Source organism: Pongo pygmaeus, chromosome 5 (assembly GCF_028885625.2).
Source record: "Pongo pygmaeus isolate AG05252 chromosome 5, NHGRI_mPonPyg2-v2.0_pri, whole genome shotgun sequence".
Lineage (NCBI taxonomy): Eukaryota > Metazoa > Chordata > Mammalia > Primates > Hominidae > Pongo > Pongo pygmaeus.
Genome location: NC_072378.2, coordinates 153,139,910 through 153,428,267, shown reverse-complemented (window position 1 = coordinate 153,428,267; position 288,358 = coordinate 153,139,910). Strand labels below are relative to the sequence as shown.

Here is a 288,358-nt window from a genome sequence, read left to right as displayed (position 1 = left end):
AGAATTTGAAATGACATAGAAGAAGATACATTCTAAAGAGCTCTTTAATAATTAATCTAGATGTCAGGATGCACAAGTTGGTTGAAATACTTCCTGGTGCATCTTAGGAATCACTTAAGTTTAAGTAACCAAATTAAGTATTTGAAGTGTCAGAGACCCACATGGATCTATTTGTGACCATGGAAATAAAAACAAAGATGGTTGATTATGTTCTGATTTTAACCCCCCTCCATGTCTTTACTTTCTCCTGCAAAGATAGAGCCATTTGAATAAGAAATTGTGATTTGTAACTTAACCCTGTCTAGTGTGATCAAGCAGTAGTAGTAACTAATCTGTCCTTTGCTGTTTCAGGAGAAATTTGAATGTATGTTTTTATATTTTATATTGAAACAATATTCAGTTGTGTCACATTATTTAATAATTAATTAGTCAAAATAGCTTAAACAAATTTTACAAAACTTTAAGAAATAATTTTTCCATAAAAATTTTGGAGATAACATTTAGTAAGGGCTTAATGGTTTCATTATGACAATGAACATTTATCAAGTTAATTTTTATACATAATTAAGTCTAGATTGTTACTTTTCTTTGTAATGGTTTTAATTTGTATATTCCTATTAGCTTACTTTTAGTCATCTTCAGTTTCTAATACTGAATGACTACTATACTTGAAAAATTAAATTTCTGTGTTCTATCTTTACTTTTTAATACTAGGATGAACAATTTATCTTTTCATAGTATTTGGAAAATTGTGTATCTGGTAATAATCATGATATCATTGTATTGGTCTGTTTTCACACTGCTACAAAGAAATACCCAAGACTCGGTAATTTACAAAGAAAAGAGGTTTGATTGACTCACAGTGCTACCTGACTGAGGAGGCCTCAGGAAACTTGCAATCATGGTGGAAGGCAAAGGGGAAGCAAGCTCGAACCTTATCACATGGCATCAGGAAAGACAGAGCTAAGAGCAAAAGGGGAAGAACCCCTTAAAAAAACATCATATCTCTGAGAACTCACTATCATGAGAACTGCATGGTGGAAACCACTCCCATGATCTAATTACCTCCCACCTGCTCCCTCCCTCTACTGGCAGGGATTATGGGGATTGCAATGGGGATTATGGAAGATGAGACTTGGGTGGGGACACAGAACGAAACTGTATCAATCATTTTTCATGTTAGTAAATGCAAATCACGTTTTTGATTTATAAAAGCATTCAAATTCAAAGTATTCAAATTATAGTAATTTAACAGGTGAAACCAAGGAGTAACGAGCTAAATAAATAACCACCTCAAGAATTTTTTTTTTTTTTTTTTTTTTTTTGAGACGAAGTCTTGCTCTTGTTGCCCAGGCTGGAGCATGATGACATGATCTCGGCTCACTACAATCTCTGCCTCCTAGGTTCAAGTGATTCTCCTGTCTCAGCCTCCTGAGTAGCTGGGATTACAGGTGCGTGCCACCACGCCTGGCTAATTTTTGTATTTTTAGTAGAGACGGGGTTTCACCATGTTGGCCGGGCTGGTTTTGAACTCCTGACCTCAGGTGATCTGCCAGCCTCGGCCTCCCAAAGTGCTGGGACTACAGGCGTGAGCCACCGACGAATGTACATCTTAGTGTTCAGAAAAAGCACATCAAATTTTTATTTCTTAGCTCTTTTTTTGCATAGTTCTCTCTTTTTCAGAATTCTGCTCTTCACATTCTGCTGCATTAGACTACCTGAACTCTGATTTCTGTCTCTTCAACTGAGCAAGACCACTGTAATTTGTGAAGGTTCCCCCTCCCTCTTCTGTAGTCAGTAAGCTGCCTCTAAGCAAAAATCCTGTGTGGTCAGAAGACAACCTCCATTGCATCTCATATCTTAGGGATCCAAGTCCTGTGTTGCCTGTTGATTAATGTTTGAAAACAGTTGTACTATATACTTTGTCCAGCATTCCATGTGTTTAATGTTAAAGGATAAATCTAACCTTTATTACTACGTTGTGGTTAGAAGAAGAGTTATTCCACTGTCTGAATTTTTAATTTTCAGTTATTAGTTAGCTCTTGAGTTCTTAGTCTGAGTTAGAAGTCTCTTATTCTGAAATTCTAAACATTTATTGCTTTTGAATGGCTTTCAAAATAATTCTCGAATTGTTGCTTCTATGGTAGTTGGTATTTCCATAAAAAATAATAGAACTATGCTTTCCCTGTAAAGCTTATTTTGGAAAATCCATTTACATACTTAGAATTTATTATCTACAGAACACCTGCCTGCTCTAAAAACTATAAATCTGTTGTAACTTGATTCCTATTGAAAGGCGTAATGCTAAAAGGTGGGCAGACATATTAGATCTCTTTTCTTTATTTTAAATTCATGATTTTTATAGTGTTAGAAGCCATTATATGTTTTTAAATCTTATGATATAATGGGGGTCCTCTTAAGACTGGGATCCCCAGAGTTTTTAACCCAGGCTAGTTCACGCTGAGACTGTAGCAGTTCGTCAAGTACAGCTACGTGTTTCTACCGGGCTGGCTCTAGCAGCAGGCTTTTGCTCTGGGAAACCTGTGATTCCCTCTATGCACCTCTTTCTCTGGTTCTCAGGGCAGTAGCTTGTCCTGTCACCTCAGTTTTCTGATGGATCTAGGAAGAGTTGTTGTTTCTCAGTGTTTTCAGCTATTTTAGTTGTTGTTTCAAGTTTTCTTGGTGGATGAGAGTGACACCTTCCAAGCTCTTTACATGTCAGAATGAAAACCAGAAGTCTCCAGCAATAAGCTTTCTAAAAGTTACTGTGCTAAAAATTGACAACTCATTTCCAATTCAGGAAGTCTGTCTTAGAGCCTGCACACTAAACTATTATGTGTATATAAATATTCTCCAGTTCACTGTGTCATCTGGATGTTTGACATTTTCTTATATTTTCTCCAACTAACTTACTGCTTCTGTTGCTTATAAACAAAATAATTAAAATATAAGGCTACCTCTGAGAAGAGCTTTTTACATGTCATAGGTTTCACTTACAGACTCAAGTTATATTGCTTTTAACTGAGTTAAGTGTGCTTTTATTATTTCTGTGATTGTGGTACTTCTAGAATTTTTGTCTTTTCCTCAGTTCAATATTTCTACTATCAGTTATTTGTCACTGTCTTTTTTTTTTTTGAGACAGAGTCTCTCTCTGTCACCCAAGCTGGAGTGCAGAGGCATGATCTCGGCTCACTGCAACCTCTGCCTCCCGGGTTCAAGCGATTCTCCTGCTTCAGCCTCCCAAGTAGCTGGCATTACAGGTGCCCACCACCATGCCTGGCTTACCTTTTTTTTGTATTTTTAGTAGAGACGGGGTTTCACCATGTTGGCCTGGCTGGTCTCAAACTCTTGACCTCTGGTGATCCTCCCTCCTTGACCTCCCAATGTGCTGGGATTACAGGTGTGAGCCACCATGCCCAGCATCTTATTGTCTTTGACATTAGTTTTGCACCTTTTCCTTTTTCTTGTTGAAGGGCATATGCGTTTGTTTTCCTGATCACTGATTTCACTTTTGCAGGGTCGATTATAAATAATACAGCTTTAATTCTTCTCTTGCACTTTTCATTTTCTAAAATTCTCTACTTATTTTGGTCAACTCACTCTCCATTTTTGACTTGATCTCACACTCTCTCTTTTCCTTATGATTTTCTGCTTCTGCCTCATGGCATCGTTCTTGAACTTGTCAAGGAAGTTGTTTCTAAGACCTTGCCCTGGTTCCTACTGAAAACTGTACTTAGAGATATTTTTACGCTTTGTGTTTTAGGAAACTTAATGAAGTGATGCCTTTCTGTCTACAAACAGTAAGATCTGTCTGGGACATTTCCCTGCTTTTAGATAATATTTGAGGAATGTCCTTGGTTTTTCTTATAACTGCCTTAGGTGATGACCCAACTTTTAACTCAGATCTGGAGAAGAATATGGGTTGATTTCATAAATCAAAGAAGTAATTCTACTTTTTAGTAGATTTGCATCTAATGTGACTAACATGAGATCTTAAATGCTGTTAGAATTGAGTCATTGGTTTAATTAGATCCCAGGCGGGACTGTAAACTAGTTCAACCATTGTGGAAGTCAGTCTGGCGATTCCTCAGGGATCTAGAACTAGAAATACCATTTGACCCAGCAATCCCATTACTGAGTATATACCCAAAGGATTATGAATCATGCTGCTATAAAGACACATGCACACATACGTTTATTGTGGCACTATTCACAATAGCAAAGACTTGGAACCAAGCCAAATGTCCAACAACGATAGACTGGATTAAGAAAATGTGGCACATATACAACATGGAATACTATGCAGCCATAAAAAATGATGAGTTCATGTCCTTTGTAGGGACATGGATGAAGCTGGAAACCATCATTCTCAGCAAACTATCGCAAGGACAAAAAACCAAACACCGCATGTTCTCACTCATAGGTGGGAATTGAACAATGAGAACACATGGACACAGGAAGGGGAACATCACACACCGGGGCCTGTTGTGGAGTGGGAGGACAGGGGAGGGATAGCATTAGGAGATAGACCTAATGTTAAATGACGCGTTAATGGGTGCAGCACACAAGCATGGCACATGTATACCTATGTAACAAACCTGCACGTTGTGCACATGTACCCTAAAACTTAAAGTGTAATTTAAAAAAAAAAAAAAGAAAAAAAAAGAAAGAATTGAGTCATTGGATTGGATCCAGGAAGAGTTGCTGCTGCTAGAGAATCAGGTGCTCCAGAGAATCAGCTATAGTCCTTGTGTTCTTTTGAGTAATGCACTGGTCCTTATCTTTCCTTATGTGCTTATGTCTGCTTTCACCTATATAACTTTTTTGCATGCACATTTCAGGAAGCAAGATATTACTGCCTATTACACTCTATTTGGCTCATGTTATAGAAGTTGTAGCGTCCCAAAGGATTAAAAATATAGGAAATGAAGATAACAATGGAGGTGGGTGATGAGAGGGCATGGTTTTGCCCTCCTGAGGAGAGAGCCCTCATGAGGTTGGGTGCCTGTTTTCGGATTAGAGTTTCATTTTAAAGTTATTGGCTAGTCCTCAAAAGCTCAACTTCACAAAAATCATGTCCATCTTGAAGTGGTTTAACTGATACAAAGATAGGTTTTTCTCAAGATATTTCATAAAATAAAAATTAGGAAATAAATACATTTCTATCAAGATAGAAAATTAAATTCCCACATTTCTATCAAGATAGAAAATTAAATTCCCCAGTGCCCCATGTGACTGTTTTTCTGGATTGTTTTGATTTAAGGACATATTAGAGTGGACCCTGTCATGCGCCACATGGGTTGGCCTTCCGACCAGATTTCCTTTCCCCAGGTCTGGCAGCTTTGGCTGCCAGAGAGCTCACAGCCAAATTTCTACCTCAGGATAGACCTTGGCTGAAGGGAGCTGCCTTGGTGGAGGTTATTCTCTCTCCCCTGCAGCAGACAGCTTCCAGTGATTGACTAAGCTGGGAACAAATGCCAAGGTCACTTTTCCCCATTCAGAACATTTCTGAAGGCCTACCCCAGCTTCAGAGCCCTTGAAGGATCAGCTGAAGTTGTTGCTCTGACTGCATCGCAGCTCAATTTTTGCCTCACTCCATCATGCTTCCCTCCCTTGGGTGTTGTTCTCAAGAGCGTCTTCCTGCTAACTTCCTACATTCAAATCTTTTTTCTTCCAGATTCTGTGTTTCAGGAATGCAACCTGAGACAATAGTTGTGTTGCATTTTTTTCTTTTTTTTTTTTTTTTTTGAGACAAAGTCTCGCTCTGTCGCCCAGGCTGGAGTGCAGTGGCGCAATCTCAGCTCACTGCAAACTCTGGCTTCTGGGTTCATGCCATTCTCCTGCCTCAGCCTCCCGAGTAGCTGGGACTACAGGCACCCGCCACCACGCCCGGCTAATTTTTTGTATTTTTAGTAGAGCCAGGGTTTCACCGTGTTAGCCTGGATGGTCTCGATCTCCTGACCTCATGATCCGCCCGCCTTGGCCTCCCAAAGTGCTGGGATTACAGCCATGAGCCACCGCGCCCGGCCTGCAATTTCCATGTCAGATTGTATTAGTCCGTTTTCATGCTGCTGATAAGGACATACCCAAGCCTGAGCAATTTACTAAAGAAAGAGTTTTAATGGACTTACAGCCACTCACGTGGCTGGGGAGGCCTCACAATCATGGCAGAAGGTGAGAGGCACATCTTACATTATGGCAGGCAAGAGAAGAGAGCTTGTACAGGGAAACTCCCCCTTATAAAACCATCAGGTCTGGTGAGACTTATTCCCTATCATGAGAACAGCACAGGAAAGTCCTGCCTCAGTGATTCAATTACCTCCCTTCAAGTCCCTCCTGCAACACATGGAAATTCAAGATGAGATTTGGGTGGAGACACAGCAAAACCATATCACAGGTCAACCCGTTGCCCTTCTCTGCCCTGCTCTGCTCTCACAGGCTCATCTCTAAAAGAAGCATCTTTTGGGCTCCCATGCTTTCTGGTTTCCTGTTGTCTTCAGCCCAGCCTAAAAACCAACAGGAGATCAGAGGGTGGGAGGAGAGTGGGACTGTGGTATTTACAAATTTCCCATCTTCTTTTTTTCCTCATGGTTCTGGAAGTGGCTGGGTCAAGACTTTGTCTGCCTCTTTTTCATGGCTCTGGGCCTTGGGTTAGTAATGGCTTCCTGTTGTTACTGGTTCAGCACAACTCTGCCTACAGCTCTGTAAATACTCATCCCATTAAGATTTTTTTCAGTTATAACCTTTTATGTGTGCCAGCTGTTTCCTGCTAGGCCCTTGACTGACGGTATTTTGCAAAATTCAGTGTTAACTTACTGGTTCTAATTTCTATCATCAGGTATTCAATGATACAACATTAAAAAACTAACAGGTAGCACTTATTCTCTTGTGCAAAAAGCAGAAAAATGTTTTTGAAACTAGTTTACTACTAGCATAATAATTTATTCAAGAATCCTGGGCGTGAGAAAGCTCCAATGGAGCATTCCGATCTGGGGAAGGATGACAAAACGTTTTACAGGGTGTAGGTGGAGGGGTCAGCTGAAGTTCTGCTAGTTTTGGGAGTAGTTGGTCAAAGATAATTCTTTTGAAGTAGAAACAATTTTTCTTAGATTTGAAGCTATTGTTTGCACAATTTGGAGTTTATCAAAAGGAGTGAAGAAGAAAAATTTGGGTAAGGTGATAGGATAGAGGGGTTGAAGGGGAGCGGCTATGAGGGACAAGGCGATGAGAGAGGCATAATGAAATATTCTCAGCCTTTTCGTATGTCTTAGAGAGAGAACAGACTTTATCCTCAGATGGGTAAAATCATAACCAGAATAATTTAAGGCTTATGAATATGTAAGGAAATGAACACAGAGTTTTAAAAAGTTTACTTAAACTTTTTAGAGGAAGAAATGCCAAATACAAAAATGGGATTAAAATAAACCAGCACAGGGAGTGGTTGGTGCATGCCTGCATTCCCAGCTACTTGGGAGGCCAAGGCACGATGTTTGCTCAGGCCTAAGAGCTCTTGTGCAGCCTGGGCAACATAGCAAGACCCCATCTTAAAAAATGTATAAATAAAATAAGCAATAAAACATGTGAATTGTTAACAACATAAATAAAACAATCCAGGATGCCTTTGAGACATTGGCATTAATTTTTCAAAGTGAATGTGATGTGTCTGGTTGAAGTGAATGTGTCTTGGAAAAAAAAGAAGAGAGATTGAAGTAGAGTTTTCCTAAATTTGCTATTGCAATTTAAATTAAGTTAGAGAGCCCAAGAAAATACCTAACACAATTTCTGAGCTGCAAATAGTGAGTTTCTAATGTTCGTATCTCCTTTTCTCCTTCTTAGGTTACTTTGTTATTTGCTATTAGCTTTTCATTGAGAAGGTACATTGAGTAAGAGAAAAGGCCAGGAAGCCATTGTTCCAGAAAAAGGCAAAAGCAATACAAGTCCCAGGAAAGTGCAGCAGTTTATACTAATTCTTCTCCTTCTCCACTCACCTCATTATGCTGCACAAACTGCATGCTAAAAAGTTTGATGCTGAGCAGTCTAAAATCGACTATGTACAAGAGAAAGGGACATTTACATGTAAATGGTTTTAGTGGGTATTGCAAATTTGTAGTCTTCAACTCAATACTCACTTGTGCTAGTGGGATCTATGATGGTTGCTCTACTATTAGAGATTTGGTTGACTGAGGTGGGAGCTGCCTTTCATTTTTATGTGTTTATGTATTATAACAGTTAATAATTTCTGTTCTAAAGCAACTACACTCAGTTTTTCCCACTGTGATTACTTTTTTGCTGTCTTTTTTGCTGTCTTTACAGTTAATGTGGAATAGTATTTTCTTTTTCATAAAGCCAAGCGTGTGTTGATTATTTCATTTGTTTTATAGATTGTCAGAGTATGGTGTCTAATGGGGACTGTTTACAATCTCATGAAAATAAAACAACATCAACAAAACCACCACCAACAATAAAATCTCATGAAAAAAAACTGAAAAGGGCACTATTTTCATGCAAAAAATAGAACAAATAGACTGTTTTAGTTTTAGGAGTTCATAAATCCTTTTTAGAAATCCTTTCATTACTTGTCTGATGAAATGTCTACAATGGAGAGTGTGAAAGTAAGAGTGGTAACAATTGCATATAGCTTCCTGTTTCCTGATTTACTAACTTACTTATACAATTAATATCCTGTAGGATTCCTGCTCAAACAACTTTTCCTTTTGTGATTGTTTTTTCACCTGTTCTTGTGCTTGTTTTCTTTCTGTCTGCCTTTGTCGTATTACATGCCTTCACTCCTTCTCATCTCAGTAATCTGTAATCACCGATTTTCTATTTCTAAATTGGCCCCATAATGTCACTTGCTGTATGTAAATTCTTTAGTAGTTTGTCTAGTTTTGGGGACAAAAGACAAGCAATAAGATTGGACCCAGATGGTAAAGGATCAGCCTCATTCTGAAATCTCATATTTTTCACTTCTACATTAGCATTCTTTTCTCCAATTGCAGTAGAAAGTCGCTTAATTGTATTCTGCTGATTTACACCATGTTGTAGGAAAACATGCTGTTTCTTTATCCTGGAATTTTTTTCCTACCTGCAAATAGTTTACTCCTATTTCCTCTTTAAAATGCAACTTAAATATTTTTTCTCTTAGAAGTTAATATGGTTTGGCTGTGTCCCTACCCTAATCTCATCTTGAATTGAGATGTTCCAATAATCCCCATGTGTCATGGGAGGGGCCAGTGGAGATAATTGAATCATGGGTGCAGTTTCCTCCATACTGTTCTCATGATAGTGAGCTAGTTCTCATGAGATGTGGTGGTTTTGTAAGGGGCTACTCCCTTCACTGGGCACTCATTCTTCTCCCTGCCGCCATGTGAATAAGGACATGTTTATTTTCTTTCCACCATAATTGTAAGTTTCCTGAGATCTCCCCAGCCCTGCTGAACTGTGAATCAATTAAACCTCTTTCCTTTATAAATTACCTGGTCTTGGGTATGTCTTTATTAGCAGCATGAGAACAAACTAATACAGATGCCCGTACTAGTCCACAAGTCTAGTTTGTATGCCCCTTCTCTTTGCATGCCCTCATTCACTTAACAAGTATTTATTTAGTACTTATTACGGATTGTGCCCTGAGTTAGGCACTGAATGTATTGTGGAACAACATAAATGAAGCTCTCAGCCTTATCTGTTACACTTAATATTTTTTCATTTCTTTGTTTGTCTTTTACTGTAGTCTTAAATTCTATCAGGAAAAGGTAATGTTTTATTTAACTTTGCCTCTCTAGAACCTAGCCAATAACATGATGTATATAATACATGTTCAGTAAATATTTGTGGATGGTAAGAATTAATGAAGGAGGAAACTAAGAATGCAAGGTTTTGGGGAAATGAAATTTCCCCCCAAAAAATTAAAAACAAGATGGGCTGTATTAGTTTGCTAGGGCTGCCACAACAAAGGATCATAGACTGGGTGGGTTAAATAACATAAATTAATTTTCCCACAGTTCTGGAGGCTAGAAATTTGAGATCAAGGGGTTAGCAGGCTTGTTTCTTCTGATGCCTCTTACGTTGCCTTGTAGATGTCCATGTTCTCCATGTGTCTTCATGTTGTCCTCCCTCTGTGTGTATCTGTGTCTTAATCTCCTTTCTTATAAGGTCCTCAGTTATATTGAATTAGGGCCCCACCCTTAGGACCTAATTTTAACTAAGTTACCACTTTAAAGACCCTATCTGTCTCCAAATGCAGTCACATTTTGAGGTGTTGAGGGTTAGAACTTCTACATATTAATTTTAGGGGGGCAAAATTCAGTCCATAACACCTCCCAGCCCAAAAGATCCTCTCCAAAAAAAAAGAAGAAAAAAATTTTATTACTGAATGAGCATTAAATCAGAATGTGAGTCACATCATAAGCAATCTGCTAAAGAGATTGCAAAAACAGAAATTTTACCCTTTTACATTGCTGAGCAGATATTTACAAATCCAATCTATTACATACATTGTCTTAAGATAAACGATAACTATCCATCAAGTAAGAGGAGTTGACTGCTCCAGTTCATGTTCCTGATAATTTCACTTAGTAATTGGGGTAACCATCCATGTTTGATAATTACTTTTATGTAAAAAACACAATTGTCATATTTCTATGACAGAAGGTAGTTTTGCAAGCTGAATCAAGGCTTCTAGCCTCCCACAGAAACAGGGAGATAAGTACTCTGTCTTCCTTGATGATTATGTTACAAAAAGATCTAGACCTTAAGAAAAATATTCCTTTTTTTAAAAAAAAATTATTTCCATAGGTTTTTGGGGAACAGGTGGTATTTGGTTACATGACTAAGTTCTTTAGTGGTGATTTGTGAGATTTTGGTCCACCCATCACTCAAGCAGTATATACTGAACCCTATTTGTAGTCTTTTATCCCTCACCCCTTTTCCACCCTTTCCCCCTGAGACCCCAAAGTCCATTGTGTCATTCTTATGCCTTTGCATCCTCATAGCTTAGCTCTCACTTATAAGTGAGAGCATACAATGTTGAGTTTTCCATTCCTGAGTTACTTCACTCAGAATAATAGCCTCCAGGCCGGGCACAGTGGCTCATGCCTGTAATCCCAGCACTTTGGGAGGCTGAGGTGGGCAGATTACCTGATGTCGGGAGTTTGAGACCAGCCTGGCCAACATGGTGAAACCCTGTCTCTACTAAAAATACAGAAATTAGCCAGGCATGGTGGCAGACACCTGTAATCCCAGGTACTCGGGAGGCTGAGGCAGGAGAATTGCTTGAACCCAGAAGGTGGAGGTTGCAGTGAGTGAAGATCGTGCCACTGCATTCCAGCGTGGGAGATAGAGCAAGACTCTGTCTCAAATAATAATAATAGTAATAGTCTCCAATCCCATCCAGGTCACTGTGAATGCCATTAATTCATTCCTTTTTATGGCTGAGTAGTATTCCATCATATACATATGAACCACAGTTTCTTTATCCACTTGTTGATTGATGGGCATTTGAGTTGGTTCCATATTTTTGCGAATGCGAATTGTGCTGCTACAAACTTGTGTGCAAGTGTCTTTCTCATATAATGACTTCTTTTCCTCTGGGTAGATACCCAGTAGTGGGACTGCTGGATCAAATGGTAGTTCTCCTTTTAGCTCTTTAAGGAATCTCCACATTGTTTTCCACAGTGGTTGTGCTAGTTACAGTCCCACCAGCAGTGTAGAAATGTTCCCTGAGAGAAATACTCCTTTGTGATAAAACTGGCAAAAGGCATATTTTAAAGAAATCCTTTTAGAAAGAATTTCATAAATCTCAAAGGGTCAGAAACAGAAATTACAATTTTCACAAAGTTTTCTAAAACAAAAGCTAAAATGAAAGGGGGCGGGCGGGTAGCAAGGAGTCCCTTCCATTATTTTAAAAAAGTAAAGTTAAGCCTCTTATTTTTAATTTGTATTTACCCTTAGAAAGACAAAAAGGAGAAGATGTAGTACAACAGGTATTTCAGCTCCTCTCTGAGGTGATACTCCCCATGGAACATTCACACACAGCACATTCCACAGCTGTGCCTGAGGCTGTGTCCAAGTCCACCGTGCCCATTTCAACTCCATCCTTCCTGTCACTACTGCTCAGAAAGCACATTAGAATAAACTGATGAAAGTACAGTTCATCCATTCTAACTTATAATAATGTGAGTCATGTACACACATTCATAATCTATTAATAGCAAGAATTTACTTGCCATCTATGCCTCTTTACACCATAGCAGAGCTACTAGAAAAATGACAGAATAAAAGAAGGAAAAGAAGACAGTGTTTACCATTAAAAATTACCTTAACATGTGGATTATTAACTCCTTCTTTCCTGTAAAAACAAGATGAAGCAAAATCAGAAATTATGTATATAAATGACCACATTGATAAGGTACACGTGCAACAGCAGCTGCCTCAGAAGCAATTGAATTTCTCCTACCTTCCATTCCCCAAAGTCATGCTACTTTAGTCACAGTAACAAAGAATGTCAATGTCTGGATACATACTTTTTATCCCCCTAGAACCAGGTTACTTGTGCAAACACAGTAAAGACATTTACAAAATGATATAACTTATGCGTAGAAGTATAGCAAGAAATGCAGAAAGTGTGATGGTCAGTGCTTGATGTGATTATGGTCAATTTTCTCTGGAATACTTTTTGTTTCTAAGTTTTTAAAAATAGAATGTATAATAATTATAATCATAATTATATTAACACTAGAAAATTGCTAATTCCATGATTTTCTAGGTCATTCCCCCTAATTTTGTGCTGAGAAAAACACATATACATAGATTTATCTCCATTCCAGTGCCTGCTCTCTGTTAGCAACATGAAACATTCAGTTGTGAAGAGCAACTGCTGAAGAGAGTAAAATAGTCAACAGGTTTGTACTTATTCTTTATGATTTCCACCATGATCTTGAAGACAGTCTTATTTAAATCTGGCACTTTATCTTATACATAAATAAGATAGCATTTGGAGTCACGTGTCTGAATTATGTCATTTTCCATGTAGCTACATGGTAGTATCAGACCACTGAGTTTTAATTACATATTTTAACTGCGATGCAAAAATGAAGTGCATTTTTATGCATTCTTTTAGAAAGAACTATGTAAATCTTGATGCCTTTGAGGTTCTTTAAAGTTATTTATGCTTACCCCTACCCACATCCTCCTGGCCCTGCAGCCTTCTCCCATCGCTTTGCTGGCCATGAACTTGCTCATAGCTCCCCCACCACTTTGCTGGAATGTGTATGGATGGACCACACTGCACTGCCCGCAAAGGCAGGCATGTGTGCTCACCCCACCATGTTGCTGCTGTGAGCACAAGCACACATGGACACGACTGCCCCATCTTCACCTGTGCCCTGCCCTCACCAATGCACATACATCCTGCCATGCTGCTGTTGCTGCTGGCCTGTGTGTGCAAGTGTCTACCCTGCTGCCATGGCACTAATGAAGTGCTTTGGTTGGCACTGCTTCACTGGAGTCTTGTTGCGAATGGACCTGGAGCACTTTGGCTTCTCCAGTGCAGTGGGTTCCTAACCTCAAGGGGTCAGAGAACCAAGCTGTGTGCCTGGTTCCAGCCCTCTAGGGCTAGAGCATGAGTCCAGAAGCTCTAAGTTGAGCATTGGCCACCTGAAATCTTACAGAAACAAAGCTAGGTGATTGAACCTACCTTATACCACAGTCAAACTATCAATGGGATCAAGGAATATAAAAGCAAATAAACTTATCCAAGGAAAGCAGCTTCAAAGATTAAAGTAACATCAGCCCACACAAATGAGAAACAACCTATGCAAGAACTCTGGCAACTCAAAAAGCCAGAGTGTCTTCTTAACTCCAAATGACCATACTAGTTCACACAGCTGTTCTTAACCAGTCTGAAATAAGACTCTGGATAAGAATGAAGATTGTTGAGGCTCAGTAGAAAATCAAAACCTAATGCAAGGAATCTAAGGAATTCAATACAACCATGCAAGAAAAAGAAGAACAAAACCTGACAGGCATGGTGGCTCATACCTGTAATTCCAACACTTTGGGAGGCTGAGGAGGGTGGATCACTTGAGGCCAGGAGCTCAATACTGGCCTGGCCAACATAGTGAAACCCTGTTTCTACTAAAAATACAAAAATTAGCCAGGTGTGGTGGTGGGTGCCTGTAATCCCAGCTACTCAGGAGACTGAGGCAGGAGAATCACTTGAACCCAGGAGCAAAGATTGCAGCAGTGAGCCGAGATTGTGCCACTGCACTCCAGCCTGGGTGACACAGCTAGAGTCTCTCTCAAACAAAGAATGAACAAAACCTTAGAAATATGGGATCATATAAAGAGACCAAACCTATGACTCATTGGTGTCCCTGAAAGAGAGGGAAAGAACAAGCAACTTGGAAAACAAGTTTGAGGATATTGTCCACAAAAATTTCCCCAAAGTCCCTAGAGAGGTCAACATTTAAACTCAGAAAATGTAGAGAATTCCTGTGAGATACTACACAAGATGACCATCCCCACATAGTCATTAGGTTCTCCAAGGTCAATGTGAATAAAAAAATACTAAAGGCAGCTAGAGAAAAGGGGCAGGTCATCTACAAAGAGAACACCATTGGGCTAACAGTAGACCTTTTAGCAGAAATGCTACCAGCCAGAAAAGATTGAGCACCAATATTCAGGATCCTTAAAGAAAACAAATTCCAACCAAGAATTTTATATCCAGCCAAACTAAGCTTCATAAGCAAAAGAAAAATAAGATCCTTTTCAGACAAGCAAATGCTAAGGGAATATATTACTGCTAGACCTATCTTGCAAGAGGTTCTTAAAGAAGTGCTAAACATGGAAAGGAAAGATCATTGCCAACCACCACAAAAACACACTTAAGCATGCAGACCATTGACAGTATAAAACAACTACAAGATCAAGCTTGCATAAAAACCAGTTAACAACATGATGACAGGACCAAGTCTGCCCGTATCAATATTATCCTTGAACATAAATGGGCTAAATGCCCCACTGAAAAGGCACAGAGGCATGTTGAATAAAGAAGCAAGACCTGACTGTATGCTGTTTTCAAGAGACCCATGTCACATGCTATGACACCCATAGGATCAAAGAAAAGGGATACATAAAAATATACATATTCTCACTCATAGGTGGGAATTGAACAATGAGAACACATGGACACAGGAAGGGGAACATCACACTCTGGGGACTGTTGTGGGGTGGGGGGAGGGGGGAGGGATAGCATTGGGAGATATACCTAATGCTAGATGACGAGTTGGTGGGTGCAGCGCACCAGCATGGCACATGTATACATATGTAACTTACCTGCACATTGTGCACATGTACCATAAAACCTAAAGTATAATAATAATAATAATAATAAAAGAAAAAAAAATATGAAAAAAAAAAAATATATATATATATATACTAAGCAAACTGAAAATACAAAAGGAGTTGCTATTCTAATTTCAGACAAAACAGACTTTAAACCAACAACAATAATAATAAAAAAAAACCAAAGGCATTACATAATGAAAAAGGGTACAATTCAACAAGACTTAACTATCCTAAATATATATGCATCCAACACTGGATCACCCAGATTCATAAAACGCGTTCCTAGAGAACTACAAACAGACTTAGATAACCACACAATAATAGTGGGAGACTTCAACACCCCACTGATAGTATTAGACAGATCATCAAAGCAGAAAACTAACAAAGATATTCAGGACCTGAACTCAACACTTGACCAAATTAACCTAACAGAGACGTTTAAAGAACACTCCTTTCAACAACAGAATATAGTATGAGAATATTCTTCTCATCTGCACACAGCACATACTCTAAAATCAACCACACAATCGGCCATAAAACAATTCTGAAAAAATTAAAAAAACTGAAATCATACCAACCATACTTTCAAACCACAGTGCATTAAAAATAGAAATCAATACTAAGAAGATCTCTCAAAACCAAACAATTACATGGAAACTAAACAATGTTCTCCTGGATGACTTTTGGATAGACAATGAAATAAAGGTATTATTCAAGAAATTCACTGAAACTAATGAAAACAAAAGATACAGCATACTAGGATCTCTGGGAAACAGCAAAGTCCTATTTATTTATTTATTTGAGACAGGGTCTTGCTATGTTGCCCAGGCTGGTCTTAAACTTACAGACTCGAGCAATCTGCCCACCTCAACCTCCCAAAGTGCTGGGATTACAGGCATAAATCATTGTTCCCAGCCTAAAGCATTGTTAAGAGGAAAGTTTATAGAACTAAACACCATATCAAAAAGTTAGAAAGATTTCAAATCAACAACCTAATATCACATCTAGAGGAACTAAAAAAACAAGAGCAAACCTTTGCAGGTAGCAGAAGATGAGAAATAACCAAAATCAGAGCCTAACTGAAGGAAACCGAGAGGTGAAAAATCATACAAAAGATCAACAAATCCAGGTTTGGTTCTTTGAAAGAATTACTAAGATAGATAGACTGCTAGCTGAACTAATAACAAAAGAGAAGCTCTAAATAAACACAATCAGAAATGACAAACGGCACATTACCGTCTACCCCACAGAAATACCAGAAGCCCTCAGAGAGTATTGTAAACACCTCTATGCATGCAAGCTAGAAAACCTAGAAGAGATGGATACATTCTTGGAAACATACAACTGCCCAAGATTGAACCAGAAAGAAACTGAAACCCTAAACAGACCAATAATGAGCTCCAAAATTGAATTAGTAATAAAAAGCCTATCAACAAGAACAAGCCCTGGACCAGACGGATTCACAGCTGAATTCTACTGGATGTATGAGGAAGAGCTGGTACCAATCCTACTGACATTATTCAAAAAAATTGAGAAGGAGGGACTCCTCTGATTCATAGTTGAGGCCGGCTTTATTCCAAAACCAAAATCTGGCAGAGACACACACAAAAAAGGAAACTTCAGGCTGATCTCTCTGATGAATATAGATGCAAAAGCCCTCAACAAAACACTAGCAAACTGTATCTAGCAGCACGTCAAAAAGTGACTCCATCATGATCAAGTAGGTTTTATTCCTGAGATGTAACGTTGGCTCTTCTCTACATTCACAAATCAATAAATGTGATTCATCATATAAACAGAGCTATAAACAAAAAACACATGATCATCTCAATAGATAAGGAAAAGGCTGTAGATAAATTCAACATCCCTTCATGTTAAAAACCCTCAACAAACTAGAGATCAAAGGAACATACCTCAAAGTAATAAAATCTATCTATGACAAACCCACAGCCAACATTATACCGAATGGCAAAAGCTGGAAGCATTCCCCTTGAAATTGGAACAAGACAAGGATGGCCACTCTCACCACTCCTCTTTAGCGTAGTACTGGAAGTTGTAGCCAGAGCAGTCAGGCAAGAGAAAGAGATGAAAGGTATCCAAATAGGAAGAGAGGAAGTGAAACTATCTCTGTTTGCAGACAATACGATTTTATACCTAGAAAACCCCAGTCTCTGCCCAAAGACACCTAAATCTGATAAACAACTTCAGGAAAGTTCATACAAAATCAATGCACAAAAATTAGTAGCGTTTCTATACACCAACAACATTCAAGCTGAGTGCCAAATCAAGAACACAATCCCGTTCACAACAGCCACAAAAATAACAAAATACCTTGGAATACAGCTAACCAGGGCAGTGAAAGATCTCTATAACAGCTGAAAATAAAAATCAGAGACTATAAAAGGAATGGAAAAGCATTCCATGCTCATGAATAGGAAGAATCAATATTGTTAAAATGGCCATACTGCCCAAAGCAATGTACAGATTTAATGCTATTCTTATCAAACTACCAATAATATTTTCAAAGAATTAGAAAAAAATTATTCTAAAATTTACATGGAACCAAAAAAGAGCCCAAATAACCAATACAATCCTAAGAAAAAGAGAAAAGCTGGATGTATCACATTATTCAACTTCAAATTGTACTACCAGTTTACAGTAACCAGAACAGCTTGGTACTGGTACAAAAACAGGCACATAGACCAATGGAACAGAATGGAGAGTCCAGAAGTAAAGACACACACTTACAACCATCTGATCTTCAACAAAATTGACAAAAAAACAAGCAGTAGGGAAAGGACTCTATTCAATAAATGGTGCTGGAATAACTGGGTAGCCATTGGCAGAACACTGAAACTGGATCCCTTACTTCTACCATGTTCAAAAATAAACTCAAGATGGATTAAAGACTTAAGTGTAAACCCTAAAAATGTAAAAACTCATGAAGAAAACTTAAAAAATATCATTTTGGACATAGCCCCTGGGAACAATTTTATGACAAAGATGCTATATGAGTCAGGGTTTTCTAAAGGAACAGAACTAATAGGATAGATGTATATATAAAGTGGAGTTTATTAAGAAGTATTGACTCACACGATCACAAGGTGAGGTCCCACAGTAGGCTGTCTGCAAACTGAGGAGCAAGGAAGCCAGTCTGAGTCCCAAAACCTCAAAAGCAGGGAAGCTGACAGTGCAGCCTGCAGTCTGTGGTTGAAGGTCCAAGAGCTCCACAGCTGAAGAACCTGGAGTCTGATGTTTGAGGGCAGGAAGAATCCAGCATGGGAGAAAGATGGAGGCCAGAAGACTAAGCCACTCCAGTCTTTTCGTGTTCTTCTGCCTGCTTTTATTCTGGCTGCAGCTGGCAGCTAATTAGATTGTGCCCACCCAGATTAAGGGTGGGTCTGCCTCTCCCAGTCCACTCACTCAAATGTTAATCTTCTTTGGCAACACCCTCACAAACACACCCAGGGATAATACTTTGCATCCTTCAGTCCAATGAAGTTGACACCCAATATTAACCATCACAGATGCTAAAAGCAATTGTAACAAAATGAAAATTGACAAATGGGACCTAATTAAACTAAGGAGCTTCTGCATAGCAAAAGAAACTATCAACAGAGTAAACAGACAACTTACAGAATGGGAGAAAATATTTGTAGACTATGCATCTGACAAAGGTCTAATATCCAGCATATGTAAGAAACTTTAACAAATTAACAAGCAAAAACCAAACAACCCCATTAAAAAGTGGGCAAAGGACATGAACAGACACTTCAAAAAAAGACATACACATGGCTAACAAGCATATGAAACAATGCTCAGCATCACTAATCATTAGGGAAATGCAAAGCAAAAACACAATGAGATACTATCTCACATAAATCCGTATGGCTATTATTAAGTCAAAAAAACAGATGCTGGTGATGTTGCAGAGAAAAGAGAGTGCTTCTGTTCTGCTGGTGAAAATGTAAATAAGTTTCACCATTGTGGAAAGCAGTTTGGAGATTTCTCAAATAACTCAAAGCAGAATCACTATGCAAACCACGAACCCCATTACTGGGTATGCACCCAGAGGAATGTTAATCATTCTATCATAAAGATAGATGCACTTGTATGTTCATTGCAGCACTATTCACAATAGCAAAGACATGGAATCAACCTAAATGCCCATCAGTAGACTGGATAAAGATGTGGCACATATACACCTCGGAATACTAAGCAGCAATAAAAAAGAATGAGATCATGTATTTTGTAGCAACATGGATGGAGCTGGAGGCCATTATCCTCAGTGAACCAACACAGGAATGGTATATCAAATATCACATGTTTTCACTTATAAGTGGGAGCTAAACCTTGAGTACATGTGGACACAAAGAAGGGAACAACAGACACCAGGGCCTACTTGACGGTAGAGGGATGAAGGAGGGCAAGCGTCAAAAGACTATTGGGTAATATGCTTATTTCCTGGGTGGCAAAATGATCTGTACACTAAACCTCTGTGGCATGCAATTTACCTATATAACAAATTTGCCCATATCACTCTGAATCAACAATAACAGTTTATTAAAAATAAATCTAAAATAACATTTATTAAAAATAAATAAATGGAAATAAAACTGCCTATTCTATAATCAAAGTTACTATGAAATTGTATTTTAACAGTACATGTGAAAATACATTAATAAACATAATAGCACTCTACAAATGTGCAAGTCTTTCATGTTGGTGAGAGCTCACTATATTCTGAGAAAAATCTGAATAAAAGGGAAATTCCTTTCTTCCTTTCTTTCATCCTTCCACAACTACTCATTGAGTGATGAATCTGGAACAGGTATAACTATAGGCACTTAGCATATAACAGCAAACAAATTCAATGAAGTCCTTGTTCTCAAGGCTAATAACTGCGACAAAAACACTACATAATAATAAACCAAGCTAAATCTCTCTTGAGCCAAATTAATAGTTTAATGGTCACTTACAACTTAAAAACTAATTTAATTTTAATTTTGTCAAAAATGGATTAAAGAGTCAGTTATCAAAAAATGTCATCTATCATGGCTTTTAACTGATATTTCAAATGGTAACTTAGGGAGTTCAGTAACTGATGCTGAATGAATTCCATTATGGTTCTTATGTCTGATAGTTCTGTATTTTATTTTCCTTAAAAAAAAGCTAATTAGAACAAATTAACTAATAATAATAATCAGAAAGTTTAATATTAAGTCATTTAGGGATTATAAATGCAGATCCCATCTCCCACCCTACATGTGCAACATTTGTTTGTCCAGAATAGAAAATATTAGCATTTGATTCGAACTTATAAAAATATCTCGATGACTTTATAACAGAATGCAATTAACTAAATAACTAAAGAAATCTTTTTTGTAGAGAAATTGTTGAAGGGGAGAGTAGTGAGAAAACTAGTAGGCCAATTTGTCCCTTTTAGTATTATCATGGCCATATAAAAATAATGAAGCCAATGGAAAAGAAACAATTTAAATCAAGTAAAAAGATTTTCAGAATAATGTTATTGCAACATTAGTAGGAAGAAATTTAAATTTTGTTTGGCAACTTGAAGTAAGCTATTATATAGGATTTCATTAAAATTCGAGAAAATTACTCACAGTCTAAATGTATTTGTAATATTAACTCTAACATTGTCTTTATCTGTTCTATAAACCCTTATAAGATCCACATGTAAGTTCATATAAATATGAATGTTTATAAATCTTTAAAATAAATATCATAAATAAGCATGAAGCAAAATCCCTTGTAATCTTTGCTGTTATTTCTTGACAGTCGTCTATCCATCTGCTTTCTCTATGATCTGAAGAATTCCACTTGAAAGAAGATCGAATTAATTGAGTTCACCTTTCCTCTAGCCTGTTTATGTTCTTCTTCCAGGATCACTTCACAAAATTTACTTTTAAGCTAGTCCCACGTTTTAGAAATGACCTTGGTTTTATTGCATGTCTCTAAAGACATTTATCTTTTTTCAGATAGGAGATAAAATAGCTTTTTGTGGGACGATATGAATGGCCTTAGTTCATAGTAGGTATTTTCTAGGGTAATTTGCATCTCTTCAGTTTCTGTCTTCTCCAAAATTACATTCAATTATATGCATTCTGATGATTAATTACTATAATAATAACCTTCTATGTGCTTTTTACATGCATGTTCATTACATAAATCATTATTAGCTGAATATTAATATTCAACTAATATTGTTTTCATTTGACATTACTGTATATCAGGATTTTTATTTTACTATTTCACTCTAATTCTTTTTTTATTAACTACTGTGCATAAATTATTATAAATGGTTAAAGAAAAAAGATGAACAAAACACTGTCTAAGACCTTGGAAGAGGCCGGGCGCAGTGGCTCACGCTTATAGTCCCAGCACTTTGGGAGGCTGAGGTGGGTGGATCATTTGACGTCAGGAGTTCAAGACCAGCCTGGCCAACATGGTGAAATCCCTTCTCTACTAAAAATACAAAAAAAAATTAGCTGGGCGTAGTGGCTGGTACCTGTAATCCCACTTACTTGGGAGGCTGAGGCACAAGAATCGCTTGAACCTGGGAGGCGGAGGTTGCAGTGAGCCAAGATCGCCACTGCACTCCAGCCTGGGCGATAGAGCGACTCAGTCCAAAAAAAAACCTTGGAAGAGTTATCAAAGTAGTAAAGTACAGAAAACTCATTACCAAATAAATGCAACAAAAAAGCTGAAATGATATTTCTTCTACTTCAAGTGAATTAAGAACTAAAAGAAGAGTTCCCCAATATCAATTTTCACTTAATTCTGCAAAGTGGAAAGAAAAACTAAAAAAAATTAATTTTATTTTAACTACTAATTTTAGGTTTCACATTATCTGGTCTTTAGATGACTTATTGGTGAAGTTTTAAAACTATAAGATTTTATTTTTTCTCGTTCCAGCATTAAAAAATTGAGAAATTTGAGAATACAGATGTAAAAAGAGAAAGATCAAAGTGTAGAAGGACCATATAAACAAGAGATGGGATTAGTAGTATCATACATTTAAAGATTTTGTGTGGAAAACATAGTTCTTCATTTCTGCCAAGTCAGTTATTTCACACATAACTTGTAATGGATTCTGCATGGTGTCAGTTTGCGTAAGCTGAAACTACAACACCCAGAATCCTCCTCTCTGTACAGTTCCAGGCTAGAGTTGGCCAAATGAAAATGTTTTACGGGATTTTTAAGGCAGAAGTGACGCAACAACCATTGCTTTCTGAGGGTCAACATGTTAGTTGTGGTGAGAGACAGATGCAGAGGTACCCACAAATTCCATCTTGTCCTGGTTCTTTCTGTCTCCAAGTCCAGTTTTTCTTCTGCTAGCTCTGGGTAGAAAGAGTATCCTAGATCACCACCCAACACAGAGTCAGTCACCTTCCATGGACTTTCTTACCAGCTCTAATCTATGCAGTCTTGCTGTGGCAACAGGATGTGCTTACTTTGACATATTTCCTTGTAGACTCTGACTTATCTATGCCTACCAATGTTTTAGGAAGGCTGATTAGTGACCTCTCCCTAATTCTCCAATGCTCCCTTAAGACCTTTATTTCCTAGCTTTAAAAAAAAATTGTAAAAGATTTTATTCCTATAATAAATCCTTTATTTCATAATGCTCATAATAGTTCTGTTTTTTGATTAATCCGTAAATGATATTTCTAGAGGTTCCAGAGAAGCAGAAACCTAACAATGGGAATCTGGATTGGTTCTGTGATCTGATTGGTTAAAATGACCTTGTTGACAATACCAAAGCAAACATGGTATTTCACGGTATGTGGTGGAAAAAGACTTACTTCAATTATAACCCAGAGTCATCTGTAATCAAATGTCTACAGAAGACAAGACTTTGGTTGACTATGTAGGTGCTTCCATAGAACTTTTTAGTGGACATAAGAACGATAATGTTTTGTAGGTGATTTCTAAGAGGAACCAACTTGGAGGAAGAAAATTTAAGTTCAGGATCAAGGTATAAGCAAAAGGTCAGAGCTTCTGTAACTGCCCTAAAAGAAACCTTATTTCCTACAATTACAGGATCAAGATTTCTGAAAACCAAATCCAAAGTCTAATACTTCATTTGGCTGAATAATAAAACAAATTCTATCTTTACTCTCACAGAGTCTCTTAGGTTAAAGTTAGGGTATTGGTTGTGAAGGAGTGGGATCATTGAAAATTAGAATGATAACATTTGAGCAGATTTTTAGGAAGCTGGGAAAATTGAATCGTAAATTCTGCCAAGACTCCTAGGCCTCTAAAAGAACACTGTTCTCTCCTGGAAGTTAGTGTCCCTTAGCTTGTAGACATTGTGATGGTTTCCTGTGAAGTAGTTGTCTTGCAAAGACTGATGATTCCTCTCAGGATCTGCCTTCCCCACAGTACAGAGCTCCTAAGGGAAGCCCATAGGTGGAAAGCTCCATTCTCATGCAAAACTCCATCAGCTCCTTTTGTTCTACTTTTATCTATGACTTGACAGTTCAGACTCAATGGTCATCTTAAGAAACCTTCTATGTGAAACAAACAAGTTATAATAAAATCACTAACCAAAAACCAACAAAAACAAAAACAATTTGAAAAAATATAGAGAAAGAGAGTGAAGAAACAAAAAGAAATGTAATAGTATCCCTGAAACAAGAACACAGTACTATACAAAAAGCAGTCAGAGAATAAGAAAGAGCTCATGGGAATTAAATATATAATGCAGAAATTAAAAAGTGAGTAAAACATTCAAAGGATAAAATATCCTACAAAATAGGTTAAAAGGCAGATATAAAAACTAGGAGCAAGAGGATAAGAAAACTAGAGGATTTGTATGGTAGGACCAACATCCATATACTAGGAAACTAAAAAGAAAGAATGAAGAAAACAAGAGGGAGAAAATTGTCAAAACATAATTTCCTGCTCCTGAATGACCTGTGTTTCCATACCGAAGATGTTCACAAAAGGTGCTGTGGGAAATAAATGGAAACAAAATCCACATAGTATATTATTGAGAGATTTCAGAATATTTGGAATAAGAAGATTGTAACCACTTCCAAAACTGAAAAACGTAGCTTAAAAGGATCAAGAAACAAAATGTAATTGAATTTCTCATTAGTAACATTTCACGATGATGAAACAAAGTCCATGATTCTTTACCAGGAATCTACTGGAAAATGCATTCCACTAAAATGGGAGGACATCTAAAGAGGACAAAAATACACAAGAGACATGCAGGGAGACGTGTGGGAGACCCATGATTGTGGTCAGAAAGCTCTCAGGTTGATGACCCGTGCAGCACCCAGCAACCAGGCAGTCCATGTTGGACCAGGTCAGGAGACTCTGGGAAGTTGTCTCCAGGGGATAAAATTAATAGAATCTACGTAACAGGTTTGAACTTAATGAGAAAAGAGTTATACAAATAAGGAGCATGAGGGAGACGAATTAGTAACATAATGAACAAAGGAAACAAGTAATGCAAGACTGCAGGGAGAAAACAACTATACAAATCATCATTGTGTACTGTGTAGCTTAGTACTGAATATAAAACCACAAAGATAAGGTAACAATACTGGGGAAATGGAGGAATGAGTGTGCTTATGGGTTTGGTAGGGGTAGAGAAAAAGAAGTAAGTCTCTGCTTCCATACTGCCAAATCCATAGATTATGCCTAAAACTGAAAATTCAGAGTGTGGCAGTCAAAGTAGGTTATATAGCGATAAAGAACTAAAAGAGTTAAAATAGTTGCCTGGAGGATGGAATGGAGGCAAGAGGTGTGGAAGGAAGCTATGTTTTTCTTAGTAAGTCATGTACAACTATTTGACTCATTAAATATATATGATTTTGTAGAACTGTTTGACTGAATACGTGCATGTATAACTGACAAAATATTTTAAAATTAAAAACTACACAATCTATTCATAAATGATTAAACATATCTGATCATACCTAAGTGGGATTTGGGAAGATTAACACAAGCTAAGAAAAATAAGAGAGTAATTGTGACTGAACATGCTATAGTTCATATAAGTTCATCTAAATGTTACTCAGCTTAAACTCAGTAGTTTGAGTGAATCATTAATGATGCATAGATGACAGCAGAAAAGGAAGAACCTGTTTTAAAAGTGATCGATTAGTTTCTTTTTCCCGATTATGCAGGAAATAACTTTTCCAGATGTCACTGTTTGCTGTAGTCAGATGAGGTGCTTCCCTTGACATCTTGTCGCCCAGGAAAATCTTTCTTGTGATCCTCCAGGTTGAAGCTGGATATTCCCAGTACTCTAGGTGTGCTAATTTCACCACATTCTTGGACATTATTCCTCCTTTCCAATCAAAGTGTAGTGCTTGTGGCCAGTCATTGTAACCCCTTTTTTTCTTGTCTCCATAAATGTTGACCAGCTTGAAAGTCTAACGTCAAAACATAATGAGCGTAATCAAGTGGAGGAAAGAAAAGCTATTTGAAAGTGGTTATTTCTCCCCTACCTAATGTATAGGTTCTTGTGAAAATGTTCTTTCTGTTATTTTTAAGACTGCCTAAGACTGAAATAGTTTCCTCATTGAACAAGCTATAAAGAATGAATACATCCAGATCACGGTCAACCTGGTCTTCAAAGACCTCCTAGTTTATGTGATTAACTTCAGCCAAAAGAGAAATTATATAGTTATGTGACATCTGAAAGTCACTTTGATAAAACTCGGTACGTGGTGACCTAGAAACGTTTAGACTTTGTCAGATAGGAGTAATCGTGACAATGTAGATCCTTTTTTTTTTTTCTTTGCAGTCAATACTCAGTGGATCAAAATAGCTATTACCCTCTGTGCTTCTGTCTGCTCTGGCTTCTTTCATTTAATCGGATGCCCCTTGGGTAACTTCATTCCCCCACCAACCCCCCTTCAGCTTTGTTTCCTAGAGAGATATCCTTTTTAACCCAAGATTGTGTTAGTATCTATTCTGCTCTTCCATTTGGCAATGGAGGAAACCAAGGGAGTGTTAATTGAGACGCGGCTTTGCATAATTCCCACAGAATGACTTGTAAATATGATGTTTACTATAGTAACAAAGTTGAATTAGGATTTATAGTCCCTTTTTCTGAGAGGTGTTAAAATAATACACGGAAAACTCTAAAATTAAACAAGTGCATCCATTTCAGACATTAGTTTCTTAATAAGCAACGCATACCTAACAGTTTTGGCCCTGTCTTCCTTTTATTTACCATTACTTCTGACTATATATACAAATACATATAGTAAGTATATTTCTTATAATATATACTAAGAAGTTTTTCTTACAATATATACTAAGATCTATTATATAATATATATTTGCTAGAAGGAGAACAGAGATTGTGGATTGTAACTTTCCTTGAACAACTCTGACATTCTTACCTCCATTACCAAGTAGGAAATCCTTACAAAGGTGTATTTGTTGTCTCCAGAGGCCCTGGTTATAATAATTTCCATTGTGATATCTAACTAGTCCATTAATTGAGGTAAAATCCCAAGCCTCTTTCTAAATAGAACTATATTCTAGACTGATATCTCACAAACAGAACAATTCATTTACTAAAGAGGTTTCTGAGAATAAAGAACTTTTTGTTGTATCATAGGCTTGGCTATTATTTGTCTCACTAACTTCATCTTTATTTCTGTTACTTATAGGTTTAATGATGATTTGGGAGTTTTTTGTTCGGGAAATGAGTCTCATGGGACTCTTTGAAGTAGGGTAAGAAAATTGCTTTTCTGTTTTCCTAAGCCCAGTCAGAAGGAAATAATGAGAATGAATTAATAAGTTGGAAATATTCTATTTTTTACTATTCCAATTAAACATTTATAAAATATTTGGAATAATAAAAGACTTTATTCCATCTACGTATGAACAATTTGGACTGATGATGATAATATAATGATTTGCTTGATTTATTTCCTGTGTATCAGTTTTTTAACAAAAAGACAATGAAAATGCTTTTGTCGTGGTACTTGGTGCAAACAACTCATGCAAAAGTTATCAGGTGACAGTCTCATGAATATGAACGTTATGAATATAGAACATGTCATAAGCAAGGGTCAGTTTTGGGAAAGGAACCATAATATAATTTACATTGTGTTGAATGAAAGAGTTCTCTGAATTATATTCCATAGTCCATGATGTTCTAGGAAGCCTTTCTTTTCTTTTCTTTTCTTTCTTTTTTTTTTTTTTTACGTAATTGAAATATGGATGTTAAGAATGTGCTTTTCAACTCAATTCCAGCACAATATTCTGTTAATTTAAATGGTACCAGTGGAGTGTACATTTTGTTGTCATGTGGATTCTGGGAAGTCTATGGAAGATGTAACTCAGGAATCCAAATTTTTAAGAAGCTTTCAATGGCATTTCCATGAGGCATATGACTTTTATTTTATTTGAACACTGATACAAAAGTTAATAATAAAGAATTCTTATAAAATCCTCTATATTTTATTCGGTAAATAATTGATTGGAATAATTTTCTAAATTAAAAATTTTTAAACTTCAACTTCATCATTAGTGGATGTTACTTAAAGACAAAGCAATTGTATCTAATGCTAAGTTGTACATTTAGTAAACATTTATTTTAAAAATATTTAAATTATTTATTTGCAACTTTTATTATATTTTATTATTTTTAAAACTTTTATTTTAGTTTCAGGGGTACATGTGCAGGTTTGTTTTATAGGTAAATTGCATGTCACGTGGGTTTCATATACAGATTATTTCATCATCCAGGTAATCAGCATGGTACTCAATAGGTAGAGTTTTCAATATTCACCCTCCTGAAACCCTCCACCCTCAAGTAGGCCCCAGTATCTCTTATTCCCTTCTTTATGTCCATGTGTTCTCAATGTTTAGCTCTCACTTATGAATGAGAACATGCAGTACTTAGTTTTCCATTTCCGCATTAGTTCACTTAGGATAACAGCCTTCGACTCCATTGATATTGCTGCAAGGGATATAATCTCATTCTTTTTTATGGCTGTATAGTATTCCATTGTATATATGTACCACATTTGCTTTATCCAGTCTACCATTGCTGGGCATTTAGGTTGATCCTATGTCTTTGCTGTTGTGTGAATAGTACTGCGATGAACATATGTGTGCGTCTGTCTTTGTGGCAGAATAATTTATATTCCTTTCTGCATATACCTAATAATGGGATTGATGGATCAGAAAGTAGTTCTGTATCATGTTGCTTGAGAAATCACCAAACTGCTTTCCACAGTGAGTGAATTAATTTACCTTCCCACAGGTAGTGTATAAGCATTCCCTTTACTCCACAACCCTCACTGACATCTGTTCTTTTTTTGACTTTTTAGTTGTAATCATTCTGACTGGTGTGAGATGGCATCTCATTGTGGTTTTGATTTGCATTTCTCTAATGATTAGTGATGTTGAGCATTTTTTCATAGGCTTGTTGGATACGTGTATGTCTTCTTTTGAAAAATGACTATTCATGTCCTTTGCTCACTTTTAAATGCTATTGTTTGTTTTTTGCTTGTGAATTTGTTCAAGTTTCTTATAAATTCTGCATATTAGACCTTTGTCAGATGCATAGTTTGCAAATATTTTTTCCCATTCTGTAAGTTGTCTGTATAGCCTATTGATAGTTTCTATTGCTGTGCAGAATCTTGTTAGTTTAATTAGGTCCCATTTGTCAATTTTTGTTTTGTTGTGATTCCTTTTGGTGTCTTCATCATGAAATCTTTGCTAGGGCCTATGTCCACAATGGTATTGCCTGGGTTTTCTTCAAGGATTTTTATAGTTTTAGGTTTTACGTTTAAGTCTTAATCCATCTTGAACTGATTTTTTGTATATGGTATAAGAAAGGGGTCCAGTTTTAACCCTCTGTCTATGGCTAGCCAAGTTATTCCAGCACCATTTATTGAACAGAGTCCTGTCTCCATTGCTTGTTTTTGTTGATTTTGTTGAAGATCATATGGTTGTAGGTGTGTGGCTTTATTTCTGGGCTCTTTATTCTATTTCATTGGTCTATGTGTCTGTTTTTGTACCGTACAATGCTGTTTGGGTTAGCGTAGCCTTGTAGTATAGTTTGAAGTCAGGTAATGTGATGACTCCAGCTTTGTTCTTTTTGTTTTTACGATTGCTTTGGCTATTTGGGCTCTTTTTTATTTCCATATGAATTTTAGAAGTTTTTTTTTGTCTGATTCTCTGAAGAATGTCATTGGTAGTTTGATAGAAATAGCATTGAATATGCAAATTGCTTTGGGCAGTATGGCCATTTTAATATTGATTCTTCTTATCCATGAGCATGGAATGTTTTTCTATTTGTTTGTGACATCTCTGATTTCTCCTCCTTAATTCATTCTATGAGATGAACATCATTCTGATACCAAAACCTGGCCAAGACACAACCAAAAAAGAAAACTTCTGGCCAATATCCTTGATGAACATAGATGCAAAAATCCTCCAGAAAATACTAGCAAACTGAATCCAGCAGCATATCAAAAAACCTAATTAACCACAATCAAGTAGGCATTATCCCTGTGATGCAAGATTGGTTCAACATATGCAAATCAATAAATGTGATTTATAATGTAAACAGAACTAAAAACAAAAACCACATGATCATCTCAATAGATGCAGAAAAGGCTTTTGATAAAATTTAACATCCCTTCATTTTAAAAACCTTCAACAAACTAGGCATTTAAGGAACATACTTCAAAATAATAAGAGCCATCTATAACAAACCCACAGCCAACATCATACTGAACAGGCAAAAGCTGGAAGCATTCCTTTTGAAACTGGAATAAGACAAGGATGCCTACACCCACCACTCCTATTCAATGTAGTATTGGAGGGCCTAGTCAGAGCAATTTGTCAAGAGAAAGAAATAAAAAGCATCCAAATAGAAAGAGAGGAAGTCAAACTATCTCTGCAGACAGCATGATTTTATATTTAGAAAACCCCTAATGAGTCTCTGCACATAAGCTCTTACATCTAATAAACAACTTCAGCAAAGTTTCAGGGCACAAAAAACCTGTGTACGGAAAACAGTAGCATTTCCATACACCAACAACATTCAAGATGAGTGCCAAATCAAGAATGCAATCCTATTTACAATAGCCACACACACACACAATAATTTATGTAGGAATACAGCTAACTAGGGAGGTGAAAGATCTCTACTTTGATTTTTTTTTTTTTTTTAATATTGAGCATCTACTATATCCAGGTCCTACACTAGTACGTTTGAAGTGATAAGAACTTCCACCATCAAGGATTTAGGATTTTCAGTGTTTTAGGATATTGACATGTTTTCCAAATTTACCCATTCTACAAACTAAATGCAATAAAATTGATTGAGATGCATCCCAAAGGCTCAGGAGAGAAAGCCCCCTGAGAATGCCGAGGATGCTTTGAAATTTGCAAAGCCTCACAGAGACGAATGATTAACTTTTTTTTTTTTTTTTTTGAGATGGAGATTTGCTCTTGTTGCCCAGGCTGGAGTGTAGTGGCATGATTTCGGCTCACTGCAACCTCCGCCTCCTGGGTTCAAGAGCTTCTCCTGCCTCAGCCTCCCAAGTAGCTGGGATTACAGGCATGCACCACCATGCCTGGCTATTTTTTTTGTATTTTTAGTATAGATGGGGTTTCACCATGTTGGCCAAGCTGGTCTTGAACCCCTGACCTCAGGTGATCCGCCTGCCTTGGACTCCCAAAGTGCTGAGATCACAGGTGTGAGCCACCGCACCTGGCCAACAAAGATGAATTTGAGATGGTTCTTGGGGGATGCACTTTCTTTTCACTATAAAAATGCTTTTAATGGTGGTGTCTGTACAGTGTGTGCTATGAAGTCGGGAAGAGCTCCAGGTGTACACACAGTGAGACCTGGTTATCAGAGAAAAGATTGTGGGTAAATAGAGTTCCCACTGCTTCCCCATTTTACCCAGTGTCCATGTCTGAAGGCTCTAGGCCACCTTCTTCTTGGCCTCCTTCTCAACCTTTCTTTCCTCCTTGGCTGAGGTGTCCTGGTATTACTGGTACTGGGACACCAGGTTGTTCGTGCTGCTCTTGGCCTCAGTGAACTCCATCTAGTCCACGCTCTTGCCCATGTGCCAGTGCGGAAAGGCTTTGCACCAAAACATGACCACTCAGAGATATGCTTGAACAGCTCCTGGATGGCCACTCTGTTGCTGATGAAGGTGGCAAACATTTATAGCCCCAAGAGTGGGATGTCACAGACAGCTGTTTTCACATGGTTGGGGATTCGCTCAACAAAGTAGCTGCTGTTCTTGTTTTGGATGTTAAGCGTTTGCTCATCCAACTTCTTCATGGACATGTAGTCTGTGAACACCGTGGCCACATTTAGGTAGTGGCCATGGCAGGGGTCTCAGGGAACCATCATGTTCTTGGCCTCAAACACCTGCTGGGTGAGCTCAGGCACTATCAGGGCCTGGTAGTGCTGGCTGCTCTGGATGGTCAGCAAGGTGAAGACAGGCATAAAGAAGTGCAGGTAGGGAATAGGACCATGTACATAGCCAGCTTCTGCAGGTCAGCATTGAGGTGGCTGGGGAAGCCTAGGCAGGTAGTGACCCCATTTATGGTGGCAGACACCAGGTGGTTCAAGTCACCATAGGTGGGTGTGGTCAGCTTTAGGGTTCTGAAGCAGACGTTATGGAGAGTTTCATTATCAATGCAATAGGTCATATCTGTGTTTTCTACCAGTTGGTAGACTGAGAAGGTGATGTTTTAGGACTCCACCCCCATGTCTGACACCTTGCACAAGGGCACACTGAACATGTTCAAGATTCTGTCTGGATACTTCTCTGGGATCTTGCTGATGATAGGGGTACCCCTCTTAGGCCCAGTCCCTGCTCCCAGGGAGTGGGTCAGCTGGAAATCCTGCAGGCAGTCACAGTTCTCAGCCTCCCTCCTCACAATGTCCAGTACCGAATCCACCAGCTCCGCACCTTCTGTGTAGTGCCCATTGGCCCAGTTGTTTCCGGCACCACTCTGACGGAAGATGAAGTTGTCCAGCTGTAAGATCTGCACGATGGAGCCTGAATACACGACAGTCCACAGTGCTGGGCTCTAGATCCATGAGCTCAGCATGGGGCACATACTTGCCACCGGTGGTCTCATTGTAGTACACACTGATGCACTCCAGCTGCAGGTTGCTATCCCCATGCTAAGAGCCAGTAGGCTTGATGGCATGCTCATCACTGATCACCCCATAGAACTAGTTGCCAAACTCACCAGCCTGCAGGTGCACGCTCTCCCTCAAGGTGGCAACAGTGGGGATAGAGGCGGCAGGATAGTCACAGGAGCAGAGGCTCAGGCGTGCAGAGTGCTGGAATCCACTTTATATCTGGAGAGAACGATATACGATTTATAAACTGACCCATTAAATTCAGATCTGATATCCTATATATGTTGACGTGTTAATATTATTTGCCGTCAAAATAACGGCAAAACTGCAATTACTTTTGCACCAACCTAAAATAACTTGGGAAAACCTTTAGATCACTCCTTTTTGTTTATGAATAAATAATATTATTTTGCTACTTTATATGGGGATAAAATATACCTTAGTAATAAGAGACTTTTTTCCCCATAATACATCATCTTCATCTCCCTAAAGCCAAACTGTTTTACCAACTTCATTATGATTTGAATTGAGCAGTTTATTTTTCGTGCAAGGTCAGGCAATTCCTGTCTTCACTTGCTGATGGACAGATGCATATAGGAAAAGGCATTATGATTATCAATGAAGTGAAAGTAGTAATTATAGAAAGACAATCCCGAAGTCGTCTTCTGTATGGGAGTCCAACATGTCACATGAGTCTTCATTTAGAGTGACAAAATTATAATAGGTTTTGGAAACTTTAATTTTCTTGTGCAAGCAATGTTGAATTAGCTGTTCTCTTTGTCTTTATTAGCTACATAGAGTTTCAAATAAAATCATGTACTTACTATAACTTTTAAATCACAGGAAAGTTTTACTTGACCTGAGAAATGACATGGATCTATACATACCTTCATTGCTTATGTATGAAACAAAATGAAGTTAATCCTCTGAAAAATGAACTTCCCAGTGGCTTTGGTTCAATTTTCCTTTAATGATGATTCATGTAGTTTCAGAACTCCAAAGGTCACTAAAGGTTGTGTCTGTGCAAATTTGAGAAGTCTGCCAGCTCAGAAGATAACTTGAGGCAGTTCTGTCATCCTCTTGTGTTATCAAAGGGTCTGCAAATCTGTAAACATGAAGCTTCATATTCCCCAAAATAATTTCTTCAAGGAGCAACAAGAAAACAGTAGTTGGAAAGATAAAATCCAAAATAATGTTGACAATTAAAAAATATATATAGATGATTTCAGTAAATTAAAACAAAAGGGGAGTAAGCTCTTCATTAAACTTTTGGTATTTTTTTCTGATATAGAATATTAACATTCAACTTGTTTTTACTTTGAAGCAATTGGACCTCTACGTCTGTGTGTGCCTATGCACATGCGTGTGTGCACACTTGCTCAAGCATGTGCATCTGCGTGGTGTGGTTTTGTAAAATCACCCAGATAATTCTAAGGCATTTCTCTCTTTCTCCTACCTCCCCATAATCATTGATATAATGTCTAATTTTCCTTTAAAGACAAGTTTGGAATATTGCAGAGGGTAAAAACATAAGCCCACAATATAGGCATGCTAGAATGAAAAAGCTCCTTTCGTTTACTATATTTGTAAGTAAAAATTTAACCGTGTTATAAGGGTTAAACTATAGGCAGTTTCTAACTAAAAATAACCAAACTCAAATAAAACATAGTAACATTTACGTGTAATAATTAATATCTACTTCAATTATAAAATTTCTACCTGTAGAACTCTACTATAAAGTAATACACATACTACTTTCTACAGCAATAAATAAAATGCATTGTGTATTTCAGTGTCTCATAAGTGCATAATATTAAAAGTTTCACTTATAGCCCTCTGTTCTCATTTTTTTTCCTGATCTTGTCTTTTGTTGAATTAAAAAATGTATCATTTCTGTAATTTGGGGGCTGTTTTTACCCTTCACAAAATGATTATGTTGGATTTGTTTTGGAGGGTTGTTTGTCCTTTCCTTTTAAATTGGCACTAGATGATTTTCAGTGAGGCAAGTACCAGGGTATTCTACTCTTACCCTACTCTTCCGTTGGTGGGAGTTGATTCTCTTGCTTTAACTGTTATTGTTAATGTATTTCACAAGGCATCTCCTTTTGCCTTAGTTCTTCTGCTACTTGCACTCTGATTTTTTTTTATTTTATTATTATTATACTTTAAGTTTTAGGGTACATGTGCACAATGTGCAGGTTAGTTACATATGTATACATGTGCCATGCTGGTGTGCTGTACCCATTAACTCGTCATTTAGCATTAGGTATATCTCCTAAAGCTATCCCTCCCCGCTACCCCCACCCCACAACAGTCCCCAGAGTGTGATGTTCCCCTTCCTGTGTCCATGTGTTCTCATTGTTCAATTCCCACCTATGAGTGAGAATATGCGGTGTTTGGTTTTTTGTTCTTGCGATGGTTTACTGAGAATGATGATTTCCAATTTCATCCATGTCCCTACAAAGGACATGAACTCATCATTTTTTATGGCTGCATATTATTCCATGGTGTATATGTGCCACATTTTCTTAATCCAGTCTATCATTGTTGGACATTTGGGTTGGTTCCAAGTCTTTGCTATTGTGAATAGTGCCGGAATAAACATACGTGTGCATGTGTCTTTATAGCAGCATGATTTATAGTCCTTTGGGTATATACCCAGTAATGGGATGGCTGGGTCAAATGATATTTCTAGTTCTAGATCCCTGAGGAATCGCCACACTGACTTCCACAGTGGTTGAACTAGTTTACAGTCCCACCAACAGTGTAAAAGTGTTCCTATTTCTTCACATCCTCTCCAGCACCTGTTGTTTGCTGACTTTTTAATGATCACCATTCTAACTGGTGTGAGATGGTATCTCATTGTGGTTTTGATTTGCATTTCTCTGATAGCCAGTGATGGTGAGCATCTTTTCATGTGTTTTTTGGCTGCATAAATGTCTTCTTTTGAGAAGTGTCACCACCAGGCCTGCCCTAAAAGAGCTCCTGAAGGAAGCACTAAACAGGGAAAGGAACAACCGGTACCAGCCACTGCAAAACCATGCCAAATTTTAAAGACCGTCAAGGCTAGGAAGAAACTGCATCAACTAATGAGCAAAATAACCAGCTAACATCATAATAACAGGATCAAATTCACACATAACAATATTAACTTTAAATGTAAGTGGACTAAATGCTCCAATTAAAAGACACAGACTGGCAAATTGGATAAACAGTCAAGACCCATCAGTGTGCTGTATTCAGGAAACCCATCTCACGTGCACAGACACACATAGACTCAAAATAAAGGGGTGGAGGAAGATCTACCAAGCAAATGGAAAACAAAAAAAGGCAGGGGTTGCAATCCTAGTCTCTGATAAAACAGAATTTAAACCAACAAAGATCAAAAGAGACAAAGAAGGCCATTACATAATGGTAAAGGGATCAATTCAACAAGAAGAGCTAACTATCCTAAATATATATGCACCCAATACAGGAGCACCCAGATTCATAAAGCAAGTCCTGAGTGACCTACAAGGAGACTTAGACTCCCACACAATAATAATGGGAGACTTTGACACCCCACTGTCAACATTAGACAGATCAACGAGACAGAAAGTTAAAAAGGATACCCAGGAATTGAACTCAGCTCTGCACCAAGCGGACCTAATAGACATCTACAGAACTCTCCACCCCAAATCAACAGAATATACATTTTTTTTAGCACCACACCACACCTATTCCAAAATTGACCACATAGTTGGAAGTAAAGCTCTCCTCAGCAAATGTAAAAGATCAGACATTATAACAAACTGTCTCTCAGACCACAGTGCAATCAAACTAGAACTCAGGATTAAGAAACTCACTCCAAACCGCTCAACTACATGGAAACTGAACAACCTGCTCCTGAATGACTACTGGGTACATAATGAAATGAAGGCAGAAATAAAGATGTTCTTTGAAACCAATGAGAACAAAGACACAACATACCAGAATCTCTGGGACACATTCAAAGATTTTTAAATAACTCTGTGATCTCCAGCACACCTGAGGGATAAGACATATTCCCCCAATGATAGTGGTTCATGATGGCCCTGGTTCTGAATCATGAGATCATGCCACTGTAGTAAGCACATCAGATCATACAGGTACGTGTGTGTGTGTGTGGGTGTGTGTTTATGCATGTGTGTAGTGTGTGGTGTGGTTTTATAAAACCACCCAGATAATTCTGAGGCGTTTGTCTCTTTCCCCCACCTCCCCATAATCATTGACATTAAGTCTCATTTTTCTTTAAAGGTGAGAATTTCCTTGGCTAATCCTTAAGTCTTCTTTTAACATTTGAGGACATGATTTTCCTCTTTCACAATTCTTTATGGTGCTGCTTTTTTAGGGACTCTTTTTTTCCCCCAGTTTTGGAAACCCTTTCTCTAATCTACAGTACTTCTATACAAGTAAGGGGAATTAGAAGCATGTATCTCAATTAATGTCCTTAGCATTAATATTGACAAACAGAGAAAATACAGGAAACCATAAAAGAACTTTGTAATTCCCCCATTGGCCTGAGTTTGCTACTCTAGAGGGTCATAGAAAAGGTTTTCCTCCATGGAACCAGAGTTCTCACTGGCATGTTGTGGTAACAATACAGAGCTACTAAACAGAAACTTGGTTACAGGAACAGCTTTATCGCCTTTGTCTTACATTTAAAAAGAGACATTTAAACCATTTATTTTCTCCTTTTTGTTTTTTGGGCTTTTTTAACTGTTCAAAATATACTTCAAGAATTCTCATTGGTCTAATTTTCTACTTTACATGTTCATTTACAATCTCCTGGAAGTCTTTCTGTTGTTGTTGTTGCTTGTTTGTTTGTTTGTTTGAGACAGAGTCTCCCTCTGTCGCCCCGGCTAGAGTGCAGTAGTGCAATCTTGGATCACTGCAATCTCTGCCTCCTGGATTCAAGTGATTCTTGAACTCTAACTGGGACTACAGGCATGCGCCATTACACACGGTTAATTTTTGTATTTTTAGTAGAGACGGGGTTTCACCATATTAGCCAGGCTGGTCTTGAACTCTTTGCCTCAAGTGATCTGCCTGCCTTGGCCTCCCAAAGCTCTGGGATTACAGGCATGAACCACTGCACCCGACCTGGAAGTCTTTTCTAATTCTTCCACTAGTGTAAGGCATTGCTTAACACATTTTTATCTTCTTTACTAAACTGTAAGCATATATAGAAGTGAACTAGATGTTACACATCCTTAACCTCTCTAACACTTAGCACAGTCTGGCATATGAATAAATGACTGAAGAAACTATATTCCCATTTTTCTTAGATTATTTGTTCTCTTGACTTGTATTCTAACTTTTATATTAGTTTTTTTTACATATTTTAATAACTTCTACTCTTGTTCTTGGCAGTATGTTATATGTCATATGAGATACAGATATATAGATATATATATACACACACATATCAATAAATGGATCTATACATATCTATGTATGTCACATGCCATATGCTTGGGTTTAGACTGTATTGCAAAGTATCTTCGTCATTGTCACTCATCATTTCTCATATATTTGATGTTCTTAAGATTAGAACCATGGTGGGAAAATAACTTAAGTGATATGTAGTCAGCCTGGATTTACTTATATTTATTTCCTTAGCAGCACATTAAATATGAGGATGCTGCTTCCATGTTTCACATCAATATCTTTAGTTATCTTTGCAATGTTTCTGGTAGCCACTAACTTTCTATGGTCTTAAAGAGAAAATGATGGCCTTAGCAAAAGCTTTTTTTTTTTTTAAAGATCTAAACATAATGACCATTCTTTCCATTTTTTTCTTTTAGTGTGTTCTACAATTTCTCTTAAGTTTATCAAACATGCATTGTGTGCCTAGTTGAACTCCATCTGGTGTCTCATGTCATCTGCTATTATTTCTATATGGTTTAAGCCTCTATATTTCTTAACAATTAATTTTAAGAAATGTTATTGCTACTTCATCCTCCTTGTATTAGTCATTTCACCTTTCTCTAGCGTCATAAAAAACTCCATCAGGGTTGGCTCAAGAAAAATAAATCACAATCAAAGTCGAAGTTCCCAAGTACAACCGAAAAGAATGGAAAACAAAAACATACGAGACGGTGCAGGCCGTCAAATTCAGGTGTGGAGTCAGAGAACCCATGTCTGAATCTTGGCCCTCCTACTCAGGATGTGTCAACGTGGGGAAGTTACTTAACTGATGAACCTCCCTTTCCTCATCTTCCTTTAATAAAGAAGATGACTTTTTCCATTATGCAATAACCTTGTAAAGCTGCTTCCACTGGCTTGGCACTTACAAAATTCTTCAGTACAACTCAACACACAATTGTGTCATCACAGGGCCTGACCCTGGCAAGGTAAGGGGGAAAAGGAATGCTCATGGCTTCAGAGAGTTCACAGTCTCATCTGGCTCCCACCCCACCTTTGACCCTTGCCTTCAAATCATGGTGCCTTCCCAATAGATCACAAAGAATGCTGATGAGTGATGTTCTCCGGGTCTCATGTTTGAGAAAGTCTTGATGTGAGGTTGCAGATGAAGGTCTATGATTTGGAGAACATTCTATTAATAGAACTGTAAGCACAGATGGCCCAGAGTTCTTTTCAGGGACAGCTTTCTGAACCACATCCATGGCAGCTGGTTCACATGAGATGGTCTTTACCAGTGGAATAAGGAATCAGGTGGCCTGGCTCAATTTCAATTGGGTGGCACCCCGTGAAATTAGACACTATTTAGCATATATTTGCTGGTTTGTGATACAGATTGTCTTGTGATTGTACAGCTCTTTCCTTACAAAAAAGCTTCACTTGCTTGCAGCTTAGCTAGATTACTGTCCTGCTAGCTCCTACTTTCCTTCTACGTGATTAATGACATTTATGTTTCAGATAAAGGTAAATTAAAACTAAAGATTAAAAGCAGAATTTGATTTAAAAATAGCATAATGTGACATGAGATCATGGAATGAGCAAATGCTCTACATGCTGCCCATGTTGTTTGGTTGAAGTTAATATCATATTTAACACTGCTCTTTGTCAATAGTCACTAGGTGAAAAAAAATTCGGACAGGGAGAAGGCTCAGTGATGTCCGTAAATGAGATTCTTCTGTTGAGCTGGAGCAAGAGAATGGGCCTGCTTTGGTCTGAATGCATCCCCTCAGAGTTCTAATGCTCAAATCCTAACCTCCAAGGTAATGGTATTAGGAGGTGGGCCTTTGTAAGCTGATTAGGTCCTCCCAATGTGGATTGGGTGTCCGGAGACACCAAATCTACTGGTACTTTGATCTTGGACTTCCCAGCTTCCAGAACTGTTAAAAATACATTTCTGTTCTTTATAAGCCACTCAGTTTATGATATCTTGTTGCAGCAACTAGAACACACTAAGACAGGGACAATGGGATTTTTACTATTTTAAGTACTGATATGCTGAAGAACTATTTTAAATACTATAATAAAACAAAACAACAGCAACAAGAAACTTTGCTGGTGTTCTGTGCTGGAAATATCTTGTTTGCTGCAAGACTCACAGAACTTGCAAGCTGGCATTTCTTCTTGCCGTGAGATTTTTATGTTAACTGCTTGGTTCACAGGCTTCTTGTCTTCCCAATATCTGCCACAGGATTCCTACTGCAGGCTCCATTTGTGACCTGTGATTGGTGGGGGCTGTGGTGGTTGTGGGCAGAGAAAAGGAGTCCTTGTTTATTGCTTTTTAAACTTGAATAATTTTCAGAATTACCTAGAAGAACTTATAAAAGTTCACATTTCTGTCTTAACCATTCTGATTTTCTAAGTCCAGTGTGAATCTTAGGAGTATATATTTTTACAAAGCTTCTTAGGTGATTCTATTTAGGTTGGTGCAAAAGTAATTACGGTTTTTACCTTTAATTTCTATAGCAAAACCCACAATTACTTTTGCACCAACCTAATAATGAAGAACCAGAATTAAAACCAGAAGAAGATATGCTTCTGGTCTGGCTTCTAGTAACTAGATTCTGGCATTTTTATCTTGCCCCCATTCCTAGGAACCAAATCATGGGTAAGTTCGATTAGTGCCCACATCCTTTTTTTTGACACACTGCCTAGAAAACTTTAAAACTGTGCTATTGGCTGGGCACAGTAGCACATGCCTGTAATCCCAGCACTTTGAGAGGCCAAGGTGGGCAGATCGCTTGAGGCCAGGAATTTGAGACCAGCCTGGCCAACATGGCAAAACTGTATCTCTACTAAAAATACAAAAATTAGCCAGGCATGGCAGCGCAGACCTGTAATCCCAGCTATTCAGGAGGTTGAGGCAGGAGAATCGGGAGAGTCACTTGAACCCAGGAGGCGGAGGTTGCAGTGAGCTGAGACTGCTCCACTGCACTCCAGCCTGGGTGACAGAGTGAGACTCTGTCTCAAACACACACACACACACACACACACCACCACCAAACTGTGTGATTTACTTTGTTATCTCCAATTGGTTTTCTCCCTATATTCTCACCTGGAAGAAAGTCCTAAACTTGAAATCCCAATACCCAGGGTGATATGGAGGGGACAGGACGCCTTGCTGCAGGTCTCTTTGGATATGCAATCTTGCCTGCTCCTGGGTTCCCTGACACTGTCCTTGCTCTGTCTCCACCTGTCTGTCAGAACATCTGATTTTGTTATATTGGATGTCCCTAACTTGAGCTTTCTGCACTCCCACCTGTTGCCTGACAAATCCTTGCAAATTTAGACAGGATAGTGATCAACTGCAGCATGAGTTAAATAGATTTTTGCATTCACGCACTCCAGTCAATAAATCAGAAGCCCTGGGAACTGGTCATAGGAATCTACATTTTTAAGAAGTAGGCAAGTCTTTCTGATACAATTACTGCTGGGCCACACTCTAAGAAAGAGAACATAGAACTAGATTAATTTCCCTAAGTTCAGTTCCTATCTTGTGGGTAGATCTTATTTTAAGCCTTAACTCAGGTAAGCCTCATCCATCCTGTTACAGTTAACATGCCACCCATGTGTCTGTGTGATGAAATACACTAGCATTAAGTTAATCCAAATGTCACCTCTTCCAATTCTGATCTTCCCCGCTTGAGATGTATCTTGCCCTCTCCTGGACTCCCATAGCTATTTGTTCATCTCTTTAGGTAGTCATCATATCTCATTGTCTTGCATAGCCATTTATCCAACTTAAGAGGCTGTGAGCTTCTTGAGGCAGGTCTAGGTCTGGGTTTTCTCTGTTTTCAGCCGTTGGCACAGTGACACAGGCCTGGCACATACTGGGTGACTAAAAATGCTTATTGAATAAAAGAGATATAGTGCTGGATGCTGCATTTGGAACTGGAGGTATAAGAAAGTCATGTGATTATCAGAGGTTTATTCTTTTCTTAGAAAGTAGTGATTTGAAGGCATTTTAAGACTTTCCTTGAAAATGTTAATTACAGAAAATTTTTCTAAAAAGAATAATTGGTTGTAATGGTGAAAAGAGGGAATATTGCAAGAAGGACCATAAAAATGATAATGCTTAGTCTTTCTATCTAGTCACAACTTTGGTAGATTGTTTATAGATGGGACTTGGTGGACTGTTTATAGATAGGAATTATTTGGCCGACATGAGTTAGGCCACAACAAAACTATGTTTTTAAAAACAGTGTGTGCAATACCTTACTCCCCATAGTATTTGCCTGTTTTTAGGTCAGACGAAACTAAATCAGCTAGCTTCAGAAATTGACCCCTCAGAAACATTTTTTCAGAATATTTGAAACACTTTCTTTCAAGAGAGACCTCGATGTTGGACACTGTTTTTCCATTTCAATACACAGCGAACTGAGTTTTTTTCCGAAGTGCTCAATAAAACTCCCTAACAAGCAAAAGACCTATTCAGCTGACCATTTCTTCTACAATGCAGCTGATAACCAGGCTTGGACTCTTGGTGTTGTGTATTTCTTTTCCTTTTCATTAAGGAAAGGGACTAAAGGAAATAAGTTTGTGTTAGTTTCTTCGTTTATTTCTCTTTCTCCTCTTGGCCATAAGAACAAAAAAGCTTTACAGTGTTACTCACAAAATGAGGTGGTAAAACTGAAGCCACAGGCATCTGTTTTCAAAAAAACTAGCCAGTATCAGAAAATGTATAATAATTATTAGAAGCCCTAAAGTGTTCACCAATTGAAGAAGTGGGATGTTCGAGTTGATGCAACTCAGTAGCAAGTTTCCAGTGGAAAAGTCCATTAAAAAAAGGATTTATGTACAAAGACCTCGATGTAAAGTGCAGTGTTAAGCTTTCAAAATAATAAACTCAGCCAATGCAATCATTCCAGTCTTTCTGACAGTATTGCAATTCTCTCTCTTCTGTTAGTCAAGGTCCAATCAAGAAAGAAAAATCATACCAGTTAGTTTAACAGACTTTAATATGAAGAATTACCAATCACTTTTTAGGGAACTGAACATTTAAATAGGTAAAAGTAGTGATTCAAAGAGTGTTTTAGTGCTGCTATAACAAAATACATGAGACTGGATAATTTATGAAAAACAGGAATTTATTCCTCACACTTCTGATGGCTAGGAAATCTAAGATCAAGGCATTGTCAGGTTGGGGCTTCTGGTGAGGGCTGCTCTCTGCTTCCAAGATGGAGCCTTGCTCTGCATCCTCAGGAGAAGAGGAACATGGTATCCTCACATGCAGGAAGGCAGAAGGGCAAATGAGCCGGAACAATGCATGAAGCCCCTTCTATAAGGGTCTTAATACCACTCATGATGGAGGAGCCCTCAAGATCTAATCACCTCTTAAAGGTTCCACCTCTTACTATCATCACATTGGCCATTAAGTTTCAACACCTGAATTTTGGAGAGGACACATTCAAATCATAGGGCAAAGGTGGTAACTGCAGGAAGCAGGTTTTCTCCTAGGGCTTGGGAAAAAGAAAAAAGACTGGGATTATTGAATTTAGAAGTCAACAGAAGAGCTTGTAAAATTGGGATCTGGACTAGTGAGGAGGAATGTTTGGGGCTACCAAGTAGCACCTCAGGAACTTGCAAGAGGGTACCCATGGAACTCGAGAAACTTAAGGCTATAATATAGATGAACAGAAATCTCTGTTCTTAAGATGCTCACCGTGTAGTGAAGAAGGCAATAACATATGCAAAAGTAATTTGGAAATTGCAAGATATTGTATAAAAATAAATGTATATTACAGTTATTTACAGTAAATTTCAAATGTATTTATCATGAACATTCAAAAGAGATATTCTGGGAGCAGTCTGGATGTCATATCTTCTGCCCATTGCCAAACCGGTGTTAGACTATGGAACCTGATTTTTGCTTTGTAATATACAATAATCAATTATAAACCTATACACCACAATCAGTTTCTAAATTTATTTAATTAAAACCTAGACTTATGAAAAGTAACATAAATTTCCCAGTATGTGCCTCATCGATATTCACGATTTGTTTATTATAGCCTAGCTTTCCTGAGTCAACTTCAGAAGGTTCTAGTGACTATTGAGCTTCTTGAGGGGGTTGGATAGGGTGGAGCCAAGAGAGGCGGGAAAGTGTTGCTGTTGTCATATTTTTTGAGAAATTTTTAAACACACAGAAACAGAGATTGAGTCATTAAATACAGGGAAGATAATGTAAACTAAGTGTTTTACTCATTTAGTGATTCTAACTTATTGTCTCATGGGCAAAAAATTGTTTATCACAAACTTCAAGAGTTAGAAAATAGTTCCTTAACAGTCCACAGATTACACATACTTTCGGGTGAAAAACGATTTCAGATAAGTCTTTCTCAGCTGTACTTAAAAACACAGGTGGCAAAATCAGTATTTATATTTTGGTTGGTTACAAGAGAACATGAAATTTAATTATGAAATAATGGGCACAGAGAATACTTCCTCTTGGTTTAGGATAACAATCTTTTCCTGTACAATTTCATCCCAGAAATCAACTGATTTATGTAAATGCCAGATAAATATTCTGCATTTTTGTCAAAAAGAAAATATTCTACAAATATCTGCAGAGAAGATCTCTCCCTGTAATTAGCTTCTCATTATGCAGCTCATCCCTCAATCACTCAAATAGTCCTCTATGCTAATTACACAATATTTCATTGTTAGCAGAAAGTGCAAATAGGATCCTCATCAGTTAACCGAAGTTGGTTCCTTAACACAGACCTTTTGTAAAATGAAGCACATTTTCTGGCACATCTATGTTAAAGAAAAATATTATTCATGACACTTGAAAAAGATGGTAGAGAAGACTTCTCTACTACAAAGGGGTTTTGTGGTAAGAGAGAGATCAGTCTCAACTCCAAATACAATAAGGACAAGTGGAGATTTTTAACCAAGGAGTTGGGTTGCGGGGTGAGGTCGTCAAGAGGCTAGAAAATTACTAAGAGGAAACATCAGGGGTGAGAATAATGCTCGCTAAGCCCACTTGCCAGGATGATTGCTGAAGGCAGGCCAGAGTGATAAGATATTGAGGTTGGGAGAAGTGGGGAATTTGATCAGATATCAAGGGTGGTGGATTTTTGCTAACCTCATCCAGCAGGATTCTTGCTAGAACTGGACTAAACCAGATGAACCCAAAAGCCCAAAAGTCAGAGCTTAGTTTAGAAGACTTCAGAGAAGACGGACTTAGAGTTAGGTCAAGGAAGAGTCTTTGTCAATAGCACTTAAAATAGTTTTAGACTGATTTGTTAAATTTCTTATAATTAAAACATGGGTAGGTATATTTTAAGTCACACTTTATATTAGTGTGATATGTTACACAACAATTTGTCTTCTGAATAGCTCAGTATTTCTTTGGCTTTCTCATTTTTACATTTAAAACTATAAATGAATGGCATTAAAATTACTTGTGGCATTTAATGACATGACTTATTAGGAATTATGAATTATAAAGACAGTCTATACTTAGAATATTTAGGGTCTTTTTGCAATTATTCTCATCTGCCCAAGAGCAATTCTTATTAATAAGCTAATAACAATAATACTTAGAGCAAACCTTTGAGCCTTTCCCATGTGACAGATAATGTGTTAAAATCTTTACATTATTATTATTTTTATTTTTATGATGTAACAGTTTATTTCAGCCATCACCCATCAGACATGTATGCTGTTGCCATTTTTCTCCATTACACATAATACTGTGATTAAGTGCAGTCGTGGCAGAATTGCTAGGAGAGAAGGCATGAACTTTTATTTATTTATTTATTTATTTATTTATTTATTTATTTATTTATTTATTTTTTTTGAGATGGAGTCTCGCTCTGTCTCTAGGCTGGAGTGCAGTGGCTAGACCTTGGCTCACTACAACCTCAGCCTCCCAGGTGGTATGAACTTTTTTTTTCTTTGTTATACTTTAAGTTCTAGGTTACATGTGCACAACGTGCAGGTTTTTTACATAGGTATACATGTGCCATGCTGGTGTGCTGCACCCATTAACTCGTCATTTACATTAGGTATTTCTCCTAATGCTATCCCTCCCCTGCCCCCCACCCCATGACAGGCCCCCGTGTATGATGTTCCCCTTCCTGTGTCCAAGTGTTCTCCTTGTTCAGTTCCCACCTATGAGTGAGAACATGCGGTGTTTGGTTTTCTGTCCTTGTGATAGTTTGCTCAGAATGATGGTTTCCAGCATCATCCACGTCCCTGCAAAGGACATGAACTCATCCTTTTTTATGGCTGCATAGTATTCCATGATGTATATGTGCCACATTTTCTTAATCCAGTCTATCATTGATGGACATTTGGGTTGGTTCCAAGTATTTGCTATTGTGAATAGTGCTGCAATAAACATACGTGTGCATGTGGCTGTGAATTGATTTGGTCCTGGAGTTTTTTTTTGATGGAAGGCTATTAATTATTGTCTTAATTTCAGAGTCTGTTATTGGTCTGTTCAGAGATTCAACTTCTTCCTGGTTTAGACTTGGGAGGGTGTTTGTGTCCAGGAATTTTCCATTTCTTCTAGATTTTCTAGTTTATTTGTGTAGAAGTGTTTATAGTATTCTCTGATGGTAGTTTGTATTTCTGTGGGATCGGTGGTGATATCCCCTTTATCATTTTTTATTGCATTTATTTGATTTCTTCTCTCTTCTCTTCTTTATTAGTCTTGCTAGTGGTCTATCAATTTTGTTGATCTTTTCAAAAAACCAGCTCCTGGATTCATTGAATTTTTGAAGGGTTTTTTTTTTTTTTTGTCTCTATCTCCTTCAGTTCTGCTCTGATCCTAGTTATTTCTTGCCTTCTGCTAGCTTTTGAATGTGTTTGCTGTTGCTTCTCTAGTTGTTTTAATTGCGATGTTAGGGTGTCGATTTTAGATCTTTCATGCTTTCTCTTGTAGGCATTTAGGCCATAAATTTCCCTCTACACACTGCTTTAAATGTGCCCCAGAGATTCTGGTACATTGTGTCTTTGTTCTCATTGGTTTCAAAGAACATCTTTATTTCTGCCTTCATTTTGTTATTTACCCAGTAGTCATTCAGGAGCAGGTTGTTCAGTTCCCATGTGGTTGTGTGGTTTTCAGTGAGTTTCTTAATCCTGAGTTCTAATTTTTTTGCACTGTGGTCTGAGAGACAGTTTGTTGTGATTTCTTTTCTTTTATATTTGCTGAGGAGTGCTTTACTTCCAACTATGTGGTCAATTTTGGAATAAGTGCGATGTGGTGCTGAGAAGAATGTATATTCTGTTGATTTGGGGTGGAGAGTTTTGTAGATGTCTATTAGGTCCAGTTGGTGCAGACTTGAGTTCAAGTCCTGGATATCCTTGTTAACCTTCTGTCTTGTTGATCTGTCTAATATTGACAGTGAGGTGTTAAAAGTCTCCCATTATTATTGTGTGGGAGTCTAAGTCTGTTTGTAGGTCTCTAAGGATTTGCTTTATGAATCTGGGTGCTCCTGCATTGGGTACATATGTATATTTAGGAGAGTTAGCTCTTCTTGTTGAATTGATCCCTTTACCATTATGTAATGGCCTTGTCTCTTTTGATCTTTATTGGTTTAAAGTCTGTTTTATCAGAGACTAGGATTGCAACCCCCGCTTTTTTTTGCTTTCCATTTGCTTGGTAGATCTTCCTCCATCCCTTTATTTTGAGCCTATGTGTGTCTCTGCACGAGATGGGTCTCCTGGATACAGCACACTGATGGGTCTTGACTGTTTATCCAATTTGCCAGTCTGTATCTTTTAATTGGGACATTTAGCCCATTTACACTTAAAGTTAATATTGTTATGTGTGAATTTGATCCTGTCATTATGATGTTAGCTAGTTATTTTGCCCGTTAGTTGATATGATTTCTTCCTAGCCTCGATGGTCTTTACAATTTGGCATGTTTTTGCAATGGCTGGTACCAGTTGTTCCTTTCCATGTTTAGTGCTTCCTTCAGGAGCTCTTGTAAGGCAGGCCTGGTGGTGACAAAATCTCTCAGCATTTGCTTGTCCGTAAAGGATTTTATTTCTCCTTCACTTATGAAACTTAGTTTAGCTGGATATGAAATTATGGGTTGAAAATTCTTTTCTTTAAGAATGTTGAATATTGGCCCCCACTCTCTTCTGGCTTGTAGAGTTTCTGGTGAGAGATCCACTGTTAGTCTGATGGGCTTCCCTTTGTGGGTAACCCGACCTTTCTCTCTGGCTGCCTTTAGCATTTTTTCCTTCATTTCAACCTTGGTGAATCTGACAATTATGTGTCTTAGGGTTGTTCTTCTTGAGGAGTATCTTTGTGTTGTTCTCTGTATTTCCTGAATTTGAATGTTGGCCTGCCTTGCTAGGTTGGGGAAGTTCTCCTGGATAATATCCTGACAAGTATTTTCCAACTTGGTTCCATTCTCCCTGTCACTTTCTGGTACACTAATAGAACATATATTTGGTCTTTTCACATAGTCCCATATTTCTTGGAGGCTCTGTTCATTTCTTTTTATTCTTTTTTCTCTAAACTTCTCCTCTTGCTTTATTTCCTTAATTTATCTTCAATTACTGATACCCTTTCTTCCATTGTATTGAATCGGTTATTGAAGCTTGTGCATGCATCACATAGTTCTCATGCCATGGTTTTCAGCTCCATTAGGTCATTTAAGGTCTTCTCTACACCATTTATTCTAGTTAGCCATTTGTCTAATCTTTTTTCAAGGTTTTTAGCTTCCTTGCGATGGATTCTAATATCCCTCTTTAGCTCAGAGAAATTTGTTATTACCGACCTTCTGAAGCCTACTTCTGTCAGCTCATCAAAGTCATTCTCTGTCCAGCTTTGTTTTGTTGCTGGCGAGGAGATGCGATCCTTTGGAGGAGAAGAGGTGCTCTGGTTTTTAGAATTTTCAGCTTTCTGCTCTGGTTTCTCCCCATCTTTGTGGTTTTATCTACCTTTGGTCTTTGATGCTGGTGACCTATGGGCTTTCGGTGTGGATGTCCTTTTTGTTGATGTTGATGCTATTCCTTTCTGTTTGTTAGTTTTCTTTCTAAGAGTCAGGTCCCTCAGCTTCAGGTCTGTTGGAGTTTGCTGGAGGTCCACTGTAGACCCTATTTGCCTGGGTATCACCAGCAGAGGCTGCAGAACAGCAAATATTGCAGAACAGCAAATATTGCTGCCTGATGCTTCCTCTGGAAGCTTTGTCCCAGAGGGGCACCCACCTGTGTGAAATGGCAGTTGGCCGCTACTTGGAGGTGTCTCCCAGTTAGGCTACACAGGGGTCACGGACCCACTTGAGGAGGCAATCTGTCCATTCTCCGACTTCAAACGCCATGCTGGGAGAACCACTGCTCTCTTCAGAGCTGTCAGACAGGGACATTTAAGTCTGCAGAAGTTTCTGCTGCCTTTTGTTCAGCTATGCCCTGCCCCAGAGGTGGGCAGTAGGCCTTGCAGAGCTGCAGTGGGCTCCACCCAGTTTGAGCTTCCCCAGATGCTTTGTTTACTTACTCAAGCCTCAGCCATGGCAGAGGCTGCTGCCTTGCAGGTCGATCTCAGACTGCTGCACTAGCAGTGAGCAAGGCTGTGTGGGCGTGGGACCTGCTAAGCCAGGCATGGGATATAATCTCCTGGTGTGCCTTTTGCTATGACTGTTGGAAAAGCGCAGTATTTGGGTGGGAGTGTCCTGATTTTTCAGGTACAGTCTGTCACGGCTTCCCTTGGCTGGGAAATAGAAATCCCCCGACCCCTTGCACTTCCCAGGTGAGGCAATGCCGCGCCCTGCTTCAGCTTGCCCTCCATGGGCTGCACCCACTGTCCAACCAGTCCCAATGAGATGAACCAGGTACCTCAGTTGGAAATACAGAAATCATCATATAAAAGAGTTCCTATTTCTCCACAGTCTCACCAGCATCTGTTGTTTCTTGACTTTTTAATAATTGCCATTCTGACTGGTGTTAGATGGTATCTCATTGTGGTTTTGATTTGCATTTCTCTGATAATCAGAGATGTTGAGCTTTTTGTCATGTTTGTTGTCCACATAAATGTCTTCTTTTGGGAAGTGTCTGTTCATGTCCTTTACTCACTTCATAATGTCTTTTTTTTTCTTGTAAATGTGTTTAAGTTCCTTGTAGATTCTGAATATTAGACCTTTGTCAGATGGGTAGACTGCAAAAATTTTCTCCCATTCTGTAGGTTTTCTGTTCACTCTGATGATAGTTTCTTTTGCTGTGCAGAAGCTCTTTAGTTTAATTATATCCCATTTGTCAATTTTTGCTTTGGTTGCAATTGCTTTTGACATTTTCATCATGAAATCTTTGCCTGTGCCTATGTCCTGAATGGTATTGCCTAGATTGTCTTCTAGGGTTTTTATAATTTTAGGTTTTACATTTAAGTCTTTAATCCATCTTGAGTTAATTTTTGTATAAGGTGTAAGGAAGGGATCCGGTTTCGATTTTCTGTGTATGGCTGTCCAGTTCTTCCAGCACTGAAATAGGGAATCCTTTCGTCATTGCTTGTTTTTGTCAGGTTTGTTGATGATCGGATGGTGTGGCTGTGACATCTTATTTCTGAGATCTCTATTCTGTGCCATTGGGCCATGTATCTGTTTTTGTACCAGTAACATGCTGTTTTGGTTACTGGTTACTGTAGCCTTGTCGTATAATTTGAAGTCAGATAGTGTGATGCCTCCAGCTTTGTTCTTTTTGCTTAGGATTATGTTGGCTATAAGGTCTCTTTTTTGGTTCCATGTGACATTTAAAGTATTTTTTTTTCTAATTCTGTGGAGAATATCAATGGTAGTTTAATGAGAATAGCATTGAATCTATAAATTACCTTGGGCAGTATGGCCATTTTCACAATATTGATTCTTCCTATCCATAGGCATGAAATATTTTCTCATTCATTTGTGTCCTCTCTGATTTCCTTGAGCAGAGGTTTGTAGCTCTCCTTGAAGAGGTCCTTCACTTCCCTCGTTAGCTGTATTCCTAGGTATTTTATTCTCTTTGTAGCAATTGTGAATGGGAGTTAATTTATGATTTGGCTCTTTGCTTCTCTATTGTTGGTGTATAGGAATGCTTGTGATTTTGGCACATTAATTTTGTATCCTGAGACTGCTGAAGTTGTTTATCATCTTAAGAAGCTTTTGGGCTGAGATGATGAGGTTTTCTAGATGTAGGATTGTGTCACTGACAAACAGAGACAGTTTGACTTCCTCTCTTCCTATGTGAATATGCTTTATTTCTTTCTCCTGTCTGATTATCCTGGCCAGAAGTTCTATTACTATGTTAAATAGGAGTGGTGAGAGAGTTCATCCTTGTCTTGTGCCAGTTTTCAAGGAGAATGCTTCCAGCTTTTGCCCATTCAGTATATTGGCTGTGGGTTTGTCATAAATGGCTCTTACTATTTTGAGGCATGTTCCATCAATACCTAGTTTATTAACAGTTTTTAACATGAAGTGATGTTTAATTTTATTGAAGGCCTTTTCTGTATCTATTGCGATAATCATGTGGTTTTTGTCTTTAGTTCTCTTTATGTGATGAATTACATTTATTGATTTGCATATGTTGAGCCAGCCTTGCATCCTGGGGATAAAGCCGACTTAACTGTGATAGATAAACTTTTTGATATGCTGTTGCTGGATTCTGTTTGCCAGTATTTTATTGACGATTTTTGCACCAATGTTCATCAGGTATATTGGCCTGAACTTTTCTTTTTTTGCTGTATCTCTGCTAGGTTTTGATATCAGGATGATGCTGGCCTCATAAAGTGAGTTAGGGATGAGTCCCTCCTTTTCAATTGTTTGGAATAGTTTCAAAAGAAATAGTACCAGCTCCTCTTTGTACCTCTGGTAGAATTCAGCTGTAAATCCATCTGATCCTGGGTTTTTTTTTGGTTGGTAGGTTATACATTACTGCCTCAATTTCAGACCTTGTTATTGGCCTATTCAGAGATTCAGCTTCTTCCTGGTTCAGTTCTCGGAGGGTGTATGTGTCCAGGAATTTATCCATTTCTTCTTGATTTTTTAGTTTATTTACATAGAGATGTTTATAGTGTTCTCTGATGGTTGTTTTTATTTCTGTGGGGTCAGTGGTGATGTTCCCTTTATCATTTTTTGTTGTGTCTACTTGATTTTTCTCTCTTTTCTTCTTTATTAGTCTAGCTAATTTTTTATTTTATTTTATTTTATTTTTTCAAAAAACCAGCTCCTGGATTCCCTGATTTTTTGAAGGGGTTTTCATGTCCCTATCTACTTCAGTTCATCTCTGCTTTTGATTATTTCTTGGCCTCTGCTATCTTTGGGGTTTGTTTGCTCATGACTCTCTAGTTCTTTTAGTTGTGATGTTAGGGTATCACTTTGAGATCTCTCTAGCTTTTTGATGTGGGCATTTAGTGCTATCAATTTCCCTCTTAACACTGCTTTAGCTGTATCCCAGAGATTCTGGTATATTGTCTCTTTGTTCTCATTGGTTTCAAAGAACTTGATTTCTGCCTTAATTTCATTATTTACCCAGGAGTCATTCAGAAGTAGGTTGTTCAATGTCCATATGGTTTTGTGGTTTTGAGTGTGTTTCTTAATCTTGAGTTCTAATTTGTTTGAGCTGTGGCCCAAGAGACTGTTTGTTATGATTTCAGTTCTTTTGCATTTGCTACTTCCTCATACTTCTGGTTCAACCAGCCCTCATTTCCTCCAGCCACCATGAACCTTTACAATCCTTAGACAGGTCAATCATGCTTCCCCTTAGGGTATCTTTGTTATGTTTTCCACTCCTTTGGATTCTCTTGCCTCAGATAACTGCTTGGCTGACTCCCTCTCTACCTCAAGTCTTTGCTTAAATTTCACCTTTGCAAAGTGGCCTTTTCTGACTATGTTAATACTAAACCTTTACCATTTCCCCTTCCACCATCTCACTGTCCTCCAATTCCAACCTTCCTTTCTACGGTAGGTCATGCTTTACTTCTTCTTTATTATCAGCACTAATTACCTTCTACAGCATGTAATTTACTTATTATTGTGTTGTTTGTTGAATCTCAGCCTGCTCCCTCAGGAACACAATCTTCTGGGGTTTAGGATTTACATTTGTTTTGTTCCCTGATATATCCCAAGTATCTAGAATAAAGCCTAGACAATCATACACACTCAGTAAATATTTGTGGAATGAATTAAAGTTCATCATCAAATTGAATTTTTAAGGGACTTATTGCTAGGAAATGCCAAAATCTAAAAAGAGAGCCTTGAGTGCTTATAATCAAAAGCAATCATCAGCTCTTCCAAGTATGCCAAAAGGAAGAAAGGTACTAAAGCCAGCAGCCCCAGAAGGGAATCATCCCCCATCCCTCAGCCCCTGATTCCTCCCTCCCCCACCCCCAGGGTCCCTTCAGGTGTGTCAAGAAAGTCTTCAGAACAAGAACAACTGTAACCAACCAGATTGCCTCTGGGGGCCTCATTTTACTGTAGAGCAAGGAATCATTACCCTTCCTTCCCACAGGGATGAGTATCACAGACCAATCACCACTCTGCGGCTCTTCCTCTTCTCTGTTTTTCAGAGGAAGCTCTTATTATGATGAGGTTATTGTTATCTTTGAAGGTGGTACTTTGAATGTGTTGGGATGATAAGATTTCTCATTAATTGGAAACATTGACTACTTGTTGGGCCATGAGGAACCACAATTGGAACCTACCAAGAAGAATTCACAGCCTCCAGAGCTCTTAAACTCAGCACAGAACCCAGAAACTGGACATGACTGTTGGTGTCTCCTTGAAAAGGCAATAGTGTATTATTTATTTTCAGTTGAGCATAGAATATTTGTATGGGACTATATGTATCATGTTTGGAATTGGATGTATGCAGAAAAAGAGAAAGTGTGTGAACCTGGGCACTGATGAGGATGGTTTGTATGGAACAATAATTATTAGTTTAAATTTTTAAAATGGAAACAAAACACTATCAGAAACATGTACAAATTATAATAGATTGATGGCATATTACAAAGAAAATAAACTCAAGTAACCAACACTTAGATCAGGAATAAATATAGGCAGCATTTCAGAAGCTCCTCTGCCTTATGCCAATTACATGCCCTTCTTTCTCCCCAGAGGTGACTACTCTCCTGACCTCTAACATCATAGATTACTTCTGCCTGTGTTTGGCTTTAATAAATGGAATCATGCAGTTTGTGTTGTTTTTGTATCTTGTTATTTTGAATAATATGTTTGTGGATTATTATGCTTTTTTTTCAAATGCCAGTGCTTTTTTTTTTTTTTTCATTTTCATGCTGTACGGTTTTCAATTACCATGCATACCACAATTTAACCATTCTACTGCTTATGGACATTTGTTCTCTTATATACATTTTTGAATATGTGTATACATTTCTACTGGTTATTTAGGAGTGGGCTGTGGATTTGCTGGGTCATAGGGTAAGTATTCCTGCATATATTCAGATTTGGTAGATGCTGATAAACTCTTCTTACAGGTGATTGTACCAGTTTGCACTCCGACCAGCAGTCTGTGAGAATTTCATCTATTCTGCAATTATCATCAGTTGTTTTAATTTTAGCCACTCTAGAGAAGATGTGATGGCATTTACTGTGATTTGATTTGCATTTTCCTGCTGACAAATGAGAAATAAGCACATTTTCATTGTTTGCTTTATTTTGTTTTTGTTTTTTGACCATTTGACTGTTCTCTTTTACTGTTAAATTTTGTTTCTTATTGATTTACAAGAGTTCTTATATATTACAGCTACAAATCAACCTTTTGCTAATATATGAATTGCAGATATATATACCCAACCTATGGATCAATTTTTCACTTCATTAATATTATCATTTGGTAAACAGAATTATTAAATTTTAATGAAGCTTAATTTCTCTACTTTATTTTATGACTTTTGCATTATTGTGTTTTCATTATGGAGTGTTTGCTAACCACAAGGTCATAGAGATATTCTTCTATAATATCTTCCAGAAGCTTTATTATATACCCTTTTATATTTAGCTCTATAGCAAATGTGGAATTGATTTTTATAAAAAGTACAATGTTAGGAGTCAAGTTTCTATTTTTTTCTATTTTAATGTACATTTAAATAGCACTATCTATTGAAAAAAATATCATTTCCCTATTGCTTTGCAGTGACACTTTTCACAAAAATCAAGTGTTCACATATGTACAGGTCTGTTTTTAGACTCTCTGTTTTGTTTCATAGTCTATTTTTGTAGCTTTGCACCAATCTTATACTATTTTAGTATTGCCAGTTAATATTACCAGTCAACTATTGATTTATCATAACACAACTCTTCTAACTTTATTCTTTTTCCATAAGACAATTTTGGTTGTTTCCTGGACTTTTGCATTTTCATATATATTTTAAGATCATCTTGACATATTCCATAAAAAATTCTTGCTAGGATTTTGACTGACAATTTACTGAATCTATAGATAAATTTGCAGAGAATCAATATGGTAACATGACTGAGTTTTCCAATTCACGTACATAGTACATTATTTAATTTTGAGGTTTTAAATTTCTCTATCAATGTCTTATAGTTATTTTTGTAGTGATCTTACATGACTTTTGTTAGATTTATTCCAACTACTGGTAATTGTTTGATGCTATTATAAGTGATGTGTTTTTAAATTTTACGTTTCTATTTTGTGTTACATAGAAATGAAATTGACTTTCAAAATTATTTTTAAATTTGTATTTATTTTTATTTTTTTATTTCCATAGGTTTTGGGGGGAATAGGTGGTGTTTGGTTACATGAGTAAGTTCTTTAGTGGTGATTTGTGAGATTTTGGTGTACCTATCACTGAGCAGTATACACTGAACCCAACTTGTAGTCTTTTATCCCTCCCCCTATAATTGATTTTTATATAATAAATTTGTAAATAGAAATATTAATTATTAATTTACTTATTAAATGTACTTATTAATTATAATCCTTATGGATTCTTTTGGATTTTCTATGTTAATACTAATGTCATTTGCAAATAAGGACTGTTTCATTCTTTCCTTTCTAACCCTTATACATTTCATTATCATTATTCATAGTAGTTCTATTCCATAAGATGCTGTAAGTTATATCCTATAAGGTAGTGACAAACATTGGATTAGTGAATGCTGAATCATTGCTCCAAGGAGAAATACAGGGTTAAGTTGCTGTGCACCTCTGATCACAACTTTTTAAATCAATATATCCACGTAACCTTGTTTAATATATATTGCTGATTCATTAGCATAGAACTCATGGCATTCGACATTGTAACTGATGCCTGAATAAAGTTTATGTGGCACATATTTTTCTACATAAGGCATATCACAGCTTTCTGGCTTTGTAACAGTAGATAGCACTTCAGCACTATGCTTGGGGGCTGTTTTAAACAGTATAATCGCCAATAAAAATACAACAATGTGGCACTAAACAAACCAAGGAAAGGACACTTTTTTTTTTTTTTTTTTTTTTTTTTGAGACGGAGTCTCGCTCTGTCGCCCAGGCTGGAGTGCAGTGGCGCAATCTCGGCTCACTGCAAGCTCCGCCTCCCGGGTTCGCGCCATTCTCCTGCCTCAGCCTCCAGAGTAGCTGGGACTATAGGCGCCCGCCATCACGCCCAGCTAATTTTTTGTATTTACAGTAGAGACGGGGTTTCACCGTGTTAGCCAGGATGGTTTCGATCTCCTGACCTCGTGATCCGCCCGCCTCGGCCTCCCAAAGTGCTGGGATTACAGGCGTGAGCCACCGTGCTCGGTGGAAAGGACACTTTTTTACAGTATGAGCACTGAAACAAAAAGGCGAAGCAAGGTCTGTTCACCCTCAGCTGAGAACGTGAGGATTGGTGAGTCAAATTTTGCACTGCTCTACAGGTGCCTGTCAATGTCTGCAAAAGTGCAGAACTGATTTTGAGTGACAAATTTCAGCCAGTAGGTGAATTTGCAAAAGCTGAATTCTTTTGCAGATAACTTATAGTAAATTAAGGAACTTCTCCTTTATTAGCAGTTATCAGGGTTTTTTAAACTATTAATATCTGTTTTATTTAGTTATAATTAAGTGAAAACCTCTGCCATTTTCCCGAATGAGAAGACAATTTTCTTAAGTCAATTAATTTATGAATTTAATGTCGTTCCAATTCCAAATCTAAGAGGTGTGTGTGTATTGTGCATGTGTGTTTGTGTGAGTACAAGGGGTGATGGGGAAGGAAACTAAAAAATCATCTTTACAAAAATTTTAAAAAATCTTGAGTGTCCTACACTTTCGGTGGAAAATACGGAGAGTTACATTTTATATAGATTAAAACATTGGCTTTTACTTTTAATGTCATACTTCTTAGGAATGTATAGTGGACTTTGTTATCTGTACCCAGCTCCCCCTTCAGGCGTGGAGGATTGTCACTCCAGCTGCTGGCTGTGCTGCGGTCTGATAGCTCTCAGCTGTCAGCTCTCTTCAGGATTGTCTCTGCTCACAAGAGCCACCTTGTCCAAGAACCCACCCTATTCTCAGAGCAGCCCACATCCAATAACTGATCTGGGGGTATCCTGGCCCAATACTCTGTCCATGCTGGAAGGCTCCTCACTTCAGAGTGTCCCATGGGATAATCTGAGGACTTCATGGAGACTAATTTCCCTCCCTGCCCAATCTTATTTCCTTCCCTTCCACTGTGTTGAAACCAAGAGCACTTTTTAATAAAGTCCTGCATATTGATCTCCACCTCAGAGTTGGCTCCCACCTACCTTAGGGTACCTTTAGTATATAGTGGGAAGGGCCCAGGTATGCCCAACATCCTGCAATGAGGACTGTCTTGCCCAGCAAATAATAGTCTTGATTTTGTACAATTTTTTTAAATACACCACCAGACATTCATGTACTTAAGAAAACTTTATAATTTTCAGAGCCTAGAACTGACGTATTTTAAATATATAATTGTGGAGTATATTTTGCAAGATTTTATGTTTTACTGATTTTTATCAGCAATGCAACTACAATGCAAAGTGAAAGAAGTTTGTGTTGTGTTTTGTTTGGAATTTTCCCAATCATTGTTCACTATTGAGAAAACTAAAGGCAGTAACATGAGTGTCATTCATGGCGCTTGTGTTAACACAGCACACTGATAGTAGACTCCATGTACAGCTGTCTCACCCATGATGAGTCTATATTCAGGGACAAACATCTGGCTGTCTTATCATGTATTCAAATTCAAATATATTTGTACACTCATAACAAAATATTGACTTATATGTTATTTTATATTAAATTACTTTTATTTTCTCTCTCTCACAATTAAGACAGTATATTGATTATTTTGCAATCACAGGTGTATCAATTCAATAATTTTGTTAAAGCTCCTATTCCAATTTCCCACAAAATATCCTTTTTAGTTTATTTTTTTAAATTTTGGATTTAGAAACCAATCAAATACTGGGTTTTGTTGTTATGTCTCTTTAGACTCCTTTATTCTAGAATGGCTCTTCCACATACGCCCTTTGTGACATTGATTTTGTGCAGTGGTTTTGTGCATTGTCCCACAATTACATATGTCTATGATTAGGATTTCTTTGATTACTTCCTCATTATCAGATTCTCTTTGAAACATTTTTTGTCAAGAATAGTCATAGGTGAAATGGTGTTCTTACCAGTGGGTTACATTAGGAAGCAAATAATATCAGCTTGTCCTATTACTGTTACATTTGATCACTTGGTATTCTTCCATAAAAACAACTTTCTACACTATGTAATTAGTTCATCGTTTTTGGGGTAATACCTTTAAATGATATGAATATCCTGTTTTACAAGAAAATTTGACCCAACGGTTTTAGCATACATTGATGATTGTTGCCTGAATCAATGAGTCCACTGGGAATTCCAAAACAGTAACTTTCTAATTCCAGAATTTCTTCTGGACATATTAGCTGTCATTCTTTTGTCAAGAAGAGTGTGCTTTCCTTCCTTTCCCTGCCTTTTTTGAATATCAATCATTCAGAACTTTATTTATTTGTTTATTTATTTATTTGAGACGAAGTTTTGCTCTTGTTGCCCAGGCTGGAGTGCAATGGCACAATCTCTGCTCCCTGAGACCTCCGCCTCCTGGGTTCAAGTGATTCTCCTGCCTCAGCCTCTCAAGTAGCTGGGATTACAGGCATGCACCAACATACCCAATTAATTTTGCATTTTTAATAGAGACAGGGTTTCGTCATGTTGGTCAGGTTGGTCTTGAACTCCTGACCTCAAGTGATCCACCAGCTTCGGCCTCCCAAAGTGCTGGAATTACAGGAGTGGGCCACTGCGCCCAGCCCAGAACTCCATTTATTTTAAAATTTTATGCCTTATAATATATTGTTTTGATCATTATTTTTTACTCAAGTTCACCCACATTTTGCTAATGGTAACCCTTGGATCTTGTTTTGGGGCACTTTCTTACTTTGTGGCAAAACAAAATGTTCTACTCTCTCATTGTACTTTTCTTCTTTTGACCGATGTGATTATTGCTACTGCAGGTGTCACTGCTTCTAGACTATATATAAATCTATTTATAAATCTATCATATAAATCTACCTGTCAATTATCCATCTATTGAGACAGAGTAGTTCAGACTGATATCTAGAATTTTCACTCAGTATACAGAATTCTTCCTCTCCATTTCCATATCTTGTTCAACAATATCAACGTACATACCATTGACTCGTTTCTACGATACAAAAAATATTTTCAGAATTGCCCCGCTGATATCACATCAACAGCAAACTAACCAAGTAAAGTTCATGATTTCTTGGCAGTCCTTTTTGTCCTTAGAATATATGCCCTTTTTGTTTTTAGAATATATCCCACTTAGGGAATAATCAGGATATATCCCACTTAGGGTATAATCAAATTACTTGATTTAATATTTTTCTATGTGATTACTTTATTAATTTGATATAGCTATATAGGCTCATTTTTTCTGACTGGTGTCCTATTTTAGTTTTCTTTCTCCAATTCTTGTGAATGTTGTTTTATTTTTGGGACTGTGAAAATAGTAACATGTTCAAAAGTAAAGTTTATATAAAAAGATATGCTCAGATAAATCTTATTCTCTTCTTGATTTATTTTCTCATTTCCCCTACCCTTTTGTGGTAATCCATGACATTAATTTTGGATTTACCCTTCCTTCCGACCTTCCTAGGTTTTTTTCTGTACAAAGAAGCAAATACATATATATATCTCTCCTCTTCTCTTTTTAAAATAAAAGTTGCATACTTTTTTGCCTTTATCATTTTATAAGTATGTTAAAAATTATGCCATATCAAAAATTACAGACCTAACTCTTCTTTCCAGTTGTAGAGTATTTCATTGTGTGGATGTAATGTAGTTTATTCAACTCTTCTCCTATTTATGAGCAATGAGGTTATTTCTAGTATTTTGCAGTTAGACATAGTGCCACAGTGAAAACCCTAGTTCATATGTTTTTGTATTGTTGGAGATATATGTTTAGCATTAATTTCTAGAAAAATGAGATTGCTGCAGGAAAAAGTAAATGGATATGTTGTTTTGTGAGTTATTGCTAAATTCTGTTCCATGTAGATTTCACCATTTTGCATGTGTGTATGCAATTATGTATGACAGAACCAGTAATATACCATAGAACCTGTTTCCCATAGTCTTGTTGACAGTGTGTAATGATATTTGAGAAAGTGATAGATGCCATACATGATGTCTGTTTATTTTTGTTTCTCTTGGGTTGACATCTTTTCATGTGTTTAAGTGAGATTGAACACCTTTTCATAAGTTTGAGTATCATTTATTTATATGTCTTTGTGAGAGAGAAAGTGTGAGAGAGAGAGAGAGCTGGGGAGTGAGGAGGCAGGGGAGTTATTTGTGCCCTTTGCCTATTTTCTTCATCTGGTTTTAATATTTTTATATTTTCCCTCATATTTTAAGAGTTATTTGTATATTATTTTTTGCCATGTACTTTTTAGTTTCAGTTTTGGCCCTCAGATTCTTCCAAACCTTGTTTCACGAGAAAAATATATAACATGACGAAAAGAGACATGGAATCAAGGCATGTCATGTAGTTTATTTTTCCTTGCTCGTTACTTTTATGGAGTCTTAATCTGTAGATTTCGGCTGGTTCAGCAGTCTTTGTCCAATGTGTCTGGAATGCTGTCCACACCTTAGAGGAGCACTTGAGAAATGTGCACAGAGGATACACCACATGAGTAAGTGGCTGTGGAGAACTAAAGCAATTTCTATTGAGTACTTAGTTAATTCACTCAAGTAGATAAATACTTTATGAAGATTATTAAATTGTTTTATTGAATTTTTACAGCAAACACAGCTGTGTTCTACTATTATATAATTTACCTCTTATTAAGGAAGTACTTTAAGAATATGATTGGGTCCTTGAAAACTATACAATGCATTGGACAGTCGTAATGCAAAGTATTAAGATAGAAATACAATGTTCATTGCCATCAGAACAAGGAGTTTTTCACTCCATGTTTTAGGTATTGGTTTAATGAACCTGGTTTATTTTCCTCTGTCATCCCTTTGACAATTTTTATGTATGTCATTCCTTCATCTAAGTAATTTAATGCATTCTTTCCAGTGCACTTTTCATTTGCCAACTAGTTATCAAAATACAAATAAATGCCATTAAAAACTCAATTAACTTATTAGATGTATATGCTTGAATTTGTGGATTTCTTCTTAAACTCTTAAATCTGTGAGAGCATCAGCATGTGCAGGCCAGTTGCTTTAAACAGACTGCAGAAGATTCAGGAGCAAGGTGAACCTAGAAAGGTTATTTAGAGCTGTGTTTTTAAATGTATACATTCAAATTTGTTTACAGAAGGTTACCCTCAATATCGACATTTTGGTAAAACAGGAAAAGATGAGAAAACCCTACCTAGTTCCAACATACTTAAACATACAGGGTGTGGTCATTTTAGCATGATTTCCTATCTATTAGTCCATACATAATTTTTTTAACATATGTATCTGGCTTTGTGTGTCTCCATTTATAATATTCTATAATATTTTATTTCACCAGATGTAAAATAATTTATATGACATTTCAATAGTATTGTATTTTTTCTGTATTTTAAAATGAATTTACTGTTTAATTCAATGTAATCTTTTCATTTGACTCTTTAAACATTTGTAGCAATAGCTATAGAAGAGAAGAAAGTACAATTAAAACCTTGAATACCAGGTGAATTGATTTTAAAAATTGCTGTATTTATTGGTTTAATCTCATGTGGTACAGCTAAGAATAAAAAAAAGATGTAGACCTGAATGGTTGATAGAATTACACATTCTTCTTCAGAAGTCAATAGTAACCTGTTTCAGGATGCATATGTTTATATATTGGTACTCATATATGAATCATTTTTGTTTAGTTCATATACTTACTAACTACTTTGTAATTGCATGGGCTATTTAAGGATGTGTGGAGAATAAAATAAGTACTTTCTACTTCTAAGGTATTTTAATTCTAGTAGACGGTAAAAATTCATAATTTTTTTCATGAAGCACATAACATGTATAAATTTTTGACATAACTTAAAAGTTTAAGATTGGAGTTGGAGAGATTACCTTTTATTCATTAAGAAAGAGAACAATGTATATTTACAAATTGATAAGTACTTAGGATTACATTTGAAAAAAAATTAGCCAGGACAGAAAAATGTCAGCAAATATTGCTAAAAGACCACAAACTGAAAAACTGTACTCTAAAAAAACAAAGTTGTAAGCCCCTTACTGGTATACCAGTGCTTTTTTAAACTATTGACAGTTTTTGCCTTTTTGAGACAGGGTCCCGCTCTGTCACCCAGGCTTGAGTGCAGTGGCGTGATCATGGCTGACTTCAGCCTTGATCTCCTGGGCTCAAGTGATCCTCCCACCTCAGCCTCCCAAGTAGCTGGGACCACACTCGCAGGAGCCACCACACCCGGCTAATTTTTGAAAGTTTTTGTAGTGCAAGGTCTCACTACGTTGCCCAGGCTGGTCGTGAACTCTCAGCCTCAAACAATCCTTCCACCTTGGCCTCCCAAAGTACTGGGATTACAGGCATGAGCCACTGTGCCTAGCCAATTTCTTTTCTCCCAGGATGGAGTACAATGGCACGATCTCAGCTCATTGCAACCTCTGCCTCCCAGGTTCAAGCGATTATCGTGCCTCAGCCTCCCAGAGTAGCTGGGATTACAGTTGCCTACCACCGTGCTTGGCTAATTTTTGTATTTTTAGTAGAGACAGGGTTTCACCATGTTGGTCAGGCTGGTCTTGAACTCCTGACCTCAGGTGATCCGCCCGCCTAGGCCTCACAAAGTACTGGGATTACAGGCATGAGCCATTGTGCCCGGCTCATTTTTTTCCTTTTTACAACACTTTTTTTTTTCCTGGTTGGACCGCCATAGCACAACATTTTTCTGGGTCTCTTACTTTTCTTATTTCCCTTCCTCTTTTAGTTCCTGAACTGTGTGCATTTTTGAAGACTACTTCCTGAGTCATTTTTCTTGACCCCTTCCTTATTCCTCAGATAACTCGTGGGCTCATAAAACTTCAACATTCCAGCTCCCTGTGCACTATTGTACAGAAGTCTCCTCCACAGACCAGCCATGGTGGTTCACGCCTGAAATCCCAACACTTTGGGAGGCCGAAGTGGGTGGATCACCTGAGGTCAGGAGTTCAAGAGCAGCCTGGCCAACATAACGAAACCCCGTCCCTACAAAAAATACAGAAGTTAGCCAGATTTGGTAGTGCGCGCCTATAATTCCAGCTACTTGGGAGGCTGAGGCAGCAGGATCGCTTGAACCCGGAAGGCGGAGGTTGCAGCTAGCCAAGATTGTGCCACTGCACTCCAGCCTGAGTAACAGAGAGAGACTCCTTCACATATGTGATTAGCCATGGTTTTTCTTCCAATTTGATTTCTTAATTTGGTAGGAAGGGAAATAAAGATAAATAATTATGATATTTCCTTAGTGGGGTTACAAGGACCATTGGGACAATTGTAAACCAATCTCTTCTTACCACATGAAAAACAGAACACATTTTAATTCCTCCCTCTCTTTATATTCAGCCAAGCCCCGATGAGACTTCCTTTGTGGTGCTCACATTTATTTCATCCACTTCAGTTCCAGCTGTCATAATGCAGACCCTTATCACCTGACCCTGATTTAGGGTAATATTCTTCTAACTTTTTCTTCACTATCTGCTGAGTTGCCAGATGAATCTTCCTGAAAAAAAAAAAATAGAAGAATATCATTCTAATGTGAAAAGTCCTAAAATATGTCTTTCATAATAACTTTCCTGTTTACAATTCTTAGAAGTCCTACACTACCAATTGGCTAATGTCCACTTCTGACTTTCTGCTCCTGACCTCAATCTAACGTTCCAGATTTTTACCTTCCTCATTCTTTTCCCATCTGTGCTCTGTTTTGGTTTGTTACTTAGCTGCTTAAAGTGCACTTTCTCTGTTCCTTTCTGCCTTTAAATATTTAATACCAGTTAAAGTCTCAATTCTTTTGCGAAGTCTTCTTTATGAACTTGAAGCATTTGCAAACACATATTTGTTCTCACTTTAATCGTGTATGGCAATAGGATACCAAATTCAATCCATAATTGTTTATGTGCTGGGTATGGTGGACAATAAAAATGTTATGTTTAACCCATAATCTTGGAGAATGCACAGCCTACACCTGCACTGTTCAGTTGGGAGGCTGCTCACCACCTGAGGCTATTGAGCACTAGAAATGTGGTTCCTGTGACTGAGACATCGAGTTTGTTATTTTATTTAGTTTTAATTAATTTATATTTGAATTTAGACTCTGAAGCAATGCAAATAACATTTTTTATTAAACACGACTCTGTTTTTTGGTAGGACAATATTTTACTTTTTTGTTGTACCACATAAAACATTATTATATTGCAATGTATGTGAGGTGAGGGTGGATGGGGGTATGGACTTCATTTCTAGATAAATGCATCTTCCATCCAGTCAATATCACTGAACTGACTCAGTTCCAAATATGTTTTCTAAGCACTGATAAAACAGTGCAATGTATTTGAGTTGTTGAGACAGACAGCCAAAGTCACAGTAACTAATTGTAAGGTAGGTATAATTATGGTAATATGTTGGGGATATCTATTATATTTTAATTGCAGTACAATTAAATTATTTTTCTTGTTAAAAAGTAAGTATGGACATATATTTTTAGATTTAAAATGAAGGCATGCTGCTGATTTAAAATCAAGAGTTGCAGAAGCTAGCACTATGCCCAAAAGACTGGAAGAGAGAGAAAGAGTGAGAGACAGAAATTGGAAGAAGGTATGTCCCAATGATGAATGGCATTTGCAATTTGTTGTGGCAGAGCAAAACCTAAAAAGCTTTTAAAGCTGTTGTGAAAAAAGATTTTATGTTAATAAAGTGGATAATATTTGGATGTATTTTCAGTAAATACACAGTAAATTTAATAATAACTTTCCTCTCAACAGTTACAAGTTAAAAAAGAATCAACAAAATTAGTTGCCAAAAATAAGAATGAATAGTCCAGTCATCACAATGAAAATATTATAATGTTTAAGTAAATCTGAGCTTGTAACTAGGGCCAGCTATTAAATGGCTTATATATTCGTATAAAAAAGAAAGCCATTTTTAGATGAAGGAATGTAAAAGGAGTCACTATGTCAGATATGGAACTTCTGTTTTCAAATCTTGAAGAAAAGCCTTAAAAAGGTATTTTATAAAAAGTGAAATATCTACAGTTAATTAACCAAACAGTTGCTTCATAATATAAGACCCTTCTAACCGTATCAATGATCTAACGAATCCAAATTGGAAAAATTGAAAGCACTTTCTTTTCACTTTAGTTGAGTCTCGCAATAAAAGAGATACTGTTCAATTAGCAATGTGGGTGCCGTTTGTCTCAAAGGATTTACTTCCAAAGATATGAAGAAGTGTAGTTTCACAACTGCACGGCATAGATATTTTTGATTCTTTCATATCTCCAAAGAAGAATTTAAGCTAATTATGAAAAAAATAATTTCTATTGTGATGACACTGCTCTAGTGTACTGGAATTTTAAAACAAGAATTTTTCTTTCTCCTTTCATTCTGTGCTATGATACATACAGTATGTATGCAGTTTTTTCAGACAGACTCCTCAAAATATTTAATGGGTATGCTTGTTCAGTATATATGGGTGTATGCTAGGAATCACTGCAAGTTTAGAGGACTGCTGAAAGAAACACGAGACTAGGACTCTAATGATCTTAAGTTCTTTGACCAAAGCTCATGCATTAAGTCATGGAAGACTTTTTACAAAATTTCCTGTGCTGCTAATTCCAATTCAAGATTTTCTTGAAATTAATAAATGTTTACCATATATTTAATAATTAAAGACAAAAGAAATGACAATGTGATTTATATTCTGTCACTGATACCACACTACATGTGAATAATATAAATTTGAAGCTCCAATAGAAAGAAAAAGCATATTTGTGATTAGGTGGACATGCATGAGAACTTCTGTTGAAATTAAACCTTTTTATACTTCTAAACAATACTAAAGATTTTACAAATATTTATAAATCGGTATTCAGAAGATTTTAATTGTAATTGACAGTTTTATATAAATTGACTGCACAAACTACGTGAAAAACATGAAGAATGCTTTGTTGGTATTGATTGATTAGGAGTTGATTTTTAATTTACACAGTAGTCTGAATTCAATGTTAATAACAGGTTGACTTAAGAGTTAGTGAGTTTACTTAACTTGGGGAGCTATAGTTTTAAAGGTATATGATTTTGCTTCGAAGTCTAAACAATTCTTTTTAAAAAACAAACCAGTTTTGTCAATGTGCATATGAATATTAAACAAAAATAATGTTTTGGTACTCAAACTATTGGAAAAGTTTTAAATATATTTGGAACAACTTGAGTATGTGAATCTACTTTTCAATTGTAAATTGTAAGTAATCTCAGTACAGATCAAGTATTTCTGATGAAAATATTGTGTCTGAATTGAGTTGTCCTTTAAGTGTAAAATATACACTGTATTTCAGGGTGGGTGCAGTGGCTCATGCCTGTAATCCTAGCACTTTGGGAGGCCACGGAGGGTGGATCCCTTGAGCTCAGGAGTTTGAGGCCAGCCTGGCCAACATGGTGAAACCCCATCTCTACTGAAAATACAAAAATTAGCTGGGCGTGGTGGTGGGCATCTGTAATCCCAGTTACTTGGGAGGCTGAGGCAGGAGAATTGTTTGAATCTGGAAGACGGAGGTTGCAGTGAGTCGAGCTCATGCCTCTGCACTCTATCCTGGGTGACAGAGGGAGACTCCATCTCAAAAACAAACAAACAAACAAACAAAAAAATCTATCTATCTATCTATCTATCTAGATATACATACTGAATTTCAAAGACAAAAAATATAAAGTATATCATAATAAATATTTTATATCAGTCAAATGTTGAAATGATAATATTTTGGATATATTTGATTAAATGTACTATTAAAATTATTTTTACTTGTTACCTTTTACCTTTTTAATGTAGCTACTAGAAAACTTTCAGTTATGTTTCTGTTGGACAGCACCACTGTAGACAACTCATATTTTGGCATCGTATTAACTTCTTTAATATTATTTAACTTTTCAAGGTGCCTGACTCACGTTCCCTATCAGACTAAATTCTACTTGAGATCAGGAATCATGTTCTTCTTTTCTCACTTAGGCAACTACTATTGAGAGCTTACACAGAAGACAGAAAGGTACATTTAAGGCCCATTTCTTGCACTCAAAGAACTCATAGTCTAATAGGAAAAGATATGTAAATAAATAATCAAAATATGGAGACATAAGAGCTTAAAGGTCATAAAGACTCTTTAAAGAGCATAAAGACATAAGAGCTTAAAGCTTCAAAGCACCATGGCTCTAGAAAAGAAGGGAAGACTAATGCTATGGTATCCACTATAGCATTGTAGCAAGCAGACTGCTATGTCATTACTTAAATGGCTTTGAGACTAACGTAACAAACGGAATTTAAATCCTTGATTGTACAATGGAGTCAGAGTAGCAGAAAAATGCTAGTGGGAAAGAAATAGTCATAAAAAAATAGAAGGTGAAGTAAGAAGTTTGAAAGAAAATGAATTAAATTATGTCCAGTGTGTTTGGATGGAAGTCTTGGTTTCATGCGAAGTTCGTGCTGAGAATAAAGGAATGTGTTTCCATGTGATAGCACAAACTCTTAGCTTTGTTGCACAGTTTAGAAGTAACCAAAAGCAGGAATGAGAAAATATTCATCTTATCATACCTGCCAGTTTTAAAGATACTGTTTACCTTGCAGTGGTGTTTGAAGCAAGACCATCTCTGTAAACAGAAATGTAGAGAAGGCAAGCAATTCTCTGAAGTGCTGAGGACTAAGGACTCTTATTGCTTCTGCTTTGGCGCCCTCAAGTGGCCAATTGAAATGAGTAATTCAAGGTATTGTATAATATTGTATTGCGCTTATTTGCAGTTATGCACCCTCCTTGCATTAATTGGCTTTTCCCAACTATGTCACTAATAGATGGCCCCATTGAAGATGAAGCCTTTGGTAAGTTGTTTCAGAGAATTTTCCTTTCCAAATAAAGGAAGAAACCACCATTATGTAAGTGGATGCTTATTTTAGGCAACACAAGGCCTAGACATAGTGATGAAGTACTGGCCCCGGGGTGTTTTGAGAGAAAGACAGAAACAAATCATCTGTCTTTCTAAAATTCTCTACAAATATTTCTATACCATAAGAGACGACTTGGAATCTTCCGATGTCCAGAGTGTCCCTTAGATGGTAAGGCTTACTGATGAGAGAAGGTGCCGCCTTCTATATCTTTATTTAGTTCTTTAAATGTCCTCTGGGCTGTAGAGATGAGCATCATGAGTCGCTGATGAAGGCTGTCCAATAGCCAAGCTAAATGTGCTCCATCTAGTCATTGCGCCAAGAATGGGCCTATTATGACACATACTAGTATATTATGTGACCCAATAAAAAGTCTCCATTATTAAACATCATAGTAAATGGATATGCTTCAGTACAAGAAATGAAAGCAACAGTCATTCTTTTAGGAGCAATCAGCTGATTTCAGGAAAGTTTTTATGCCATATTTTTAATTTTTGACAAAGCATAAATGATGACACTTTGGTGTGATGAGTAAAACTTTGCATTTATTGTCATATCTGTCTTATGAAAGTCATGAACTATTAATTAACCTAATAGTTGATTATTTCATTAACTTTGACACAATCCTGTAAGGTAGGGCAATTGTAATTCCTTCTCTAGGTTTTCATATTCTTAATTTATTAAGAGAGGAACTGTCAGGACTTAGGAATAAAAATAAAGACTTGGTAGTTGATATTTGGCAGGAGAAACAATTCTGAGTAATCAACTGGGAATTAACAGATGCAGAATCTTAGCACATTAAAAATAAAAATTCTAAAAGATTCGCTGTAGAGCCAGATGATATTTTATCTATTGTCTGGTATGTTTTCAATGTTCTAAAACATAACATCGTGATATAAAAGGTCTTCTCATTGAAGATGACAAAGGAGAAAGAAGAAACAATGACATGCCAGGATTCTGCTAACTGATAGTTCTGAAGAGCACTTTCCATAATATTAATGTACTTTTGTTGTTGTGAGATGAATCTAATATTGATTTTTGAAATGAGACATTTCTTTATTGTGGAATTTAGAATGCAGTTTAAAGAATTTTCTCCATAGAAAGAAACCCTTCATTGCACTCGATTTGAGGGTTTCTTTATTATTATTGTGGATGAAAAACCTTTCAAATAGGCAGACCTCATGTAAGCATATTGGATTTGAATGAAATTGTAGCACCAAGTATCAGAAATTTATTATTAAGAATAATAATTTCGGTAATAATTATTATTAATAAAAATTCTTAATATTATTTATCGAACTTATATTTATTAAATGTCTATAATGTATAACTGCCAACTCCCATATAATGTCTTGAAATAAAAACCAACTAGGAATAAGCTGTCCTGGAGGCTTATATTTACACACTTCTTCAAACAATCATCTTGGTCTCTGTGAGCACCTGGTGTCTTACTATAGTGTAAGGTAGGTAGGAAAGGTCTGTTTTCTTTGATGTTTAGGGTTTGTGATGAATAAATAAAATAATGCATGTAAAAGACGTTTTTGAAATTCTAGAATTCTAATTTCTAGTTGTAGTTCTTTTTTTTATTGTAAATTACTAGACTAGCCAAACCAGCAAATTCAGACAATGGTATCTGTTTGATTATAATATGTTTCCATGTAACAATAAACAACTAATCATTTGTTGGTCTATATCAGAGGGAAAAAAGATGATCAAGTTGATAATCTTTGGTTAGCTCACACTGTTATTTAAGGAAAGACCTTTTGTCTTACCGTATTTTATCCCCACTGGAGCAAATGTTCGTGTCTTTTTTATTTGTACAGATTTATGGGGTACTTGTGAAATGTTGTTACGTGTATATAAGACATAGTGATCAAGTCAAAGTACAATACATTTTTGTTAACTATAGTCACCCTACTCTGCAATCAGACACTGTATTTAATCCTTCTATTTAACTGGATGTTTGCACTTTTAAGCCACTTCTCTTCATCCTTCTCCCCATTTTTACCAGTCTCTGTTATCTTTCCACTCTCTACCTCCATGTAATCAAATTTATTAGCTCCCACATATAAGTGAGAACATGTGATATTTGTCTTTTTGTGCACGGATTATTTTGCTTAAGATAATCGCCTCCAGTTCTATCCATGTTGCTGCAAATGGCATGATTTCATTTTTTTATGGTCATATAATATTCTATTGTGTATATATACTACATTTTCTTTATCCATTCATCCACTGATGGATGCTTAGGTTGATTTCATATCTCTGCTATCGTGAACAATACTGCAATAAACATGCAAGTGCAGGTATCCCTTTCATGTGTTTATTTCTTTTTGCTTGGGTAGATACCAAGTAGTGGGATTGCTGAATCAAATGGTAATTCTATTTTCAGATTTTGAGAAATCTCCATACTGCTTTCCACAGGGGATGTACTGGTTTACATTCCTACCAACAGTGTATAAGGGTTTCCTTTTCTCCACATCCTCACTAGCATCTATTATTTTGTCTTTTTTTAAATAGCCATTTTGACTCAATAAAATGATTATCGCATTGTGGTTTTGATTTGCATTTCTCTTATGATTAGTAATGTTGAGTATTTTTTCACATACCTATGGCCCATTTGTATGTCTTCTTTTAAGCAATGTCTATTCATGTCTTTGTTCGCTTTTTAGTGGGATTATTTAGTTGTTGTTATTGAGTTGTTTGAGTTCCTTGTATATTCTGGATATTATTTCCTGTTGGATGAACAGTCTCCAGATATTTTCTCCTAATCAACAGGGTGGCTCTTCACTCTTGATTATTTCTTTGGTTGTGCAGAAGCTTTTTAGTTTAATTAAGTTCCATTGGCTATTTTTGTTTTTATTGCCTGTGCTTTTGATGTCTTAGTCACAAATTCTTTGCCTAGACCAAGGTCCAGGAGAGTTTTACCTAGGTTTTTCTTTGTTTGTTTGTTTTGAGTATTTTTTATAGTTTTGGGTCTTACATTTAAGTCTGTAATGTATTTTGAGTTAATTTTTGTGCATGATAAGGGACATGGGTCCAGTTTCATTCTTCATGTGGCTATCCAATTTTCCCAGCATCGTTTATCAAAGAGGGTGTTTTCCCCTAATGGAAGTTCTTGTTGGCTTTGTTGAAAATCACTTGGCTGTAAATGTGTGTCTTTAATTCTGGGTTTTCTATTCTGTTCATTGGTATATGTGTCTATTTTTATGCTAATACCATGCTGTTTTAGTTACTATAGCCTTGTAATATCTTTTGAAGTCAGGTTATGTGATGCCTCTGGCTTTGTTCTGACTTGTTTTTGAATTCCCCTGGGTCTAGCCAAATATCTGGCACAAGTAGGTGCTCAATAAATCACTTTAAGTTTGTTAGTATATTAACAAATTCTTATCAGGCGAAATAAATTCTTAACAATAAACCAAAGTTCTAGTAAAGGCTAAATTGACAATAATAATAGTTACAGCAGAACAATTAATTGGTATTATATGGAAGTTACTAGAGAGACAAAGAAAGCCCAATAGTAAAATTACTGACAATACATACACCTGGAGAGTGATAGCCCACCATTGGTAATGCAATGCAGAGCTCCACTGAGATGAGACTATGTAGTAGAAACCAAGATAAAGGCACTCTGAAAATGAATTCATATATAAACCCAGAAAGTGAAAAACAGTCTTCAACGAAGAAACAAGTATTACACTGAAAATGCTGAGAGGCAGAATTTTATGTAACTCCATATGAATTTTGCATAAAAGTCCAATAAAATGAAATTCTGGGTATTCAGCAGCTTTGGCAATTGAAGCTCTGAATATTCTAGGCTACCCACAGTTTATTTGTGAACTCTGTGATAAAGGAGAAGAGCATTGCTGTGAGCTGTACATAGACAAATAAGTTAGCAAACTATGTTTTGTGATAGATAAATATTTTGGAAATCAGAATTTTTTGTGTTATTGTTATGTCTTAAAAATGTATTCTGAGATTTAATTTTCCTAAATAGTGTATTTGTTTGATTCCAGTTTCTCCAGAGGAAAATGATGGCATTTCAAAGAAAAATATACTTCTATATGTGAAAATAAGAATTACCATGAAATATTTTATATAACTACTGATTTATCTTTTTATTACATAATTTATACTGAAATAAGTTCAATTCTCTAACATGCTAGTCAATATCAGCTACAGCCCACCCTAAGCAGGTATTTCCAGCTCATTTTTGAACATTGATTCCTGCTTTATCATATTTTTCTGTCATCGTCATTGAGAAGTAGCTTACAAACAGCTTTCACCAAAGCTCCCTCTTCTCTCCCCAAACTAAGAAAAAAAATCCAACAACAACAATAAATAAGTCAGACACACAGCACATGCTATGTGAGTTCCTTGACATTGACACTTGACATTTTGACTTGCGGTTGCACTTGTTTTGGCTCCGTTTACATCTGGTTTCAATTTGAGTTATAACCAGCCACGTTCAGGAGAAGTAACAGAGTTGGAGTTGACAAGATATTAAGAACTTTCCTCTAGGGTAATTGTCTATGGGATGAAAATGAAAGTTGACATCCAGGGATCGATTCCTTGGTAACAGAAGTCCAGTGAGATAAGATGTCATATGACGAGAGAGTTACATATAGGAATTGGGTTCAGATGATGTGGAGAACTTGTGGTGGTAGAAATGATAGGAATTGGACATTTACTAGACATGGCTATCAAATTTCTATGTCTGAGTGACAGGATAGATTTTTGACAGGGTAGATTTTTGTTGCCATTAATAGATATAAGAAAACGAGGAAGAGGAGACTGGTGGAAAAGATTTGATTTGTCAGGACACACAGAGGAAAATGTATAATAGAATTCTAGAACTATAGAGCTGAAGTTTGGGAAAGATGACCCAATGATGTATTCCTAAATCAAAAAGGCTAACCTCCTAAAGGAAGAGGAGTTAGTCAGGATCTAAAATCTGGAACATTGCTTTGGGTAAAAACAACAGCAAGCAAACAAGAATGACCTGAGGAGGATCCACATTATAAAATGCTCCCATTTGTGTTACTAACTGAGAATAGAAGAAAACAAAAACAATCGATAATAATCAGCTTATTTCTACAAGATTATTAAGAGCACAGTATATTACTTCCATATATATCTCAACTAAAATGCATTTGACAAAAATTTGCTGATTACCTACTAAGTGCCTTTTGTTTTTCTAGGCACTGGAGCTCCGAGATGAGGCATGGTGATTTGAAAGTAGTCCATTGTAGAGGTTAACAGTGTAGGCTTTAGCACTGGAATTATGCTGGGGTTTGATCAGAGGCTCTGCTTTGCCATCTCCTGCTATTGGGGAGGAGGCTAAGCCTCCTTGAGTCTCTGTTTTCTCATTTGTAAAGTGGAGATGTTTAATACCTCATGGAGTTGTGAGTTAGTAAGGAACAAATGTTGAAAACTGTTTATTTAACACAGTGCCTGATGCATAGTGAGAATTAAATAACTGGTTCCATTTTTGACCAAGGGTTTAGGCCATCTGTTCATTTGGGAAGGTTTCAGAATATCATTTCGGCTTTCCAAAGTGAAGTGACCTAAACTGCAGTCTTTTTTTGTTGTTGTTGTTTTACATTTTGGTCCATATATATCTCAGGAGTTCTTTTCTTCATTCTATTCCTAGTCATTCACATTTGCAGCATGAGATTTTTCTTCTTCACAAAGAGTATCTCATGCTTAAGGAAAACTTTCAAACTGTCTCAAGCATAATTTTTCTCTACCATTAGGCTTTAATGTTTTGGCAACAACAAAAATTTTAACCACAATAGTAAACTTGTAGTGAAAATATTTGGATATATTTTTAAAAACAGATTTATTGAGGTCTAGTTTACATAAAACAAAATTCACCCTTTGTAAGTGTATAGTTCAATGATTTTAGTAAATTGATAGTTGTACAACCATCACCACACCCATTTTTAAACATTTCCATCACTCCAAATGTCCACTAGTGCTCTTCTGCAGTTATTCCTAGCCTCTACCACCAGTCCTCAGCAACCGTGAATCTGTTTTCTGGCTCTATAAATTTGCTTTTCCACATATTTCATATGAAGGGAATTATACGCTATGTGGACTGTTGCATCGGGATGCTTCTTCAACTTAGCACACTGTTTTTGAGTTTCATCCATGTTGTTTCAGTAGTAGTGCATCTTTTATTTTTATTGCTATATAGACTTCACTGTCTGTCTATGATTCATGCACTGGTCATTTATTCAGGAACCATTTGGATAATTTCACATTTTGGCTACTATAAATAATGTTGCTATGAAAGTTAGTGTTCATGTTTTCCTGTGAATGTATGGTTTTATTTCTCTTAGATAGATTCCTAGAAGTAGAATTGTTGGGTCAGATGGTAATTTATGTTGAATTTTGTGAGAAACTGCCAAACTGTTTTCCAAAGTGGCTATGCCATTTTAATTCCTAATGGCTGTGCAATAGAATTCCAGTTCTCCAATCTTTGCCAGCGCAAGATATTGTTTGTCTCTTTTAATTATAACCATTGTAATAAATGAAAATTTATTAGTAATTTCTGGGCATGTTACTGTGATTTCATTTTGCATTTTCCTAACAATTAATAATGTTGAACATTTTCTTATGTGTTTATTAGCCATTTACATTTCTTTTCCTTCTCCTCTTTGTCCTTTTTCTTCTCCTTAGTGAAATGTGTACTCAAATCTTTAGGTTCAAATATTTTATTTAGATTCTTTGTCTTATAATTGAGTTTTAATTGAACATATTTTAAAATAATAAACTCTATCAAAATTATATTCTGTTTAGCCACCACTCAAAGAAAATAGTGAAACACAGCCATGTGGAGGATTTGAGAAGAATTACATTAAAACAGGTTTACATTGCTCGTATAAGGGGATGTATGGGAGCACTCTGTGGATGGCTAGTTCAAGGACAGACATCATCAAGGATCAGGCCTCCCTGTCCTCATGGTGTGGCTTCCTTCCTCAGGCTTGCATGCTGGCCAATGCACCTCTGGGAATCAGGTCCACGTTCTAGACAGAAAGAAGGACGTTGCAGAACAAAAGGCATGGGACACCCTGATTTAGATTATTTTAATCCTGAAGTTCTATTAGGTTGGTGCAAAAGTAATTGCGGTTTTTAAAAGTAATGGTGAAAACCACAATTACTTTTGCACCAACCTAATAGCTAGTACACTTCTGCTTATGTATCATTAGCTAGCACTGGGCAAATGACCACACCAAGCTGCTACAGAGCGTGGGATCAAGGCTGCGATATTTTCAATGTTCAGGGTGCTGCTCAGGGTCCTTTCATTAAGGAAGAAGAGGATAGTGGATATTGGACAGGCAACGAATAGTTTGACAGTGCTACATTTATGCAGACATATATTTATAGGATGTCCACCACAGAGTAATTTGTAATAAAAAATTTAAGAAAAATTAATTAGAAAATGGAACTAGTTAATAATGGGATACCTGTCACAGGGGGACTTTATGATTCTATTAAACCTAGACTTGAAAGACTATTTAGTGATGAGAGAAAATATTCTTCTTATATTAAGTGAAAAAGCATCATAAAAAAATTATATAAAATAATCACATTATTGGCCAGGTATGGTGGCTCATGCCTATAATCCCAGCACTTTGGGAGGCTGAGGTGGGCGGATTGCTTGAGGCCAGAAGTTCGAGACCAGCCTGGCCAACATGGCAAAACCCTATCTCTACTAAAAATACAAAAAATTAGCCAAGTGTGGTGGCATGCTCCTGTCATCCCAGCTACTTGGGAGGCTGAGGCAGGAGAATCACTTGAACCTGGGAGGCGGAGATTGCGGTGACCCGAGATCATGCCACTGCACTCCAGCCTGGGTGACAGAGCAAGACTCTTTCTCAAAGAAAAAAAAAAAAGACTATTTAGGATGCAGGAAGGGTCTGTTTTGTAAGAGAAAGAGTGAAAGATTTGGGAAAGGAATCACCTAGCCAGGGCACAGTAGGTCTGATGGCAGGAGATTATCAAAAAAGGTAAGCTCATCCAAGATGTTTGGGTCATTTTTTTTCCCTTCCATTGCTGTGAGTAGACACCTGTTCATCTTTCTACTATAACAAACAGCCTAGTATCTGACACATATTAAGCACTGTCAATGTTGACTGAATGAGTCAATAAATGAATTAATGAATATGAGAGGTCTCCTTTAGTATACTAGACAGGAGCCTGAGACACACGCTTAAGTATAGGGTTACCAAACTGTGGGATTGTCTATGGAACCCGAGGTCAGGTGGGAACTAGCAGTTACTGTGCTGGGATGTCACCCAGTCTGACATGCAGCTCCTGAAGTCTGCCCAACCCCATCCTCACTCCTCTCCCTAACCCTCACCCTCTTTAAAATCCATCTTGGCCTTGGGAACAGGAGTAGGAGGAGGGTTGTGTCTTCATGTGCCTCAGGTGTTGGATAGTAAACATGTAAAAGACCAGAACTGAGCAGATTCTGGTGGTTGCCTTTAAACTTGCTTTGAAGTAAATACATATTTAAGATAAATGTAATGATATTTCAACTCCTGAAGCATGATTGGTTTTTAAAATGTTCTTTCAATAAAGTTAATTTCTATGTAGGTTGTACTATATATTCTTCCTGAGGTAGATTATAGTCTTGAACATCTAAAGATATAGGTGGATCTTTTCAGGCACTCTTTTTTTTTTTTTGAGACTCTATCGCCCAGGCTAGAATGCAGTGGTGCGATCTCAACTCGCTCCAACCTCTGCCTCTCAGGTTCAAGCGATTCTCCTGCCTCAGCCTCCCAACTAGTGGAGATTGTAGGCACATGCCAAGATGCCAGGGCAATTTTCATATTTTCAGTAGAGTCGGGTTTTACCATGTTGGCCAGGCTTTTCTCCAACTCCTGACCTCAGTTGATCTGCTCACATCAGTATCCCAAAGTGCTGGGATTACAGGCGTGAGCCACTGCACCTGGCCACTTTTTAAGAAATCAGAATGGCAAAGAACTATCAGATGTTTGTAAATCTGTTTTTCAAACAAGTTTGTTAAAAGGCCAAAGGAAGGAGACCAGACACCCTGAGAGCAAGGAGGACTGACCTTCCTTGAGGGCCAGATTCTAAACTTGTGACAGCCTTTTTAAGATCCTCTTTTCTAAGACAGTCTTCAACGTAAGTATTCATACTTTCACTTACAAGTCAGGGGCATCTGGACAAAAGCCTCTCAGCTACAGACTTTAGTTTATAACCACAAGATTTCATGTGCAGGCAGATGTTACATTTACAAGTATCACAGGATGGGCTGGTACTGTAGGACATAAACATCATGATGTTTTTATTTCCAGAGACCTTCACCAGGAGAGTCTTATTATGGAGACGTGATCTATTTTTAAAGATCTATATCCCTGGACTTGATAAACTAAGGAGATATAATAAAACATGCATAACCTAACTGAGGAGAGAGAAAGAGAAGACCACATTGTTCTCATGACAGACAGGGCTGAAGGGTCCCTTTGTAGGATGCAGAGAGACTTTAATATAACAGTGATGTTAACCTTTGCTTCAAAGGCAACTGTGTAATGTGAGAACAACCAACTCTGCCTCAGGGGATAGTGAGACTGACTTCCTATGATCTAGTTGCTATATACTCTACATACTCACTAATACAGATTCAATTAAGTTTTGAATTAAAGCTTATTTTGCCTGCAGAAGCAAGCTTAAAAGAGATCTGGTTTATCTTATCAATTTTGCTTGACTCCAAGCCACTTATTATACCTTAAATCAATTTTCTCTCTTACTTTTTCTTTAGGTTAATTTTCACACATCTATAAATTAAGAAGAGGCCAACTAGTTATTTTATCTGCATATTAGCGAAAACAAATTTAGCTTGGAGTCTATTTACCAAAAGTTTTTTCTTTTGGTGATTCTTATTAAATCCTTTCTTTCCCCGTACATTTAAAATTTTGTGTTGAATAATCCTTTTGATTCTCAGCAATTTTCTTTTTTTAGCTATGTTCGCTAGCCTTAAGGCACTCGCTTTCTCTCTGTGTACACACACACACACACACACACACACACACACACACAGACATTAGAACATTGCATAATTCAGTTTAATGAAATTTAAAAATATTTAATTCTAGATATGCACAATGAACACATACAGATACTTGCTTCTCATACTAACCATTACTGGTGACAGATAGAAGGTATTAGTAAACCCATTTGGGAAGACTAGAATTCAAGTTCCAAAATTTTTATGCTACTTTACTTGGTTGCCACAAACAAACAAGCACACCATTAACAAACTAAGCATAAACAGAATGGAATAGAAGTTAAAATGGGAGCTGGTAGAGAAGACATAAATAAAGACAGTGAGGGAGGGGTTAGAGAGACTGCGAGATGAAAGGGCAAATGCCATAGTATTTTGAAGAATGTTGAGGAAAAGAAAGACTGATTAAAGGCCATTAGGTAAGTTTAGGCTCCTGGGCCTACTAGGAGGTTTCTCGTAGCCTTGAGTGCAGTTTAAGTTGAATGGAGACAACAGAAATTTAACTAAAGAAGTTAAAGAGTGGTTGGGGTGACCAGACAATGAGATAAATTAGAGTATGTGTTAAAAAAAACACTTACAACAATGCTTTGAGAGCATAGTAAAGTCAAACAAGGTTTTGTGGTTGGTTACTTGTTGATGGGAAGACCTGAGATGATTAGGCAAAGAGTCAGATTTCAGAAACTGAAAGATCAAAAAGCAGAAAGAAAAAGAGCATTAAGGACAAACAATAGAGGCTATGGAATCAAGAGTGCATGTTTTTACTTGAAAAGAAAGAGGGAAGCAGCATCACTCTCAGAAAGAGTCAGGAAGAAGCACCATGGAGAAGATGTACATGGATTTAAAGCAGGAGGGAAAGGAGTGAGTGAAATTTATGAATTGAGGAAAGTTTAAATGGTGAAGTATCAGCCACTAAAACAATACTCTCACAGAAGAGCCAATGGTGTTGGAAAATGCTTTGACAGAAAAGTAAGGTACAAATTGTGTGTACAATATTATCTTAATATGATAGAAAAAGTAGGGAGTAAGGGAGGAAGAAAGGGAGGAAGGGAGCAGGGAAGAAGGGAGGGAAGAGAACTTACGCTTCTGCACAAACAGAAGGCTGGAATGGAAAATGACACCTGAGTGATAGAGCATTGCGGGCAGCCTGGACAGCAAGAGCAACACAGAGATGAGAGAGAAGTGAGCTATTTTAGGAAACTGAAGCAAAGAATCTCTACTTCTCAGCTACCAGGGCCATTTGGAACACACTCAGTTTAAGATGGCAATAGTTGTAGGGATTCTTCACTTCTATCATTGATATTTTCAAGGACTGTGAGTTCTAGTTCTGCTAAGATGGGTGAAGGTTGGTAATATTCCCTTTAGAATCGAGCCAAGTCCCAGTGGAAAGTTAGCATCCTGGCAAGGTGATGGGCACTAAGGACTGAGCAAGGTGATGGCCAATAAGGATTAATAGTTTGACTTAAGACTGATAAAACAAATGCTACTAAACAAAGATATAGAAAGGAGCTGGGGAAAGACGTGTTTCCTTTTAAGAGACTGTTGCTTGAAACGATAAGCACTCTAATATCCAGCAGCAAGTGTATGAACTAGAAAGAAGTTAGTAGGAAAGTTTCACAAAGGTAGGATTCAGAGATAAATACATTTTCAAAGGAGTTGAATTTTTTTTTTTTTTTTTTTTTGAGATGGAGTCTCACTCTGTCACCCAGGCTGGAGTGCAGTGGTGCGATCTTGACTCACTGCAACCTCTGCCTCCCAGGTTCAAGGGATCCTCCTGCCTAGCCTCCCCAGTAGCTGGGATTAAAGGCATGTGCCATCACGCTTGGCTAATTTTTGTGCGTTTAGTAGAGATGGGGTTTCACCATGTTGGCCAGGCTGGTCTTCAACTCCTGATCTCAAGCGATCTGCCTGCCTCAGCCTCCCGAAGTGCTGGGATTACAGGTGTGAGTCACCATGCCTGGCCAGGAGTTGAAAAGTCTTAACATGAAAGTAGAGGTCATTTATAAACCTTGCATTCAACAGGAATCTAAAGTTCATTTAAAAACATGCTTTTATTTCCACATAGATACAGTAAAGAACTCCAGGAAGATCCTTAGTCCTCAAATTCCTCCCTTTGTTGTTGTCAAGATGCTCAGAGTTTCAACATTTAAAACAGATTTATTTGTTCAAATGTTTTCTGGTAAGAGCTAGCAGAACGTCCAGCTGACTTTGGTGGATTGAAGGGACATATATTTATGGGGGCTTTAATCCACAAGAACAAAGAGAACAGAAGAGAAGATGACAGCAACAAAATTCTGGAAACTGGAAAGAATAGAAACATGTGAAAATCAACTTTGCAGGCTGCAGGAAGCTCAAAGCTAAGCTGGAAGTGAGTGTTAGAAGTAAGTTGATTTGCACTGCAAAACCTCAGAAAGCTCAGCAGCTAGATACATCTATTATCTTGAATAGTGAGATTCATGGGAGGCTGGAACAGAAGGATTGGTTGGTTGTCTACATAAAAATAATTCAGAATTCTATAGCTGAGAGTACACCGAGATCCCATGCATGCACACAGAAAGATTTAGGAATAAAGGAAAGTCATCTAAGATAGTTTCTAAGTTCCTGCATGCTGGATTTCCAAAGAAGTTTTGACTTTTGACTAGATTCAGAAAAAAAACTGTTCCTTCAGATTTTTGGGAGATTGCATGTATATCCATTACACATTCAAACCCAGCACTGTTTTATATCCCAAATGAAGGTTTATATATCGGCAATCTTTCATTATAAAATAGGAGCTAGAATTTTTAGCTTGAGTCATCCTTCTTAATGGGCAGCTGGTCTCTTTTACCAACTGATATTTCATATTAAATTGTCCCCCAGATATTTCATCAAAATGGCTTGCAGCACACACCCTACATTTACCTCATGTCTCTTTTGTGGTTCATTGTAAATCTGCACAATGAGGGCGTCTGTGAGGCAGCTGCAAATTTTCTGGTTTTCAATACACACAGCGTATTTGTCAGCAATTATGTCTCAGCTTCTCTTTCTGCACTTGTATTCTCAGTACCGAGCAGTGATGCAAATTAATTATTACAAAGATCTGGATTCGGCACTCCTGTCCCTGCAATGCAAACCGAAGTCCTTCCAATTCATGGATCATTCTAACCACTCAGGAGCAGAAATCAAGAAAACACAACCTCCATATATTTTAGAATTATTTGAGTGTCTTAAAGTTTTCTTCCTAAAGATAACATTATGTTATCTTTAATTACTAGATAAATTGTGCCACATCTTCTTACTGCCCTTGAACAATGGTTTTCAAAAAACTTTCCTAGTACAAGTTTAAAAGTAGAAGAAAGTGAATACTAAAAAGGATAGCTACACAGCCTAAGATCAGGGAAAAGTGAACATTAAGTCCCAGGTTTTAGTTTAAAAAGTATATTAGTTTTATATTCCAATTAAACAGGTAATTTTTGTATATTATCATAATACTCAAATTACTTCCTAGGGGAAAATTATGTGTAAAACCTTTTGTGAAGTTTATACCGTTTATTTGAGTATACCTTGCCACACTCTCTCATATGCCTGGGATTTGTGCATTCCAAATCTGAAGTACAAGGGAAGATTCCTTGTAAAAAATTATGACTTAAGTTGCCTCAAATTTTACTTATTTAGGGCAGGGCACAGTGGGCAGTGGCTCATGTCTCATGTCTGTAATCCCAGCACTTTGGAAAGCTGAGGTTGGTGGATCATTTGAGGTCAGGAGTTGGAGACCAGCCTGGCCAATGTGGCGAAATCCTGTATCTACTAAAAATTACAAAAATTAGCCGGGCATGGTGGTGCGCACCGGTAGTCCCAGTTACAGGGGAGGCTGAGGCCGGAGAATCACTTAAGCCCAGGAAGGAGAGGTTGCAGTGAGCTGAGATCATGCCACTGTACTCTAGCCTGGGCAACAGAATGAGACTCTATCTCAAAAAAGAAAAAAAAAAATTTTAAGTTTTTTTTTTCGTTTATCCTCTTGAAAAGTTACTCTTTTCTGAATTTGGCAGATATTGAAAACTTTCTTATAAGTTCTTCCTGATGACCATCTATAGTTTTGTCCTCCAATAATCTTAAAATTTAAAATTCCAAATTAATTAAAGTATATAATTATAAATATATTTAGTACAGTTTGTAGGCCTACAGGCCCATCTCTCTTTGCATTCTAGGTTCAAAACCCAGCTCCTTCATTTTCTTGATGTGAAATTGAGCTACTTTATTCCTCAGTTTTCTCATCTAAACAATGGAGGTGAATATAGTGCCTATGTTTTAGGACTATTATAAAAATTAAATGAAATCTTGTATGTAAAATGGTTTAGTGCTGGGCGATAGTACCAACGATCAATATTCTTACCTCTCGTACTTAGATAAGAAAATTGAGTCCAGAAAGAGAGAAGTTCTAAACACAATAAATCTTTCAGTAATTTTCGAAAATTACAATCACCATACCTGTTTCCAGAATTCTCTCATTAAGAAATAGTGACTATTTCTCCTTAGGCGGTCACAAATTTTGCAAAACGTTGGCACATCTTTCTACATAGCTATTCTCAACAAAAAGTCAAATGACAGGCTATAGTAGACACCTGGATAATGAACACTGAGAGGGAAGGAAATGTACATTCATTTATTCATTCGTTCTTCACCCATGAAACACATGTGCACCAAGTCCCTGCAGTGGCTGTTCACACGTGTTGAACACCATTGAAAGCTCATGTCTTTGTCCATTCCATTGTAAGCATCAAATTAGTCTCTAATCTAGCATTAGAGTCTCTGTTTAGGCTTTGGATGTATTTATAAGTGCTGATAGTTCAAGTCACAACAGTAGAGTGAATGATTCAAGCCATTCTTTGCAAGCTCAGCTGCACCTTTACTATTGCTGGATTTTTTTTTTTTTTTTTTACAGTAGCATGTCTGTTGCACCACCTACAGTAGCTTTTCTAAACTTCCTTTTGTTCGCACCCCTCTACTCCACCACTATCCCTCTGTTCTTTGCCAGTGACCTATTGAAATTTTATGAAGTTTGAGATTATTTACTGTAAATTGCCTCAACTGTCTTCCTTCCTTCTCAAAAGGAGTGGATGTGAACCCATCTTCCCTTTCTTCTTCTCAGAGAAGTAGACATCTCTCTTTGCAAAGGCTAATTCCTTGGCGAAGTTCCTGATCCTGCTCAAGTTCTTTGTTTTATCAGCTGGTGTTTCTCATCCTCTCACCTGACTTCTTTCCTAATTAGAATCAAAGCAGCACCTTCTTCCCACATCACACTGCTCACTAAACCTCATTGTTAGTATGTCAGTGGGAGCTGCCTGTTAAAACATAACCATGTGTTTCCACCAAGATATCTAACAGCTGCAGTAAAAGAAATTAGGATGATTTTCAAAACATATTTGACTAATAACTTAGTCACGTATTATGAATAAAATAAGATGTTCTGACTATAGAAATATTTTTTAAAAATCACACAATCTTTAAGAGAGGTGTTCTACATAGAAAATAAAGCTATAAAGTTTCATGATAATATGTTTACTATGTGACTTTCTAAAATTTGCACATGCTAGAAATATTAAGGAAACCATTTATGTTCTTTAAGTGTGTGTGTGTGTGTATATATATATATCTTTTTTTTTTTTTGAGACAGAGTTTTGCTCTGTCACCCAGATTGGGGTATGGTGGCACAATCTCGGCTCACTGCAACTTCTGACTCATGGGCTCAAGCAATTCTCCTGCCTCAGCCTCCCAAGTAGCTGGGATCATAGTCAGGTGCCACCACACCTGGCTAATTTTTGTATTTTTTGTAGAGACAAGGTTTCACCATGTTGGCCAGGCTTATCTTGAACTCCTGACCTCAAGTGATCTGCCTGCCTTGGCCTCCCAAAGTGCTGAAATTACAGGCCCTACATGTTTATATTCTAGAGGAAATTTTAGTTCCTCCACAGTCTAATGAACTATTACAAATGTTGTACAGGAAATTAGATTGTATCATAGGCTTATGCTATAATCTCTCAATACTTTAGGCAGAAAAAGAACAATTAGATTCTTTCAATACTTTGGACTGGAACAAAACTGTTGTAGAGTTGCTTAAGTCACCTGCTTTTAAATATTTATATACTGAAATCTTGAGGGGATGCTGAAGGACTCATTAAGATGTATTTCTTTCACTTCAATTGTGATGATTAGATTTCTGAGTCTCTGAACACCAACTACAGATCCATATTTCTCTCTATTTCATTACTCGCTGATAATTTTATTTTATGCTGCTTTGGAATTCATCTTATAAAATGTTATGTATTCTCACATTGTGTTGTCTCCTGTTGCTTGATCCTCAATGACATAGCATACACTTAAAACAATAGTCTGCTCTTTCTTTAGGAACATTTTAAAATCAATTAATATTTGAGAATGAGACAAAGGGGAAAAATTACCATGTTTTAATCAAGCTACATGTTGAAAAATTTGTTCAGTTACAAAATCCTTTATAACAAAAAGGTATAGAAAATAACTCTTCACTGCCTAAAATATTTACAATGAAGAAATTCGAAATTCAAGTAAAAGCAAGTTTTGTGTTGAAAACCTTTTAAATATATAAAACCAAGATACAAATGGCTTTTTTTTTTCTGTATGCAAATATGAGAAGATCACCAAACCTGGCCTGGGTCTGTGTTTGGGTAGCAGGAAGCACTCTGCTGTAAGGGAAATGGCTGTGCTTTAGTCAAGAGTAGGCCGAGGTGGCCTTCCCATGCAGCATGACTCCGAGGGTTTGGAGCACAGGTGCACAACCCTGCACATTATGTAACCATGCCATGTGAGGCACATTAGGTGAACACTCACATGAGCTCATGCTTGGCTTGGAGCTACTGTTGTCTGTAGAAGGTATAACTACCCTGCTGATGCTGTACATACGGCTTGCACCCAGAAAGAGAATAAAGCCATGTCATGGTTGCCTAGGATTTCTCAAGTGTTTTTCCAGCTACCCACCACTCACCCACCCACTCCCCTCAGACCTCAGCTTGGGCTGACACTTGGCGTGACATCTGCCTACCATTATAAACCTCTTCTGTTAGTTAAATCACTGGGAACAGTAGCCCACAGTAAAAGTGCCCTCTGTAATATATCCCATACTCACCTTAATCCATTGCCAATTGCCTTCTGCCAAAAATGTCTGTATAAGCTTTTTCTAAGGTCAAGAATGACTTCCACGTTGCTCAATTCAGTGAACACTGTCATCATTTTATTTGATTCTGAGCACCATTGACCCCACTCTCCACTTTTGTCTTTTGTTGTTGTTCATACACACATTGATTTAAAATAGTAAAATTGGGGCAATAGAGAACTAGCTAAAGATAGTATGGCACAGCTATAAAATAGACCATATCATCTTTTTAATTTTTTTGGTTTGCTTCAGACTTATTATATTTTATTTTTGACACATTTTAACCATGTATAATTATATGTCACACAGTGATGTTAAGATATATGTATATAGCATGGGATGATTGAATCAAGCTAATTAACATATCCATCCCCTTAAATACCCATCATCTATTCCTCCTGTCTAACCACAGCTTTCTAGCCTTGGATCACCTCCCCAAGCCTTCCACTCCCAGCCTCTGCAACCACCATTCTACTTGCTGCTACTATGAGTTTGTTTCAAATTCCACATATAAGTGAAAACATGGCTTTTGTTTTTCTGTGATTTGCTTATTTCACTTATCAAAATGTCCTCCAGGTTCAGCCATTCAGTCATGTCAAAAATGACAGGATTTTCTTCCTTTTATTCAGGTTTTATTTTAGAATCAGGGGTACATGTACAGGCTTGTTACAAAGGTATATTGCATATTGTGGGGCTTGGAGTATGAATTCTGTTTTCAGGCTAAATAGTATTCCATTATGTCCTTCAGTTCCATGACGCAACTGACAGGATTTCACTCTTTTTTATGGCTGAATAGTATTTCATTATGTATACAGACCATATTTCCTTCATTCATTCATCTATGGATAGACACTTAGGTTGATTCAACATCTGGGTTATTGTGAATAATGCTGCAATGAACATGGCAGTGCAGATGCCTCTTCCAAGTACTGATTTCAAGTCTTTAGGATATCTACCCAGATGCACTTCTGTTCTTTGAAGTTCACTCTCTCTCAGCTTTTGAGGTTCTGGGCACTCCTGCTTTTCCTCATTCCTTTCTTGCTGATCCTTCTTAGTCACCTTGGCTCCTTTTCTTCCATTTGGTTCTCAGAATGTCTGGATTCCAGAATGAACATACTTAGAGATGGCTTGGGATTACAGCTGTGAATAAAGAAGTGAACAAATAAATAAACTATCCACTAATTCTTTTGATTTCAGAGTACTAAGTAAGACCCTCTACACCTATAAAATGACTCCTCCTCACCAACCTGCTGATACATGAAATACCCTAAGTAGGAAACTCTCAAAAGTCATACTGTCGAACACTATCATCTTGGGGATTAGGATTTTGTGGGGACACCGGCATATAGACTGTAACAAGAATGTAAAATTTAGAAAAGCTGGGTGATATATCCCTAGCACCTAAACAATACATTATAGATACTCAATGAATAATTGGTGACTGAATAAATGAACACATACATACAACTGAACTATGTAGCAGGGAACATGTGAACTAGAGCTACATGCTCCTGTATGCATGGATATCTCCAACATAGAGTAAAATAATAGTTGCCAAAAATATGTATGGTATAAAATATTTATATACCACTTAAAAACATGAAAACAACTTAAATATTATAGATATAGGAATGAAAAACAATGAATTCAGGACAGTGGTTGCCTTTGGTGACAGAATGATTCATAGCAGGAATAGGTGCATAGCAGGCTTCATAGCAGGAGTGTTAATAAAAGACTTTATTTTTTAAGTTGAGGGAATCATAGGTATATATTTTATTGTTATTTATGCATCTTTTTGAATGCCTCAGATGCTGAGTAACATTTTTTAAAAACTTGAATTGTCCTAATTCAAGAAAAATCAATCACTTACTCTCTTTGCCCCATCATGGTATTCAGGCTACATTTTCTTAGTATATTTAAGCACTGATTTTAGGTAAATATCCTCCAAATGATAAAGTTTATATGAGGTTTAATCCTTTATTAAAATTATACTGTAGTAGGGCGCAGTGGCTCATTTGTGTAATCCCAGCATTTACGGAGGCTGAGGCAGGAGGACTGCTTGAAGTCAGGAGCTTAAGACCAGCCTGGACAACGTAGTGAGACCCTTTTTCTATCAAAAAATAAAAAATTAGCCCAGGTGTGGTGGCATGCATCTATAGTCCCAGCAACTTGGAGGCTGAGGCAGGAGGCTCTCTTGAGTCGGGAGGTCAAGGCTGTAGTGAGCCAAGGTCGCACCGTTGCATTCCAGCCTGGGCAACAGAATGGGAATCCATCTCAAAAAAAAATTATAATGTAATCTTTTGGTAGTTATTTACTTATAGATATCTTTTATACTTGTGTTGAGTGCCCTGAGGGGCATTCTTACTTTTGGTGAGGACAGAATCATAACTATGTATTTAGTAAAAAATTATTGAAAAGTTTTACGAAAATTTTAAGTTCCCAAATTAGGTACTCAAATTTCTATCTTTATAATAAAAGATATTTGATAACAGCCATCTGAAAGAGCCACTATTTGCTTTAATTCCCCTAAAAGGATTTAGTACAGAGATATGCATCCTAGTGACATAGATTAAAGAGTCTTTGGAGTAGAATTGACTTTTAGCTTAATACTAAAGCAGGCAAAGTTCCTCTTCATTGTCTCATCTCTCTCTCTCTTTTTTTTTTTTTTTAGTGTGGTAAGAAACTACACCTTCTTAAAATTTTAAGTGCATAATACATAATTGTTGAATACAGGTACAATGTTCTTCAGCAGAGCTCTAGAGTTTATTTATTTGGCTTGACTGAAATTTTAACTCACCGTTTCCTCTCCCCCATCCCCAGCTCCCAGTAACCATCATTGCACTCTGATACTATGAATTTCACTATTTTAGATACCTCATACAAGTGGAATCAAGCAGCATTTGTCTGTGACTGGCTTATTTAACTTAGCGTCACGTTTTCAGGATTCATCTGTGTTGTGCGTATTGAAGAATTTCCTTTTTTTTTAAGGTTGAGTAGTATTCCATTGTGTATATTATCCCACAATTTTTTTATCCAGTCATCTGTTGATGGGCATAATAGGTTGTTTCCATATCTTGGCTATTGTGAATAGACCCGCAATAAACATGAGTGCTAACATCTCTTAAAGATCTAAATTTCAATCTTTTAGATAAATATGCAGAAATGGGATTGCTGGATTATATAATCATTCTATTTTTAATTTTTTGAGGAATATCCATACTGTGTTTTTTATAGCAACTGCACTATTTTGCATTCCCACCAACAGTGTGCAAGGGTTCCAGTTTCTCCACATCTTCACCAACACTTGTCTTTTGACTGTTCCATCTCTTTCTGTTCTGCATACTTTCTTCCCACCTAGAAAATCCCCTTCTAAACTTTCTGCTGATCCTGAACTTCAGGATCCATTAGAATCTTTATTAATCTCTTAAAATTCAAGAGAGAGTAATAGGACTTCTCCTTGGTAGAAAAACAGAAATGAAGAATCAAAATGTAAAAATTCATCTGACTCAGAATCTTGTCTCCTTTCATATTTCAGCAACATCATCACTCATCTTTTTACTTTCTCTGTTTTTAGTTAGTTCTACTATTCTGGCATGTGTGCATATTACTTGAGCCTCTCATTAATTCCAATTGTTTGAAGTCATTGCCTTATTTTTTCCAGTTTTACCCTATCAGAGTTAAGGCAAATGGATGGGGGGGTAAAAGATCAAAATGATTTCTGAACTGAAGAATCAAGGATGAGGCAAAGAATCCTCACCAAGATGATGGCAGTTCTGGGACTCAGAGAAATATAAGATAATGACAGCCTACCTTTCTCCCTTCCTGCACTTTGAATATGTAATCTCACTGCCTTCTGGCCTCTATGTTTTCGGCTGGGAAATCAGCTGCTGATCTTATGGATCCCTTGTACCTGATGGATTGCTTCTCTTTCACAGCTTTCACAGTCTCATTTAGATTATGATGTATAGATCTCTGTGAGTTTATCCTATGTGGAATTTATGAAGCTTTTTACACATATAAATGAATCTTTTCATAAATCTTGGGAAGCTTTTGGCCATTATTTCTTCAAATATGTTATTTGTTCTTTCTTTCCTCTCCCTCTGGGACTTCCATTATTTGTATATTGATACACTTGATGATGTCCCACAGATCTCTGAGGCTATATTCATTTCCCTTTCTTTAGTTTTTATTTCTGTTTCTAAGACTAGATAATTTGAACTGACCTATATTTGAATTTACCAGTGACTTATTCTGCCAGTTCAAATAGCCTGTTGAGACTACCTGGTGAAATTTTCATTTGAGTTATTTTACTTTTTAACTTCAAAATTTTTATTTGGTCCTTTTTTATAGTTTCTGACTCTGTACTGGTGTTCTCTATTTGGTGAGATATCACTCTCATGCTTTCCTTTAGTTATTAAGATATGGTTTACTTTACATCTTTGAACATATTTGCAATAGCTGATTCAAAGACTTCACCTAGGAAATCATTGTCTGGACTTCCTTAGAGACAGTTTCTAATGGCCACGTTTTTTTCCTATGTATGAACCATAGTTTCTAGTTTCTTTACATACTGAGGAGAGCCAAGATCACTTGGTGGCCATCAAGCAGACCGTCCAAAGGCAAAACTCCTTATCTGAGGAATTTAGAAGTAATTAGACTTCCCTATTATCCAAAGCCGGCATCTGCTACTAGGCTTCTTTCCTAAAATTTATAAATAACTAGAATGTCTATATATCTCTGGAATGCATTCATATTGAAATTCATTCTGCAACCGTTGCTAATATTAGGCACCAAACTGTCTATAAATGTATCATTTATCATGACCTACATGGCCAATATGGTTCAAATTATCCTTAAGCTCCTGCTTTAAGGTCCATAAATACCCATAAAGGAAAATCCACCATGGCGTGCTCAGTCAGTCCTCTCTTGCTGAGGCTTCCCACTGCACTCTTCTGCAGCATTCTTTCTATATAATAATAGACTTCAATTGTATCTAATAAAAGGATTTCAAACCTATACTATTGTCGGTAAATTCTTCTTACTACCTGTAAGCTGATCACTTCACATTGCTGCGGCTCTGACTCCTCACCCAGCACATGTCTCATACATTGTTTGTTATAATTGGATATTTAAAATGATATGTGATAACTTTGAAAATCAGATTCCTCCCTTTCAAGACTGACATAAAAAAATCTGCTAAACCCCAAAACCCTTAGGTTCCTGAGACAAGAATGGAAGGGTTGGTCTTCAGAGCCGTTAAGAGCTGAGAGGGTGAAGATTTCTGCAGGAAGGGCTAAGTACTCTTAGAGCTGATTTGCTCTCCTGATGTATTCTTCCCTCTGCTTTTTAAAAACTGGACAAGAAAAATATTTCCTGTATATAGAAGAAAAGCATTCTTATAATATTATTCTTTTTATTTTTCTACCCTCAGAAGTTCTTTTGTTTGCTAAACATTTAGTTTATTCTGCCCTCTTAAACTGACTTTGGTATTACATGTAAACATGTTCCTTTAGGCAATTCTTTGAAGCAAAATCAAAACCAAACTAAACTAAAATAAAATAAAATAAGAGTTGACATTTCCATAGATATCTATTTACTTTCTTTATATTTTCAGGTTCTATGTGATCTACACCAATTTTATTTTCAGAGAAAAGATCGCACTTGTTAGGCATATATTATCATTACAGGTAAAATATTCCTTTAAGTCTATAGTTCTAAGGAAGAAAAATAGTGAGAACTTTGCCTCCTCATAGTGATTCCAGAAGTTATCAGAACAAGGTGAAAAAATTAGTTACAAATTTTCAGCTCTGCTTTTCTTCCATATGTCCTACAAATAAACTAGAAGTGATTTTAGTTTTTTTAAAGCGTAAAGTTACATACATATCTCCAAATGTTCTGTAACTCAGAAGGCAGCTGGAGCCCTCCTTACTCTCTGAGACTTAGATATCTTCAGATCTCCCTTGGAAGTTCAACGCCCTTCTATCATATCTGCTAATATCTTGGTGTTCTCCCACTCTTCTGTGCCAGGCTCCTTAACTCATATATGTGAGTCTTCAAAGATTCACGGAAAATGTTTATTAAGAAAAAAACTGTGCATGGACTTCAAAACTTTTTTGCACCAAAATAAACTCATACTAACTTGTTATAACATATCTGAACAGGATATAGTTTGAGATACTAAGAAGGATAAGACATTAGTTTGCAAAGAGTCTCTATCAGAGCAACATGAGTTCTGCTAAAATTAAGAACAAGCATCTATTGATGGTAAAGCTTGGGTGGAAGAATAGTGAAATCACTGATGCTTTTTGAAAAGTTTATGGGGACAAAGCCCCAAAGGAATCAGCAGTTTACAATTAGATCACTTGTTTTAAGAAGGGAATAGACGATGTTGAAGATGAAGCCTGCAGCAGCAGACCACCTACAACAATTTGCAGGGAAAAAAAATTTGTACCCTAATTGAAGAGGACCAATTGTTAACAATAGAAACAATAGCCAACACCCTAGACATCTCAATTGGTTCAGCGTACACAATCCTGGCTTAAAAATTAAAAGTGAGCAAACTTTTCAGTCAGTGAGTATCAAAACCATTGTGCCCAGATCAGCTGCAGACAAGAGCAGAGCTTTCACTGGAATTTTGAAACAAGCGGATCAAGATCCTGAAGCATTTCTTCCAATTGTAACAGGAGATGAAACATGGCCTTACCAGTATGATCCTAAATACAAAGCACAATCAAAGCAATGGCTACTGAGAGGCGGAAAGGGCCCAATCAAAGCAAAAGTGGACTGGTCAAGAGCAAAGGTCATGGCAACGGTGTTTTGGGATACTCAAGGCATTTTGCTTGTGAATATTCTGGAGGGCCAAAGAACAATAATGTCTTGCTCATTATGAGAGTATTTTGAGAAAGTCAAAGCTTTAAAAAAAATGCCTGGGAAACTTCATGAGAGAGTCCTCTACAACAACAATGCTCCTGCTGAGTGCTCTCATCAAACAAGGGCAATTTTGAGAGTTTTGATGTTAAATAGGCATCCACCTTATAGTCCTGATTTGGCTGCAACTTTTTTTTCCTCCCTATTTTAAAAAATCTTTAAAGGGCATCCATTTTTCTTCAGTTAATAGTGTAAAAAAGGCTGCAATGACTTGGTTAAATTCCCAGGATCCTCAGTTTTTTAGGGATGGACGAAATGTTGATGTCATTGCTTACAAAAGTGTCTTGAATGTGATGGAGCTTAGATTGAAAAATAAAGTTGATATTTCTTATTTTTTGTTTAATTTCATTTTTCCATGAACTTTTTGAAGATCCCTCATACCTTGGTTTGTTTTGTTCATGTCAGATCAGACTCAGACAACTTAGTCACTACCTTTTGTCTTTCCTGTAAAAAGTCAATATATACTTTTGTGAGATTAATAATCCTTGTTGAAGGTTTAGAAAAAGATTCTCATTTGAGTGTGTGGACTTTTACTATCTCACCAAGTCTTCCTCCTCCTTTGCCTTTTGATATCTGCGCTTCTTCTGCTCAGACTTGTCAGTTCTCCTTTGGTAGCTATTTACATCTCTCTCATTTCTACACCTAAAATTTGCATAATCAAATTCATCAATGATTTTCATTTGGCAGAACCCACCCCACCTAAAAGACAGTTGGGTTACAGATAATGAAAGCATTTCAGTAATACCCCCAGACACAAAAACATATCCACTGGAATTTTGAAAATATGAGAACAAGCAAATTTGGAAGCTAGTCTCAGTATTATTTGTCTCAAAATGTCAGCAGTTCTTTGATTAGGTCATACAAAGAATGATGTTAGGAATATTTACAAGATTATCCATGCTGTTAAAGCTACTATAGTCCAATATGTTTTGGAGTAATTAACCAGCCTTTGTAATTTTTTCTGGGAATTTTATACTCTCCTCCCATAAGCTGAAGATATAAAAGACACAAGATGAAGATGTAAAAGACATTGGGAATAAACCCTGAGCCAAAGCCAGATTTATATTTCTTACTATTTATCTCCTAATACCAGGTGTAATTCTAAAACTGAACATCCACTATTTTATATAGGAGCTGAAAAGTAGCTTAATTCTTTATGGAAAGAGGGTATGAATTAGCTTTCTGAAACATTAATTTTATAGTTTATAGCACAGGAGCATCTTAGTTCTTGAACTAGGATTTCTGGTTTTCTGTGCTTGTCTTTTATATTCTTTATGTTTGTAAATGTATGTCAGAATTCACATATGAGTTATTTCCCTTGAAATAAGTATACTTATATTAAAACAAATAGATGTTACCTGTCTAAAATTAGAAAAAATATTTGCTTTATAATTGAGTGATCAAAGTCATGTTTGTGTCTGCCATTTAAAATTGGAAAAATTCTGTGTGTCCATGGTCCAGAGCTCACTTGAGATTTACCATGCCTAATTCAGTAATGTTGACTCAAATCTTTCCAGAATTTTTGATAATCCTGTCTTCACTTGACAGTTACAGGCCATTTTTGCCTCTGAAATATAGGATTTGAAGAACTTTTATCTATTACAGTGTCTCTTTTATAGATCTGTTCATTTTTATAACCAAGTTCTTTTATTTCAAATTATTCTTTAATCTTTCTTCCTAATCTTTATGATTAAACTTTCAACCCCCTCTAGTAGAATAGATTCTAGATGCTGAGGTATATAACTCAATTGTGTAATTCAGAATTGACCTCAGAGTTTTGTATGTCTCCAGTACAACTGTTTGAACTACTTGACATTAAAATGTTAAGCCATTCTGTCATTTTTGAGCAATTTCCTGAATAATTTCCAATTTCCAAGCTATTTGTACACAGGAAACTGCTGTTTAACAAAGGTTGCACCCAATGAAGTCAGGGGCCTTTCATCTAATTATAAACATCCCTTATTATCTTCAATTAAGTCTGCTGTGACCCTGAAATAACTTTTCATAGTTGAAACCAAACTATAAAAAGAATCTATTGGGTATCAAAAGTATCACTTACCTCCCCAAAGAATGAATTTTTAAGGCCTCTATCAAAATCTCTACTTCAGAGATCTCTGGAGATGCATGTTTGGCAGTGGTATCTGTTTACTAAGAACTCATTTTCTATGAGACTTCTAGAAATATCTTCCACTCAATTAGGAGTTGACATTCTCCCTTAAGTAGACTGAAGTCCTCCAGTATTAGAGTACAAAGCAGAGACCTGTGGGAAGAGGCATTCCTTACAGGAATGAGTCTTTATGTTTAGAGAATACCCCCTGGGGAGGACTAAAAAGAATAGCCTTGTCAAGCCAAGGGGTGTGAATTGCTACTGTGAGGATTCACAATTCTAGAGTCCTCTATATTTTAGTACTATGGTTACATTAGGAGAGGTACCATATGGAAGGGGTATGAGGAGATCGTACTGAGCAAGTGTAAAATGTAGATGAGATGAAGAACTTTTATCTATTACAGTGTCTCTTTTATAGATCTGTTCATTTTTATAACCAAGTTCTTTTATTTCAAATTATTCTTTGAATAATTTTATATTCTTTATATTAATATATATTAATATATTTCCTTGTCCTCACCCAAATCTCATCTCGAATTGTAATCCCCGCATGTCAAGGAAGGAACCTGTAATCTCCACCTGTAGAGGGAGGGAGGTGATTGGATCATGGAGGCAGATTCCTCCATGCTGTTCTCATGATAGTGAGGGAGTTCTCACGAGAGCTAATGGTTTTAAAAGTGTGGCACTGGCTGGGCGTGGTGGTTCATGCCTGTAATCCCAGCATTTTGGGAGGCTGAGGCGTCTGGATCACCTGAGATCAGGAGTTCGAGACCAGCCTGGCCAACATGGTGAAACCCCATCTCTACTAAAAATACAAAAAATTAGCCGGGTGTGGTAGCAGGTGCCTGTAATCCAGCTACTTGGGAGGCTGAGGCAGGAGAATCACTTGAACCCAGGAGGCAGAGGTTGCAGTGAGCCGAGATGGCGCCGTTGCACTCCAGCCTGGGCAACAAGAGTGAAACTCCGTCTCAAAAAAAAAAAAGTGTGACACTTCCTCGTTCGCTTGCTTTTTCTCTCTCCTGCTGCCTGTGAAGAAGGTGCTTGCTTCCCCTTCGCCTTCCGCCATGATTGTAAGTTTCCTGAGGCCTCCGTAGCCATGTGGAACTGTGAGACAATTAAATCTTTTTCCTTTATAAATTACCCAGTCTCAGGTAGTATCTTTATAGCAGTGTGAAAACAGATTAATACAGTAGACAAATATGCTAACCACCCTGATTTAATCATTACAAACTGTATACGTGTATCAAAACATCACACTGTACCCCATAAATACATACAATCATTTGTCAATTGATGATAAAATAAAACACAATAATAGAGTAAATTATGTCTCTCTCTATATATATATTCACACACACACACACACGCACACATAATTTGCCAGATTACTACTATTTGACCTTTTAATAAAATGTTATTTAAAATTTAATATGAATCAACATTTTACCTCTTGATTTTTAGAATACTTTGGTTTTTGTTTTGGCTTTTTTAAGCCAGGGTCTCTCTCTGTCACTCAGGCTGGAGTGCAGTGGCACGATCTCAGCCCACTGCAACCTCTGCCTCCCAGGCTCAAGTGATCTCCCACTACAGCCTCCCAAGTAGCTGAACTACAGGTACACAGGCGACCATGCCCAGCTAATTTTTGTGTTTTTTGTGGAGATGTGGTTTCACTATGTTGCTCAGGCTGGTCTCAAACTCCTGAGCTCAAGCAATCTGCCTGCCTCTGCCTCCCAAAATGCTGGGATTAGAGGCGTGAGCCACCATGCCCAGGTTAAAATACTCGTAATATGAAATAAATTTAACTCTAGAAAACATAGACACTAGCTGCTTGAGAAAATTGGTCTGAGGTAATCTCAACTTCAAACAAGTAATAGTATTTTCAAAATCAGCCCATATCAGTTAGTTCTGGCTCTCCATGTTTCCCGCACTCTCTTGCTATACTCAGACTGCAGGATCCGAAAACAAATGATACATCAAGTCATAAAAATAAGGAGGTGACTCAAGTAAAATGAAGCTGGTCTTCATAAATATTAGAGCCTTTTTAGCTTGATAAAGTTTAGCAAAGCAACTATTTTATTTAATAGCTGTAGTCTTTAAAACTTAGTTTTACAAATGTCCAAATTTCTATTTAAAATTTTTAATGTCCCTAAGGAAAAAAGCCTAAAAAATGGGTTTTAAAAACATGTTTTTATTGTGAAAAACTTCAAACATAAAAATATAGTTTCATTCATACTTCTGCCTAATCACCCCCATTGGCATAGTTTAATTGAATTCCTAGATATGATATCATTTTATCTATAAATACCTAACAGTGTATCTTTAAAGAGCAGGGAGTTTAAAAAAATATGACAAGAATGTCATGATCACACCTAAAGACAACAATTCCAGAGCATAAAATTGTATCTAAATAGTGTTCCAATTTTGCTGGTTCTATTGTAAATGCATTGTTTCAGTTGGCTTATTCAAATAATGACACAAAGTCTACACATTGCCTTTGTGTAATATGCCTCTTAAGCCTCTGTTGATATATTACAGTTTTTCTCCTTCATTTTTTCTTGCTCTTTGTTTGTTGTAATTTCCCACAATCTGAATAGCAGCATCATGGTATTGTTTTAAACATGCTCATTTACTCTATGAATGTCCTATGAACTGAAAGTCAGATCTAGATGCTTAACTAAATTCCTTTTGACAAGAACATTTCACAGGTGGTTGTGAGTGCTTTCTGTTGCTCTGTATCAGATGGTACATGATGTCTTGTTTCAATCCCTTTTACTTGATATTAAGATTGATCTGTGAATTCATGTGTGATCAACCTGATCCATCCATTGTAAGGTTTCCTATTGGCCTTCACCTAAGGATTTTAAAACTGATGAATGTTACCTAGACCTATGATTTTATTAGGAAAAATATTACATGTATTTTAAATTCTTTCTGAATTTGTTTAGAATTATTTCAGAAAGAAGGTTCTTTCATCAACTGTTTGATTATTCACAAATGCATTTTGTACAAGAAAGGTAGAATAGATGCTTAATTCCCAAATTTATTCCTAATAAACTAGGAAGATTTGTATATCCTTATCAAGAGCTTTCCAACACAGCAGGCATTAGAAAACAGTTCTAATTTGATTTGATTCCCTATTTTCAAGACGGACAAAATTGTTTGAGGTTGATTTCTTTCATTTTCACTTGGTTATGAATAGCTAAAGAGAGTATAATCTTTTGTAAAAATATGATTGGTTGTCTAGAAAGTAATTTCTTATCCAAAAATTATGTGATTCAGAACATCAACAATGAAAAGCTGGTGAACTTGAGAAGAAGAAATAAAATGAGAAACTTGTCTTTCACCAGGGTAGTTTGAAATGAGATAGAAATTATGGGGAGAAGGGATAGGGATAGGGTAACAATGGAGTGACATTTTTCCTAGTATATGTTCGGTATGGATTTGATTTTTAGAACATGCTATTTAATTAATTAATTAATTCTAACTTTTATTTTAGGTTCAGGAGTACACGTGCAGGTTTGTCATATAGGCAAATTATGTGTCACAGAGTTTTGGTGTATGGATTATTTCATCACCCGGGTAGTCAACATCGTACTTCATAAGTATTTTTCCTAATCCTCTCCCTTCTCCCACCATTCACCCTCAAATAGGCCCCTGTGTCTGTTAGAACATGCTATCTTTTTCTTTTTCTTTTTGAAATTTTCAGGGAAAGAACACGTTATTTTTTTAAACTTCAAAAGCAAATAAAATAAATAAAAAGGGAGGGGTACCATAGAATACAAACAGAAAGAAATGAATAACATAATACACTCAACTGAGAAATAAGGAACTAACCCAATTACTTGTTGAATCTGGTATTTTGACTATATACTTTCTGGCTAAAAAATAAATGGCAAACAAGTTAGTAGTTGATAAGTTAGTGTTTCAGAGGTATAGTTTAGAAATTCTGAAACTTCTTAGTACATATTGTAGGATTGAGCAAATACATAAATGAATTAAGCATAGTAGAAGTCAGGTTTGCTATTATCAGAAAAGAGTATCACAAAACGGGAAGGATAAGTGTTGGGATCAGCAATCCACGAAGGGCTCTGGGCATCCCTGTGCATCATTGCTGGGTGTGCCAGGAATGCAACACCCTTGCCACTTTTCATCCACACCGTTTCTCAGCGTTGGATGTGCAAGCAATTTTGAGATGAAGTCATGACTCCCTACAAGACAAAAAACAGGTTTGCTTATTTTGCTACAAACCAATAAGTTCTTCAGCCATGCTGCAAAATCCACTGTGTATCCAGTTCCCATCTGCGGCCCGCACATCATCCCCGTGGGACTTGAGATCAAGAGGATCCCATGCAAATCATGTTGCTTGCTGTGCTGTGAGTAAAATGTCCTTTGTCTCTGACTCAGAAGTCTTGTATCTTCTATCAGCATGCATGAAACAGTGGCAGGCTAACTCATTCAAATAACCCAAAATCAAATTCCAAGTCTGAAAGACACTAGAATGGCATATGGTATTTTGTTAGAATTGGAGGGATGGGGATGAGCTCATAGTTATAAAGATAAATGATAGATATTAGATTATCGTATAGACAGATATTGGTGTGTATGTATAAATAAATGTTTTTACAAAGACAAATGTTTTTACAAAGTAGATTGCTACAGGGTTCATATAGCCCTTAGCTCTTTGTTTATAAATACCTTTCCTCTCTAAAAAGATCCAGGGCTCCCTGGAGAACTGGCTAATTCTTGGGCATGGAATGAAAAAATACAAGATGAACCTGGAGAAGCTTTCTGTGTCAGAAAGTAAGAACGTGCTCAAAGAATGATGGGACCATGTGAAAAGGACATAGGAGTCTGTTTGAAAGGCATCCCACTGGCCAAATATAGGATAACTCTGAGGATAAAAATGTCAGTGAAGAATTATAACCCACTGAAATAAAAAATGATAAATGGATAAATGAAGGCATTATTTATAGGACAATGACAGCTAATACATTTTAAAAGAAAAATGAGATATAAGATCAACATTTGGCAAACACCATAATAATTGTTTCTGGCAAGAAACGTCCGTGAAAGCTAAAACCTAATGCATGCAAATTGATGAGAAAGATAATATTTATATAACCTCAAAGTATCTCCTTCATAAAATACTTATTAGTGACAAAGTGAAAATGGTGACTCTACAATGGAGGAACCTGGCAGACAACATCTTAACCAAGGGATCAAGATGGAACAATTGTGTACTATTATGTACATTCTCATATCAGGCACTAAGTACACAACATCAATTTTGTGCTACTCTGCACAAAACACATAACTGAAATCTAACTCTGAGGAAACATCAGATAAAAACAAAATGAACAATATTCTTTGTAATAAGTGATCTGTGCTCTTCAAAATGTGAAGGTCGTAAAAGACACTTCCAGGTCAAAAAAGACCAAAGGTGCACAATAACTAAATAAAAAAAGAACCTTATATTAGATTTTGCAGAAGAAACCATTTTTTGCCCTTGCTTTAAAGAATATTAATGGGAAGTTGGTGAAATTTGAATAAAATCTGTACATGAGATAATAACATTACATCAAAGTTAATTTCCTAGTTTTAATCACTGTCAGGTGTTTATATAAGAGAATTTGTTTTCCAGGAAATACAAACTGAATAATTTAGGAATAAAGGGATGTATCTCTATAATTTACTCCTAAATGACTCAGAATATATATATATATATATATATGTATATGTATATACACACACATACACATATGTATATGTATATGTATATACACACACATACACATATGTATGTGTATATATAAATTTGTTATATATATAACAAATTTATATATATACATGTATGTATATAAATACAATATAGATATTTTATATATATAATTTATATCTCTATCTATGGAGAGAGAGTAAAGAAAATATGAAATGTTAACATTTGGGGCCTTTAGCAAAGTGTTGACAGAGATTCTTTGTATAATTTTTTTTTTTTTTTTTGAGATGGAGTCTTGCTGTGTCACCCAGGCTGGAGTGTGGTGGCATGATCTCGGCTCACTGCAACCTCTGCCTCCCATGCTCAAGCAATTCTCCTGCTTCAGCCTCCTGAGTAGCTGGGTACAGGCACGAGCCACCATGCCCAGCTAATTGTTGTATTTTTAGTAGAGATGGGGTTCCACCATGTTGCCCAGGCTGATCTTGAACTCCTGGGCTCAAGTGAACCGCCCGTCTTGGCCTCCCAAAGTTCTTTGTATAATTTTTGCAACTTTTTAGTATGTGTGACATTATGTTTTCTAAAAATGTTTATAAAATTTCATTTCTTGCAAAATTCAGTACATTTTTAACTTTTGGATTTAGTCAATAGGTTTTAGTAAAATTTAAAGTAATTGGAATTAAAAAGAATTGTTTCTAATCTTGGCTGAGCACAGGCTTGATAATTTAATCTCTCTGAGCTCCAAAGACATATAATTGCAATATTAATATATATACACTTATTTTTGTCATATACTTAATACCTTTATATAGCAAACATAGATTGAATCCTGACTTGTTTTTAAATGAAAAGTCTATGGCAGGAAATTGAAAAGAGAGATCTGATTATAACCTCAAACTGTAATTCTTAATCTCTGGTTCATGACATACTAATCCCAAGTACTGCATGTGACTATTTCCACAAATATTTAAAGTAAAATTGTAACTCATAACATTTTTGCAAAGTAGAACATGGTTATTGTCATACTAATATTATTGTGTTTTGGTAAATTTTCCTGAGTTGGGGAGATAGGGTTGGATTATGGCCAGGACACTGTGCCTTGTACCAGCAGTTGATGGTCCCATCTGGGAACCACCTGTCATTAATAAAAGCAGTATGCATAAATTACTGCAGTGCTTTATGTCTCTGTAAATATTAGGTTTCATCAAAATATAATTGTACACATGGGAAGGAGTGCAACCATATTTGAACATCATCTGTCATTAATTGTATGAGGAAATAACATGTAAAAATTATTGCTCAAAAAATGCAAATGGTTTGAAGACACCATAACTTATGGTTCATAAATGTGTTCATAACTGAACAAAGTTTATGTGGGACATTTCAGTATTCGTAACTTATAGAAGTAAAAAGTGATAAATCTTGCTGTTTTATCATTTACAGATAAAATAATTTTGAGAAAGAAAACATTTTGGAGATAAATATAACTACTACATTTCCTAGAAGTAGTTCTGGCTCATTGCAGATAATGTTTCTATAATAACCGTAAACAACCACATTGGATTTGATGAGCATACTACTGCTACAAAGCATTGTGCAAAGGAGCACTCAGCTCCTTTAAATTAATTGCATTTGTATAAATGGAATTGGTTTCGTCAAAGGCTGTCTTTTAATGAATGAGGTTTTATATTCAAGAGTGAACATAATCCTTTGGTTCAAGAGTCAATGAAATGAAAAAGTGATTGATTCACCAAATTAGGGCTGAATTTACTTTTGTATTTTTTATAGATGAGGAGCTACTGGCCACATTTGACTCATTTGAAAACTCTACTCCATCAAAATTAACTTTTATCATTACCACCTACTTCAGGGCATGCTTTCCCAGTTGTTTTCAAATATAAATTTCCTCAGGAATATAAATAGGTTTACTTAGTGATGATTCAATTTGAAGTGGAAACTCACTTAGATCTACTGGAGAATACAGAAAGTCTATTATATAAGTGTTGGTTATAAGGAATTACAGTAGTTAGTAAAACAAACTATATTCACATGAAATAGAGCATATCATAGGTAAATAGTAAAAAATATATACTAAATCCTAACAGATGCCCAGATTTTTGGTTCTTTACTGTTCCCTCTATTTTTATGTGGAGATTTAGAGAGATTGAAAAACTAAGCCATCACCCTACTGTCTTCTCAGAATCAATCAATTGAATTAATAATTTTGAATATTTGGGAGCAGTTAATATAATAGAAGACAGGGAATTTTAAAATGTGCTCTAAGGCATGGATAGAATTTACATATTTGAAGGTTATTCTAATTATCATGTTAGAGATTGTTCAGCATGTTGTAAATCCCAAATATCTCATTTGAACATCATGGAGGCCAAATGCAGTGATTCATGCCTGGGAGGCCAAGGCAGGAGGATTGCTTGAGCCCAGGAGTTTGAGATCAGCCTGAGAAACATGTGAGACCCTCTCTCCACAAAAATAATTGTAAAAATTAGCCAGGCATTGTGGCCTGTAGTTCCAGCTACTTGGGAGGCTGAGGCGGAAGGTTTGCTTGAGCCCTGGAGGACCAGGCAGCAGTGACCCATGAATGCACCACTGCACCCCAGCCTGAGCAACAGAGTGAGACACTGTCTCAAAAAAAATAATAATAAAATAAAACAAAATCTTGGCATATTTGAGCCCTTTTTATTATGGTTATTTTTTCAAATTACAATTTGCTGATACAATACAGAGGTAACAGGGACTGGATTGAGGCAGAAGGAACTATGCATAGTTTCAGTTGTGTAGAGCGAAGGGACAGGTAAAGTAACTAGCCATCTGTCACCACAGCAGGCCTACATATCACCTTTTTCTTCCGCAGCTAGAGCTCAGGTGGCTTTCTGTTCCTCCTGGTCTGCAACCTCCAGTTACCTTCCAAATACTAGGAATCACGGGCATGGCAGTAGAACCCCAAAGCCCCCTAAAAGCCATGAAGAAAATACCCAGACTCAGATATGTGGCAAAAAATTAGGAGCAGGTCCAGATTTTGTGGGCCCAGAAACTTTTACAATTGGGAGGAACTTTTTTAAAAATGCAAAATCAGAAACCCAAAATTAGGAACAAAAGTGAATATTTATTTAGAATGAGTAAAAATATCTTCCTCAGTTACTAATTATAAAAGTTGATGAACACCACAAACATTAAAAATGCAAATAACTCAATATTTTATTAATAAACTCCCTGATGTACCTTTATCAGCTTTATTGGGGTATAACTGTATTAAAAATGCACATGCTAAATGTGTACAACTGGAAGCATTTGGACGTAGGCACACAACTGTGATACCATCATCAAAATCAAGGTAATAAACACGTGCATCACCTCCAAAAGTTTCCCTATGCCCCTTTATGTGTGTGTCTGTGTGTATACGTATGTGTGTATGTCATACATTCTATTAGTGCTTACTCTGAAGACTATACCTGCATTCTTGATTTGTTTATTGTAGTTATGAATTTTAAGTATATATATTTTAAATTCAACAAAAGATTACATCATTGTTTGGAGACTTAACATAAGTCTACAGTCTTAAATATTCAGGCGCACAATACCACTGTTATTTATAGGCACTATGTTGTATAGCAAATCTTCTATTTCTCCTTCTTTTCTTATTCATAAAGATTTAAAAATATAAGACCCATACCTAGCTTCAAGAAACAGGCTGTGAGCAAGATTTGCTCTTGGGCCATAGTTTGCCATCTCCTCTTTTGGTAGTTTTTTGTATGTATACATATATATATATATATATATATATATATATATATATAAAATATAGAAAAACCTTATTTTATCATGCTTCACTTTATTGTGCTTCAGAGATACTGCATTTTTCACAAATTAAAGGTTTGCAACAATCCTGCTTCAAGCAAGTCTATTGGTGCCATTTTTCCAACAGCATATGCTCACTTTGTGTCTTTGTGTCACATTTTTGCAATTTCTTCAATATTTCAAGCTTTTTAAATTATCATTACCTCTGTTATGGTGATCTGTGTTCAGTGATCCTTGATGTTACTATGGTAATTGTTTTGGAGCACCATGAACTGTGCCCATATAAGATGGTGAACTTAATAAATGTTATGTGCGTTCTGACTGCTCCACCAACCAGCCATTCCCCTGTCTCTCTCCCTCTCCTTGGGCTTCCCTGTTCCCTGAGACACAACAGTATTGAATTTAGGCAAATGAATACAATGCCCTCTAAGTGAAAGGAAGAGTCACCCGTCTTTCACTTTAAATCAAAAGCTAGAAATGGTTAGTGAGGAAGGCATGTTGAAAGCCAAGATAGGCCAAAAACTAAACCTCTTGCAAAAAAACAGTTGGCCAACTTCTGAATGCAAAGGAAACTTTCTTGAAGGAAATTCAAAGTACTACTCCAGTGAACATATGAATGATAAGAAAGCAAAACAGCCTTATTGCTGATATGGAAAAAGTTTTGGTGGTCTGGTTAGAAAGTCAAACCCACCACAACATTCCCTTAAGCTGAAGCCTAATCCAGAGCAAGAACTTCTGTGGAAGCTGAGAGAGGTGAGGAAGCCACAGAAAAAAGTTGGAAGCTAGGAGAGGTGGGTACATGAGGTTTAAGGAAAGAAGCCACTTCCATAACATAATTGTGCAATGTGAAGCAGCAAACACTGATGAATCTTTCTCATCCCTTTTAATATGTACATTTAAAATTATAAAAAATTTCAGCTTGTTAAGGAATAACTGAAAAATAAAATTCACATATTTAAAGTATATATTTAGCTATGTTGTCCAGGTTGGTCTCGAACTCCTGACCAGGCCTGGGTGAAACAGCAAGATTCTGTCACAAAAAATAAATAAATAAATAAATAAATAATAAACTGTATATTTAAAGTGTACAACTTGAAGATTCAATACAGGTATGTATTGTAAAGTGATTACCACAATCAAGTTAATTAACATATTCATCCCTCAACTCACATAGTTTCCCTTTTTAATTTTTGTTTTTTTGATGAGAACTCTTAAGATAAACTCTCTTAGCTAATTCCAAGTATATAATACAATATTATCAACTATTGTCGCCATGCTGTACATTAGATCCCCGATCTTATTTTTATAACAGAAAGTTGGTACCCTTGGATCAACATAAGATCATAGAATTTTATTTAAGCACCTCTTTTGCTGTGTCTCATGAGATTTTTATATGCTATACCTTTATTATCGTTTAGTTAAATATATTTTCTAATGTCTGTTTTGATTTCTTTTTTGGTCTATGTATTGAATAGACATTTATTGCTTAATTTCTAAGCAGGTGGAGATTTTTGTAGCTTTCTTCTCGTTATTTTGTCTTAATTCTGCTGTAATCAGAAAATATATTCCGAATTAGTAAATTCTTTGACAAGACTTAATTTGTGGCCAGCATGTACTTAATATTGGTATCCATTGCACTTAGTCATTCATTTCCTTGTTGTTCAGTGCACTATTCTATATATGTTAACTAGGTCAAATTAATGATGATATTCAAATCTTTTCAAACCTTACTAAATTGTTTTTGTCCCGTTATTCTATCAGCCTTTGGAAGTCTATTTCACTTTTACTTCCTTCTATTTCTGTCATATATTTTGAAACCTTGTCACTGAGTACATGCAGACCAGGAGTATGTCACTCTATTGTTTCAATGACCCCTTTATCATTCTGAAATGCCCTTCTTTAACTTTTATAAAGCTCGTTTCCTTAAAGCATACTTTTCTGATCTTAGCATAGCTACATGATCTTTTTTTTGTTAATGTTTTTCATAGTAAACATTTTCTGTTCTCTTACTTTTAATTTTACATGTTCTTGTATTTAAAATGTTTTTCTTCTATGCTGCATATTGCTGGGCTTTCTTTCCTATTCAATGTATTTTATTTCTTATTTGGTTTATTTAGTTTAACTTACATTTATTGTAATATCTGATATGGTTGTGTTTATGTCTTACCAGTTATTTCCACTTGACCACCTGAGTTTATGGTCCTCTTTCTCTGCATTCTTTTTTCTTTAATTAATCAAAAGTTCTATTCGTCCACTAATTTCTTATTAATTTTTTAGTCACATATTTTATTAGTGCTTACTCTGAAGGGTGTACCTGCAATCTTGGTTTGTTTATAGTAGTCATGAATTTTAATTACATATATATTTTAAATTCCACAAAATATTACATTTTTGTTTTGTACAGTGAATGTCCATTTATGTTTGGGTTTAACCCCAAAAATTTGAAAATAATGACTGAAATACTTTAGTTAAATTTTTGATTATTTTATCTTAATTTTATTTATATACCACTTGGCTTTCCTTTTCTCACTCAGAAACCAAGGCCACAAGCAAAGATCCCAACATTTAAAATGTCAGTGCAAGATCCCCTCTCTGTTAATGAAGTCCATTTTAAACAAAATGAAATTATACAAACATAAAAATAAATGTTTTAATAAAATAATTTTAACTTTCACCTTCTAGTTTTAAGCAGTGAACATTAATATATGAAATTTTTCATCTTAAAATACTATCCATTTATTTATAACAAGACATCTAATAACATGTAAGCAGAATATGCTTCAACTGAGGTTAAGTAAATGATAAACATACTTGTAAATAAGCAGTAAATGTTTAAAAGGAATCTACAAAAACTTTTGACTCAAAACCATTGAAAATGCAAAATCCCAGTTCTTGAAGATAACAAGTTAATGGATACATTTTCTTTTATGACGGAGAACTGTCTAACCTCAGTGATACTGAGTCTGAATGAAGCATAAATTTATTATTGATAATTTTAGGGAGGCTGGTCCAGTTCGTTTTCTTCATTTTAAAATTCTAATCTGTATTACTGCCTGAGCAAAGGCATCACTGCAGGAACCGCATAGAATTTGTCATTTAATTCATTTGTCTTCTCCTCTTTTCGAGTCCACCTATGTCAAACTGTCAAGTGTCTATGCCTGGATATGTTAATTAATGTGTTATTTTCTAGGGAATGACTTTTACTCAATAACTTTTCCTGCGTGGCCTCTTTAAAGACCACTTCTTGGTTTCTCTAAGATCTCTAGCTACTTTGTTAGTATTTACTGCAAACAAAATTATCTTGTAAAATGGAGACATCAAGTCAAATTGGTTCCATCTAGTTCTAAATTCCCCCTTCCCCCTGTGTTCAACCCATCAATACAATTCTCTAATGCAATTTAGGGAATGGTCCCTGTGCCCAGCTCCTTATTTTTTAAATTACCATCTTCAAGTATTTAGCCTGCTTGCCTTCCCGTTTTAATTTTACCTCATCAAATATATGCTTTCAGAAGCAGTCCCACATTACAGCCTAAAGTATAAAGAAAAATAAGAACCCCATATACGTATATCAAAATATCTTCTTATAGTTTGAGCCAAGTGGAGAAGTCAATAACAGCTCTATATTTTTTTAAAATACGACTACATATGAATCCGTGTTGCCCAATCCGTTTTCACACCATTGTCAACATTCAAACGCCCTGGCCGTGGGCTGAGACAATTGCTATTGCACAACAATGCCACATGGTAAAACAGCCTGGATTTATTAAACTTTCTGATATTTTGTGCATCCCAGATTTTTTGTATTAATTTCAGTTTTTAAAAATATTGCATTAAAATATTATTTATCTTGATTACTGGAATTTCTAGCACCCTTTAAAATTTTGTGCCCCAGGAGAGTGCCTCATAGGCCACACCCTAAGCCCCATCCTGAACTGGAACCCTTCCCTTGAAAATTAATGTCTGAGCGTTCAGCAAGGTGAATTTCTTTGATGTTTCCCTTTGAGGAGAGAGGAGCATGTACTTCTTTCTTCGTTGAGCTCAGCTCCTGGATCATCATCATCTCTCTCTGGAGAGGCTGCAGATGGGAAAAGAAGATTTTTCCACTTCCGAGTCTTCTGAATCATTTGGCAGGTCAACCAAACTGCTCTCTAGTGGTGTCTGCATTTTCCTCTCATTTCCCTTGCTTCTGGCTCCTCCTCCTGGACCTCCTTAGCAGGTTCATTTTCTTCTAACCTGCTCATTCCGTGATTTCAACCCAGACCTCTTCTCTCTACCTCCCCCTTGCTATGCTTTCCCAGCTTTCTTGTGTCTGCCTCAGCTTCCCGCACCTCTTTTCTCCTAGGGAACATCATGCAGCTACCTGCTTCCCTCATGGTGCCTCCATGCCAGGCTATGTTCCCAGGCCTAGGGACTATGAGAATGATGACGCTTGATGTCAGAATGTTTAATACACCTTTCATCCAAATATTATACTAATGTTCTTTAAAAGTGGCCCAGATCATTACTTTCCTGCTTTATTTAAAAAAGTAGGGGGTTAGGGAAAAGATCCAGTTTATAGCCTAGAGGAAGAGGGTGGTTCCTTAGTAGAAATAGAGAACAATTTCTCAGTGACTATTTCTAAACACCATTTTCTCTCCTTAATCAAATGAGTTTGTACAAATTACAGAATCTCAAAACCAGAATTTCCTGTAACTCTATAAAGAGAAAGATTTAGTACTCATTAAACATACTAATAATATAGATTCTAAATGTTATTTATTGTAAGTATATTTACTTTCCTTTTAACATTTTAAATGCATTTATATGTTGTTTTACATTTTTAGTTTCACATCATTTAAGAGCATTCTATTTTACAATATAATTACTATAGTAAATTATCATCATGAATTTTTAGAGTACAATGTACAATTTTAAAAATATTTGCAGCTCAGAATCACAGTTAAAATATTTTTCATGAATGTTGTTTTTTCCAATACACTGTCTGTGTTACTTACAATCTAGGCAAACCTGAGTAAGTGGCTAAAATTCCTGTTTATCAGTTTCCTCACTACAATAATGAGGAAACATGATTGATACCTACCTCCTGGGGCTGCTCTAGGGATAGACCGAATCAGTGTGTGCAAAATGCCCAGAACACTGCCTTTTGCACAGCAGTGCCCAGCCCAACAAGTATTAACCATTATGTTTATCATTATTAATAGGGTTCATATTAATATGAGTTCCTTAGTGTGAAAGTAAATTTATCTTCTTTTTTTCTAAATTCTTTCTCACACTGAGTAAGTTGGATCATTCTGAATTCAAAACAGAGCTCAATTATTGTATTAATCCCTTTACTTGGTAATACCAATTGATAAAAAGAAGTATCACAACATAACCACAAAAGAAGTTATTATTTATTTTTACTTTTCATTAAAGACCAGGATTTTCAGGGACAGGTAGGGTTTCAAATATGATAACAGCTTTGCCTTATTATGAAATAAAAAGTGATACAGAGTGTAGAATATTCTTTTGTTATAATGTATTTTTTTTTTTTTTTAGATTGGAATAGATAGGAAATACTAATTAGGTAATACTGACAGGGACACAAAATTCTAAAGTTTTGGGTAGGGGTTTTCTGACTGGGAAAAAAGCATCTTATAATCCTTGAAGTTTAGACAAGGTGATCTTTGCTTTAGGAAAAGTACAGACAAAAATGAAACTTAAAAATAGAACAACTGCATTCAGCAGGGTTCCACTCACTTAATTATGGAAAGCTAGAGCCGAAGGGACATTAGAAATGGCACAGTTTGACCTCTGCATTTTGTTATCTGAGGCAATGTGATCACATACATGCACACACTAGTTAGGGTAGAACATGGGCTTCAAACTCTGAGCATCAGTATTTCTAAAACTTGTCTTCCATATTAATTCCTTTCGGGTCAAAATGTTTCCAAACTCATAATCTCTGGAATGTATTTCTCATTTCCCACCTAAAAGATGATATCTTACATTATACAATGCAAATGACTTAGTGAAACACACCATCTCAGTGAAATATTGATGTTCTGTACATTTATCCTGATATATCCTTGAATAAAGTCTTAAGATAACTAAATACTTAAGTTGGAAGCCTAAAGTCTTAAGATAACTGAATGCTTAAGTTTGAAGCAGAAGAATAACCGGCATTCTTTTTCAAAATGAAATTACTTTGTTTAAAAGAATTATTAGAAGAATTTCTCTCTCTCTTGGTTTTAGTCTGTCTTTCCACAAATCATGTATAGAGGATAATTGTGTCTTTCCACAAATCAAATACATAGGACAATAGAGGATTATATTTTGTCAAAATAATAAAGATATTACTACCTATTTTATTTAATTTTTAATGAACAATTTATATATATTTATGGGGTACAAGGTGATGTTTACTACTTTTTAAGGGCTTTTTGCATGTCTACATGCCTTGTCTATTTCAATTCCTACAATAATTCTGTGAGCTAGGAATCACTATGCCCATTTTATTGATGAGGAAACTGAAGCTCGGGAGGTTGCATAATGCGATCAAGGCCACAGTTCATAACCTGAACCCAGATTCTTCTAACTCAGGATTCCATATTTTTAACTACAATGCCACAGTGCAGAATGTTCTTTACCCAGAATACTTTTTAAAATTATCTATTAATGTACACAGCTGTTTTAACTATTCTCCTCACTATTTCTATGTATAATGAATGTTAATGACTTTTAGTGAGAAGATTGTAAAGCTTTATGCAGGAATTCACTCTGACATCTAAGACTAAGAATTCTTTGTTATAATGATTTTTTTTTTTTTGCTGAATCTCAAGTGGATTATTTTTGCCTTTTTTATTATAACTTAATTATTTTTAAACACAAATTAAGAGTAAAATATGATGGTAGGTAGGGGATCTATTCATTTCTAAGAACAGTCTCTAGGAAGTAAAAAAAAAAAATCAGCATGATGAGTGTTTTTTAGGACTTTTCATGATTATTTATGGGGTTTGCATGAGCGAGAGTCCCAGGGACAGTCATGCTGGCAGTAGTACCTGCAGGCACAAGAGTGTCACCCTCAGAAGAGAATGAAATGCTTGCCCCAGGGAAGGGAGGAGAAAGCTTACCATCTGCTCTCTGGAGCTTTCAGGTATAGATGAAGGAGAGGCTGGTGTCTGCTTTTCACCTGAAGATTCCTGAGAATCACACTTGCCTGAAGCATTCATAAGAGCATGGCAAGAGGGGCAGTTGCTCTGTTGTGCCAGGAAGAAGATGGAGGTAACCCCATGCCTTCATTCCAGTTATCCAAAGCTCTCAAAGCTGTAGAAGAGAACTTCAAGGTTCTGTTTTATTATTATTATTATTATACTTTAAGTTCCAGGATAAATGTGCAGAACGTGCAGGTTTGTTACATAGGTATACACGTGCCATGGTGGTTTGCTGCACGCATCAACCCGTCATCTACATTAGGTGCTTCTCCTAATGCTATCTCTCCCCTTGCCCCCCACTCCCTGACAGGCCCCGGTGTGTGATGCCACCCCCACCCTCGTGTCCATGTGTTCTCATTGTTCAGCTCCCACTTATGAGTGAGGACATGCAGTATTTGGTTTTCTGTACCTGTGTTAGTTTGCTGAGAATGATGGTTTCCGGCGTCGTCCATGTCCCTACAAAGGTCATGACCTCATTCTTTTTTATGGCTGCATAGTATTCCATGGTGTATATGTGCCACATTTTCTTAATTTAGTCTACCATTGATGGGCATTTGGATTGACTCCAAGTCTTTCCTATTGTGAACAGTGCTGCAGTAAACATACGTGTGCATGTGTCTTTATAGTAGAATGATTTATAATCCTTTGGATGAATACCCAGTAATGGTATTGCTGGGTCAAATGTTATTTCTGGTTCTAGATCCTTGAGGAATTGCCACACTGTCTTCCACAATGGTTGAACTAATTTACACTCCCACCAGCAGTGTAAAAGGGTTCCTATTTCTGTGTTTTTATGTGAAGAAACCTGAGTTTAGGGGAGAGGGCAGGAGACAAGGTCCCCACCGAGGAGATAAGTAGACAAAGTAAGATAGAGGCCCATGAATGAGCCTAAGGCATAGGTAGGTTATAGGGAGACCTGTCTGTGTCTCACTAAGAATGTTCTAAAGATCACCCTAAGGAAGCCATCCACATCAGCAGCAGGGAAACATCTAAGGCGATGACACCACTAGCAGCAGAAAAGAAGAGTTTGTGCTGGAGTAAGACTGGGGTCTCTAGATGAAGGCTGCATGGCACCAGAGTTGCCTCCCCACCACCAATACATGGCCAGGTCTGCAAAACCGGAAGATTCTTTAGTTTCCCTTTTCTTCTCTCTGCCATACCCCAAGAAAAGCTAGACCCAGAAGAGAAAGAGAAGAAGGTGTGTAAATAAGAGAAGTCCACATACTTTTACCTTCCCCCTCAGTCTTCTCCAAGATCCTGATGTGAGAGGAGAAAAGGAAGATCAGACATTGGCTCTTCCTCATGTAGGTTCCTCCTTGATAGGAAAAGAAGACAGCGCGTTAGATAAAATTTGAGAACACAGCTTCAAAGATGCCATTATGTGATGGGAAAGAAACAATAGACAGAGTCTTGTTAAGGGCAGTGATTGGAGAAAAATCAAAATGTTCAGTTTTGACCCCATTGAGTTATCTACTCTGTAAGCCAGGTGCACTTACATGAGACAAGATTTAACACAATGTGAATTTTGCTTTTTTTCATCCCTTAAGGCTTTCATACCGCACTTAGCACTTTATTAGGATTTTAGTTTATGGTATACACACTAAATATTAAATTTATCACGTCTTGGTTGGGCAGATGCCCTATAATTCACACAGTGCCAGGTAACATAGACACTGTGTAACAAAGGCATACGCTGGGCGCGGTGGCTCACGCCTGTAATCCCAGCACTTTGGGAGGCCGAGGCAGGTGGATCACGAGGTCAGGAGATCGAGACCATCCTGGCCAACATGGTGAAACCCCGTCTCTACTAAAAAAAAAAAAAAAAAAAAAAAAAATACAAAAAATTAGCCGGGCGTGGTGGCGGGCACCTGTAGTCCCAACTACTCTGGAGGCTGAGGCAGGAGAACGGCATGAACCCGGGAGGCGGAGCTTGCAGTGAGCCGAGATGATGCCACTGCACTCCAGCCTGGGCGACAGAGTGAGACTTCATCTTAAAAAAACACAAATAAACAAAGGCATATATGATAAGGCTTCCTTTCCAAGCATTTACAATTGGCTGGGGGTAATATATAAGCACTTAAGTTATCTAAAAAGACAGAAGTCAATTAACAACATAAATTCTGCCAACATTTATATGAAACATATTTTAAAGAAAATATTGCATTTGTGCAATATTAGAAAAAATTAAATACCATATGTTAAACCTTCTCATATTTTCTTCAGCCAGCTCCTCCTATATGTTTTCTTTAAGTCGATATTTTATGTGTTAGCTCTGGTCATTCGCTTCTAATTGTTACCATTAATTTTACATGTTAGAGTGCACAGATGAAACGAATGAGTGTTTGACAGCCTCTACAAATGGAAAATGTCTTTGTCAAGAGCCAAACTGAAAAGGCCAAAGCCCTCTAGTTTGCTGTTTCTAGCATCTGAAGTCCAGACACAAATGACTCTGACCAGTGCTTGCTGATGTGACATCTGTCTTCATGTGCGTTTGCTCTGGGAGTTGCCCTGTTAGCCCTTTCCTGGACTGCCTTGATTCTGATACCTTGCCTGGACAATCTTATTATTTGTCATCTGGCTTTCTGGCTACTGTGTTCTCTTCCTGTCACCCTAAACTTCCTTTCCTTATCTGAAGCTGGAACTACACTCATTCTGAAACATGCACACAAACACACCTAAATCTAAAAAAATCTTGAAATTATAGTGACCAATATATCCTTTTACATTCACCTGATTTAAGCAGCACTGTAAATGAGGAAATCGTATCTAACATGAAGTCAAGGTATTCTTACATCCAGAAATAATAAGCTTTTGATTCCCTTGAGAATATTTTGAGCTGACGTCAAGGCTTTTAATATAATTTTGTTGATGCGGGAGCATAATATGACGAACAAAACACTTGAGAATGTTGAGGTATGCTCTCAAATGTGTTAACATGATCAGACAAAATTTAGTCCTCAAACTGGAACAGAGCAGTTAAGGTAGCATGCACTGGCAGATAATCAAACTCAGGCTCGCTAATTAAATTGTACTGCAGCTGATAACAATGCAGTTGATGATGCCCAGCATATTCCATGCTTGTCACAAATTGCTGTTACTTATGAAACAGAGCAGTAGCTTTCCACTTGAATATTTTCCAGAGCAAAGGGAACTGCGGGCATATGCACATATGCTCACAAGTGCTTGGTGGCTCTTTCTAAATATTTTTAAATGGATGTGTTAATACACAGAGCAAGCTTTGGATTTTTTTTCTGTGATTCCGCATCATCAAGTACCCCATCATTTGCAAGATTAAAGTCAGAAAGTTGTCATAGCCTGTCTCCACCAGGAATATATGTGTGCATATATATCTTACACCACTTTTCACTTGTCACATATCTCAGTGGTTGGATGAGAATACGGTGCTAATACTGAGTTCTAACTCTTGGAAGATAGCTACAGTTTAATGCATTATATTAAACAAACATCTTTACAACTCTAAAAGATCTATCTGAATACGGAATGTGTGGCCTTAAGAGAGCTCTTCTCAGTGCCAGAGAAGTACAAAAATACACCAGGTAGTCATGTAGCTGTTATGCTGAATTCGAATTTTAAGTACTAGGTGATGGTTAAACATGTTTTGGTGGGAGCCTAGTCAGAGAACACGGAAGCTATAGGTCTGATTCGTTGGCCTACCTCATGCTGGCAAAATTCGGTGTAAATAACAACTCCTATATATTTTTCTCAGAACTGGTTCCTAAGAGAGCAGAAAATCAGCTATATGAAACCACGGCTAAAGAGATAAATGGCCTCAGTACTCAAATTTGTATACCACGTTTATCTGCAACTGCAGATCACCTGAACGATAGTGAATCAACTGATTGGGAAGAATTTATCTAATGTAAACTATGTGGCCAACAATCTAAGGGATTATTTGTGAAGAAGAAAATCTGGGTTCTAATTTATACTCTGTTCTGGCTGATGGTAGAACCTAAGGAATGGTCCATTTCCCCTAGTAAATTCTCTTGTATCACTATAGATGCTTTCCCAAAATGCTGATCACAATTTAAAATTTTACCTCTTAAGTGTCTATTTGATTAGTGGCTGAATCCCTCCTTCAGACTGAAGTCCATGAGAACAGAAACTCTGTTATTTTTTGGTCTGCATTGTATACACGGCATTCAACACAGTACCAGCCACAATGTGAATGCTCAAACACTTACCAAATACATGATTGAATGAATTTAAATCTTCTGGGGCTCAGTTTCTCCATATTGAAAACAAAGAGATCCTTGTAACATGTCTAAATATTGCTCAAATTTCTTACATCTTTAAGGGTTGTGTACCCCCATTTTATGATCCTTATTCTTCAGAAGTGTAACAATGATTTAGAAACAGAGGCATGTATGAAATCACTAGAGAAAAAAGATATAGCCAACAATTAAGCATTCCCTTGTAGGTTACTGAGCTCAGAAAATGAATGAATAAATTATTATTTTGCATGATGGATACGTTTGAATAATGGAAAGAATGTAAGAAGACATTTTCATGTTAGCAGTAGAATAATAACAGAGGGAAAGAAGACAGAGGCAGCAACGAGGATGAGCTGTGCAAGGGAATGTGAAGATTTTCTCCATATCTGCATGTTTGTATGATTAAGATTTCCAATTTATTCTATTAATGTTTGTTTCTCTTCCTAATTAAATGATGAAGTAAATGTCATGGCCCAGATATTTGGGACTGGCTTCATCAGAATCATTTAATTATATTTATGGGTTCTTGGAAGTTCAGATTAAAAATATCACATCCCAAATCTTGAACAGCTCAAGTGACAATGCAATACTCCTAGGGAGAAAAACATGGCCATCCCCATCATGCTGTGTGGAGGCTGATTTTGACAATAGAGATGCTTGCCTCCTTTCACAGATAAAAGGAAAAACTTCAAGTTCTTTAATTCTGAAAAGCCGGTAAATAGTAACAGCTTATAATAGTCTCTAAAATGACCATAAAGAAAATTCCAATTGATTTAATGATTAGAAGTGAAACTTGAAGTCAAGAAATTCAAAGCCTCTTTACAAACCCATGCCCTTCACATTTATTTAAGAATATATGTGATCACAGGCACATATTGTACAAGTCTAGCGTCCTTTTGCTTATCCAAGAGAATATACAGCCACATGGCACAATGCTTTTGATTAATACCACTGAAATCAAAAATGAGAAATTTAAGTGGAAATAACAGCCAACTAAATGCACACACAATAATAAAGTTTTCCATTTGTTTAAGTGAAAAATAAGAACTCTTACTTATTTTAGGTAATTTTTTGAAAAGAAAGGCAGCAAATATTTTCCAACAAGTGAAAAGATCATATGTATGTTCTACAGTTTTGACTGAGGGTACAAAATAAAAATGTCCTGGACATTAAAGGGTCATAAAGGAATTTTATGCACAACTGTTTGCCCACAGATTTGATTATTGGTTGATTGTAGTGAATCGATTTTATGAAAGATGCCATCTGCCAGTATTTGTAAAATGAGAAATAGACAATCTGAATAGATCTACATCTATTGTAGAAATTGAATAAATAATTAATAACCTCACAAAACATAAATTCCTGGGCCCTCATGGGTTCACTGGGATGAATTCTACTAAACATTTAAGGAAGGAATTAGAGGAATCCTGTAAGATCTCTTTCAGAAGATAAAAGCAGAGGGCATACTTCCTAACTCATTCTATGAGGCCAGCTTACCCTAATACTGAAACTAGACAAAAACACTGCAAAAAAGGAAAACTACAGACCAATATCTCTCATGAACATTGATGCAAAAAATCTCAACAAAATGTTAGAAATTCAAATACAAAAATGTATAAAAAGAATTATACACTGTGACCAACTGGCATTTATCACAGATATGCAAGGCTAGTTCAACAATAAAAATAGCAATTAATGTAATCAATCACATCAATAGGCTAAAGAAGAATAGTCATGAATTTAGACATAGACCTTACATCCTTCCTGAAAACCAACTTAAAATGAATCATAGACCTAAATGTAAAACGCAAAACTAGAAACTTTTAGAAGATACTATAGGAGAAAATCTAGATGACTTTGGATATGGTGGTAATTTATTAGATACAACTCCAAAGACATGATTTATGATAAAAAATGATAAGCTGGACTTCATTAAAATTAAAAACTTCCACACTGTGAGAAACAATATCAAGAGAATGAGCAGACAACCCACAGACTGGGATAGAATATTTACAAAAGACACATCTTGTAAAGGTCTGTTATCCAAGGTTTACAAAGAACTCTTAAAACTCAACAGTAAGAATACAAGTCTGGGTGTGGTAGCTTATGTCTGTAATCCTAACACTTTGGGAGGCTGAGATGGGCAGATGACTTGAGCCCAGGAGTTTGAGACCAGCTGGGGCAACATAATGAAACCCTGTCTCTACAAAAAATTAGCTGAGCATGGTGGTGCACCTGTAGCCCCAGCTATTCGGGAGGCTGAGGTGGAAGAATCATCTAAGCTCAGGAGTTTAAGGCCACAGTGACTGCCACTGCACTTCATCCTGGTAACAAGTGAGATCCTATCAAGAAGGAAGGAAGGAAGGAAGGAAAGGAAAGGGAAGGAAGGAGGAAAGAAAGAAAAGGAGGAGGAGAAGAAGGAAGGAAGAAAGAAACAGAAAGAAAAGAAAGAAAAAGAAAGAAAAGAAAGGAAAGAAGGAAGGAGGGAGGGAGGAAGGAAGGAAAGAAAGAAAAAAAGAGAAAGAAAGAGAAAGAAAAGGAGGAGGAGAAAGGAAGGAAAGAAAGAAAAGGAGGAGGAGGAAGGAAGGAAGGGAGGAAGGAGGGAGGGAGGAAGGAAGGAAGGAAAGAGAAAGAAAGAGACAAAGAAGAGGAGAGAAGGAGGAAGGAAGGAAGGCAGGCAGGCAGGCAGGCAACCTGATTAAAAAATAAGCCAAATAACTTAACAGACACTTCGTGAAACAAGTTGTATAAATGACAAACAAGCATGTGAAGAGATGCTCCACATTATGTCATCAGGAAAACGAAAACTGAAACAATAATGAGACACCTGTTTGTGTGGCTGAAATCCAGTACACTGACAACACCTAATGCTGGGGAAGATGTGAAGCAGCAAGAACTCCCACTCATTGCTGGTAGGAATGCAAAGTGGCACAGCAACTTTAAAAGACAGTTTGGTGTTTTCTCACAAAACGAAACATACTCTTACCATAGGATCTAGCCAACACATTCTTTGATATTTACCCAAAATGTTGGAAACTTATAGCCACACAAAAATCTTCATACGGATCCTTATAGCAGCCTTATTTACAATTGCCCAAATCTGGAAGCAACCGAGATGTTCCTCAGTAGGTGAATGGATGAATAAACTGTGGTACATCCAGGCAAAGAAATGTTCAGTGACAAAAAAAAAAATGAGCTATGAAAAGACATAGAGGAAATATAAATGTATATTACTCAGTGAAAGAAGTCAACATCAAAAGGCTATATGACATTCTGGAAAAGGCAAAACTATGAAGACAGTAAAAAGACCAATGGTTGTCAGGGGTTGGAGGGGAGAGAGAGATGAGTAGACAGAACACAGGATTTTTAGGGCAGTGTATATACTCTGTGTGTACACTATAATGATGGAGACATGTCATTATATATTTGTACAAACCCATAGATCGTATAAAACCAAGAGGGAACCGTAATGTAAACCATGAAGTTTCGGTGACTGTGGTATGTCAATGTAGGTTCATCAGTTGTAACAATGTACCACTCTGTAGGGGATACTGATAATTGGGGAGGCTGTACACATGTCAGGGCAGAAGATATATGGGAAATCCCTTCCTCTCAATTTTGCTGTAAACCTAAAACTGCTCTTTAAAAAAGTGAAAAATTAAAACAAGGGCAATCTGGTTGATATGAAGGATGTACAGGAAAGGTAGGGGGGAAGCAATATTAATTTTTGAAATTAGGATCATGAATAAAATGAAAGAGTAATATGATTATAAAGTCTTCTTTAATATCCACAGATACCTTTTTTTTTTCCTAAATGTTAAATTTCTCCATGATCCCTGACATTGTATGAAGCAAAGATTTACAATCTTGGACTATATGATAGTTCAGTAATATATCTGATTTTGGAGAATGCATACTAGAGAGTCTTGCCTAGAAAGTTCAGAAGGAAATTCTGAAAGCAGTGTTCTTATCTTAGTGGTAAGCCTTCGTTCTCCAATGGGAAAATCATGTTTGTATTTAAGCATCATTTTTAGTATCTGCAAATGTCACACACAGACCTTCTGTTTTTACTTCAATAACCTGCACATGGTGTATATTTAGTTAGAGGCCCTGCCAGCTTTGAGGGACCTATTTACCCAAGCGCAAAAATATCTTTACTTAACACGTAGGTTGTACAGATTCACCAAATAGCTTGTCTTCTAAAGTAATGATAAGACAATGGGTGAATAATTCTTTACTTTTTTTTAATAATAAGAAAGAAATGAAAGTCTTTCTCTGCAGTTAAATTACTATCTGTTAAAAGTGGCAATATACGCTATGTCTTAAAATTGAATTTGGCATATTTTTAAAATGTTTAATCTTGCCTTAATGTAATTTAACAATGAGATTAAGAGTTGTTTTATTTATTTTTAAGTTTTTTAAGCTGTATGAGTAAATAAAGCAATTACCCATAATGTTACATTATAGTATGCTTATTTCTATTTTTGTGCTGGTTTGTCCACAGACATATATGTACAGTTTATCAATTTGTTCCTTTTGCTTCATATTGTATTAATATAGCATTGTAAACATTTTTCCTTATTTCCATAGTTTTAAAAATAAACATCATATTAGTGTCAATAATTTAATTTATTTTGTGCTTCTTTTAATCTCCCTCAGTAATTTTGAAGCATTAATTATGCTGTTTTTATTGTTTTGCTTTCACAATGATTATCTCAAACTCCCTTTAGCTTTTCTAATGTTGTTACTATTTATTTATTTTTGTTGTTACTCTCAATTATCTTCTAAGGAAAGCAGGATGTAACCTCAAAGCCATGTGACTTCTCCTAGCTCATTATCTAAATTTTGGAATCTGAAATCCCATTTTTTAACCTTTAAATAAACTTTTTTTTATTTAAAATGTTTATTCTACTTTTTTTCTAAAATTTACTCCAGTTATTTAGACTTACAGCACCTCTTCCCTTGTTAGACCCTTACTTACTATTATCAAACAATAATGATACACTTTAGTGACTGCTCTGTAATGGGAACATGGTTTTAATGGCCATCAAACATTTTTGTTTGTTTTTTCCAATCCATAATCCAATTGGAGAGCTTACATATAATTCAGTCTTTTGGAGTTCTGGTTTATATCCTGCTGTGTATTTTGCAGAAAGAATTTCTAGGTGGGAAAGTGGGAGTTCGTAGTCCGAAGAATGTCTTCCTATTGTTTTCACACACAAATGACACATTTCCTGAGTGTCTTGGTTGAGATCTTTTTCCTTTCAGAGACCAGCCCATTGATTGATACTCTATTTGTGATGAGGTTGAAAGGAGTCCTGATTTTAATGCCCTGAAACTAAGTTTTCTTTATATAAAAGCTTGAAGACTTTTTTTAACCTTTAAAGAATTGCACCAAACTATGAAGTGCTGACTTCCTATGATTAATTTTGCTTGGATATCAAAAGCACTTTGAATATCCAACGGTATTGGTTTTTTAGTTTGCCTCATGTCTTTTACTATAAAACTTTTTCCTACTCCGTTTTGTTCCTTAATAGTTTCTCCTATTTGAATGTTGTCTTTCTTTTTTTTATTCCACACCTGACATTTTTATCTCATTCTCTTCACTGTTATTTTTTTCCTTATTTATTATTAGCTCCACCTTTCATCATTTACCTTCACTTTGAAAGAATTGATTCTTTTACATCTGCTTTCCATAGAAATCTTACCTGTTCATTTTAAAAATTAATTCTCATAGCTGTGATGCTTTGTTTTATCTCCCTGAAAATAAATAACATTTTTGCCTTAAAATACTGCCTCTCGCCAGGCGCGGTGGCTCACACCTGTAGTCCTAGCACTTTGGGAGGCCGAGGCGGGCAGATCACGAGGTCAGGAGATCGAGGCCATCCTGGCTAACACGATGAAACCCCGTATCTACTAAAAAAAAATACAAAAAATTAGCCCAGCATGGTGGCGGGCACCTGCAGTACCAGCTACTTGAGAGGCTGAGGCAGGAGAATGGTGTGAACCCGCGAGGCGGAGCTTGCAGTAAGCTGAGATCGCGCCACGGCACTCCAGCCTGGGGGACAGAGCGAGACTCCATCTCAAAAAAAAAAAAAAAAAAATACTGCCTCTCATATATTGGACATTCTAGCGTGAGTATTAGCTCTAGGATTCTTCTTCTTTCTTTTGTTTTTTTATCCCCAGAATTTTTTCATGAATCTCAATTATTGTTTCTGTTTTGTTCATGTTTCATGGAAAACTAGTACTAATTTTAAGAGAAAAAGGAAACGTGGACCCTTGCTTACAAATGTTCTTCTTTGAGTCCATTAATAACAGAATGCACTCCCTTCCAACCCCCTAGATTTGTCAGGGTCAGTCAGATTCTTCGTGGTATGTTTGAAGTGTAAATTAATAAAATGATTCTGATAGATGAAGAAGTTGGCAAATATATCCCTTGAATTTAGAATTGAGGAGCACACTTATTTACCTCCTATCACTACTTCTCACCAAGGATTTCTCCATGTTTTAAATTGGAACTGAAAATGGAGGGAGGAGTTGCTGTTCACCAGCTAAACCACATAAGACTTCCAAGTTCGGGGACTGGAGATACTTTGGGGTTAGAGAGCTGTTTCTGATTAATTTTTAAATTTTTATTACAGACACATGCATCTAACTTTAGATAAAAGTGCTTACAAACATTTGTAGAAATTAGTGTAGGAGTCTGTTTCTTGTCTCCATTTTTGTTTGGCTTGCTGCCTCTTCTTTCCCGAGCCACCCTCTTCACACTCCCCTCCACTGGTAACTCATGTGACAGCCTAGTATATAGCAGTCTATACTTTCTCCATGTTTTCTTTTCTAAAACAGATTAAGATTTTACATACCCATCTGCATTTTTTCATATGCAACAACTCTTTGTGGAAAGCTATCCAAGTGAAATGATTTGTTCTTATTAATGAATACATGGTATAATGTATGCATGATGTTTCACTGCATGCTTGTGCCATCATTTGTTCAGTCATTCCGTTGTTGGAGTGCTTTATCACTGTGAGCAATGTTGTATCCTGGTACTTTGACTCCTATGGGATATATTTCTAGAAGTAGCGTTTTCAGATTAAAAGACAAACGATTTTTAACTTAATAGGTTATATATTTCTGCACCCAAAGCTGCTACATATCCTGTAACAGCAATGTATTATAATAATCTTTACCGGATCTCTGTCAGCAATACAATTTTTAAAAGTCTTTTTAAATAGTCTGATTGGTAGAAAGCATATCTTGCTAATTTAATTGGCATTTCTCCAACTTTTGGTTACTTCTTTCTAGTCTGAGTTTTTCATCTCTTAAAACTTATACTTTAACTATTAATCCTCTGTTTTCTGAATTATGATTTTTTTAACCAATCTATGGTTTATCTAGTGTTCTTTTTTTCCTGGTATTTTTCAAGGTCTTGATCTTAATGCTAGTCTATGATAATAGAATATTATAGAGAACTTGGCAAAATATGTAAATGGTTGTTATTATTTGCAATTGTAGCTCATATTTCATTTTCTGTTTGCGTATTACTACTTGTATTCCAATGGAGTTTATTAACAAGATGGTCTCAAAACTTTTACTCATTTTATTCTTTTTCCTGCACACCCCAATTTTTTTATTCTCTCTCATAATAGAGTCTGATTACTTTACTCAGAGTGAGTGGGGAGTAGATAAAATACAACTTTTTGACATTATAAGAAATACTCCTTCCTGAAGTCTGAATTGTACTTTCAAGAGTTCCTTTTTAATGTAATATATTTTAATATTTTTAGCAAACATAAAATAGGATTTTTTCTGTTAATACAAAGGAAAAAGAATAATTTTTACATCATTGAGCTCTATTTTGAAAATCATCTTAGATTCCATATGACAGTGACAAATTAACATCTGTTAAATATTTTTACCATGCAGTAGGCATGGTGCTTTCCAAACTATATATTGTTTGATCCTTAAAACAATACCACAAAGAAGGAGTTATCATAATTTTACAGTAGAGGAAATTGGACTCAAAATAATTGCAAAGATCACATAATTAATAAATATTAGATAGGATTTTAATCAAATACTATCCTTACCTCTGTAGCCCTCTCTGTATGAGTTTAACAGAACAGTTGAATTGCACAATCAAGTTGCAAAATCAAAAGAGCTACCTGCAAACAGTTCTGAGAACTGCCCACCCACCTGCCCTGAGGTTTTACAATACAAAAAAGAAAATTGATGTGTGTGGCTCCCTTGTTATTTTGTTAAAGCCATCAAACGAATAACCGAAGAACTATATGGTAACAGAAAATGGAGTTTACATTCCATCTAGTCATTCAGGAAGGTGAAGCTCCCAGTTTGGGTGCGTAGATTGCTATGAATTTATCAAAACTTTCCACTCAATGTGATTTTCAAGTGAATGTTTTAAAGTACTGCACATCAGAGATTTCTCACTCTTTTATCAGCTCATTAATGTATTCAAAAAATTTTAAATATTTTGTCCAATAATTTTAGTTTTTTTCTTTATTTCTTTCAGGGAAAGGGTTAGTGAAATGTGTACTAAGCTGCTGGAAATAGACACATGATTTAAGATTCTTGGTCTCCTTAACTATAAACAGTTAATATAAAGATTTTTTCTTTCATTTTTAACTTTTTATGAATAAAAAGCTGAAGTCACAACCATGAATACTGAATCAACACATAATACATTTCCCTAGATTTTTTATATGAAATCTTTATATATTTTTAAAATAGAAAAAGAAATATGAAGTAGAAAAACAAACAAACAATTATCTGACAAAGAGAAGGAATAGATTACTTTCAAAGGAATAACAACCAGGCTGATGGGTGATTTCTTAACAGAAACTATAAAAGCCAGATGACGGCAAAAGGAATGCCAAATTTTAAAAATTTGATTATTCAATAGGTATTACCAGGTTTCAAATGAAATAATCAAAGCCTTGAAGCTTTTTAAATGCTTGGAAAAAAATCTAGGGAAATGTATTATGTGTTGATTCAGTATTCATGGTTGTGACTTAAGCTTTTTATTCATAAAAAGTTAAAAATGAAAGAAAAAATCTTTATTATCAATTTCATAGATCAAATTCACTGACAGCAGCTCTAAGATCATTCAGAAACTCTGTTTTCTCTTGGTTATAATGAAATTTTGAATTTGCATGATAAATTGAAGAATAATGTTTTCCTGTAATAAATTAAAATCTGGTTTTTCATCGTGCTCTGTGCAAGGGCAAAGTTAGCTTCTGATTGAGGCTCTTATTTTTTTTTAATATGAATGATTGATAAACTAATTCAAGGACAACACTAATTGTTTTTTCTTTTTTAGAAACACATAAAACAGTGGTCTTCTCCTCTGATATGGTTTTACTAAGTATTCCTTCACTCTTCAGTTTAGAAAGAGCTGAATTACTCAAAGAAATAAACAACAAAACATTCTGTACTTCATCAGGTAGAACTTTCAGTTTTATGTCCTTACTGTTCAGACTCATAGCAAACATTTCTGCTATAGTGAAGTGCCTGGATTTCAGAGATCTTAGTGTGGCGTGTAACTGTTTCTCCAATTCCCACACCTTTCATGTAGGTTCAGGAGCTCAAATGTTGGAAAGGAGCCAGAATTGTTATTGCCCCCTGTGACTCAAGCAGGATGTACACAGTCGAAAGAAGCTGCTCACTAGAAGTTTATCTATATTAAATAACTTATATAATTTTTGTATTAGTCCATTTTCACACTGCTGATAAAGACATACCCGAGACTGGGCAATTTACAAAAAAAAAAAGGTTCAATTGGACTTACAGTTCCACATGGCTGGGAAGGCCTCACAATCATGGCGGAAGGCAAGGAGGAGCAAGTCACATCTTATGTGGATGTTTGCAGGCAAAGAGAGAGAACCTTGTGCAGGGAAACTCCCATTTTTAAAAAACATCAGATCTCATGAGACTTATTCACTATCATGAGAACAGCACGGGAAAACCTGCTCCCATGATTCAATCACCTCCCACTGGGTGTCTCCCACAACATGTGGGAATTCAAGATGAGATTTGGGTGGGGACACAGCCAAACCATATCAATTCTCATCAGGGAAATTATGCAACATAAGCATTAAAAAGTATTTAGACAATGGTGAGTACACTCATTCAGAAGAGAATCTTGAGATTCTACTAGCAAATGAAGATGTAATATTTTATAAACACTAAAAATTTAGAGTACTTTCATTTGTAAATATGTTCAATTTAACCTAAAGAGGTTAGAAAATAATAAAGTAAAATTCTTTTTTAAATAAAACTACTAAGGCTTAAAAGATAATTTCAAGTGTTATTGAGAAATCCTAAGCAGAGCAATCAGGCAAGATAATGAAATAGAAGACATCCAAATAGGAAAAGACGAAGTTAAACCATCTCTCTTTGCTGGCAATATAATTCTATTACCTGGAAGACCCAAAAGACTCTGCCTAAGGGATCTTGGAACTGACAAATGACTTCAGTAAAGTTTCAGGATATAAAATCAACATACAAAAATCAATAGCATTTCTGTACACTAATAATGTTCTAGCCTAAAGACAAATCAAGAATACAATCCCATTTACGATAGCCACACGCCCAACCCCCACACACCCTCATCCCTCCGACTCCACACATATACATAGAAATACATCTAACCAAGGAGGTTAAAGGTCTCCATAAGGATAACTACACAACACTGCAGAAATAAATCAGAGATGACACAAACAAATGGAAAAAATTCCATACTCATGGATTTAAAGAATCAGTATCATAAAATGTCTATATTGCCCAAAGCAATCTACAGATTAAATTACCAACCCCAATGTTTACAGAATTAAACAAAATCTATTCTAAAATTAATATGAAACCCAAAAAAATGCCTGAATAGACAAAGCAATCCTAAGAAAGAAGAACAAAGCTAGAGGCATCACATTACCCGACTTCAAACTATACTATAAGGCTACAGTAATCAAAACAGCATGACACTGGTTCAAAAACAGACACATAGACCAATGGAACAGAATAAGACCAAGAAATAAACCCACACATGCAAAATCATCTGATCTTCAACAAAATTGACAAAAATAAGCAATAGAGAAAGGACTCGCTTTCGATAAATAGTGCTGGGATAACTGGGTAGCCATATGCAGAAAGAACCTGACCCCTGCCCCTCACCATGTACAAATCTTAAGATGGATTAAGGGTTTAAATGTAAGACCTCAACCTTTAAAAATTCTGGAAGACAACCTAGGAAATATCCTTTTTGCCATGGGCTTTGGCAAAAAATGTATAACTAAGTCCCCAAAAGCAAGTGCAACAAAAACAAAAATTGACAAGTGGCACCTAATTAGACTAAAGAGTTCTGCATAGTGAAAACAAAAATTACCAACAGAATGAACAGACAGCCTACAGAATGGGAGGAAATATTTGCAAACTATACATTTGACAAAGATCTAATATCCAGAATCTAGAATCTACAGGAAGCTTAAACAAACCAACAAGCAAAAAAAAATCCAGTTTAAAAATGGGCAAAGGACATGAACAGATACTTCTCAAAAGAAGACATACAAACAACCAATAAACATATGAAAAAATGCTCAACATAACTAATTATCAGAGAAATGTAAATGAGAACCACAAAGAGATACTATCTCACACCAGTCAGAATGGCTATTACTAAAAAGTCAAAAAAATAACAGATGCTGACAAGGCTGCATAGAAAAGAAATGCTTTTGATGGGAATGCAAACTAGTGCAGCCACTGTATAAGCAGTTTGGAATTTCTCAAAGAACTTAAAGCAGAACTACCATTCAACCCAGCAATGCCACTACTGGGTATATACCCAAAGGAAAATAATTCATTCTATCAAAAAGACACATGCAATCATATATTCGTTACAACACTGCTCACAATAGCAAAGATATGGAATCAACCTAGATGCCCAACAATAGTGAATTGGATAAAGAAGTTGTACACCATACAATACTATGCAGCCATAAAAAGAAGAAAATCATGTCCTTTGCAGCAACATGGATGCAGCTGGAGGCCATTATCCTAGCAAATTAACACAAGAACAGAAAACCAAATACCACATGTTCTCATTTATTAGTGGGAGCTAAACATTGAATACACATAAACATAAAGATGAGAACAGTAGGCACCGGGGACTACTAGACAAGGGTGTATGGGCTGAAAAATTACCTATTGGGTACTATGCTCACCACCTGGTTGATGGGACCATCTGTATCCCAAACCTCAGCATCACATAATATACCCATGTAACAACCCTGCACATGTACCCACTGAATCTCCCAAAAAATTTATTAAAAGGAAAAGTAAAAAAAAATCCTCAGATGAGAGGGCAATAATAGCTTTATTTATAAGTAAATTGTAGAGAAAATATTCCTTTTCTTACCTCATTAGAATCAAACTTATATGGTATTGAATTTTGTAATCTATAATTCACTGAATATTGCTATTATTATTTAAATTGGATCTTGATTTTCTGGTCCTCAGAAAGAATTGGCTTCTTCAAATCTTTTCCCTATAAATCTTCATGGAAATAGACCTCACAATAGGCAAGTTTCTGTTTTGTTTATTTTATTTTTTGTTTTTCTGTTTCACATAATATGATGTTATAATAATATTAAATGGATTTAAATGAAAATATTAATATAATTCTATTAGGGTGACCCTGTTCTCCTTCCTAGATTTTTTCTTTCAACCAGTAATTAATATAAATAGAGTCAGGTGGGGTTTTACACAGTTGAAATCAGTGCATTGCTTGTGTGTGTGTGTTGATATCATTCCCGTGACATATTAACACTTTTAAAAACATTGTCAAATTATAGCTTAAATAAATTGGTGTTATTTTTTTCTAACTAATTTGACAAAAACAATACATTTATAAACCAATGTAAACATCAGAGTTAGCACAGTATTATGATTAAAAGAATGGATTCTGGTGATAGACTACCTGGATTAAATTCTAAATTACTACTTGGACAAGTTACTTCTTTGTGCCTGATCTTCTTTGAATTCATCTGTAAAATGGACATATTTTGTCACTTTCATTAGGGAATTATTATGAAGATTAAATGAGATGTAAAAATTAAAGGCATGGAAAGGCCTTAGAAAAATTCCTGACTTATAATAGATGAAAGTATTAGGCATCAATATTTAATCAACAGAGAAATTAACATAAAAAAAGGGCAAACTATTTGGGTACAACCTTATTAAGGTGCTTATACTAGCATTAATATTTTTTCTGTGAAATGAAATTGTTCTAATTATATGTAATATAATTTTACATTATATATTTTCCATAATATTATTTTACTCAGTTTTTTGTTACTGCAAAGCCTTGAATTTTGTAAAAGCCACATAGCATTCCATCTGGTTGATATATGTTATGATATTTAGATTGTTTCAGTTTATCATTGTAAATATTATAAATTTCTTTGTCAGAATGACTTTTTACTTCTCATGTTTCTTTAGAGTAAATTCCCAGAAGGGGTATTACTGAGCCAAAGGGCATGGACTTTTTCAAATCCCTTTTATGTCCAAATTTTACTCAAGAAAGATGCAGGTAACCACAGGAAATAAAAACAAGTGGAACTACAGAAGGACAAGTCTCTGTCTGGAGGGAGGAGGTGGAAAAATGCTCATGGAATTAAGGTAAACTGGAACGAGAACAACAAAGGGAGGACAGCCACACACAGGAAATGGAAAGAGAGACAGAAGACTTTGCAAATTTGCTTTGGGCCATCTACTAGCTTTCTTTCTCATTCATTCATAAGTGGAATTCATACGAGAAATAAGACTGAAATCACACAACTTTTGATATAAATAAACTTTTCGTTGGAAGATATGGTGGATAATGATCAAGAAATTCACAAAGCTTTGGAGCACCGAGATAGCAAAGTAGATGCATGACACATAAGCATTGACTGATAAGTATGGCAATGAGATCATTTAATTGAAATCCCAAGCCCTGGGCAATTATCTTAGAAGAGCCACACTCCTGTAAAGGTTGACTGGGGTTATGTGTGCGTATGTGTGTGTATATACATATATATGTATATATATGTATATATGTGTATGTATATGTACATATACATATGTATATATGCTCCTATGTTTTCCAAGGGGGACCAGGCTTGACAGTGACTTTCGGCAGGAAGAACCAAGGAAAGGAAAGCCATCTAACAGATTTAAAATCAGAACTTTGAGTCCTCCACAAAATCAGACACCTAAAAATCTGGCAGCCATGGAAATTTCCATGTGAAATTTTCAAGGGAGAACATGAGGCAATTTGTCTGATTCGAGGTCTAGGACATATGAATTATTGGTATGGACACCTTCCTATGCACCCCCCTAGCAAATGCTTAATTTGTTTTTGTGTCTGAGATGATGACCATTTAATGTAAACTCTACATGGAAGTTGGGAAACCTTAGAATGGAGAACATAAAAGCTTACAAAAGCTCCTCTGTGCTCAAGCTCAATGGAGAGAGGGAAAAATCTCTAGAGAGAAGAAATGAAAGAAGTTAGAGAATTAAAACCAGCATTAAGAAATTGCCAGCAAGGGATGGGGAGAAAGAATTCTCAAGTAATTGTTTACTATACAATGATGATTACTACTTATTGAAGCTTTGCTACTATACAGCATGATCATAGCTTCTCCTACTTAATTATGTGATTAAGCATCTCTGTTTTAGAAATGAGAAATACTAAGATTTAGAGGTATTAGTACATTTGCCCAATATTGCATAGCTATTAAGTGGCAAAGAAAGGATTTGAATTCAGACTGTTTTGCTCTGAAAAACCAACTAATCACTCCTATGAAATATTGAGCCTTTTGGAGAAGAGAGCACCAGCTTGCACTGAGAGAAATGAGAAGAATCACAGCAGAGCTTCAGAATTATGATCTATTACAAATTAAATGGTCATTGATGAATTAAATTCTTTAGAGAAATTTAGAGGTAGATGACCTTGCTAGTCCCTTTTAATGAGAAGATTCTATGATTCTAATGTTTCTTAGGATGATCCTCTGAAGTGACTCAATGGCTTAAGGGACAAACATTACTCTCTGATTCATTGTAGCCCTTCCACTGTTTGGCAAACTAGCTAAGTGATTTGGGCTTATTTCTAAAATAAAAGCAGTAAGATTAGTAAAGTGTAGTTTCATTTTGGAAAAAAAGCCAAGGAAATAAGAAAAAACATATTTGGAGGAATAATTAAAAAGACAATACATAGTGGCATTGTGAACTAGGCATCTTAGAGGTATATTTTTAATACACGTATTTGTATGAATAAAGAATGCTTTAGATGACATGGCAGCTTTGGATTTTTTCAATTTCTAGTCTCCTATGGGATTTCAGATAAAATAGGCATAACTTTAACTCTATGGAGGCTTACTAGGGAAAAAATAGTTGCATTTATTTTGTGGTGGTATAAGAAGAGAATGTAGAATTTGCAGGAAGGAGACCTCAGCTTCTGTTCCATTTCTGTTGGTAATTGACTCAGTGACCACGGACTAGTCACTGAATTTCCATCAATCTCATTTCTATACCTCAACAATGAGCTAGATGAGAAATCATTTCCTTTTATTTCTGACATTAATTCATTTTTAAAAATCCATTCATTTAAATAAACACATCTATTTCATTCGAAAATGTATTGTAAATGGTAGGTTGTATTGTGATTGAGAAGATATTGTTTCTACTTTAGTTAGCTTAAACTCAAGAAGAAGGGCTCCCCCAAAAGACAAAAAACCAATAATCTTGGAAGTATGAAGAGATACAAGTGAATGAAGTTCTAGATGCTGAGCAAGGGGCAAGCTTGACAAAGTATGAGGTTCACTGAAGAGTAGTCAAGTAGGATGAAGATGGATTTTCACTATTGGATTTGGATTGGATTTCACTTTTGGGCTGTCACTAGTAAATAAGAGCAATTTTTTTTTTTAGTTTTTGCTTTCATTTTTTGGGGTACATAGTAGGTGTATATTTTTATGGGGTACATGAGATGTTTCAATACAGGCATGCAATGTATAATAATCACATCATGAAGAATAGGGTATCCATCCCCTCAAGCACTTATCTTTTGTGTTAGAAACAATCCAATTATACTTTTTTAGTCATTTTTTAAATGCACAATTAAATTGTTATTGACTGTAGTCACCCTGTTGGTCTATCAAAAAGTAGGTCTTATTCATTCTTTCTAATTATTTTTTGTATTGATTAACCATCCTCATCTCCCTCCAACCTCACTCCCATTTCCCTTCCCAGCCTCTGGTAACCAAAGAATGCTTTAGATGGTACAAAAGGGCAAGATTAGTATTTAAACGAGCTGAAGGATAAATGCACTTAAGAGGAGAGAAGGTAAAGATGACTATTCACAGAAATTTTGCCATGAGGGAGAAAGGAAGGTAGGTAAGCTTACTTAAGCAAGAGTTTGTGTTCCTTGAATGATTTTATTATTTTACTTAATACTTCCAGTTTTCAGTGATCATTTCCCTCTTTGACATTTTTACTAAATGATTAAATGAAGGCATTTTTGCTTTTACATGGAGCATTAATGACACAGAATTGTAACATCATTACAGTGAGCATTGTAACAATTTCCAAAATGACTCTATGAAAACACTCTAATTAAGGGGATATTTGGGGAGTGGAGCTCTACACCAATTCATAAGCCTGACCTACCGCCAATTGTCCATCCCTTTATTTCTTTATTTGCATCATCGCATTTTAAATTGTTTCCCAAATCACACATCAATGGGTTAACTGCTTTATATTGAGAATCTCTTGTATGCTAAGGATTATGCCAGCACTCAAATTAGAAGCAAGCAAGTCAGTGGAATTACAGAAGTTCAAGATGCTATTATCTACCTCAGAGAACACGCCAACAGAAAAAAAAAGTCTACATGGCTTAGAAATTTAACATGTGTAAAACCACAGTGTCCAAATAGAACACGTTATTAAACCATAAACAGATTTAATTAGCTACAAGTTTTCAGAAAAAAATATGAGGTTTGAGGGCTCACACAACTAAGAGGGTAAACATTGCAGCCCCTAGAAAGAGAATCTCATTGCAGAAATAATGTCAGAGAAATCAAAGAGAAAGGTAAAATACAGAATATTGAACTTTTGTTGAAGCCCAGGTCTGACATGATTTAGGGCCTTTAAGTGAAAAGAGACATATTTTGCATGGGAATGCATATGCTTTGATATATAATATAATATCCAATATGTTGTTAATTTTCTAAGATCATTAGATGACAATTTGCTCCTTGACTGGCATAAATTCTCCAAATGGGAAGGAACAAAGTCTACAAATATAGTAGAAGGAGGGAGGGTCAACAAATAGGTTTTCTCTGAGAATTATACAGATGTGGATTCAACAAACAGCAATTCAAGAAGAGCATCTTTCATGTGCAAATGACAATGGCATCTTTTGGCACAGGGTATGTGGTGTGAACTTGCCACATCTCTCTCATTAAATTTAAACTTCATGGGCAGCAACTTCTGGGGAAGATGCACCTCTTGGCTGAGGCTAGAGAATCTATTTCTCTTCCCCCAGGGAGCAGGGGGCAGGACAGATAAGGCATGCCTCTTCTGTGCAGTGGGTACCATGTTCTTGGCCAAGGAGGCAAAGGTAAACTTCTTCATAAAGATTGTCACTGATACGATTTGGCTGTGTGTCCCCACCCAAATCTTATTGTGAACTGTAATCCCCACATGTTGCATTGCAGTAGTGGACTGGTGGGAGGTGACTGAGTCATGAGGATGGACTTCTCTCTTGCTGGTTGTTTGATAAATGTCTGGCACTTTGACTCTCACACTCTCTCTCCCTCCTGCCAACATGTAAGATGTGCCTTGCTTCCCCTTCACCTTCCACCACAATTGTAAGTTTCCTGAGGCCTCCCCAGCCATGTGGAACTGTGAGTCAATTAAACCTCTATTCTTTATAAATCACTCAGTCTTAGGTAGTTCTTTATAGAAGTGTGAAAATGGACTAATATAGTCACATTTTTTCCTGAGAAAACAGTCACATTTTTCCTAATTTATTTCACATTTCCTATCCTTGGTTGCTTGAGAAAGAGGAAAAAAATACTATGTATTATTTTTAGTTTTTTTTTAAATCACGTTTCTTAATGTCATTTGCCAAGTCCACCAGCAAACAAGCGACACACACTATAGTTTGCTTGTGTCCTGTTCCAGCTTTTGACACTTAGATATACAGACTGAAGCCTCTGGTCTTAGGTGGTGGCATAGGTAGGACAACAGGTTAGTTTTGTGTCAGGCTTGAAGAATGCCACATAGGAAGGAAAGCTCCTAAGACCCTATAAGCCCACAGTGAATGATAAATCGAGGTGCTTATTCTTTTTGACTCCTCCAGAAAATTGAAGGAATAACACACAAGATTTGTCATCATTTCTGAGTCATTTAATCCTGAAATGAAATCATGCCTTTTATCTTGGGAATTCTTTTGAATACAGACCCATTTGGCATCTAAAAAGTTAGCCTCTTTGACTCATGAATCTCGCTTCTCAGACAAGAAAACACATTCTTAATTTGGGAAAATAACTTTTTAAAAAAATTCTTGCCACTTGAAACAAGGCCTTGTTAGAGCAGGCTAAAGCATGGGTTTAGAAATCACATATGGATTCCCTTTTTATCAAACAGACACTAACCTCAAACAGGACCCAGGTTCGAAACTGAGAAAATCTCAGAGGTGAGATTCTCTGGGCCAGGGGATGGCCAATGGATTAAGAATTCAGGATTCTCCACAGGGCAGCCTCTTTCTCACAATAAAAACTGAAAGGTATAACAAGGAATAACAAGACCACCGTGCTATCAAAATGCAATGGGTATTCTCAGAAAGTTCTCAAGAAGTAGTGTGTCATCTAATTCAGAATGGAAATCTGAAACATTTGTTGCTTTCAAGGCTAACTGCTGATGAAACAGGCTGAAAGTTTGCACCAAGTACTTGCTTTTTCCTCTCCTATTCAACAGCCATCTTTTTTTAAAAAATGGAAAACTAAGACAAAGTCTCAAAAACAATCCTTAAACTCCACATCCACTTCCAGCTACCATCCTATGTTCTGAGTCTGCCACTCACATGCAAGTATTTTGAAAGTGCGATTTGCCATCACGGTGTTTAGTGAACCTGTTAGCAACTCTGGATATGAAGGGATGGCTTATTACTCTCACCACCTAGCTTCACAATAGATCTTTAAACCTAGTACAAATCCTGAAAAATATTTCTCCCAGCAGAAAATGGCATGTGCCAAATTTTATTAATAGGGAATAATTATAATAAGGCAAGAAGAACTTTTTGCATTTTTAAGGTCAAAGACCAAGAGATGATATGAGTCAAAATCTTGTTTCCTAAGACAACAGAAATTCCTCTATTTTGAGGTTATTAATTGTCCTACACTTATTTTTCACTATAAACAAGAGAGGAAGAGCCAACAAGGAATCATGCAATGGCCCTGCATTTGTAACTAAGCTGGAGTCAGGAAATGGCATTCGTCTGTGAAAGAAGTCACTCACTGCCAAATTAGTTCACTGACATTTGGGACAGCAATGGAGAATTTAAAATGGTTAACCTAACACATTAGAAGCAGGATTTTTGGAATGAGCCTTAAATAACAGAAATCTCATTATTGTAGGTCAGAAAAGCTGACTTTTGAGAAGATAAATTTTGAAGTAAGAAGATATGGAATAATTTTTCATTATTCATTTCAAACTTTCAAATGTAATTGTCTCTCAAGTTTCTTACACTTAACCTGAGGCACTTTTTCTGCATTTTTGTAATTGATTATGAGACTTGCTACTTGTATCTTTCTTTCTGATTTGTTTATTCTAGGATACTTTTACAAGAAAAATTAATCTTCAATGTTTTAAAATAAAATATCTCTAAACATTTACAATGTTAATTAGTAACTTACACAAATTCAATTATACTTCTCTGTTTTTAGTGATTAAAATATATAATATATTAATATATGCACTATATGTTATGGTATATATTATACATTGGTAAGTCCATATTTAAGTATAGGTTTAACTATATAATATATGTAAATATATAAATGTAATTAACAACATATAATGTAAGTAAAAAGTAGTTTAAAAACTTTTTTAGAGTAATTTAAAATTCTATTTTGACCTATTGGCTAGCTTTAAGGAACATCCTCAGATAAGATATGCTACCACAAATGTACCCATGCAATCAGTTTATACAGTTTATACATCAGTGCTATGTTCACAGGAGAATTTTATTCAAATGAACATAATCCATTTGTAGAACCCAATACAATGCCTAGTGTTTATCACGTATTCACAAATATTTATTCCTGTCTTCTTTTAAGAAACAATATTCCATGCATATAAGAAAGTAATTCATTACACAATAAGCAAGAAGTTGTTCCAAATAAGAAGAAGACAGCAAAACATGGAATATGCATTACAGTCAAATGCAGGAGCTCAAGCAATGAGTGGAAAGATATTTCACAAACAGAAGAAATTTTTAAGAATCAGAGGAGAATATGTAATTATATTTTCACTGATTTTCATTTATTTAAAATTTAATGTACCCTTTGAGAAGTCAGTATCATTGGAAAGAAAATGCTCTCCATTTTACAGCAGAAGAACGTTAGTGTTGAGAATAGTGTGGGAGATATAAATACTGTGGAATCTATTAGAAAGGATACAATGGTAGAATAATATCACCTTTCTTTATTATGTGCTTACTATAGTTAAGTGACTGAGAATGAACTAGTCATGTCCAGCACAATGACTAAATCATTTGCATTTATTGTTCTTTTTCAGGTAGGCACTATTTTCTGGCATTTATCCATCCTGAGTATTCACTGAATGAGATATAAGTTGATGAATCCCTGATTTTTAGAGTATATGTAAGGATGCCTTGAATTTTCCCCCAGGCAATGTATTTCTTTAATATTCCAAAGTTCCCCTAAATTTCTTTAAATCTCACTAGGGTGCTAGTTGATAACAAGTAAAATGCACATGCATCTTTGGCTTCAGACTTCTGCACTGGTCAAATCCATTCAAGTTATGAATTACCTCACCATCCCAGAAGCTCTCTCTGTGTTTGGGCAACACATAGAGTCACACGTGAAACTTATATAATGATGCTATCTATGGCTCATCCCTCCAAACTATTCCTGGGGCCTTTAGAAATATTATAGATGTGATAATAATTTGGTAGAGGAGGATAGATGAGTGGTCAACATTACAACACAGCTTCAACTTCAACGTTAGTCACTCCAGTTCTTAAAAGTTCTTTAATTGTCCCAGCTTTCAGATTTGCTTTCTGCCTATTGCTCTCTGAGTGGTACCCAGGTTCATACCTTCTTTCTCTCTTTTGTATTGCTCTTTTACCCCCCTCTTCTTTTCTCTAAGTATCAGAAAAGAAAACAAAACCCAAAAAAACAAAAACAAAATGAAACAAAAACCCAAATCATTCTTTTACAAAACAGTTTGGCCATTTCCTACAAGTTTGGCCAATTCTAAGGTTGCCTCAACTCCTAATATTACCTATGCCTTGGAGTTCTCACCTTTTACCAAAGCTATTCAAGACATTTATCTCTACAAAGAGTGTTACATCCCTTAAAATAATTCTCATGCCCAATATTAAGGTTATAAAAGTTTCAGCAACAAACTACTTTCCTTTTTTCTTCCCTCCACACTTATGTAAAGATAAACTCTTTAGATCACATTAGAGTTTTCTAAAATAAGACACTAAGGATACAATTTTCCTATATCTTTTAGTTTATGAGTGAATGGATTGTTAGTAGGAGCCAGTTTCAAACATTACCTTATGAGATTCATGGCTGCTCTCCTTTTCATCTGAATTTAACAATATATAGGGAATGTTAATTATGTGGCTGAAAAGTTAAATGTCTCATTAAAAGTCCTTCGCAAACTGTATAAACACAGAATTTATTCCTTATGCAATGTAGATGGCCAATATACACCAATCCTGTTTTTAACTGTGACTCTGCCTCATGGACAGAAACAATTCCTTATACTCAAATTATTTCTCCAGTATGTGACTATTCTTTAAGCCTGGCTTCAACATATTGCTGCATGACAGTTCAAACCAGAGCATTCATACTGACAACTCTACAAGAAATTTTCTTACCTAATACACAACAAATGGTATTTTAATGTGGCAGTTTTATCATCACTGACAAGTATTTAAGAAGTACCCACTTGTGTTTCTCTGTTTGGATTGCTAGGGAGTCTTAGTGGATGGTTCCAGAATTATGAAAGAAAAATAATTTGGAACACAGAAAGAGCTAGACAATAGCTGTTATTTTTCTGGTACTAATGAAAATGTAGCTAGATATATAATTAGGAGAGTTATGATGTATAGTTTTGTTTTGTTTTTATCAAGAATGGTTCAGTTCACCACTCAGATATCCAGCGATTTCACATGGCCGACTCAGAGACTATAAAATAGAAAAGTATTATTGTGCAAATTAGTTAACTTCTCATGGGAAATTTTTTAGGAGTGTGGAAAAACAGTAGAATCAACAGAACACTACAACAGAATGGAACTTGTATACAATCTATGGCAGAGACATTAATTTCTCTGCCATATATCACTTCCCTCATGGGTTAATTTGCTTCATTCACAGCCATGGAAGAGAACTTCTCTATATAAGGAATGACCCCCTCCACCTTGGCCTCAGCTAATTGGGTCAGGACTCACAGGGAAGGCAGTTACTCATGTGGTTGACTAAGAGCCAATCACATTGCCTGTCTCTTGAGGACTTCATCTGAGAGCACAGATAATGGACTTGGGAACTGTGTCTCCAGTGAGGCCAGCCAGCATCTGGTAGAGAAGTTACTGAATACTTCATTGTTTATCCCTACTGCAGCCTGCTCATTCCCATTTATTGAGACTCCTGGAATCTCAAATTTAAGTTTCAGTTATTTGCAGTTGGGGATATTGGAATAATACTTAGAGTAAGTCATGTTGAACTCCCTCACAAAAATAAAAGGAATTCCTAAATGAATGTGTTATCCTGGATTGGATCCTGGAATAGAAAAAGGTCAATAGTGGGAAAACAGATGAAATCTTAATAAAGTGTGTAATTAATAGTATTACATCAATGCTAGCTTCTTAGTTTTGATAAATGTACCACAGTTATGTGCAATGTGAACACTGGTAGAAGTTGAATGTAGGCTATACAGCAACATTCTACTATCCTTCCAACTCTTCTGTAAATCTAACATTATTTCAAAATAAAAAGTTAGCTAGATATCAAGATAGATGATGATAGACAGATAGGCAGACAGACAGACAAAGATAGATAGATAAAAATATAGAAAGAAATTTGGAGCCGGAAAAGTGAAACCCATATTGTGTGATAGTGAAAGACAGAAATTGCCCTAAAATTTTATTCTCATTACTTAGAAGACTTGTGTTTTTTTCTTTATCAGAATTTCCTGATGTGGAATCCTTAAATATTGGTTCTTCAGAACACTAACAGGTTGAGAACAAAAAAAGGTGAAAAGTAAGAGTTTTCCCATAATTAAACTAGGTTTAAGAAACACTGGGATAAACCGAGGTTTATTCCTTACAAATTTCTCTGAGCCTTCTTTGATGGGCTATTTCACGGGACCATTATTCTGAGGAAAACATACTGGGAAATGCCCCATCCCTGTGAAGTCCACCTAGACTTTTTTCAATCACAAGTACATTTCGTATATTTCTCACAGAAAAATTAATGAGACAATAAATATATGGTAATATACCTTGATAGCAGCTCTCACAGGCCCAGCACTTCCCAATAGGGTTGGTCATGCTGATATTTAACCTTACTGTTAATTATAGTGGCCATGAAGAGAAGTAAGACAGATCCTGAGGAGGACAATCATTGATTGCCTTATAAAATGCCTCATTTGCAGTCTCTGCATAGCATTCAAGAAAGGGGTCATCTCCCTTACATCAAGGGAGTTGGAGCCATTTCTGAAATCCAGGAGGACTCAGGGAAGTCAAGGGGGCCCAGGGTCTCCAGAGCAAAAATCATCCTAAGTCTCAAATAGACCTTCTTCCCTATCAGGGCCTTGACTTTGACTTGGAGGAATTGTCTAGGTTCAGAATTAATTCTTAGAAAACTTGTCACTTTTCTAATGCAGTTTGTGCCTGATCTTCAGCTCTTTGTCCCTTGGCTGCAGGAGATGAATAGCTGTCAATGCAGCTAAGGAGGCTCTTGGACACTCACACTTTGCTGTAAATTGTGTATTAGTCTGCCTGGGCCCGCCATTTTGAGGAGGATTTGCAGAAGAAAGGGATGCAGGACAGGAGGGGATGCAGGACAGGAAGAAGGAAGGCAAGCAAGAAAGTCTCAATCTATCTGAGCCCCTGAGGGGCTCAGAAGCAGAAAGTATATACCGTAGAAATTGTTCTGTCTGGAGACAAAGGAGCTGACCTTTTCTCCTCCTGGATCAGTCAGTTATTAACCTCTGGCTGTTCTCTCGAAGTAAGAAGTAAGGTCCTGTTAGAAGAGCGCTGTGGCTCACGCCTGTGATGCCAACACTTTGGGAGGCTGAGGCAGGCAGATCACCTGAGGTCAGGAGTTCGAGACCAGCCTGGCCAACATGGAAAAACCCCATCTCTACTAAAAATACAAAAGTTAGTCAGGCATGGTGGTTTATGCCTGTAATCCCAGCTACCTCGGAAGGCTGAGGCAGGAGAATTGCTAGAACCCAGGAGGCAGAGGTTGCATTGAGCTGAGATCACACCACTGCACTCCAGCCTGGGAGACAGAGTGAGACTCCATCTCAAGGAAAAAAAAAAAAAAAAAGCAGCACCTATTCAGCTGAGGGCGATTCTCAGGTAAAGCATGCCACTGTGAGGGAAGCAGAGACACTCACAGCACCTGGGGGCTATATAGCTGTACTGGTGAAGGTGATCTGGGTGAGCCCCAATAGCATCTCTACAGATTTCCCAATGCCAACCTTGAGCTACTTTAATCTTCATTGTTTCCCCAGCTCATAGCTCCTCTACACTAATAGCCCATGCCCACAGTGTTTAATCTGCTGCATTTTGTTATGCATATCAACAATTTTATAGATTATCATTTTATCTGTCCAGCTCTATTTCTTGGCATCGAAAGATAAGAATTGGGTAACACATTTGGTTTTTCTACTGTTTAAGTCACAATGTTGAACTTTTGGTTGAGACATAAACACTCAGTGATTAGTGGAATAGACAAAGTGTCTGTAATACAATACTTTTTCTAAGCTTATAATAAATACCGATTAGAGAACAGCAGAAATTGAGTAAAACTAAAAGAAGTTAAAAAAATCAATGGGAAAATATGTATGAATAATGAGAATTCTATATTAATAAGGATCAAACATTACATGCAGCAGGCAAAACATTTGAAAAGATGACACAGTAAACTATCAAATACTCTCCATTAGGCAAACTGTGAGACAGAAAAAATATGAGATGTTACATTTAAAAAAATCTAAAGACATTGTATCTTGTATATGCTTAATACAGCAGCCATAGATTGGATTTTTTTTCTTGTGGTGAATAAAAGATAGCAAAGTAATCAGAAGTGATAACTATATTTTTAAAGAAAGTAAGTAGAAGTAGATGATAATACAGATACACGAGGCCATTTGAGTAGAGAGTGCTGATGTTCCAGAGGACTCAGAAATTTCCACACCTGTACAATAGAGGGACATCCTATGCTCATGGATGGCAAAATCAATATTGTGAAAATAACCATACTGCCAAAAGCAATCTACAAATTCAATGCAATTCCCATCAAAATACCACCATCATTCTTCACAGAACTAGAAAAAAAAATTCTAAAACTTATATGGAACCAAAAAAGAGCCTGCATACCCAAAGCAAGACTAAACAAAAAGAACAAATCTAGAGGCATCACATTACCTGACTTCAAACTATACTATAAGGTAATAGTCACCAAAACAGCATGGTAGTGGTATAAAAATAGGCGCATAGACCAATGGAACAGAATAAAGAACATGGAAATAAACCCAAATACTTACAGCCAACTGATTGTTGACATAGCAAACAAAAACCTCAAGTGGAGAAAGTACACCCTGTTCAACAAATGGTGCTGAGATAATTGGCAAGCCATGTGTAGAAGAATGAAACTAGATCCTCACCTCTCACCTTATTAAAAAATCAACTCAAGATGGATCTAAGACTTAAATGTAAAACCTGAAACCATAAAGATTCTAACAGATAACATTGGAAAAACCCTTCTAGACATTGGCTTATGCAAAGACTTTATGATCAAGAACCCAAAAGCAAATGCAATAAAAACAAAGATAAATAGATGAGACTTAATTAAACTAAAAAGCTTCTGCACAGCATATAATAATAATAATAATAATCACGGAGTTAACAGACAACCCACAGAGTGAGAAAAAATCTTCACAATCTGTACATTCGACAAGGGACTGATATCCAGAATCTACAAAGAACTCAAACAAATCAGCAAGAAAAAAACAAACAGTCCCATCAAAAAGTGGGCTAAGGATGTGAATAGACTAAGCATATGGAAAAACGCTCAACATCACTAATTATCAGGGAAATACAAATCAAAACCACGATGTGATACTACACTCCTGCAAGAATGGCCATAATAAAAAGAACAAAAAATAATAGATATTGGCATGGATGCAGTGAAAAAGGAGTACTTTTACACTGCTGGTGGGAATGTAAACATAGTACCACTTTGGAAAACAGTGTGAAGATTCCTTAAAGGACTAAAAGCAGATCTACCATTTGATCCAGCAATCCCAATACTGGCTATCTACCCAGAAGAAAAAAGTCATTATATGAAAATGATACTTGCACTCACATGTTTATGGCAGCACAATTTGTGATTGCAAAAATATAGGTATCAGCCCAAATGTTCATCAATCAATGAGTGGATAAAGAAAATGTTATACATATATAATATTTATATTAAGGAATTTAAATTTATGGAATAAAGTCAATCATCTGCCATAAATAAACATTTATAGGCCAGGCGCAGTGGCTTACACCTGTAATTCCAGCACTTTGGGAGGCCGAGGCAGGTGGATCACCTGAGGTCAGGAGTTCAAGACCAGCCTGGCCAACATGGAGAAAACCCATTTCAATTAAAAATGCAAAACAATTACCTGGGCATGGTGGTGGGTGCCTGTAATACCAGCTACTTTGGGAGGCTGAGGCAGGAGAATCGCTTGAACCCAGATGGCAGAGGTTGCAGTGAGCCAAGATCGCGCCATTGCACTCCAGCCCAGGTGACAAGAGTGAAACTCTGTCTAAATAAATAAATAAATAAACATTTATATTTATAGAAGAAAGTAAATTTCTTTATCCAATCAATGAATGGATAAAGAAATGTTTTATATGTATATATATATATACACACACACACACACACATATATATACATATATATAATGGAATACTACTCAACCATAAAAAGGAATGAAATAATGGCATTTGCAGCAATCTTAATGGAATTGGAGATTATTATTCTAAGTGAAGTAACTCGGGAATGGAAAACCAAACATCATATGTTCTCACTCATATGTGGGAGCTAAGCTATGAGACACAAAGTCATAAGAATGATACATTGAACTTTGGGGACATTGGGGAAAGGGTGGGGGTAGCAAGGGATAAAAGACTACACATTGAGTAGAGTGAACACTGCTTGGGTGGTGGGTCCACCAAAATTTCAGAAATCTCACCACTAAAGAATTTATTCATGTAACCAAACACCACCTGTTACCCCCAAAACTTATTGAAATAAAAAAAATTAAAAATTAAAAAAATACAATAGCAGGAATGGGCATTACTCAATATCACAGGTGGAAAAATTCCAAATATAGTCATACTATTCATATAAGGTTCCCACCTGACCTTTTAAACAGCTAAATATTTTAGACATTGAGGCAAATCTTCAATGAGACACAAATGCATTATTTAGGTGAGCAGGTGTTGGCTTCTGCAGTCATTTCAAAACCTCTCAGTAGAATCAAAGGAAACATGTTTAGCTCACAAAGAGCAGTTTTAATCACCACTACCAGGGTTCAATCGCGGAAATAAAGTTTTACCTAATTCTTGTCTTTTTCAACGTCCATTGAAAAATTTCAATGAATTTTTTTCTCAGTCCTCTAGACAAAAAATTTAAGTAAAAATATAAAGTGTGATTCTATTTAAGTATCTCTAAGACACTGGGAATCAAGGGAGCACAAGTCTTAAGCCCATGTAGTAGAACAGTACTACTGGTGACACAGTTTGGCTGTGTCCCCACCCAAATCTCATCTTGAATTGCAGCTCCCACAATTCCCACATGTCATAGGAGGGACCTGGTAGGAGGTAATTGAATCATAGGGGTCTGTCTTTCCCGTGCTGTTCTCATGATAGTGAATAAGTCTCACAAGATCTGATGGTTTCTTAAAGAGGAGTTTCCCTGTGCAAATTCTCTCTTTGCCAGTGGCCACGTAAGACGTCCTTTGCCCTTCCTTCATCTTCCTCCATGACTGTGAGACCTCCCCAGTCATGTGGAATTGTGAGTCCATTAAACCTCTTTCCTTTATACATTACCCAGTGTCAGGTATGTCTTTATCAGCAGTGTGAAAACAGACTAATACAACTGGCAAAGAGATTTATGTCATGTTGGCAAAGAACATGGCCTGGCTTAAGAATGTGAAGATCAGGAAGTCAGAGCCAGCTTTGGTACACAGAGGGTTTGGGTGATCAGCGGAGGTCAACTTCAGCAGGTGTTGGCTACACTTTGGTGGGACCATCATGCCCAGAGGCACCACTTATAGTTGAAAGCACTGGCTGGTGAGTCCTCATGAGATATTTCTTATGGTCTCCATGAAAATGTTGGAGACACAACTCTGCAAATAATCCCTGGAGATCTGGAGATTTCACAAATAGGGAAACATCAATCAATTAGGGTTTTCTGGATGAAAACTTCAGACAGCCACTCATGTGATCCAATAGGAAAGAAAATCATTAGAGTGATGGAGTGTAGCTCACAGATTCAAGGAGAAAGCAGAATAAGGCAGGAATCAGCATAGCTCTGGAAGCCAATAGATATCCCCTTAGACCTGCTGCCCGTGTGAATTTTTGTTCTGTTTTCACTCTGTCCATGACTTAAATTCCAGAAAGATCAACTCTTTAGTCTAGCTTCAGTTGTGTGCTCATTCTTTGGCTACAGAAGAACTAAGTGCCTTGATTTGCAGACTGTACTTAATAGGACACCAAATAGACTGTATTCTGTGGAACAAAGATAATCCTCCCAAGGGAAATCAGAATCTTTTTCCAAAATTAGGCATATTTTAGGAGGAAAAGGTGTACAGAACCACTGAAGTTTAGTTAATTGTTAGTAAAATATTTGCAGATGTTAGTAAAATACTTAAATAAATTGGTGTGGAACACCAATGAAAATAGTTTCAATGAAAAGATATTGAGTTGTGCAAGACCAAAATGACCTACGTTAAATAAAGTAAGGGAACTGAGACCAATGGCGTGAAAAGAAAAAGAATGCAGTTCAAAATAGATTGGAAATGGAGAGAAAAAGAATAGAACTAGAGATCAGTCTTTCAAGTTCCTACATACAATGTGACATCCATCCTTGAGGGTGGAATGTCTTCATAGGTGTTTTACTCATATTTGTTTTCATAGCTTAGTCCCTTCTAAGTATACAGCAGATAGATGTTCTATAAAGTTTTGCTGAATTTTTGGTGAATAAATAAATAAATAGACTAGCAAATGAATGGATGGGTGAATGGATAAAAGGGAGGACAGCTAACAAAATAATGCTAATTTGGCCAATAGAAAGACAAAATACACCATGGTAGTGTGCTTCTGTTAGAACAGAGGTCCATTAATTAAAATTGGGTCATTAGGTTAGCTACAAGGCAAGTCATGACTCATGCTTAAATTTCAAAGGTGTCTTACAGAAATCGGAGGGATCTAATTGTTTTCAATTCTGCGTACTCAAAGAACACAGTTGTCAGCCTCAAACAACTTGTGTGAGTGAGGAGTCGACTTCAATGTCACAGCTTTTGGAAATTACCCAAAATATACCAAAATCCTTTCATCTTGTAAATTTATGTACAATCGATAGCTAGCCATTTTGTTTGCTGTTCTCCTCTAAAGTTTGCTAGAATGGTAGCTAGACTAACCTCATAAACCTGAACATTGACATGCAGTGGGAAATAATAAGTTAATTCAAGTCCTTCACAGAAATCCTGGTGAAATTGCCACAACTCAGCCAGGATGATTGCTATGTTTTAAGGGTTTTATTTCTTAGAACATTTCCTATTTCAAGAAAGGAAAAAAGAGAGAGCTCAATAATTTAGTCCTTTGTAATTAAAATCTTTGAGATGAGATTATCTGATTTTCACTTTTATAGCAAAGTTTTGCTTGTGATAGGCTTTCTGAAAACCCATGCACATTTCTGGCTTGACTTCAGCTTGCTGTTTTTAATGTGACTTTTTCTGACAGACCCAATGAGAAGTTTCATATGTTTTTTGTTGTACCATTCAGTAATATATTAAATACCTTCGCGTTGTCGTGCAACCCGTCTCTAGAACTATTCATCTCACAAAACTGAACCTCTATTTCTCATTAAACGACAACTTTCCACTTTTTTCTCCTCCAAGCCCCTAGCAAACATCATTCTACTTTCTGTTTCAATTAGTTTGACTACGGTGTATTTCACATAACCTCCTTAAGGTTCATTCATATTGTAGCATGTGCTGCAATTTCCAATCTCCTTCTTTATTTAAAGCTGAATATATTCCATATATTCAAAATAGCTTGTTAAGTGGGGCAAACCCGATGCTTGTCTCACTCTCAGTAGGTAACTAGGTGCTTAAAAAGTGCCTTTTAAAAGCAGGAAGCCACATCCTCCAAGGGCAAGACAAGTGGCCTTAGAAAGCTGCAGCTTTATAAGTCAGGAAGTTTGGACAGAGAATTGAAGCACTGGAGGCGAGCAACCAGACAGAGTCGCAGGAGAGCCAGGCAGGTGGTGGCCTGTCACAGGAATGCCTGCTCACCCAGGTATCTCTCTCTTCTTTCTTCCTTTTCTTTCTTCTGTCATTCCTTCTGCAAATATTTACAGAACAACTTTGTGTTAACATTATTTTAGGCACTGAGAATATATTAGTGAACAAAAGAGATTTTTAAAAATTCTGCTCTCAAAGTGCTGGGATTACAGGCTTGAAACACCGTGGGTCGAGGTGGGTGGATCACGAGGTTAGGAGTTCGAGATCAGCCTGGCCAACATGGTGAAATCCCTTCTCTGCTAAAAATACAAAAATTAGCCAGGTGTGGTGGTGGGCATCTGTAATTCCAGCTACTCGGGAGGCTGAGGCAGGAGAATTGCTTGAACCTGGGAGGTGGAGGTTGCAGTGAGCCGAGATTACGCCACTGTACTCCAGCCTGGGTGACAGAGCAAGACTCTGTCTCAAAAAAAAAAAAAAAAAAAAAAAGAAAAAAAATTCTGCTATCATAGAGTTTATATTTTGGTGTAACATTTCTTCTTTCTTTCTCCTCCTTTCTGGAATCAGATTTCAGAGGTAGAACCAAAGTTTTTGCTGTGGCCAACAATTCAGAACCCTGGTCCCAGAGCAATTAAAAAACAAGAGGCTTCTGTCAACTCAGTCAGTGCTGGGCCTCAAGGATTCTACTAAATGTCCCCAGATTTTTTTCTAAGCGTTCATCACCACTCATAAAAACATAAATCTCTAACTCTCAGGGATGAACTAAGAGGCCACAGAAAGGAATGGGAAAATGGTTAAGACCATGGGGTTTGAAATTAAATTCAAAATGAGCTCTACTACACTCTGCTTGTCGACTAAGAAATATAACTGATGGATGCCCAGTAGGGTGGCTCTAGGAAAGCTGTTAGCTCTGGGAGTAGAAACTAACCACAAATTATTTCCCAATTTAAATTGTGGTCTCAGTTGGGTTTCAGCTGTCCACTGAAAATAAGGTGAATCATTCCAAGAGGTGGCTATTTTTCATATCTTGTTAGGCTTTGTACCATATCTTCGTTGCACATGAATTGCATTAAGCCTTCCTACATACAAGTCAACTAAAATCAGCTAAGTTTTTGACAATGTTAAGTTGTCAGGTTGTCAACATTGTAATAGTTCACTAGTGTAAATGATGAATTGGAAATTTTAGTGAGTGAACTGCTAGTCATGAATAGGATTAACAATTCCATGAGAATTTGAGAGTGTAATTACTTATGATCTGCAATATTTATGTTCCCTTTGGGCATCATTATGTTTTTCTATGTGAGTAACTTTATAACCCATACATCTATAAAGGTCCAAAGATATTCACATATGTTGATATTTAATTTCATTTAAAATATCTATATTACACTCAAAAATTCACAGAAGGATAAATTAGAATAATGTGAAACTGGTTACTAAAGCAGAAAATATTAAATATAATTCTTCAAAAATAAGATTGGCTTCAAATGTTACATGATAATTTCACAAACATACACTGTAAATATATATATATAATGTTACATAAGATATGAAAATATTAACTCTTCTATAAGTAATTATTACTGCTATTGATTTGCTAATTATTTTTAAATACTTAATGTGTTGATTTAAATTATAAGCAATGTGGTGTATGCATAAAAGAAAAAAATCTCTCCCTCTCAAACAAGAAAAAGATACCATGGTCTATACATAACCAGAAAAGTTACATACAGATTAAACTATACAAGGGTCCTAGAGCAGTAAAGAATATCTAAATCTCATATTTCTCATTATTTGCTGTTTCCAGTTTGAAGATATTACAAATAGTGTTGCTAGGAATATTCGTGTACATATCTGCTGGTGATTATATACAAGAGTTTACTTTTATCGTCTTCTCTGACTAGGGCCTATAGTACAAAGTTGAATAGAAAAAACAACTGTATCTCTGACATAGTCTTAATTTTTAAAGAGATACTTCTAATGTTTTCCCATTCAAAATTATGTTTGCTGTAATTTTTTAGTATAAACCTTTACCAAGTTTTATATTTCTACTTTGTTAATTTTTTTTACCATGAATTGGTACTGAAATACATCAAATGTTTATGTGCACCTATTGTCATATGGTTTTATGTGCTTTAATCTGCTAATATGAATAGCATTTTTAGGTTTGCTAACATTAGAATACTTCTGAATTCCTGGGAACCCAACTTAATCAATTCGTGTTATCTTATAAACACAGGTGCATTTGATTTGCAAGTACTTTGTTTGGGATATTCAGGGGAAGATGGTAGAATAGGAGGTCCCGGGCTGCTCTCCCCGCATAGAGAACTCAACTACAACTATCCACTGATAAGAACACCTTGGTGAAAATCTCAAAACTTGAGAATAAGCTTGAGACACCTGAATGGACCATGGAACCGAAAAAGAACAGCATTAGACAGGTTTTGCCTCTCCACATCCTCTAAGTCGATGCAGCACCACACACAGAGGACCAACAGCGGGAAAAGAGAACCAAAACCTCACATCCAGGTCCCCTAGCATCCCGCCAAGCCAAAGCCCACTTTGATCTTGTCTCATGGGGAACACAGGGAACACAGGGGAGAAAGACATGACTAGACCGCCTGGCGTCAGATAGAAACAAAGCAAGGAGGTACTGTCCACAGTAACCTGCACCCAGATCTTAGTGGTAGCTCCATATTACTGCCAGCAGAGGTGCGGATCAGAGGTACCAACAGCACAGCCCACCAGCAGAGCCAGGCTGGTTGCTCCCAGAGCATATTAATTAGACTTGAGTCTTTGTTTGTTTATTTATTAGAGACAGTGTCTCCCTCTGTTACCCAAGCTGGAGTGCAGTGGCATGATCACAGCTCATTGCAGCCTGGAACTTCTGGGCTCAAGAGATCCTCCTGCCTCAGCCTCCCAAGTAGCTGAGACCACAGGGACATGCCATCATGCTCGGTTATTTATTTTTTGTAGAGACGGGATCTCACCATATTGCCCAGGCTGGTGTCAAACTCCTGGCCTCAAACAACTCTGCCACCTGGGCCTCTTAAAGTGCTGAGATTTTAGATGTGAGCCACAGATGCTGGCCTGGCTTGAGTTCCTAGATGGCTAGCCTCCATCCTCAGCCTCAAGGCCCCTTTTAGCAAAGCTCAGGCACTAGACTTGTACCACCCAGGCTTTCAAACAATGGCTCAGTGCAGCCTCAAAGCTCACCCTAAAGCTCTGCCCAGATGAAGAGGCAAACCTCAACCACACATTTCTACCAAGCAAGAAAAAATGTTCAACGTCACTAATCATTAGGGAAATGCGAATTAAAACCACAGTGAAATATCATCTCATACCCATCGAAATGGTGATTAAATGTCTTATTAAAAAGACAAAGATTACACACACTGTTGGTGAGAATGTAAACATAGCCATTATAGAAAACAGCATGGAGGTTCTTCAAAAAACTAACAATAGAATTACCATATAATCCAGAAACTACATTGAAGAGATGTCTGCACGCCCACATTCATTGCAGCACTATTCACAATAGCCAAGTTATGGAATCAACTGAAGTGTCCATCAGCAGATGAATGGATAAAGAAAATGTGGTATATATATTGTATTAGTCCATTTTCACGCTGCTGATAAAGATATGCCTGAGACTGGGTGATTTATAAAGGAAAGAGTTTTAATTGACTCACAGTTCCATATGGCTGGGGAATTCCATAGTCATGACGGAAGGCAAAGGAGAAGCAAAGTTACGCCTTACATGGCAGCAGGCAAAGACAGAGTGAAAGCCAAGCAGAAAGGAAAACCACTTATAAAACCATCAGATCTCGTGAGACTTATTCATTACCAAGAGAACAGTATGGGGTAAGACCTGCCCCCTGATTCAATTACCTCCCACTGGGTCCCTCCCATGACACATGGGAATTGTTGGAGCTACAATTCAAGATGAGATTTGGGTAGGAACACAGCCAAACCATATTATATATGCAATGGAATACTAGTCAGCCACAAAAAGGAAGAAAATTTTTTCATCTGCAACAGCATGGATGGACCTGGAGAACATTAAACTGGGTAAAGTAAGTGAGTCTGAGAAAGACAAAAACCACATGTTCTCACTTATATGTGGAATCTAAAACAATTGAATTCATAGAAGCAGAGAGTAGAAGGGTGGTTACCAGAGCATAAGGGTGGTGGAATGGGGCAATGTCAGTCAAAGGATAGAAAGTCACAGTTAAACAGGAGGAAGAAATAAATATTTAAGATGATGGATATGTTAATTCATTTGATTCAATCATTGCACAACATACATATGTCATGATATCACTGTGTATCCCATAATTCTATACAATTACAATTTGTCAAAAAAAATTAAAAATAATTTTTAAAATATTTTGTTTGGGATTTTGCATCTATGTTTATGAGTAAGATTGGTCTGTAGCACTCCTTTCTCATGTGTTTTTTAAATCTAGTTTTAGCATCAAACGTTATGCTGACTTCATAGAATGAGTTAGATAGGAATCCTTCAATTCCCTGGAAATGTACCCGAGATTAAACTAATCTGTCCCTTAAATATTTGGTCAGATATAAACATACAAGAGGCCGGGTGCGGTGGCTAACACCTGTAATCTCAGCACTTTGGGAGGCCAAGGCGGGTAGATGACCTGAGGTCAGGAGTTTGAGACCAGCCTGACCAACGTGGTGAAACCCCGTCTCTACTAAAAATGCCAAAAAAGTTAGCCGGGCATGGTGGCAGGCACCTGTAATCCCAGCTACTCAGGAGGCTGAGGCAGGAGAATCGCTTGAAGCCGGGAGGCGGAGGTTGCAGTGAGCCAAGATTGCGCCATTGCACTCCAGCCTGGGCAACAAGGGTGAAACTGTGTCTCAAAAAAAATAGATAAATAAATAAATAAAAATAAATAAATATACAAGACACTGCATCTGGGGTCTCCTTTGTGAAATTATGTTTGTCTTAGTCAGTTCAGGCTGCCAGAACAAAACACCATAGACAGAGTGGCTTAAACAATAGAAATTTATTTTCTTGCTATTTTGGAGTCTAGAAGTCCCAGATCCTGAAGCCAGCATGGTTGGTTTCTGGTTGGGACTCCTCTCTGTCTTGTAGAAGGCAGTTTTTTTAATGTGTCTTCACGTGGCAGGAAGAGAGAGAGCGCAAGGTCTCCGATGTCATTTCTTATGGGGGCCAGCCCATCCTGAGGACCCCACCCTCACGACTTGATCTAACCCTCATTACTTCCCAGAAGCCCCATTTCCAAATACTGTCACAGTGGGGATTAGGGCTTCAACATATGACATTTAAGAGGACACATTCAGTCCACAGCAATGTTAAACAACTTTTAAAATTTCCTTAATAACTGTAAAGTAATTCATTCTTTCTATTCCTACTTGGATATATTTTTCATTGTGCCTATAATTTCAAATTTTTTGGCATAAAAGATGATCTCCTTAGTTTATTATTATATTTTAATCTCTTCTCCATGTGCAATTAGTTCCTCATTCTCATGCTTAATATTTTGGTATATATGTTTGCACCTTTTTTCTACTTTTCTGGATTAATTTTGTCAAAGTTCTTTTTTCAACTTCATTAATATTTTCAAAGAGCCAAAAGAGGTTTGTAGATCTTTTCTATAATTTCCTTATTTTCTACTTTATTGATTTCTGCTATTGTCTTTATTTTGTCTAATATAGTTTGTTCTAAAGATAAGACATTATAATGTAATTTTTTTTTTAAGATGTAGTCTCACTCTGTTGCCAGGCTGGAGTGCAGTGGCACGATCTTGGCTCGCTGCAACCTTCGCCTCCCAGGTTCAAGCAATTCTCCTGCCTCAGCCTCCTGAGTATCTGGGACTACAGGTGCCTGCCACCACGCCCGGCTAATTTTTGTATTTTTAGTAGAGACGGGGTTTCACCATGTTGGCCAGGATGGTCTTGACCTCTTGACATCGTGATCCTCCCGCCTCTGCCTCCCAAGGTGCTGGGATTACAGGTGTGAGCCACCACGCCTGGCCATAAAATTTTTAAATCATTTTTATTTCATACTTTCACACTAATTTAAAAGAGGATAAAAAGATTACAAGTCTCTTATGGGTGTACACCTGTACCAGGTGTCAGTTTATTGTCTCTCAGCCACAAAACCAGTGTTCATTGCCCTGCTGAGGATACTGGAGCTGGAGTTACTAAATATTCTTCCTTTGCCGTTAGAGGGTCTGGAAGGGATGCTGCAGGAAGAAGATTCTTCCTGTAAAGTGCCTGCTTTTTTTGTTGTTGTTTTTGTTCCTACAGTGCAAGGCTAGGCTGTGGGACACCCAGTGGAACTCACCATCAGCTGGTTTCAATGACATCCCCATGGGTACTTCCCAGCATCTCCTGTGGGTGATTTCCCAGTAAGTCCTACAGGGACCCAAGCCCACTTCCCAGAGAATTTCACCTCCCTCCAAATTCTTCATAAATGTCATAGGCACTGCAGTGGGGGGTTTTCTGCCCACCAGCACCCCAGTGGGAGCTTTCCAGCTTCCCAGTCCCAGTCCTTGGCCTCCACCTGCTATAATGGAGCAGCTCAGGCCTGGGGCAACTCCGCTAACTTCAGTCTCCACTGGGTTTTAACTTCGTCCTCTCCATTGAGATCTGAATCCCATCCTTAGAGAGGGGTCCTCTTCCAAGTTTTTGTCTGCCTTTGCATTAGGTATTTTGTACAGCTCTCTTTTATCCCCTTTTTAGTAGTTAATCCCCTGCAAATAGTCAATAATTTTTTTTTTGCATGAAACCTCCCTGTTCAAATTATTTTGTTGTTTCTGTTTTCTGAGTGGACCTTGACCAACACAACACCCCCACAAATATATATATATATATAAGAATATTTATAGCATTACCATTTAATAGACAAAAATGGAAAGCTACTGAAATGCTTATTAATAATAGAATGGTAAATTAAATTAATTATAGTATATTTATACAGTATATATTTGATTTCTGTTGCTGTATAACAAATTACCTCAAACTAAGTCACAGTTATTTATTTTTTATTTTTATTTTAAGTTCTGGGGCACATGTAGGATGTACAGGTTTGTTACATAGGCAAACATGTGACATGGTGGTTTGCTGCACCTATCAACCCCATCACCTAGGTATTAAGCCCTGCGTGCATTAGCTATTTTTCCTAATGGTCTCCCTCCTCCCACTGCACCCCCGATAGGCCCCAGTGTGTGTTGTTCCCCGCCCCGTGTCCAAGTGTTCTCATTGTTCAGCTTCCACTTATAAGTGAGAACATGCGGTGTTTAGTTTTCTGTTCCTGCGTTAGTTTGCTAAGGACAATGGCTTCAAGCTCCATCCGTGGCCCTACAAAGGACAGGATCTCATTTCTTTTATGGCTGCATAGTATTCCATGGTGTAAATGTACCACATTTTCTTTATCCAGTCTCTCATTGATGGGCATTTGGGTTGATTCCATGTCTTTGCTATTGTGAATAGTAAAACAACACACAGTTGTTATCCATAGTTTCCATGGGTCTGGAGTCTTAGCACAACTTAACTGGGTCCTCTGCTTAGGGTCTCACAAGATTTTAATCAAGGTGCTGGCCAGGCTGTGCTCTATTAGGGAAGAATCTGCATCTAAGTGCATTCAGGCTGTTGGCAAATTCCCTTCCTTGTGGCTGTGTGACTGAGGGCTCTGGCTTCTTACCGGCAGCCTGCAGTTCCCTGCCACATGGCCTTCTCCATGGGGAATTTACAGCAGAGCTGGTGGCTTCTTCAAGGCCAGCAGGATGGGAATGACACTTCATTTTCTTTGACATATTTTATTGGTTAGAGACAGGTCACAGGTTTTTCCTTACTTGAGGGAAGGGGCCATGGCTCATTGTGGGCCTTTAGGGTGTGTCTGCCACAGAGCAGAATTCTTTATTGCAATGGGAATTAACATGGATAAATTAAAACAATGCTGAGTCAAAGAAGCTGGACAGAAAAGAGCGTTTACTATGGAATTCCATTTGTCAAGTTCAAAATCAGGCAAACTGATCTATATTGTTAGAAATTAGTGCAGTGGTTACCCTTGGAGGTTGTGTATTACTTGAAATGGGGCAAGTAAGGTGCTGATAATGGCCTCTTTCTTGATCCAGATGCTGTTATTTGGGCATATTCACTTTGTGAAAGTTCATGGAGTGGTACATTTATGATTTATGAGGAAACAAAGTATCTAGTCTTCTTCCTCTGTCCTTTAGATGTTGGTGTTATCAATTCACAGCCTCAAACTTCTTCTTTCACTAGCTGGATCTTCCTGTAATACCTCATCAGGTTTCATAGCATTAACTCTTTCCTATAAGCATATGAATCCAACATTTATAACTTCAGCTAAGTTATCTCTTCTGAGCTACTAGATATCTCCACATGGAGACCCTATACACCTCAATTTCAATCTCTTCATCACTTGAAGCCATTAACTTTCTCCCCAAACCCTTCTCATCCTATGTTTGCTATTGGTACCACCATCCTGACCCACCAATGGCCAGAAATCTATGGTTTATGTAGCCTAGCAGGCAAAGGCAAGAGCTGGGGGTTATCTCGTCTGATTGCAAATTCTCTTGCATACAATGTGTTTTTAGGCTTGTTACTTAACTTTGGTACTCTTCTATTTTCTTTTTCATTAAACTGGGTCGGTAATATTACCTACTTCTAGGATTTTTACAATTACATACAAAGTATATGTAAAGCAATGTTCCTGGTGCATGGTAATTACTCAATACATGAGTTAATGGGTGCAGCACACCAGCATGGCACATGTATACATATGTAACTAACCTGCACATTGTGCACATGTACCCTAAAACTTAAAGTATAATAATAATAAAAAAAAAAGAAATTTGTCCCTATCTCCTTCCCTCACCCCACATTCTTTTAATCATCAAGTTGTGTCGACTTTACCACTTTAATATCTTTTTTATTTTTTTGAGATGGAGTCTTGCTCTGCCGCCCAGGCTGGAGTGCATTGGTGCTGTATCCGCTCACTGCAACCTCCACCTCCTGGGTTCAAGCAATTCTCCTGCCTCAGCCTCCTGAGTAGCTTGGTCTACAGGCACGTGCCACCACACCCAGCTAATTTTCGTATTTTTAGTAGAGACGGCGTGTCATCATGTTGGCCAGGCTAGTCTTGAACTCCTGACCTCAGGTGATCTGCCTGCTTTGGCCTCAAAAGTGCTGAGATTACAGGCGTGAGCCACCATGCCCGGCCACCACTTTAAATCTCTAAATATCTGTCTTTTATTTATTTCCACTCACTGCCTTCACTCGAGTTTTCATCTTTGCTTATATTTTTATTTATTTATCTATTTTTGAGACTGAGTCTTGCTCTGTTGCCCAGGCTGGAGTGCAGTGGCGCGATCTCAGCTCACTGCAAGCTCCACCTCCTGGGTTCACGCCATTCTCCTGCCTCAGCCTTCTGAGTAACTGGGGCTACAGGTGTCTGCCACCACCCCTGGCTAATTTTTTTTGTGTTTTAGTAGAGACGGGATTTCACTGTGTTAGCCAGGATGGTCTTGACCTCCTGACCTCGTGATCTGTCCACCTCGGCCACCCAAAGTGCTGGGATTACAGGCGTGAGCCACCGTGCCTGGCCTTATATTTTTATTTTTGTAATAATTTCTCAATAGGTCTAATGTACAACACTGCACCTGACACATTTTCAAAACCAGTTACCTACACTTCTTTCAAGGTGATCTAGTTTAAATTATCAAAAGATCCTCTTACCACTTTCAAACAGCCCTAGAAACCTATGGACTCTGTCAATAAAAATAGTAACTACCATCCTAGGTGGAGGTGTGTGGGACTATATACCACAGCTGTGCAAAAGTTATTTACCAATTGCCTCCACTTCTGAGACTATCATAGAGTTCAGTGCCAAACGCTGTAGAATCTACAACAAGTTAAAGATAGCTTCAGGATATGTAAGGATTTCTTCGAGAGCAAAAGAGGTTATTAATCAGCTGGGTGCTCACCTCTGGCAATAGAATGATACATAAGTTAAGTATCACTGGCCAAGTGGCTCTTTCCTTTGAAGCTGTTTATTTCTCCACAGCAGTCAAAGGGACTGTTGTGGGGTGGGGGGAGGGGGGAGGGATAGCATTGGGAGATATACCTAATGCTAGATGACGAGTTAGTGGGTGCAGCGCACCAGCATGGCACATGTATACATATGTAACTAACCTGCACATTGCGCACATGTACCATAAAACCTAAAGTATAATAATAATAATAAAAAAAAACAAAAAAAAAACAACAAAAAAACAACAACAACAAAAAAAACAGAGTAACCACAGGTATCTCCGCACTCACCCTTTTAGTGTCTGATTTTCACAATGTGTAGTTCTCCTGCAAGTTGTGTTTGAACTGACATTTTACGTTATCTTATCCTGGAGAAGGGAACAAGTACTATTGTCATCATATTTCTTTGTTCTTTTGTTTGTGTATTATTCCTTCGGTGTCTGGAGTACCAGTGGCTCTTTTATAAAGTCACTGAAACTCCAGTGAGGGCTTGGTGAGTGGTAAAGCCAATTGTCAGGAATCTGTTCATGTCTCCTCTCATATCACGTCTTATGGTGCCTCTAATTTTGTCTCACCCTTCCATTTAGACATTTCCTTTCTCCATGAAAACTCCTGACACGCTCTTTTGTTGGGGCTGCTACATAAAAGCTAAGTCCCAGCTCCAGCACCTACTCCTGCAATTATAAGACTATATTGATGATGGAATAAAGTGAATCATGCTTTGTTTTTTGAAGAAACTGACAAACTCATCCTAAAATGAATATGGAATGCCAAAGACCTAGACTGACCAAAACATTATTGGAAAAGAAGGCAATGGTAGAAGACCCCTGCTACATTATTTCAAGACTTATGATAAAGCTACAGTAGTCAAAGCACTGTGGCACTGGGATTAGTATAGATAACTAAAGAGAAGAGAACACACAGCCATAAAGAGACCCACACATATACTGTCCATTGATATTTTTTAAATCAAGAAGCCAAGTCAGTTAAATGAGCAAAAGAATTTTTTTTTTTTTTTTTTTGAGACGGGAGTCTCACTCTCTTGCCCAGGCTGGAGTGCAGAGTACAGAGTGCAATGGTACAACCTCGGCTCAATGCAACCTCTGCTTCCCAGGTTCAAGCAATCATCCTGCCTCAGCCTCCCGAGTAGCAGGGATTACAGGTGTGAGCCACCATGTCCAGCTAATTTTTGTATTTTTAGTGGAGATGGGGTTTCACCATGTTGGCCAGGCTGGTCTCGAACTCCTGACCTCAAGTGATCCTCCTGCCTCGGCCTCCCAAAGTGAGGGGATTACAGGTGTGAGCCACCATACCCAGCCAAGAAAAATATTTTTAACAAATATTAAGGCAACAGGATGTTCAATGGGAAAAAGCCTCAACTACTACTACTTAATTCCATTTATAAACACTAATTTGAGATCATAAATTTAACTATAAATGTAGAACCATAAAACTTCTACATGCAAACACAGTCCACAACCTTGGGACAGGTGAATATTTCTTAGGAAAAGAAACACAACAAAAACTAACCATAGAATAGAAAATTAATAAACTGAAGTTGTCAAAATGGAAGTATCTCTTCATCAAAAGACATTATTAATATTTTCTAACTTCTAACACTATGTCTTAAATTCATACTGTGGCCTTTCCATTGGGAGCTGCCTTAAACTTTATTAAGATAAAATCCTATGTTATAAATTTCTATATTTATATGTCTCAGTTCCCCCATCATAGTCTCTCCTGTTTCTTTCATTTAATCTGATTTTTCAACCAGATCTTCCTCTTTCAAGCTGCTCATTACTCTTGAAAGTATAATCCTAATTTGCTGTATCCTTATTCTTAGTAATGTCAGTTTATAATAGAATTCAGGAGTTATAAACTAACACCTAGACCTAAATTTGGCCCAAATACTTGGATTGTTTGGACAAAATATACTTTAAAAAGTTATGGCTTTATATAGGAGATTTCCTCTCCGACAGATCAAAATTTCTACCAGTCTTATGATAGAAGAGTGTGCAGATTCTCTTGCATGTGTTTTAATGACCTGACTCTTGAAATCATGTGGGTTTGACACCCTCAATGTTGGAGGTCTGGCTAGTGGTTTCCTTCAGACACTAGTGGGCTAGTAAGAGGTAAACTGGAAAGAATGAATCTGTCTCTGCATAGGCAGAGGTTAAAAGGGACTTCCAGCTGAGCCTCCTCTATAAAGAGGAGGCAAGGAGGACTCTGGAGGTTCATAAGCTTTCCTCAGGACATGAGAATCTGAGACAGCTGGTCAGTCCTCTGGTATATGGGAAGGTAACGATTCCATTCAAGTTGCTGAGGGCACTTAGGAGGCAGTAAGACTGACTTACCCAGCTCAGGGCACAGTGAGAGAGCTGGCTAGGTGAGCTGTGATCTCCACAACACCGCATTCCAAAGCCAGCCCTTCAACACTCACACCTCTCCTGGGCTATAGAGACCCAGCAATTCAGTTGTAGCTTGTAGACTACATCCCCCCTCTAGACAAGAAATATGGGAAATATTGTATGTAATTCTACATTCTTGAGTAGCCTCAGAGAGTAATAGAGACAGGCAAGGGGCTTACAGTAGCTGTGGGGATCCAATTATTGACACGATTTTCCCAACTCCTTTAAATTTTCTAATCTCCTCTCTTAATGAACTACTTTTTGAAGGAAGGCTGTCATAATCATCTGAAAAGATAAACTAAGAAACAGTTTCAACAGTAGCAGTATCCATAGAAGTGCAGCTCTAAATTCTGGTGGATATCTGGACCAGTTAACGAAGTTAAGTAATTCTTACATTATTTTATTGGAATAGGGAATTTGGAATTTGATGAGGCTTTAGTACACTATGCTGATGAGGAGAACACTGAGTTTTGCCTGCAGTAAAGCATATTTTTAAAATAGTTTTAACATCTTATTTTCCACATACTTTCCACAACATTTCTTTCTTTTAATTTTTGTCCTACTAATAATTTAAGAATTGAAATGAGTTTATTAAAATGAGAGGGAGCAGGATGAATTCACATTGAGTAATCCAAATTCCAAAACAATTTTCTGTGCTCTGAATCATGGTTACAATTTGTGATCGTATTCCTTTTTATCTGAGCTGAATTATAAATTTAACACACGGACTTACTGATTATTTTTTTCCTCAAATCTTAATTCTGTGATTTCCTTGCAAGCATCTTTGGCATTATACATGAAAAATAGCTAAAGAAATATGGGCACTGTAAGCATGGAACAGAGACCTATTGTGTGAACTCCTGTGGCTATGTTTTAGGAAAAAATAAACACCAAGGGTCCATATGCACTGTGCTTTAGTGAATATTGACCCTTCCTGGAACTAGGAAGAGCTATTTCTGTCTCTGAGTTGGTCTGTGGGTCAGATTGGAAAGCAACTGATCTTTGCAGTTTGGCTCTTGAGCAGAAATGAACTGTTGACCAAGGTTAAGGCAGGCTCTTGAGGCCATTCAACCCCCTTCAAAGCAGAGATGCTGGCCCTGTACTGGCAAATGGACCAAAGGAAAGAAAGGTCACTGAACCAAGTGAGACCAAAGGCAAACCCTGACTTGGGCAGCTCCCAGGCTGCAGAGGGCCCTCGGGACAGAGTCCTGATGCAAACCAGCTACTGCTTTAATACCCTGAGTGTTTGATTCCTGGAAAAGTGAATCTTGCTTCTCAGCTGGTCTGGGACTGTAGATATACCATGCAGTTTTTAAACACTCAATTCAATGTCCTGAAGCTGAATCATTTTTGTACCTTCCAGGCAGTGAGGCTGATATCCTTGTGACTCCTTAATTTTGAGGGGAAGGTGAGCCTCTGTTCTGTCTTGTAGCAACTCACCACCCATATCAGGCAACAATAATGTAGGCATGAAAATTGCATCAGCCTATGACTTGCATGTCAACATATGTGTGGGCACTTCGATTGCTCTGGTGTGAACCTCACCAGATTCTGTAACAGACTTGGGCTCACAGTTCTATTCTGATGCTTCATTTTTATAGTTGCAGACAGAGGCTTCATTTGCAAACCTGAGAATGAGTTCCTGGGTTCCCATGAGACTGCATAGTGACATTAGAAGTTATGAAAAAGGGAAGAATCTAAACCTTAATCTTCATGCTCCAAAGCCATGGAGTCACATGGGGTGGCCGTCTCCCAGTTCTAGGAAAACCAGGGAATATTTGCATATATTCTTTATTCATCACCCATCCTTTTAGAGTCATGTTTTCCTTCTGATAATACGGACTGTTAAGAAGAGTCACTAATTAGCAATTTTTCTTATCACAAATACATGATGACTAATGACATTAATATTCTAGTTTATTCAAGCTAATGGTGGACGGAAGTTGTTGGCTACGTACATAGACAGTGTCCGTTGAGAAATAGCCTCTCCTGTTTAGCCCCTGCTGTTAGTGCCCCACTGAGAGTCATGGGACAAAGAAAAATGATATTTATACTTTGTCGTTTGTTCCAATACATCTTGTATCATCAATACTTATTTATTACTTCCCAAAAGGAAGTGTGAATCTTGGTAGCTTGAATTACCTTTCCACCTACAACATCACTAAATTAGTATAATCCATACAACATCACTTCACTACAAATTATTTCCATTATTATTTAGTTTCCAAACATTTTCCAATTAGAAACAAGTTGGTAGTTATGTCCCACAATTTAGTAAATTGTATTCAATTTGGGAAGTAAAATATATTTATTTTATTTGTAAAAATCATTATATACTTTCATCATAATGTTTTAAAATATTGTTATTATAACCACTACATATAACCCAACTTTTAATATCATCTTTTATTTATTTACAATTTTCCTTTACTTTTCAGGTATATTCTCAGCCCAGCCTCACCTATAAGCAGCTGCTCAACAAGAGCTAAGATCTTTTTCCTTTTTTTTTTTTTTTTGAGAGGGAGTCTCACTTTGTCACCCAGGCTGGAGTGCAGTGGCACAATCTCGGCTCACTTTAAGCTCCTCCCCCAGGGTTCACACCATTCTCCTGCCTCAGCCTCCCCAGTAGCTGGGACTACAGGTGCCCGCCACCACGCCTGGCTAATTTTTTTATTTTTAGTAGAGACGGGGTTTCACTGTGGTAGCCAGGATGGTCTCGATCTCCTGACCTCGTGATCCGCCCACCTCGGCCTCCCAAAGTGCTGGGATTACAGGCATGAGCCACTGTGCCCAGCCAGATCTTTTTTTTAAAACCAAGATTCACTTCTTTTTCTTTTTTATTTCTTTTTGTTTGTTTTTATATTCATTTATTTTTAAAATTTCAATAGTTTTTGGGAAATTTAATTTAATTTTGGTGGTTTTTGGTTACATGGATAAGTTCCTCAGTGGTGATTTCTGAGATTGTGATGCACCTGTCACCTGAGCTGTGTACACTGTACCCAGTGTGTAGCCTTTTATCCCTCATGCCCTCCCACCCTTTCCCCTGAGTCCCCAAAGTCCGTTATATCATTCTCATGCTTTTGAGTCCTCATGAGACCTAAGATCTTAAAATAGGAATTTTTGCAGTTCTGTTCCATTAGTCTTATCTTCACTACCTACACACAATTTCAGATTTACCCTTCTATGATAAGCTCTCTATTTTGGTATATGCCTGTTGCTCCAAATCCTTATTTCATTAATGTCTACCCAAATTTAAAAGGGTATAGCTAACATTTCTTTATAAGAATCAAGGTAAGGGGAAATGTCTTTGAAGAAAAATTAGGAATAATGGCATAGTAATTTCCTTAGAAGTCAACTACCAACTTACAGACAATGGCAACTTCTAGCTCAAAGATTCTATGTTTTTAAAGCAGAAAGGTACATGAAATGTAAATTCAGAAAGGTACTTTAACAAGTGTCATGCATCTGTCTAAGATCCCATGCAAAGAAAATTTAAGAGACAAAAGGAAATCTGGAGAGATCTAGATGCATTTTCTGTCTCTGGAACCGATGAGGTTAACATGTAGGTAGGGCATGAGGCAGAATGAGATACCCGAGAGAATGAACCCATAACTCTGTAGAGAACAGAACAGCAAAGGGGTAAGAAGCAAAACTATGAAACGAGGGCAAGTTTCCAAGGAACAAGAAAAGAAAGAGCACAATTGTGTGGGGGGAAAAATGAGACAAGTTAAAGTCTGAAAAGAGATGTATCTTGCCAGAGATTTGCAATTACATAAGGCAAAAGAGAAGGACGAAGGAAATGTTTTCTCTCTAATAGTCAGGGAGAAAAACTGTTAACAGAGGATTGTGAAAAGGCAGATGCTTTTCATGTATCCTTTCCCTCTTTCTCCTTTCCAAAAACTGCAGCTGTTATCAGTTAACCAGCTAGGAGACCATTTGAGTGTGGAACACCAAACAAGAATAGGGAAATAAGTAAATTAGAGTATATTTTTCTAAAATCTAGATCTACTGAAATGTGCAGCTCTAAGGGTCTTAAGAACTCATAGACATGATTATAGAACTCTTAGTATCCATCTTTGAGATATCCTGTAGGATAGTTTCTGCTTCTGAAGCCCAAAACCAGAGTGTGCATGTGTACATGTATGTGTATGTGTTAGTATTAATATTAATATAGAATACAGTAGTAGTCATAGTCATATATATTATATCTGCTACATAAAAACGTATAGAAGAAAAGGTGTAACTTTGATTACTAAAACGGACAGATTCACCTTAATCCTTTCAGATGTGTTAGAAAACTAAGTATTTAGAATTTACCTTCCCAGATATTGAAAATATAATCACAGTTAAGATGTCTAGAAACATTTTGAGTTATCTTAAGTGATTATTAAAGAAAATTTGGTGTCCTTCACCAAAGAATGTAGTTTCCAACTTACAAATCCAACACCTGAAACAGTTAATATAGTATGCAATATGCATTCATTCATGAATAAAATAAGCATGCATCCAGATCTCACATGAAGTACAATCTAGGAAAGGTAACATTACATTTCTGATATTTCTTTGATTATTTTCTCCCCTCTCTTCTCCATTCTCTTTTTCTAAAACTTCTATTTATCAGATGCAAGACCTCTATTGATTTTCAATGACTCACCCTTAATCCCTACTTTATCTCTAATACTTTAAGAATTTGTTTCATTTTGACATACTTTTAAATTAAATTTTATTTTAATTTAGGCAGTTTTTAAAGTCCTGAGCTTTTTTTCTCTGTTCCTGAATGTCATGGTTAATATTGAATGCCAACTTGATTGGACTGAAGGATGCAAAGCATTGTTCCTGCATATGTCTGTGAAGGTGTTGCCAAAGAAGATTAACATTTGAGTGAGTGGACTGGGAGAGGCAGACCCACCCTTAATCTGGGTGGGCACCACCTAATCAGCTGCCAGTGTGGCTAGCATAAAAGCAGGCAGAGGAACGTGGAAGGACTAGACTGGCTGAGTCTTCTGGCCTTCATCTTTCTCCTGTGCTGGCTGCTTCCTGCCCTTGAACATCAGACTTCAAGTTCTTCAGCATTTGGACTTTTTGGACTTATACCAGTGGCTTGTGAGGGGCTCTTGGGCCTTTGGCCACAGACTAAATGTTGTATTGTTGGCTTCTCTACTTTTGAGGTTTGGAGACTTGGACTGGCTACTTGTTCCTCAGCTTGCAGATGGCCTACTGTGCGATTTCACCTGATGATCATGTGAGTCAATACTCCTTAATAAACTCCTTTTCATATATACATCTATCCCATTAGTCCTCTCCTTCTAGAGAACCTTGACTCTGCATTAGGTTCTTGCTTTACACATGCAATATTATTCATTCTCGGTTAGACTTTATCTTTTATTATCTAGCATCTCTTTTCACTACATATTCTTTAAGTTTTCTTCAAATGCCAGGAGATCTTTGGTTGTTCAGTCGTAGACATCATTTATGATAGCCCCTTCCATCATTAATTCAAAATCTATTGGATAAAATGGAAAAGGAAGGGAAAGGAAGGGAAAGGGAAAGGGAAAGGGAAAGGAGAGGGGAAGGGGAAGGGAAAGAGAAGGGGAAGGGGAAGGGAAATGGAAGGGGAAGGGGAAGGGGGGAGGGGAGGGGAGGGGAGGGGAGGGGAGGGGGAGGTAGAAAGTCTGACTACGACATGTGGGATTTCTCCATGTGGATGAAGTTCTTTGAAGGCAGGTTTCTTTTTCGGCTGAGCAGGTGTAGGAAGCCCGATGTAACCAGGGTGACCCCACATAGACAAAGTCTTAACTCTGGGTTCGACTCTCACAATTGTCATCCTAGTTCTCCCAAGGCAGCTACTCCCTCCGCCCAGACCCCACTTCTTTAGAGAATAACTCTGTAATTATTGTTCTTCTGAGCATCCAGTAATTTCAGCATTCTGTAGCAGGAATGGGAGATCAATAATCTTGTATGTAAGCCTTCAATTTATGCCCCTATATTCAGGCCCTTCCATAAGTTTGCCCTCAGTTACAGTGTTTCCAAATTCCTGGCAAATATTAATCTTTGGTATTCAGGAAAAATCAATCAGAATTGGCAGGAGTTCTCCAGAATTTCCAAACTTATAAGTAGTTTTGCATTTTTCATAACACATTATTTATATGTTTTAAAATAATAAAAATAATCAAACTGCAACCATGAAAATTTTTCTGTGTTGGGATCACACTAAATGTTTCAGAGGTTTTCTGTAACAAAAACAGCATAATAATAAATACATGGCTTGTTGTTATATACCCATATATTGTGATGAAACATCTTTCAATAACATGTGAAAATAATTTCTTCCTGATAAAGACGTCTGATAATAGAAAACATCAAAAAAAGCAACTCCACCAATCAGCGTTTCCTGTTCTTGCTTTTGACTTGACATCAATAGTGTCATGGGCTGAATTGGGTCCCCCTAAATTTTATACGTTAAAGTCCTAACCCTACAGAATGTGACCACAGAATGTGGATGTATTTGGAGATAGGGTCTTTAAAAAAGTAATTAAATTAAAATGAGGTCTTTAGGGTGAGCACACTAATTCAGTATGACTAATGTCCTTATAAGAAGAGGAAATTTGAGAACAGATGTACATGGAGGGGGGACTATGTGAAGACACAGGCCCAGAAGAGAGGCCTCAGAAGAAACCAATCCTGCTGACACCTTGATCTCAGACTTCTAGCCTCCTTGTGAGAAAATAAATTTCTGTCGTTTAAGCTCCCCATTCAATGATTCTTTGTTATGGCAACCTTAACCAATCAACACAAGAGGATGCCTCCAAATGAGTAGCCCTTTTACGTTGAATGTTAAGCTTTCATTCTTGCATTCCTGATTTTGCTACTGATTTCTCTTGGGATTCAGAACTTGTGAAAGTGTATACATTCTCCCAGAAATATTAGGAAGAAATATCTACTTGTATTTGTCAAATCTGAGCTTTTCCATAGGACAGTTAATCTGCTACAAACTGTCCACTTTAGTTCAACATTGAAGTTGCCTTATCAGTTTCCTGGATCTGCTCTTCAATCCACTGCCCGTCTTTCCCCAGAAATGTACTGCAATCTCTTGACCATTTATGGCTCCCTTTTTCTTGTTTTGATTGCGTGGGATAATATTTCTTTGGCAAGGAAAGGGAGACATGTTCATGAGCTCAATATACCATATTAAACCTGAGAAACTCCAGGAATATTATGTCTCTCCTTTTTTTTTTGGCAGATTTTGTGTGTATCTACTGAAAGGAAAGGAGAAGATAGAATATTATTTTCAGATCCATAGAGAATGATTTCTAACATAATTTTAGAGGGCATTAATCTTAGTCTCACCTCAAACTCATGTATGCAGCAATATGGCTGAATTTTTGTAACTGAAATTAATTTGTATCCCAAACAGCCCTTATGTTAAAAAAAATACTGAAAAAAATAATTTCAGTCAATTTTATAATCATCTTAATCAATTCAGGATTACCCTAGCAAATCTGGGTGTTGACACTTCCTCTCTTCCAGGAATTAAACTCATGTCCCAACAAGCATTTTATTTCAGTGGTTTGCTGATGCAGCCTTCCCTAAAGCAATGGGCGCTAGTCTCAAGTTCTATTCTTTCTCACTTCCACCAGTCTAAATCCAGATCTTTATTATCTCACCCCTGATAAATGTAGTCTACATACCATTTTCCCAAGCTGTAAGATGGTCTCCACATGACTCCAACCACTACATTATTCTGGAGTAAGGATCTTAAAGAGCAGGTGCTGAGCACTGTGAAATTTCATACATGGGCATGTAAGATTTGGTGAATGCTCTGAAAGTATTATATATGTGTGTGTGTGTGTGCATGTGTGTGTGTATACACATATGTATTTCTGGAAAAAGTTCCCTAGTTTTCATTAAATTTTCAAAATAATAAAAAAAAATCTTGGACTACTTAATTTGACCCATTTTTCTAAGTTACCTCAGTCATCACTGGACTCTAAGAAACATATTTTCCTAGTTATTTACTCTCCCACTCATCCAGCAAACTGTTTCATATTTTTCTTTACTTTCTTCACATCTCTTCACTTATCCTTACTCTCAGCTATTTCCCTGAGAAAATAGGTGTAATCAGAAGAGGCATTCTATAAACTTCCACCACTTCTTCCATTCATCCACCTCAGACCCAGCCACTCTGCTGGTTAGTGTGGTTGAAGAGAGCTTGTGCCAAGCAAAGGTCAATCCCTCTATTTTTGAATCACCCACTTCCTCTCTCTTCTCAAGGACATCACTCGAGTAAAACCCCACTTTACCTTCTGCATCACCAATTTTCCCTTTCTTGCATCTTTCCCCTCAGCATGCAAACCTGCTTTTGATATTTCTCCCACATAAAGCCAAATTACTTGATGTCTTCTGATATGGTTTGGCTGTGTCTCCACCCAAATCTCATCTTGAATTGTAGCTTTTACAATGCCCCCGTGTTGTGGCAGGGACCCGGTGGGAGGTAATTGAATCATGGGGTGGGTCTTTCCCATGCTGTTCTCGTAATAGTGAATAAGTCTCATGAGATCTGATGGTTTTATAAGGGGGAGTTTCCCTGCACAAGCTCTGTTTTTGCCTGCTGCCATCCTCGTAAGACATGACTGGTTCCTCCTTGCCTTCTGCCATGATTGTGAGGCATCCCCAGCCATATGGATCTGTGAGTCCATAATTTGTCTCCTTTGCATTTATCACTTTCTAAAACAATATATATTTTACTTGACTATATTTTACTTGACTATATTTTACTTGACTATTTTATTATCTGTTTCAAATCAAAGAATGCAAGCTCCATGAGGGCAGGAATTTTGGTCTGTATTATTCACTACTATATCATCAGAACTTAAAATGGTGCGGGGTAGATAGTAAGTTCCTTATGAATCCTTGCAAAAGAATTAAATAAATGAATCTTAATCTACCCTGCAGCAGGGTTTGACTCTGTTAATGATACCCTCTTCCTTGAAAGATCTTCCTCGCTTGTTTTCCAGATGACATGGTCTCCAATTTTTCTCCTATTTCAACAGCTTCTTCTTCCAGTCCATTTTTATCCCATTTGTTCCTCAAAACTCCAAACTCTTAATGTTGGCATGCCCCAGGATTATGGGCTGAATTGTGTCCCCAAAAATTCATATGTGAAAGTCCTTAACCCTAGTCCTTCAGAATGTAGCCTTATTTTCAGATAGGGTTTCTACAGAGGAAATCAACTTAAAATGAGATTATTAGCATTGGCCCTAATCCAAAATGACTGATGTCTTTATATAAAGTGAATATTTGGAGACATGCACACACCAGGGAGAACGCTACCTGAGGGTCACGACAGAGATAGCAGTGATGCTTCTACCAGCCAAAGGTTGCCTGCAAACCACCTGAAACCAGAGGAGAGGCATGGATCAGATTCTTCCTCACAGCTCTCAGAAGGAGCCTGCCCTGTTGACACCTTGCTCTAGCGTTTTTTGTTTCCAGAACTGTGAGACAATAGATTTCTTTGTTTGAGACACCTGGTCTGTGGTGCCTTCTTATGGCGGCACTAGGAAATAAAAACACTCAAGGATTATGTGTTGAGGTTTCTGTTATTGTTGTGTTTTGTTTTTTAGCAACACTTGGTCTCTTGCTGATCTCGTCCAGTCTTGTGTTTCTAAATCCCATCTATATGTGAGTTCTCCCTCTTGCCCATCTGCAACTCAGCATCTCCTCTTCATGACACCTCCAACTCCCTACTCAACATCCACCTTAGTGCATCCAAACTAAGCTCACCTTTCCCTGAAACCTTGCTCCTCCCAGTCTTCTCTGTCTATAGCAACCCCAGCCTTCAAGTTGCCTCAGGTTATTCATCTTGGATATCATTCTTGACTTTCCTTGTTCTTGAACTCCTGGCCTCAAGCAATCCTCCTGCCTCAGCCTCCCAAAGTGTGGGATTACAGGCATGACACACCATGCCCAGTCTCTCCTACTTCTTGTCTTCAATCTATTCTCAGAAAACCTGACTCTTCTTTCAAGATATATTCAGATATACTTCTCAATACCTCCAGTGCTTCTGCCTTGGTGGCACCATCATCTGCCACTTGATTTATAGCACTTGCCCCTTAGTTTGTCCCCCTGCTTCCACCCTTAGCACTCCTTCACTCTTTTCCCATGAGAGTGTCCAGAAAGATCCTGTTAAAGTGCAGTTCAGATAATATCACACCTCCGTCCAAAACTCTGCAGTATCTCACCTCACTTCACAAACAATTACAGTGGCCTGTGAGGCCCTACAAGGTCCAGTCCTTAGTAATCTCTTTGACCTCCTCTCCTACTGAGTCCCTGTCCAGCTCACTCTGCTCCAGCCACATGGGCTTCCTTGCTGTCCAGATATGCCAGGACTGTTCCCTCATTTGCACTTGCTGTTCCCTCAGCCCGGAACAATCTCTCAGATAGCTACATAGCACATCACAGTCATTTGGTGAATATTTCTTCTATGAATTTCTTGAAGCAATAGGTAATAAATTGAAAAGATTCATATTAATAAAATAAAATTAAAACTCTTTAGTTTCACACTCAAATTATGGCTCCATTTCATCTTTACAAGCTTCTTATGTACACTTAACACTTAGAAATTGTCTGTTTTCACTACAGTGCTTCTCATAAAAATGTCACTTAATGAATATTTAATAATTTGAAGAATCAGATAAGAACAAGAGATACAAGAAGCTCAATTTACTTCAATTTGTGAAGGCTACTTTGCAATTACTGGTACTTCTAGACTAGTTCCTCCTGATGTGGCCATTTGTCCTAATTGTAGCAAATGAAACCAAGCAAAACTTTGCCTTATGGGGATAATGCTTCTTCATTAATGGTTAGGGTCTGACTCTCACTCTCTTTATTATTTCTTTAAGCTTTTTGGGTGAGAATTTAAGATCCAAGACTGGAATTATTTTTAATTGCTGCATAAATTTATTCTTTATTTGTTTTATATTAATAGAGTCTTAGTTTTAAGTTGGGTACATGATCACCCAGAAAAAGAAAAAGCATACATTTCCCAGCCTGTCTTGCAAATGACTGTGGCCATAAGACTATGTTCTAGTAAAGGGGATGTTAGTATAAGATATCAGTTCAAAGAGAACTGGCATATACTATTTGCTCCCTTTTTTCTGTGCCTCTTCCTACAGCCTGTTGCCTGGAATGCATATGTGATGGCTGGAATGCTAGCTTTAATTCTGGATCATGAGGAAAAGTGCCACACCATTGGAGATGAGGGATGAGCTGAAAGGGGTGTAAGTTATTGAGGGTTTTGCTGAGCAGAACCATTATAATAACCCTGATATCTTACTTCTTCACTTATGTGAGAAAGAAATTTCTCTTTTATTTAAGCCACAATTATTTTAGAACTTTCACACAATCAAATACCACAAAAGCTATCTAGTGCCTAGAACTTTAGAGCTAAAATGAGTTACTGCTGAATCATATAAAATAATCAAACATAAAAATTATCTGCAGTGATAATCAAGGTCTTTATTTTCTCTATTTGATTTCTTAAAATTATTTTGGAAAAATAGTTGTGTCTCTAAATGTACTTTCATAGAAGGAAGCTCATATGACCAAAGCAATATTCCGAGTCATTATGGCAAAAATATTTATTATTGAACAACTGAGTGTTTCATTCACTTCACATTTTACACATACTTAACACAAGCAGAAAGGGAAGTTTCAATGTCAGAAGCAGGGGTCGTTCTCCTTAACTGAAAGACTATCAGGAGAGAGCCTTTGGTGATTAGCAATCCAAATATGAGATTTTTTAAAACACCATTAAAAATAAAGGTTGCCTATAAAATATGGAAACACATAATATTTTCTGAAAATCTTTTTGGAAGAATGTCTTTTTATCTTCATTGTTACTATCTTAGACATTTTGAGGTTTATTTAACACAGCATTCCATCTGCTGAACATTCAAATTTAGACACACTGATTATCTGTTCTACTCTCCTGAATAGTTAAGTACACTCTATAAATAAACACATCAATTTTGCTCTATTACTACTCTTCCAAAAAAAGTCTCATATAATTGGAATTAACCTAGCATTTACTTATCATTAAATATATTTTTTTTGTTAGAAAGGATATACAGCATATGAAATTGCAGGCTTTTTATGAGTTAAAGACAAAATTTAGAACTCTCAAATACTATTTACAATGTAAACGTCACAGTTATTACATTAGCTAGAATACATCACAACCTTCACAACACAATATTTTTATTTGGCTTGGATATTGAAGTTGTTTTCTTGAATTACTTATGTAGAACTCAAAATTTAATTATGTTGCGTATCGTTTTCCTTCAAGAATTCTGAAAAACAAAAAATTGCTGCTTTAGGCATAAAATATATTTTATTTCTAGCATCTTAATTTCATTCACTGATTTACTTATCTGATAAACACTTATTTCTCTTTGTCCCTTGTTAACAGCCTGTGGCAAGGGATCATGTCCTGGGACATACCAAGAGAGCAGTTTCAAGAGGACTGATTATCAGAGAGGAACTGGAATGTGAAAAGACATCTAACTAACCATTATTAATGATTCACTTGTAATTTTCACTAATGGATGACCCACATGATTTCCTCTTCAAAGAATTTGTCCAAAGCCACCCATTTAAAAAAGAAAAGAATGGAGGATGGAATCTCATAAGTGATCTTACCATTTACAAAGCACAGGGTGATTAATCAATTCTCCTTTATATTTTAGTGCCTACCGTGTTTCTTAATTTGATGGAGAAGCCTTCTTATAAACACTCTTAGAAAAGCTATATGTAATTAACTTTCTTCTTTGAGCAAAGGGACTTGTTTCTCTGAGACGTCTATAAAAGATAAAGAGTTGAAGTGGGCCACACTCCTGCCTCTGCTTTCTCTTAGAGGTCTAAGGGTAATTAGTGGACAAAAGCAGATAATTAGGCAGGTATCTTCCCAGACACCATGTCCACTCTTGATGACTCTTGAAAACCTTAGATAACCCCATCAGGAACTGAGGTAAGGCCATGAATTGCCTTTAGTTTGAGCATGGGTGAATTTAATCTCCTTAACCTAGTTAGGGATTGGAATCTGGTTCACCTTCAGGTTTTACAAATAAAGTTTTATTGGAACACAGTCACTCCTATTCGTTTTACATCTAACTGTGGCTGCTTTTGTGCTACAATAGCAGAGTTAAGTCACTATAACAGAAAATAGATGGCCCACAAAGCCAAACATATTTTACTCCATAGCCCTTCAAAATCTGCTAACCTTTGATATGGTGACAGCATGAAATTTCTTTAAGCACTTGCCCAGTATTATAGATTTTTTTATGAGCTAATGTAAATATTAATGTAACATAACTCAGGAAAGAAATATGTCTTGAACCCACATTTATATAAAATCAATTTTGATAGCAAGCTTATTACTTCACAAAGTAAAAAAGTCTATCCGTGTTTTTTCTGCTCAAAAAAAAAATGTTTGCAGAGAATGCTATTGGAGTCATATAGGTAAAACAAACTTACAGGTAAAACAAGCTAAATTTAACTTTTGCTGTATGAAGTTTGCCATGTTTCAAGGAATATAGTTAGACCCAGAATGCCTTGATATTTTCATAATAATGGGCCATGCTCTAATTTGGTGGTATTTCCCTGTGCTTAATTAAGTGAGGTGCTAACAGTCAATTGTGAGACTAAACCTTCAATTAATAAAAGCAGCATGGGTTGATCCTCAAAAGGAAAGCCCACTTTTCTTGTCAGTGTGAGTTAGCCTCCTCTGTTTTTTTATCTTGATACAAAGGTAGAAATAACCCCAAGTAAACCAGGAACACTATTCACATCTCAAAACGTTTGCTTATTGTGAGTGCTCTCTTTTACAAGATCAAAAAAATTGCATGAATCATTCTAAGCTGTTTACTGGGTTGGGGTCCACTGTTGTAGAAGTGTCCGTCTTGGATGAGGTCTCATGATGAGAAACTATTTAACCCTAAGATGTTTCTTACTAAGTGACTCTTAGCTACTTATATAATCAGAGACTGCCATAAGAATACAGAAGGAATGCACAAATATACCCACCACTGTGAAGTTGTCATCAGCTTTGCTCCAAAGGGCTTTTTCATCATTTTTCTAACTCTTCTGGAAAGTCAGGAGATTCTCCCTCACTGCTGCAGACCAGAAAAACATTGTGCATATTAAGGCTCTCAGATGAGAAAGATTCCAAAGAAACTATTATGACATAATGAATGTGCTGTTCTCTGTGCTCTGAAAGTGTATGGGGGGGAGCTAAACAATTATCTTTGAGGTTTGTTAGTACCTATGAATTATTCAACAATCTTAGAGTTTCTAAAATTATTCTTACAGAATTATCATCTAGTGGGCAAAGAGGGTCATCTTGTCTGATCACACCCAAACAGAATTATCCTTAATACTCATCATTTAAACAAAAACAATTGGAATAAAAAGACAGAACACTACACTGTTTATGTATTGTTTCTAAGATTTACACACCATAGAGAGATATAGATTTTACAGAATCTAAATATACAAAATACCTAATGGTTTAATTTGATTAAATAAGAGTATTGAATATGCACACGAAGTGAGTTCCATGTGTTACCAAATTGCAATTGACTATGCTTTACATGTTTTAAAAATCATCACTTTTGATGAAACTTGCTCTTAGATTCAGACCAGATGTCTGTATAGTCATCATTTTTAACACTGGCAGCATAGTAAAGTCAACTGGGGAACTCTTAAAAGAAATGAATGCCTAGGGCCACACCACCGAAGAGACCGATTTCCTGGCAATTAGTTTGGGGGAAGGCCCAGACATCTGTATTTTTAAAGTTCTGCAGGGTAGTCTAATGTCAGCCAAGGTTGAAAATCACTGCTTCACGTAGTATAGCTAGATAAGTGAGATAGAGAGATCTCCATGTGCAGCTTCTATTTTGAAAGTCAGTCATGATTTCTCATTTTAGCAAGTTCTCTTTTTCTTTACCTCCTCTTTCCATTCAGAATTGAGTTCAAATATTTCTTTACAGCCATTTGTTTTCTAAGGCGGGTATAGTTGTCTGTGAAGACTGCATCTGAGTGACGTTTGACTGGTACAGGGTCTTCTGAGATGTTACTGCGAAAGAACATGAGGAAAAGGAAATCAAAGAGTTTTCACAAGAAATGATAAATACACACATGTTCCAGGTGTCTTGGAGCCACATAAAAAGGAATTCCCACCTAACTAATTTTCTATCATAAAAAAACTAAAAGAAAAATACAACTAAACCTAAGGATGAAGGAAAGCAAGGAATCATTTGCCATATTTTGGCATGACCTAGGACTGTTTTATGATACATTCTGTACAGCTGAGCAAATAATTCATCCAAAAATAAAAATTTGGGAATAGCTGAAGTTGTGCTCTGCCACTGGGAGAAGTTTAAAAAAAAACAAAAACATAATTACTTCTTTAGAAGCTATGCTACCCTGAGCAACGTCATCTAAATAATTGACTGTTGGCCATTTGGAATTCTCCATTTAATTTGAGCAGGAAGTAAAAAGAATATTCTATGGTTGACCTTAAAATTTACCTCAGTCTATACTATCTCTTCTTGATTGTTTTACCGAGTCTTGTTCAATTTGATTGCAGATTGGTAAATGATTGCTACTTGAGAAAAATGTGTGTCTGGAGTCAATGCGTATGATATTATGAAAAAGTCTTAGTCCATGGGCTTGATAGATGTTATTGAAGAATACAAGTTATTTCATTTAACTAAATTAAACATTATCAATGAGTTTTCAATTTCAAACAGAGTAAATAACTTGTTAAGCGTGAAAATACAATATTCAGATTGAATAATGATAACACATTTTATAAAAATAATAAATTCTCTTTACCTAACACGTTTTCCCATAAGAGACTCAAGGTACTTTTTGGCAGAAAGTTGACCCAAGAGTTTACTGAAGTCACTGGTGAAAACTCCATCAGCATGCCTGGCATTTCTAAAACAAGGAAGAAAAAAATAGCTATTATTTTGTAAATGGCTTTCTAGAATATTATTATGGCTCATTAAATAACAAAAAAAATTATGGGTTTATTACGAAAGCTTCTCGTTAAAACTAAAGTTCAAAAGGAGATTTCTTAACACCCTAACAAAAGAGATCTTCTAGTCACTTATATCAAGATATACCCTATATTTCTAGCCCAAGACACTGAAAAATTAAAGAAACAGGCATTTCTAAAAGCACATTTCAATATTCCTCCATGGTTGAATCTTTATAACTATTTTTTTCTAAGAAATATTGGCGTAAAAATATGATCTATTGAAATTAGCTGCTATTTGTACATGGTGCTTTGTGTCTGCCCCACTGAATAAAGACATTCACAGTGGGAAAATATTCTGATTTTGGAAAGTTCATAAACCCCAGTACACCTTTTTTTTTTTCTTTTTCCAAAATATTTGGAAACAAAATCTCTTAAGATAGAGAAGGCATTAAGGCCTATCATCCCACCTTTTCTCTTTCAAATGAAGCACCTTTTATACTTTGTCTGTACCAAGTACTATAGAGCTACTTGGTCTGTACTTGAAATGATGCTCTAGACAAACAGCTCTATGAATGAACAGCTCTATCAGATACCTTTTCTTTATATAGAGACAAAACTCCTTGGCAACTCTTCCATCATTAGAATGCTAAATGCTGTACTTTTATCAGAATTGGTACAGTCTGTGATGTTGGAATTATGTGCAACAGCATGGAAGTGAATGATGTGTTCATCCTGGCTTGTTACAACCTTTCAGTGTGAAAATCATGTACAGCTGTAAGAGCTGCAGTAAATCAGGATGAATGAAGCCATGACACATAGAAACCTCTAGTGTTTTGCTATTGGAATAGCTTCATGGTGAGATAAAATTAGCACGTTTATAATTCTTAAATACATTTTCTAAAATAAAACTCACTGGATAGTTTTATAAAAATAAACTCACCTGGATACATCATAATAGGGTGTGTCATTTTCAGCTAATGCATTTTGCAAGATGTCAATGTCTTCTTTTAATGAAACTTGATCAGGTTCATTTGCTCCCTCAAAGGGTATTCTGTCACCCAACCTGATGGAGAAAGTTACATGAGAAGAATACATTCGTTTTTCAGAAGACAGTGTGTATGGTTCCGCAACCATTTAAAATAAGATACTTAAACTCTTGGGAAATATTACCCAGTCACAATGTGAGAATAGCATAATTTGACTTAATGGCTCATATAGTTAATGAGAGTATAAATAGGAAATCCCTATTATCCTATAAAGTAGATGTCATATGACTTTTATAAGCTGAATATACAAAACGTAAGAGCTACTTAATTCAATCTTATCAGAGCATTAAGCAAACTATACTTCTTTGGTGTAATTTACTATGCCAAGAATATCTTCCCTTTGCAAAGTCAAATTTCATATGTTGAAAGATTTTATGCAAAATAGAAACTTGGAAAAAACTAATATTGAATGAGAACTGATAACAATTTATGGATTTGGTGATGTTCAGTATTACCTGTTCCAAACATCTCTGAAGAACAGAGTATTAACTGCTTCTCTCTCTCTCAACCCCCAAGCTTTGCTTCAAATATTTACCTTGGCATTATATATTTCTCTGTATTGACAAAGTTCAAAGAATGTCTCCATAGATGAATAGCTCATCTATGAAGATGAATTTGAATTCAATAAATTTTATGGGGCCTTCTTGTTTCTAATCTTATGTATTAACGCAACTTTAATAAGGGATGTACAATGTTACACTGAAAGACTAAGAATAGTCAAATGGATATATGGAATACGACTATATTTGTGGATGCATGCATATTTCAATCACCGGCAACTCTTATAATTTTGTGTGTGCAGATTTTCACTGTTAGGGCAAACATCTAAGGAGCGTGTCAGCTCCTGGACACTTGTGTATCTTTCAGTGATTTGGGAGTTGGGAGTCACTAGCAACTAGTCCTCTGTGGGTCTGAAGCTTAGCAATCAACACAAATGTCCACATTCTTATGATTGTTCATCTACTGTGGTAGAACTATTCAGATAGAACCATTTTATTTAGTTATCAAAGCAACGCAGAAGCTGTATTTAAACAGATTTCACAGAGAACACTAATAGCTAAGAGGTTATTCTCTCTGTTGAGCATAAGTCTACCTTAAGCAAAAAATAAAGAACGAGCAAATAAGCAAAGAAGAAAACCAACCCAATTATTATTTTTCCTTTGGAGATATAGTGGTGCCCGTAAACTGAAAGGAAAATTCAAGCTAATATAGTTTTCATTTACTGTTTACTTCTTTAGCATACATTAATAAAGTTTTAAATAAGAGTTGTGTTATACTTTATAGATTTGGAATATATAATATAACATATAGAACAATAAAACTAAGGATTTATGGTCCAAACAAAGTATATCAAAATTTTCCCATTGGGGAGTGTATCTCAATAGATCAATTACCCCATATTTAATATTAGCAAATTGACTCTGCCTAGATAGATTTCTGTGCAACATGATTTTATACATGTTTCACTAATCAACTACTAGTCTTATGATTATTTACTGATTAATCTTGAAAATAAACTAAAATGTGGTTGGCAACTAAACAGCTCTTTTTTTCCACCAGAAATTGAACTGACTTGAGATAACAATAGATAAAAATTATTTATCTAAAGCTGGTTTTGAATAAAAAGAAAGTCAAAAACCTCCTTTCACCATGTTTGGGAATGTGATCCACTCAGCCCATAAAACTAATAACTGACAGTGTCTCTCATGCTCTGAAAGTGAATTCCAGGACTCAGAATGACCCGACGTTGACAAACACCTCTCACTCAACACATCAAGGAAAAATTTAAATACATAATACATAATTTATACCATTTAGTTGTCCAACAAAACGTATAGGAAATTCCCATTTAGATGAAGAAGGAATGTTCAGATGTTTGAATTGAAAGGGAACTTACCTGAGAGCAGAAGGTGCCCTGTAAAGAGGCCATGCCGATGTCTGCGAGGAGAGCACACTGAGAAGGGTCAGAAGCACAAGGAGCTGGGCCTTATTTCTGGTGTCCATTTCTGTGCCTCTAAAGAGAGAGAATCACCTCAGCTCTTCCAACCAAAGATGTCACCAGCAAGGTAATTCTGATTGTCTAGCAGTAATTTTCAATGGCTCTTGCAGAGTTTGTAAAGAGTAATTTTCATCTTGTAGAAAGAGTTAAATTGCAAGATGATACATTCAAAAATCAGTATTTCTCTCAGTGACAGGTGCTTGAATAAAAATTAGAATCCTTTTCACCTGCTGTCTGGGCACATGGTTGGCCCCAGTATCTATTGAATGCCATACTTATATAGTGCTGGAAATAACCCTGGGGACAATCTTTTCATAACAGGGATGTACCACCCAAGCTTAGTGTATTTTTTGACGAAGCAAACAGCTTCAAGACATTGATTTTCTTATGCTTTAAAATTTCAGTGTCTGATTAATATAAGACTGGGGTATCATCTCTTTAATAATTATTCTGCTCGTGTGAGTGCAAATGTATAAATATAATGTGTATATATACATATAATTTTTTAAAAGATTTTGTATATACATTACTTTTTCTTCTTTCAATTGTAGATATTACTGGAAACTTATTTCCTTACACCTGGATTTGAACATCTTAACTCAGTAGTGAATATTAATGCTCAAAATATTACTGAATCACATGTTGTCATTGAAATAAATTTTTTCATAAGAGGAAAATATATATTAAAAGCAAAGCTTGCATTACTTGCATTTAATCAACTTACACATTTCATTTCTAGTTTCTAGATTAAAAACCTAGGAGTTCAAGGTCTGTTTCTCTTGCTGCCTATAAAAATTACAGAATTTGAACTTATGGAAAAAATAAATGCATCTTAGATTCACTTAACCAACATATGAAATAGGAAAAAAAATAGCACTTTAAAAATAAGTTGAAAATTTCAAAAGCAAATGTTCCCACTAAAATTTTCAGTCAAAAATCTACATACAAGTAAACTTTACTTGAATGAATTATTTGTAAAAATCAGTATTCAGTAAAAGAGCAAGCAGGGTAAAGCATCTTACAAACAAAAGAATTCAGAAAATCTATCTATATGAGAGAAATTGAAGTATTTCTATCCTTACCAGGTGACTTGAGAAACTTGTCTTTTTGCTGTTGCAAAAGCAAAGCACTATCAAATTCTTTTCAATAGAGAGAAAAATTCAGTATTTTGTGAGAAAAGTTCCAAAGGCAGGAGGGAAAAAGAAGAGGAAAGGTAAAGTTTTCACTTACCTCGCCCAGTCGTGCTCCCCCGGAGCTGACTGTTCTGGTTTGTTTTGGAGCTGTCTTAGGTGCTGAAGTCCTGGGAGTAAGAGAAAGGCTCCACCAGTTCTCTGCCCTTAGCAATGGCTAAGGGTTGGCTGTTACTGCCTGCTGGTGCTTCTCACTCTACCCTGACCAGCATTTCAAAGCCCATCATTTTATAGGGCTTATACTTGGGACTGAGCAATCACAAAGCGCTCTGAAAGACGTCACAGTATGACGGCCATGGCATGAATAGGGCTTGAAGTTCTTACTTAATTGTCATTATGTCTAATTTATATAAGTTTATAGTGAGTAACTTCAAAATGTAAGATAAGAGGAAATTTAGTTTTCTTTAAGCAAACAAAGTAGCAAGCTCAATGTGAAATGTTTTAACCTTTAATTAATTGTAGTGAAATAAGAAAATGATTGTAGTGTTATAGCCAGGGCCACTGGGATTCCTTCAGAAAATGAAGACTTCATGTGTAGAAACAAATGCAGAAAGCAACAAACACTTATGTTCATTATGCTTATAAATGTATAATTATACTTTATTACAAAGTATCAATTCTCTTAATATTTTTAATTTTTATGCTATTCATATAGATCCAGATTTAATCTTTCTTGAAATCTATCCTAACTTTAAAAGCTCTAGAGATAATTTTCACCTTCCTATTATTACATTTCCTTTTCGTTGAAACTAATTCCAAGATAAGTGTTTCAGAAAGTCTCTAAGATAGTAAGATATGCACGCTGTTGTACAAAGCAGTAGAAGTAGTGTTATTTCATATTTGTATAAAATGGCACAATTCCCAGTGCACTTTTACATACACTGTGTCAAATGATCCAAAAAATAAATTGTTGTCAGACTATATACCTCAAGGAATTTAATTATCTTTTCTTTTCAAAGACTGTCCTCCTCACTTTTATAAGTCTTTGTATAATGTAGAATTAGTTTTCTACCCTCACCCCCAACACACACACATACTCAAACCAGTTTTGAACATTTCTGATTCAATCACTTGACAGGTGGCTTCAAATAGTTAGTTGAAAAGCATTTATACAGTACTTTGATAAATACTTCACTTCTATTTGTGGATTTGTAACTAAAGGTAGCCTAGCACACATTCAATCAGAGTTTAAGGTAAAAATGCAGCCACGTGAAAAATTTCCTAAACAACAGAGGAAAATACCATTTTTCCTTTTATTTTAAAGACTTTCTGCCATTTGTATTATTTTTACATTTTGCTTCTAAGTTTCATGAGAAAGAATGGCTTTACAGTCCTCTTTCTTCTACTTTAAGATTTTAGTATCTATTTGCTTCGTTCAAAGTCAGACTGATCCAGTAAAAGAATATCCTGCTATGCTTAATCATATTTTCTAATCCAGTTACCAGAAAAATTAAATGAATTAAGTTTCAAAATGTCTGGAAATTTGTTTCCCAGTTGACAGCTCTGACTTAAGCCAGAGTTCCTGTGGCTTAATTCCAGGAACTCTTTTTTACCTGATTATTACAAACTAGAGGTTGAAATGGTTCTCATATGGAATTTTTTTATCCTTAGCTCTTCATTACCCAATTCTTAGTGAACCAATTTTATTTAAGAGGAGAAACAGCAAAGCAACTTAATTGAGGGTCACAGACAAATTACTGCTGAATGATAAGAAGAAAAATTTTAAACATAAAAGATGTAAAGCTGATTATTATTTGGCCTAGGCAAGCACTTAGCATTTACAAAGAGTAACTATAGTAGCTTTTCCCAATACAAAAGACAATTGCTTCTATTATAATAATAATAAACTAAAATAAAAAGAAATAATTCAATTTTATTACCTCTGAATAAAAGTAAACTCAATCAAACAACTGCATTTTCTCATGAATTTAAACTAGAAAGCAAAACAATTTGAAAATGGAATCATAGCACCATCTGCAGGTTCAAAGTTTTAATTCACAGATTTTATAAAATTGTGTTTATTTCTTCTTTTCTTTCAAGGAAATGAATTGTAAACCAGAGGTCCTTTAGCCGGCTTAACTTTTGTATGCTTCCAGAAAAAATAAACATAAGAAAAAGTACTGCAGTCGAATTTATCCTGAATTCTCGGTTACCATAAAACTTAGTAAATAAGTACAAAAATACAAACGTGAATTTACTGTTTAAATCTGTCTTTTCCGTACTTTGACATATTCTTCCACAATTTGCCTACATTTCTGGCAAAGTTTATTTTTGCCTTAGGCCTTCTCAGTGAAGTGATGTTTGTAATAAGGGGAACTATAATTCATTCACATGGGTAGAAAAATCTTCAAGATCCTTCTTTTACAAATAAGTAAACTGATCTCCAGAAAGTTTCAGTAATTTTTGCCACTCAGGTGGTTAATAACAAATACGAGATTGGAAGATAGACCGTCTGATTTTGAGTCAGCATTCTTTCAATTTAGAATTGGTAATATTCTGTAATTGTTGCTATCACCATTTTGATGCTAGCAGGTCAGATACGGAAATTGACAGCTCATAAAAATATTGGCATCTCCTCTCCCGTTTTTTCACCAACAGAACCAAGAGCAGGGAAATAAAACTGGCATTCTAAATTCAAACATACTGGATGCAAGGAAATTAGATGGAAGGGATTTTCAAGCTCAGGATATTAGCAGAAATCCAAATTTGCCTTTTTTTCTTTAGTGCAAAATACTAATAGAGGGTCCATATTCTTATTATGGATTAAATGCCTAAGCTTGTGCTCTTCTGCCTCTTTGTATGATAGTTTTACCTGCCTAATTCACCCTATTTCACCTCCAGTCCTGAGACCTAGCCAATGTCTACGTTGGTAATCCTGAGTGGGTAAGTCTAGATCAGAGGTCTGGAAACTACACAGGCTGTGAGCTAAATAGACTGACCCCTCTGGGTTTTGTTTGTTTGTTTCTTCATTCATTTGTTTTTGTTTGTTTATGTCTCTCAAGCTAAGAATGGTGTTTATATTTTTAAATGGTTAAAAAAATTAAATGAACTTTTTGTGACACATGAAAATTATATGTTATTATTTTATTTTATTTTGAGACGGAGTTTCATGCACTCTGTCATCCAGGCAGGAGTACTGTGGTGCAATCTTGGTGCACTGCAACCTCTGCCTCCCGGATTCAAGCGATTCTCGTGCCGCAGCCCCCAGAGTAGCTGGGACCACTGGTGCACACCATGTTGGTCAGGCTTTGGTCTGGAACTCCTGAGCTCAAGTGATCCGCCTGCCTCGGACTCCCAAAGTGCTGTGATTACGGGTGTGAGCCACCTCCCTGGCCAAAACTTACATATAATTTAAACGTCAGTGTCCATAAATCAAGTTTTGTTGGAACATAAAAGCATTTCATCATATATGTATTCTCTATAGCTGCTTTTGTGCTACAACAGCAAAGTTGGATAGTTGCAACAAACTGCACAGCTCTCAAAGGTTAAAATAATTACTATTTGGTCTTTCACAAAAAAAGTTTTACAATCCCCTAGATCCTCCTGTTTGGCAGATATTTAAGACGATATGTTTGCTTTAATATTCTTAAATCCAATATCTTTCAATAACTTGTATTAGGAAATATATATTTGTGTATATATTTTTATATACCTAATGTATAATGTATTATGTACTGTATATATATATACACACATACATATATTCTATACAATATATTATACATGTATATATGTATAACATACAGAATATATACATTTAATATACATGTATACTTTTACTAAAAGTATAAATTTGCATAAGATGTATATACATATATATATTTGTATAGCATATTAAAAGTTTATATATTTAAAGCATATATATTAGAGTATATATAAACATTTTTAATTCTTTTAAATTAGAAAATTTGAATTTATTTTCAGGATTTTGTATTCTTGTCATATTAGTGATTTGATGAAAATAATATTACAATAAAGGTAAATTTTCCCTTTGAAATTACCTATTAGAATTCATTCTGGAATCTAAAAATATATCAGCAAATATAAAGCAAAACAAGTAATGATCTAAATGATATGATTGAGGACAACTTCTCCCTTAACTCCAAAACCTCGTTATCTGTCCTACTTACTGATGCCGAGAAGTTTAGAGAAAATTATTCCTTTGTCTCAGAATTTTTTTACTTCAAATCAAATTACATGTAGAAAGAATAATGCAAGTGCTGCAAGTCATTTGAACTTTATTAGGGTTGTATGTATCAGATGATTTCCTGAAAATAGATTTCAAAAAGAAAGCTATAGAGAAATCACAGGAACACACAATACTAAGATGTGGAAGTTGAAAAACAGAGTATTAAAGATTTTAAAACCAATTTTATCTACTTCACAATGTCATCTCTTATGTATATGTTCCCCCACCACATAGAGTAGTCCTCCCTTATCTACAGTTTCTCTTTCCATGATTTCAGTTACCTGTGGTCAACAGCAGTCTGAAAATATTAATGGAAAATTCCAGAAATAAACTATGTATTTGCTTTAAATTGTGTGCCATTCCAAATAGCATGATGAAATCTTCTGCCATCCTGCCCAGTCCAGCCTGGGATGTGAATCATCCCTTTGTCCAGCATATCTGTGCTGTCTATGCTACCTCCCAGGTAGTCACTTAGCCAATTTGTTGACAGATGGAAAATACATGGTTTATGTAGGGTTAGGTGCCGTCAGTGGTTTCAGGCATCTGCCGGGGTGTTGGGAGGTGACTGTACACATTCCATGTAACCAGCCTTCAACTCAGTCACCCTCTGTGTTTACTATATGGATCAAATGAAAAACAACCATGTCTAATTTCTGGCTTTTAACCTTAAGAAAGCTGCAGTCTAGATGTTAGAATGAAGATTTGGCAAGAATATTTTCTGAGTGAGTTCTCATGGCCCCTCTACCACTACATCTATTCTCCACAGGCCAGGGAAGAGCCTCTGAGATGGGGAAGCTGGTGTGAGTTTATGGTAGAATGGAAGGGGTAGATAACAGAACCCTGTGTTATCAAGTGTAGGGACCGAACAATAGAGGCTAACTTGGCTTCATTTCACATCTGGTTGACATAAGACAAAGCAAATCATGGAGAAACACTCTGCATAATGGTACGGGAGACAAACCTGGATGATAGTTACACACCCTGCTTAGGAAAACCCAAAATACCATTCAGGGAACAAAGAGTGGAAAGGGCCTAGCAACGGACAGGTTTTTAACAACCTACCGAGAGCCAGTGTGGGTGTCCACACCCAGGGACCAGATGTCATTGCATATTTCAGTCTATGACAGCCGGCCCTAGACCATCTCCAAAGTGCCCAAAGGAAGCCTCCCAGATTTCACATTGCTCTATCAGAAGCTTAGATGCTATTGTGAGGGAAAAGAGGAGACAAATCCTCTTTTCAAATCTGGAAAGACAAAATTTGAAATGACAGAAAATCTGAAATGATAGAATTTTAAATCTGAAAAGTATTGCCTTTACCTAGAAATGATCAAGTTAAACTTTTTTTTTCCCCTAGACTTGGAGTCTCTCTCTGTAACCCAGGCTGGAGGGCAGCAGCACAACTGTAGCTCAAGGCAGCCTCCAACTCCTGAGCTCAAGAGATCCTCCTGCTTTAGCCTCTCATGTCGCCAAGATTACAGGTGTGAGCCACTGCACCTGACAGAGGTAAACATTTTTAAAAACAAATTTTTGTGTTCATTATACTCTGTGGCCTGTGAAAATATATACTCACCATTACTTTACAATGGCCTTGAATTGTGTATAGTCATGGTTTGCCTGGGAAGAGCCTGCCAGGGACCCTATATCCTACTTAGTGTTAAAACCAGTTTCAAAGAGGCCCTGGAACCGAAGCTTGGTAACTTTGAGATTTGTCCTAGAATGGAGCACGGGGGCAGGATGGAGGCCTGCCCTGACCCTGGAGGCCACATGTCTCCCTCCTTCTCTTTGTTCTTCAGTTGTTCCAGCTGGTCTCTAGCTTTGCCACCTGGTTCCTCACCTTAGGCTTCTCAAACCCATTCCTTGGCCCTAAAGCTAAACCTGTTTCTTTCAGTTTGCCTCAGCCCTCGACGACCTCCCAGGAGCCCTGAGTTTCGGCTTACTCTTGGGAGAGATCTGACACCACAGGCTCTTCCCCCAGCTCCCGCCTCTGCTGGGAACCCTCTCTGCTCTTCTTCACTGTTTCTGTTTCCTTGAAGGCTGACCTTTATGGACTACATCGTCCACACCCTGGTCCTCTGGCTGCTGGCTGGGCTCAGCAAAAGAGACGTGCTGGTTGGAAATGAAAGGACCAAAGAGGAGGGAAAGGGAGCTCTGGGTGTTTATTCCCCAGGCCATAGCTTGGAAGAGACTACATTCCTCCCGCAAGATTCAGTTTCTGCAGGGTGGCCTCTCTCCTGCAGCCCTAGAGGGGCCAACGGCTCCCTGCTGAGGCTCGTTCATGGATTACTCGCTACCTCACTACTTCTACCTCTTTATTAAACTCTCCTCAATTCTACCTCTTTATTAAACTCTCCTCAATTCTACCTCTTTATTAAACTCTCCTCAATTCACCTCTGGAAAGAGCCTTTGGAGTCCTTCCTGGACCTTTCCTAGTGTACTCCCATTCCCACACTCAATATTTAATTTTAGGATTGGATAGCTTCAGAAGGCCTTCACGTTTTAAAATTTTCGGTATTTTTCATTTGAGTTGGAAGAATTCTTAAAATAATCAATGTGGGAACTCGGAGGAAGGGCACTGTAGCCCCGAGCAGGTCTGTCTAATTGGTGAACAATTGATTTTTGAAGACTGCTGCTGAAACACAAATGCATTAGAAGTTCATTCAGGCCCTTGATGCTCCTCGAGTCCCTCCAGGAAAAGAAGCTGGATCCATTGCTGACACAAATGCAGAGAAAAGGTCAATGTGCTGCCAGAAGCCAGACACCAAATACTCATGGGGTCTTTGTGAGGAGGTGTAGAGTAGCCTTGGGAAGGAGACTTGAGGCAAACTGGGCCCTGCGTCTCCAGGGCTGCTGGCGCCTGGCCCTCAGGAAAGAAACTCTCCCTGTCAAGGAAGCAGGAGCTGCAGCTATTTGATAAGCTCTTAAAATCACCATTCTTCTTAATCATATATTCTAATATCCTGTATCTGTAGTTACTTCCCTGTACTTCCAAGTCTGGAACACTAATGTTCTCATTTCTGACTCATAAAACCATCATTTTCAGCTAGAAAGAAGTTAAGGTAATTTAGTCCTGTCACTTTGTTTTGAGAAATTTTAGTTAACTTCATAACTGAAAAGAGGCAAGTGACTTCCAATGAGTAGCGGAGCTGAGATCTGGACCTTTCACCTTTCTCTTCGAGTGGGTTGTGAGGCCAGCAGATTCAAAACCCACAGAATAGAGCATGGAGAGTGGGGAGGGGGGCATGGTTGCCTTGCTGCTGTGACCCTCTGGATTTACCAGGACGGTTGAGCAATGTGTAGTGATGATGTAAACAGGCAGTTCAATCCAGTGATTTACATTTGCTTGGAAATAGTTCTTACCCCAAATGACAACCAAAAGAAACGTTGTTGAGATGCATCCTAACAGGGAGTCGCCTCCTAGGTCCACACTCCTTTCTGTGGCTGCAGTGCCTTTAGGGTGTCTCAAAGAAATACCACGCAAGGGCCAGGCGCAGTGGCTCATGCCTATAATCCCATCACTTTGAGAGGCTGAGGCAGGTGGATTGCTTGAGGCCAGGAGTTCAAAACCAGCCTGACCAACATGGCATAACCCTGTCTCTACTACAAATACAAAAATCAGACGGGCGTGTTGGTGCATGCCTCTGTTCCCAGCTACATGGGAGGCTGAGGAAGGAGAATTAAGCAGAATTTCTTAAACCTAGGAGGCAGAGGTTGCAGTGAGCTGAGATCATGTGACTGCACTCCAGCCTGGGTGACAGAGCGAGATTCTGTCAAAAACAACAACAACAACAACAAAATAATCGAAACACCATGGAAGGAAAGAGAGAAAGCCGCTTTTTCTGTCAAAACAGTGCTGAGCCTAAGTATTAGATAGAGAAGGCACAAGGTGCTTCTTTCTTCTCTACATTCACAAGGACTATTCTTGGCATTTTTCTTAATAAGGAAATGAGAAACACTTTTGCGGTCATCAGAGTTTCTAGAAACAGATATCAATGACCTCTGCCTCTGACAATCATACTTATGTGTATAAACAGGTATCAATGACCTCTGCCTCTGACAATCATACTTACACATATACAATCATACATTATGTGTGATGGGGGAAATCAATGTGGGATTCCAAGTTCTTTGGATGACAAAACTGAGGATCCACTAAAGAAGGCCCGGCCTCCATTCTCCCTCTCCTGTGCAACTTGTATAGACTCAAATAGGGTTCCACTAGTTACAACCTTTTTTCTTCCAAGCTCTTTTCCATAATGCTGCTAAACTGATCTTCCCCAAAAATGTCTCTGATCATATCATTCCCTTGTTTAGAATCTTTCTGTGGTTCCCTATTGCTCTTGAAGGAAACAGGCTTGCAAGCCTGGATCACGCTATTCTCATCAATGGCCCCTCATTGTCCCCTCCCCGTCCACCCACAATCTATTCTCAGCCACGTGGAACAACTTTCAGGTTCTCAAAAGTACCGTATTCTCTCATGTCTCTGGCTTTTCACACATACCATTTCCTCCCTCAGAAACACCTACTCCAATCTCTTTTTATCCTTCGGGTCTCAGCTTACAGTAGAACATTTTTTTCCAGAAAGACTGTAACCCATTCTCCCATCAAATTTGGGTGAGGTGCTGTGATTTTGGGCCCTCGTTTAACCCTGTATTTCCCCCAGCCTAACACTGAGCATGTTGGATCACTACAGTGACATACAATGACATTTCCTCCATCGCCAGACACTTTTAGCACGCAAAAGTGTGTTGCTGTCACGTAATAGGTACTCAGTAACTATTTCAGATGAGTGAATGAATGAGGTTGAAATTGTACTTATTTCACCTCTATTTGGTTTGGATCTCAAGTCTTTTTAAGAAACTTTTATTGTTTTAGTTTTCAGTTCTTTGGGTCCAATGTTCAATACTTCTTTCCTATTCTCAACTAAAACTTAGTCTTTATACAGGATGGCTATTACTCAAATCCTACCAGCTTTGTTTTTAAAGATTTCTCAGCCATGTTTATTTTTTTCTCTAGGCTAAGTTTCATTCAATAATAGTCGTTTTCCTAGTCCTTTAAGTCATCTGAATAACGCTTGATTTATATACTGGGACGTATTTTTAAATGCATAAATGTTGTTCCACGTCTTGTTAAAAACAAAAATAGTGTAACTTCACAACAGAAAAGGGAATATTTTCTATAAAAATCATACAATTTTTAAAGTCTATGATTCATTACCCCTTTAGAATGCCTTTCCAGCCTTGCTTTTATTGCATTTTATCTGTATTTTTTGTGATAATATTTTCTACAGCAGACTTACATAATCAATTGATTTAATTATGCCTCTTACTGAAACTGTCTTATATATCATTATATCCCGAATACCTGGTACATTATAAGTTGCTCCCAAATGAGTGCTGATCAGAATAAATATTCAAGGTGGAAAAGTGGAAAGGTTTTTTTTGATGTTTATTTTTGCAGCCAGTATTACTTAATCTTAATGTTGAATCTCCTCCTTTTTGCTAAAGCAAAAAGAAAACAATCTGGAAATGTTCTTATGTGAAAAAGAGTTCCAATTAATGTTTTAAAGCCTCTATAGTAATTCCAGGATCTAAAACCTTCACTTCACTCAAAAGCAAAGGGGGTTCTATTTAGACCGTTTAAGAGTTTTTCTTAGCATGAATGGGCATGTTCGATGTCAAAACGTGTTAGTCACTTTACCTAGATTGGAAACATTGACAAAGTTGGGACTTTTTTTCTTTGTTCTATGAAATAACTTCAAGTCAATGTATCACATTAGGGAAAAATTATTTAGAAATTCACATTGTTTTTAGAACTTGGTATCCTTATCCCACACTTTTTAAATTCTATAGCTCATATACATTTATCACAGGAAATAAAAAGTGGCTGGGGTTTTCCTGAAACTCCTCTCTCAGCTTTGTTAACTGTCTTTACAAACTTGACCTATAAAGACCTTGCAAAATTAACTTCATATTTCTACAATTATTCTTATTAAGAATGTGTTTATGGCTAAAGAAAAATATATCTATGAATCAAATATAACTAAATATGCTGTAAATTTTTATATAAAAAAATTAGTTTTTCAAAAGTAAAAAATACTTGTCCTTTTGATCTCACTTTCTTGTAAGACAGCCCCATCTAAAAAGGATTTCATCTGGGAGATGTGTACTTGTTTAAAACAAACTGGAGCCTCTTTTGGAAGAGAGTAACTTACTGAAATGGTGTCAACTAATTATGCATTTACGTCAGATGTATACTTTAATTTCCAACACTTCATAAAAGTTAGAACTATTTTATTACTTCTTATTTTTCAAGTTTATATTTCTATTTTTGTACAATGTCTACTTTTGGTTATTTAAGGCTCTTTTGTCAGTTTGCCAAAAATTCTATATGGTTAAACAGTAAGAAAAGAAGCAAATTTCTAAGCACTTTTAGAAAGTGAAATGGAAGTTATCATGCTTTTTTTGATAGGGATAATAATTATAATATTTCCGGCCTGGTGCGGTGGCTCACGCCTGTAATCCCAGCACTTTGGGAGGCTGAGGTGGGCCAGTGCCCTGATGTTGGCAGTTCAAGACCAGCCTGACCAACATAGAGAAACCTAATCTCTACTAAAAATACAAAATTAGCTGGGCATGGTGGCGCATGCTTGTAATCCCAGCTACTCACTCAGGAGGCTGAGGCAGGCAAATCGCTTGAACCTGGGAGGCAGAGGTTGCGGTGAGCTGAGATTGCACCATTGCACTCCAGCCTGGGCAATAAGAGCGAAACTCCATTGCAAATAATAACAATAATAATAATAACAATAAAAATATACATATATAAAATATTTAAGAAGGAGTCTGTATTTTTATTTTTATTTTTGCTTCTTACTCTGAATCAAGAATTCTAAAGAGAAAGAAACTTGGAAGTGAATATAAACACCTTCCTCAGATAGATGAAATGAACAGCCAATTGGATTCAATTTTCACCAAACTAAAGAGTTACGTACAAATATATGAAACTGCCTGACAACTTAGTATTTTTTAAAACATAGAATTGAATATCAAGTTTATGACTTTAAAAAAATATTTCAAATTTCAAGTAAAATTAAAAATTGCAAAGGAAGTTATGGGCTTACTTGAATATATGACAGAAAGTTAATATTTTCCAAACCTAAAGCATTCATTACAAATGGGTAATAAATATTAAATGCCTAAAAAAAGGAGAAACAATATGAATAGAAAATTCATGCAATAAAAACTTAAAATGATCAATTAACATAGTTAAATATTCCATCATAAATCATTACCTTTGATCAAAAATGAAACAGGCTTAAGTTAAAATTATAGAAACCCTCATCTTGCAAAATTTTTAAATTCTCTTTATTCATTCTTTGCTGGCAATGTGATACATCAATCTATATCAAAATCATTAAAAATATTCACAATTTAAATCAATGATTCTATCGCTAGAAAACTATGCTAAGTAAGTAATAAAAACAATCCTAAAGCAAAAAAAAATACAAAAATATTTAGAATAGTTTTATTTTTAATTGTGAAAAGGTATACTATTGATTGCAGATTATAATTTATTAAAATATTCTAAAAACTACTTATTGTAGAATATTTTAATAAATTATAATCTCCAATCAGTATAAAAGAATGTAGCCTTTTTTTTTTAGGGAAACTATTTGGCAATGAAGAAACCACTTCTAGTGTTAAGTGTAAAGAGAAATATAAAACTCCCAATATAATTTTATTTTTTTAAAAGTGTCCTTTGTGTATTAAAAAAGGCCTAAAAATAAACCCCCAAAATGTTAACAGGAGCTGTATTTTGGATGACGCCATTGATAATACTTTCTTTTTTTCATTCTTTTCTCTATTTTTCAAATTTTTATTATTGATTTTGAGCTGCATTTAATTGAAATACCTTTTTTTCTAAAAGACTAGAAAAACTGTAATGGTGCCTTATATTTAAAATTCTGTGATGCATTATATATTTTTTATCAGCATGGCTTTAAAAACAAAACTAAATTTTGTTCTGACATGTTAATTACATTTTTTTCTTTCACCATTAAAACGGTAATGTCTCACACATTAGTCCAAACTTCTGAATACTCAACAAATGGTAGCTAAATGTGCTAATCCATTTGGGTTGTTTGTTTTGTTTCTTTTAAGCACATACTATGTGCTGGGAAACGCTGTAAACTTAAGGATTAATTTGCATTATCTCATTTGATCTCAACAACTCTATGAAGTAAGCATTATTCGCTCCATATTCAGCAGGAAAAAAATATGGTATAAAGAAGTTAATTAACTGGCACAGTGTCATCCAGTTAATGAGTGGAGGAGTCGGTATTTGAAAGGTAGGAATTCCATTAATGGCCAGTGAAATCCTGAAAACCTCTAGTGAAAACCTAGGAACTTGTCAAGGAGTTGGCAAAATTCACTGGAAGATAAAAACCACAATATTAAGGAAAGAACAACAAAATAATTGTAAGTTTATTATAATATAACTATTTCCATTTTCTCCATATTTCCTTTCACAATTATACATTTTACTTGCTGAAAGTATTATAGATGTTAAACATATGTCTATAATATATGTTCAAGCATGTCTATATATATGTTAAATATATGTCTATGATAGTTGTTAATGCTGTTTTTCTTGACATTTAACCAGACATTTTCCATACTTTTACAGAATTTTTATAATTATTTATATTTGTGTTTATATAGCTGTCTTTATGTCCCTTAATGTAAGACCTATGGTTTTCCCCACTAATGTTTTCTTATTTTCTGTTACAAATAAAGATATTCTAGATGTCTTCATGAATATGGCTTTTTGCTTTCCTTAAATTATTTGATTGGGATAAATTCCTAGAAATAGAATTGCTATGTCAACTGGTGCAAACAGTCATAAAGCTTGCTGGAGAAACTGAGAGAAGAAAATAAATCACTTAAATAAACTCTCTTAATTTTGTACAAGTGAAACAATACTTCCTACACTTCAACAGTCACTAGCTAAATGAAGAGATACAGCTATTATATTAGCGGCTCTGGACACCTCTTAATTGTGAAAACTTAAACAACATATGCATTATACCAGGTCTTGAAAGAGCAGTTACTAATTTCTAGTAGTAAATAAGAGGGTTTATTCTTTCATTCACAATAACTTGTTCTTTTATGACTTAATAGCATTTTGAATGAAATAGACGATGCCTTGTTCCTCTCCTAGATCCCTATCACAGAGAGTGGAGAGTGAACATTCCTTCATAAGCAAATAGTATGATCATATTATTGTACATAGAGGGAGCATAGTGTAATGGCTAAGACAGGTGATCAGGAGTTGCACTGCCCTTGCTTGAATCCCAGCTCCACCACATAAATACAGTATAAGACCTTATGCAAGTTATTCAATCTCTCTGGGAGACTTTAGAAATAGATATAGATATCTCCAATATTTTTCTTAATATACAATATATAATACTAAATCTTAATTTATATATAAACACACACGTACATAAGATGCATAGTAATTTTATCCTCATGATCTAGCCAAGACCTTAAGAAGCTTCTACCTCAACTCTCTATTGCCAGAAAAAAAAAACTTCTAATTTACTTATAGCTAACAACCCCATTCAGCAAGGTATCTCATTCAGTTACAGAGAAGTACATTTTGCAAGCAATTTATCTTAGTATATTGTTCCAGGAAATTGCATTGCTCAAAGCCAGACAGTCTATGAGTGACTTATTCAACTCTTTCCTTTGTAATGTTCAAGATAAGCTTTGGGTTATACCTGCTTTAAAAATACTTGTGTTAAACTTATTAACACACTGCATGATAAAAACTCAAAGTTTTGTAATTTCATTTGGAAGGTTCACAACATCATTTTCTGTTAAGATCTATATCTTTCCTAGGAATATACCCTGTGCTTACTTCCAAACATATATGAAGCAGGGTTCTCTACCAATTAGCACTAAGTCAGCATGTCAACTTTCTTAAGAGGAAGTACAAACCACCCTTGTTGACTGATTCTTAGAGCATATGTTTTTATTCTTTAATGTGTCATACAGAAATTTTTTATTCCGAGAAGTAGGTATGGAGCACACTCTCAAAACTAATGATCGTGCATGTTCACAAATTTCTTTTTTTTTAAAAAGGTATTAATAATGGATGTGCAGCCTATTCTTTTCTCTCAACTTTTTCTAAGGCAAAGTTTCTTTTGTTAAAAAATGCAAACCTTGTTTTCAGAAAAATGCATCCATGGCTATATACACCCACCGATGTACACAATTTGCAGGATTCCTAGAGCTCTGTTTCAAAATCTATCAATTCCCTTTGGGGTCTTGAACCTGGTCAGGAAGTTCTCTCCAGATACTCTAATAGTCCCCTCACAGGACCCTGGAAGTGAATCCTGCCTCATTGATATGGTGGGGTTTGCCTCAATAGGATTATTTTCACTGATTTTTTTTTCTGTCATGATGACAACTCCCTAAATTAAGACACACCCCCATAAAATTCCTTGCTGTATTTATCCTAAGGGTATTACTTAGTAATTTGTTCATTGCATCACACAGGATCCTTTTTATGATAAAATTCAAATATTGTTAGGACCTAAAATCAGAACTCACTGTGCTCTGGAATGAATAATTTGTCTTTATCTTGTGAGCACTGTGAATATATATCTGTTCCTATTCCTTTCATTAAGTGCACAGCTAAAAAGCTAAGAGAGAAATCCATGGCCCTTTGCTGGTTTTTACGATGTAAGACTCTGGTTTTTTAGCACTAACCTTATTACTGGCTCCACTTTGCTTCCCCTTGGCCCCAACTCTATCATCTACTTTATATTTTTGTTATCTTGTTTAGAACCCCTTTTATAAATATCATATAACAATGCAAAGAGGAAAGAAATGAAAGATGGAATGAAAGAATAAAATGAAGAAAAAAAGGGCTTTTTTCTTTTAACTGTTACATTCCTTTACATTCAATTTCATTCAAAGTAAGCAATTCGTCTATGGCTATACCACCCTGAGTGTGCCTGATCTCATCAAAGTAAGCAATTAATTAAATACTTAATTTTGAAATTAAGTAAACAAATATTTTAAACTTTCTATTTCAAAATGTTATAATACTTCAGAAAATTTATATTAAAACAGAAAAGAGTAATAAAAATTATTTTGTCAATTTGTGTGATCCATTGGTGATTGCAAAATCTCAATTGCCAAAACTTCTAAACTTTAGAATGCATGAGGTAAGCATATTTGGAGTTCCTCTTCACCTCTATTTAGGCATTTTGTTTACCTCTAAACATCGACATCCATGGATATAGCTAAATGGTTAATATAAATGTAGTGACAGAATTCATCATATGGTGATCCAATTCGGTAGCAAGAATTAACTCTAAACTACTTAAGTTAATAATAAAAAGTATCTAATAGGAAAATTTCAACTTTCAATATTACTACGAAATAAGATCTTATTTATTATGAAATATCCAAAGGTTCTATTAATTCAAACCAATATGCATTGATTTCTTAAAGGCTCACTTACCAAAAAGTTTATCTATTTATAATATTTACAACTTTGAAATAAAGACCCTTTTACCCTTTTAGCATTTGATTTTTTTTATCCTTTTTTTTACCCTTTTAGCATTTGAGCCTCCTCTCTACCTGCCTTACAAAAAAACTGGATGATATCCTAATAATTTACACCCTTCTTTGTATGTTTTATTCTCCTGTTAAAGACAGTCTTGTTCTTTTATGTGCTTTAGAAACATTGGAGATAAATTTCCTTTTTAGAAACCTTCTTTCAGCAGCATTACCTCATAAACATTGCCTGATTTTATAAATCATCTGTAGATTAGGGATCTGGCATATGTTGTTTTATTTTAAAAAACAAATTTCCAGTAAATGCATTTTTCAGTTTACACTTAAGAAGTCAAAATGTCAAGATGACTCAAAACAATACATTAAATTGCCAGTGAACTTTACAGATTTGATTTGGTAAAGATAGCACAAGATTCAATGAGACCAAGAGTCTACAATATGCCTGAGTGAGCAATCAGAGATCATTCAGGAAGATAACGTCAAAGGCCAGACCCATGCCACTTATGCAAATACCTTGGGGTGGAATTAACCTAATAGAATGAAACATTTTCCTAAAAAAAAAAATGTCAAAGCATGTGGGAAATGTTACTAAAGTGTCTTTTCCTAATGAGAATTTCCATGAGTTATAATCTGTGGAAAAGCATGCATGCACATAGGGAAAGAAAAAGGACAAATGAGTCACTGCACGCAGTTCCCACCTCTTATTTCCACCCAGAAAGAACACTGCTCATGACTATGTTCCCTTCCAGGCAGGTGAATGGAAGTGTCTAAACACCAACATTGCAGTTTTTCCAAGCAACACAGTTGCCTTTAGTGTTTAACACACATGAGCATCTCCTCACTTCAGAAACTTTTGGGGAGGAATTTGAACCATAAGTTTTGCACTTAACCAGAAATAAGTTTCATGAAGTCAGAGATTTATTCTGAAGAGTTGGAGGACTGAAATCCTTAGAATAATATAGTTCCTGTTTTAAAACTGAGATACGATGTGGGAACCTTTTAACTATCAGTAGGAATTCCACAATCTGGCCTCACAACATATTTATGATTGAGGAAGAGTATGCTCTTAAAAGCAATTATCTATCTCTAAAGGATAGTCTTGAATCCCACATTTCATTTCATAGCATAAGAAAAGCAGAGACAGGAGAAATCACCACAGTATTCTGGTGAAGGATTGATGAACTGTTTTTAATTTTTAGGACCTGGCTCTTTGTGCCAGTAGACTTTAAGAGGCAAGACTGTCTGTATGCCAAAATGTTAACAAGCAGAAGCACTTCTGGAGTGATGGGATAAGGTCTTCTGAACATTTTCTCTGCCATAAAAACAGTGGAAATAAATGGCAAAAGAAAAAACAACTTGTTCAGTACTCTGGAAATTAACCAAAGACTTGTGACAATTCGAGGAGCATTTATTCAAGAAAAGCAACTGAATCTTGTTAAGAACAGAGACCTTAGTGACATTTTAACTTGCCTATTCCCAAGTCCTTCTTGCCAGCTCCAAGGTAGCCATAAAAATCAGCAGGCTTACAGAAACCAACAGCCTAACAGTCATCAGAGAAGTCAAAATGGGTTAGAGCTTCTTAAAAAAGCTCCATGCCTCAGCAGTAGTCACTCTTTGACCTGACTGGCAACTTCTTGAAAACCCCATTCACAGGGCTTGTCTTTATATAACTTCATTCAGAGCTCACTAGGTGGAAAGCTCCCTTTTTCCTCCAAGGCACTTGTTAAAAACAATCAGCAGCAACTGTTTGATTTTGTAGCTGCCTGATAAAAGACACCAGTTGGAGTAAAAAGAGGCTGAGCAAAAAATGTTTAAGAAAACCATGGAAGGCCAGGCATGGTGGCTTATGCCTGTAATCCCAGCATTTTGGGAGGCCAAGGCAGGCAGATTGTTTGAGCTCAGGAGTTTGAGAACAGCCTGGTAACATGGTAAAACCCCATGTCTACAAAAATACAAAAAATACAAAAATTAGTGTCTGTCATCCCAGCCTCTCCAGAGGCTGACGTGGCAGGATCACCTGAGCCCAGGAGGTGAAGGTTGCAGTGCACTGAGATCATGCCACTGTACTCCAACCTGGGTGACAGAGTGAGACCCTGTCTCAAAAACAAACAAACAAAAAAACAAACAAAACAAGCAAACAAAACAAAACAAAACAAAAAACAAATAAACAAAACAAAACAAAAAACAAATAAAAACAAAACCACACACACAAAAATAAAAAATGCAGTGTCTATAGGGAAAAGCTCTGACATATTCCTGGGGAATCTAGAAACCCACACATGTGTGAAGGGCCATGTGTATGCCCAGGAAGACTCTGAGAAGGCACTAATGTTTTAACTCTAGCTCACCTTAAGGTTCTGCACAAGAGCATCCATTCCTTGCATCTTCCATGTTCTGACAGGGGCTGGCATTCCTTGGCTTGTGGCTGCTTCACTCCAATATTCAAGATCAGTATTTCCAGAAATCTCTTTCTGTCCCGTTTTCACATCACCTTCTCTTCTTTGTGTCTGTGCCAAATCTTCCTCTGCCTTTATTATAAGGCCACTTGCTGTAATAAATAAATACTATACACTTATAATAAATCCTAACTGTTTTGAATCTATATTTGAAAACTTTAGTTTTTTAAAAATGAATTTCAAAATTAAAAAAATCTGAAATTACATTGTCCAAGGACTAGTTTAGAAAAGTTTTTCCCATGTAAATATTTTTAAATATTTATTTATTTTTATTGAATGCCACTATTTCATTTTTTGTTTACATTCTTTATCCATTTTGAACTTATTTTGAATCAAAGAGACTTTTCTTTACAGCTAATTTTCTCCCAAACATTAATTAATCAATTGTCTTCATTTGTTGAAAATACCACTCTCATCATAACTAATTTCCCATATACGCCTAGTTCTATTTTAGTATTATTTATTTTCTTCTGTTGATTTGCATGACTTTTAATTTTTATTTTAGCTTTAAGACCAGTTTAATATCTGTCAGGCCAAGGATCTTCTGTTACTTTTCTTTGTCAGAATTTTGATGACATTGTTTCTTAAGTTTTATTTCCACATGACATTTTATCTTTATCTAAGTTTAAAAGACAAACAAAAGCAAATATAAAAAACAAAACAAAAGTTTGTATGTCAGGATTCTGGCTTTCATCACATTGAATTATAAATTAATTTGGGTATAAACTATCTTAAAATGTTAGACTTCTTATCCACAAATTAGACAAGCCTTCCAAACTTACTCGTATATTCTTTTGCATCCTTCATTCTATAGTTTGTTTTATAAAGTCATTTCTGCAGCCTAGGCCACATGGTGAAACCTCATCTCTACAAAAAAATATAAAAATTAGCCAGGTGTGGTGGCATGTGCCCTAGTCCCAGCAATTTGGGAGGCTGAGGTGGGAGGATGGCTTGAGCCTGGGATGCAGAGGTAGCAGCAAGCTGATATCGCGCCACTGCACTCCAGCCTGGACAACATGGAGATACCGGTCTCAAAAAAAAAAAAAAAAGGCATTTTCTGATGCTTACTTATGATGCCTTATACCTCACTGGGAGTGGGCTCTTCAATAATTTAAAGTATTGATGAAGCTAGAAACCATCATTCTGAGCAAACTATCGCAAGGACAGAAAACCAAACACTGCACGTTCTCACTCATAGGTGGGAATTGAACAATGAGAACACTTGGACACAGGGCGAGGAACATCACACACCAGGGCCTGTCGTGGGGTAGGGGGAGGGGGGAGGGATAGCATTAGGAGATATACCTAATGTAAATGATGAGTTAACAGGTGCAGCACACCAACATGGCACATGTATACATATGTAACAAACCTGCATGTTGTGCACATGTACCCTAGAACTTAAAGTATAAAAAAAAAAAATAGAGAAATGCAAACTAAAACAGCTTTGAGCTACCATGTACAATCTATTAGATTAGCAATGATATAATAAATAAAAATTTAATTAAACACACACAAAAAATTTAAAGTAATATTCTTTGTCCTATTTCACATATTTCATCTTGCCCAACTTTTTTTTCATGCTAGGTACACACTTACTTTTGCCTGTCCTTTTACTTTCACATTTTCTGAGCCACTTCACTTTAGGCAAGATTTATTGACTTGTAGTTAGAATTTTTTGATTGAAAAGAAGTCTTCTGTCTTGTGTATGTGTGTGTCTCATTGTATTTATTTTTATAAAGACTGTAATCTATTTTAATTCTGATATCTTATGCTTTAAATTTTTGTTTTATTGTTATTTTCTGTTTCTACCACTTGTTGTATAACCTATGCTTTATTTGTCTACATGCCTATTTTCCCAAAAGAGATCATCTATATTTAAATTTTCCAGCAGTTGCTAATATAATTTCAGATAATATGATTAGACACATATTTCTCAATTTATCAGCTTCAGAAATAAAGCAGTATATATTGAATCCCTGTATTGGTTAGAAATCTTTTCGGCAAGTTATTGTGACCTAATCTAATGTTGTTTATATAAAAATGAAAATTTGATAAAATGCGATTGTGGTATCTAGTAGATTCCAATAAAGATTTCATTACCTAGGAAGGAAAGAGAGATATTTAATAGCTAGGCTTCAGGGACTGCAGGGACCAATGTAACCAAATGCAAGTCTGGATGCTTCCCACTCGCAAAATCCAATTAACAAGAGTAAGGTCTGGTAGAAAGTGATTTTATTAAACAAAAGTAGTAATAGAAACATAGCCAGATTCCCATCCAAAGCAACCACTTCAATTTTGAGGGGCAAGGCAAGGGCTTAAAAAGGGAAAACTTGATAATGGATGGCACGCAAGAATTGTGCAGAGTACAATGTCTGTGCGTCTTGTTCCAGTGGCTATCTTGGGTTTCAGTCCACTGGGGAGCGTGGGCTGGTGTCATTTCGACAATGGCCAAGTTGTTGACTAGCCACTTTGAAGTAATCTCTGGAATTTTGCACCTGGGTCCAGATTTGGACTTTCTGTCTGAAGATTGGCCCTTGGAACTTCTAAGATGGCACATAATTAGATGCTAGCATACAGTTAGATAAATGCGAAAGGGGTATATATGGTGAGAAAGGGTAGAACATGGAATCTATTTTAAGGCTAAGGAAAATGCTTCTGCAGTTTGCTGCAAGGTTATATCTTGAAATCCAAGAAAAGAAAAATACGTTTTAAAATGCATTTTGAAGTTAAGCTGCCTGGTTACACTAAGAATTTCAATGTGACTGGCACATCTACATTTTACTGCCTCTCTCTGAGGGTTAGTTTAATTCCTTTCTTTCCATGTTGAAGAAAGGGGCTTTTAAATTTTACTTTTTATAGTTTGAGCCATCTGGAAGATATTTGCCTGACTCTGTCTGGATCCCTACCCCAAAACACTTTGCAAAGGCCACTGGATCTACCCAAGTCTGCGATTTGCCCAGTTAGAATGTGGTGGAATCCCTTGATTCCCTCAGACCCTTTTGGTCTGTTGAGCACCTGTGGTGTAGGTGCTCAGCAGATCACAAGGTTTAAATATGTAGGCTTGAATATTCAGCACACCAACTGGATAAAGCAGGGGGAGTCTGCAGTCTGAGTTTTGACTCTGCAGTTTCTTCCTTAATTTGTGTTTTTCTAACTGTGGCCAATTTCATCCTACCACGAAATGTTCCTGAATTGTGTGGCAGCTGTACCTTGGATTTCAGCTTGGTTCTCTGCACTATACTTTGATGATTTGGTGATAAGACATTCAGCAAGCTACTTTGGTGATAAGACATTCATATTTAAGAGCAATCATTTAACTTTTGAAATTTTTCATACTTACATATACAGACTTAGGTGTTTATGTTTTTGCTGTGATGCTGTATATGTATTCCTCAGGTTGTACAAAACCAAGAGCTAAAAATAGCAGAGCTTATAGAAAAATAAGGTTAAAGACAAACCACTTGAAAAAAAAAACCTGTGGAAATTTGTCACTGGAGCACTAACCAAAACTAACAATCCTAGTAATAATATTAGTGTAATTAAAGTTCCAAAGAACATTTGCACCTAGCATCAGTGTGAGTCAATCCTTACAGCTTTGCATGGAATTTTTATAGCGGTTTTCAGATATTGTTAGAGTTCTTTTCCTTAATTTGAAAAATTCTATTCCTAATTGCTTCAAAACATGAGTGTTTCTCCAAACTGGATATTCAGAGACATGACAGTTTTCTCTACTTAACTCATTCTCCACAAATCACACTGTGTCCCTAAGCTGGAAAGCACATATTGTTCTTGATTCTTGATATCCTTGTCAATCATCAAAATTTGACTGTATTTTGTTGCTATTCTTTGTGAATTCTTTTTAATTAACTTATTATCTATTTATTTGAGACAGGGTCTCACTCTGTCACCCAGGCTAGAGTACAGTGGCACGATCACAGCTCACTGAAGCCTCAACCCCCTGGGCTCAAGCTATACCCTCACCTCAACCTCCCAAGTAGTTGGGAATACAGCCTCCCGAGTAGCTGGGATTACAAGCCTGGCTAGTTTTTTGATTTTTAGTAGAGATGAGGTCTTGCTATGTTGCCCAGGCTGGTCTCAAACTCCTGCGCTCAAGTGATCCTTCTGCCTCACACTCCCAAAGTACTGGGATTATAGGCATGAGCCACCATGCCCTGCCTTTTTGTGAATTCTTAATAGGAGTTTTTAGTTTTTCCACTTTCAGTGTTGTTAAAGGTTTTTTTTTTCTACTTAGAATTCTTTATGTTCATTTTCACCAGTGAATTTCTTAATTTCTTTCTTACAACGATTTTTCCCATTGATCCTGCGAGCTGTTTACATAAAAGCATTAACTCCTTGTCATGCATTTTGTGAATTTTTTTTCCCTCAATTTGCTCCTCAGCTTTGAACAAATACCTTAGGCTACTCCCATCATACCTTACAGTCCTATACTCTCAGATTCCCATTGACCATTTGGCTTTTTGACTTCTGTTACTTAATGGCACCCATTGCCCATTCTTCCTGCCCAACTGTAGTCAATAATCTAATTTAAGTTTCAGCCGTCTTGTTCTCTATTTTAGCTAAGCAGAGGCTTACCTATGAAGCCTGCTTTTTCCATTTTTTTTTTTTTTTCAGACAGAGTCTCACTCTGTTGCCCAGGCTGGAGTGCAATGGCATGATCTCAGCTCACTGCAACTTCTGCCTTCTAGATTCAAGGGATTCTCCTGCCTCAGCCTCCCAAGTAGGTGGGATTACAGGCCCACACCATCACGCCTGGCTAATTTTTGTATTTTGAGTAGAGATGGCATTTCATCATGTTGGCCAGGCTGGTCTTGAATTCCTGACCTCAAGTGATCTGCCCGTCTCTGTCTACCAAAGTGCTGGGATTACAGGCATGAGCCACCATGCCCGGCCTGAAGCCTGGTTTTTTAATAAAGACTCTTCCCAGTCATGAAGTCCCTGAGTCCCTGGCACTCTGAGAACGCCACAGTTCATAAAGATGTCCATTTCTGCTGTAGCTTTTCAGTAGTGTCAGAGTGACAGCCATTGAGAGCAGGGATTTGTCATTGGCAGTAGTGACACCTGCTGGCCCTGCAGCTCTAGCTCCTGGTCAGGCATTTTGGAACTAGCATCTATCCTTTCCCCAACATACCTTACAAAAGCCACTGCATATGCTAGTGCACTTGCATGGCCGTTCTCTATTTTACTTACACCACAGTGAAGATCTCATTAAATCTGTTCTTCCAGCATGGCTTCAACTCTCAGAACCACTCTCAAGCTATAGCTACAATATTCTAAGCTCTTCTGTGGTTACAATGTCTATACCACAAGGATGAGAGATGATCAGCATTTTACCACAACAAAGTATGGACGACTTGCTATTCAAATCAGATTAGGCTCATACTTTGTGTCTCCCCGTATCATCTCAGCACAGGGACAGAGCTACAGTGTGTGAGGCCCTGGATAAATATTTTTTGCAGGGCCTTATCTTGTATTTTAAAAATTGGTTAAAAATGTTTTACAAAATTCATGGGCACAAATGAGGTATAGTGATCGTTCCATAATTTTTTTTTTGGAGATGGAGTCTCACTCTGTTGCCCAGGCTGGAGTGCAGTGGTGCAATCTTGGCTCACTGCAACCTCTGCCTCCCGGGTTCAAGCGATTCTCCTGCCTCAGCCTCCCGAGTAGCTGGGATTACAGGCACCCGCCACCATGCCTGGCTAATTTTCTTTATTTTTAGTAGAGACAAGATTTCACCATCTTGGCCAGGCTGGTCTCAAACTCCAGCCCTCTCAAAGTGCTGGGATTACAGGCGTGAGCCACCGCGCCCGGCCTCCATAAATATTTTAAGTGAGTTGAGAAGTACTTAGATAGTTATTACCCAGAGAGTCTTCATTCTGAGTTAAAGTCACCCCAGATCAGCATGTCAGTACCATTCTGGCTGTCCAGTATCATGTGATTCTGTGAAAGAAATACACTCCCATCAGCAGCAGTGACCTGATTGCCAGGCTGTCCTCCTGAAACTGGGGTTCAGTCACAGAGATTGCATAGATAAAAGTCCTGGAGAGCTTCTGAGATAGCTGGTTGACCTGACATGCTAGATACAGGGTCAAAGATCACCTGAAAGGGAAAGAAAAAGACAAAAAAGGACTAGCATCCACACAGGTCTTGGTCTAGGCTCATGTGCCCTGTCCAGTTGGCATTGCCAGTCCTGGCCAGTTCTACACACTGAACTGTAATTTAGAAAACTTCAAAGAAGGTATTCTGAAGTGTGGGGCCCCATGAGGCATGGGTCCCACTTGCCTGGGTGAGGGTAGAACTATCCCAGTGTCTAGACTGTGAGGATCTATTTATCATCAGCCATTCTTTTTTTTTTTGAGACGGAGTTTTGCTCTTCTTGCCCAAGCTGCAATGCAATTGCACAATCTTGCCTCACTGTAACCTCTGCCTCCCAGGTTCAAGCGATTCTCCTACCTCAGCCTCCTGAGTAGCTGGGATTACAGGCATGCGCCACCACGCCTGGCTAATTTTGTATTTTTAGTAGAGACAGGGTTTCTCCTTGTTGGTCAGGCTGGTCTCGAACTCCCGACCTCAGGTGATCTGCCCGCCTCGGCCTCCCAAAGTGCTGGGATTACAGGCATGAGCCACCGCGCCTGGCCATCACTCATTCTTTGAAGTGGTACTCGGGTGAATTTATTTCAAGTTGTAACATCATAAAAAGATATGAGTAATCTTAAGTAATGGAAGTTTATTCAAAAGATACTGCAGCCATTTTACTCCAGGTCTTTGTTATTTTAGTCTCTCCTTTCCCTTCGAGGTCTCTCAGTGGCAGTTCTCCCATTCTCTCCCTTCATCCCCACCCTCTCACGCAAAGCAGGGCAGATCTAGTTCGGTCGGTTACTCACATCTGATATGGAATGCTCTGATCCAGTCCCACACGGCTAGTATAGCAGGCTTGGTCTCCATACAAGTTCATCGCCACTTTTCTCAGAGAAAACCGTGTACCTGGCAGGTGCTAGGAGACTTCGTGATCTGCCTAGTGCAAGACTCCTGATACATTTCATCAAACTGCCTTCCAAAAGGGCAATGCCAGTTTACCTTGCCACCAGAAATACGTAGGAGCACTCCCTTCTTAGTACATTTGCCAGCAGTGAGGAGATTCATTATTTCATAAATAATTAGCTATTGTGGGCCGGGCATGGTGGCTCACACCTGTAATCTCAGTGCTTTGGGAGCTGAGGTGGGCGGATCTCTTGAAGCCAGGAGTTTGAGACCAGCCTGGCAACTTGGCAAAACACTGTCTCTATTCAAATAATAATAATCATTAGCTAGTATGATAGAAAAAACTACTAGAGTGTTGTTTAAATGTACATGGGCACTTTCTTAGTAGTAACATGCAGTATTTTACCACAAACTTGTAAATCAATTAATTTTTCTCCTTGGTGAATTGCTTGTTTTGGTCCATTACTAATTTATCTATTTACAACTGAGTATTTTCCATATCTATTTATGTGTGCTAATCATAACTTCAAGATATTGGCCATTTTTGCCATATTTATATTAACTTCTTTCTTCTTTTTTTGTTTTTCCTTGTTTTTATACTTTGGATAAACTTATCTTTTAATGAACGGAATTTTAAATTTTTTTAAATAATCAAAACTGTTAATATTTTCCTTTGTAATTTATTTCATCCCTTTGGCTCTTAAAAAGTGCCCCTTTTCTATTTCATAGATTTGCTAAACATTTATTTCAAATTTCCTCTATTTTTTAGACAGCCATTATTTATTCTGTAAATAAAATAATTAAATAATTCTGTAATTATATATTTAGCTAATGAGATAAGACTCTAAGTTCATGTTTTAAATAAATAATTTACTAATTCTTCCATCTGCATTAATTTAAAAAATCTTGTAAAATTTATTTGTGATGTTCCCTTCCTCCATTATACATTTTTATATGAAAAAGGATTTGTGTCTCATTCCATTCATTTACAAATAGTCTAGATTAGGTTTAAATTACCAAAGTAAAAAGGAGACTTTTCTTATTCAACAAATTTTAATAAGCTCAAATACTATCATATAATTTTTCATCTAATCTGTTTTCCTGATTTAATCTGAATTTTATAATTTCTTGACTCCTTGCTTTTTAGAACAGTGTTGGCATTATTTCATAAATGAATTTTGAATAAAACTTGACATCAATTTATTTTTATTTCACAATCCACAAAACATTTCAAATTAAAGAAATACAACATTAAAGTCTCCAGTTTTTGCTTTAATTTCACATTTCATACACTCACAATATTTAGGAAATAGTCATTTTGACTGTCTTATAACTGGGATAAGGGTGCAGCAACAATTCTGCCAGATGGTTAAATGCCCCAGAGGATTTCTGCTCTTCTCTTCCTAATTTGGGAGATATAAAGCAGTTTTTACTCCAAACATAAATTCTTGATAAGAACCATACTCTGCTGATTTTTCATGTTAGACATTAAGGATGACATGCAAGTTAAAAAAAAAAAAAAAAGCCTTGATACCAAGTTAATATTCCCTTGAAATCTTACTTGGCTGCTAAATTTATTTGTTGAAAACCAACTTATAACAAATTGGTTATCCAGTTAGCTTTTTTCCCTTTTTCTTCAATTTTCTTCTTGCTCCCTCTTTCCCTTACTCTTTCCTTCTGGCATGTTTAATTAGAGAACATTTTCTACAAGCATTACTAAGAATAATGGTCCTTAAGGAATGATGGATAATATAAGGGAAATGAAAATAATAAAGTAAATGCTACATAGAATCTCTTATTCTTGAACCATGTTCAGACACTATTAGCTGTGACCACTGCAATAGGAAATGAAAACGAGGGTACTTTTTCACTGAAAATCCCAGTGTTCAAAGAAACAAAGAAACGACCACATAAACTAAATATTCACAATACTGGAAATGAACCACACACTTTTTGAGTAATACTCCAGTGAACTCATGTCCTTAAATGAGAAGGGCAGCCACAGACATCTGCCCACTGGAGCTCTCTGGTGCCCACATTTAGGGATGCATTCTTCCTTACAAGGGCAGCCACCTGTGGAAGTGGATTCTTAAATAACTGTGTGCACCAAAGACCATCTGGCAGGGCTTAATCACTGTACAAAGACTCTGCAGAGAAGTTGGAATTGAGATTCGTAGAGAAGCAAACCAGGAATGATGCCTGATGATTAAGAGTCAATCCAGGAAGGAGAATTCTTCATGGGCAACATCTATTTCAATAACAAACTCTCCCCAGTGACTCATCCTTATTTGTCTGTGAAGTTACAAAAGAAGATCCCCAGAGAAAGTGCTTTCCAAGTTGCTAGATGTAAGTTTAAGAAAGAAAATTTTTCCCTTAAGAAAAATGTGAGCTTGGTTTTAAACTTGAGGCTTGTTTTTAGGCCAAATGAATTAGATTTTTTCCTGTTGCTTTTCCAACAACGTAACGACAACAGTGAAGAAAAGGTAAATCATCGTGTTAGTACATCCAAGGATTTTGCCTCAAGGAAGTAGATAACTATTCTTGGGAAAAACACATAAAGAATTTGTCCAGAAAAAATTAGTGTCAAAAATGAAACATCCAAAGACACCAAAAGAGTTCAGTTTCCTGTGCTTGAGTCCCACACTTCTCATAATGATAAAATCAAGGAACTTTAGAATGTCCTATGTTCTGTCATTTTGTGCCCACATATTCCGTTAAAAATCCAAGATTGGCCAGGCATGGTGGCTCATGCCTATAATTCTAGCACTTTGGGAGGCCAAGGCAGGAGGATCATTTGAGTTTAGGAGTTTGAGATGAGCCTGGGCAACACAGTGAGACTTCATCTCTACTAAAATTCAAAAAAATTAGCCGGGCATGGTAGTGCACCCCTGTAGTCCCAGCTACTTGGGGCACTAAGATGGGAGGATTACTTGAGCCTGGGAGATAGAGGCTGCAGTGAGTCCTGATCATTCTACTGCAAATCCAGCCTGGGCGATGGACGAAGACCCTGTCTCAAAAGAAAAAAAAAAAATCCAAGATTGTAAAATGTCAACATGATTCACTTGTCATTCTAAAGAAAGTAAAATCCAAATTCCTTAGATTTTTGTTTAAAGTGACACAGTGATTTTTCTTCTCTTTCTAGTCACATTGGAAGTAAATGAGGATTGTAATCCACAAATATCTAAAGTTTTAATTTTAATTAAAATATATGTAATGCATCTTAGCTGATTCTTACATTAGAATCACTATTTTTAATAAGCCTCACATTGAATATAAAATACATAAATATAAAACCCTTGGGGGAAAATATTACATTTTTTGAAACAAAAGGGAAAACGTGTTTGAAGAAAATGTGTTTTACATTGTAATGTCCAACTTGCATAACCATGTTTCAACTTGGAACTCATGAGTTATTTGGGCCATGCCCTCAAAATTCTGTTTAGCCTATTTATGATTTCCTTTCAATAAAAGACAAGACAAGAAAGAAACAAAAACCAAAAGCACCCTACTCAGGAATCTGGGAACGCCTTGATGATGGACTCATAGGCAGGTGGGGGCGGTGTTGAAAGGCCCACTCGAAGACTGTTACTGGACCAGTAATCAGGACGGCTCAGACTGTGGGAAGTGCTGATGGTGGGAGAGATATTGGAAGAAGGGAGAGTCACCAGCTGACTCTCAGTTTCCACAGGAAGTGGTGGACATTGCAGAAAGGGATGGAAAGTAGAAGCTCTGAAACTTGATTTTCTTGGAAAGGAATTTGCTTGTTCCAGGGAAGCTTGTCGCTGGAAAGTGAGACTGGCCAGGCTGAGGTTGCTTCGACGTTCACAGCCACTGTGGCGGTAAAATCCAGTTCTGTTGAGGCCGTGGGTGTAAGAAGACCTAGATCTCCTGCTTGAACTCCACTGTGAGATGGGAGCACTGGCTCTTCTTCTTCGAGACAGACAAATGAACACAGCCCAAATAAATCCTCCAAGTATCAGCCCGATTGCCATGGATACGGTGAAGGACATGATAAGGTCCTCTGAAACAAAGAAAACAAATTACTAAATCAATTTTTAAATAATAGATTTTCAACTAAAAACAATGGTCAGCATATATACTGTAATTCAAAGAATACATGATTCATTTAAACATACTTTGAATTAGGGAAATAGAAGACAGTGTTAGGTGGATATGAACAAATGGAAGCTGATAATGCTTCCATTTATTCAAGCAGAAAGATACAAAATAACACTTTCAGCTGTGGCATTCCAGGTCACTTAACCTGTTTTACCATCTTTAAGAAATAAAAGGTAAAAGTAGTCTTACTTGATGTCATTAATTTATGGCGTTTAGTTCATCCATTTTTTACAGAGTTGCAAATGTAGCCCAAAGTTGATTTCCTTTTGAGTTATAGTAGTAACTAATGTGCCAGATTGATAAAGAATTTTGTCATCACTTTAACGTTGCCTTTTCCTCTGTCTGCTTTCATCAATCACATTGATTTCTGCCACCTGCAGTCTTCATGATGCCTCACTTCCTTTGCTCTTTCTGAGATAGGAAGTGCTGGGATAGAACCATCTGGCCAGCTGACTGATTGATGTCGTATTTCCTGAACTCCCAGACAGTCACCTATATCTCTGATTCTTTGATGACTTGACCTGTGCAGACTACTGGGCTCTTTCTTGTTTCCCAGGTTCCAGCTCATTCTTCTGTTATGCCCTTGTGATGATGAAATTCCTGTCACCTGAACCTCTATAGAGCCTCGGCTACGTACCAGTATTCTGTAATTCGTAGAACTTGTAATTTGTTCAGATTTCCCTTTCTGGGGAGAAAAATGCCTTTTCCTAACAGAAATGCTACCTTACTGCCTCTTGTAAACTAAATACATATTCTTGAATGGAACTGGGTAACTGAGTCTCCCCTCACCACACCACTTTGCAAAGAAAAATTCTGGATATTAGAAGACTCCTCCAGCCTGTTGGTCCCCCACATTTCCCCTCCATGATCTAACCCCTTGTCCCCAACATTTCTGCTCCATGATCTAACCCACAAGTCATGCTGGTTTCTCACTGTACCAAAGCCTGTCATTCTCTCTAAAACTCTGTGCTTTTCCACGTATTTGTCCTTATATCTGAATTTAATTTTTTAATCTTCTGTCTGGAAAATTCATTCTTCAAGCTCTACCTTCAAGTATCACAACTTCAATAAAGACTCCTACATTTCCTAGACAAAAATGAGTTATTGCTAAGGAGAAAGGTAAGCTATCATATCTAATTGCTTATGTAGGTAGTCTGTTATTGAGAGAGCCATAGCCTGAAAATTAGCTGATGGGTGTTGTGAGACTGGGGAAGAGGGGGAGAAAATAGCCACACACGTTTTGCTGTTCCTCCCATCAAGAGATAGAGTCTATTTCCCCACCCCTTGAATCTGGGCGGGCTTCATGACTTGCTCTGACGAGTAGGATGCAATGGAATTGAAGCTATACAAGTTCAAGCCTAAGCTACAAGAGGCTCAGCATCCACCCTTCCTTCTCTTGGGACCCCTGCCATTGTCAGCATATAAATAAGGCCAGACTAGCCTGCCAGATGATGAGAGACAAATGGCCCAGGAACCCCTACTGCCCTAGCCAAAAGCCTGCTAACCTGGACATATGAATGGCATCATCCTAGATAATTCAGATGCTAGTCAACTCACCAAATGACTGTGACACATGAGCAAAGACCAGCAGAAAATCCACCAAGCTGATTTCATCTCAAATTACCAATCCATAGGATTGTGAGCGAAGCAAATTATTATTATTTTAAGCTACTATGTTTGGGGGTGGATTGTTACATGGCAAAAGCTCTCTGATACAGAGTTCCAAACTCAGCTCTGTTCCTAATATGTTTTGTGATTTTTAGGGAATTTGTTTAGATCCACTGATTTCATTTTATATATATATATATAAAGGAGTTAGATTTTATGATTGCCAAGGTTCTTTTTAGCATATTGTAATCTATGATAGTATGTAGACTACCTAGAATGCAGAAATAACAAAACAAACTAATGTTAATAACTACAAAGGAATAATCACTGCTGTCTAATTTTAGGATATAGTTCAGTGTCCTTCCACCATATATTGTCACATTTATCTCCTGTGGAAAAGCTACATTTATTGTGTTCTACTTTCATAATTATCTGTACAAATAGTTATATCAACATTCTCTAAAGCAATGGCTTTATGCTAAGTTCCCAGGCACATTTTTTAGTGTATTATATCACTTAATCCTCAAACATCCCAATAAAGGAAATGCTAGTGTTATTTCCATTTAATAGTTGTGGCTACTGAGAGGTAAGTAACAAGCCCATAGTCCCACACCTGGTGAAGGTCAAGTAAGGATTTGAGACCAAAGCATCTTAATTAATAGCTAAATTGCTTATTTATTTTCTAAGTGTAAGGTAAGAAAATATTAATCTAAAATGAAAATGAACAACATAAATTGCATAAAAATTGGTCGATTCAATACCAGAGTATCTTGTAGTCTGTTATGAACAGAAATACTTGAGAGAATGGTGGTTAAATAATATTTTGTGTTCTACAGATATATTTCCATGAATCAATAGCCTTTAGTGGAGACTTTTAAATATCAACAAGTTCAGCTATGGACTCATAGAAATGGAGTTTCAGCTAAAACAAGCTCTTGAAAATGTGTTGGACATAAATTCCTCATTTTATAGATATTGAAACAGAAGCTAAGGTTTATGTGGTAGAATTAACACTTGATTTATTGTAATAATTGATTGGCAAGTATCACTGGTTAGGGAACTATTAGTTACACTAGTGTATGATATAAATGAGAAGACAAATACTCAAATTTACAAAATATGTGTCCTTGCTATGTGTAAATGTACCTAACCACTACTAGAGTCTGACTGAAGACTCTAAATATCTCAGTATATAAGCAGGCATAATAGATAAAATTTAAAAAGAGATATTTCCTTGATTTCAGCAAAATGGAGTTAAAACCAGAATCTGAAAGGAGAAAATATATTCAGTTACTCAATGAAAGCATTTAAAGGTTACAAGAGTCCTTATACATGGTCTCTGTGTATGCCCTTTGAGCCTCTCATCTTCTGACAAATCAGATATTCCCAATATAAATGTTATTTGAGCCTCTCATCTTCTGACAAATCAGATATTCCCAATATAAATGTTATTTATAGTGGAGTAATAGCAAACTTTAGATTCGAGAAAAAAATAGAAACTATTTAAATACACAATCAATGAAAAATAATTTCTTGTCTATTATTGTGATTGAGGCCAGGTGCAGTGGCTCATGCCTATAATCCCAGCACTTTGCGAGGCCGAGGTGAGAAGATCGCCTGAGCCCAGACCAGCCTGGGCAACATAATGGGACCTGTCTCTACAAAAAGTAAAAATAAATTAATTAAATAAAATACAGCAATTGAGTATATTAGCAAAAACAACAAAAATACATGGAGTGAGAAATATATTTATATTTCAGATGACTGTTTTATTTCCAAAATATATTATTGTTCTGATGTAAGAAAACTAGGATAATATCCAAACTCTAATGGGCAAGTTATTATAGAATATATTGGACCATCACAATCTTCTTAAATGACAAGTTTCAGTTTGGGAACTAAAAAGATTATTTTTGTGGCACTAAAACTATAACGATATTTCCATGAGAGGAATTTGACAACAAACCTGTTTAAAATGATCATTCTCTGTGGCTTGGTAATACTTTGATTTGATACGGCAAACCTATTGTCTAGGCCCAAAATTTGGGGAAATGACTTAAAATATCATCAAATATCGGGTTATGTAGATATCCAAAAAGGATTAAATAATGAATTTAAAATGTATGTGAGAATCATAAGAATAATATATACACACAATAATAGACTATTTAAATTTTGAATGAATATAAAGTAGGATAAGATGGGGGTGCAACAGAAATTATAAAAATTACAAAAAAAATTGCTTTTGATATGGATTTAATTGTTCCTCAGTAGAGTACACGTATCATGAAAACGACTTCTTAATCCATAAAGTCAGTAAAATACACACTTTAGAAATTGTATTAGTCTGTTTTCATGCTGCTGATAAAGACGTACCTGAGACTGGGCAATTTACAAAAGAAAGAGGTTTAATTGGACTTACATTTCCACATGGCTGGGGAGGCCTCACAATCCTGGTGGAAGACAAGCAGGAGCAAGCCACATCTTGCATGGATGGCAGCAGACAAAGAGAGCTTGTGCAGGAAAACTCCGCCTTGTACTAACCATCAGATCTTGTGAGACTTACTCAGTATCATGAGAAAAGCACAGGAAATTCCTGCCCCCATGATTCAATTACTTTCCACTGGGTCCCTCCCACAACATGTGGGAATTCAAAATGAGATTTGGGTGGGGACACAGCCAAACCATATCAGAAATCATTGCACTAATTCTTATACCTTGCAGAATATTAAAACACCTACAAATAATACTGCTGACAGAAGAATTTCTAAGACTTCCTGAGATATATGGTAAAATGCTTATCTATCTTCTTAAGCTCCCTTAAGTCCAAACAGCAAAGGCAAATGTAGAAATGCAGAAAGGCAATGAGAAAGAGATGTTGAGTCAAATAACAGGGGTGGTCTTTCATACACATTTTTTTTCATTTAATTATAGTTAATGATTTTTCTGACCTGCCGACACTAGAATTTAGAAACTGTGTGATGAAAGCAGCATCTACTGGTCATACAGCTTTAAATTTTCATATATGTAATTCCATTCTGGCAGACTTTTGACAATGTATTTTGGGAGCCTTTTTTAAAACCTAGTGTAGAAGAAAATGTAACTGAAAAAAAGACATTGGCAAAGATATTACTTTTTAAAAAATGATATGCCGTCTTACTTCTCAACAATCTTAGGAGAAGAAAAATGAGCCATAATCTTTCTTCTTAATAATTGCAATATAATGCAACTTATGAGACCAAATGATTACTTTAAAAAATGTTAACTTTCCTTTTGAAAGCAGAAGGAAAAAACTCTAACATTGGTAAGGTATGCCATATAAATTAAATATATGTCATCCTAATTTGTAATACGTACCTACAAAACTAGCAAGTAGATGGCACATAACAAGCCCTCAATGAACACTGGCTCTTACTGCTAATAGTTGTGTAATTTCCTCAAGTCATTTGACCCTTCTTGGCCTGATAATAACAGCCATGTTCGTGTCTTCCAATTTTAATATTGTAATATTCAATATGATTTTTAGCAAATATAATCAATACCTCAGATTCCATCCACTGGTATTAAAATTTTGTAGAGGTCACCATCTAGTGGCCTTGAGTTGAAGCATTCCAACTATGAAAGTGATTTATCAGTGACGGCAGAATGAAACATTGTGTAAAACATTCAAAAACCCTTTGCAGTTGTAAGAATCATAAGTCCAACGTTCACCAAAGCAGGCCATGAAGTCCTTGGTATCATAGAGTGTATAGGAGAATGGTTCAGGCAATAGAACTACTTTTGACGAAAAGGATTTTTAGGGAGAATAATATTTAGGGCATAGAAATTTGATTGATTATAATAATTTAAACAGCCAAGGAATATTTTCCATTATATCTCATCTGCCAGAACATCTTATTGGGTCTGTTTTCACAAACAAAAAAAAATCCAGAATTCAACTTCTCACTACCCACTCTGCGATTTCACTGATCCAAGTGGCCACATTCCCACATCTGTGACCTGGAATATGGTCTTCCTGCTTCTGTCCTTGCCATATCCCTCACACCCCAACAATGTGCTCAATGCAGTAGTCAGAGAGAACATTTTAAAATGTAAGTCAAATCATGTCACTCTTCTGTTCGAAATTCTCCACTTCTCCCAGAGTAAAAACAAGTGTCTAAGAATATCCTAAAAGTCCCTACTTGATAGGCTCCCAATTATCTGAGCCCATCTCCTCTACTCTTCCTTTGGGTTACTCAGCTCTGTCTGCACTTCCCTCCTCACCATTCCTTAAGTACATCAGATGGGCTGGCTCCTGACTTAGGGCCCATCCCTGGTTGTAATCTATTCCTAAAATTATTTCCTCAGCTATCTGTATGGTTAATTTCAGATCTTTTGCTCATACGTAACTTTCTCATTGAGGTCTACCCTGGCTGCTCTACCTAAAATGACACCCCGTCCCACCTCTGAAGCCTAAATGGAACGCTTATTTTTCTTTTTTCCTTCCTGGTTAATGGAAACTACATTCATTAATTTATACTCTTTAAGAAAATGTGAATGAGATGCATAAGCATTATGAGCTGGAAATGTCATTATATTTGAAAGATAGGAGGATAACATATATCTGGAATGCTTCAAAAAGCTTCATGGAAAAATAAATTGTAGATGCCTTTTTGTGAATGGTAGTGGTCAAATAAACAAAAGGCTTGGAGATTTGAAAGTAGTTTTGATCAAAATTATAAGGCACAAGCCATATTCTGAATATAATTAGTTAACAGTATTGCTAGAGGTGAAGGCAAATTCAAAAGTATCAAGGTAGCACACCCCTTTCTGTATATGATAGACTAACATGTATCAAACCACTGAGAGCAAGTGTACAATGGAGAATAAAATATTTTCTTAAATTTGTTTGAAGCCATCAGAGACTTATCAAAACTGTTAAATCGAAGGAGCAAATTCCAGGAGAAAAGAAAATCTTTCATCACAATAATCTGTAAAGAGAAACAAAAATATCTGAGTAGAATGCTGTGCACTATCAGTAAGCTTAGAAAACATAAGTTTGTGTTCAGGGGCTGCCAAGGAAGTTGGACCCTAGGAAACATCCCAGAATCCCAGGGAGTAGGCCCCCTAAGATCTACTCCCTAAGATTCATGGTAAACAGGAAAAAGAGCAGACCTCACAAAGATAAAAATATAGATCAATCCCAAGTTGGACCGAGGTGCTCTTCCCCTAACTGCCAGAAGGAAAGTTTTATATATATATATAAAATAGAAAGTTATATATTTAAATAAATCTATATATACCTAATAATGTTATTGTATATATGTGTTATAAATAATAAATTACAAGTCATCCTAAGAGGCAAGACAAAGTAAACAAAAACTAAAAGAACAAATAGAAAATGGAAAAATATCTGTAAGTTATGAAGATATTTGAATTATCAGACAAAAATATTAAAATAACTGTTGATTAATGTGTTTAAAAAAATTAACAAGTTAAAAATTTTCAGCAGAGATTGAGGATCTATAAAGATAATTAAATAAAATATCTAGTGAAAATTATAAAATATTTTAACTGAATTCTGATAAAATTGTGAAATATCAAAACATGTGAGATGTGCCTAAAGCCACATTCATAAGAAAATTTATAGCTTTATAGGTATACATTTTAAAATAAGAAAGCCTAAAAAAATCAATTATTTCGGTTTCCATATTAAGAAGCTAAGAAAAGATCACTAGCTGAAATATAAGTAAAGTAGCATACAGTAAATAAGAGAAAGCAGAACGTAATGAAACAGGGGCAAAAAAAAAAAAAAGAAAGAGAAAAAATAGACAAATTATCAAAGCCAGATATGAAAAAAATCTAATAAAAATTAATAAAATACTAATTGGAATGACAAGGATGGAAAGAGGAGAGAAAGAGAAAGAGGGAAAAAGAGCAGGCAGGAACAAGAGAAAGAGACAGAGAGAAAGAGAGAAAATCACCACCAGTATCAAGAGTAAGAAACGTGACATTAGAACAGATTATACAGGCAATAAAAACATCAAGCTAGGATTCCAAATCAGCTTTTATGAACTGACTCTTTCAAGTAATAAGGACTATAAACACTGAAAACAATACAAAAAAAAAATTCTACCTAAAGGCCTTAAGAACGACCAAATGCTTGCAGCTACTAGAGAGGAGTTGAGACCTGGAAGAAAAGAACAACAAGTACTAGTCAAGCTCCAGTTTTCAAACCTTTTAACTTGAGGGCAGCTTCCAGTCTGGGACAGGTAAAGCTGAAGTTAAAAACCTGCACTGTTTCTGATCTTGAGAAACAAAGGACAGAGATTGCGGAAACAAGAGCTGCTAAGAATGTGAGAGGGAAATCCTGGAGAAGAGAAAGGCAGAGAGGAGAATCCCCAAATTTTATTTATAAACATTTCACATATCTTCGGTTGACTCCTGAATCACACATATATGGGACATATTCCAAACAGCACTAGAGAGAAAAAAAAAAAACTAAAGTGAGATTTAAGCTGCTGCCCAAGGGACAGGCTTTATAGGTTTCTGTAGTTGTAGTTCCACAGAGTTATTTGCCTGTGAAAATAAACTAGGGGGAAAAACATACATCAAAACACTCTTCAGGGTAATACAGCGGAATCCATTCAAAATGTTCAAGATACAATATGAAATTACTTGGCACATGAAGAAACAGGAAAAAGTGACACATTCTCAAGAGAAAAGACAGTCATCAAAAACAGACTTTAAGATGACCCAGATATAATTAGCAGACAAAAATTTTAAAGCAACTTATATGTCCATGTTCAATGATTTATTAATCCTCACAATGAATAAAATGATAGGAAATTTCAGCAAAGAAATAGAAACTATAAGAAATAACAAAATGGATATTCTAAAACTAAAAAAATGAGAACTAAAAAAATTTATACCATGAGCTTAACAGTAAAATTAAAATGAGAGAGAAAAGAATCAGCCAACTTAAAGGTGTATTAATAGAACTTATCCAATTTGAAAAATGGAGAAAAATATTGGGGGGAAAAAGCAAGCCTCTAGGACTTGTGGAACTATATAAAAATATTTAACAGATGTGCAATTATAATCCCCAAAACAGAGGAAAGGGTGAATGGAGCAAAAGCATTTTGAATAAATGAGGCTGAAATTTTTCAAAATTAGTGAAACAAATTAATCTACAAATCAGGAGTCTCAGTAACATCAAGCAGAATATATATAAAGAACTATGCACATCATAGTCAAACAGCTGAAGATAAAAGGTTAACAAAAAAACTTGAACACAGCCAATAATAATAATAACATTACATTCATAAAAGACAATTATTTGAATAACTACTCACTTTTAATAAGACACAATGATATTTTAAAGTGATTTAAAAAAGCTGTCAAATCAGAATTTTATATACAGCAAAAGTATCCCTTAAGTATAATAGTGAAATAAATACTCTTTCAGGTGAAACAGAATTCAAATTAATCACCAGCACACCTACACTAAAACATGTGCTGAAGAAAATCCTTAGTCTGGGGAAAATGAAAAATGGGATCTTTACGAAGAAATTGAGACAATCAGAAACAGTATCAGAGTAAATATAGAAGACTCTTTTCCCTCAATTTCTTTAAAATACATTTTTTCTAGTTAGAGCAAAAATTAAAATATTTTCATATGAAATGTATAGTTTATATAGATTTAATATGTAATAATTATAATACAAAGAATTGGAACAGGATATAAATAAATCTTGATTGATTGATTCAGTTTTTAAGAGATTTTAGAGACAGGGACTTACTATGTCATCCAGGCTAGTCTCACAGTTTTGGGCTCAAATGACCCTCCCACCTCAGTCTCCAAGTAACTGAGACTACAGGCACACACCAACGCACTCAGCTATTAGCTTGTTTTTTATATTGAAAATCTTATGTATTCTAAAATATAACTACAAATTACATTAAGCAAGATTGCAGAATTTAAGACTTATATATAAAAATATGTTTATATACTAGCAGCAAACAACTGGAAAGTATAATTACACCATTACAATAGCATCATTAAGCATAACATATCTAGGAATCTTTTCTTACAAAATGTATGCAAGGTGTCTGCACCACAAATTTTGAAATACTACTGAAAGAAATTAAAGGTCTAAAAAGTGGAGAGATATACTATATTTGTGAATTATAAGCCTCAATATTATTAAGATGCCAACTGCCCTTAAATTTATTTATATAAATAAATTTATATAATTGAATCAACTAAAATTCCAATAAACAGGCTGTTTGTATTATTTTACAAATGACACTAAGTTGTATATGATGACAATACAAAGGAACAATAAAAGCAAAGCTGGAAGCATCATACCACTTGATTTTAAAATATACTACAAAGCTATAATAGTCAAAACAGCATGGTACTGGCATTTACATAGACATTTAGATTAATGAAACATAATAGGGAGGAAGCCCAGTACTAAATCCATTCATTTGTGACAATTGATATTTGACAACAATATCAAAAATGCACAATGGGGAAATTATTGCCTCTTCAATAAAAGGTAATGGGAAAACTGCATATCCACATGCAGAAGAATAAAATTGGACCCTTATCTCATACCATATAGAAAAATCAAGTCAAAATGGATTAAAGATACAAACCTAAGACCAGAAACCCAAAAAACCACTAGAGGACAACATAGGGAAAAAGCTTGATATTGATCTGGGCAATTATATTTTTGCATATGACAGCACAGGAAAAAAGCAAAAATAGACAAGTAGAATTGTGTCAAACTACAAAGCTTCTGCACAGTAAAGGAAATAATCAACAGAGAGAAGAGATGCCTACAGAATGAGAGAAAATATTTGCAAATCGTATATCTGATAAGAAGTTAACATCTAAAGTATATAAGAAGCTCACACAACACAAAAGCAAGAAAACAAATAATCTGTTTAAAAAATAAGCAAAGAACCTGAATAGACATCTCTCAAAAGAAGCCCCACAAGTGACCAACAGGTAAATGAAAAAATGCTCAACATAACTACTCATTAGGGAAATGCAAATCAAAGCCACAATGGAATATCACCTCACACGTGCCAAAATGCCTATTATCAAAAAGACAAAAGATAATGAGTTTTGGTGAGGATGTGGAGAAAAGGAAACTGTACAGTGTTGATGAAAATGTAAATTGACACAGTAATGGAAAATAGCATGAAGGTTCCTCAAAAATTAAAAATAGAACTACATAGAATTCAGCAATCCCTTCATGTGTACATTAAAAGGAAATGAGATCAGAATCTCTAAGAGATATCTGCACTTCCATGTTCATTGCAGCATTGTCACAATAGCCAAAATACATAATCCACCTAAGTGTCCATCATCAGATGAATGGATAAATATGGTGACATATATATGCATACACACACACACACACACACACACACACACACACACACATATATATATATGGTTTCTATAATGGGAATGTTGTATTTCAGATGCTCTTAGACTTATGATGAGGTTGGATTTAGATAAATCCATCGTACATTGAAAATACCATAAGTCAAAAATGCATATAATACCCCTAACTTACCAACTTCATAGCTTAGCTTAGCCTACCTTAAATATGCACAGAATACTTATATTAGCCTAAAATTAGGCAAAATCATCTAACAAAATTCAGCTTTATAATAATAAAAGGTAAAATTTTTAACTTTATACAAATTTCTATTACACAAAAGTTGTCACATAATTGGATATTTCTCTACTTTGTACACGATTATTCTCACTCTCCACAGAAAGGCTGCTTAACTTCTCATCTGGTGGTGGCAAGCACCAAAATCCTGATTTTAACAGAATAGTAGTAAAAATACTTCCGTGATTTAAGTTGAAAGCAGTACATTGTACATGGCTCTGGTACCCAGTATCAGGAATATACAAATGTCTTTTTATTCAAAAATACAAAATAAATTATCTGTAGGCATGAACAATGACAGCAGTAAACCATTATATATTTTGTCAGCTGAAACCAGTAACTAATGGTTACAGTGATTTCTTAAACATCAGCCAGCCTTTCCTTCATTTTCTCCAACTGACTTCTCTGAAGTTATTGGTAAGGAACACTGCCTTGGGCTTCCTGTCACAGTTCATTAATAAAGGTAAAGCACTATTCTAGGAGTTAGAACATGCCACCTCTCATACCACCTCCCATTCCACCCATTGCACCCATTCCAGGGTCCTTCTCTTCTTTAGGAATTTCTGTGACTACAACTTCTGCTGTAGTTAACAGAGAGACCACACCAGCAGCATCCGATAAAGCAGCTCTCACAACCTTTGTTAGGTCAGTAATTGCTTTTTCCACCATATTCACAAAATCTCTGACCACAGCATCGTAACCAACTTCTGAGGAACTTTGCATAATTTTCTCAACTATCAAAGATCTTTCAACACTTGCATTCTTAGCAATGGTCATTGCTGGAATTTTGAGTGTTCTTTTAATAATTTCTATACCAATTTTTTATCTTAATCAGCTGGAGTCTATGAGTTCAAGGCTGGAAAGCACCAAAGCAGGAGAAAATTTTATAATTATAATAATAAATTAAAATAATAAACATTAAAGATCAAAATTCAAAATACAGTTTCTACTGAATGTGTATCATTTTCATATCATCATAAAGTCAAAAAATTGTAAGTTGAACTATCATAAGTCAGGGACCATCTGTATATAATAAGGGAATGTTATTATTCAGCATTAAAAAAAAATCCTGTCATTTTCAGCAACCTAGATGAACCTGGAGGACATTATGCTAAGTGAAATAAACCAGGCACAGAAGGACAAATACAGCCAGCCTCCAACTTACCATGGTTGGATTTGGGATTTTTTGGCTACGATGGTGCAAAAGCCATAAGCATTCAGCAGAAACTTCCAGTACCCATATGACCATTTTTTTTTCACTTTCAGTATAGTGTTCAACAAACTACATGAGCTATTCAACATTTTTTAATAAAATAGGCTTGGTGTTAGATGATTTTGCTCAACTGTAGGCTAATGTAAGTGTTCTGAGCATATTTAAGTTAGGCTACGCTAAGCTATGATGTTCAGTAGTTTAGCTCTAGTAAATACAGTTTCAACCTGATATTTTCAGCTTACAATGAGTTTGGATTTAACCCCAATGTTAAGTGGATGAGCATCTGTACTGCATGATTGCACTTATTTGTGGAATGCAAAAAAGATGAAGTTATAAAAGCAGAGAAGAGAATTGTGATTGCCAGTGACTTGGGGGTGGGGGGAAAAGGGAGATGCTGAGCAAAAAATGCAAAGTTTCAGTTGCGCAGGAGCTTGAAGCCCTAACATACAACATAGTGACTGTAGTTATGAAATTATTTCTTATACTTGAAATTGGCCAAAAATGTAGATCTTAGATGTTCTTACCACCAAAAATAAAGCTTACTACCTGAGGTGATAGTCATATTAATTAGCTTGATTGTAGTAATCATTTTACAATATATATGTATATCAAAATATCATGTTGTACACCTTAAATATATTGTTTTTATTTGCCAATTATACCTCAATAAAGCCTGGGAGTGAGAAAATACAAAGGTCACGAAAAGCCAAAGTAATCTTGACAGAGAAAAACAGTTAATAATATATTGTAGAGTTTCAAATATCTAGAAGATATTTTGAATGTTCTTGCACAAAGAAATAATAAATGTTTGCAGTGATGGATATGCTGATTACCCTGATTTGATCATTACACATTGTGTACTTGTTTTGATGTTTCACTCTGTACCCCATAAGTATGTACAATTATGTGATAAAAATTGTTTAAAAAATAAAAAGGAGAACAAAGTTGGAAGATTTATGTAACTTCAAGACTTACTATAAAAACCAACAAATGAAACAGAATGGAGATCTTAGCAACAGGCTTACACTTACATGACCATTTGATTTTCAACAAAGGTGCCAAAGGACTTGAATAGAGAAAGTCTTGGCTGGACACAGTGGCTCAGGCCTGTAATCCTAGCACTTTGGGAGGCCAAGGTGGGCAAATCGCTTGAGCCCAGGAGTTTGAGACCCGTCTGGGCAACATGGCAAAGCCTTGTCTCTACAAATACAAAAAGAAAGAAATTAGCCTGGTGCGGTGGCACACGCCTGTAGTCCCAGCTACGTGGGAGGCTGAGGTGGGATGATCACTTGAGCCCAGGAAGTTGAAGCTGCAGTGAGCTGTGATTGCACCACTGCACTCCACCCGCGTGACAGAGTGAGACCCTGTCTCAAAAATAAAATAAAATAAAATAAAATAAAATAAAATAAAATAAAAAATAGAAAATATTTTCAAGAAATTGTGCAGAAAAAGCTGGATATCAATATGAAAACAATCCCTCAATTTCTACACTATATGCAAAAATTTAATTTGAAGTGGACAATTATGGATCCTAAATATGAAAGCTAAAATTTTAAAGTCTTAAAGCCTTTAGACTGGGAGGGGGCATTTGGAAACCTTTTGGGCCAGTGATTATGTATCTTGATTGGGCTTTGGGTTACTCAAGTGTGTGTGTCAAAATTCTACAAATGTTCTGTTATGATTTGTACACTTCATTTTTATTCACCTTATATGTTTCATTGTATGTAAATTTGACTTTAAAAGGAAAAGAGTTGTAAAACATAATTGAATTCCTGTTAATGATATGCATACTAAAGTAATTAGGGGGAACTGTATTGATGCCTTTAGTTTACTTTGAAATATATTGACTAATAGAATGACAAAGAAAATGAGTATTACAAAAATGTTACAGATAGAATTCAGATGGTAAGGTATGTGGGTGTTCACTGTAGAATTCTTCAAATATTTATGTATGTTTGAACATTTTCATAATAAAATGTTGAAAAACTAATGAGAATGGCATAAACAACATTTAAACAATATATTTTGAAATTTAATTCAAATGGTCAAATTCCTGGGAAACACAAACTCCCTTAACTAACAGAAGAATTGATAGAAAATCTGAGTAGTTCACCATTGTTAAAGAAATGGAATGTGCCATTTAAAACACTCCAATTGAAAATACTACATATAGTTACAATAGTGAATTTTCCCAAGCACTTAAACAATAAACAATGCCATCTTATACAAACTTTTCCCAGTAATAGAAAAGTAGGGAAAATGTCCCAATTTGCTTTACAAGGCTTGCATAACATTGACACCTGACAAAGCTATCAGAGAAAGGACAATTATAGGCCACTTTCTCTCATGAATTTAGATGCAGAAGTTTGAGGTCAGGGATGTATTAAAAAGTCCAGTCTCATGGGTTCCATCTCACATCTGTTGAATCTTAATCTCTGAGCATGGAATCCAGTGAGAGATGAGTTTTCATAATTCTTAGTAATTCTGATGCATTTTGAAGACAAGCATTTGTAAATGTTTTTCAAACTTACTAGGTAACTGAGATAGGGGAACTAAGGAATAGACTATTAATATGCAACACAGACATTTCTTTTCAAAATACAAATTGAAAAAATGAATTTGAGAAATAGTATTTGTTTCCAAATTTGGGGAAAATATAGTGGAAATTCTTAGGACATATGCCCAGGCCATAAACCTGTTCCCCTCTTAACTTCTTTGGGAACATCCTATGCCCATCTGCTGGGGTGGTCCCTAAGAGCTATATTTTTCTACAGGCCAAAGAACAGTATTTTCTGCTAGTAGCCAGGGATCCCTCCTCTTGACAGCACTTGATCCCCAACAAATCAGTTCACAACCCTGCTTCTCATCAATTACCTTAGAGAGAATTAAGTCTGTTAGCAAGGATGCATAGAAAAAAGAAAAGTCAATGCTTCATATTTAAATTATTCATAATTTTTTAAACATATAGAATAAATAATAGTTTGAAAGCCAACATTTTTACTGCAATAGTTGGATACTTCAAAATGGAAAAGAGTGCTTTGAGTTTTTTTGTTTGGTTCAGTTTCTAAATGCTAAGAGCCTAAAGGACTTAAGAACATAACTTTCTATCATAAACAGTATAGGAAAGAATAAACCATGGCCTATGAGTCAATTTCCATGCATCTAAAGAGGAGGAGCTTTGGGGAGACAAAGAGAAGAGCTATATAGAATACGACCTGTAAGGGTTTTGGAGAAGGGAAGCATCACTCTCCATCCCTCCCTGTGTTGAGCTACAGATTGATTAGGGAATCCCAGAAGAACTGGTAGTCATTTCCAGCTTCCTGGGAAAGATGGCAAGCCGCTCTGAGAACCCCTGGGTATCTGAAGGGTAGATAAGGAAGTGAGGTAGGGAGTAGGGGACATGGTGCTATTGCATCCAGGCCAAGGGCACCTGATGTAGCCCAGCCTCCTAAGGAAGGCTCCTGCAGCTCTAGGGTTATGGGACAATATTGAAAATTGTTCTGTGCCATTGAGACAGATGGAGAAGTACCTGAATAAGGGCCAGTAGACCAGAGGGATTTACAGAAAGGAAAAGCCATGCTATTAGCTAATATTACACAGATCATGTGAGCCAGATTTTATAGTAGGAGATTTCGGCAGTGAAAATCAGAGAAAGGGCAATGTCTCAAAAGCTGATGAGAAATACATGTCAGTAGATGTCAGCAGAGGCCAGAACTTGATCAAGCACCAACGTGCCCTCTCTCCAATACACAGAATATAACCCCTCCACCCCTCCACCCATCCACACACCCTCTCCAACATTAAAGAAAATTCCCAGAGGGAGGAATATGGAGAGATTATAAATCACTGGATTGCAAGTGATCAGGTTAAATTAGATCAAACTTTTACGCTGACATTCAAAATCTTGCAGAAATCTGCCTCCAACCTGCCTTACCAGCTATGTCCCTGAAACAACCACACACACACTCTCTAGTCAAGCCTTTCCTTTCTCCACAAACATGCCTGGGTGTTTCTACTTCTGCATATTTGCTGGTGACATTTTTCCTGAGCTCCCCAAACCTCTTGAAATGCCTTATTTGTGTCACTGACTCCTAATACATTGCCTATATGGTCAGCGAACGCTTCTGAGTGAACTAATGAACTGAATGAGAATGAGTTGATGAGGGAAAAAAATGAATGACAAGACTGTCCTTCTTAGAATTATCTCCCTGTCTGAAATTTATCTTTCTAGGAACTGATAGCACCTCAATTTTTTCTGAGAAAGATTTAGGGATTATTTCTGCCATATATTGTTTTAACTGATATTATCAACCATTGCAATTTTATCATATGTTATCTTGTATTATTCCACAACTATATAGGTTTGTATGTGCATATGTAGCATATATATATAGATGCATAATTGCCTCCAAGAGCGTAATCCTTTTGAGACAGACATTGCACTTTTGGTGAGAATTGAATTAAGTGAATAAGTGCAAACTCCTGCAACCATATCTTCCCCCAACTTTTCACAATGCTAGCCATTAGGAAAAAAATGCAAAGTAAGATAGCAGAAACAACTAAAACTACATATTCTACAGGACTCGCAAGTACTAAGAGAATAACTGAGTTCAGTATTTGTCTCCTATCGCCTTAGAGGACACGGCAAATTTTCACGGGCCGTGTTTCCTGCAGCTTTTATGGGAAGGTTTATAGAGAAAGGAAGCGCATTAAAGAAAGCAAAAATACGGAGTGGAAGGTGACAGTCTGCATCTGTGTTGTCACTTTCAGGCTAACTTTATTGCCAACCCTTGCACTTAAATGCTTGCACACCTTTAGGAAGTTTTAGTGGGTGATAGCTATGAAAATGCAAGCTATTGTTTTTGGTAATAACCCGATATTATTATGCCATCATTTAGCGCTCATTAAAGTAAACCAGAAAAGTTATACTGGGAAAACAACTTTTTTTGTACCTTAAAGTGTGCTACGTCTGAGCAATTTATATGGTTCAATGTACAGGTTTTTCTTTTCTAAGCTATTTTTCTTTATTTTCCAAATTCAATGTGCCAAGCAGATGACTGATTTTGGAAGCAATAACAATGCATTACACTGCCTTGTACAAGAGTCTCAAAATAATATTTTTGAGGAGTCAGTGGTCAAAATAGACATCAATTTAGATACAAAAAAGCAATGGAAATTTAAAAGATTGACATTTATATTTCAGGAAATGTATACATTTTATATGTTTATATTTTTATTCACATTTTATACTTCATATTTTTACCCCAGAAGCAATAATACAATCTTTTATATATTTTCCTAAAATCATCAAACATTATATCTGCTCTCCATATTTCCATCGGCTTTGTTAATGTTTATCAATGTAACACTCCCCTTTCTGGTTTTCATTATTTTCACCTAATTTTCATTACAGTCACAAAACAAAAGAAAGGAAAAACTAGTATTTGTCTTTGAAATAATAAGTTTTAATTCCCCCTTAAGCACAGATTTCTATATTAAAAATATCTAAATTTTTAGAATCAATAGGTGGACTCCAACTAACCATTCTCTTATTAATATCAAGTTTATTTTAATGTTTTAGTCAGTGAATAATGATTTGTTTTTTTAAGTAAACCTGAAATTTAATTTTGAATGGTTTGAAAAAAATAGATTGCTTTCTACATATTAATGTTTGCATAAACTACGTTACTTTTGAATAATTTATACAGATAACATTTTTATAATGATGAATTTGATTTGGACAGACTCTAGCTCTTTTTCAGTGTGTATTTAGCACTTATTTTCTCTATAAGTGAGGACAGCAAATAATATTTTAACAAGCATATAACCAGACATCTACAATTCAAAGGCTTCTGTCTAGTGCTAGCTACCTAAAATAACCAATTACTGAAGCCTTTCTTTACAAATGTACTAGAATAATCTATTTTCTTCGTCTTAATTTTGTTACATAAATTGATTAGGAGCTCACCAATATCCTTCCTTTTCAGTCTTCCAGCAAACATAAATGTAGGTGAGAAAAAAAGAATGAGTTAATTCTTTTTTTTTTCTTATGCTGAATTTTTAATATCTTTTAAAACCAATAAATATTTGTCCCTACATTTTTCATCTAAGAAAGTACATAGGTTAAAGGACTGGAGTGAATTCTTTTCATGCAGATTTCTGTGATGGTAGACATACAGATTGCTGGGAAAAGTCGGCCACTACTGCCCACTGTTTATGTGAAAGTTTCCAAAACCCCACCTTGAATCAGCAGAAAGTCTGAATTGTACACTGAGAGGACTAAGAACTTGTTCTGGCCATATAAACAGATCTGTTCATATATACTATTTTCTTCATTAAAGTGTTTTTCTGAATTTAATTTAAATTGCCTCCTTTAATATAAAAATTTCCCTGAACCCAAGAGTACATGTCAACTCCCCATGTGAGCCCTTCTTCTTTGTACCTCTAACCTGGAGCAACTGAGTTTTGACCTCAGCACAGTCCCATTGTCAACATCAGGGAACACTGGACTGTTAGCTGTGGCTGGACTCAGACAAAAAATACTCCAAAAAATACTTTTGTATTGTTCTTTTCCCCCACCCCCCGTGATAGGATTCCACTGAATGTTACACGTGAAGTTATTTCCACTTAATCTTTTCTACTATAGTTTTCTCAAATTTCATATTATTCCATGTTTTATTTGTTATACTCTAAAGTCATTCATTTATTTTACCTGTGTTATTGCACTTTAAATTCACTCATTTAAGTACAGATGTTATTAGGATTCACTTTGGAAATTAAAGCATATAACATTCACAACATAAGTGAAAATAGCCTCTATGGAAAATCTCGATTTCATAAAATAAAATATATAATCTATAACCTTCAAACAAATGAAAGTTAATTTTTCCAACACAATCTACATGCCATATTCTAAGCAGGAATTACCTCCACCTTATGTTTTTTATTTTTATCCTCACTATTTCCTAATTATATTTTGTAACACCAGCCAAAATCTGTACTTAATACCCAGATTCTTCTTGAATATCTTCATAGAACACTATAAAGACATATAAATATATACGTATATAAATTTATATCTATAAATATATACATATATATTTATATCTATAAATATATTTCTGCTAATAAACATATGAAATAGATTTGTTAATAAACATGAAAACTTTAAGTAATCACGTTATAGTAAACAAAATGTCTCAGAGATTTTCAATGTTTTAATAATCATGCAGTGCATTTCTTACATCCTAATTTTACATTTTAAACAGTAAAAGAAAATACCTTACCCCAAAAGTTTTCTGGCCATGGACTCCCTAAACTTGTTGTGTTATTAGCCATAATATCCACAAGAAATAGAAGAGAAGAAAAAGAGAAAGAAAAACCAGTATGTCGAAAAAAAGCAGTTTGATTCTATCTCTTTGTAGTACAGCAAGAGAAAAATAATTTTTACACAACCCCTCATATACTTGTGTTCGCATAAAAGGAAATAAGTGTATCATGTTTCCTGCTTTTATACTCAAATTAGCAACTGTTTTTCTTATCTTGGAGTTCCACATGGTTCCTGAGACACAAAACAATGTCCTTTTCATCATTTCCTCAGCTAAGTTCCTAAGTTCTCTCCTCTCAGCCACCTCCAAAACTGCTTTTAGGATAACAGGGTTGTGTGTGTGTGTGTGTGTGTGTGTGTGTGTGTGTGTGTGTGTTTCCTCATCCCCTACTGACATGGAAAGGCAGACTCCAAACTCTCAGCTACAGCACCTTGAATTAAATGTATACAGAATTGAGAAATAGACCACGTTCCAATGCTTGAAAATTAAATTTATATAGTAAATTGGGGAGAAGGACTATTCAAAACTCAGATACTTACTAAATTCTTTTTTGTTGTTGTTGTTGTTGTTTTTGAGACTTAGTCTCGCTCTGTCGCCCAGGCTGGAGTGCAGTGGTAGGATCTCGGCTCACTGCAACCTCTGCCTCCCGGGTTCAAGCGATTCTCCTGCCTCAGCCTCCAGAGTAGCTGGGATTACAGGCGTGTGCCACCACACCCAGCTAATTTTTGCATTTTTGCTAGAGATGGAGTTTCACCATGTTGGCTAGGCTGGTCACGAACTAGGCCTGACCTCAAGTGATCCACCTGCTTTGGCCTCCCAAAGTGCTGGGATTATAGCCATGCGCCACTGTGCCTGGCCACTAAATTCTTAACATGTCTGTTTCTCTCTTTGGTATACAAATTTTGAAAGTTATATCTTTAATTCATTTCATAAATATCTAAGTGTAATTTACATAAAATTTGTGTTACTCTTTACTTAGTATTTAGTATGAAAAAACAGTTTCTACATTGAAGAAATATATTTAAAATCAAGGAGGGAAAACAAAAATGCGAAATTTTTCATTACAAAGTTTGTTAAGTGCTATAGCAAGGGGTGTAGAATGTGAACTGCTATGGCAAAGTGTACAACGATCTCAGGAATTTGTTTTTCATAGAGAAGTTTGAGAGCTGATACAGGAAAGAGTTACATGAAACATTTTGAGAAACACAAGTTAGTTAAAATTTCAGGAGTCTTTCTGCAAGCTTTGCTTGTTTAGACTGGATCCTCTGAGGACTTTGGAAGCACTGGAAATTGTGAATAACGTGTCAAACTGCACCTAATAACTGCGCTAAACTGCATTCCATGATCTGACTTCATCAATCTTTGAGTAACTCTAGCCTGAACTCTTGTATATATCTTGTATTAATCATATTCTAACTTAATAGTCGTTAGAATATGACTTAGTGCAAAGTAGTATTCCTCTTTGTGAAGTCTGTAATATATTTCTGACTAGTTCTAAGAAAACACCCAAAAAATGACAGTTATATTAATTTTTGCAGTCCTGCTTCTTCCAAAATGAGGTTGTTTCTGATCAGTCTCTTTTTTTGTGAATTTAAGTATAAATTTATTAGAAATTAAAATATAAATCATCTAAGAGAATTATAAAACGTCATAGAAAATTTAGAGAATTCACTGAGCAAATATAAAGACTCACCTCTGTAATATTCTTGCTAAAGTTTATTTTCAAATAATCCAGTAAATAAAAACTCCTACTATTACTTAACAGACAAAAAGGGCTTACATTTCAACAGTTGTCTTTACTTTTCAATATTGTTAACAAAGTTCATAAAAATAGAAAATTAAAAGAACATGTTATTTCTGAAAAAAATGTAATCTGGATGAAAGTACATTGAAATACTAACCACTTTACTGTTCTAAAAGCATCCAGTACGATTCTTAATTACTAAATGTATTTTTAAATACACATTTTGCATTATTAAAAGCTACCTGATTGCAATAAATCCTAATTTCACAGTTGTATACAATTTCCTAACCACTGCATAGATTGCATTTTCCTTAAAATAAACCAAAATGAGTGGAATGGGTAACTGACATTGTCTCAACTGCCTTCTGTGCAGAAACAGAGCTCATTCCATTTCAGGGCTGGGATACAGGCTGACACTTCCTTTCATTGTTCTATGTTTAACTATGCAGATTTTCTCCCAATGGCTTTTCATTTTTGCAGATGGCCACAACTCAGTCAAAACTCTAAAGAAAATGTGTTTCTTAAATCAGTTTATGACCTAGGAATAGCTTGCTTGTGGATAGCACTGATTCTTGTCTGTGTATGTAATTTGCTTGGTAAGGGTTCATACCTTTCCCTGGCACGGATCCATCTAAGTGAATGTTTATGTCTATGTGATTTTTGAGTCCCATGACTTGTCATGCCATAATAGGAACTTGATTTTTTATCTTTACAAAACTGTTAGGTTTGCTTTTCTACTGCTCATTATTTAGGTCTGGGTTCTCCAGTGGTCATAAAATACATTGAGAAGTTTGTTCTTGCCTCAGATATTCACATGACTTCCTCGCTCTCCTCATTCATGTCTCTGGCCAGAAGTCACCTCTTCAACAGGCACTCGCTAACCACCCTGTCTAAAGTGTTCCCACTTAAACCATGCTCTGTCTCCTGACCCTATGTTATTTATCATTCCCTGGCATTATGCTATATATGTGTCTTAGTCTGTTCTAGCTGCTATAACAAAATATCCTAAACTGGGTGGCTTTAAAACAACAGAAATTTATTTCTCACAATTCTAGAGGCTGGGAAGCTTAAGATCAAGGGGTTGGCAGGTCAGTGTCTGTTAAGGGCTCACTGTCTTGTTGACAGTCATTTTCTCGTTGTAACTCCACACTGTGCAAGGGGTGAAGGGTCACTTTCAGCCTCTTTTATAAGGACACTAATCCCATTCATGAGGGCTGGATAACCCAATCACTCCCAAAGTTCCCACCTCTTCCTCCATCACCTTGGTGGGGAGGATTTCAACATATTAATTTTTGGGGAACATAAGCATTCAGGGTACATAAAAATGCTTTGCTTTTTTGGTTGTGTTTTGTCTCTTCCACCAGAAATAAGTTTCATGAGGATAGGAGCTTTATTGATTTTGTTCACAAACTGAACTCCAGTGGCTAAAATAGTGCCTGGCATGCAATAGGCTCTTCATAAATATTTATTAAATAGGCAAATGAAATAATTTGAAGGGATCTCAAAATGAAAGTATTTTGTACACTCCAAGTTAATAAAAGTGTCACTGGACACTAAAAAACAAGTTAAAAATCTCTATTCACATGCATTTTAATATTTTTACATTTTAACTTATAACTTAATATCAAATGATACAAAAGAACATCATCACATTTAAGAGAAGGTACACATTTGACATTGAATTTCCTTTTTTAGCTTTATATTTTAAAACTATAATAGGTTTTATCTTCCCAATATTAAATTGACCCAAACAGTTTCACTAAACTGGGAGTACTCTCAAAACCTATAAGAACTCCCCACAAAAAATTAAAATTTTAAATCTATTTTTTAATTCAGGTTTTTAGAAAGTAACTAGGAGGATGAATAAAAATATGAACATGTCGTTTTAACAGAGTTATGCCTTTTTTCTTCTTCGTTTTCATGGTATAAATGTTGGTCTTCTTTTTCTTTCTCCTTAAATTCATTCACTTTGGTAGGGAGAATGACAAAATTAAGAACAGAGGTGATGATGACAACATAAAAATAGAGGTCAGGTAATGAATGTGAAAATCTAGCTGTTAAGTTTTAAGATTTTACAAACTACAGTGGAAGTAAAGATAATTTCCCAAGGTCAGTGTCATTAATTTTTTTCTCAGTGAATAAGTCTTCATGAATGTCTGATTGTGGCTATGGAAAGTGATGATCAGATTTGAGAGGGAAATTGACTTAAATCTGAACAATGAGAGTCAGAGCTAGAGCCACAGGGAGAAAGTGCTGAAATCAGTTCTGATAGTTTTTTGGCTGAGTCTTCAGGGTTTCCTACATATATGGCTAAATCATCTGCAAATAAAAATATTTTTACTTCTTCTTTTCTGATGTGTATACTTTGATTACATTTTCTTCTCTAGTCTCTGGCTAGACATCCAGTACTATGTTGAATAGATGTGGCAAAAGTGGGCATTCTTGCCTTGTTCCCGGTCTTAAAGGAAAAGTTTTAAGTTTTTTTCCCATTGATTATTATGTTAGCTGTGGGCTTTTCATATATGGCTTTTATTGTGTTGAAGTAAATTCTTTCTATATCTGTTTCTCTGAGGGGCCTTATCATGAATTCATGTTGAATTTTATCAAATGCTTTTTCTTCATCTATTGAGAAAATTGTGTATGGTTTTTAAGCTTCATTTCCTTAATGTAATGTGTCACATTGATTAATTTTCATACGTTGAATTCCCTTTCATCCCAGAGATAAATCCCACTTGGTCGTGGTGTATAATCCCTTTAATGTGCTCTTGAATTTGGTTTGCTAGCATTTACTGAGGATTTTTGCATGTATTTTCACCAGGGATATTGGCCTATATTTTTCTTTTTTTGTGGTAGGTTTGTCTGGCTTTGGTATTAGGGTGGTGGCCTCATAAAATGAGTTTAGAAGCATTCCCTCTCTTCTGTTTTTTTGTGAGAATTTAGGACAATTGTTATTCTTTGAATGTTTGAAATCAGCACATTTGCAGGCTACAAAATCAACATACAAAAATCAATGGTATTCTATACACAATGAAAAGTCTGAAAAGGAAATTAAGAAAATAATTCCATTTACAATAGCATTAAACAGAATAAAATACTTAGGAATAAACTTAACTAAAGAGGTGAAACATTTTTACACTGAAAATTATAACATTCTGATGAAGGAAATTAAAGAAACCCCAGGTAAATGAAAAGACATGCCAATGTTATCAATTGGAATTATTAATATTGTTACAATGCTCACTTGCCCAAAGTGATCTAAAGACTCAGTGCAATCCCTATCAATATCTTAATGGTATTTGTTACAGAAATAGAAAAAAACTTAAAATTTATATGGAATCACAGAAGACCCTGTATAGCCAAAACAATCTTAAGCAAGAAGAACAAAGCTGAAGGCATTCCAGTACCTGATTTCAAAATATACTGCAAAGAAACATTAATCAAATCAGTATGGAATTAACATAAATACAGAAAAACAGACCAAAAGAAGATAATAGAGAGCCCAGCAATAAATCTATGCACCTACAATTAAGTGGTCTATGAAAAGAGTGCCAAGAAGACATAATGAAAAAAGTATAGTCTCTTCAACAAATGGTATTGGAAAAACTAGGTATCTACACACAGAGGAAAGAAATTGGACCTTTATCTCACACCATATACAAAAGTCAACTCAAAATGGATTAAACACTTAAATATAAAACTTAAAATCATCAAAAGACTAAAAAGAAAACACAGGGGAAAAGCTTCTTGACACTGGTCTGGGCAACAAATTTTTTGGCTGTGACATCAAGAGTGCAGGCAATGAAAGCAAAACTATACAAATGGAATTGCATCAAACTGAAAAGCTTCTGCACAGCAAAGGAAACCATCAACAGACTGAAAAGACAACCTACAGATTGGGAGAAAATATTTACAAACCATGTATCTGAGAAGCAGTTAATATCCAAAACATGTAAGGAACTGAAACAACAGCAACAATAAAAACCAAATAACATGATTAAAAAATGGGCAAAGGATCTGAATAGACATCTCTCAAAAGAAGGCATACAAACAGCCAACAAGTGTATGAAAAGGTGCTCAACATGATTAATCATCAGGGAAGCGCACATCAAAACCACAAGGAGATATCACCTCACACCTGTTGGAATGGCTATTATTGAAAAGACAGAAGAAAACAAGTATCAGTGAGGATTTGGAGAAATTGGGATCCTTGTACACTGTTGGTGAAAATGTACATTGGTACAGCCATTATGGAAAACTGTATGAAAGTTCCTTAAAAAATAAAAAATAGAACTACCATATTATCCAGCAACTCCACTAGTGACTATGCAGCCACAGGAAATGTAATCAGTATCTCAAAAAGATTCCTGCACTGCCGTGTTCATTGCAAGCATTATGCAAAATAGCCAAGATACGAAAACAACCTAAGTATCCTCTGACACATGAATGAGTAATGAAAATGTGGCACATATGTACAAAAGAATATTATTCAACCTTTAAAAAGAAGGAAATATTAGCATTTGTGACAACAGAGATGAACCTGGAAGATGTTACGCTAAATGAAATAAGCTAAAGAAAGACAAATACTGTATAATCTCGTTTTTAGGTGGAATCTAAAATAGTCAAACTTGGCTGGGCACAATGGCTCACGCCTGTAATCCCAGCACTTTGGGAGGCTGAGGCGGGAGGATCACCTGAGGTCAGGAGTTCAAGACCAGCCTGGCCAACATGGTGAAAGCCTGTCTTTACTAAATGTACAAAAATTAGCCTGGCATGGTGGTGCACACCTGTAATCTCAGCTACTAGGGAGGCTGAGACAGGAGAATCACTTGAACCCAGAAGGTGGAGGTTGCAATGAGCTGAGATTGCACCACTGCACTCCAGTTTAGGTGACAGCGAGATTCTGTCTCAAAAAAAACAAGCAAAAAATAAGTAAATAAAATAAAATAAAATAGTCAAACTCATAGAAGCATACAGAATGGTGGTTGCCAGGGGCTGAAGGAAGGGCAAATGGGAGATGTTGGTCAAAGAGCACAAAGTTTTGGTTATGCAAGATGAGTAAGTTCTAGAGGTCTAATGTACAGCTTTGGCTGTAGTAAACGATACTGTACTGTATACTTGATATTTGTTAAGTGGGTAGATCTTAAGTGTTCTCATGAAAGAAAAACATGGTAGCTGTGAAATGATGGATCTGTTAATTAGCTTGATTGCAGTGATCATTTTACAATGCATGAATATATCAAAACAAGTTGTACACCTTAAATACATAAAATTTTTATTTGTCAATTATATCTTAATAAAGTTGAAAAAATTGTTTGAGTTGATGTTTACCCTGAGGATGGCTGTGAGACTTCAAGCTGCAACTATAGTTTAGAGTAGTCAGTGGCATTAGCAGTAACCAACATGCCTTGAGAAATAAACTTTCTAAAGAAACACACTTTAGGCTGGTTGCAGTGGCTCATGCCTGTAATCCAAGCACTTTGGGAGCCCGAGGCAGAGAGATCACCAGGTCAGGAGTTCGAGACCAGACCAACATGGTGAAACCCCATCTCTACCAAAAAGACAAAACTTAGCTGGGGATGGTGGCACGTGCCTGTAATCCCAGCCACTCAGGAGGCTGAGGCAGGAGAATCGCTAGAACTCGGAGGTGGAGGTTGCAGTGAGCCAAGATGGTGCCACTGCACTCCAGCCTGGGTGACAGAGTGAGACTGTGTCTAAAAAAAAAAAAAAAAAAAAAAAAAAAAAGAAGCACACTTTAAATCAAGGTATCAAAGAATTCCCAGGGATAAATTCTAAGAAACATGAACTTAAAATTGGAAAAAAGTCAGCATGCACATGTACTAGGCAGAATGACTTCCCAAAGATGTTCATTCCCTAATTTCTGGAACCTGTGAATGTCACATTACATGGAAAAGGGACTTTGCAGATGTAATTAAGGGAGATTATCCTGGATTATCTGGGGCAGGAGGGGCTCAAATTAATCACATAAACTCTTAGAAGCAAAGAACTTCCTCTGCTCGGAGTCAGAGAGATGTGGTGGAAGAGAAGAGAGAGAGAGAGTGAGCATGCGAGAGCGCCACATGGAAGGTAGAGAGATGATACCCAGCATGCCCTGGCTGGTTCCAAAATGTGCAAAGACCAGAAAAAGGCTTCTAGGAGCCAAGACAGCCAGCAAAGAAATGGGTATCTCAGTCCTGCAGTCACAAGGACCTGAACTTAGACAACAACCTGAATGAGCTTGGAAACAGATTCTTCTCCAGAACCTTGAGTAGTGGGTACAGCTCTGCTGACCTCTTGATTTTAGTCTTATGAGACCTGGAGCAGAAAAATCAGCTAAGCCACACTGTGGCTTCTGAAATTGTAATAGAATATAGTCATCTTAATGAGAAAAACAATCAAATGCTTAAGGATACACTTAATTTTTATTGTATAATACCCATATCAAGAAAATGACAAAATTGAAATTGTTCACGAAAGAAAACTTAAATTTATAAAAAAAGACACTAGGCTCTTGGAATGGGAAGATCACCTAAAGATATGTTTCTTCCATTATATTCAAAGTAATACTGAGGCAGGATAGGTCCGTCAAGGAAGTGACCTATTCTCAGGTCACTGTGGTGACCGTATAGTCAACACAATAAGCCTCAGCATTCATATCGTAATTGAGCTCATTCAAGAACAGCTATCTTCAGTAGGAACTTTCCCCTCTAGAGAGGATGTGCATTTTGATTTTACCTGTCCTCAAACTGACCTTTTGCTCATTTTAATAGTAAAAAAGATACCCTTGGGTGGAGATTTAAGATGCTGATGAGACATGCTACATATGAACAAACATGTACAGCTACCACACATGTGCACCCCGAGGACCACCTAGAACATGCTTTCTAGTCACACCTCTTGCCACCTCCTTATGAATAATCATGGCACTCCCTAGTGCCAGTCTTTGCTGTCCCATCCTTATGAGCTGCCTGCCCTGAATTCTGTCTCTCAGGGTGCGCTACCTATTCTACACCCAACTTTCAAAATATTCTTTTCTTTTGCAATAAATTATGCTACACTTCTTTTGCTGTGTGTCTCGTTTGAATTCTTTTAAACTAAAAAGACAAGAACCGAGGGATCACATCAGCCTTCAAAAATACCAAAGATTAATTTACAAAGATTTTATTAAGAAAATGTATTTTATTGGATTTGCTATTTCTAAAGTTCTCATGAAAAAGTAAATGTGCAAGAATGTTTAAATGAACATATACTTGGATGCATAAACTGCTCTCAATAGATCTATTCCATAGAAATATACCCATAGTTTACTATAACACAGGTTGTGGTCATAAAATTCAGTATCTTTGTGAAATAAATTTTTGAATTGCAAACAAATTAGAAACAGCCTAAATGTCTATTAATGGGGACCAGTTAAATCATGTATGGCATGACTACACTGTCAAATCCTATGCATCAACTTAGTAGATTTAGATAAAACCATACAAAACAAAATAGGACAATCTCTAAGACATATAGTTAAATGAAAAACCAGACTATGTAATAACATTTTTATTTGGTTAAAAAAGGCAGTTGAATAGGTGCATAATAAATATGATATGTTATTACATGAAAATACAAAGAAGAAAGCATCAAAATGTTAACAGCGATTTAGTCTGTGGAGGAAAATGGATATGGAGTGGAATGTTAAGGGGGATTTTTACTTTAACACCTTTTACAAATAAATTTTAATGTGTACCTTGAGTTATTATTTTTAAAAAGAAAATGTGATGCATTATTAGTTCATGAGGTTCAGTTGCTCATTGTACCTCCAAAAAGCATTCTCTTCTTACCCCGGAAAATGGATTTTTAACTCTTGCATAGCCTCCCAGCTAAAGCCTAATGTTCCAGTATCCCACAGAACCAGGCGCGGCAGGCAATTAAGTGCTGGCCAATCAGACATAAACGGAAGTGCCGAGGGCCACTTCCTGGTCCTGACTTAACGTTAGGATAAATAACCCCTCTCCCTGCATTTTTCATTTCTTCTTGCTGGAATGCATATGATGTGGAAGTTGCTGGGCAGCCATCTAGGACCATGAAATGATAGCAACAAGTTGAGAATGGTAGAACCAAAAGAAGGGGGCTCGGGTTCCTGATAATTGGAGGTGCCATCCAGTCTGGATCTCCTACCAATGTCATTACATAGTAATAAGTAATAGTAAGAAATACTATTATCTTCTTGGCCGGGCGCAGTGGCTCACGCCTGTAATCTCAGCACTTTGGGAGGCCGTGGCGGGTGGATCACGAGGTCAAGAGGTCGAGACCATCCTGGCCAACATGGTGAAACCCCGTTTCTACTAAAAATACAAAAATTAGCTGGGCATGGTAGTGGGCGCCTGTAGTCCCAGCTACTTGAGAGGCTGAGGCAGGAGAATCACTTGAACCCGGGAGGTGGAGGTTGCAGTGAGCCGAGATCATGCCATTGCACTCCAGCCTGGCACAGAGTGAGACTCCCTCTCAAAAAAAACAAAAAAAAGAAAGAAAAGAAAGAAAGAAGGAAATACTATTATCTTCTTTAAACCACTATTATTTGGGTTCTGTGTCACAGCAAGCAAAATTATATCTGACCTACCATAATGTTTACTGGTGCTTAGCAATGGACTGGATAATACAGAATTTATAAAAGTAACTTATCTTAGCAAACCAAGCTTTTATATGATAAATATGATGATATCACCACAATATGTAAAACTTTGATGGACTGTATATTCAAAACAAGAGTCAAAGCCATACTGAACAAAAAATTGTCGAATTGGGGAAATATTCAAAGGCTATTCAAACATGCATGTGCACTGAGTTGTTTGCTGTCATTGATTTGCTATTTACAGTTACCTCAAATTTAAAGTGTATGGGTCACACACTAAGTAAGTAATAAAGAATTTATTATAAAGTGCTTGGAAATGAAACTCTAGATACTCTTGTTTGACTTAAAAATAAAAGTGTTACTTCATTGACTGTCACTTGAAAGAAATGAAGAAACATTCAAAACTGTTTAGAATAGATTTGAAAATTTAGGAGGGAAATATCTAAAAAATCAATTAAAATGTCTTTATTATAAAAAATAAAATTTGAAGATAAACAGACTTTGGAAATTAAAATTTTTATCTACTATGTCTGAAGAAAGCTTTTTTTTTCTTTAAAGTAACATGTTTTTTCAACCTATGGATACTATATTACAGATTTACTCTAGTATAGCAGTTAAGAGTGTGATCCCTGTGTGGATTTGAATCACAGCCCTGCCACTTCTTTTTGTATGACCTCGAACAAGTTAATTTTGTCTGTCTGTACCTCTGTTCCCTCACCTTTAAGCAAGGGATTGCTGTAAGGGTTTAAATGAGTTATCACATATAAAAATACTTAGGTCCGTATCCACCATACACTGATCTGCCACAAATGTGAGTTACAGTTTTTTTATGAAATATTTATAGAAAAAGTGAAACAAAATTTATTTATAACTTAAATGAAATGCAAAGGTAAATTAATCAATATCCAACTACTTATCAACATTTTGATGCAAATATTAAAGTTTGCATCAAAGTTTACTCCATATGTCTGCATGAGTTTAGGAGCTCTTTCATGGCTGAGTCCAAGAGTTCATTCATTGCTTTGGTTTGCCCAATAACTGCATCAAATAGACTGTTCAATATTTCCTTTGCATGTCCTCAAGGTATAACCAAATTCTGGGAGAGGAGATGATCTGGCACTCATGGTGATGGGACAGGCATTGAGACTGTTGTAGTATGTTTTGTGCTGCTATAACAGAACACCTGAGCCTGGGTAATTAATAATGAACAGAATTTTATTGGCTCAGAATTCTAGAGGCTAAATCCAAGATCAAAAAGCATCGCCATGTGGCAAAAGCTTTCTTCCCATATCATCACATTGATAAAGAACTGCTGTGCTCCCAGCTAAACCCCTCCCCCACACACATAAGCCTGGAACTAAGTGAAAACAGCTGACCCCATTTTTCTGCCCAAATATTGCTCTTTTAGCCTGCCACACCCCTATCCTGTGCCCGTGAAAAGACTTCAGCTGGCAAAGCAGCACAAGCTGCTGAGCAGTGGGGATACAAGCGGCTGACTTCAGATGGTGCAGCTTCAGGGAAAGATCACCTTCTTCCCGTACCATCCCCTTTCCAACTCCCGTCCCACCGAGAGCCACTTCCATCACCCAATAAAATCCTCCACATACACCACCCTTCAATCCATTCATGTAACCTGATTCTTCCTGGATGCTAGATAGGAACCCGGGTGTCTAGAGGGCAGGGGCTTGGGTGCTCCTGCGGGGCCTGCTCAGAGCCTGCTTCTGCCAGGGTAGAGCGACCCGCAGGTTCCAGCGTTCCCTCAGGTTCCATACTTGCTTACTTTCAAGCTCCCTCTAAAGGGAAGTGGTCAGTGGCCAGCTGAGTGAAATGAGCCGCTCTAGTTCCTGCCCATGAAGGGGGTCAGGGTCAAGGGAATAATCTCATCTCAACATGGCAGAAGGTAGAAGGGAAAGAGTGAAAGAGGGGAGTGAACTTGACCTTTTATAGCTTGCTTGCTTTCCTTTCTTTCTTTCTTTCTTTCTTTCTTTCTTTCTTTCTTTCTTTCTTTCTTTCTTTCTTTCTTTCTTTCTTTCTTTCTTTCTTTCTTTCTTTCTTTCTTTCTTTCTTTTCTGTCTGTCTGTCTGTCTCTCTCTCTCTCTCTCTTTCTTTCCTTCTTTGACAGAGTCTCACTCTGTCGCCCAGGCTGGAGTGCACTGGCGCAGTCTCGGCTCACTGCAAGCCCCGCCTCCCGGGTTCACGCCATTCTCCTGCCTCAGCCTCCTGAGTACCTGGGACTACAGGCGCCCGCCACCGCGCCCGGCTAATTTTTTGTATTTTTTTTTAGTATAGACGGGGTGTCACCGTGGTTTCGATCTCCTGACCTCGTGATCCGCCCACCTCGGCCTCCCAAAGTGCTGGGATTACAGGCGTGAGCCACCGTGCCCGGACTCAAAAGTTCCATTTCTTAATACTGTTACAATGACAATTAAATTTCAACATGAGTTTTGGAGGGGGCAAACACTCAAGCCACAGCAGGAAGCCACCTGGTAGGGCCTGAATAATTCACTACGGCTGGGTAAGTAGTGATGCTTCACTGATTTTCCCTCACTCATATGAATATTTGACTTTGCTCATATGATCATAGTTTATAGTAGGAGTCCTACAGCCTAGGCGTATTTTAATAAGAAAATTGCTTTAGCATGACATGATTTGCTGTATTGAAATAATACAGGTTCCCAAAATACACCTGAAGAATAGTGTTCATTCTTAAATATCCCCTAAGTTATTTATTTAAAAACTCATTCTAAAACCCATTAGGATTGATAGCAAATATTTATATTAAATTTTAGAAATCAATTTCATTTTTTAAATAAAAAGTTTCCGAGTCACTCTGATTTTCTAAACCTACATTTGATAGATTGATATTCAAATTCTCATTAGGCTAGAATCCCAATTGCTCAGACCCAGAAGATATTACTCATTTGAAGCAGCTAAATATTAATATATAGTCTTTTGAGACACCAGACTTCAATTCTTTCTTTTCAATCTTTAGTTTCCCCTTTCAGTCTAAAGATCTGTAACCTTAACTAGAAAAAGAAAAAGACAGTCTAAAGATCTGTATCCTCAACTAGAAAAAGAAAAAGAAGAGCTGAAGATTTCGGTTTCTTCACTACATCATTGGCTTTTACTTCCTTTGACCTGGCTGTGATCACAAATTTTTAAAAATTATGTTATTAGATTTTCAAGTCTCATTTTGTTTTTTACATCTCTGTAAATGTATAGCATATTCTTGTGCATATTTTTCTATTTTTCCTTACTTTTTCACATATTGCTTTAAAAAGAAAAAAAGGCTGGGCATGGTGGCTCACGCCTGTAATCCCAGCACTTTGGGAGGCAGAGGTGGGCGGATCACGAAGTCAGGAGATCCAGACCATCCTGGTTAACACGGTGAAACCCCGTCTCTACTGGAAACACAAAAAATTAGCCGGGCATGGTGGCGGGTGCCTGTAGTCCCAGCTACTAGGGAGGTTGAGGCAGGAGAATGGTGTGAATCCGGGAGGCAGAGCTTGCAGTGAGCCGAGATTGCGCCACTGCACTCCAGCCTGGGGGACAGAGTGAGACTCCGTCTCAAAAAAAAAAAAAGAGACAAGGCCTCCCTCTTACACAGGCTGGAGTACAGTGGCACGATCATAGCTCACTGCAACCTTGACCTCCTCCGCTCAAGCAATCCTCCCACCTCAGCTTCTCAAGAAACTGGGACTACAGGCGCAGGCCATCACATCTAGCTTTTGGTTTGTTTGTATTTTGGTAGAGACGGGGTCTCACTTTGTTACCCAGGCTGGTCTCAAACTCCTGGACTCAATGATCCACCGGCCTTAACTTGTCAAAGTGCTGGGATTACAGGGATGAGCCACCACACCTAGCCATATATTGCCTTTTTCCTGAGTTAGCTTCAGCTCCATTTTTCATAAAACCTTTTCTTATCCTTTTCTGAATTCCTGTTGAAATTTTAGTTAATTATGAAATTGTCTAACTGATTATTTTCTAAATGCCTTCCATATGTTGAGTTTTTCTCCTCAGATCATGATGCATGCTGTGTGTCTCCTTCATATTTTAAAAACCTTACACTGTCTCTCTGGCATAAAATAATTACTTAACAACTATCATATTTACCTTGTTTATTCAATAATTGATATGCTGTAGGACGTATTAACTATTTTGATTGTTGAATATTAACTTAATAAAATTAAGTATTGAAATTAAAATAATACTAGTAATTTTCTATTATACATTTATACAAATACAATAAAAACAATGTGTATTTAATGATGCATGATAAAGTTTGTTGATTCTTGAGAGGATGGAGTATAGCCTTATTGACGGTTTGAAGGCTTTTGAATGAAATATTAGAGCAAACTTAGAAAGTATCTTCATCTGAGAATTAAAATGTTCATTAAAAATCATTTTATTTCACAATCTACTATACTTACCCCATACTTCTCTAAATGGAATTCATCAGCAAAGGATTGTTTCACTCCGTGCGTCCGTGTGAAGAGACCACCAAACAGGCTTTGTGTGAGCAACAAGGCTGTTTATTTCACCTGGGTGCAGGTGGGCTAAGTCCGAAAAGAGAGTCAGCAAAGGGAGATAGGTGTGGGGCCATTTTATAAGATTTGGGTAGGTAAAGGAAAATTACAGTCAAAGGGGGGTTGTTCTCTGGCGGGCAGGGGTGGGGTCACAAGGTGCTCAGTTGGGGAGCTTTTGAGCCAGGATAAGCCAGGACAAGGAATTTCACAAGGTAATCAGTTAAGGCAGAGACCAGCCATTTTCAGTTCTTTTGTGGTGGAATGTCATCAGTTAAAGCAGGAACAGGCCATTTAAATTTCACTTCTTTTGTGATTCTTCAGTTACTTCAGGCCATCTGGATGTATACGTGCAGGTCACAGGGGATACGGTGGCTTAGCTTGGGCTCAGAGGCCTGACAGATTGTTTCTGTGACCTGTTTCTCTAGGTAATTGCACATTTTTCATAGAGTGAGAGCCAGTAAAGTAGTGGGTTGTGCTGATCTGGGGATGTCCTTTAATTTTGCTGCTTTTTTCATGCAGAGGTCCTTAGACTTAGAGGATTGGGTTGGCCATACTCATCCCTTCATAAGATGCTTCGTCATTAGTTCATGCTTTCTAACATTCTTTTGTGTTTATTTTCACCCATCATTTATTATTATTGATTTACTCCTTTCATCCTCATTCAGCACTTCTATTTCCCTCGCTCCTGTTGTACCCAAGCGAGTTAGAAAAACGCCACACTTTGAGCTGAATTAAGAGTCCTTTATTAGCCAGCGACCGAGAGATGGCTAACGCTCAAAATTCTCTCGGCCCCAAGGAAGGGGCTTGATTAACTTCTATATCTTGGTTTAGGAAGGGGAGGGGGGTCTAGTTAAAACAATTTTACAGAAGTAAAGTAGGCAAAAAGTTAAAAGGATAATTGGTTACAGGAAAGTAAACAGTTCCAGGTGCAGGGGCCTTAAGACTATTACAAGGTGATAGACGCAGGGCTTTGGGTGTTATCAATCAGACGAATTCTTGGGGACTGCGGATATAGCTTGCCACAGTATCTTATCAGTTAATTGCATTCTTGGATGTGCTGGGAGTCAGCTTGCACAAGTTAAGTCCTTGAGGAAGGGGCTGCCAGTGAAAGAGCCAAGATGGAGTCTGTCTGGTTCTTTTAGCTAAGGGAGAGTCAATTCAGGTGGAAACAAGGCTAGGTGATTAAAGGAAAGGGAGAGTCTAAAAACAGGGTTAGTAAAAACCAGGTTGGGCATTACACTCCAACCATTATTCTAATGTGTGACCTATGTATCATTTACTTGGAATGATCCTCTAAAACATATAGAGGGTTTGAATGCATACATTTTTAATAGGCATCATTGTACTTTAAGCTTCATTTTGTGTCTTACCTTTTTCCACATGGCACTGTGTCTTTCAGTCCCATCCATTTTTCTGTGTGAATATCTGGTCTGTTGTATGGCAGTTATTCAATTCAATAGCTTTCTGTGGTGAGTGCAACCGTTTTTTACTTATTAATGAGGAACACATTTTAAAGGTCTCTTTCATAGACACACCTTGGGTCATATTTACAGTCATTTGTTTCCTGCTCATTTTTATTGTCTTTTGTTTCTTTAAACATTTTATGCATAATCATTGGAGTTAATTTTGATTCTGATTCCAAGTTCTTAGGATGCAAATGTAGTTTTTTGTCCTTTTAATCAAGTTCATTCATAGTTATTTACTTCCTCATGTATTTGGTCCTTTTTTTCGTTGTAAGTTCATGTTTGCCTGAAGATTATGAGAATCTTGAGTGGCAGGATTGAGGCTGCTTTCCTCTAGAATAGATTTGCATTTTTCTCTCTGCTGACGGTGAGTGCCCTTCCAACCTGGGACCACTTTAATTGTTATCATGGTGTAGGGTTTTTCCACAGGTGCTGTAAATTTTAAGCCCATACTGCATGAGCGCAGATCAATGATTACAAATTCTCAGGGAAAACAGCTCTCTGGAAGCCTTGAAGCTATAGCTGAGCAGAGCAGACATTTTTCTCATTATCTCTCTTTGCCTACAGGCAGATTTTTTTTTGACTACTCTTTCACTAAGGTGGAATTTTGTTAAGAATTACAGCTTAATGCAAGGGTTTCAGGTTCCTCCTCTCCCCTCCCCTCCCTTCTCTCTCTTTCTTTCTCTTTGTTTCCTTTCCTTTCCTTTTCTTTCTCTTTCTTTCTTTCTTTTTCTTTCTTTCTTTCTTCTCTTTCTTTCTTTTTCCTTCTTTCCTTCCTCCCTCCCTCCCTCTGTCCCTCTCTCTCTTTTTTCTTTCTCTCTCTTTCCTTCCTTCCTCCCTCCCTCCCTCCCTTCTTTCCTTTCCCTTCTACCCTTCCTCCCTTCCTTTCCCTTCTTTCCTTCCTCCCTCCCTCCCTCCTTCCCTCCTTCCTTCCTTCTTTTTTCTTTCTTTCTTTCTTTCTTTTCTTTCTTTCTTTCTTTCTTTCTTTCTTTCTTTCTTTCTTTCTTTCTTTCTTTCTTTCATCTTTCTCTTTCTTTCTTTCATCTTTCTGTCTTTCTTTCTCTCTGTCTTTCTTTCATCTCCCTTCCTCTTTCTCTTTCTTTAATCTTTCTTTCTTTCTTTGAGTCTCATTCTCTCACCCAGTCTGCAGTGCAGTGGCGTGATCTCGGCTCACTGCCACCTTTGCCTCCTGGATTCAAGCGATTCTTGTGCCTCAACCTCCAGAGTAGCTGGGACTACAGGCATGTGCCACCATGCCTGGCTAAATTTTGTATTTTTAGTAGAGACAGGGTTTCACTATGTTGGCCAGGTGGGTCTCAAACACCTGACTTCAGTGATCTGCCTGCCTTGGCCTCCCAAAATGCTGGGATTATAGACATGAGGCACCACACCTGGCCCAAGGCCTATCTTTCTTATATCCTGTCAAATCAAAATTTTCCAGACTGTGAATTCCTTCTTTCAATGTTTGTTCCTAACCAACCGTAACTTTAGAGCTTGCTTCCTTCTACAGTTTCAGTTCCATATTGTTATGTCTGTTGTCATTAGTTGTTTTTGTTTTTGCCTTTGGACATGTCTCTTACTTTCCAGAGAGCTCAGAAATTCATTTAAAAGTATTGATTTTATTTTTATCCTAAGAGAAATGTTCATTGATTTGGAGGAATGCAGGAGTGAAGAGAATGTGTGTGAGGGGAGGGGAGATGGAATAATTTCATTTCAGAAAATTTTTTTGTTTCTGTTTTTGTTTTTGTTTTTTGTCTGCAGAATGGAAACTAGATTGATGGAGGTGTAGCTGAGGAAAACAAGTAAATAAATATAGATGACTGCCATTACACTCATTTGGGAAAAGCATTTATTGTAATATGTTCCAACCTAGTGGCAATAGAGCTGTAGAAAACTCTCATATTCAATACATATTTAGGAGATAAAAATGAACAGATGTTGTTGAGAATTGGATGGGATTGATAGAATAGGATTGCTGGCATATGTAAATGATGGTTAAGGAGACATGGATGAGGGTAGATTCTTGGGAAGCTCAATGGTTTAGTTTGGGGCAAGATGACTTTAAGGCATCTCTGGGATATTCAAGCAGAGATTTCTTTAGGCAATTTCATATAATGTCCAGGGTTCTGAAGAGAAGTAGCTTGTGGATATAAACTTGAGTGAGTCTTTGTGTGTGTCATTATTTTTGCTTTGATGGTCATTGAAGAGATGGGTGTTGATGTGTTCAATCTGAGAGCACATAGAGAGGAAAAAGTGAATCTAGGATTGAACTTTGAGAAACTGATGCTTAAAATCTAGGTAAAGGAAGATGAGGCAGAAGGATAAGATAAAGGTAGCAGCAAAAGAGAGAAACCCAGATGGGTGTACTGGTATGGATGCTAAGGAGAAAATATATTTTAAAAAGAAAGTGAAACTCAATATAGTAAGGATATCAATTTTTCCCATTAATCTATAGATTTCATAAAATTATTGTCAAAATCTCAGCAAAATTTGTAGTAAACATAGACAAGTTTACTCTAAAATTTACGTGGAAAGGCAGAGGCTATAGATTAGCTGAAACAATCTGAAAAATAATAATAAAGTTGAAGGAGTCACTCTACTCAATATTAAGGTTAACTACATAGCTTCAGTAATCAAGACGATGTGGCATTGGTGAGCAATAGACACACAGATCAACAGAACAGGATATAGACCCGGAAGTAGAAGCACACAAATATGCACAAGTGATTTTTTTCATAAATGTACAAAAGCAATTCAGTGCAGGGTCATCTTCCAACGAGTAGTGCTGGAGCAACTGGACATCCGCAGACAAACAACAGCAAAATTTCAGCCCAAGTCTCACGACTTGTGCAAAAATAACTAAAAATAAACCACAGGCTTTAATGTAAAACTTTAAGAATGTAAAATATATAACCAAAAAATGTGGATTTTTTTTAAAACATAGGAGTAAACATTTGGAATCTAGGACTAAGTGAGGAATTCTTAGGTTAGACACCAAAAGTATAATCCATAAAAGGAAAAAATGTATAAATTAGATCTCATCAAAATTTAAAATTTTTGTTCTCTGGAAAAAACCTGAGGATAAAAAAGGAAAGCTACAGATTTGGTGGAAATATTTGCAAACCATATATCTGACAAAGGACCAGTACAGGAGTGTTGATAGCAGCTTTACTCATAATAGCCCCAAACTGGAAACAATTTGCATGTCCTTCAATCAATGGGTAAATGGTCAAACAAATTGTGATATGTCCATACCATGGAATATTACTCAGCAATAAAAAGGGACAAATTGTAGTTCCATGCAACAGCTTGGATGGATCTTGGGGGAATTATGTTGTCTGAAAAAAGCCAATTCCAAAAGGTTATATAATGTGTGATTCTGTTTATAAGACATTCTTAAAATGACAAAATTTTAGAGATAGAAAACTGACTAGTGGTGGTCAGGTGTTAGGAATGGAGGGTGGGGGTTGGGGGGAAGTAAGTGTGGTTATACAAGAGCAATAGGAGAAAATCTTTGTGGTGATGGAACTGTTTTGTATCTTGACTGGTGGATACATGAACTTACACATGTGATAAAATTGCAGAGAAATAAGCAAATGCATGCACACACACATGCACACAGATGTATGTAAAGCTGGAAAAATCTAAATAATATCAATGGATTGTATCCATGTCAATATCCCAGTTGTAATGTTGTACATTACAAAACTATAGTTTTGCAAGATGTTTCTATTGGGCAAAACTGGGTAAATGATTCAAGGGATCCCTCCATATTACTTCGTAGAACTGCATGCACATTTATAATTATCTCAAAATAAAAAGCTTAATTTAAAAAAAGAATGAGAGTATAGAAATTCACTAGAAAAAATACACAATTGGATTTAGTAAGGAATTTCAATGCTTTCTGAAGACTGACATGAACAATGGCATGGTGAATAAAAGAAGACAGAGAAAAGCTCATTAGGAATCAAATCCATCTACCTTGCCAAACCTCAAAGAACCTTGGGACATGAATATGCCTGGTTTGAGTAAAAGTATGTGTGAGATATGGGAATGTAAATAAAGAGATTAACTATAAGTATGTTCCTTGTGCAGACTGCTGCCCATTTCCCCCACAAGTCCCCAGACCGAGAAGAGCATCTGACAGCCAGGTATCCAGGCATTCTCCCATACCATCTCCCCAAAGCCCACTCCTCTACTGCCACTCTCCACTCCTCTCCCTCCTCACCCCTCCTCACCCACCCCTTCCTCACCCCAGGTAAAAAGTGATGTCCTTTCCAAAAAGGTTCCGTGAACTATTTAGGGAAAAGCAAGACACCTAGTCTAGGGGGTCCATGCTCCAGAGTAAAGCCCATGAACTCTAGCATTTGTGGGATTTCACAGAGCAACAGCCATCTCCCCATCCACTCATAATAAAGCATAGGTCTTCTCTGTAAAATGAGGATTCTAGTAATATTTGGTGTATATGAGTATGGCAAGAATTAAATAAAGGAGTAGATATGAACCCAGATTCGCAACACGTAGCAGGCTATGCAAGGTTTGGTTAGTAAAAATACAGCAACAATGACAACAGTGTTAAATCTAAGGAGGAGAGAGCAAAATGGAGAGTAGGGCTGAAGACACCAGGTGGGAGTGGGGAGTGACTAGAGATGGCTAAAGTGCTAAGTGCAGTGGCTACCGCAGCCCATAGTCCTCTCTTCTCAACGCAGCCACTCCTGCTATGCCCCTTCCACCCTCGCTCAGGTTTTCACTTGGCCAGAGGGTGCTCCATGGTTTTGTTTTCATGAGGATTCACATTCAGATCACCTGCCCAGATTCTTTCTGTGCCTGTCTGCCATGACATCAAGGCAGCTGGTACAGTTGGAATCAGGAACTCTTTCCTCCTCTCAAATAATTGGAATGTTGGAAATGACTCTAAGGAGTGAAGGAGGTAAGCATCTCTTTGTTTTTCCCCTTCCATAATCTCCTCCTCTGAGACACCAGACCCTGGGCTAGACTTTCTCATCGACATTCAGGTACTAAAGGAGTCACTGGTGGTCATTGAACTCCAGTGAGCCTTTTTCCTAACCAGTAAAATGGGCTCCAACAATTTAATCTAAAGCCAGTATCACTAAATTCTATTTGCCTTAAAAGCTCATTTTACATAATAATTAGTTACAGAGTGCCAAAGGGCTTACAATAGAACACTTCTATAGGAAACCCTAAGAGCTTTATTTTTATCTTTAAAGTCAGTTCTAATTTGTATTTCTTCTTAAATATAACAATTTAGACTCCCACCAACAATGTAAAAGTGTCCCTATTTCTCCACATCCTCTCCAGAATCTGTTGTTTCCTGACTTTTTAATGATCACCATTCTAACTGGAGTGAGATGGTATCTGATTGTGGTTTTGATTTGCATTTCTCTAATGACTAGTGATGATGAGCTTTTTTTCATATGTTTGTTGGCCACATAAATATCTTCTTTTTAGAAGTGTCTGTTCATATCCTTTGCCCACTTTTTGATGGTTTTTTTTGGTAGATTCTGGATATTAGCCCTTTTCCAGATGGATAAATAGCAAAATTTTTCTCCCATTCTTTAGGTTACCTGTTCACTCTGATGATAGTTTCTTTTGCTGTGCAGAAGCTCTTTAGTTTAATTAGATACCATTTGTCAATTTTGGCTTTTGTTGCCATTGCTTTTGGTGTTTTAGTCATGAAGTCTTTGCCCATGCCTATGTCCTGAATGATATTGTCTAGATTTTCTTCTAGGGTTTTTATGGTTTTAGGTCTTACTTTTAAGTCTTTAATACATCTTGAATTAATTTTTGTATAAGGTGTAAAGAAGGGGTCATATCAGTTTTCTGCATATGGCTAGCCAGTTTTCCCAACACCATTTATTAAATAGGGAATCCTTTCCCCATTGCTTGTTTTTGTCAGGTTTGTCAAAGGTCAGATGGTTGTAGATATGTAGCATTATTTCTCAGGCCTCTGTTCTGTTCCATTAGTCTACATATCTGTTTTTGTACCAGTACCATGCTGTTTTGTTACTGTAGCCTTGTAGTATAGTTTGAAGTCAGTTAGCATGATGCCTCCAGCTTTGTTCTTTTTGCTTAGGGTTGTCATGGCTATACTGGCTCTTTTTCGGTTCCATATGAAATTTAAAGCAGTTTTTTTCTAATTCTGTGAAGAAAGTCAATGGTATCTTGATGGGGATAGGATTGAATCTATAAATTACTTTTGGCAGTATAGCCATTTTCACAATATTGATTCTTCCTATCCATGAGCATGGAATGTTTTTCCATTTGTTTTTGTCCTCTCTTATTTCCTTGAGCAGTGGTTTGTAGTTCTCCTTGAAGAGGTCCTTCACATCCCTTGCAAGTTGTATTCCTAGGTATTTTATTCTCTTTGTAGCAATTGTGAATGGGAGTTCACTCATGATTTGGCTCTCTGTTTGTCTATTATTGGTGTATAGGAATGCTTGTGATTTTTGCACATTGATTTTGTATCCTGAGACTTTGCTGAAGTTGCTTATCAGCTTAAGGAGATTTTGGGCTGAGACGATGGGGTTTTCTAAATATACAATCATGTCATCTGCAAAAAGAGACAATTTGACTTCCTCTCTTCCTATTTGAATACCTTTATTTCTTTCTCTTGCATGATTGCCCTGGCCAGAACCTCAAATACATTGTGGAAGACAGTGTAGCAATTCCTCAAGTTTCTAGAACCAGAAATACCATTTGACCCAGCAATCCCATTACTGGGTATATACCTAAAGGATTATAAACCATTCTACTCTAAAAACACATGCACATGTATGTTTATTGCAGCACTGTTCACAATAGCAAAGACTAGAACCAACCCAAATGCCCATCAATAATAAACTGGATAAAGAAAATGTGGCACATATACACCATGGAATACTATGCAACTATAAAAAAGGATAAGTTCATGTCCTTTGCAGGGACATGGATGAAGCTGGAAACCACTATTCTCAGAAAACTAACACAGGAACAGAAAACCAAACACCACATGTTCTCACTCATAAGTGGGAGTTGAACAATGAGAATGCATGGACACAGGGAGGGGAATATCACACATCAGGGCTTGTCAGGGAGTTGGGGGCTAGCTTAGGGATACCATTAGGAGAAATATCTAATATAGATGATGGGTTGATGGGTGCAGCAAACCACCATGGCACATGTATACCTCTGTAACAAACCTGCACATTCTGCACATGTATCCCAGAACTTAAAGTTTAATAAACAAAAATTAGTTTTTCGCTAAAATTTGCACTCTGTTATTTGTAAGTTTTCCAGCAGCCTACCACTATTTATGATTTTTCTGTTTATATTCTGGTCTTTCTTGTTCTAGGAGCTGGCATGTGTCTTGACTACATCACTGGCATTTTACATCCTTGGTTCTTTGCCTACTGATTTCCTTCTTTCATTCCTTCCACTCTTTCCTCCATGTTTGCTTCTCTGAATTTAAATTTCTTCATTTGTTAATAGGGGTGACAATAACACTCATCACACAGAACTGAGAAGCGATCTAATGACATGACCCATTTAAAGCATTTAGATCATTAGGTCAATATACAGTAGTTGTAATTAGTGCCTGATATACACAAAGCCCTACCATTAATGTCTTATGAAAGAATTTGTATTAGAAAATCTCTAAGCTATTCTAGCTATTATTTTGACCGAATTTTATGGTAATTATTATCTAATTATAGTGAGTTCTTGTGTATTTTTTAAATGTCAGGCTATTAATATGAGAAGATAGTTATTTAAAATGAAACAATGGTAGTGGACTTTAACAGAGACAAAATGGGTTTATTAAATGTCTCAATCAGTATTTTTGTAGAAATTATATTTATGCAATAGAACTGAAAATTAAATGACTAGTAGAAACAGAGAGAAGGGAAACAGTAAAACAATGGTAGAAAATTTTTTCAGTAAATATTACATTTGAACATAAATTATTAATTTTTACATGGGAATAGTAGCATGATTTAATGCTTTTGAATAATTTAAAATAATTTTACATTGAAAAAATGTAGGTAAACAATAAAGAAGATGGTTTGTGTTTTCCCATAGGAAGAAAAAATATGTCTTTATTATACCAATTTGTTCCAGGGGAATTCATGACTTATAGAAGCGTATGTCTAACTGGCTCAGATAAATCGTCCCAATACAAAATGTTCCCAATAGTGTTGTCTACAGAATGTACCTTTTTGTCATCAATAAAAATGCTGTCTGAGCTTTGGAAAGGTATTATAGTAAATATAATAATCAATTTTTTTTCCTCTGACTTTTGCTTCCATCAGTCTCTTCTCTGTCTCTTACTGGTCATTGAAATTTTGAAAGCAAAATGCAAGCCAGTGCTGAAGTAGTTGTTTTTAAGCATATTAAAGACTCATTTCCTCTTACTTGGTTCACACCCTTATGAAAGGAATTCCAGGGAAGGACACAGTAGAGAAATATCCTTGAAAGTGTGTGTGTAATCAGTGGAACTGTATTCCACTGGGAGTGATTATTTTCTTTATAACACACAGTTTACATTAGTGGGTAATGAATCCCCATAAATCCAAAGTTCTCAATTTCCAAATACTTTTCATCTCCTAACTGAGATTGTGTTAAACACTCTGAAGTGCAAACTTTTGCTTGAAACAACTCTGGTTTTTTTATTATTATAACCTGAATTAACCCTCATCAAACTAATTTTAGGTGTATCATACAGGCAATAGATATGCTTCCTTAAAAATAATGGTAATCTTTTAATAACACTTGGGAGTTCATGATTTAACGGAGCCTTTAGAGGATTGTTTGTATAAAATAATGACTAATTTTATAGTAGAAAAGAATCAAATAAGTGACACTTTACAATAAGATAGAGATGTATTGTGTGGATCTATATTTTTGCATAACTTTAAATTTTATTTCAAACAGATTTTATTGTATGTTTTAGCTTGTTAAAAAATGTATTTTGTGGGCCAGGCACAGTCACTCACGCCTGTAATCCCAGCACTTTGGGAGGCTGAGGTGGGCAGATCATGAGGTCAGGAGATCGAGACCATCCTGGCTAACATGGTGAAACCCCTTCTCTACTAAAAATACGAAAAATTAACCGGGCGTGGTGGCGGGCGCCTGTGGTCCCAGCAACTCAGGAGTCTGAGGCAGGAGAATGGCTTGAACCAGGAGGTGGAGCTTGCAGTGAGCCGAGATCGCACCACTGCACTCCAGCCTGGGCGACAGAGTGAGACTCCATCTCAAAAAAAAAAAATAAAAAAAAATGTATTTTGTGAAGGACATCTTTTTAAAAAACAATTATGAATAATAGCTTTACCCCAATTCATTAGAAGGTCTTTAAAACAACAACAAAAAAGTTTTGGTGCATAAATTATAGATGGTTCCCAACTTGTGATGGTTTGATTTATAATTTTTTGACTTTATAATGGTGCGGGCTGCCATTTGTTTTGCTTTTTGAAAAAACTGACAATGATTTTGTCTTAAAATAATAAAAATTGCATTCTGCTTTCACTTTCAGTATGATATTCAGTAAATTACAGGAGACATTCAACATTTTATTCTAAAATAGGCCTTGTATTAGATGATTTTGCCCAACTGTAGACTAACATAAGTGTTCTGAGCATGTTTAATGTACGTTAGGCTAAGCTATGATGTTCTGTAGGTTAGGTGTATTAAATGCGTTCTTGACTTACAATATTTTCAACTTATGATAGGTTTATTGGAGTAAGTTCAAGAGCATCTGTACATGTAACATGTAATTTTTGACATGGAGATAATAACCCAGGGTGTAGAAGGTATAACCTCAGCCTCTTTGCACCGTATAACTACGGAACATACAGAGAGAAAGAAATGATGCTCTGCAACAAGGAAAATAAGCTGTGAAGTAGTGGTGTTAAAGGAAACGCTTTACGTTACACGCTGATGCTAATTGTCTCAATTAAAGACAAAAATGTTACCTTTTTCACATTAAGTGAAAAGAAGCTAGACACGAACAAAGATACATTGTGATGCCATAATATTGCTCTTAGAAATTGACATTTCAAAGTGATTGCCATTAATACTCATTACTATGGTTACAGTCAAGAATTCATTTTTTTTGTCCTTCTCACCGTGGTTTCAAAGTGGTTGAACGGAACAGAAGACCTAAAAGTGGGCAAGTGATGCTATAATACTGGAATAATTATAAAACAATCACAAGAAAGCTTGTTTATTGTATAACCACATTATCCAATATGGTGGCCACATGTGTCCACTTAAATTTAAGTTATTTAAGACTAAATTAAATTAAAATTCAGTTTTTCAGTAATGCTAGTCATGCTTCATATGCTTGTAGCTAGCAAGCTTTCACTCACTTGTAGCTAGCAGCTGCCATACGGACATCATAGATACAGATTTCCATCAGCACAGAAAACTCTACTGGACAGTGCTGTTTTATAATCACCAGATTTTTTTTAAGTTACCCATGAAATTATGTATTATGTATTTGAGGTTATCCATATTCTGTAAAATAGCAATGACATAGTAGAAATATTCTTCTATAGTATTGAAAGGCTATGTAACCTCATGAGAAGAACACCAAATTCAGGCTCACATAATTCTAGATTCTAGTCTTAACTCTGCTGACTGACCTTGGACATACTACTTTTCTTTTCTAAGCTTTTGTTCCTTTATTTGCAAAAGGAGGTAGCAAAATGCTTGCCTCATAAGAAGTTTATAAATATTAGAAATAACATATGTAAAGGTGCTTCCTATGGTGCCTGACACATAGTTGGTATTAACTTATGGTTGTTATTGTTTTTATTAATTAACAAAGGATAAGACGGTAAAGCTGTCGCTGGTCACAAACACAAGTCATACTTTTGCATAAAAGGTGAAGGTTTATTTTCTAGAAAAATTATCTTTATAGCTCAGTTCATTTTCATAGTATCACACCAAAAATGTTTGTGATCATACTAATCACAGAATAGTGAGGAAATGACCAAGCAAGGATAGGAAAATATATAACTATAAAGGAACCAGTGAGTCAGGAAGAGGATAACGAGAATTTTAAATGGTATGAAGCGGAAAAGACAGAGATAATGAAGAAGGACACAAATATGCAAGAATAGAAAGGAAGAAATAATCTCAGATACAGTTCCTCCTGGAAATATACCAGAAAGATATGTGAAAACATAATGACACAATCAAATAGGGAAGGGAAAATGATTTCTCACTACAAGACTGTGAGGAAACAGCTTTTCTATAAAATTATTTTTCCTGTGCTAGAGAAGCATATAAACTAAAAGATTAAAGAGAAAAAAAGAAGGCAAAACTGCTGCAGAACATCTGCTCCTGGTGTGTTTTTAACCTTATGCATGTTCTTCTAAACTGATGTGCCACTGTTTTTAATATATAAAATGAGTAGGATGAATTAGATATTTAATCCCTCCAGATTTAGTATATATTGTTCATGGTAAGAAGTTTGGCTTTGATGACCAAAATGTGCACTCTTTGAGAAGTTTCATCACAAAATGGCACTCCTGTAAACTCATGTGGTTCAATTGTCCGGAGGGGCATATATGAAGGATAACACAGTAATGGAGAACAGAAGAGTCACATGTCACTGTGGCCAAAGCTTCTATAATGGAGAATTAAGGAGTCAATGTGATAAAGCTGCAGAGCTAGGGAGGGATCTCAGGCATTGCCTGTATATTCCATGGGGAAAACCAGCTGCTTGAATTTAACCTAGACACTGGAAGAGATAAGGTGTTTGGAAAGGAAAGCAAATCATCCGTTTCACATAAGACTGGGGCTTTTTAACATCCAGAATTGGATGAAACAAGAAGCAGAGTGAAAAATGTGGGCAGAAAATTTTGAGACAGCCCAGAGTCCTCAGACTCAGGAATAAATTTCCATTTGATCTGGGGAAGTAAAGTCAAGATCAAATAAAGATAAAAATGAGACCTATTAATATAACCCAACATATGTGTATTGAATCCCTATATTTGGCATAAAAGTATTAGGTACTGAGGATGCAGTGATGACCAAAACTATCACAATCCCAGCCTTTTGAAACTTAACCATCTGTGTCTAAAAACAGGTAATTTTATTTCAATCACTGTTAATATTGTTAGTTTAATAAACACATATATTCTTATTGATAAAGGCATTTGTTTGGAAAAATCAGTCATGTAAAGAGCCTATTGTAAAACCTTATCCACCATCTGATTAAGTACTGCAAGGAGTTAATGAAACTCACCAGAAGATGGCAATACATAACTTCCTATCTCTGCTGTTATAATTGCTAAGGCCAAAAGCAAAAGCTAAAGCTAAAGCTAAACACTCCTATGACACCTCTGTTACAATTGCAAATAACACTTTTTATCTTAGTTGTTTGCATCAGGTATGCTATGTATATTATGATCACCAGGCAGTATAAGCATTATCAGATTTACAGGATTTTATTGATAAGTAGGTAGCTAAAAAGTGCAATGTTATAAAAATCTCAAATATGAAGGCCCATAGCAAGATATCTCTTTGGTCTACTTGCTCACTTTATCCTTTTCTTATTTTGAACAACGTAGAAGATTCAACAATGGCAAAATTTATGAATATAAAGTATTAATACAATTTTCCTATAAAAATTAGTTGTTTTTACATTTGAAACTTTAGCCTCAATATGTATTTATTGTATCATAAAAATATTCAAGTGTTTTTTATTTTTCTTGAAAGACAATTCAAAATTTTAGCTTTAATTAGTTATGCAAAGTAGGTTTTGTTTTCTGTTTTAAACTCAAAACAAAAATATTTCAGTTATTTGGTGCGTTTTTTTTGATGGAACCAGCTAAATATTCAACTATTGAAGTCAACTGAGTTATCCTTAAAATGAATAAGCAATAATAATCTAAAATTATGAGTGAGTCAGTCATATTCATTAAAATGTGGAAGAAACCTATTATCTATTCAAGCAGAAAAGTATTATTACCCTAGACATCTAAAAGTGGTTGAATAATAAGGATTTGTGTTTAATTTTGCTTGATGTTGTGGTTGACTAGACTTGAAACTTTAAAAAAAAGGGAGACATAATAAAAACTGTAAAAGTTTGCTCTTCTCTTTATGGAAGTAAAAAATACATTATAGTTCCCAATAGAGATAGGTTGAATAGGCAGTTTGTCAAAAATAAATGCACTAAAGTTCTTGTGTACTATGTAGAAAATGGCCAAATACTCAAGCAGTATTTGTTGCATCTCTTCCAAACTTAACACTAAAATACATTAGAGCACCAAAACCAGTCAAAATTGTGGGAATGAAACTCAAACAACATCCATAATTTAGGAGAAATTTTACTCACTATAAAATGATGGAACTGATAAGAAATGAAATCAGTGACTTATCATTGTTCTGACATACTAAAAACTTCCCTTCTCTGCAAAGGGAAGTTCTATTTTTGTGGTGAATCCAGAAAACCAGGCATGCATTATTAATGGGAGTAATAATAATAACAAAAATTTTTTACAGGTTTGAAAAAAGATTCAACTAAGTAGATCAAAAGTATATATTTTTATAGGCAAATCAATTTGTAATCCAGATGTCCTGATTTTTATTAATGCTATATCTACCTTTGGTTCATTAAGAGTAATATTCTATATCTTGAAGGTGTACCATCTCTAATGAGCAAAAATTCCTGACTCTTCCATAATTTTCCTCTCCATTGATATTTCCAGGAATCCTTTGAAAAGTTATCAGTTATAATATGAATCCATAAATATTACCAAATTTGTTGAGCAGCCTCTGTCAAACTTTAAGAGTTAATAAACCAAGTAATTTAAGTTTAAATATATTAAATATATAAGGATAAGCAATAAGAAAAATAATATGATATTGCTGTAAGTAGGCTAGATAATAGGAGGAAAAAAAGAAAAAATACACTAAATCTGCATTGCTTGTATCTAAGAGTCAATAGATACTGTCTAAACATATAGAGACTATGGAAATACTAAATAGAGCTAGGTAGACGTAACATCAGCAAGATAGTGGAGTAGGCAATCTCAGCCCTTGTCTTTCTACAAAAACAGTAACTTAACCACTATCCATAGGCCAAAAATAACTCTGGGAGAGCTCCAGAGTCTAATAAAGTAGCTGTACCAAGCCCGTGGAGCACAAAAACTGAAGACAGCCTCATAGAGAAGAGTAGGAAGCGTTTTACTTGTGTAACCTCATATCTCAGGCCTGCATAGCTCAGCATCAAGAGAAATCTTCTTGGTTGCCACTTCATCCCCTGGTGAAAAAGGAGGATAGAAAGATACCGTGGTCCTTACTACTGCCGCAGATACCCACAGCCTTCACCACAGAAAATCCCCACAGTCTTTGCCAATAGATCTCAGCTAATTGAGCTACATGGAGTCCATGCCATTGTGCCCTGCCCTCCTGCCCTGGCACCATCACATGCACAACCCTCCCCCAAATCTGATGCCATCCACCCTGGATCTGATGCTGCCCATATCCTTTGAACCAAATGTCAATGCACCCCAAATCAGATCCATCACTACTGGGTGCCCTAGGAACCAGTGTCCCTATGGATTCCTGAAACTGGTGCCCACACATGTCCCCAAAATTTGTGTATCCCACTCACCTAGCATCCTTGTACTCACCAGCAGCTGAAGATCTTTCCTCATAGAAGTCAGTACATAAAGTCTGGAAAAGGTGAGTGTTCCATCAAATACACAGACAAGGCTTTGAATAACAAGAAAAATCAGGAAAATATAACATCTCCAAAAGAGCATAGTAAATTTCCAGTAACCAACACTGAAGAAATGGAGATCTATGAATTGCAAAATGAAGAATTCAAAATAGTTTTTCTTTTCTTTTTCTGAGGTGGGCTCTCAATCTGTCACTCAGGTTGGAGTGCAGTGGCACAATCTCAGCTCACTGCAACCTCTGCCTCTCAGGCTCAAGTGACCCTCCCACCTCAGCCTCCTGAGTAGCTGGAATTACAGGCATGCACCACCATGCCCAGCTAATTTTGGTGTGTTTTGGTAGAGATGGGGTTTCACCATGTTGCCCAGGCTGGTCTTGAACTCCTGAGCTCAAGCGATCCACCCACCTTGGCCTCCCAAATTGTTGGGATTGCAGTAGTGAGCCGCCTTGCCTAGCCTTCAAAATAATTGTTTTAAAGAGGCTTAGTGAGTTACAAGAGAGTACAGATAGACAACTCAACAAAATCAAGAAAACAATACATGAAAAAAAGAGAAGTCCAACAAATAGGTAGAAATCATAAAAAAGAACTAAACAAGTTGTGGAGTTTAAAAATTCAATGAAAGGAGTTTAAAAAATAAAATAAAGAGCTTCAATAGTAGACCCAATCAAACAGAAAAAAGAATAAGTGAACTCAAAGACAGATCGTTTGAAATTATCAAGTCAGAGAAGAAAAAAATAATGAAAAAGAGTGAAGAAACCCTACAGTACTTATGGGACACAAGCAAGCAAACTAACTTATGCCTACAGGATACCCAGAAAGAGAAGAGAGAGAAAATAGGGAAAGAAGGTTATTTGAAGACATAATGACCAAAAAGATTCCAAATCTGGGGAAGAAAATAGACATCTAGATTTATGAAGCTCAACATTTCCAAAGAGGATTAACCTAAAGAAGACTCTTCCAAGACATTATAATCAAATCATTATAATAAAAGTCAAGGAAAAAGAGAACTTTTAAAGCAGCAAGAGAAAAACAACTCATCACATATAAGGAAATCACTATTAGACTATCAATGGATTTCTCAGCAAAAAAAAAAAAAAAAAAAAAAAAACCATATATATATATATATATATATAGCAAGCCAGAGGAGACTTACATTACAAAAAATAGTTGAAGGAGTTCTTTAAATTGAAACAAAAACACTCTACAAGGAACATAATAACATACAAAAGCATAAATTTCACTGGTAAAGGTAAATGCATGGACAAATACCGAATAATGTAACACTGTCATGGTGGTACATAAGTTACTTTTAACCCTAATATAAAAGCTAAAAGATAAAAATTTGTTAATAGACACAATATAAAAAGAAATTAACTCTGGCCACAAAAATACAAAGTATGAAGGTGGGCAGTACAAGTGTAGAGTTTTGTCTGTGATTCAATTTAAGTTGTCATCAACTTAAAATAGATGGTTATAACTATAAGATATTTTATGTAAGCTTTGAAGTAATCACAAAGGAAAAAACACCTATAATAGATACACAAAGTGTAAAGAGAAAAGAATCAAAGCAAATTACTCACCCAAAAAATATTAAATAATAAAGGAAAAAAGCAAGAGAGAAAGAAACAACACAAATGCAAAACACACAGAAAACAATTAATGAACTAGCAATAGTAAGCCCCCACTCATCAATAATTACTTAAAATGTAAAGGTATTAAACTCCCCAATCAAAAGGCATGGAATGGCTGAATAGATTTAAAATACAGGATCCAGTAAAGTACTGTTTAATAAAGACTCACTACAGATTTAATGAAACACATAGAATGAAAGTAAAAGGATGAAAAGGTGCACATGGAACATTCTCCAGGATATATAACGTTAAATTACAAAACAAATATCAACAAATTTAAGGAGATTGACATCATGCTACATAACTTTTCCAACCACAATGGAATAAAACTGGAAATCAATAACAGTAAGAAAATCAGCATATTCACAAATATGTACAAAATAAACAACACAAATATGTGGAAATTCAGGCAAAGACAAAATCAAAGGGGAATTTTAAAAATACCTTGAGACTAATGAAAATGGAAACACAACACATCAAAACTTAAGGGATGCAGCAAAAGTAACACTAAGAGGGAAATATATAGCCATGAACACCTATAATAAAAAAGAAAAATTTGAACTAAACAACCTAACTTTACACCTCAAGGAATAAGAAAAAGAAGAAATAAGCCCAAATTTAGCAGAAGGAAGGAAATAATAAAGACGTACACACAAACAAGCAAGATTAACAAATTATCACAAAAGAATAAAGATGAACTACATCTTTTATATGAAGAAACGCAAATAGTCTAAACTTATCTATTAATAAAAAGAAATTTCAGATTGACTCTCAAAACAAAATTTGAATCTGTTATATACAAGAGATACATTTAAAGTAGAATAACTCTGAAAGTTTGAAATATTTTTAAATGAGCAAAAAAGTACCAAGTAATATTAACAACAAAAATAACAAATTCACACTCTTGGTATCAGACAGGGTAAATTAAAGTAAAAAAAAAGCATTAAACAAAACAGAAAAGTATCTTATAACTATAGAGTGAGAAATGCATAATGAAATTATAATAGCTATGGGATGTTTATAACTAATATCACATGAAAACTCATTAAGCAAAATGTAAACCACAGGAAATAAAAAGAAAATAGAAATACATTAGGAATGGAAGTCTTTAATGCACCTACTATATCAGTTTGCATCCAGTCAAGAGGGAGGAACCCACAGTTATTTTAACAGAGATAATTTAATATAAAGAATTCTTAACTAGGTATTTGTTGTGGTTATTTCTCAGAAACAGGAGGGACCCCCAACCAAAATTCTGTTTAGATGTCAAGACTGATGATGCCTCACACACACCAAGATGGTATAGAAAAGTTTATCATCACATCATGAGGTTTTCTAGGAACAGCAGGGCAAACTTCCCAGAAAAGTCCAAAAAGTCTTTAGAAAACAGAGAAAGAAGACAAATAGGTGTTTTTGTGATATTTAGAGGGTGGGGCGGGGCCAAGGTGAGAATTCTGGTGTGGGCAGAGTTTGTATAGTTTGAACTTCCCTCTAGAACCAAACGAGGGAGCACCCAGGGTTTCTCATCAGCTTGCCCATAGGTGAGCAGAAAGGAAAGAAAGAAAGGTGACAAACATCAAAATATATCGAGTCAGGCCCTTTATTACAGTATTAAAGAACTGAAAGGCCAAAAGGAACACCGACACCAAGGAATCACAGAGAGTGCAACTTCAGGAAGCAGATACCACTCTTAAAGCTGAGGAAACAAAGGAAAGAGATTGGAGTTATAAAACTTATAAGTTTCAAAGAACATCTCCATAGAGCTAAAACTCAAACCCTGAGTAAGGAGCCCTGCTTGGCTGGTGCTGGTATCTCCAAGCTTGGTGGAGGGTCCGCATGGGCACAGTGCCAAGATCTCTGAAAAAATAAATGGGAATGTGCTAAGTTTCAGCATTCTTGGATTTCTCAAGTCTGAAGGCACAATCCAAAGCAATTTCTGGGCTTACTATTTTGAAGAAGAGAAAGTTTCAGTAGCTTCCACTTGGTCCTTCCCACCATAAAGGTCCTTCTTCCATAGGTCAGAGAGCCAAAGTGGGATTCTATAAGTTGCTGCATATGTCTTTTCCAGTTATCCATTCCAGAAATGGAGAACTAACCACAGATGGACTAATGAACGAATGTACTTCAAATTTGGGACAAAACTCCATTTATTATCTGTCCACTACAGACCTCCTGTTGATTGGTGAAACAAAACAGCATTTTGAATCCTTAGGCATTTACATCAACTTGGAGCTAGTGTCCAACAATCCATATAAAGTCCAAATATATCCTTTTTCCTCTGTACACACGACTCTAGAAAATGTCTTGGAAAGAAGATCTACAGTATAATCTTGTGTTAATTCTGCAGTGTCCTTCCTCAAATAATTTTATCTTCCCTTCTTAAGAGGCTGTAAGTAAAGTAATTCTTCTATTTGGAATCCAAACTTGGAAATATTTTTCTGTTATTTGGATCAAGAACATTTAAGTAGGCTATCAATCTATTTCAACCCCAGGGATATTGTGATCAAATAAATAGTCTCCACCAAAGAATCCTTCAGGACAAAATATGCTGATATTTTCAGCCTCTTATCCACTAAGGTAAGTGTACTCACCTTCTTTTTGGTGATTAGGAGCTGCCATAACCTCTGCCACACCATTATGCCACACCATTATCCTGAGCAAAATCAATGAGCCCACCTCTCACCATCATATCCAGGCGTCAAAGGACAGCCAACACAGAGCTTTTCAAGGGTGCTGCTACTCACCTCACCAGGTATTTCTCAATGCCTTAGTGATAGGACCTCTTATGTCAGGGGCATTCAGGCATCTCAGCCTCATTCAGTGTAAGCCACAAATGAATCCAAATTTTAGTCAACTAACTAAATAAACTATTTAGAGTTTAAAGTGGGTTAAAGAGTTAATATTTATATTAACTATTTCAAATAATGTTAAAGAACCTTTTAAAAAACAATAAAATGTCTTCTTCAAAACACCACTATAAAGTCAACTAGATCACTATAATCCAGCCTCAAAAATATTTTGAAGATCTTATTTTTCCCCTTTGTTCTTTTAATATGCTGAATTCAAAAAGTAATTACTGCACTTTCCTCACATATAATTACCTCATATATAAGCAACAACAAAAAAAATATAGTACTATCAGGGATACAATGCTCCTATGTCACCTAAGAGGCTGCAGATCACAAATCTGAGTATGGAGTAGTAGGTTGGAAGTGTAAATAAAGAGCCTTGGCATTTCTTGTAGTTGTATTACTTCGACCTCTGCCTCCTTCCTTAATCACCTTTTTCTCTGTGGTTCCATGTTTTCTTCCCTTCTTAGAGTGACATTTGTGGTTGGATTTAGAGCCCACCCCAATAATCTGGGATGCTCTCATTTCAAGATCCTAAACTTAATTACATCTGAATAAAACCTTTTTTTTTCTCTCCCAAATCAGGTTACATTCACAGATTCCAGGTGGACATGTTTTTGTAGTGGATGGAGAAGGAATGGGCACCATTCAATCCACTACATAGATGTATTAATCCATTTTCAAAGTGCTATAAATATACTGAGACTGGGTAGTTTATAAAGAAAAGAGGTTTAATTGACTCACAGTTCTTCATAGGTGGGGAGGCCTCAGGAAACTTACAGTCATGCCAGAATGCAAAGGGGAAGCAAGGCATGTCTTACATGGTGGCAGGAGAGACAGAGAGAATTCAGGGGAAATTGACAATTCACAAGAACAGCATGAGAAAAACTTCCTCTATAATTCAATCACCTTTTACCAGGTACACTCCCTTGACACATGGGGATTAAAATTCCACATGAGATTTTGGTCGGGACACATAACCAAACCATATCAATAGGATAGAAGAGTTCTATGTTAGCTAGGGTAAGAAACTCCTGCTCTTTTACTAACTACCTCCAAAGCTCAGCTTATTGATCACTCTAATTGCTGTCCAATGCACATTAGTGGGGAGAGGAAGACTGCTCTATGCAGTCACTCAGGAATACATGCTCTATCATCATGTTGTCCCACCATCATCTGGAACCTTGTCATCTTCACTCAACTGGCAAAGAGATCATGGATGGTTGTATAGGAGGTTCTAGGGTCCAGGCCAGGAAGTGGGGTACATCATTTTTTGCCCATATTCCGTTGGTCCAAACTCAATCACATAGTCCTCATTTCATTGCAAATGAGCCTTCTTGTTGAGTGCTCAAAAATAAGAGGAAATAGGTTTAAAGGGCAGTTTCTGCCACCAGCCATATGTAAAAAAAATCAATATTATAAACCTAATTCCTATATACATCAAAAACTAGACCTTAAAAATAGAGAATTACCTTACTTTTTAAACTCCTATGGAACATTAAAGGCAACTGACCTTACATTAAACCACAATAAAAATCTCAGTAAATTAAAATAAGTAAAAGTAGAACTAGCAGTATTCTTACTTTCAAATGTAATTAGACTAGTTTCAGTTGTCTTATGGGCATGTAAGTCCACTGCAGCACATCCTTTCTGCTAGTTACAACTAAAAACTCTTGGAAAATCCACTCCCCAAGCCACCAAAGAAAAGCCTACCTGAAGACTATGAAAAATACTGAACTGAGAATTTAAAAACAGAGGGGAACAAGTAGAAAACAAATAACAAAATAGTAGACTTCAGTTAAACTATGTAAGTAATTGCATTAAGAGTTAATGCTATAAAATAGTACTGCTAATAGGAATATAGTAAGTCATTTTACCATTTAAAAAACTTTAGCAACCACATTAAACAAATAAAAAGAAGCCCATATATCCAGATATTGTTTAAACATGCAATCAATCTAAAAATTATTAATGAAAAATATTGCATTCTTTCTTTTGGAACATCTTTGAAATCCAGTATGTATTTTACAAGTATATAGCAATTTGGATTAAGCACATTTCAAGTAGCTAATAGTTACTGTATTGGACAGTAAAGCTCTAAACCTTCCAGTTAAAAGGTTGACATTCACTGAGTGGGTAAAAGTAATACCCTGCTGATTGATTATTGGTTCAGTTTCTCTGGAGAGCCCTGACTGATGCGACATTACGCAAGACAACTGATCCAGTTTCAGTAAGAAATCAATGGCAAGAAAAATAAGAGGGAAAAGGACAACTGCTCTATACTAAAGAGATTTAACAACCAAATGCAAAATTCAACCATGTTTGATCCCACATTAAAATCACTGTAAAAAGCATTTTCGAACAATCATGAACATTTAATTATAGATTGAATATTAGCTGCATCAAAATGCTATTGTTAATTTTGTTACTGATAATAGTACTGCAGCTATGTAAGAAAATGTCATTTTTAGAGATGCATACTGATCTGTGTAAGGATGAAATAACTTGATGTCTATAATTTGCCTAAAAGTGATTTATCAAATGAAAAAACTTTCAAGTATGGATGAAACAAATATAGCAAAATCTTGAAGATTGTTAAAATTAGATAATGGACATATGGGAGTTCTCTCTACTTCTATATTTGTTTAAAGATGTTTTATTATAAAAATGTAGAAAGCCACAAATAGAATCTTGTTAATAAAAAGGAAGAGAAATACCTGCTTCAAGAGAGCATATTCGTGAGCCCCCATCCTTTCTGACATCACAGTGAAATCAAAGAATAGAAATACAAAAAAGGAATAACCACAAAATGAGACATATATTAGGAATTAATACGTTGAGAAGGGGAGAGACTACAACAGATTGCCGGGAGACTTTAGGAATTGTGTGTGTGTGTGTGCACGCGCGTGTAAGGATGAAACCAGCTAAGAAAACTACAGTCACAAATACCCAACTTGGTTTCTGTAGAGCAAACTAGGAACCCTACCTCAAAGTCAGGAAGGTAAGCAGAGTGGGAATGAGAAGTAATACTGAAAAGAAGTTAATTGAAGACCTGTATACACAACAAATACTCCAGGTGGTACTCCTATACATTTTCCCCACCTGATATGTGCCCTAACTAAGACAATTAACTGTCTCAGCTTGCCTAAGATTTAAGGAGGGTGGGATGGGGAGAAGCAAATCCTACGACTCCTCCTAAAGAATTTTAATAAGCTTTCTGGAGGAGACTAAGGCTTCTATTGTCAATGTTGATGCCCAAGAGGAAAGTTCTCTTCAATCTGCTAATCTGCAACTAGATAATCACTCAACGAAAGTGATGCCTATTGAATAACACACAGCCCACCCTTTCCCCACACAGGACTTAATTAGAAATTCTTAATTAGAAAAAAGAGAAAAAGAATAAAGACGTTTATATATCATAGACAGAAAACTCACACCCTTCTCCTGTCCTCTTTCTTAAATGTAAACAGATACTCAAGAATTGACAGCTGTATGAGAAGAATTGGCTGTTTAAAGGGGAAAGACAGACATACATTAATAAACAAAATTGTTCTTAGAGGAAACCAATAGAGGAAGCCAGATTAATATTCTAAGAGTGATTTAAGTTACTATATCCATAAATAAAAAATATTACACACTCAGATAAAAAATAAATGTTCTGTAAGTTCAGCAGCCTAACTCTCTTGTTACATTGCTAGGGGCCCAGTGATATGAAACATGGTAATATCCCTTCTAGAGTAACAGGCTTGTTGCTGTGCCTTGCACAGCTCACTGTGGAACAAGAAGTGTGATATGTGTTGAGCTTCCTGGGATTTTGGAGGTAACAATACCAGCTTTGATCAAGTTGCTCTAGTCCATTTACTGTAATTGATAAAGCTACTAGTTTTGAATAGGGCGCAGAGGAAGAAAAGGCTCTGCAGCAGGTCTGGGCTCTGGCAGCCATCCTGATCCTTGGGCCTTATGATGCAGCAGGTAGCAGAAGTCTCTGGGGCAAACAGAGAGGTATAAAGCCTCTGAATAGTCCCATTAAAAGAATAATAGTGCAGACCCTTGGGATTTGGGGAGCAAGGTCGTCTTGCCCTCTTCTGCAAACCACCATCCTTTTTTTTTTTTTTTTTTTTTTTGGTAGAGTCTCGCTCTGTCACCCAGCTGGAGTGCAGTGGTACAATCTCGGCTCACTTCAACCTCCACCTCTTGGGTTCAAGTGATTCTGGCGCCTCAGCCTCCAGAGTAGCTGGGTTTACAGGTGGGTGCCACCACGCCTGGCTAATTTTTTTGTATGTTTGGTAGAGATGGGGTTTCACCATGTTGGCCAGGCTGGTCTTGCACTCCTGGCCTTAAGTGATTCACCTGCCTCAGCCTCCCAGAGAGCTAGGATTTACAGACGTGAGCCACCGCGCTCAGCCAAACCACCATTCTTCATTAGAAAAGAAGGATTTTTGGCTTTGGTGGAGTCTGAACACCCAACCATGGGACCATAGGTACACTGGGTTGAATGGTGTCCCCTTAAAATTCATATCCCTCCTGCAACCTCAGAACAACCTTATTTGAAAGTAGGGTCATTGCAGATGTACTTACTTAAGATGATACTGGAATATGGTGGGCCCTTAACCTGATGTGATGGGTGTCCTTACAAGAAAAGAAGAAGACACAAAGCCAGACACACAAGGAGAATGTAGAATGTCATGTGACAACAGAGGCAGAGATTGGAGTGATGGGTCCACAAGTCAAGGAACACCAAGGATTGGCAGTGACACTGGAAGCCAAGAGAAAGCCAAGGACCAAATTCACCTCTAGAGCCTTCAGGGAGAGTATGGCCCTGCCAACACCTTGATTTGGAAACTCTAGGTTCCAGATTGTGGGAGAAAAAAGTTCTGTTGTTTTAAGCCACCCAGTTTGTTGTACTTTGTTCTGGCAGCCCTAGGAAACTAACACAATGAGTTACCATGCAACCTGTGTTTCATGTTTTGAACTGACCATGAAACCATAAACTTGAGTATACATAGCAAAATTACATTGTAAAGTGGAAGTGGTATCCATGAGGGCTGGCCCCAGGGTGTCTGGAAGGCAAATGCATTGCATGAAGCTCAGACTCTCAGTTTACTATTTTGCTGCCTCACCCTCGTCCCAAACCGAGGACCTCCTGGGGAATTTCCTATGAAAAGTTACAAGAAAATCTTGGGTCTCATACAAAGACGAATTCCTGCTGTGCCAGCCCAGTCAAAAGTGAGCAGCTGATGTACTAAAGCTCACACAGAGATGCCTCTGGAAAAATAGTAGTGATGGAAAGTCCTCCCGGCTGGCAGGCTTTCAAGTGTTACAGATGATAGTTCACTTCGTTTAGAAGAAGAGAGGACCTGAGCTATTGATCTACCATGACTCTTGGACAAATTAGCAGGTTTGTCACCTGAAGAGGCACTTGAAAAGAAGAAAATTAGAAAATTGATTATAAGAAAATTTGGAGGAGAACTATATAGTGGTTTGGAGGGGAACTATATATGTGTGTATATATATGTATGTGTGTGTGTGTATATATATAACTAACTATATATATACATATAGTTAGTTAGTTAGTAGTTGGAGGCCTTGTAAAAGGAAGAAAGTATGAAAGTATTTGTTTTCCACCTAATGCTTACCAAGGGCACACTGAGGTGGAGAAAATTCTCAGTAATAAGGTGGACAAGATTACTTCTCAATGGATGTGAGTCAGTCTCTTTCCCATGCCCTGTGCTGCTGACGGGGCCTATGTGCAAAGTGACCATGTGACACAGATGGAGCCTAGGCATGAACTCAACAACAGGGACTTCCTATCACTAAGGCTGACCTGTCTGCTCCAACTGCTAGGCACCCAGTCTGCAAACAGCAGCAACTAACTGTGACTCAATACAGCCAGCCACCTACTGGATTCTTCCATCATACAGAGGACCGTGCTTTGTCTATACATATAGGAATGGAAGCAAAATTTATGTTGAGATTTGCCTCTTCACTCATTAACTTCATTAGTATCTCCTCCATTCATCAATGTTAAGATTGTCCGTACCATCTGCTATGGTCTGAATGTTCTTGTCCCCTCCAAATTCATATATTGAAACCTAATCACCAATGTGATCATATTAGGAGGTGAGGCCTTTGAGAAGTGATTAAATTATGAGAGCAGTGCTCTAAGGGGTGAGATTAGTGACTTATAAAAGGAGCACCAAGAGCTGCCTTGTCCCTACCGTCATGTGAGGACACAGCTAGGAGGTGCTATCTATGAGCCAGAAAAGGGGCCCTCACTAGACACTGAATCTACAGGTGTTTAGATTTCCTCCGCTCCAGAACTATGAGAAATAAGTTTTTGTTGTTTGTAAGACTCCTGGTTTATAATAGTTTGTTATAACAGCCCAAACAGACTAAGACATGATAGTATACCACTTATCACCTCTGATCATGGGACACAATTTATAGCAAAGAAAATGTGATAGTCAGTTCATGCCCATTCACTCCACTGGCCTTACGTGTGCTTCAACCCAAATATACTCTTATTTTTTATATTGACAAATTCTAGTTATATATGTTTATGGGGTAAAAACTAAGGTTATAATTTTTCATATAATATGAGATGATTAAATCAAGCTAATTAACACATCCATCTCCACAAATATTTAACATTTTTTGTGATGAGAACATTTGAAATTTACTTTCTAAGCAATGTCAAAATGTACAATACTCAATTATCAAATATATTCACCATACTGTGGAGTATACCTCCAAAATATCAGACTATCCCTCCTATCTAACTGAAGATTTTTACCCTTTGACTATTATCTCCTAGCCTCTGATAACCACCATTCTACTCTGTACTTCTATGAGTTCAATTGTTTTAGATCTCACGAATAAGTGAGAACATGCAGTATTTGTCTTTCTGTGTTTGGCTTATTTCAATCAGTGTAATATTCTCTACTTCCATCCATGTTGTCACAAATGACAAGATTTCTTCATTTTTGAAGGATAACTAGTATTCTATTGTGTATATACACCACATTTTGTTGATTGGTTTATCTATTGATAGATGCTTAGATTGATTCCATAACTTGACTATGGTGAATGGTGTTACAATAAACATGGGAGTGCAGACATCTCTTAAACATATAGATTTCAAGTCTTTTGGGTAAATACCCAGAAGTGGAATTATTGGATAATAAGGCAATTCTACTTTTAGTTTTTTGAAGAGCCTTCATGCTTTTTTCCATTATGGCTGTACTAATTTACATCTCCACCAACAGTGTACATGGGTTCCCTCTTCTCCACATCTTTGGCAACACTTGTTATCTTTTGTCCTTTTGATATAGCTATTCAACAGGTGTCAGATAATATCTCATTGTGGTTGTAATTTGCATCTCTGTAATGATTAGTGGTGTGGAGCATTTTTTCATGTATCTGTTGGCTAAATATATTTGTATGCCTTCTTTTGAAAAATGTCTATTCAGGTCCCTTGCCCGTTTCTTAATTTTATCTTTTGTTTTCCTTGGATAATTTAGATATAACATTTGGAAAGCATTGCTAACACATAAGTCAGGAAATGCAGAAGAAAATATCTTCAAATAATACAATTTCCATTATAATCTATTTTCTTTTTAAAATTTTACTTTAAGTTCTGGGATACATGTGCAGAACATGCAGGTTTGTTATAAAGGTATACATGTGCCATGGTGGTTTGCTGCACCTATCAACCCATCATCTAGGTTTTTCTTTTTTTTTTTTTTTGAGATGGAGTCTCACTCTGTCACCCAAGCTGGAGTGCAGTGGTGCTATCTCGGCTCACTGCAACCTCTGCCTCCCGGGTTCAAGCAATTCTCCTGCCTCAGCCTCCTGAGTAGCTGGGATTACAGGCGTGTGCCACCACGCTGGGCTAATTTTTGTATTTTCAGTAGAGACGGTGTTTTGCCATGTTGGTCAGGCTGGTCTCCAACTCCTAACCTCATGATCCGCCTACCTCAGCCTCCCAAGGTGTTGGGATTACAGGCGTGAGCCACCACGCCCAGCCCATCTAGGTTTTAAGCCCGCATGCATTAGGTATGTGTCCTAATGCTCTCACTCCCTTTGCCTCCATGCCCCCCACAGGCTCCTGTGTGTGATGTTCCCCTCCCTGTGTCCATGTGTTCTTATTATTCAACTCCCACTTATGAATGAGAACATGAGGTGTTTGCTTTTCTGTTCCTGTGTTAGTTTGCTGAGAATGATGGTTTCCAGCTTCATTTGTGTCCCTGCAATGGACATGAACTCATTCTTTTTTATGGCTGCAAAATATTACATGGTGTATATGTGCTATATTTTCTTTATCCAGTCTATCATTGATGGGCATTTGGGTTGGTTCTAAGTCTTTTCTATTGTAAATAGTGCTGCAATAAACGTGCTTGTGCATGTGTCTTTATAGTAGAATGATTTATAATCCTTTGGGTATATACCCAGTAATGGGATTGCTGGGTCAAATGGTATTTCTGGTTCTAGATCCTTGAGGAATCTCCACATTGTCTTCCACAATGTTTGAACTAATTTACACCCCCACCAACAGTGTAAAAGCGTTCATATTTCTCCACAGCCTCACCAGCATCTGTTGTTCCCTGACTTTTTAATGATTGCCATTCTAACTGGCGTGGGATGTTATCTCACTGTGGTTTTCATTTGCATTTCTCTAATGACCAGTGATGATGAGCTTTTTTTCATATGTTTGTTGGCCTCATAAATGTCTTCTTTTGAGTAGTGTCTGTTCGTATCCTTTGCCCACTTTTTGATGGGTTTTTTTTTCTTGTAAATCTGTTTGAGTTCTTTGTAGATTCTGGATATTAGCCCTTTGTCAGATGGGTAGATTGCAAAAATTTTCTCCCATTCTGTAGGTTGCCTGTTCACTCTGATGATAGTTTCTTTTGCTGTGCAGAAGCTCTTTAGTTTGATTAGATCCAATTTGTCAATTTTGGCTTTTGTTGCCATTGCTTTTGGTGTTTTAGTCATGAAGTCCTTGCCCATGCCTATGTCTTGAATGGTATTGCCTAGGTTTTCTTCTAGGGTTTTTATGGTTTTGAGTTTTACATTTAAGTCTTCAATCCACCTTGAGTTAATTTTTGTATAAGGTGTAAGGAAAGGGTCCAGTTTCAATTTGCTGCATATGGCTAGCCAGTTTTCCCAGCACCATTTATTAAATAGGGAATCCTTTCCCCATTGCTTGTTTTTGTCAGGTTTGTCGATGATCAGATGGTTGCAGATAAGTGGTGTTATTTCTGAGGCCCCTGTTCTGTTCCATTGGTCTACATTATAACCCGTTTTCTAACAACTGTCCATAAATTTGTCTAATCTGCCTCTTTCATAATCTCCTATGTGGGGTCCCTCATTTCTGAGTTTGTGTAACCTACCATATTTTAGTCAGTACTACTTTGGGAGATTGAGTTCCAAAAGTACATGAGATCGTTTATAAAGTGGTTCTTTTTATTTGTACTGCATTTCCCTCCTTGATAATAAACTACCTTTAAAATGGTCTCTTTATATGTAAATCATCACGTAATAACTTGGACATGATGGTTTTGGCAATAGCTGAGACTGAATAAAAAATGACAACAGAAATAGGAGGGAGGAAGATTAACCAAGAGTAACAGAGGAACTAGTAAACAGATAAAGCAATCAAAAAGAAACAACTGCACTGCCTGAGAATGTAGGAAGAGGGACAGAACAGGGCACAGTAGAAGTGATATGTTGGATTTGTTTATATGGAGGATTTGTTTCCTGGAATTGTCTTAAGGAAGATTAACCAAGTGGAGAATGTCAGAATTTCTGCTGCAGTAGCAATTTGGAGGAGATAGAAATAGAGAAAGAAATTAGGGTGGAAGTGTGGTATCTAGAGAAAATAAATGAAGGACAAAGTGAAAGACGCAAATACACATAGAAAAAGAACCCATGTTTGTTTAAGGTCAATATCTTTCTCCTTGCTACCCAGGTTGAATACTTATGATTTATGATTGATTTCTCTCTCTTGGCTTCTACATTCAGTCAGCTGCTCAGTCATTATAGCTTTTACCTATGAAATGTCTTTCAGAGCCACCTTCTTTTCCTTTCCACTATGATCAGCTTAGTTCAGATCCCAATTTCCTCCCCGCAGTAAACTGATAACAATATTCTTGGCTTGCTTTCATGACCCTCTGTTTTGGATTGATTGTGTCCCCCCCCAAATTCATATGTTGAAGTCCTAACCTTCAATGTGACTATATTTGGAGATAGGGCCTTCGCAAAGGTAATGAAGGTTAAATGAAGTTATAAGGATGGAGACATTAATCCAAAATGACTGGTGTCCTTATGAGGAGACATAGAGACACCGGGGATGCTCAGGCACAGAGAAAGGGCCATGTGAGGCCATGTGAGGCTTGCAGTGGTAGCCACCTGCAAGCCAAGGAGAGAGGCCTTAGTAGAAACCAATGCTGATAGTTCCTCGGTTTCAGACTTCCAGCCTCCAGAACTGTGACACAATAAATTTCTGTAGTTTCAGCCACTCAGTGTCAGGTATTTTGCTTTGGCAGCTGTAGCAGACAAATCCATCCTTTCCCTGAGGTTGCATAAAGCTTTTTCAAATGCAGCACCCATGCTGTTACTTCTTTCCTCACGAATCGTTAATGACTCCACATAGAGATGAATCACCCTGGTCTTAAAAGCCATTCTTCCTGGATTCAGCTTTTGCCAGTCCCCTATTTCAACAAAATATGACTCCTCATCATTTCTACACATGCCAAATAATTTCTTACTTCCACGCTTTTTGCAATTTATATATCTCTATCTGGAAAGTTACTTCTTTTCTTTAACCCAATAACAGTCAGGAGGAGCAGGAACCCAGTCTAAAGAAGTCCCAGGAGCCACCTCTAGTATATGCAGACTGATGCACCATCAGAAGAAAGTCCTTGGGGCAGCAACCCAAGCAGTAGAGGCTGTAGGAGCCCCAGAAGGATAAAAATGCCTCTGTGATTATTACTGACCTTCCTGTTCTGTTAGTATTTGAGTCTTCAAGAGAGATAAGACTTCCAGGTGCATTGCTTCTGGCTGTTAGCTTGCCTGGCTTCCCGCCATTTAACCCGCTATACTTCCCATTAGGTTTCAGCCCAGCCCCGGCCTCTAACATCAGACCTTGACTAGCTAAAGCAATATAAAGAGGACCGTAGGGCTGTAGCTCCGTAGCTAAGCAGCATATCGGTTATGCTGCCAGCCCAGCTCTAGCCTTAATTCTCTGTAACTAGACCCTTCTCTGGACCAATGAGCGGCTGTCTTTTTCCACAATGACCAAACTACTGCCTAATACTCCAAATTTGCCACAGTCAAAATTACCACGATGCATGTTCTTAGATATGCCTAATGCCTTCCTGCCTGGAGATGTGCCGATCATCTGATATAGAATTGCCAATCACTTTCTCAGCCATTCTTACATCACCTTGATTCACTCTGGATCTTATCCTGGGCTTAGAATCTTTGTTATTCTGCCCATTCTGATTGGCCCAGAATTTCACTTGGAACTTACCCTATGAGAATGATGCCCTTTTAATTTCAGACCTGTTAGAACTCCAATTTTTTCATGAGAAATCTTTGGAAACATTCCACTGATCTTAACATCCTGATGATTTTTCCATCTTTATTCACATCCAGTCTATGAATAAATCTTACAAGTGTCCAAATGTATTCAGAATTTGATCACTTCTCACCACCTTTATCACCACCACCCTCTTCCAAGCCACCATCCCCTCTCACTGTGTTGCAGCAATGGACTCCTAATTGGTCTCTCTCCTTCTGACTTTAATCTGTCCATCTATTCTCAACACAGTAGTCAGTTATCTCCTGCAAACTCAAGTCACTTCATGTCATTCTTGTGTTCAGGGCTATCCAGGGGATTCCCGCCTCTCTTGGAATAATGGCAAATTCCCTGTAATGACCTACCAGGCTCATACAGTTTATGCTTCACCACTGCCATCATTTCTACGACTTCATCTCCCCTTCACCCACTCCATTCTGGCTACTCTAGCTTCCTTCCCATTCCTTAAATAGAACAGGGAGTTTTCAACCTCAGGGCCTTCACCCTTGCTCTTTGCTCTCCCCAGAATGTTTTCCCCAGCTATCCTCCTTACGATATCCTCATTTACTTTTTTCAGGACTATTTTCAGAAATTACACTAAAATTTCAGCCATTGACTTGACACATCTTTTGTCTCTTCTCTGCTATATTTTTTCTCGCTAGCAGCCATTATTATCCAATATGGTATATATTTGTATAGACATTGTTTGCCGTCTACATTCTCCACTAGAAGATGAACTTTATGAATGCAAACTTTCTTTCCTTTTTTTTTTTCTCCTGTGCACTGCTCTAGAAAGCACAAAAAACATTGTCTGGCACATATGTAGTAGGTACTCAATAAATATTGAGTGACAGAACGAATGTTGTATGCCCTAACTTGGCATATCTGCCTGGATTTTGAGACCTGCCTTTGCTGGTCTAGCCTATCATTTTATGCTTTTGTCCCTATCATGACACATGAAGTGAATGAAGGAGGCAGCTGAGGATCCTGCTCTGCAGTGTGATGGCTTGGCCATCTGAATTGCCCAAGGCTAGCTCTGGATGGAGATGGAATGAAGTCCACTGCCCCTACAACCACAGCAGCTGTCACAGTGGGAGACCCTCTGGGACACAGAGCAATTCTGTGCTTGGGGAGCTGAAATTAATTCTATCCATGTTAGGCCTCGTTGGTTGCCAGAGGGATTTTAGGACATAGGCAGAGAAATTGCAAAATGGTGCTCAAAGATAATCAGGAGGAAAAAAAAAAAACCTTTTAGGGTTTAATGTATCCTGTTATCAAGAATGTCTACCTCTATTTTATCAAAATATTTCCTGCTTAGTGAACTCATTTTTCTCTTATTTGATCTTCAAGAAAGAGAGAATATAAATTCTCTGTCATCCACATGATCATCTTTCACATACAGAACATTTTCAGCCATGAAGCTGTCCTAGAAGTTAAGCAATATGACCCATCATTAGCTAATATCCTTTCTGTAACTGGTGATATAGCTGATGACAATCAATACGGTTAATTAAGATAAATAGTTGGTCTATGCTTCTCGCCACTGAGGTAGGAGAATATTTAGATAGATAGATAGATAGATAGATAGATAGATAGATAGATAGATAGATGATAGACATTATATTTAACAGGCTTTTTGTTTTGTATTATTTTTTGGAATACTAGGTGGTGTCATAAGTATCTGAAGGCGTCTTGGTAAGATTAGTGAGTCAAACACTTCTGGTCTGTAGGCAGCATTGATTGGCTGTCTCTCCAGCATTTATTGTCTTCTCCTATCTTCTTTACAGTACCCACATTTTAATTCAGATACTGCACAGAATACTTCCCATTTGTTCCTGTCCTTTTCCACTCTGCTCTGTCCTGAAAGAATGACCAGCGTGGGCAGCATCACACTGCTCCTGCATCCTCAGGCTTCTGGTTTGTTTTAAACAATGGGGAATCCCAGTAGAAACAGGAGAAAACAAGAATATCAGAGTGCTAATTTCCCTAGTTCCCTCCCTAAGCTCCTCTGAAGTTACCTGTGTTCTCCCAGGGTCATTGCTCCTATCAATATGTTATTCTCTACAGGATTCTTCCTTTGCATTCCAGTAAGCTCTCCCTCCCTAATTTCCTCTGGGCCTGGGATCAGTAGCGGCTCTGCTGTTGCTCACTCCAAGTTCCCTGGCTATGTCTTATGGTTCCACTATGCCCCATTCACAGTTTGTAATTTGGCCCTTTGAATAAAACAAACAAAAATAAAATGCACTTCACCTCAAATTACCCTCATCTAGTGTGTGTGACTTCTGACTTCTCTTTCCTTTTGGGGCCAAATACAGGTGTCTACACTTTGCTGTGTAGGCCATTTGCTTCGGGAAGATGTTATGCCAATGATGGGTCTGATTGGGTGAAAGGCAATCAGAACATTTTATTTTTCTTGACCAAAGTGATTGGGAGGAGGCCACTAGGCATATAACCTAAGCTAGCCTAATTGGAGCAATATTCAAGACATTTGCATGGAATTTTAGACACAAATACTTTCTCTCTCAGTGGTGAATCAAAAGTATGTACCAGTCTAATTATTGCTGGTACACATCCCACAAACGTTAAGGATCAGCCTTAGAATGAACTCAACATGTGGACAGCAAAAGAGAATAATAGAAAGAAACCAGATCATTGATGTAAACTGGAATGAATCCTGAAACTTATCCTTTTGGATTTTTGCAAGCTAATAAATCTTCTTTATTTTTATTTTTATTTTTGCCTGTGTCCACTGGCTTTTCTTTTCCTGGCATCACAATGCATCTGAACTGATACATGTTCATCCAGAAATTTGATTCTGGTGATTTCTCACAAATTTTCCAGTTGGAAATAGATATGGGTAATGAAATAAACCAGGAAGGACAAACTCACAAGTAAAGATCGTCTTTCCTTTTCAGAGGTTCCTTGAAGTATTTCCAAGTGGTGGATAAAACTGGGTGTGCTAGTGAGTTCATTCAGTCACTCTGGAACACTCTTGGTAGGAATCCAGTTAAGAAATTATGTAATCCACATGATCCTCTCCCACTGCAAACTCAGCTACAACCCAATGTCATTACTGGCACAGTTATCTTGTAAACAAAGGCTCAGTTCTAAATAGTATTTAGCAAAGCCATTATGCACAAGTCAGATAGACTGATAGTGGCCTATAAAAAAGCTTTTTAAGTGATCCAGAAAATGTTAAGAACCTTTGGGAAAGAAAAAATAAAAATAAGGGCAGACAAAAGATAGATGATATTAATATATGATAAAGGCAAAGAAAAATTGCCAATATTCCTAAATAATTACACAAATTCAAAGGGAATATGAAAAGCTCTACAACATCTCAGAAGTGGATGTATCAGGGGATTTCAGAGCTGTCTACTTATCAGAAACCATTTCAGACATAGAACTGTATATCCAAACAGAGCCAAAAGTACAATGACAGAAATGCTTTAGAGTAGTTAAAAAATTATGAACCAAGAAGAAAGGATAATATTAAGAGCTGAAGAGAAAAAAATATATTTTTCTATTACTTTATACCATGAAACATGGGAATATCCTAATTGATGACCCATTGAAGATCAGGATGTCCCAGAGATTTGAGCAATCAGTTTCTAACGGGTTTGATAATGACGTAACTTTATAATTGATGGTATGTAGAATTCCATAAGGCATAGTGATATTGGTATGTCACTCATTTATTTATTCATCAAACATAAATTGAGTATCTTTTATGTGCTTGTTTTAAATGCTAAGAACATAAGAGTTAACAAATATACTGAAATAGCTGCCCTCATGGAGCTTACATTTTAGGGACAGACACAAATAAATTAGATAAGTAAGAAAATATATATACAATGTTAGTGCTAAGTGCTGCAGAAAAAAATAAAATATGGAATAAAGGTAGAAGGTTCAAAGAAGAGTGGAGGGTATTTAAAAATTTTATACAGGGCATTCAGGAAAGAGTTCACTGAGAGGGTAATGCTTTGATTAAAGACCTGAAAAAAGTTAGAAGGCCAGACATGTGAATATGAGTAACTTTCAGAATTGAATTTGCCCGCAGAGAGAATATCATGGAAAAAGGTCCTGCAGTGGGAGCTTGCCTAGTAACCTTCAGGAACATCAATGAATGCATGCAGCTGCAGGTCAGTAAGTGAAGGGGAGGGTTGCAGTTGGGGCTAGGTAGTTAATGAGGAGATAGGGGCAAATCATATAGGGTTTTATAGATCATAAGAAGACTTCACTGTAAGTAATATGGAATGCTATTAGAGGGTTTTGAGCAAAGGAGTGACATCATCTGGTTTATGCTATAATAAGATTCATGTGACTGTTACGTTAAGAGTAGCCTGAAGGCAGCCAGGCACGGATGCTCACGCCTGTAATCCTAGCACTTTGGGAGGCTGAGGAGAGTGGATCACAAGGTCAGGAGTTCAAGACCAACCTGGCAAAGATGGTGAAACCCTGTCTCTACTAAAAATACAAAAAATTAGCCAGGCATGGTGGCAGGTGCCTGTAATCCCAGCTACTTGGGAGGCTGAGGCAGAGAATTGCTTGAACCCATGAAGTGGAGGTTGTAGTGAGTCGAAATCGCACCACTGCACTCCAGCCTGGGTGACAGAGCGAGACTCTGTCTAAAAAAAAAAAAGGAAAAAAAAAGAAAAGAAAAAAAGGGTAGCTTGAAGGCTAGAGATGATGTCTAGGGTAGTAATGGTGGAGTTGATAAGTAATAGATTTTAGATTCATTAGACTTTTTAAAAAATTTTATTATTATTATACTTTAAGTTTTAGGGTACATGTGCACAATGTGCAGGTTAGTTACATATGTATACATGTGCTATGCTGGTGTGCTGCACCCACTAACTCGTCATCTAGCATTAGGTATATCTCCTAATGCTATCCCTCCCCCCCCGCCCCACCCCACAACAGTCCCCAGAGTGTGATGTTCCCGTTCCTGTGACCATGTGTTCTCATTGTTCAATTCCCACCTATGAGTGAGAACATGCGGTGTTTGGTTTTTCGTCCTTGCAATAGTTTACTGAGAATGATGATTTCCAGTTTCATCCATGTCCCTACAAAGGACATGAACTCATCATTTTTTATGGCTGCATGGTATTCCATGGTGTATATGTGCCACATTTTCTTAATCCAGTCTATCATTGTTGGACATTTGGGTTGGTTCCAAGTCTTTGCTATTGTGAATAGTGCCGCAATAAACATATGTGTGCATGTGTCTTTACAGCAGCATGATTTATAGTCCTTTGGGTATATACCCAGTAATGGGATGGCTGGGTCAAATGGTATTTCTAGTTCTAGATCCTTGAGGAATCACCACACTGACTTCCACAATGGTTGAACTAGTTTACAGTCCCACCAACAGTGTAAAAGTGTTCCTATTTCTCCACATCCTCTCCAGCACCTGTTGTTTCCTGACGTTTTAATGATTGCCATTCTAACTGGTGTGAGATGGTATCTCATTGTGGTTTTGATTTGCATTTCTCTGATGGCTAGTGATGGTGAGCATTTTCTCATGTGTTTTTTGGCTGCATAAATGTCTTCATTTGAGAATTGTCTGTTCATGTCTTTCGCCCACTTTTTGATGGGGTTGTTTGTTTTTTTCTTGTAAATTTGTTGGAGTTCATTGTAGATTCTGGATATTAGCCCTTTGTCAGATGAGTAGGATGCGAAAATTTTCTCCCATTTTGTAGGTTGCCTGTTCATTCTGATGGTAGTTTCTTTTGCTGTGCAGAAGCTCTTTAGTTTAATGAGATCCCATTTGTCAATTTTGGCTTTTGTTGCCATTGCTTTTGGTGTTTTAGACATGAAGTCTTTGCCCATGCCTATGTCCTGAGACTCATTAGACTTTTTGTAACCTACAGAAAAGTTTCAAGAGTATTACACAAAACTCCCTGTATGCCTTCCAACCAGATTCATCAGTTTGTTGACATTTTGTTCCATTTACTTTCTTTATCCATCCTTCTCTATGTTTCATTATATTATGTTTTCTGAACTACTTGAAAGTATGTTAGAGACACCATGCCCTACAATTGCTAAATATTTTAGAGTCTATTTTCCAAGAACAAGGACATTCTCTGAATATGTTTTAAAAATAGAATCAACATGTTTGCCAATGGACTGAAGGTGAGCAATGAGAAAAAAAGAATTGTCAAGTATGATGCCAAGACTTTAGGCTTGAGCAACTGAAAAGGATGGAAGTTACCATTAAATGATGTGAGGAAGCCAGACAAAGGGGCAAGTTTGGAAGAAAAGGTCACAGATTTAGTTTCGGACCAGCTTTATTTGGGATGCCTCTTAAACTGCCTGGGAAGGCAATCGGATATAGAAGTCTGGAGTTCAGAAGAGATATCTGGGTTGGATACTTAAATTTGGGAGTTCGTAGCATATACATGGTATTTAACACCATGACATTGAATAAAATCCCCTAGGAATTAGTGCAGCTGGGAAATAGAAAAGCACCAAAGATGGAGCTCTTGGTCCCCCCAAAGTCTAGAGGTTGAGGAGATAAGAGGGATGCAGTAAAGGAGACCAAGAAGCAGCCAGAAGAGAGAAAGTGAGGGAAGAGGTAGGTTCAGAAGCCAAGTGAGAAAACTATCTTGAGAAGGAAAGAGGAAATAACTAAATGCTTCCAATAGATCAAGATAGGGACAGAGATAGGAATATTAGGTTTAGCAAAGAAGTCACTGGTAACCTAGCTAAGGTGGCATGCTGGGGGTGAAAGCTGGCCTGTGGTGAGTTCAGGAGTAAGTGGGAAGAGAGAAATTGCCAACAGTGAGTGTAGACCACTCTTTCAAGAAATTTTTCTTAAAATTTAGGAGAGAAATGAGGTAATATTTGGAGTTTAGGTGGTGAACAAGAAAGTTTGTTGTTGTTAATATGGGAGGAATAGCATGTTTATATGCTGATGGGAATGAACTAGCAAAGAGAAAAGAAAGTCATGATGCTAGGAATAGAGAAAAACACTGTTGACAGGAAGGGACAGATCGAATATATAAGTGGAGGGGGTGGCCTTAACTAGGAGCTTACAGAGTTCATTCCTAGCAACAGAAGACAAATTGGAACATTATATGCAGGCACTGACAACATGTATGCATATGCTGGTGGCAGCTTGTGGAAATTCTCTTTGATTACTTAAAATAATAAATAGGAAACAAAGTTAATAGCTGAAAATTTAGATATGGGGGAAGATTTGGGGAAGTCTGGGAAGACAGGAAGAAGTATGAGATTTGTTTAGGGAAGTGGGAGAGTATATTGGTTAGAGAAATAGAGCATTCAGGGGCATTTGATTTAGTGATTTGCCATAAAGGCAAAGACCAGTTAGCATAAGGTAGTGTTCCCCCAGCCATCTTCAGCAGCGTGGGTGCAGGCACGAAGTAGGCAGAGCTGAATTTAACAAGGGATGTGTGTTAGCCAAGTGAGTATGACAAGACGAGAGGGACAGTGCTTGAGGATAAATTCAAGAGGTGAGTAGGATGGTTACATGTGGAATTTAAACCATTTTAAAAGGGATGAACATAAAGGGGGAGATAGACAATGAAAAAAATTGCAGAATCAACTGTCGCTGAGCGGCCACATATGGTTAATGTGGGTTATGCACTACATACACGTAAGGTGACATCTTTCAGGTGGGCACCATCCATGAATGGAATTTAAGATTCGGGTATGCATTGTAATTTTCTGAAAGATGGCACTCAACCATCTTGTTTTATCAAAAGTGATCTTTTACAATAGTTTCCAAAACATGGAGTTGAAATATCTCCTAGGCATGGTGGTTCATGCCCGTAATCCTAACATTTTGGGAGGCCAAGGTGGGAAGACTGATTGAGCCCAGAAGTTCAAGACCAGCCTGGGCAACATAATGAAACCTTGTCTCTACAAAAAATAAAAACAAAATCAACCAGGCATGGTGGCAAGCGCCTGAAGTCCTACCTACTCAGAGGGTGAGGTGGGAGGATTGCTTGAGCACAGGAGGTCGAGGCCACAGTGAGCTGAGATTGCACCACTGCAGTCCAACCTGGGTAACAGAGTGAGACTCTTGTCTCACAGAAAAAAAAAAAAAAAATCTTGAAGAATTCAAACAAAGGCAACCCAAGGGCCATCGGTGACTCTGCCAATGGATGTGAGGTCCTATTCAGTTGAGGGGTTATTGGAATTGGAATGCAACAGGGAGAGTACTGGGAACAGAAGAGTCAGTGATCAGAGAGTAGAGTGTTTCCAGTTGAGATTGTCATCACAAATAATTGTTACTGTTCATCATGACAAGGTCAAGATTATGATTACGGGAGTGGGTGGCTAAGTAGAGGAGAGACAAATGGTCTAAGAAGATCAACTCCTGAAGGAAGCATGGGGAGAAAGGGACAAGAACATTTCACTGGGGAATTAATATTTTAAAATTTATTCAGCAATGCTAAAATGTTTCATTTTTTAAAAAGTATTAAAATCTTAACTTTTAAAATTCTAAAACAATATTAATATTAGAGTTATAAGAGATTTAAAAGATTCAACTTATTAAAGTAGAATTTCTGTACATTTTTCTTTTTTTTTTTCTTTTCTTTTTTTTTTTTTTTTGAGACAGAGTCTTGCTCTGTGGCCCAGGCTGGAGTACAGAGCACAATCTCGACTCACTGCAACCTCTGTTTCATAAATTTAAGCAATTCTCCTGCCTCAGCCTCCTGAGTAGCTGAGATTACAGCCGTGTGCTACCATACTTAGCTAATTTTGTTTTTGTAGTTTCAATATAGACAAGGTTTCACCACGTTGGCCCACCTGGTCTCAAACTCCTAAACTCAAGTGATCCACCCACCTCAGCCTCCCAAAGTGCTGGGATGACAGACATGAGCCACCACGGCCGGCCTAGAATTTCTGTAAATGTTAATTTCAGTAAACACTTGCATTCACCACTTCACCCAAGTCTGTGTTTGTACTGGATACTGTTTCTTGGCAAACAAGCTTCATTCACACCTCTTTCTGTGCTCTCTCCTGTATCTCTGGAGCTAGAAGTTCGGGCATTACATTTCTCAGGCTCACTTTCCTGAGGGGTTTGGGTGAAATTTGCATTCTACCAGTGCTCTCACATGAGATTTGGAAGGCAATGTAGACACTGAGAAATTCTCCCGCCAGCGGCAATGGCAGTAGTTTTACAGAGGCTGGCTGAACAACCCAGCTCCCTCACCAGGCCTAGCCTCTGAGCAAGGGCGGCTGTGATGCTGTTGGCGGTTTGCTGCAGTATCTTGACCTCTGGGTGGCAGCAGCAACTTGCCGAGCTCTGGATTGCACTTGCAATGGTGCTACCTGAAAGCTGAAAGCAGCCTGATGATGATCACTTCTCCAGCCTTTCCAACACTCCTTAAGTTGCTTTGATTTTTCTTTAATGAATCTGGACTGACACAATATTTCATGCCAAGATTGGTTCCAGAGCTTCAAAGATGAGAATCTTGTTGTTTGACCTGGTTGCATTTGCTTACCGTGATGACCTAATTGTCTAATTTTGGTGCAAAATAGAATTATGAGGAGACATGGCACGTGGTGGCAAACACCCCCTTAAATTAACACCTGTGGTTGTCGGAAGTGAAGGACCTATTGAAATCAAGAATTGAGGAGACTAAGTTGACAGCTGCTCTAGAGTCTGAAAGTAGGAAAGAGAATGAGAAGGACCATGGGGTGTGTCATCTACTTCCGACTGCACCAGAGACCATAGAAAGAAAATGGCAAGCTGGGAAACTTTACACTTTTGGATCAAGGCCTGATCAAGAACTAGAGGACTTCTAGGACCCTTGTAGCTACATTGTTGATATAGCCAAAAATCAGACCTAATGTCCGCTTCTGCATGTTGCAAAATTACAGCATAAAATAAATTCAAAGACTTGCCAAGTCTCTTACGTGAAAGCTAAAGTTCTTATTGTAAAGAGTGGGCTATGAGAAGTGGAACAGGGGCATTTGGAGGATTTGGGTGAATCTGAGGACTTTGAATGCAAATCCTCCTGAGGCACTTACTTGTCAGGAAAATAATTCCCTCCGTCCTCGTTTGTCCTTTCTCCCTTGTCAACAGACTATTGATTCCACTCAAGGCCATTACCTAACAAGTGGCTCCTAGATTTCTGAAGACCAAGCCGGACCTCTACTGACTACATTAAGACCCTGACTGATAAAATGCCCCTTAACCTTTAAAAAGTAAGAGAGCTACTTTGATTGAAGTTTCACTGCACTGTGTGTACAAGTTGGTTTTGAAGAGATTTAAGACTAAGGGAGGGAGGTGGAAGAAGAGAGCTATTTGTTGAGTTGCACATGTGTTCATTTGAATAAAGATGCACTTCTGGTAGATCCTGGGGCCGCTGCTTTTGATAAATCCACAACATATTTTAATTATGGCAATTTTTGTCATGGTATCAACAGTTACATAAAGTAGGAATGACAGAAATAGAAATGATTATTCAGGTTGGGCGCAATGGCTCACTCCTGTAATCCCAGCACTTTGGGAGGCCAAGGCAGGCAGATCACCTGAGGTCAGGAGTTGGAGACCAGCCTGGCTAACATGGTGAAACCCTGTTTCTACTAAAAGACACAAAAAATTAGCCAGGTGTGGTGGTGCGTGCCTGTAATCCCAGCTACTCAGGAGGCTGAGGCAGGAGAATCACTTGAACCCAGGAGGCAGAGGTTGCAGTGAGCCGAGATTGCGCCTTTGCACTCCAGTTTGGGCAACAAGAGCGAAACTCATTTCAAAAAAAAAAAAAGATTATTCTCTGATTTCATATGGGCACAATGTCTCATATTTTACAAATGTATAGAACGCCATGATGCAGGCATTGGGATGAAGCTGGGCTGAAGGCAATCTGCAACTGTTGCTATCTTTGGTACCTCTTGCTAATGCAGAGAGGGGACCTTGGGGGCCCAACTATAGTGATATACAAGAAGAAGATTCTTTGTAAAGTGAGACAGAATGAAAAGACGGATGAGGAGGACAGGCCCTGGGCCTCGTGGAGGAGGAAGTCAGGTTGCTGTCCTGGCAGCTGTCTCTCAGCCTTTGATGGCCCTGGGATTATATTTTGTTGCTCTCAGGAACTGGTGTCCTAGCTCTATTAGGCTATTGCAATGTGAAATGGAGAGTGATGGTTTGCCAACTTCAGAAACATCTAGACTAATAGTAATAATAACTAGAACCATAATAATGATGCTAATTATATCTTTCATTTATTGACCACATGCCAGGCACTGAAGTACTAAGTGCTATTCAGGCATTGGCTCATTTAGTCCCCACAACAGCTCTATGAATCAGATACTATTAGAATCCTGAATTGCAGAGTTGTAAATCTGAATTCATGAGAGGTTAAATTCCCAGCTAAAAATCACATAGGCAGTTAATGGTAAAGCTGGGACTCAAACCCAGGCCTTTCTTGCTTTAAAACCCAATACTTAAACCATTATACTCTTCTAACTTCCTTTTGACACATGTCTTAGTCTCTTCGGGCTGCTGTAACGTAATACTATAGTACAGGTGGCTCATAAACAACAGACACTTACTACTCACAGTTCTGGAGGCTGGAAGTCCAGGATCAAGGCACCTTCAAATTCGGTGTCTGGTGACAGCCCACTTCCTGGTTGATAGATGGCTGTCTTCTTGATGTGTTCTCACATGGTGGAAGGGGCAAGGACATCTCCGAGTTCCCTTTATTAGGACACTAATTCTATGCATGAAGGTTCTACCCTTATGACCTAATCACCCCCAAAGGCCACACCTCCTAATACCATGACACTGGGGATAGTTTTCAACATACGAGTTTGGGGGTGGGGGAACATACATACTCAGTCTATAGCACAACATGGCCTTATGCCCTGTAAGTTTTATCTATTAAATATCTCTCAAATCTGTCTACATTTTCCCACCACCATCACTCTAATAATAAATACCATGGTCTTTTCTAAAGGATTACTGCACCACCTTCCTAACTGGTCCATGTTTATTGATTCTGGCTCCACTTCTAATCTGTTTTTTCACATTTTAGCCAAAGAGAAAATTTTAAAACATAAATCTAATCATGTTGCACTGAGAACACTTTAATGGCTTTATGTAAAGGACCATCCCTTTGGGGCAGTTTTTAAGACTGGCATAGTCTGCCCTTGGCTCTGTTTCCAGCTGCACTGGGCCCACCATTCCCTAAACCTCCTGGCCCCTCCGTTGCTTTTTCTTCTGCAGCCTCATCAGGCTTCCTCAGTTCCTGCAGTGCACCATGTGCTTTTCTTCCATAGAGCCTCTGCATATGCTGTTCCCTCTGTCTGGAGTGCTCTCCCAATTTCCCACCTGCCCACGTTCACCTAGTTCCTGCACCTCACTGTTCAGATGTCACTCCCTTAGAAAAGCCTTTCTAATCCCTGAAATAAATTAATTCCCTTCCTTTTTTTTTTTTCTGAGTCTTGCTCTGTCACCCAGGCTGGAGTGCAGTGGCACGATCTCAGCTCACTGCAACCTTCGCTTTCCAGGTTCAAGCAGTTCTCCTGCCTCAGCTGCCCAAGTAGCTCGGATTATAGGTGCCTGCAACCATGCTGGCTAATTTTTTTTTTTTTTTTTTTGACAGAGTCTCACTCTGTCGCCAGGCTGGAGTGCAGTGGCGCGATCTTGGCTCACTG

The 288,358-nt window shown here is 36.8% G+C and overlaps 2 protein-coding genes, 1 long non-coding RNA gene and 1 pseudogene across 9 annotated transcripts; 1 reads left to right on the top strand and 3 right to left on the bottom strand.

Moving 5' to 3' along the window:
- Positions 1-31,415: 31,415 nt before the first annotated feature.
- On the bottom strand, positions 31,416-39,120 carry LOC129039138 (tubulin beta chain-like; annotated as a pseudogene).
- A 59,737-nt stretch (positions 39,121-98,857) lies between these two features.
- Positions 98,858-175,567, top strand: LOC129039220 (uncharacterized). Its single transcript, XR_008503288.1, has 4 exons — positions 98,858-99,088; positions 164,346-164,419; positions 170,349-170,453; positions 171,644-175,567. It is a non-coding gene; the product is annotated as an uncharacterized LOC129039220 (long non-coding RNA).
- VIP (vasoactive intestinal peptide) lies at positions 171,311-287,414 on the bottom strand. 5 transcript variants are annotated; one of them, XM_054492792.1, is made up of 9 exons: positions 287,255-287,414; positions 197,577-197,776; positions 179,492-179,561; positions 178,160-178,276; positions 176,157-176,279; positions 175,069-175,173; positions 174,179-174,307; positions 173,257-173,345; positions 171,400-171,524 (listed from the first exon to the last, which is right to left on the bottom strand). In XM_054492792.1, the coding sequence occupies exons 4-8, from the start codon at positions 178,264-178,266 to the stop codon at positions 173,300-173,302; spliced, it is 510 nt and encodes a 169-aa protein (XP_054348767.1). In that variant the 5' UTR covers positions 178,267-178,276; positions 179,492-179,561; positions 197,577-197,776; positions 287,255-287,414; the 3' UTR covers positions 171,400-171,524; positions 173,257-173,299. The 5 variants fall into 5 exon arrangements, with proteins under 5 accessions (XP_054348768.1, XP_054348767.1, XP_054348766.1 ...); XM_054492791.1 differs by having other exon boundaries at positions 287,262-287,380; XM_054492795.1 differs by lacking the exons at positions 171,400-171,524; positions 287,255-287,414 and adding an exon at positions 203,566-203,645 and having other exon boundaries at positions 173,276-173,342.
- On the bottom strand, positions 202,317-228,748 carry MYCT1 (MYC target 1). 3 transcript variants are annotated; one of them, XM_054492790.2, is made up of 3 exons: positions 228,590-228,748; positions 208,196-208,707; positions 202,317-203,804 (listed from the first exon to the last, which is right to left on the bottom strand). In XM_054492790.2, exons 1-2 carry the CDS (start codon positions 228,639-228,641, stop codon positions 208,196-208,198), a joined length of 564 nt encoding a protein of 187 aa, XP_054348765.1. In that variant the 5' UTR covers positions 228,642-228,748; the 3' UTR covers positions 202,317-203,804. The 3 variants fall into 3 exon arrangements, with proteins under 3 accessions (XP_054348765.1, XP_054348763.1, XP_054348762.1); XM_054492788.2 differs by lacking the exon at positions 202,317-203,804 and adding an exon at positions 205,940-207,697; XM_054492787.2 differs by lacking the exon at positions 202,317-203,804 and adding an exon at positions 205,940-207,693.
- Positions 287,415-288,358: the final 944 nt, after the last annotated feature.

Excerpts from the sequence above, each read along its gene's own strand:
- MYCT1 (XM_054492790.2), bottom strand. The coding sequence starts at position 228,641 with ATGGCTAATAACACAACAAGTTTAGGGAGTCCATGGCCAGAAAACTTT. Across the intron at positions 208,708-228,589 it reads ATGGCCAGAAAACTTTTGGG|AGGACCTTATCATGTCCTTC; the intron begins GTAAGGTATTTT and ends TCTTTGTTTCAG.
- VIP (XM_054492792.1), bottom strand. The coding sequence starts at position 178,266 with ATGGACACCAGAAATAAGGCCCAGCTCCTTGTGCTTCTGACCCTTCTC. Across the intron at positions 175,174-176,156 it reads CCCTATTATGATGTATCCAG|AAATGCCAGGCATGCTGATG; the intron begins GTGAGTTTATTT and ends TCCTTGTTTTAG. Across the intron at positions 173,346-174,178 it reads ATTCTGAATGGAAAGAGGAG|CAGTGAGGGAGAATCTCCTG; the intron begins GTAAAGAAAAAG and ends TCTGGTCTGCAG.